Below are 205517 nucleotides of genomic sequence, written 5' to 3' on the forward strand. Positions count from 1 at the left end.
GCTGGGGAGGCAGGATGGGACAGGTGGTGGCCCTCGGGGCTCCCAAGACTGCTCGACTGGGGGACATAGCTGGGGACATCAGGCACGTAAGCCTGCCAGGCCTGGTTTCCTGAGACTTTTGGGGAGCTGCCTCCCCTGCTCCCTGATTGCCCAGGAGTCCCCTGAGGTCATGGTTAGCATTGGTGGTGCTGGGGGCTGGTGCACTTGCTGGTGCTACTGCAAGAGACAAGAGGATGAGGTGACCTGCCACTAGTGCAAGCAACAGTTTGTGCAGGAGGTCCGGTCCTGGTGGGGACCTACACTACAGGACCCTTTGCGACAGGAGGCATCGGATTTGCCCGGGGAAGGCCAGCTTCACAACTTATCCACTTCACCAGCTGGCCGCTTCTGTTAAGGAAGGCGCTGTCACCCACCCTCAGGACCGTCGTAGGCTTCCCTGAGATAATGCCTATCGAGAGAGGAGCCTTGGCCCAGTAAGGGCCTGGCAAGTAGCACTTCCATAGTAAATGGAACCTGTGACCTGTTCAAGCTCAGGGAGGTGACATGCTCACCCAAGGTCACACCGCTAAGGACCAGCAGAGCTAGAGGGTGCACTCAGAGCTCTCAGGCCTGTGGTGGGGTCCCCTGCCGCCAGAGAGCTGCTTGCAGGGGTTTGGGGCCTCCCAAGCACTCGGGGTTCCTGTTCTTCCAGGTTGGGTCACAAGCCCTGAGGTGCTAATTGGAAGCACTAATCTCAGCCCGGGCAGATGGGGTGGGAGGCTTGGCTGACTCCAAAGCAGGAGCTGCATTGTGGGAGTCCACCAGGACACCCTCCCACACTCCTGCCCTTCCTTTCATTCATGTGTTCTCCTAGGCCAGCTAGGGATCAGGCAAGGGTGAAGGGTGGCCTGGGCTGCCGCCCCCTGGTGATAGCCTGCCTGGGCTCAGGGGAGTTGAGACCTGCTCTTTAGCCCTCCCCCCAGCATCCCGGGCATGTTTCTAGAGGCCACTCTGCGGGACCCGTTCCTGCCATGAGGTGAGCGAGGAGGAATGGGGGCCGACCTGCTGGCCACTACTACCTTCTAAGTGAACCTGTCAGCCTTCATTAAGCACCCACTATGTGCAGAGCCCCGTACTTAAACCGCATGCTGGGGGACCCAGAGATGAGTCAGATGTGGGCCTCTCTTGAGGGTGCTACAGACAGTTTCCAAAGCTGAGGGGAGAGCTCTGTGCTGAGATATCCTGGGGCCCAGAGAGAATATCCTATTCAGATGGGAGGGCCAGGAGGACTTCCTAGAGGAGGCAATATCTGAGCTGTGTCTTAATGGAGTGAAATGAACCTGCTTTGATTCATTTAAACTTCACAACAGCCCAGATAGGTAGATTGTGGCCCCAGCTTGGAGTTGAGGAAGCCAAGGTTTAAGGGAAAACAGTAAAGCCAGGATTTTTTCCCACTCATTTGTTCAATCATTCCTTTACACAATAATTTAGTACTGACAGTTGGGCACTGCTCAAGGACTTCCATCCTGTCGCCTGTCTCTGAGTCCTGCAGGGGTCCCACTACTCCACTGGCCCTAGCACTTGCTGCACTCAGCCCCCCAACCCTCATCCAGAATATTAGTGTGAAGATCCTCTCTGGCCTGGGCCCAGCAGCCCCCTTGGGTCTCCAGCTGCCGTGGGCGCTTGAACAAAATCCATGTTGCCAGATCTTGGTCATATCCACTGCCAGGTCGGACGCTGGGGAGCACAGATGTGGCAGGTGTGGAAGGCTCTGACCCTGAGACACCTGGGGGTGGGGGGAGTTGGGTGGCACTTGGCTCCTGCAGGGTTCTTTCTTGAGAGCCACTCAAGGCTGACTCCTCACTTCACTGGGCTCCCCTTACTGGACCTCAGCCTCAGCTCACCAGGGAGGCTTCCCACTAGGGGGACCCCCGCCCCTGTTGGCTCATCCCTTTGAGTACATCTCCCTCTCTCTCTCCCCAGATGCTCTCTCCTCTTTTATAAGCCAGAAGCCTTGATCATTAGCAACACTAGTGGCTCCCCTTTCTATTAACCCTTGGGTCACACGGTCCTGGGTAGGAAGCAAGATACTCACTTCCTCCACAACCTAGATTGAATCTTAACACATTGAAGAAAAATAAAGGAAACGGAACAACTAAGTTTACAACATTAAAATGGACTGACCTTTCCTACCCACGAGAGCCCCCTACCCAGCCCTGCCCGCTCCAGGCTGCACAGGTGACCTGGCCCGGCACTGCTCACCTCTGCCAGGGTGGCCTCACTCTAGCCCTCAGACCAGGTCTGAGCCCTGGGGACATGACAATAGGAAAGGTAATGGGGAGTCAGTTTCTCTAAATTGAACTTATTCAATTTAAAGCCTTTTTCTGAGGGTATGTATGTGTTAAAATGTCCTTGCTTTTATGAAATCATGGCAATAGTATAAAGTGTTTTGTTTTTTTTAAATCACTACTTAAAAATTTTTTTTATTTATTTATTTTTTAAATTTTATTTATTTATGATAGTCACATAGAGAGAGAGAGAGAGGCAGAGACACAGGCAGAGGGAGAAGCAGGCTCCATGCACCGGGAGCCCGATGTGGGATTCGATCCCGGGTCTCCAGGATCGCGCCCTGGGCCAAAGGCAGGCGCCAAACCGCTGCGCCACCCAGGGATCCCAAAAATTTTTTTTAAATAAAATCATTACTTGCTAGAATTAAAATTTGGCAGCTCTGTGTCTGTTCCCAAAATTAGGGGGCAATAGCTGGGTGATGGGTATGTGGGCATTCATTATTCTTTTCTCTCTACTGTTGAATAAGTCTGAACATATTCACATAATTTTTTTAAGTCCAGGTGGATTGAAATTTTAAACATTAAAAATTAAACCATAAACTTTTCTCTCTACTGTTGAATAGGTTTGAACATATTCACATAATTTTTTTTTTAAGTTTAGGTGGATGCTGAGGCCAATGCAAAGGTTCAAAGTCACTCTCCTGCTTAAAGCCTGTCAATGACTCTCTATGGCCCTCAGGGGACAGGCTGAGTTCAGATGCCTCCTCTTCCTTCAGGAAGTCCTCCTGGACTTCAACCCTTCCAGTTAGGTTAGCTCATCATAATTGGAGACTTTTGGGGCCCACTTAAGTTGGGCGAGGTACTACATTATTTCATGTAATTACAGTGCACATGTCCCTGTGACCCTCCTCAGAGTCTGGGATGGAAGAGCCTGAAGCACGTACCGGCAAGTTCTCTGATGATGAATGAGTGAAGGGATCTCTGTGTGTGGCTGGGCTCTCCGCAGGCTCTCTGGAGGGCAGGTCCCAGCCCTCGCCCAGCCTCCTTCTCAGACACCACCCCCTGTCCAGGGGTGTCCTGTAGCCACTCCCATGCTCCTAGGTCTAGTTCCTGGGGCCTGCCCCTCTGGCCCTGCGCTATTCCAGTAGCACAGCTCTGCTGCCCTTGCTCTAATCTGTCCTTTCTAACCTGTGGCCAGTCCTAAACATGCCCCTTCTTGCTCAGAAGGTTTTCCTTGCCTTCTGTCTCTGAGCACAAACCCGAAGTTACTTGGCTTATCCTCCAATGCCTCTGTGAGTTCCCTCCCACGCTCCTCCCCCAGTCCTGGGTCACCCCCACCGGATCCTCTGACCAATGGACATTCTGCTCCCACCTTCTGCAGTTCTCTCCACCAGGCATGGCGGTTCCCCTGCCCAGGCTATCTGTGCATTCGTTCTTTCTCAAACCCTCTGCGCCAGCACACCTCCTGAACTGGTTTCAATCTTGACCGTGTATGTTCCTCATGAGCCCAGTGGTCTTCCCCTAGAGGCTCTGAGCAGCAGGATCAATGCAAATAACATCTGCCCTTGGCTGCTACCTCCCTAGAGGTCCAGCACCCTTCAGCACTCGCGGACACAGGTGAGTCAGTATTAGCGGTACTCTACAGATAAGAACTGGAGAGTCCGAGAGGTCAGATCACCCAGCCAAGCTTACTCAGCTGATATGGGCCACACCTGGTGTCTGAATGCTTCCTGGGTTTCTGTTAACTAATCTGTAAAATGGAGATGATAGTACTGTACTGTCCTGGAGCTACCAGCCACAAAGTCTTTCTAGAGTCTGCCTCAGGCTCTGCTGAGGGAGTGAGCTGGGGGAGGGGCATGTTTGTACCAGAGGCCCAGCTTCCCAGGCAGTGGGGTGGACTCAGCTCCATTAGGTTTCATTCTCCCTGCTGTTTGGCATGGGGACTCAGGGAGCCTAAGCCCGTGAGATGGAGGGAGCTCAGGCCAGCTGGGGGTGATGCAAAGGATGAAGGTACGGGTGCAGAAAGATGCTGAGCATCTGGAGAGCAATCTGGTGGCCAACTCCACTGGTCCTGCCCTCCCTACCCCCAGTGGCCAAGTTATGTCACTTTTTTCAGGATGCAGCTTGGGGACGCTCCACAGTAACCATGCCTTGCCTTCCTTGAGCTTGAGTGGCCATCCCTGACCGAGCCAGCACCACTAGAATGAGCTGCCACAAAGATTGGGAGACCACCAACCTCCCTGCATGGAGCCCCCATTATGACTCCAGGCCTGGTGCCCAAGTGAAGTCTGGGCATTGAGGAGTGTTGGTTTCTCCTTGGCGTGGTGGCACTGTCCCCAAGGCCCTGCACCATGCAGCCACCTCTGCCACCTCCAGTCCCTGCCATGTCCCTCTCTCACCACAACCCTACCTCCTCGCCTGCCTCTCCAACGCTCGGCTTCCGGGTCTCTGGTCTCTCTCCCTGCCACCTGGACCCAGGAGCCCATGGCTCTGTCTTTCCTGTTGGTGGGTTGAAATGCCACCTGCTCAGGAGGGGCCCCCACCACTCTGCGGCCTGTCACTCACATGGAGTGTCCGCCCGTCAGAGCCAGGACCCTCTGCTCCCCACGCGCCCGCGCAGGCTGGGCACGGAGCAGATGCTCCCGGGAGGGCTGCCCAGGGGGCAGCGCACGCCTCCCCTAGCGCATGCGCACTCGCGGGTGTGCGATGCTGCGTGCTGCCCAGCTCGGGCTGGGCTCCGCGGGACCCTCACCTGGCCTGGGCTTCTCAGCCCTGCCGCCACCTTCCGCCCTCCCGTCGATTTACTCGGGACTCGGGACAGCGCCTCGCTTCTATTTAGAAGCCAGACAGGTCATTGGAAAGTGCCCAGGATGGGCCAAGGCAGGCTCTTCTTCTGTGTCCTGGCCCTCCTCCCCCCTCCCCCGCCCCGGGGAGCCCGCGCACAGGATGGGGAGTCCGGGAGAGCATTTCGGAAGAGGCTCCAGTGTAAATCCTTTCGTAAGACAAAAGGGTCGCCCGGCCTGCCAGTTTCCCTCCAGGGGATGCAGGCACAACCGGGGGCGCGCGCGGGCCCCTCACCTGGGCCCCAGGGGTGATGTCACCCTCACCCGGTCCTTCACCTTGACCTCAACTCCGAACACGACCACCACTTTGTAGGAAAGGGCCCAGGACAGACGCACCCCCCTACATCTTCTGTAAAATTCAACCGTGGAGAATGCGGGCATCGATCCCGCTACCTCTCACATGCTAAGCGAGCGCTCTACCATTTGAGCTAATTCCCCAGCTCGGGCGGGCCCCGCCGCCGGAACGCCTTGTGGCTCACGTCACCACGGGTCTCCTCCGGGCCCGCCGACCCGCCCGCCCGCCGGCCTCGCCGCCCCATTGGTCCTCCCGCTGCTCCCAGCTCCGTGGCCAGGATTGGTTTGGCTCCACCGAGTTTTAAACAGCGTTGGCTATCGGATTGGTGGCCCGAAACATCCGTCAGGCGGAGGCCCTGCTGTTGCTACGGCGTTAGGGGGACCCAGCCAGGTTTCTCCGGGTTTCTGATTTGTTTCTCCAGACTCCGGGGTCCTAGAGGTTCCGGATCCGTCAAGTCCCTGGGAAAAGAATGCTCCCTCACATTTGACTGACGGGGCCCACGAGCCAATCGGAGTGGGCGCAACCGGGCCGCGGGGCGGCCCAATAGGATGCAGGGGGCGGGAGAGGAAGGCCAATGAGCGCGGGCCTGGGGGCGGAGACTGGGCAGCGATTGGCTGCGAGGCGGCCGGAGGGAGGGCGGGGGGAACTCAAGGCCTGCTTGATACGTCCGCCATTTTGGGCGCTTCGCTGATGGTGTCGGTGAGCGCGTTTCCCGCCTGAGCGCAACTAGCGGCGGGTCGCGGGCACCTCCAGGTAATGGGGGTGGGGGGGCGGCGGAGCGGGCTGCGGCGCGGGGTGCGTGGGGCGCGCGGCGCGCGGGCGGCGACGGCGAGGCCCGTCCGCCCGGCCTCGGCGGCGCGGGGAGGGAGCGTCCCAGCCCCCTCCCCTCCCCCCCGGAATTCGCCGCTCGGCGGCCGGGGAGGTGCGGCGCCCGGGCTCCCCGGCCGGTCCCCGCCCGCGTCTGTCAGCCGCCTGCCCGCCGCCGCGGGGCGCGGGGGGCCTCGCCGGGCCGGGCGCCGGGGCGGGCCGCGGGCCGGCAGCGAACTTTGCGCCCGGGTTGACGTCCGCGGCCTTGCGCGGCGGCGGCGGCGGCGGCGGCGGCGGCGGCGGGCGGGGCGCGCCCCTCACCCGGCCCGGCCCGGCCCCTCTGCGGCCCCGCCGCCCGCCCGCCCGCCCGGGACAACTTCTCTGGGCGCGGGCCCGGGAGCGTGTCAAGTTGAGGCGGCCGCTCGCGGCAGACTGGCGCGGGCCATTGTTGGACTCCGTGCTGCGTGGAACAAGTTCTGCGGGGTCCTGCTCTTCCGCCGCAGAGCCCTCGGCACGCGCGGAGCCCAGCGCGGAGTGTTTCCGCAGCCTTCCGAGCGGGGCTCTTCGCTCCGGTGTTGTGACTCGAATGTAGACCTGGTCACGGACGCCTCCCTGGCGAATATGAGCGAGGGGGGTGGTCCTCCGCGCGGCTGGAAGTACCTCCTCTTAAAGAAGCCCGTCGTGGTGAACTCGGAGGGCTTTCCTGCGCGCGGCGTGCTCTCCTCGCAGCTGCGCCGTGGGTTGTAGGTGCACGAGACGAGCCCACGGCTGTTACCCTATGTCCGACGTCTCAGCCTCCGCTTCCTAACGTTTCTTCACGTTTTCTCTCTGGGTCGGCTGGAGCTTTGTTTATGTTTTGCTTTTATGGGAGGGGCACTTGGTGGTGGTTTCCTTTCGTCCCCACGGCCCTTGTTAACGTGGATGCTGTTCCACTTTGTGACCATGTGAAGTTTACTTTGATTTATGTCCCCAAGGTCATGTGGCAGGTAGGCAGCAGCAAGTGGGGAAAGGGACACTGGATTTCCAGCCACGGGAATAAACGTCTCCTAAGTGGTGCTGGTGTTTCCGCTTTCTTGACTGCGAAGTTAGGCTTTCCCGGACTCAGGTCTTGGCTTCACCACTTTCTAGCCCTGTGACCTTGGACAAGTGCCTCCACCTCTCTGCTCTCCCTGTAATGTGACAGTAATAGTAGTAGTGTCAGCCTCGTAAGTGTGTCGGGAGTAAATGGGCTACAAACGGGGCCTGGCCTGTAGAATCAGCTTAGTGCAATTAGTGGCTATTACTACTTGAACTTTGATTTTTAAATGTTTAGTATCTGGAAGTTAGGTGAGTGTTTGTGACTTGGTGACTATCTTCAGAAAGCTCTGTGTATTTGTTTATTTAAAGATTTTGTTTATTTATTTATGAAAGACAGAGAGAGAGAGAGAGAGGCAGAGACACAGGCAGAGGGAGAAGCAGGCTCCATGCAGGGAGCCCAACGTGGGATGTGATCTTAGGACTCCAGGATCACACCCTGGGCCGAAGGCAGGTGCCAAACCATTGAGCCACCCAGGTGTCCCAGCTCTGTGTATTTAACATTAGTTCTGCTGAGAAAGTGAACTGGAAGTTATTTTAAATTTTTTCAGAAGAGGGATGGTTGAAGATTCATTAAATAACAGATGTTTCTGGGAGCAATAAATGAGTGGTGGTGCCTTAGGATGTTTCCTCTAAGAGGTGGTTAAATAAAGAAAAGCCCATCAAAAGCTTGGGTTAGATTCTGTCCTTGGGATACTGGGTCTTGAGTGTGATTGGTCCCCATATCAACTCCAAGATTTCTCAGTGTACCTCTGGGTTATTGAGGTTTGAAAGGTTGCTGTGCATTGACATATACTTCAGTGAAACCAGTTTGGGAGATAACTGTTGTCCTGCATGGATGCTTTGGAAGCTGTTTTGCCTTTCAGTGTGTCTGATTATGGAGTTCTGCAGTATCTAACAAAATGCCGTTCACTCAAGTTACACATAATACTCAGTCTTCAAATTCCTGCCCTATGCTCTTTTTCCTGGTACTCAAAGCCATGCTTGCCGGTCTTTTGGTATTATTGCTTGGGATCTGGCTTGCTTTATTTGCACTGGGGAAATGTTTTTAGGCAGTTGTAAGTAGAAGTGAGCATCTTGCTGGTATAACTTAAGAACCGGAAAAAGGTTGTTTTGGATTAGAAAACTATAGTTTTTATGTGAAGTGTAGCAAGACAATGCAAAAACTTACAAGTTTGAATTAAGTACTTGAGAGTATGAAAATCAGACCATAGCTGGACAGAAAACGAATGGTAATAAGATTAAGATTTGTGGGACACCTGGGTGGCTCAGTGGTTGAGAGTCTGCTTTTGACTCAGGTAGTGATCCCGGGGTCCTGGGATCGAGTCCCACATCAGGCTCCCCACAGGAAGCCTGCTTCTCTGTTCATGTCTCTGCCTCTCTGTGTCTCTCGTGAATAAATAAAATCTTAAAAAAAAAAAAAAAAGATTTGACATGGTGAGATTTGCTTCTTTAAGATAATTTTTGCATCAATTTGGTATAAAAGTAATGTGCTTATAGCAGACAAAAGTCCCTGCCCCCCAGTTTGTATTGGAATTGCAGTTAGTTGCAAGAATCTCTTCCTTAAAACGGTATTTGTCAGGATCAGTATTTAGTTTGTTACTGTCCTGAACTTGTGTCTTGCGGTTTTATATTTTGGATATTTGAGAGGCAGCATGAGTGTATATTGGTCTAAAATTTTGCAATGTTTTAATACTCCTAAGAAGAATAAATGCTAGTAACAATGAAGTTCTAATCATCTGCTCACCTAAAACTCAGCCTTTAGTTTATTTCATAAAAAGCACAAGAAGTTGTGGTTTGGTCTTCATAAGTCAAGATCTGAGTCCCCATGTGGGCGGAGTAGTTTGTTAGTTACTTAGGTCAGGTGGACTGAAGAAATAGGCCTGGGCTCTTAGCTTTAAGCAGCTAGCTTTCTTTCTTTCTTTCTTTCTTTCTTTCTTTCTTTCTTTCTTTCTTTCTTTCTTTCTTTCTTCTTTCTTTCTTCTTTCTTAAGATTTATTTATTTATTATAGACACACACAGAGAGAGAGAGAGAGAGAGAGAGAGAGAGAAAGGCAGAGACAGAGGGACACAGGAGGAGGGAGAAGCGGGCTCCATGCCGGGAGCCCGATGTGGGACTCGAGCCCTGGACTCCAGGATCGTGTCCTGGGCCAAAGGCAGGCGCTAAACCGCTGAGCCACCCAGGGATCCCCTAAGCAGCTTTCTTATTTCTTCTTTAAAGAATGTCAAGTAATTGGCTTTTTAAATTTACTGTAGATAGATGTTAACTAATTCAGGGGTGATTTGCCCCCAAAGAAACATTTGGCAATGTCTGGAGACATTTTTGCCTGTCATACCTGTGGGGATGGGCAATGTGCAACCTGGGTAGACACCACGGATGCTGCTGGACATCCTATAATGCACAGGATAGCACCGAAACATAAAATTATCCAGCCCCAAATATTAATAGTGCAGAAACTGAGGAGCCCTGTTCTAGATAGAGGGTAGGCTGGCTTGCATTAGAATCATTTGGGACATTTTTAAGACCATGGATGATGGGCTCCACTTCTGGAAATTTTTGGTGGTATTGAGAATATATTTTTCGGAAGCTCCCCAGGTAATAACTGAAGTATAGCTAGGTTTTGGAACTGCTCTGCAAGACCACAGATACTAGTGACTACTTGTGGGTCAGGGAATCCTTCAGGTGATCTGTGAGCTCGGTCTCTGTGGTCCCTAGATCCTGCCTTGGAGATTACTTAGTAGTAGGGAGAGACGGTATACATGTTGTTTTCAGGTGCATAAAGACTGACCTTTGAAAGAAATTTTAAATGAATTGATTGCTTGATATAATTTAGAAACTTTTTTGCCTTTATCTCATGAAAATACATTACCATATTGTGCTGAAACTTAGCACTCTTGGGTGTTTAGGGTTGTTTGCTCTTATGCGTAATAACTTTATACCGTGATTTTTGAGTTTTATATCCTGTGCTCTCATCCAGTCAGCTAGCTGTCAGTTCTGTTTTTAGATGCCAGCTTCATCATTATCTTTTTTTTCTTTTGTAATGAAGACCTATTTCCAGAGAGTTAGCCCAGGATCCGTTTGCCAGTTTTGTGTTTTGAAGGCGAGAGAGGCATACTTCATGCTTCACGTTTAACACAGACCCTTGCTTGCTAGTAAAAGGGGCTCCTCTGGGCCCTGGACTCTGGCCCAAATGGGTGAGTGTTTTTTCCTTCTGGAGGGGGCGACGGACGGAGAGGGATGAGGTGCAGTAGTAGAAAGGCAGATGTCCTTTTCTCACACATACTTACAATTTAGATCGTCTGGTTTATTGAATGAAAGAATATTAGTTTAAAAACTATTAAAACTATACAAATTTTCAGCAACTGGAATGTTAGTATCTGAATATATAAAAGGGAGACAATCGTGGAGGCCTTCCTAATCTTTCATCCCGAAATTCAGCTTATGGCTGTTATTGAGAATGACAAGCGACCCCTCCCCTACCAACTTCTTCTAATCCTCATTTATTTGATCAGCAAATATAGTAATTGAATCCTTACCTTGCCAGGAACTGTATTAGGGATTCACTCGTGAACAGGCACTTAAGGACTTGCAGTTTAGAGTGAAAGGTAGCAATTAGGAAAGGGATGCAGTTTTGGCTGGGAGACCAGGTAACAAAGCTTGTTAGAATTGTACATGGTGTAAGTGGGCTCCTCAGGGAGGCTCTACTGGCCTGGGAGGTTTGCTCCTTTGCAGGTTGAGTTTGCCTGAAGTCTCTTGCCAAATAATAAAGTAGTTACACCTTTGTTTCTTATATTTACTAAGTGGTTACTTTGACTTGCCTCCTTGGTTTGGTGTAAATTAGAAAGCAATCCCATTGTTCCTGTGCTGGTGAAGCTGTTTTATAATGACAAATAGGATTGGGCTGTATTGTTTTTTGCTCCACAGATGTTGGTTGTAAGTCAGTCATACCGGAAACACTGACAGGTTCCATACCGATCGGAGGTTTGCTGTAGATTCATGCCATGTTTCTTAAGCATCCTTGAGGTTGATTGTGCCACCAACGGGAATGGGTTTTTTTTCCTGCTGCAGTTGGACCTAGGTTGACTGGAGATTTGTTTTTGTGGTCTTTTGACTTTGGCTTAGATTTAGTTGCCACAGAAACCCCTTTTCTTCCGCTCTCCCTTCCCATTTATTTTTATTTACTTGGAGAGAGGAGATAGTTACTAGTCTAATCAATACTCAGTTTATTTCAGGGTTTGAATGATGATGCACTGACATCAGGTAGATCAGCTAGCGAAGAAGCAGGTCAAAGGAAAGGGAACCAGGGCACCTGGGTGGCTCAGTTGGCTAAGCGTCTGCCTTTGGCTCAGGTCATAGGGTCATGGGATCAAGCCCCACTGCTCAGTGAAGAGTCTGCTTCTCCCTCTCCATCTCCCCCCCCCCCATGTTTGCTCTCTCTGTCACACTCTCTTTTTTAAAAAAGGAGGGGAAAGGGAATTTTGGCAGTAGTTGAAAGGCTTCTCACCTTATTGGGGATATTTTCATGTCACAGACTTGGCAAAGATCTGAGTTTACTCTGAGCAGAGGTGTTTTACCACTTGTCACTTACAGCTGGCTAGCATTGACTTGTTTTATAAGTATTAGGACAACACAGTGAACTGTGAGTTTATACAAAGTTTGATAGGTCCTGAACATCTTTTTACTGATATAAAGAAGCTCTGCTTTTGTACTTTTTGGTGACTTTGGAGAAAAATAGGGTTGTATTCCAAAATTTCTTGCAATGGGAATATATATTGACTTGGAATGGTCTGTGTAACCCAGAGGCTGACTGCCATGAAATCTGGTAACCTACAGGAAAGATAAATTAAAGATTGTTACTTTGGAACATTAGAAGAACAAAAAGGCTGCAGGAATAGGAGTCTGACTGGGTGTTGAATTAGACTTGGAGAAGGCTATTTGGATTGCTGGTTGGAGCCTTGAGTTCCTTTACCTGGATATAAATATGAACAATAGTGCTGGTGTCAGAGATGTGCTTTCGCAAGAGGAAAAAGGAAAGCTTATGTGAACAGCCAAGGCACCCTGAGACCCCAGTCAGGGCAAGTAAGGCAGGGGTGTGACTAACCCACTGAGGCGTGTTCTGTAGTGGCCTGTAGTCCATAGACATTGGCTGGACTTTGGTAAGATCTGGGCTTTTGGTCCATGGATGGGGGCAGTGGCAGGAGGAATATTGAAAAGTACTGACTTGATTGGCTATTTGGGGCTTCCTTTCTTGAGAGTCATGATTTTGGAGCTGGAACAGACATTAGAGGTCATTGATTCCTAGAGAAAAAATGCAGGCCATTGCTGGAGAAGGGACCTGTAGGCAGCTGACAAATTTCAGTTCCTGGGTGATTCCTTAGGGTTTTGGTGTCCCCCCCCCCCCCCCCAGAGTGCAATTTCTAGTGTGATTTGCTTCAAGAGTGACATCACAACTGGATCTCACTAGAGTTGAGAATAAATGCTTAACTTCTGAGTTGTTTCCTTTTGGTGGTAGTACTTGTCAGTTTTCTGTCGTAGCAGATGAGGGGATAGTGTTTCCAGTTTTCTTTTCTTGACCTGGAGACACACAGGGTTTCTATTGCCTCTGGACATTGTGCACAAATCATCTGACTCTGCTGCCTGCAAGCAAGACCCTGCCCCTTCTGATTAAAAAATGCTCTTTCTACTATGGACCTCTCATCCTTGATTTATTACACCCTTACATGGATTCAACGACTGTGTATTTGGTACCTATGATAGGTGCATAGTATTTTAAACTAAAGGAGTTTTCACAGATTAATACTGTTCTCCTTCCCCAGTTCAGAATATATTGTGAAGGTCAAGAGTACATAAGGATCTAAAATAATGGGCTTTGACTTCTGATTCCCACAGTCTTCCAGCTTTGTAATCCTAATATTAGATGACATCTTTGTTCATTTAGTTTCCTTATCTGTGACATGAATATTAAATGTAAACTGATTATGGGCACCTGGGTGGCTCAGTTGGTGAAGCGTCTACTTTTGGCTCAGGTCATGATCCCAGGGTCCTGGCATGGAGCCCCATGTGGGGCTCCTTGCTTGTTTGGGAGCCTGCTTCTCCTCCATCTGTTTCTCCTCTTGGTCATGCATGTGCGTTCTCTCTTTCTCTCTCCCTCTCTCTGTCAAATAAATAAAATCTTTAAAAATAAATTAAACTGATTAGTACAATGTCTAGCACAGTAGTAGTTTTATTGATATTATTACTGTTATCAGCCTTCTTCCTAATAACAATAGAAATAAGTACAGAAATGACTGAGGTGCAGTGAATCTCCTAAAGAAGTGAAATGGAATATTGAGGGATCTTAGAGAACTTTGAGGTCTGACTAGTGGCTCTGGGGAGGTCCTGTGTGATGATGGTACAGGTTAAAAGAGGTTACGAAATTAGTGTTTGTGTGTGTGTGTGTGTGTGTGTGTGTGTGTAGAGAGGGAGAGAGAGGAGTTGTGTGTGTGTATATATGTATATATATATATAGAGAGAGAGAGAGGAGGTAGTGTTTATATTATATATTAGAGGTTATGGAATTAGTGTTTTTTCTTTCTAAATTTGGATAGTGTTATATATGCTTTACTTAGGTAAATGTGGTATTTTCTTACTTTGATGAGAGTAGAGACCATAAATTTGAAGTTTTGCATTTTGCTTTATAAAACAGTTTAAAATTTCTGTTTCTGGCACTTATGACATTATAAAGGTAACTATTTGCTTTAGAGTCTCCTATGTTACATAGAACCATATTTTTCAGTGTACTGTGCTCTTGAAGAAAATCATATATGCTTTGAGGGATCAATGCATTTTAACAGATAATTGGATCTTTTTTATTTTGCACTTAATTTCTTTACAGATTCCGTGTTATAACCAGATAATACCTTTTTTTTTTTTTTTTTTAAAGACTTTGAGAGAGAGAGAAAGCATGAGCTGGGTGGCAGGTGAGTGGCAGAGGAAAAGGAAGCAGCTGAGCAGTGAGCCTGACCAGGGCTCAATCTCAGGACCCTGATATCATGACTGTGCCACCTAGGTGTCCCTGGACAACACTTTTCTGTAGAGGGGCGGTTAGTAAATATGTTAGGCTTTGCAGGCTGTGTGATCTCTTAACTAGTCAGCTCTGTCATTGTGATATGAAAGCAGCCACGGACAAAATCTAAACAAGTGAAGGTGGCTATTGGGGTGCCCAGGTGGCCCAGTGGGTTAAGCGTCCAACTCTTGCTTTCAGCTCAGGTCATGATCTCAGGGTTGTGAGATCAGTCTCTCTGCTGTGTGGAGCCTACTTAAGATTCTCTCCCTCTGTCCCCTCTTCCCCCATCTCTCTCTCTTCCCCTCCAAACCCCCCCCCCAAAAAAAACACCCTAAACAACAACAAAAAAATGATGACTGTCTTCCCGTAAAACTTTATTTACAAAAACAAAGTGGAATATATAAATACCAAATAACCAAGTTGTACATTTCAAATGAATATGATATTGTTTCTTAATTAAAGGTCAATGGAAAAATAATAAAACTATTTTGAAAACCAGGACCTCACAAACAGAACAGATGGTGGGCTGGATTTGGCCTGTCCTGCTCTAATATACTTTTTTATTTTAATTTTTAATGTGATCATATATTCAGAGAGTATATAGTGGCATGTGTAGGTACTACATGTTAAAACCAGCAACTATGTACCGACTAACTAGCTTAAGAAATGGAATGTTGCCACTACCTTTGGCTGAATGTCTTACCCTGACCACCTCTTCCTCTTCCATCTCCAGAAGGCAAGCACTACACTGCATGCAGCATTTTCTTGCTTTATGCTATTGCCATATGTGAAAGTATTCTTATATAATGTAACTTAATTTTTTCTAAGTCTTTAACTAGGATAGAATCATTTTATTCTATGCCCCTCCCCCTCAGTATTGTTTTTTAAATTCCTTTATTCAAATGTTTGAGGTTTGAGTATGTCTTAGGCACTAAGGTATATATTTTGATGCTGGATATGTTAGCATGAGTAAAGCAAACAAAAGTCTCTGCCCTCATGGAGCTTACATTTCATTGGGGGAAAGAGTTAACATGTAAGTCAAAGATAGAGCAGTATTTATGTAGCAGGGAGAAAAGTGAAGCAGGGAGGTGGGTGGATGGAGACTTTGTGAGGTTTGAAAGGTGGTCAGGGTGGACTTCCTGAGAAGGGGGCCTCTGAACAGAAGGGGGTGTGGGAAGGAGCCCTGTGGCTGTGGGTGAGGGTGGGGTAGAGTTGCGGGAGGACCCTTACAGGTAGGGTCCTGCTGGAGATGCTAAGAAGGGTTGTGCCTGCTATGTTGAAGGGACACTGGGGATGCCCACTGGCTGGAGGGAGAGCCCAAGGGAGAGTGGTAGTAGATAACATCAGAGGGGGGTAGGGGTGGTCCTTGGGGCCGTCACACAGACCATTGTTAGGATTTTATCTTTTTCTCTGAGTGAGATGGGAAGTCATTGTAGTGTTTTGAGCACAAGTGTGATACCAGACCTGAAGCTGTCAGGGTAGCTGCTGCCCCTGTGCTGCCTCAGGATCCAGCTGAGCAATGATTGCAACTCGGGCTGAGGGGGCACAGGGTGGCCATGAGAAGTGGTTGGGTTCTGGATGCAGGTAGACTGACAGGATTTGTGGACAGATTGAATGTAGGTGTAAGAGTGGAGTGAAGGATGGTACTAGGGGCTTTGCTTGCAGTGGGAGTTGTCGTGTGTGAAGAAAGGGAAGACCATGGGAGGTATGGGTTGTGGATGTCACATCAAGATTTGGGTTAAGCTTAGACATGTGAAGTTTGTGGAGGTTTTAGAGAACCAGCCAGACACATGGAGGATTAAGATGTCTGGAGTTGAGGGGAGAGGTCTGGGCTGAAGCTAGAAATGTTTGAGGCTTCAGTGTTTGGATGACACTTGAGCACCCCAAGGTGGAATGGGGGCCAAATCAGCAGAGACAACAGGGATGGGCCGTCTCTGAGGTGTAGGAGGATCAGGCTAGTGTGTTGTCTGGGATGCCAAGGAGGGAGGGAGAACCTGTGCTCACTGCCACTGCTGTCAGGTCAAGTGAACAGAGGGCCGGGGCTTGTTGGGTGACTCTGGCAGTGCTGAAGCCGCCTGCAGCCTTGAGAGCAGTTCCCACGTGCTGGTGTCTGAGAAGCCTGGGAGGGAGGCTTACAGAGGATGGAGAGAAGAGGACAGCAGGTAAAGAAAGTTCTTTCATGGGCATGTGCCATGACACCAAAGGGAGAGATTTGGGACCCTGAGCAGGTTTTGTTGAGATGGCAGAAATGACAGAATTTTGGTATCTGTGGCGGGAGATGATTCTTTATGGAGTCAGCAACCCAGTGAGGCAGGAGGCAGACACTGGCTGGAGCTGTGCTCTTGGGAAGGTGGCAGGAAATGGGCAGAGTGCCCAGGTAGAGAGCCTGTGGGGTCCTCCTTGCTGAGAGTTGGGGTAGTGGGAGCATGTGGACATGCTTCTCTTTCTTTTTTCTCTTGATGAAATAGAAGTTATCAGCAGTCAGTGAAGATTAGGTGACTGGAGGCTGGTCCCTACAGAAGAGGTCCAAACAGAAGAGGGACAGGCCAACCTCAGGGAAGTGATCCTGAGTTTAAAGTGAGAACAGACAGCACTTGAGTTTGTTTTACCAGAAGCAGAGTAGGTAGTGCTGCAGTGGTGTTGGGGTTGTGGGTTTCCTGGGTTATAAGTGGCTGAGCAAGAGGTTAACGGAGTGATTGTAATGGGGTAGGGAGCATGGAATTACAGCTGGGAAGGGAGGGAAGTGAGGATGTGTGGACAGGGAGGTTTGGCCGTATTGGTGCACGAAGCTATACTTCATTCCTTTTCAGTTCTATGTTCTGTTTCAGACTGGGTAGATCTCAATCTTTGTCCAGTCATTGGAAGATAAAATTGTTTCCAGTAAAGAAACAGTGCTGCTTTGAACAAATGCAGAAACAATTTCTCCAGGGTATATACCTTGGAGAAAATTGTAGGGTAATGGGACCTATATACATTTTTAACTTTCGTAAATGGTGCAAATTGTATTCCAGGGTGGTTGTACCCATTTACCCTCCTACCAGCATTGTTATTCTGCATCCTTGCCAACACTGATATTGTAAGATTTTTTTTTATATTTGCCAATTTAAAAAAAATAAGCTTTATTGAGATATAATTCACATCTACATTTCATCCATTTAAAATATAGAGTCCAGGAGCACTTGGGTGGCTCAGTTGTTTAAGCGTCTGACTCTTGGTTTTGGCTCAGGTCATGATCTTAAAATTGTGGGATTGAGCCCCATATCCTGCTCCATGCTCAGTGCAGAGTCTGCTTCAGATTCTTTCTCCTTCCCCCAATACCCTCCTCCATGCTTGCTCTTCTCTCTTCAAAAATCTTAAAAAACAAAAAGTAAAGTGTAGAGTTTAATGCATTTTAGTATATTCACAGAATTGTGTAATTCTGTAATATAGAATTGTGTAATTAGACCACAGTCTAATTTGAGAACATTTTCATCACCCTGAAAAGAAACCTTGTCCTCTTTAGCAGTCCTTCCCTATTTCTACCTAACTTCAAGGCAACCACCTATGCTTTGTATTGATTTGCCAATTCTGGACATTGGATATGACAAATCATACACTGTATGATACACTGTCTCTCATGTCTGGCTGCTTTCACTTAGTGTCAGGTTTCACAGTTCATCCGTGTTGCAGCAGGTGTCAGTATCAGTACTTCATGCCTTTTTATTGTCCTATACATTGTCATATGGATATGCCCAGTGTTCTTATCCAATTATCAGTTGATGGACATTTGGATTGTTTCTACTTTTTGGCTGTTATGAGTAATACTGCTATGAGCATTTGTGTACAAGTCTTTGGGTGGACATATGTTTTTATTTTTCTTGGTGTATGCTTAGAAGTGGAATTCTTGGGTATCATGGTAACTCTGTGTTTAACATTTTGAGGAACTGTCAAACTTTTCCCAGCACTGTATCAGGGTTCCAATTTCTCCATGTCCTTTACCAACATTTATTATTTTCCATTAAAATTAATAGCTATCCTAGTGGGTGTGAAGTGTGGTATATCATTGTGGCTTTGATTTGCTTTTTCTTCATGACTATTGCTGTTTGACATCTCTTCCTGTGCTCATTGGAAGTTTCTCTCTAGAGAAAATTCTCTTCAAATCCTTTGCCCATTTTTTTTTTAAAGATTTTATTTAATTATTCATGAAAGACAGAGAGAGGCAAAGACATAGGCAGAGAGAGAAGCAGGCTCCACACAGGGAGCCCGATGTGGGACTCGATCCAGGGACTCCAGGATCATGCCCTGGGCCGAAGGCAGATGCTCAACCTCTGAGCCACCCAGGTGTCCCTCTTTGCCCATTTTTATTAGTATATTTTTGCATAGTTACAATGTTCTTTTCTCTAACTACTAATGAAGTATGCTTTTGGCAGTTTCATTTCTACCTCTCTAAAGTGCCTGCTTATGTCTTTTTTTTTTTTTTTTTTTGCCTATGGAGTTGTTTGTTTTTTAAGTAAACTGTACTCTCAATGTTGGGCTCGAACTCATGATTTCTAGATCAAGAGTTGCATGTTCCACAGACTGAGCCAGCCAGGCATCCTTGTAGGAATTCTTGCGTATTCTGATTAATAGTCTTGTGTTAATTATCTGTGTGAAGAATACTTTTCCCAATTGATGACTTGTTTATTTACTGTGTTTATGGGGCTTTTTAAAAAGTATTTTTTGAAAGCATGGAATAAAAGGGCAAAAGAGGATCTCCATGTCTTCTGACCTGATCTTATTGGTGTACTGGCCAGTTACAAGAGGAAACAGACTTTTGGTTTATAGGTAATTGTCTTTTAAAAACTTTTATGGGGATGCCTGGGTGGGTGGCTCAGCGGTTGAGCGTCTGCCTTCCAGCTCAGGGCATGATGTTGGAGTCCCCAGATCAAGTCCCACGTTGGGCTCCTTGCATGAAGCCTGCCTCTCCCTCTGCCTGTGTCTCTGCCTCTCTCCCGGTGTCTCTCATGAATAAACAAAATCTTTTAAAAAAATAAATAAAAACAAAAAATAAGTTTTATGGTTTTTCTCCCTAAAAGTTTTACACATCTTTTGTTAGATTTATTCTTTGGGTACTTTATAATTTTTGTTGCTATTGGTAATGATTTTTTAAGTTAAATTTTCTATTTGCCAAATGGCAGTGCGGGTACCTTTATATGCAGCCCTTCTATGCTGTAATTCTCTAACTTAATAATTTGCCTGTGGACTCTAGGGGTTTTTATGTAGATAATCATCTCATCTTTGAATAACGGCAGTTCATTTCTTTCCAGTACTTTTACTTTTTATATCTTATTCTAGTCCTTTTGCACTGCTTGAGGACAGCCATTGCAGTGGAGACTATAACTGGTAATGGCAGACATCATTGTCTTATTCTCAGTTTTAAAGGAAATGCTTTTATATTTCATCCTTAAATGTATGGTACTTTTTTCCCCATTAACAGGTCGAGGATGATTGCTTCAGTATTAAAGAGAAATAATTAAAAAAAAATCACAAGTAGGTATTAAACTCAACTGAATGCATTTTCTCCATCTATTGAGATGATGATAACATGATTTTCAACTTTAATCTGGTAATGTGGAAAAAATTAAGGCAATTTTTAAATTAAGATAATATTGAAATGAACTTGGGATTAATCCATCTTGATCATGACATATTTTAAAGAAATACTGTATTATTAAAATTTTTTTCTGGTATTTTTTTTAATGTTTTGACTCACTAAATAACTTAGGATTTATGGATCTGTGTTAATTGGTAAGATTGGTCTATAATTTTCCTTTTTTTATATCAACCTTGATAAGTTTTATAATCAGGGTTATTCTAGTCTAATAAAATAAGCTATGGTATTTCCTCTATAATAATACATTCTCTTAGAGAATATGTAAAATTGGCATTACCTGTTCCTTCAATGTTTGATAAAATTTGCCTGTAAAACTATCAGAGCCTGCCTGATATTTTCTGTCTGACATTTTAAAATTACTGATTTGGTTGCTTTAACATTTACAGGATCATTGGGGTCTTTCTTTTTCTTTTCTTTTTTTTTTTTTTTTTTAAGATTGTATTTACTCATGAGAGACAGAGAGAGAGGGGCAGAGACACAGGTAGAGGGAGAAGCAGGCTCCTTGTGGGGGAGCCTGACGTGGGACTCGATCCCAGGTTTCCAAGATCAGGCCCTGGGCTGAAGGCGGCACTAAACCGCTGAGCCACGTGGGCTGCCCGGTCTTTATTTTTCTTGAGTCACATTTGGTAATTTACATTTTTTCTAAAATTTATTTTGTCTTCATTTTCAAATATATTGGCAGGAAATTTTAATTTCTTTTGAATCTGCCTAATTTGGAATTAGTCACTAATTTTTAACCTATTAAATAGAATGTTTAGGTCTATAATATTCTGCTTTTTCATCTACTTACTTATGTGTACATATATTCTAAGTAAGGTAATTTTCATTTAAATACTACTTTGACTATATCTCAAGTTTCACTATGTAGAATTTTTATCTTTCAGTTCTGAATATATTAAGATTTTCATTATGATTTCTTCTTTGATTAAAGAGTTTGGAAAGTATATTGAAAAATTCTGGTGTAGTTTTATCTTTTCTTAATATTTGTTATTGACTGTTAACATATATCGTGTTAATGAAGTGTGATCCACTGTGATTTTGATTTTTTTAAAATTTTGTTTCAGGCTGTTTTATTTTTTAAAATTATTTATTTATTTATTTATTTTTTAAAGATTTTATTTATTTATTCATGAGAGACACTCACAGAGAGGGAGAGAGAGGCAGAGACACAGGCAGAGGGAGAAGCAGGCTCCATGCAGGGAGCCCGACGTGGGACTCCATCCGGGGTCTCCAGGCCCAGGCCCTGGGCTGAAGGCAGCACTAAACGCGGTGCTAAACCACTGAGCCACCAGGGCTGCCCTGTTGAGGCTGTTTTAATGATGTCTGGTTTGTGGTAAATTTTTATCAGTCTTCCAGTGTATCTGTGTCTAAAAAGCCAGTGTGTTTCTGATTTTAAGGTGAGGTTTTTGTGCTCGCTTCAGCAGCACATATACTTAAGGTGAGGTTTTTCTGTGTATATTAAGTGAAATGCATTAATTGATTCGCATTCAGACTAGTATCTAGTTTGTCTGCTGTTATGTCACTTGCAGAGGAGTATTGTTGAAATCCTTTGTTATAATGGGAGCCCTGTCACATCTCTGAGGTGCTCTTAGGTTTTGCTTTGTGCCCATAGGTTTAGAATCATCTTGTGGTGAATCTGTCTCGCTAGGAATACTTTTCCATTAAAGTATATTTTGTCAGATATTGGTGTAGCTATACCAAGTGACTTTTGGTTAATGTTTGTCTTAATAGCTATTTTTCTGCCCTTTCACGAACAAACTTTTTGTTACCTTAACATTTTACATGTGTCTTGTTAAAAAAGACTGTATTTATTTATTTTAGAGAGAAAGCGAGGGAGAAAGAGTGCACCCACTAGTGCATGACCAGAGGGAGAGGGAAAAGCAGATTTCCTGCTGAGCAGTAGTCTGATGCAGGCTCCATCCCAGAGTCCTGGGATCTTGATCTGAGCTGAAGGCAGAGGTTTAACTGACTGAGCCACCCAGGCACCCTTACTCTTTGTTGTTACCTCTGAATACCCAAGTACCAGATATATGTTTGGCATAAGTATCAATCAGTATTAAAAAGACCTGAGAAATTACAAGTGATAGAGGATATTAATTTTGTTAAGAACTGGCAAATATTGAGTTTTTTTCTCCATTAGTGTGGAGCGGGTTTTGTGTCAGTAAGGGATTTCTTAGGGATTTTCTACTTCTTCACATTCGTTAGGTCATTTTTATGTCTAGAGATGGGAAAGTTTTCAAAGATATTACCTTTTTAAAATGGGATCATTTAATTGCTAGAAAACATTTATGTGGACCTCACATGTGACTGGCCTAGTGCAGAACACCAAAAACAATCTGGAAAAGGGATGTGGATCAAAATAGATTATGAGCCAAGTGAAAAGAGAGAGAGAGTGCATTTTAGCATTTAGAGCACATGGCCTATTCCGAGGGAGCGGAAGGACTGTTCTGTGCTTATTTTTTTATATGAAATCTTTTCTTACGTTGACTAATAAATGAAAGAGGGACAGTCAAAAACAAAAGAAGCATGGAGAGACTGGAGGGTATGTAGGCTGGGCTAGGGTTGGAACTCACTTTGTGACCCTGTGGTTCACAGGCCCTGCAGATTGTGGTCCTGCTTCTGCCACAGCCTTCCTAGGAGAGAGTTGGGTTTGATGCCAACACTGCTGATGTTGGGAGTGAAGATTTAATAGCTACTTCTAGTCCTATCCCAGTGGTTTTTCAATGAGGACAAAGTGTTTGAAATGCATAGACAATGTAACTATTGTTTCCATCAAACTTCAAAAAATAAAGCTCCATAATCTTCTGGGGCATTGAGGAAAGAAAGAAAGAATTATTGGGGGAATGGGGTGGAGAGAGAACTGGCTTAGCAGAATTATTGTGAGGATTAAAAATAAATATTACTGGGCATGTTTGTATGTATCTCCAGAAAAATATAAAGGAAGTCCATTCCTGCCATTTACCGTATTGTCAGGCCTGTTCAGTTTTGTTTTGTTTTGTTTTGCTTTTTTAAGATTTTATTTATTAGAGCATGCGCCCACAGCAGGAACAGTGAGTGGCATAGGGAGAGGGAGAAGCAGGCTCCCCTCTGAGCAGGGAGCCCCATGTGGGGCTTGATCCCAGGACCCTGAGATTATGACCTGAGCCGAAGGGAGACACTTAACAGTCAGTTACTACTGAATTGCCTCCTAATTAATGTAAACTGCCACCAGCCTGGTGACGTTATCTGTTATTTGGGGTTACTCTTTGTGTCTTGTGTTTCTGAATAACCATGTGCCAGATACATGTTTTGCATAAGCTCAATCAGTATTCAGAAGACCTGAGAAATTACAAGTCTGCATGCCTACATGCCTTACCCTGGTAGATGTAAATTGTGTCTCTTCTAAGTTTGTTTGCCCTGTGCCTGTTATTATAGCTATACTTGTGTTTGATTCATTGTACACATTATTTTTAACTTTTTCCCTCAAGATAAGTGTGGGATGTTCATCTTTCATATCAAGAAGGAGCCTCTGGGAGGGAGGTAGGCAGTATGGCCAGAATGGTTTAGAGGAAGGGTGGATTAAGTTCATGAGAACTGGATTGGAACCTTGGCTTGACCAGACTAGCTGTCTGATTTTGGGCAAATTATTTCACCTTTCTGAGCATGTTTCTCACATAAAACAGTGATGTTAACTTTGAGTAATTTGAATTTATGGGTGTTTATTTTTTATTTTTTGCAAGCATTCTAGTATAGAAGTCACAAACTGACAGAACAAATAGTTCAGGACAAACTGACTTTCTCAGTGGTTAATAGCTTATTTGATGAACTTTTACTAGCTTTGGTTTTGAAATCTTGACTAGAAGTGTAGGATATTGTGGATTTTTCTTTTTAAGTTTATTGCCATTTTTCTGTTTGGGATGAAAACTTAGTTTTTTTTTTTGTTTTGTTTTGTTTTTTTTACTCAAATATGAGATTATATTTGTTTTGAAAAAAAGTAGTCCTAGATAATACCAAACTCTCTTCTGATCACCTCCTGATCCTTTTCTACATTCTGCTGTTAGTTTTGTGTCTGACTTCTTGATTTTTTTCTGTGTATTTGCGTACTTATATATGTGCTTATGGAAACTGTACTGTGTTGGGAACATACACATTTTTACCACTCATCATTTCTCAGTCCTGGCAGTACAGAGAGCTCTTTGCCTCATTCACTTCGATTGCTGCATGGTCAAAGGGTCTCCTGCAGCCGTTTCCCATATCGGTGGGCTTTAGAGTTTTGTTTTGTTTTGTTTTTAATAGCCAGTAATTCAGCTTGTTTCGTTTGGCATAACAAAGTACATTGTTTTTAGAAGCTTTTAGAAACACAGTGTTTGCTGCAGAAATAGGAAAATGCCAAATTATAACCTGGATTCTTTGTTCTTTGGTTTTGCATGTAAAGTACAACTATTAAGCAGCGGAAAAACCTTGTTTTCTTTCAGAAAATTATTCATTTATCTCCCTTTCTTTTTCATTCAAATGATATATGACATATGACATTTTTAAGCTCTATTAAAAATGAACAATTATTTAGCAGTCTTTTTTAAGTTGTAAAATACACATAAGATTTATTTTTTAAACACTTAAAAATTAATAAGCTTTATTTCATAGAGTCGTTTTAGGTTCACAGCAAAATTGAGGCCAAAGTGAAAAAGCTCCCATATATTCCCTGCCTACAGTTAATCCCCACCATGGACATCAGCACCAGAATGGTACATCCATTACAATCCGTGAACCAATACTGGCACATCATTATCCTTCCAAATTCACAGTGTACTTTAGGGTTCACTCTTAGTGTATATTCTGTGGGTTTTGACAAATGTATAATGACATATATTCACTTTTATAGGATCCTACAGAATAGTTTCACTGCCTTTGAAATTTTCTATGTTGCCTATTCATTCCTCCCTTCTACCTTAACTCGCAACAACAACTAATCTTTTTATGGTCTTTATGGTTTTTTCTTTTCTAGAATGTCATATAGTTGGAATCACGGTTTTGGATTTTGGCCATTCTGATAGGTATGAGTGGTATCCTTTTTTTTTTTTTAGATTTATTTGTGTGTGTGAGAGACGGGTGTGTGCCTGTGTGTGTGTGCGCGCATGCGCGCACACACACACATAAGAAGAGGGAGGGGCAGAGGCAGGAGGAGAGGGAGAGAGAATCTCAGCACACTCCCCACTGAGTGTGGAGCCTGACACCCTGAAATCATGAACTGAGCTGAAACCAAGAGTTGGATGCTAAACCAGCTGAGTCATCCTGGTGTTCCTCTCCTTTTTTTGGTAACATTGTTTTTAAATTGCAGTTCCCTAATATTGAGCATCCATTCATATGCTTATTTGCCATATATATGTGTGTGTGTGTGTGTGTGTGTGTATATATGTGTGTGTGTGTGTGTGTGTATGTAATTTTTTTTTTAAGTAGCCCATAGGGGGCCTGAGATCAAGAAAGAGTCGGACGCTTAATTCACTGAGCCACCCAGGCGTCTTTATATATCTTCTTTTTTTTTTTTTTAATTTTTATTTATTTATGATAGTCACAGAGAGAGAGAGAGAGGCAGAGACACAGGCAGAGGGAGAAGCAGGCTCCATGCACTGGGAGCCCGATGTGGGATTCGATCCCGGGTCTCCAGGATCGCGCCCTAGGCCGAAGGCAGGCGCCAAACCGCTGCGCCACCTAGGGATCCCTTTATATATCTTCTTAAGTGAGGTGTCTGCTCAGGGTTTTAGTGCTGTATCTAGAAAGTCATTGCCATAGTTCAAGGTTTCTTAGTTTGGACTGGTATAACAATACTGTAGTCTGAGTGGCTTATCAACAACAGAAACTTATTTTGCACAGTTCTGGAGTCTAGAAATTTGAAACCAGAGTGCAAGCATAATTGGGTTCTAGTGAGGACTCTTTAGAGTTGCAGACAGGCATTTTCTCATCATATCTTTATATGGTCAAAAGAGGGCAAGGGAGCTCTCTGGGGTCCCTTTTATAATGGCACTAATCCTATTTATGAGAGCTCCACCTAATTATCTTTGCAAGGCCTCACTTCTAATACTGTCACCTTGTGGGTTAGGATTTTTTTTTTTTTTTTTAACGATTTTATTTGAGAGAAAGAATGAGAGAGATCACAGAGGGAGAGGGAGAAGCACACTAACTGTTGAACAGGAAGCCTGATGCAGGGCCCTGTCCTAGGACCCAGAGATCATGACTCGAGTTGCAGACAGATACCCAACCGACTGAGCCAGCCAGGTGTCCCTGTGGGTTAGAATTTCTGCATATGAATTTTGAGGGGTCAAAAATACTGAGTTTATTGGGCAAGGTCATCTAGGTTTTAGCTTACGTTATCTTCTGGGAGGTTTATGGTTTTGCATTTTACATTTAGGTCTATGATCTGTTTGGGGTTAATTTTTGTGAAGAGTACAAGGTCTGTGTCTAGGTAAATTCTTTTGCATATGATGTTCCAGCACCATTTGTTGAAACAACTGTCTTTACTCCATTGTCAAAGATCATTTATGTGCATCTATTTCTGGGCTTTTTTGTCTTGTTCATTGCTCTGTCCTCTGCTTAGTACCACACTGTCTTGATTATTGCAGCTTTGTAGTAAGTCTTGAGTAGTGCTAGTCTTCCAACTTTGTTCTTTTCAATATGGAGTTTGTTGTTTTGGGTTTTTTTGACTCTCGTATACACTGTGAAATCAGTTTGTCATTAACCACCAAATAACTTGCTGGGATTTTGATTGTATTTGATTGGAATTGTTCCTGATCTCAGTGGAAAAGGTTTGAGTTTCTCACCTTAAGTATGATGTTTGGTGTTTGGTGTAGGTTTTTCATGGATGTTCTTTATAAGATTGAGGAACTCCCCACTATTCCTAGTTTGCTGGAAGTTTTTAGTCACAAATGAGTGTTGGATTTTGTCAAATGCTTTTTCTGCATTTATTAATATGATCATTTGATTTTTTTTCTTTAGCCTGTTGACATGAATTCTTTTAATGGTTTTTGAATGTTAAACCAGTCAGTCTTGCATACCTGGCATAAATCCTACTTGGTTTATAATTCCTTATATATGTTGTTGGGTTTGATTTGCATATCTGTTGTTGAGGATTTTTACATCTATTTATGAGAGATACTGAACTGTAGTTTTCTTGTAAGGTCTTTGCCTGGTTTGGGTACTAGCATAATGCTGGTCTTGTAGAATGAGTTAGGAAGTACTCCTTCTGCTTTTGTTTTCTGGAGGGCATTGTAGAGAATTGGTATCATTTCTTCCAGTAAATGTTTGGTAGAATTCATGAGTAAACCCATCCGGGCATAGTATGTTCTGTTTTGGCAGGTTATTAATCACTGATACCTCTTTTTTAATAGATAGAGACCTAGTCAGATTGTCTATTTCCTCTTGTGTGAGTTGTGAGAGATGTTGTCTTTCAAGGAATTGGTCCATTTCATCTTGGTTATCAAATTAGTGGCTGTAGAGTTGTTCATCCTTTGGTTATCCTTTTTTTTTGTTTTTTTTAAGATTTTATTTTTAAGCAGCCTCTACACCCAACATGGGGCTTGAACTCACAAACCCGAGATCAAGAGTTGTACACTCCTCCAACTGAGCCAGCCATGTGCTGTTACCTTTTTATTGTTCATGGCATCTGGAGTGATACTCCTTTCATTTCTGATACTAGCAATTTGATTCCCCCCCCCCTTTTTGAAAGATTTTATTTATTTGAGAGAGAGAGAGAGAGATAGAGAGAAAGCATGAGTGGATGGAGAGGCACAGGCAGGGGCAGAGGGGGAGGGAGAAACATTCCTCACTGAGCAGGGAACCTGATGCTGGGCGCCATTCTAGGACCCTCGTATCCTGACCTGAGCCAAAGGCAGACACTGAACCGACTGAGCCCCCCAGGCGCCCCTGGGTCTTTTTTCTTTAGCTTAGAGAAAGGCTTATACATTTAATTGATTTTTTTTTTTTTTCCTCCTTAAAGAACCAGCTTTTGGTTTTCTTGATTTTTCTCTACTGATTTTCTTGTTTTCAGTTTCATTGAGTTTGCTAATTTTCATTATTTCAGTTTTCTGCTTGCTTTGGAATTAATTTACTCTATCTAGATTTGTAAGGTGGGAGCTTAGGTCATTGATTTTTAAAATCATTCTTAATATGTGTTTTCAGTGCTATAAATTTTCCTCTAAGCACTGCCTTTGCTGCATCCCTCAAATTTTGGGACGTTGTATATCTTATTTTCATTTTGTTCAAAAATTTTTTTTAATTCTCTGGAGATTTTTTTCTTCAATTCATGTGTTCTTTATAGGTGTGCCGTTTAATTTTCAAGTACTTTGGAATTTTCCAGCTCTCTGTTACTGATTTCTAGTTTAATTGCATTGTGGTCCGAGAGCAGACACTGTTATGATTCCTCTTCGTTTAAATTTGTTGAGATATGTTTTATGTGTGGTCTGTCTTCGTGAGTGTCCCATGTGAGTTTAAGAAAAATGTGTAATTGCTGCTGTAGTCTGAACATATCAACTATATGTAGTCGATTGAGTTGTGTTGAGTTGTGTTGCATTGTGTTGAGTTCAGTTACATCTTTGCTGATTTTCTGCCTGCTGGATTTGGCCATTTCTGACCCAAATGGTGTTAAAGTCCCCTTGCTACAGTGGTGGATTCATCCGTTTCTTCTTGCAGTTCTGTTTTTGGTTCTACTCTGTTGTTAGGTGTGTAACATTAAGGATTGTTATGTCTTCTTAGAATATTGACCCCTTTTTCATTTTGTAATGCCCCTTTTTATTCCCGATAACTTTCCTTCTCTCAAGTTTGCTGTCTTTAATTAAAATAGCTGCCCCCACTTGTTTTAATTAGCATTAGTGTGCTATATCTCCCTCCACTTTCATTTGTATGTGTCTTTAAATTTAAAGTGGTAGACAACGTATGATAATGTGTCTGTATAGTTTTTTTTTGGCTTTTGTTTCTTTGTATTTTGTTTTTATCCTGCTTGGTGTGCTTTGAGATTCCTGAATCTGTGGTTTGGTGTCTGATGTTATTTTGGGGGAATATTCAGTCATCACTCCTTCAAATATTGCTTCTGTTCCTTTTATCTCTTCCTTCCGGTTTCCCTATGACATGTAAGTTACACCTTTTGCTATTGTCCCACACTTCTTGGATATTCTGTTCTATTTTTTCCCTCAATCTTTTTTTCTCTTTGCTTTTCTATTTTGAGTTTCTTGTGTCAAATCTTCAAGCTCAGAGATTCTTTCCTCAGCCATGTCCAGGCTGCTAACGAGCCCATCAAAGGCATCCTTTGTTTGTTACAATATTTTTGATCTCTAGCATTTCATTTTGATTCTGTCTCCAAATTTCCATCTCTCTGCTTACATTATCCATCTGTTATTGCGTATCGTCTGCCTTTTCCATTAAAGCTCTCAGCATGTTAGTCATAGCTTTCTAAAATTCCTTGTCTGATCATTCTGACGTCCTTGTCATGTCTGACTCTGGTTCCGCTGCTTATTTGGTCTCTTTGGACTGTTTTTTGCCTTTTAGTATGCTTTGTAATCTTTTTTTGAAAAGGGGATATGATGCACTGGGTAGAACTGTGGTAAATAGGCCTTTAGAAATGTGATGAATTTCAGGGGAGGGGAAGCCGTGCTGCAGTCCTGTGGTTAGGTCTCTGTTTTGATAAGCCTGTGGCCCTCAACTGAACTGGAGTGCTTCGCCACTTTTTCTCTCCTTAGATGGGACAGAATGGTTAAGGTGTCCTTGAGTTGTATTTCCCTTCCTCCAGAGAGTATAGGTTCTGATAAAACCCCAGAGGTTAGGCTCTGGTAAAATAATTTCTGCTGAGGGCAGGCCTTGTTAAGAACAGAAAACTGAGGGATCCCTGGGTGGCGCAGCGGTTTGGCGCCTGCCTTTGGCCCAGGGCACGATCCTGGAGACCCGGGATCGAGTCCCACATCAGGCTCCCGGTGCATGGAGCCTGCTTCTCCCTCTGCCTGTGTCTCTGCCTCTCTCTCTCTCTCACTGTGTGCTTATCATAAATAAAATAAAATAAAATAAAATAAAAAATTAAAAACAAAAAAGAACAGAAAACTGACGTATTTCGGAAGCGTTCTCTTCCCCTCCCCCTGCTGAAAGCAGGAGATTTTTCTTTTATATTCCCTGTTAGGACCTGGTAGAACAATCCTCCTGGATTTTCTAAGTCTATGAGTTGTCCCCACTGAGCCTCCAGCAATTCGTTATAGTTGAGGTTTTCCTAACCTGGCAGTGGTTCCCATGGAAGTTCTTTGTTCACAGGTTCTTCTCTGGTAAGTTGTGACTCTGTATTTGCCTTTCTTTCTCCACAGTTTTAGGACCTTATTTCTCTGATGTATCTTTAAAAAGCTGTTGATTTCTTTAGTTCAACTTTTTACTGTTTGCTGGGACAGAGTGGCAACTTAGAAATTCCTTACATACTGGACGAGAAACTAGAAGTTTTATTCTACTTGTACAGTTCATCAACATCGAGTACATTCACATTGTTGTGTAACTTTCACCACCACCTATCTCCAGCCATGTTTTCATCTTCCCAAACTGAATTTCCATACCCATTAACTAATTACTCTCCATTCCCTCCTCCCCTAGCAACCAGCATTCTACTTTCTAGCTCTACAAATTTGACCAAGTACTTCAATTAAGTGGAATCAGGTAGGATTTGTCCTTCTGCTGAATAACTTGAAGCATAAAGTCTTCAAGGTTTATCTGTATTGTAGCATGTATCTGAACTTCCTTCCTTTTTAAGGCTGAACTATATTCCATTATAAGTGTATACCACATTTTGTTTATTCATCTGTCACTGGATACTTACCTTTACCTTGACTATTCTGATTTATGTACTACAACATGAATGTACAAGTATCACTCTGACACTGTGCTTTCAATTCTTTGTGGGTATGTACCCAGAAGTATTTTTCCTTTTTTTTTTTTTTTTTTTGCAAAACTACCATACTGTTTTGCATAAAAACTGCATCATTTTACATTCCCAGCAACAGTGCACAAGAGTTCAGTTTTTCCTCTTTAGCACATCTTTTTTTTTGCAGACTTATCTAGGAGGTTTATTTATTTATTTATTTTTAATATTTTATTTATTTATTCATGATAGACATAGAGAGAGAGAGAGGCAGAGACACAGGCAGAGGTAGAAGCAGGCTCATGCCGGGAGCCCGACGTGGTACTTGATCCCTGGACCCCAGGACTGCGCCCCTGGGCCAAAGGCAGGCGCCACCCGCTGAGCCACCCAGGGATCCCCTTAGGAGCTTTAAAACACTATTTGTTGTTTAAATCTTACTGGCAGCAAAAGCCAGGGAAGTTTTCTTTGTAGGATTTACAAGTTTCTGACGCTATATTTTCTTGGTTTTCTTCCTACCGTTCTTGGCCTTCTTTTTAATTTTCTTCCAGGCTAGTTTCACATTTTGTTCTTCAGCCTTTCTTATTTCCACACTTTGCCTTGTGCAATCTCTCCTTTCATGGCTGAGTTTATCAGGTACACGCTAAAGGTGCTTAGATCTGTCCCTAGCCCTGATTTTCTGTTGGGTTCCAGCTACCTGCAGAGCATTCTCATTCATAATCTTTCTGTCCCAAACTCAGTAATGAACCGGGTAATGTAGGTGAACTTGAGTCCTGTTACTGCCAAATCATAGTTGTTTGAGCTCTGAATTTTGTTTTTTTCTTTTGTACAATAGAAATGATGTATTTATGAGGATTAAATGATAGTTCATGTAACATCCACATTATAGCATACATGAGTTGTAGTAAGTATAACCATAGTTACTATTATCCTTTGTACAAATAATTTTCTTCCCTTTTGATAAAATTCTTTTTAATTTTCATGAGATTACTCATTAAATAAGACTTGCAAGACAATAAAAGGTACTGTCATTTCATTTATTTATTTTAAAAATATTTATTCGAGAGAGAGCATATGAGTGAGAATGAGTGGGATCAAGGTTGGGGGTGGCAGGCAGAGAGAGAAGCAGACTTCCTTCTGAGTAGGGAGCCTGACAAGAGGCTGATCTCAGGACCCCAAAGGCAGATGCTTAACCAACTGAGCCATTCAGGTGCATTGGTAGTCATTATTATTAATCTTGTATAGCATATTCTTCTTTAAAAAGCTCATACCTATTTATAGTGTATTAGTGATAGTGAAATATCTTTTCTCCCATATTCTCCTACCAGTTTTAATTCTAATTATTTTTTGTTTGCTGATTCACGGGATATAAAAGAATACCTCATGGATTTTTTTATTTCAAAAATTAGCCATGCTAGACATTTTTCACATGTTGGTTTATGTTTTGACTTTTTTTTTTTTAATTTAATGAAAGTACTCTGTTCAGATCTTTCGACCATTAGGTTTCGATTTTCTCAGTTCTCCAATAGGCATTGTATAGCTGAAAAATTATCCTCTGGTTTCAGTATACTCCTTCACATTTTGGAAAGATTTCCTGTTCCTTTTTTTATGCCATTGTTCTTCTCTGGGCTCTGTTTTTGTTTTTGTTTTTTTTGTTTTTTTTTAAGATTTTATTTATTTATTCATGATAGTCACACAGAGAGAGAGAGAGAGAGGCAGAGACATAGGCAGAGGGAGAAGCAGGCTCCATGCAGGGAGCCCGATGTGGGATTCGATCCCGGGTCTCCAGGATCACGCCCTGGGCCAAAGGCAGGCGCCAAACCGCTGCGCCACCCAGGGATCCCTGGGCTCTGTTTTATAGTCATCTCACCTCTGTAGTTGAGCTGTATGCTTATAACGAATCCCCCCAAACACATTTATATCAAATAAGTTTACTAGAGTGTAGTCATGATTGGGTTACTCAATTTCTTAGTGTTAATGCCTTCAGTTATAAATGGAGTTATGAGAAATGAATGTGATTTATTTACCAAAATTTTGGAGTGCCTGTTAAGTGCTGGGTATGAAAATGTTTAAGAACCACTTGGCTCATCATATTAGACCGTCTGCAAATGGTGCAGCTGTTACAGTAGTTCCACGTGTAGGATAAGCTTCACTTTTAACAATCTTGAAGGTGGCACAATGGTAGGAAGAGCAAGGTATTTCCAAGTCCCTGGCCTAGCCACTTCCTCAGTTTGTGACCTGAGTCACTCACTCCTTGTCTTTGCACCTCAGGTTGCCTACTTGTAAAAAATGATATAACTTCTCATGTAAGATTGTTGTGAGGTTCAGATGAGAATGTATATGAATACGTTTGGTATAGATTCTACTGTTTTTAAAAACAACTTTTTCACCTTTCTTTGCAGGTACATATGGCACTTTTTTTTTTTTTTTTTTTTTTTTATGATAGTCACAGAGAGAGAGAGAGAGAGAGAGGCAGAGACACGGACAGAGGGAGAAGCAGGCTCCATGCATTGGGAGCCCGACGTGGGATTCGATCCCGGGTCTCCAGGATCGCGCCCTGGGCCAAAGGCAGGCGCCAAACCGCTGCACCACCCAGGGATCCCTAAGATTTTTATTTATTCATGAGAGACAGAGAGCGAGAGAGGCAGAGACACAGGCAGAGGGAGAAGCAGGCTCCATGTAGGGACCCTGACGTCAGACTCGATCCTGGGTTTCCAGGATCAGGTCCTGGGCTGAAGGTGGGTGCTAAACCGCTGAACCACCCAGGGATCCGTACATATTGCATCTTATAACAGCTTATTGAAACATAACGCACATATAGACATACAGTTTACATGCTTAAGCATACTGTTGATTTTTTTTTTTTTAGTATATTCACGGCATGTGCAGCTATCACTACAGTCACATCTAAAATGTTTTCATTTCCTCAAGAAGAAACCTCATACTCTTTAGCAGTCATACTCCCATTTCTCTCCCATCCCCCAGCCCTGTAACCACTCATCTACTTTCTGACCCCAAGGGTTTGTCTCCTCTGGACATTTCACATAAATGGAACCATAGAAAATATGGTCTTTCATGACTGGCTACTTTGCCTTAGCTGTGTTTTCAAAATTCATGTGTGTTGTAGCATGTACCAGTCCTTTTTTTGCTAAGTATTATTCTGTCATACCTTTTATTTATTCATTAATCAGCTGACGAATATTTGAGTATTTCTACTTTTTGGCTATGATGAATAATGCTTTTGTGGACAATTTTTCTGTGGATACACACTTTACTTTCTCTTGGATATATACCTAGGAACAGAGTTGCTGGGTTATAAGGTCATTCTGTGTTTAAAAAAAACTTTTGAAAAAATGCCAAAATAATCTCCAGTGTGACTCCTTTTAGGTTCTCAGCAGTGTGTGAGAATTTCAGTTTTTCTACATCTGTGTCAACTCTTGTTACTGTGTGTCATCTTGATTATAGCCACGTTAGTGTGGCTGTTTGGTGGCATTGCATAGTTCTGATTTGCATTTCCCTGATAGGTAATGACATTGTCTTTTTAGTGTGCTATTAGCCATTTGCCCATCTTCTTTGGAGATAGTCCTTTTTTTTTTTTTTTTTTTAAGATTTTATTTATTTATTCATGAGAGATACAGAGAGAGGCAGAGGGAGAAACAGGCTCCCCGCAGGAAGCCTGATGCTGGACTCAATCCCAGGACCCAAGGATCACAACCTGAGCCAAAGATAGAGGCTCAACTGCTGAGCCACCCAGGTGCCCCGGAGACATGTCTGTTGAAATTATTTGCCAGCTTTTAAATGAGGCTGCTTGGCTTTTTATTATTGAGTTGTGTTTCTCACACTGTAAGTCCTAATTAGATGCACAGTTTACAAATACTTTCTCTCATTCTATAGTCTTTTCACCTTCTTCAACAGTGTCATTTAAGCACAAAAATTTTTTACTTCTTTGAAGCCCAATTTATCTATTTTTTGTTTCTTACATTTTTGGTATAATCTAAAAAGGCTTTACCTAATGTCACAAAGATTTACTCCTGTTTTTTTTTTTTTTTTTTTAAGAGTTTTGTTTACATCATTTTAAAGACTATTTTTTACGGCATTTTGAGGTCACAGCAAAATTGAGGGAGGTCAGGGATTTCCTGTATATCTACCGCCTCTCCTGTTATCAGCATCCCAGAATGTACATTTGTTGCAGTTTATGAAGCTACATTGACACATCACAATTGCTCAAAAGTCCATAATTTACAGTATGAGTTCTTGGTGTTGCACATTCTGTGTGTTTGGATAAATGTATAATGACATGTATCCATCATTCTGGTATCATACAGAGTATTTTCACTGCCCTAAAAATCCTCTGTCCTTTGCTTATTTACCCCCATCCTGCAACCACTGATCTCTTAAGCGTCCTGTGGTTTTGCCTTTTCCAAACTGTCCTATGGTTGGAATCACAGTCTGTAATCTTTTCAGATGGGCTTCTCTAAGTAATATATATTTAAGGTTCCTCCATGACTTTTCATGGCTTGCTACTTCATTCTTTTTAGTACCCAATAATATTCTGTTGTCTGGATGGACCACAGTTTATTTATCCACTCACCTACTGAAGGACATCTTGGTTGCTTCCAGGTTTTGGCAATTATGGATAAATTTGTTCTGAACATTTGTGTGCATGTTTTTGTGTAAATCACAAGTTTTTATCTCCTTTGTATAAATACTAAGAAACACAATTGCTAGATGGTATGGTATTTTTAGTTTTGTAAGAAACTGCCAGTCTGTCTTCCAAAGTGGTTGCATCATCTTGCTTTCCCATCAGCACTGAGTGAGAGTTCCCCAGACTCCATAGTGTTGTCACCATTTGGTATCCTTTTTGGATTTTGGCCATTCTAATAGGTATGTGGTGGTGTCTCACTGTTTTTTTAATTTGCATTTTCTTCATGACATAATAATATGGAGCATCTTTTCAGATGATCATATCATTTTTAATGACTATATTTCATTGGATGGATAAAAGAATCTTGGTGCAGATAAAACCATTGTTATTTATTGGATATTTAGGTGCCATGTATTTGTGAATGACCTGGATTATTTGTCCTCTGGTAGTCCCTACAGTGTCCTGTGTCCTCTATATTTACACATTTTTCTCTTTTCTGTTTTAAACTTTCTGGACATTGTTATATATAAAACTTTTTGTTTAGTATAAACACCTTAGGATACAGTCATAGAAGCTGAATAATTGGGTCAAAGAATGTGAAGAATTCAACACTTTTTGATATCTAGGACCAGAACAGTTATGCAAGTTTATACTTTTGCCACCAGTTCCACCCAGTTTTTTTTTTTTTTTTTAAGATTTTATTACTTTATTCATGAGACACACACACACAGAGAGAGAGAGAGGCAGAGACACAGGCAGAGGGAGAAGCAGGCTTCACACAGGGAGCCCGACACAGGACTTGATCCCGGGTCCCCAGGATCACGCCCTGGGCTGCCTCCACCCAGTTTTATATTAAGAAATTTTAAAATCTTTAAAAAAATTTTACTTCTTTGAAAAAAAATTTTTTTTACTTCTTTGAGAGAGAGAGCAAGAGCAAGCATGAGCAGGGAGGAGGGGCAGAGGGAGAGAAAGAAGCAGACTCCTTCCTGAGCAAGAAGCCTGACAGCACAGGGCTCAGTCCCAGGACTCCAAAATCATGGCCTGAGCCAAAGACCGACACTTAACTGACTGAGCCACCCAGGTGCCCCTAAACATCTTTATTAGGGGAAAATTTTAACATGCACAAATATATAACAATAGTATAGTGATCCTTCGTTTGGGGAGCTCCAAACAGCTGTATACTGGAGGACATTGCTGTTATTTCCTCCCCCATTCCTCATTTCTCTCCTGAATTGTTACTAGTTTAAAACTCTATTGAAATAGTTATAATAGAAATATAGAAAAGTACATATTGTAATAAATTTTCACACTGAAACACACATGGGTAATTGACATCCCAGATGCCCCTTTTGTCTGCTTCCTTCCAGTACCCTCCCTGTCTCAGGTACCCAGTATCCTGACATTTACCTGAACTGATTAGTTTGTCCAATTTTGTTCTTAAGTAAGTGAACTCCTACAGTATGTTAGGTTGTGTCTGAGTTCTTTCTCTTGTCATTGTGTATAGGATTATCCGTTATTACATGGAGTTGTTGACTATTCTTGTTGCTGTATGAAATTTCATTGTATGAGATTACTTTCTTGTTGGTGGACATCTAGAGAGTTGGCAGCTTTGCTGTAACAAATAGTGCTACTCTGAACATCTCAAGTGTGTTTTTTGGTGGATATACATACATATTTCTGTTGCGAATGTATCTAGGAGTAAAACTGCTAGGTCCTTAAGGTATATGTACATTTTTTTGGAAAACTGTGGCTGCAGCTCCTGAAGTGGTTGTACTGAATGAAATTACACTTCCATCAGCAGTGTGTCAGATTTTCACTTACTCCATATCCTCTCCTGCAGCTCATATTTTCCATCATTTTCATTGTAGCCACACTTCTAGCTGTGTAGTGACAACTTAAGATAGTTTTAATTTGCGCTAGTGAAGTCAAGCACCTTTTCATGTTTTTTTATTGGTCATTTGGATACCCCTTTTTATGAAGAGTATATTTTATTTTTTATTTTTTATTTATTTATTTTTTTTATTTATTTATGATAGTCACAGAGAGAGAGAGAGAGAGAGAGAGAGGCAGAGACACAGACAGAGGGAGAAGCAGGTTCCATGCACTGGGAGCCTGATGTGGGATTCGATCCCGGGTCTCCAGGATCGCGCCCTGGGCCAAAGGCAGGCGCCAAACCGCTGCACCACCCAGGGATCCCTGAAGAGTATATTTTAAAGTCTTTTTTTACCGCGTTGTTTTTCCTATCCTGCTGATTGTCTTTTGTTGCATAACAAATTATCCTTAAACTTTTAGTAGCTCGTAACAACAAAAACCCTTTTCCGTCTCTGCTTCTGTGGGATAGGAACTTGTGTCTACCCCCTGAAGGCTTGACTGCAGTTGGAGGATCCTTCCCAACGTGGCTCATTCACACACATGGCAGGTTGGTCCTGGCTGTTGGTGGCTGGCCACAGTTCCTTTTCATGTGGGCCTTTGTTGGAGATCCTCCGTGTCCTGTCCTTAGGACATGTTTTCAAACATGACACTTGGTAGGATTTCTTTTATTTTGGATATGAGTTTTTCAGATCTAAGTGTGGTGAATGTCTCTCTCCATCTGCTCTGTGGGTTTCCATTGTGTCACTTGAGGAAGAGAAGTCATTATGAATGCAATTTAGTTTATTACTTTTCCTTTTATGGTTAGTTCTTTCCATATTACTTTGAAGGAAATCCCAAAATAATTATTTTGTTTCTTCTGTAAATATGTCAGAGTGTATATGTATGTGTGTGTTGCCTTTCAAAGATATTTTTGTTTAAACATAACCACAAAGCTCTCATTTCTAAAAACAAAACAAAACCCAATCCAATACCCAATCAGAGTGAAATTTCCATTGTGTCAAATATTATAATTTTTTTGATACAGTTTTCTAATTTTGGCAAATCAGGATCCAAATAAGGTCTACCAGTTTAAAAAAAAAAAAGATTCCTCATTCATCACTCTTTTCCCCTCTTGTCCTCTATTTTTGGAAGACCTAGATTGTTTTGTGGTGTCCCCACAGTGTTCTGTGTCCTGTTAGCAGGTAGCTGTAAGTTTCTTTGCCTGAGGGGTAAAGTTTGTTGTCCTCTCACTAGTGTTGCTTCTTTGGTTGTGATCTGTCTCTGAAGGTTGAATGGGGACCCAAATTGAAATTTCTAAAGGGCTTTCAACCTAAATTACATAGAAATTCACTCAGGTCATAGTTGTTCTATACTTAAAATGTAATGATCGTTTCAGAGTGTGTTCTACTCCATCACTTTCTGTGTTTGTAAGGCCATCTGAGAGTGCTTTTTCAGTGTTTTTTTGTAGAATGACAACATAATGGCTGTACGCCTTGTCATCTTGAGCATATACCATGCCCTCTGGTGATTTAATAATGTTTCAGGGCATTACAAAATGAGGTCCAGCTCTCATATCTTAGACTTTCCGTGTTTATTCTCTACTTGGTTTTTTCTCTTTGTACTGTCCACTCACTTTCCTTCTCTTGTGGCTGATTTTTTGAGTTGTAATGACCAATGTTTTAAGAATTGATGAGTCAGAATCTTATTTTTAGGTGAGCTTGAATTTCCAGTCTTCCCCAGGCTTGGTCTCTTAACACATATCTTGGCCATGAGAAATTAGAAAAATTAATGACAACATTAGAATGAACATTAAAGAAATAGATTAATTTTTAAGATGCATGTATGTCTAAAGTTTAAACATAGAAAATTTTCTTAATACCAGTTGTATTGTGTCATCCAGCTTCAAGTAAGAGTTATATTTTTAGTGTTTTGTTTTTAAGTGAGCGCACGTTAATGATACTGATTTTTGGCCATAATTCATTTACCAAATATCTCCTGGTGCCTGCCCCATGCCAGACCTGGCACTTCCAGGCTTTAGTCATACGTGGTTAAAAAGATGGCTAAAGGGGCACCTCGGTGGCTCAGTTAAGCGTCTGACTCTTGATCTTAGCTCAGTTCTTGATCTCAGCATCATGAGCTGTCAAATCCCACGTTGGGTTCCACACTGGGGGTAGAGCCTACTTAAAAAAGATGGCTTTGGTGCTGGTGCTTTCAGTGAAATGCTCAGGACAGTGTCTCAATAAGGGATATAATCAGGCTACATATATAATCTTAATTTTTTTCAACATGTAGTCAATATAAAATTATATTTTAAAAATATTTATTTATTAGGTTGAGTGTGAGTGGGGTGGGGGTGGGATCAAAGAGGCAGAGGGGGAGAATCCTTAAGCAGACTCCTGCTGAGTGCAGAGCCTGATGCCAGACTCCTTTCCTCTACCCTGACCTGACCTGAAATCAAGAGTCAGATGCTCAACTGACTGAGCCACCCAGGCCCCCCATAAAAAATATTAATGAGATATTTTCACTTCTATTTTTGTACTAAGCCTTTGTTTTTTTTTTTGTTTTTGTTTTTTTTAGATTTTATTTATTTATTCATAGAGACACAGAGAGAGAGAGAGAGAGAGAGAGAGAGAGGCAGAGACACAGGCAAAGGGAGAAGCAGGCACCACACAGGGAGCCTGACGTGGGACTTGATCCTGGGTCTCCAGGATCACACCCCAGGCTGCAGGCGGCGCTAAACCACTGCGCCACGGTGGCTGCCCATATACTAAGCCTTTTAAATCAAGTGTGTATTTTGTGATTACAGCACATCTCAGTTCAAATTGTCTACATTTCAAGTACTCAGAAGCCTTGTGTGGTTACTATACTGGACCACATAGATCAGAATTATTATTACCATGGCTCACATGGAGTAGAAGAGGAAACTGACTAGGAACCCAAATAAACAGTGGCTTATGGGCCAGAGAAGACATTGGGAAATCAAGTAAGAAGCTGTTTCTGCTTTCTAGTTGGTGGCAGAAAATGGAGGAGGGGAGACACTCAGAAGATGGAATTGGATTGGGAGGGAAAAGAAGAGCTAGGGCAGTTTCTAGGCTGTCTTTCACAACTGGGATGTGCCTTTTTTTTCTTTCTTTTTTTTTTTTTTTTTTAGATTTTATTTATTCATGAGAGACACAGAGAGGCAGAGACACAGGCAGAGGGAGTAGAAGCAAACTCCACGCAAGGAGCCCGATGCGGGACCTGATCCCGGGAATCCGGAATCCGACCCTGATCCAAAGGCAGACGCTCAATCGCTGAGCCACCCAGGCGTTCCAGATGTGCCTTTTCTGAGACAGGGAAGACTTGAGGAGGAAAAGATTTGATTGGGGGGTCAGTGTTGGTGTATGATAGACGAAAAAAGGCTTTGTTTTGAAGATACTCAATTTAATGTGGTTGTGACACATCCAAGGGGAAATTCTGCTAGCAGTTGGGTACCTGTGGACGAAGTGCAAAGATGGGTATTTGGTTTTATAAATTTGTGTCTTAACTGTGTTTATAGAGGTATTTTTAAAACCTACCATTTATTCAACAGAAGTGGTTTTTTGTTTTTGTTTTTTGTTTTTTTAAGTCTCCTGGGTTTTGTTTTAGTTGCTGGGGCAACAGCATGAATGGAACAAGTGTGAATTGACATCCCAACCAGTGTGGTCACTGGTCTGGAGAGTGTAATAGGTGATGTCCACAGTCTGAACCCTGCATCAGCTTCTACCTTAGTAGGGGTGTAGTAGGGGAAGAAAGGAGAAGAGGGAACCTCCAACGTAGGAGACTAAAGAAGCCAAGTAAGGAGAATGTTTAGTAAGGAGGGTCTATTGGTCAGCTGTGTTGAAAGCTTCTGAATGTTGAGGGTAAGATGAGGACAGAAAGAGTTTCATTTGGATTTGGCCCTATCTGGAGGTCACTGATGACTTGAAAGAGCAGTTTGAGTTGAGTGGTACAGATAGACACCAGATTGGAATGAGTTGAAGAGGGAATAATATTAGACAAAGGGCTCATTTTCTTTGAAATAACCACTACAAATCATTGAGATGACCAGCCAAATAGAAAAATGGACAAAGGATATAAACAGACAGTTGGCAAAAAAGCGAAGTGTAAATGGCTCTCAAACATATAAACAGTGCTCAAAAGAGAAAACCACCAAAGACAAGGGTGTTGGGGAACGACAGTCCTGTGTTGCTGGGGGGAAGTCTAGATAGGTATGACCTCCATGGAGAGCCATTTGCCAAAATGTTCTCATTAGAAATGCACACTTGATCTGGCAATTCCACTCCTGGGAACTCTGGCATTTGTTTGTGATAGTAAAAATTGAAAACTGATCATCAGTGGTGACCTAGTGAAATCAGCTGTAATGCAAGGAAAAGTCTATATCAGGTAAAACATTTATTCTGTAGGAAAGTAGAATTTGTTTTTGTTTTTTTCCTACCATGCTGTAAATCAAACCCTTTGAAAGTGGTTATTTTCCCTATTTATTTATTTATTTGTTTGTTTGTTTGTTTGTTTGTTTATGATAGGCACACAGTGAGAGAGAGAGAGGCAGAGACACAGGCAGAGGGAGAAGCAGGCTCCATGCACCGGGAGCCTGACGTGGGATTCGATCCCGGATCTCCAGGATCGCGCCCTGGGCCAAAGGCAGGCGCTAAACCACTGCGCCACCCAGGGATCCCTATTTTCCCTTTTTAAAGATTGAGAAAAATGTTATGTCTGGTATGGGTTATAGAAGATATTTGTAAATGTGCCTTTGAAGAGCTATGTTAAGTTTTTCATTCTGCCGTGATCTTCTGCCTGTTTAACACATTTCACATAAGTTATTGATCTAAATTTTGTTGTCTGGATACCTGTTGGGATTCTTTTCCAAGGACCCTGTCCTGTTTTATATATATATGTGCCTAGAGGAGAGGTGAGTGCGGTGTATCTTAAAAGCTTCGCAGATGAATTCACACTCCAGTTTATCTTACAGCACCTGAAAATAACTACAGCTCCTATCAAAAGGGCATCAAATTGTACTTGGTGTGGGTCATTGACCAAGCAAGCATATGATAATGTTTGAGAACCCTAAATGTAGCAATGGGGATTATACTAGTCTGGTGTAGGGGGAAGACTTTCTTGGTCAACTTTTATGGGAAGAGGACAGTACAAACCTTTCTGAGCTCTGTGTTCTGACTTTTCTGCCATTTGGCTTTCTTTGGAGATAATGTGTTCACATGTGGACTTAAAGCAAAATGAAAAATCAGGCACACCTGAACAGACCAAATCAGTTTCCTAGCAGAATACATTGATTCTGTACCAGGACTCTATACTTTAAGATCTTGTTTAAATTTATTTAATTTCTTAAGAGTTTGAGACTGTAGTTATTGATTCCTTTTTCTTCATTTCTTTGAATATCCTGGTTTCACTTTTATTTTATATTTCATTTTATATTTCCGAAGTTTAGGATTTGAAGCATGTTAAGTGATAATTTAGTCTAATCTTTTCATTTTCACAGATAAGAGAATAAAGAGAATGAATTACTTGCCCAGAGGTTGACTGTGTTCTCTTGTGTTCTTTTTAAGTCTTCCCCATGAGGTTTGGTGATGTGCAGGACACTATGGTACCTTGCATCATCTGTAGAAGTAACCTGCCGTCATTTTGAGAGAGGTGTCATTTTAATTACATTGCTGCAGTTCTAATGCAGATAATTTATATGCTGCACTAAATTATTTACAATCACAGAGACAATCTAGCTGAACCTTTTTTTACATTTTTTTTGTTGTTGTTGAGAAAGTTGCCTAGACATGTGAACTTACTCATCCAAGATTGTAGACCATTTATTTTGTGCTTAGTTTTTAAGGTGAGTCAGAATTAGAGCAGTGATGTTCAGCAGAACTTTGTATAATGATATTCTTTATCTGTCCTCAGTGTGGCTATTTAAATTAAAATTGAAAATTTAGTTTCTTAGTCTTACCAGCCACATTCCAGGTACTTAATAGCGATGTGTGGCTGGTAGCTATTGTATTGGACAGCACAATCTGGGGCACTTCCTTCCTCCCTTCCTCCTTTCCTCCCTTCCTCCCTTCCTCTCTTCCTCCCTCCCGTTTGTCAGTCCTTCTCCACACCAAGCTTGGAGCCCAGTACAGGGCTTGAACTCACAAGCCTGGTGAGATCAAGACCTGAGCTGAGATCAAGAGTCAGATGCTTAACTGACTGAGCCACCTCTGCACCCAGCACTTACCTTTTTTAAAACAATTATTTTGAGGGCTGCTTAAGTATTAGTGGAAGAAACCAAGGCTTATGAATAAGATTAGAATTGCCAACTAGAAATTAGGCTTTTGTTCAAAGCTAGGAGGAGAAATGTGCTCTTGGAGCTTTTGACAGAGCTACAACTGGTTGTGGCATGGGCCTTTTCTTGGTTCATATTAAGTCCATTCTTTAGGAGAGTAATCAAGAACCTTTATAAAGATCTTTTTATTATTTTTTTGCGTGTGTGTCTTTTACCCTGTTTTGCCAGTGAAAATCTCATTCTTGGGTTGAGTTTTCAGTGGACAAATTCTTTCACTTTCATGGTGCTTAGCACATTTTTTAGTCTCTGTACTTTTACTTATTAATCACTTGGTTACTAAGATACCCTACAGAAAGTTTTGATGCCTTTCTTGCAGTTGTACTCTGGATTATGGAAATTTCAGCTTTTACATCAAATTAAACTTGATTGTCATGGCTGAGCCAGTTAAGTATAGCTGGCAGTTGGGATTGTGTACTCTTCTGTACCATTGCTGTACGTTTCTTCACACTGTTGTTGTAATAGGCAGAGTTGGTTCTCTGGGCTTTACTTTGTATGCTAATTTACTGATTTATGACTTGGCTTCATTTTAATAGCAACTTAGATTGGGTTGGCTTCATGCATGACTGCAGTGATTTGGTTGTCCATTAGGGCGCATAGCCAGACGGTGATGTAATCCAATCAGGTGCCAAAGTTTTTACCTAAAGTACTTTACGCATATGATTTTGCTTTTAAAAGGTGGTAGTATGGATTTTTACCTTGGATGCTTTATACTTTAATAAAGTCTTTTTTTTTTCTTTTTGCATTCTTGGTATGGTGATTTTTGATTACTGATTTACAAATCTTGGTGTTCTTGCCATGGCTTGTATTAAAATGATTGGTGTTTCTAAAATTAGCTGAGTTATATGTATGGATATATATCGATATATAAATAGATTTTTTTTTTTTTTAAAGATTTTATTTATTTATTCATGAGAGACGCAGAGACACAGACAGAGGGAGAAGCAGGCTCCACGCAGGGAGCCTGATGCGGGACTCGATCCTGGGACTCCAGAATCATACCCTGGGCCGAAGTCAGGCGTCAAACCGCTGAGCCAGCCAGGGATTCCCTATAAATAGATTTAAATATTTACATGCAAATATGTGTTTAAATTTTTGTTGAAAGATGCCTCTCAAGCCATCTGAATTATTTATTTAGGTTTTTTCTTCCAATTATGAATTGTTTATATGCTCATTTTTGATGACTTTTGTATTCTTTTCTTTTCTGACTTTTGTATTCAAATTTTTGTAGACTTTTAAAATTTTTTACTCATAGCCTGGGCATTGAGGCTAAAATGGTGAACGAGACCTCAAAGAGATGGATTATTTTCCCATCTCATTATATTCTATCTCTTAGGACTTGGGCAGTTTGGAGAGCATGTGTGAGAACACTTGCAGAAATGGGATCAATATCCATGTTAAAATGCTACTCTGATTGAGCTGGCCTACCTGAGGGCTGCCTAGTGTTAGTAAAAGTAGAGTTACTTGCTTTTATGTGTTCGGTCTTTGGGCTGTATCACTTGTCTGTAATTGAGAAGGTGTTTATTGTTCTTGATGTATGATACAAGGAGAAATTAACTTTCTTGCATGTTCTGTAATAGTTATGGCTTCCTTGTGTGAATTTGCATCAGTGAGGAATATCTTGGAATTTACATGATAGCGCGGAGAGATTTTCATTGCCTTTTTTCCTAAGATATATTAAAGAAATAACCTAGTTCCCATAAGGTTTATATGGAGTAAGTCCTTTCTTATTATCCTCAGCTATAAAATAGGAATTAATACCTAAGAGGATTGAAAGCTCTTGTATAATGCTGGCACAAAGGATTTGTAAGGGTAGATGTTCATTCTTGCTATTCTCAAATTCTGTGACTAAGCAAGTACATATTTAGATACTGTTGAGTTGAGAATCTGTTTTTTCACCATTTTAGGCTAAACCAGTCCTCATTTCTGACTGGTTATTTTTATAGTTATATTGTTCTTGCATTCTCCTTATTGGCCTTGGTCAGAGTATTTAAAAATTGAGATGCTTTGTGATAGGATTGGGTTGTATGGCTGTTGAAGAAAATGTGGCTCCTTTAAGGAATGGTTGGCAAAAATAAATATAAAAGTGTATTATCTCTTTTTTAAATCTTGATTTCCTTTTCTGAAGGGGCCCCTCCAGATCCATTTCCTCTGAGAGAATAATATAATGATACCAACTGCTATAGACTGAATGTTTGTGACCCCCCTCCAGATCCATATGTTGAAACCTAATCTTCACACTTCATCAGTGTGATGGTATTGGGATGGGGGACCTTTGGTAGGTGATTAGACCATGAAGGTGGAGCCTTTGTGAATGAGATCTAAAAGAGACCCTAGAGATTTGCTGGCCCTTCCTGACATGAGAGTACACAGCAAAAAGACAGCTGTCTATGAACCAGGAAGCAAGCCCTCACTAGATACTGAATCTGCACATGGTGTGATCTTGGACTTTTCCAGTCTCTAGAACTGTGGGAAATAAATTTCTCTTGTTTATAAGCCACCCAGTATGGTATTCTGTTACAGTGTCCTAAATAGACTAGGACATCCACTATTACAGCTCACATTATATTGTTTACTAGCAAAGCCCTACTTTTCCTCCTTTAGCTCCACACATTGTACTGTTGCTCCCAATCCTTCAGTACTCTGCTCTCTGGCCAAGGCCCTTTTCTTATTATGTAAAACTCGGGTTTCCTGCAAGTTAAATACCTGGAGAGAGTTCCCCCCTTTTGAGAGGGAAGCAGCTTTCGTCATCTTCATGGATTCCACCATCATCTGTATATTTTAACTTTCAAAGCAAACCTCTCTCTTTGGCTTACGTAGCTTTTTTTCCAGTGGTCTTGTGTCCTAATTTGTCTGTATACTGTCAGTTAAATTCTTTCCAGGCTGGGATCCGGAACTCTTTGTCTTCAGGCCCTAAACTGTGCGTGTCTAACTTCTCCCTCACCATCAGCAGCCTGTCGGTCCCCAGGGGCTTTAAGCAAAGTTTTTCCCCCCATTTTACTTCTCTTTCCATTTATTCTTTCACTGGTCCTGCTTAGGTCTTTCTATAATTTAATTGACTAATGTCTGTAGCCACTGGCACCATATTTAAAGCCTAGATTACTTCATTTTTATATTAGATTCATAAGTTATTGAAGCAGGAAGAACAATGTTTAGAGTTAAGTAGTCCAACTCTTTATTTCATAGATGGAGGAATGGATGGATAGTCAGGATGGATAGAAGGCTCATGTCTAGAGCTAGGGAGTTGCTCATGTTATAGCTGTCTAGTCTCAACATTGAATACCTTTTTCCAGTTTAGCATTCTTCTTAAAAATTTATTAAGGACTTTTTTTTTTCTTTTTTTTGGTCAAAGCATTACACATCCACAGTTAAAAGTGAGCTAGTTCTAGGAGGTTGGATGAGATTAACAGCCTTCCTTAGCCTCCTCACCCTCTTTTTGCTTTTCCTGAAGGCCACTGTAATTTTTTGAACTTTTTTTTTTTTTAAAGATTTTTTTCTATTCTTTTGAGAGGGACTGTGAGCGCACACGTGAGAGCGCTTGAGCAGGCACTAATCAGGGAGGGGGGGTGGGGGTGGGGGGGAGCAGACTCCTCTCTGAGCAGGGAGTCTAGTGGCTCCATCCCAGGACCCTAAGATCATGACCCAAGCCAAAGGCAGACGCTCAACCAACTGAGCCACGCAGTTGTCCAGAACACCTTTAGCCAATTAAAAAAAAAGTGTGTGTATATATATACATATTATATATTTACCTCCTGTGTCTGAAGAGCATATTTGAAAACTTCATACTTGCATGATTGTACGCTGAATTATTTTTAGTTTCAAGCATATCCGTTGATTTCCTGTTATGAAAAGATACAGAAGGTAAGGATTAGCTCTCTCTTCTCACCTCCCACATTCTATCTTCCCCATCCTTCCAAAATAATTCTATTGCAATTGTGGTTAAATCAATATTTAGTTTTATCATTATGACCCTGTGTGCTATTTATATATTACATAGTGAATTACGAATACTTTTCCTGAACAACTTTTGGTTTTCCTTGAAAGTGTATCACTTTTCACAAAACGTTTGTTTGTTTGTTTGTTTGTTTGTTTGTTTGTTTGTTTTGAGTAATCTCTACACCCAGTGTGGGGCTTGAACTCTGACCCTGAGATCGAGGCGCATGCTTCAGTGACTAAGCCAGGTGCCCCATCACTTTAAAAAAAAAAAAAATTCAGTCACTATTTTAGCCTCAGACTTTTTGTCAGTTCCATGCTCAGGTATTCAATCAGCTTTCACTTTTGGAAGAACTCTTCCCCAGCTCCAGGCTGCCTTGCTAGCCTTCCCTGCTGGGAGCCCAGTTGTCTCCTGGGATCCCAGGGATTTTTCCTCTCTTGTTCTCGTGTTCTTTGCTGTCTTCAGAGCTCTCCCTCTGTGTTAGTGGAGCATAATCTCTCTCCTCAGTGTCTTCTCTGAATAACTTGTGTGGGAGGTAAATCTTTTGACTTTGTGTTTCTTTCTGTGTAGTCTTGATTGATGGTTGGAAATCATTTTCCTTCTGCATTTGTTATTTGTTCTGTGTGCCCTTTTAAATAGTATTCTTTTGTTTATGGATGTATTATTATCTTTCTGAGGACATCAATTATTATTTTATATATTCTCTTTGTTTTTTCTGTTTTTTTTTTTTTTTTTTAATTTATTTATGATAGTCAGAGAGAGGCAGAGACACAGGCAGAGGGAGAAGCAGGCTCCATGCACCGGGAGCCCGATGTGGGATTCGATCCCGGGTCTCCAGGATCGCGCCCTGAGCCCAAAGGCAGGCGCCAAACCGCTGTGCCACCCAGGGATCCCTCTCTTTGTTTTTTATTTTTCCTCCAGCTTGTATTTTTCTGTTTTGCCCTTGACTTTTCATGATAGTGGCTTTCCTGAGATACATGATAATCTTTGTTTTCCTTCATATCTAAAAGTCAGGGATACACAGCACAAAGAGTTGAATTATATGAAATTGCTCTTTCCCAGCTTTCCTATCTGTGAACATCTTTACTTCTCAGATCTTCATTTTTTTTTTTAAGATTTTATTTATTCATAGAGAGAGAGAGAGGCAGAGGGGGAAGCAGGCTCCATGCAGAGAGCCTGAGGTGGGACTCGATCCAGGGTCTCCAGGATCACGCCCTGGGCTGCAGGCAGCGCTAAACTGCTGCGCCACCGGGGCTGCCCTCAGATCTTCATTTTTATGTTACATTCTCCACTAAAAGAACCAGGGCTTCCTGGAGAAATGAATGATTTCAGAGTTGGGGCAAAGAATGTTCAAGATGAATCTGGAACATGTCATGTTGTTATGCCAGGAAATAAGGAAGTGCTCAAAGAGTGTGAGAAGCACACAGGAGTCTGCTTGAATCAGGACTCTTAACTGGCCGAATGTGGGACAATTTGAGCATCAGAGTGGATGATGGCATTAATAAATAAAATAAGAATCTGTGAGTCCATATTGTTAAGGAGTTAGAGGATGAGTGAGAAGAGGAGGGCATACCTTACTAAAGTTAAAATATCATCTGATGGAAGAACAGTAGATTTACAAAAAAAATCACTTTTTAGCCATCAGAGAACAGTTGATCAGACAAAAATTGCCAATAGGTAGTAAAACTACTGAGTGAATGTTTTAAGAACATAAGCTCAAAATATCTTTCCACAGGGACACCTGGGTGGCTCAGCGGTTGAGCGTCTGCCTTTGGCTCAGGGTGTGATCCCGGATTCTCAGGATCGAGTCCCACATCAGGCTCCTTGCATGGAGCCTGCTTCTCCTCCCTCTGCCTGTGTCTCTGCCTCTCTTTCAGTGTCTCTCATGAATAAATAAATAAAATCTAAAAAGAAAAATCTTTCCACAGATTACTTATTTATTACAGAAAAATGGTTATTTTACAGCGGTGAAGTATGGCACATATCATCTTAACCAGGTGATCTAAATGCTCGCCAATAGTGGGACAAATTGACACCCTCTTTATGTGATACTTCAGGAACAACAAAACTTCATTTATTCATGCCAGAAATGTATACCGTGTATTCCTCAAAAATGTCAGTGAAATGAAAGACAAAGAAATAATGCAGGACTGTTTTAGACAGAAGGAAATGAAGGAGTTAGGACATAGGATCCTGGATGGAGGTGATGGAGGATTACCACGAAGGCCATTGTAGAACATTTGGGAAAATTGGAATATGAACTATTTAATCCTTAGTCAGTAAGTACTATGTTAAATTCCTGACTTTGACATACGTACTGTGGTTGTGTGAATTAGTGTCCTTGTTCTTAGGAAATACACAGTGAACTGTTTGGTGGAAAGGTCAGTGATCTATAGTAACTATCAAGGGGTTGGGATATTCGTGGAGAGGAGGTGCTCAAGCAAAAGTGACACAATGATTAGTTGTGAGTCCAGGGGAAGGCTTAGTGGGAGTTTTCTCTACTATTTTTTTTTTTAAGATTTTATTTATTTATTAGAGACAGAGAAAGAGAGAGGCAGAGACACAGGCAGAGGGAGAAGCAGGCTCCATGCAGGGAGCCCGACGTGGGATTCGATCCCGGGTCTCCAGGATCACACCCCAGGCTGCAGGCGGCGCTAAACTGCTAAGCTGCCTGTTCCTCTACTATTCTTGTAACTGTTCTGCAAATTTGCAATGAAAAGCTTTTTAAAAAAATACTAGTTTTTAAGAATGGTAGATTGGAGGCTCCCATCATGGGAGGGGCTCATTGGCTATGAACTTTCCAGCAGTGACCAGTAGTGCTTCTTTGGTTGGGAAATTCCTAGTGTCAATATTTTCAAGTTCTTTTTTCTCAAGGTCAGTTAGTTCACTCTGAAGACATTCCTGTCTTCAGCCTAGCTGGGAAACTGAAGAACCCAGTAGGAAAACGTGGCTGGAGTTGGGGTGGGCCGTGGGGTATGCCTGTGTCTCAGCATTTATTCTGTAGTTCCCGCAGTACCTCTGTTATCAGGGTGGCGAGCTATAACAAGCTGTGCTGGCCAGGCTCTCCAGTGCAGAGGCCTGCTTTCATGGCTCATCATCCTGTCATACGCCGAGCTGGCAGGGATGGGAGAGGGTGAAGATATTTAGGGATCTAAATGTTCAGTGAATAACTTTCTCAGCCTGTACTCCTTTTGCTCCCTTTCAACACCTCTCTAATTTGGTTGCCTTCTCCTGGTCCTTGTGGATTGTGTCTTTAAGGCAAAACAACCAAAATAGTCTTTTTACTGTAGATCTAGAGGCATTTCAATGTGTATTTGACATACACTCTTTACTCAAGAGGCCCACGGCTACACTCAGACACTCTTCCATTCTATTTGCCGTGGTTTGGTCTTGTTTCTCATGTTCTCACACTTTAGAATGACTATATTTCTTACCATCAGTATTATAGACCCACTCTTTTCCCTCATTAGCCCAAGTGAAAAGAGTATGAGCAATTATACAAACACCTTATTCCAGAAAAATGGATTAAGTCTCAGCACACTTGTTACTATTTAATAAGCACCCAGGTTCATAATGCCATGAGCACATTTGATAACTGTTTTTTTTTCTTTTGGCTTCCCTGAATATGGAGTGTGCAGCATGGTGAGGCAGGCAGGCAGGTTGGTCCAACTCTGCTGGGAGCCTGTGATCTACCTACTGGTGGGGGGAGTGAGTGATCTTCGCTCCTGGAAGAAACAACTGCAGATCATCTCTGAGGGTCCTACAACCACTCATTTAAATGCTAAATTGTGTGTGTGCGTGCGTGCGTAAGTGTACATTTTGTGATGCATGTAAATTCATCGGATTCTTAAAAGGACCTGGAACCCTGGGCACACAGAAGGTTGGGATGGGGCTAGAATTACCTGCAACATTTAGTGATACACTTTTTATAATAACACGTTAGCCTTGTTATGCCTGAGGACTGTAATAGCACATGATGGCACATGATGTCTTAAAATTTAAAGCAGAAATTTAGTTGGTCAATTTTTTCAAGCGTTTGTTTAGAAAGCATTTGACTGGTAAAATGTTTTATGTTTAGAATTAAATAATTTCTTAAGCTGGGTTTGTTACTGTTGGTTGATTCAATTTATTGTTTCTTTTTTTATTATTAAAGATTTTATTTATTTATTCATGAGAGTCACAGAGAGATAGGCAGAGGGAAAAGCAGGTGGGGAGCCTGATGTGGGACTCAATCCCAGAACCCTGAGTCAAAGGCAGATGCTCAACCACTAAGCCACCCAGGTGCCCCTCAAGTTATTGTTTTAATAAGAAGTCAGCAGTCAGCATTGTTTCTGTTATCTTATTTGATGGAAAACATTGGCTTGAGTGTAGTGAGTTTTATGGAAGAAACATATCCAATGAACAGCATTATGTTTTGAGATGCCTTGTAGACTGTCTTCTTACAGGATTTCTAATTAGCATATTGTCCATAATTTGAATCTTTTCCTGCAGTGTTATCCATAAAGTGCCTTGGAAAATGGTTTATAGTCCTTTCATGTGTAGTGTTTGATTAATTGACATTAGAGACACAGTTTGACTATAGCTAGTACTTCAGTGACCTCAATATTCTGCTTTCATTTCCTGGTGAAAGTTATGGTGTTTAAAGGTATTAACATGGGGCTACTTGGCGGCTACTTTTAAAATTTGATTTAGTATTTTAAAATATGGTGCCATCACAGTCAACCCTGTGTTGGGTAAGAATATCATTGATGTTTTCATAACATAAAGATAAGAACATTTATATGTTCTTACTGATAGTGCTATTATGGTGTCTGTGTTTCTGGGTTATTGTTTAGTGTAGGGTAAAAACTGAGGCAGAGGGATGATAGTGCCTTTCCTCCTCTCCTTTTTTTTTTTTTTTTAAGATTTTATTTATTTATTCATGAGAGACCAGAGAGAGAGAGAGAGAGAGAGGCAGAGACACAGGCAGAGGAAGTAGCAGGCTTCATGCAGGGAGCCTGATATGGGACTTGATCCCGGGTCTCCAGGATCACACCCTGGGCCGAAGGTGGTGCTAAATCACTGAGCCACCCAGGCTGCCCCCTCCCCCTATTTTCACATAGAAAAAATTTCAGTTAACTAGAACTGTTTGATCTTCTGAGATTCTGTGAATCAGGACCTTCAACCAGTATCTTTAATGTCAGATGTCACCAGACCAAAACAGAACATGCTGTGAAAATATGCTCTTTTTTCTTTACAGGAGAGCTTCTGTTTTGCTTCCACATCCCACTTTACCTCTGGCTAGTCTGCTAATGCAGTGAATTGGAAGACAACTGTTACCAGCATAACCTGTAATGGGCAAGGAGCCACAGAGAAGAAAACATTTCTTTTAATTTTTAAACTTGGTTGAAAGGTAAGACCATTGAAATTATCAGGAGTTTCCTTCCATGAGTTCATCAAGGAAGGCAGTGTTCTTTTGTGAGACCCTGGAGTCTAGGTCGACCAGGGCCAGACCAGGTACAGTATGGTTCTGTGGCAGTGTGGTATTTTTAGCAAGTTAAATAGCCTCTGTAGTTTGCTCTTGCAAGTTTTGGAATCTACAGCACACACGATGTGTGGGTTTCCTCATTTCCTAGGGGAGTTGATCTGGGTCCCAAGGATAAGCCAGGCCTAGCAAGCTGAAGGAGCACACAGAGAATGACTGGTTCTTCAGACTCAGCGGCTGCTTCTAGGTCACCTGGAAGTATGTGTGTGCTGGCACAAGAGAGATTGAGCTTGGGTTGTTTTGTTTTACACCAGCCAAAGGCCATCTCTCTCTGGCTTTTAGCTAGCCATCTGACTGCTTTCAAGTCTTAATTGCTATCATTTTAGAACTCTTTACTGAAACTTTTTCTTAAACATCGGAGGTTAATTTTGCGTATTTGATAGTTGGCACCTCAGAAAGTGGTCCAGTAGGGTCTTTGGAGGATGTGACACATTTTTAATCCATTTTCATTTGCTCCATTGTATCTTGAAGAAAAGGTGGGCATAAACCACTTAATTATATACAGTTCAAGCTTCTTTATCTCAGGAGATAGTCTAGTTATGGTGCTATAGCAGCTCTCTGCTTTTCATCCCAAGGCAGTTTTTCCTTCAGCCCCTCATAAATGACTCTCCTCCCCCTTCTGGCCTCTCTCCGTGCTTATGCAGTGAAGCACCACCTCCTGGGCCTCCTGATATTCAGGATTCTTACATAAATCTTCTGACTTGTCCAGCTTTTTCTCTGTAAAAATCCTGACGGGGAGAATTCTCCTCTAAGTATTCATTCACCTCTTGGTGCCTTGTCTGGTAAGGCACCTTTTTTTGGGGAGTAGGGGTGTCCAGCTGTTTCTTCTCTTTCTCTGCCCCGGGTTACATTCTAACCCTGTGGGTAAAGCCACTTCCATTTCCCACCTGCCTGACTGTGTGGAAGAATTCATCCCAAGTTGAGGGTTCAGATTTGAGAAAGTCGGGACCACATGCTTACAACTGTGGTCTGACCATGTAGGCCCATTGATTATAATAAAGAAAGTGGTTTATGATGCACATGAGCTGTTATTCTGCCTTTTGATCAGCTGGTTCAGAGCTGGGAGTAACAGGAAGAGGGGGCACAAATTTCAGGGCCCCCAAAGACCTCCATCTTGAATTCAGCTGGTTATTTTATAGGTTGTACCTCTTTTTTCTGTTTATGGGACTGTTGTCTGTTTGTAAATTGTAATAGTTACCCACTTTTCATTGTGGGTATTGTGACACTATCAAAGAATGATTTTTAAAGCTGTTTCAATAATACCATACAACTGTAAAAAATTGAGATATAATTGACATACAACATGTGAATTTTACTGTATTTTATTTTATTTTTTTTAAAGATTTTATTTATTCATGAGAGACACAGAGAGAGAGAGAGAGAGAGGCAGAGACACAGGCAGAGGGAGAAGCAGGCTCCATGCAGGGAGCCCGATGTGTGATTCGATCCCGGGTCTCCAGGATCATGCTGTGGGCTGAAGGCAGCACTAAACCGCTGAGCCACCCAGGCTGCCCAATATGTGAATTTTAGGCACACAACATAGTGAATTGATATTTGTATATATTTTGAAATGATCACCACAGGAAGTCTAGTTGACATTCATCATCACACAGTTTTTTCTTGGGGTGAGAACTTTTTTTTTTTTTTTTTAAGACCAGGAGTTGGGGGGCAGCCCGAGTGGCTCAGCGGTTTAGCACCGCCTTCGGCCCAGGGTGTGATCCTGGAGACCTGGGATCGAGTCCCACATCGGGCTCCCTGCATGGAGCCTGCTTCTCCCTCTGCCTGTGTCTCTGCCTCTTGCTCTCTCTCTCTGTGTCTCTCGTGAATAAATAAATAATAAAATTAAAAAAAAAAAAAAAAAAGACAAGGAGTTGGGGAGGGGCAAAAGGGGAGAGAGAGAATCTTAAGCAGGCTTCATGCTCTCTGAGGAGCTAGACACGGGGCTCAATTTCACAACCCTGAGATTATGACTGGAGCCAAAATCAAGAGTCAAGGGCACTTGGGTAGCTCAGTCAGTTCAGCATCTGACTCTTGGTTTTGGCTCTGTTAGTGATCTTGGGGTCATGGGATTGAGCCCTAGTAGCAGACTCCACACTCAGTGGGAGGTCTGCTTGGGATTCTCTTTCTTTCTTGCCCTCCCTCTGTCCTTGCCCCTGCTCGCGTGCATGGTCTCTCAAATAAATAAATTTTAAAAATAAATAAAATTTTTAGTAAAACAACAAAAAACAAAATCAGGAGTCAGATGCTTACCCAACTGAGCCACCAGATGCCTCTGTAATGGGAACTTTTAAGATCTCTCACAGTGACTTTCAAATACATAATTCAGTATTATTATTAACTGTAGTCACAATGCTGTACATTTCATGACTTATTCTATGACTTGAAGAGTCTGTACCTTTTGACCTTCACCCATTTTGTCCACCCCCCCATCATACGGTTTTATTATTATTCTCTGTATTTGATTACCCTTTTACTAGGGCTCAGCTCTTTTTCTACCTTATTGGCAAATCTTTCTGTATTGTTTCAATTTCTCTGTGGCCACTCCTTTGTGAACTCTTAGAATATCTCAATTAGTGAAATAAGTCAATCGGAGAAGGACAAACATTATATGTTCTCATTCATTTGGGGAATATAAATAATAGTGAAAGGGAATATAAGAGAAGTGAGAAGAAATGTGTGGGAAATATCAGAAAGGGAGACAGAACATAAAGACTCCTAACTCTGGGAAACAAACTAGAGGCGGTAGACGGGGAGGAGGGTGGGGGGTGGGGGTGAATGGGTGACGGGCACTGAGGGGGGCACTTGACGGGATGAGCACTGGGTGTTATTCTGTATTTTGGCAAGTTGAACACCAATAAAAAATAAATTTATTATTTAAAAAAATCTCAATTATTTTAGCGTTATTTTTTTTCTTTGAGTACATTTAAGCATTCCACAAGCAAGGATTTTTGACTTCTACTTGATATTTTTAGTACTTTTTACACAATAGGTATCATTAATTGTATAGTGGTAGGGCTAAAATTTCAGAAACATTTCTTAGGATGACATTTTTAGGACTTTCTCCCTCTCATTTTGTTTTTGTTTTATTTTGTTCTTTGCTGATGACTCTTAGTTGTGGCAATGGATAGAACAATTCCTTACCATTAGCTGTATTCCTTCTGTTTCTTTTTTTCACTCCCTCTGTTCATCATATGCTGTCTGATGCCAGGTGAATTCTTCTCTTAGGAAGTTATCCATTAGTCTCTAGGAGTCCTAGAATCAGTACCAGGTGGTAGAGAAGGATTCCCAAAGAGGAGCAGCATTGTAAATATAGGGTCCTTTAGACAGGGTTTATCAAGGCCCAGATAGGAAATTTTTTTTTTTAATTTTTTATTTATTTATGATAGTCACAGAGAGAGAGAGAGAGAGAGAGAGAGAGAGAGGCAGAGGGAGAAGCAGGCTCCATGCACTGGGAGCCCGATGTGGGATTCGATCCCGGGTCTCCAGGATCGCGCCCTGGGCCAAAGGCAGGTGCCAAACCGCTGCGCCACCCAGGGATCCCCAGATAGGAAATATTTTAGGTTTTGCAGACCACAAGGCAAAAAGGAGAATATTGTATCGGTATTTACATAACAGAGGAAATTTTCACAGATATTATTGATGGAATTAAAAATTTAAGAGTACTTGAGTTCAATATTCTATAATACAGATCTATTAATGAGAAGAATGGAATTCTTTTTCTAGGGGGATACCATTTCACCTAAATGGTGTTCATAGCCAGACTTCCCCTCTCAAACTCTATTGTAAATGTTCATCTAATCTATTAATGCTGCTATAATGAGATTTTACATATTTCATCTTTGAAAATATCTTTTTACACAAATAGGTACTGCCACATTCTGATATCAGTTCTAAAAGCATGTATATTCATTACTTGGAAGGCATTTATAGAATTCTATTAGATTCTTCTCTTAGTGTTTGTCTTTTAGCATGTCATTACATTGTAGATTGATTACTTCTAGTTGATGGTTAGGAAAATTCTCATTTGTATAGCTGTATGAATTTTGCAATAGGATAATTTCCTTTACATTTGCATTAAGGTCTGAAAAATTCTTTTAACTGTAGTTTGAGCTAAAAAAAATGTACCCACTGCAAATTTGTATGGAAACAGAGATCTCACTTCAATTTTAGGTTCTGACAACATGGGAAGGGTATGAAGCAGTTTGAATTTATGATCCTAACAAAGTTAGTAGTGAAATGACCTTACCACTGCAGCAGGTTTGCAGACCAGTGCTGATTAGCCTTGTAGTTTTAGGTTGAATTCACTAAGAAGCCTCAAGACTTAAGCCAATGCCAATTTTCAGAGCCATTCAGGGCTTAGCAGTAGTGGTTGAGGGTTATTCTCTCATTCAGAAAGATTTCAGTCTTGACTCTGAGCTCAAAAAGTTGCAGAAGACATTAACCCTTGCTAAAAGCCATTATGCTGCTTGCTGGTGATAGGAAAAGTCAGGGTCGGATGACAGGTCTGGAGAGTAAATGAGGTTCGCTGTTGATGTTACCAGTACAGTAACACATGAGGAATTTAAAAAACCTCTCAAAGGACCTGCTGATGAAAATCAAGAACTGTAAACTTTGAACAGTACATTTTCACAAGTTTTGTAAATTTGTCCAATTAAGCCGTTTTTTGCTCTACATGTTATTTTACCATTATCAGCTGTAACACGTCACTCATGGCCGAACTCTGCTACACACTGTAGTGACTTTGTCTAGCTTTTCTGAAAACACCTGGCCTGTGGCTGTTTTGTGTGGGCTCTTAAAGACTCATTTGTCATCATGTCAAATGCCTCAAATAAATAACAGCTGAGCTGCATCGGTCATATCTGTGAACTCCTCAAGAGTCCAAAGGAAAACTATCCTTGGCTTCCTTGCCATATGGCTAATAAGCTACTTGGAGACCAGCTCTGCTTGAGGTTTCATTTTCATCTTCTATTTTTGTGAAGAAATTTTCCTGTTACAAGATAATCCAGTTAAAAGCTTAAATGTTTCTGACACATGCCTTCCTATGCGTTGGGAATACTCTGATGACTGCGTGGTCTGGAAGTGTGGACATAACATTATGTTCTCTTAGTACAGGTATGGTGTCGTTACATTGCAGACACAGCACTTTGCCATCTGATTTTGTGACATAAGAATCACCGTCCCACTCTGTCTTACAAACACAACTTGTGAAGTCTGGTTTTTCTTTTCTTGTTTTGATTTGTTGGGGATGCAAGGATAATAAAATAAGTGTTGCAGTTCAACATTTTGCCCCAAGTTAGGACTGTGTCATCGTGATCCAGCGAGCAGCAGTGCAGAGTGATAAGTACCCTCAGGTGGTCTCTGCCACGCTCAACTCTGCCTTCGTAGTGTGACAGCAGCCAGAGGCAGGATTTAAGTGGATGTTGTGCCTGTGATTCAGGAAAACTTACTTGAATTTGAAAGATTTTTCATAAGTCATGGAATAATAGTCTTCTGATTCCCCCCCAACCAATTAAAAATCTGAAAATCATTCTTTGCTCAGGAGCTGCATAAAAATAGGTGGCAGACCAGATTTGGCAACTTCAGTACTGTACCCCCAGGTCCCAGGTCTCTGGAGTTGGCTCACATGCTGATGGCAGAAAGAATGAAGTGAAAAAAAGGACCTAAATGTGAAAAAGGTACCCTTGTGGTTTTTGCTCTCGTTTGCTTGGCTTGTTCTGTTTCTTTGTTTGCTTGTTTTTTATACACAGACTCTTAAGTATATGCAGCTACTTCCTATCTTTACATATGAGTGGGCAGCTTAGCTAATCTTTCACAATGTCTTGATTTCAGACTGAGCCTACGTTTGTAGAGCCCTTATTAAGTGCCAGGATTGTAGTAAATACTTTTATATTTTCATTTCTTTCATAATATCTTATCATACTTGGGTATATAGTTTATATAGGTGCATAGTTTAAAAGTCAAACAGTACCACAAAATTTACAATAAAAAATAATAGTCATCTGCTCCATCTTTCCTATCCTTTCCTTTCCTCATCCCTTAATCATGTAGTAGGGGCCACTACCTTTATCTCTTAGCTGTTTTCTCACATTTACTTCCTTTCATATTTCTAAGTCGTGTGCCTATAGCTGTTTCTAATCTAGCTGACTTCTGACAATGAAGGTGAAAGTTTAGCTTTTACACGCACAGCTTCTTTCCCTCCCCCATCTTCTAACATAGTTTAAGCTCAACTTTGGTTAAAATCAGTATAAAAGTATGTATATCTTGGTTAATTATTCCCTAGGTCTCTGACTTAATTAGTAAAATTCTTCTCAGCATGGTCACATATATCTGGCACATAGATCTCCTGTGTGGATACATCCTTTTCAGAGCCCTCTGTCTCATGCATGCCTCGCTCCCGGCAGATTCCTCTTGACTTCATCTGTAGTGGCAAGTGTTATCTTACTTTTCTTCTGAGAGTTATCTTTGCTTCTTAGTGTGTGGGATCCCTGGTTCCATGTATTCCATGTCTTCCCATCATGCTTATTGCCATGCCTTTTTATATATTGTTTTAAGATTTTATTTTTAAGTACTTTTTTTAAGTTTTTTTTTTTTTTTTTTTTTTTTTTTTTTTTTTTTAACAGAGAGAAAGAGAACACAGGCCAGAGAGTGGCAGGCAGAGGGAGATGGAGTGGGAGAAGCAGGCTCTCTATTGAGCAGGGAGCCCTGTGTGGCTCAATCCCAGGACCCTGGGATCATGACCTGAACCAAAGGCAGATGCTGAACTGACTGAGCTACCCAGACGCCCTTATTTTTAAGTACTTTGTACTCTCATCATGGAGCTTGAACCCACAACCCTGAGATTCAGCGTTCCATGCTCTACAGACTGAGCCAGCCAGGCACCCCTCCTGGCTTACTGCAAAGCTTTGGTGGAGCCCATTTTCTGGTAGCTTTTTGAGAAAGTGTGAATGTATCTTTCTGACCTTCCATGTCAGAAAATGTTCTTTTCTAGAATTGCTATTGAGGAAGCTGATATTCTGATTTTCAGTCCTTTTTTGAGTGTTTTTTTCCTCATGAGAAAAGTTGAGATATGTCTTTATCCCTGATACTTTGAATTTTCACACTGTGCCTTAGAGGTCTGTTTCACCACTCACTGTGATAGGATCTGTAAGTCCTAGATGGGAGAGTCCTATTCTTTACACTGGGGAGGTTTTGTTTTTTTTTTTTTTTTTGGTGAGGCAGGTGATTGTGGATTTTAATATATTCTTCTACAACTTATGTTATTTGGACGTTGGATTTCTGAATTATTTCTCTATTTTCTGTACTTTCATACATTTATTGGCATTTTTTTCTTTTTTTACTTTATTGCTGTCTTGCTTGAGTTGTCAGAGGAGTAGAAGATTGTGTTTACCCAGTAAACATCTGGAACGTTGTGTAATCTTTTCATTTTCTTGTTGAGGCCCCATGTCAGCGCCAATAAAGCCATGCCTTTTATATCAAATGGACTTGAGAAGAGATTTATGAAGCAGCACGGCCATCACTTAGTATTGCCTTCCTTTCCTGAAGGAGACAACCATCTAGGCTTTGGCCAGAGTTCCTTCAGGCTTGGGGCATTGTGTATGTTCACAGCCACAACCTTTAGCCTCATCTTTTTTTTTTTTTTTTTTTTTTAAATGTTTATTTATTTATGATAGTCACACACACAGAGAGAGAGAGAGAGTGGCAGAGACACAGGCAGAGGGAGAAGCAGGCTCCATGCACCGGGAGCCCGACGTGGGATTCGATCCCGGGTCTCCAGGATCGCGCCCCGGGCCAAAGGCAGGCGCTAAACCGCTGCGCCACCCAGGGTTCCCTTTAGCCTCATCTTTAATGAGTTCTTGCTGTAACTACTCACACATCATCTATATTTTTCACTCATTGGCTCTCATTTTATGTTTGGGACCTATAAATAATAGTATAAAAGAGCTTTAAGATAGAAAGCTAGTTCTTTTATCCCCGGTGATGAGTCTCTTTGCGTGGTCATCTCTTTAGGTACCACGTGGTTGGCAGTCTCTTCCTCCTTCCAGAACAGGGTGTGGTATTGCCTGGCAGAAGGTGATTTGCCTAGGAAGGCTACAGTAGGATTAGATCTTCCATGGTCCTAGACAAGATTCATCTGACTTTATTCTGAGGTTGCTTTGTTTTTAGTCACATCAGAATATGACTTAATGTTGAGCTTCAGTCAGCTAAAATCTTTGGACCTACTTCCGTCTAACTTGACCAGCTCTTTCTAGCTTATGCCTCGGTTCTTCTGTCACTGCTCTATTGCCAGGGCCTTCCCCTGTAGCTGCAGACTTCAGAACTGTTCTGTGCTGTGCCAGGTGACTGCTGCCTCTTTTTGTTTGTTTGTTGTAGTTTTATGGTTTTATTAACACAAATACAACGTGCACATGAGCTGTCTATTCATTTTCTTTGCTCTGCAGCCTGGCATTGGGATTGGTGGTTCTGATGGCCAGCTGAGCCACCCTTTGTACAGTGACTTTGTGGTTCTTGGAGAAGACATGTGAGCAATCTCTGCACAGTGAAATTGGTTGCACATCAGCAGCACTTCAAACTCCTTGATGTTGTGGACTATGAACTTTTGGAAGCCGCTGTATTGTCTTGTTGCTCCCATAACCAGTGTAGGACATCAAAAGCTTGTCCTTGAATCTTCGGTATACCCTCCTGCCAGTGCTTCTGGGTTTCTGCCAGTTGAATTTAATTTTGACATATCAGTCTGATTTGTGCTGGTTAAACTTACTGATCTTTTTAATGATATTGGGCTTCCCTAGAGGTCTGAGGGCAGCTCTAATGCTGGACAGGAGGCGGCTGCTGCCTCCACAGGCAGCACTGGGGAAGAGAGCAGCAGCCACCCTCTTGCTCTCCAGTTATATGTTGTTTCTGTCTGATGTTTGATGCCAATTTGTTGATTCTCCTACTGGCTTTTAGAGATTCAGAGAATCCTGGAGCTTGAGATGAAAAATCCGCTGTTAGAGCCCATAAGAATTTTCTGATGTGACTTTGATGGTATCACCCTCTCTTATCCTTGCTTGTTTGCATGTGCAGTCTCTCCCCACTCTCTGCCCCCACCCCCCCCATGGGTGTACATACACAATACCTAGATGCAGCTGGGTTTTTGCCTTCATTCTTTTGATCTCAGGCTTCTGGCAAGAACTTGGTCACCATGGTGTCCCCCTAATTACTTGTCTTTTTTTCTTCCCAACCCCTCAGTCTCACTTTGAAAAGATTCACAAACCTTGTTCCTAGTAAAGTGTTATGCTTTACATATACTTAGACTAAAGTTTTTGAAATTGTGGAAATTATGCATAGAAATGCATATACAGGGACACCCAGGTGGTTCGGTGGTTGAGTGTCTGCCTTTGGCTCAGGTTATGATCCTGGGGTCCTGGGATCAAGTTCTGCATCAGCCTCCCCACAGGGAGCCTGCTCTCCCCTCTGTCTCTGCCTTTCTCTGTGTCTCTCATGAATAAATAAATAAAATCTTAAAAAAAAAAAGAAATGCATATACATTTGCGTTTTCATGATACTTTGTACAGGAACGCATTACTTGATTTAATGCGGACCAGGTGACAGAAAAAAGACTGGGTTTTCCCTAGCAGTTGGCTCTTTTTTTTTTTTTTTTTTTTTTTTTTTAGCAGTTGGCTTTTTAATGTAAAAGTGAAGTAGCTGATGACATTGCAGCATGTGCCCTGCCCAGCCTCTGAGTGCTAGATTTGGAGTGAGCTCCAATATGGGGGTGATGTTTGCTTTCTGAGGGTCATGTATTTCCCAGGCAGCTCAGAATTCCAAAGGCAAGCCATAAATTTGTATCATCTGATACCACAAAGTATAGCCACGATTGAAGAAAACATGAAAATCGGGTTTTGCAGAGGCAGAATCATGGTTGATGCTGGAAGAAGAGAGGTAGTTTAGTGGGAAATCTTTAGGGGATGCTTTGGTTTTCAGAGTGGAGGCTGTTGCAGGGCTCTCCAACTTCTGTGGGTTCTGATAGAGGCTTCTGGATGGGTTGCTCACTCTTAGGCTTCTCTGTCTCCAGTACATCTGCTGCATTGTAGACAGTTCGTATATAAAGTACACATCTGACGCTGCTTATTTGCCTCTTCTTACTGGATTCTCCCGCTTATGTCTTCCCATGCACAGTTCTGCTCTGTCCCACCTTCATGGCCTTGTCTTTAGCACCCCCTCCCTGCCCCATATTTCAGTCACACCCAAAACCTTGGCCATACCCAGAACAGGTTAGACCTCTCCCTCTCTTCACCTTTGTAGGATTCCAGCCTCTGTTGAAAGCATACCTGCCATGGCTTAAATATCATCTCCTCTATGTGTGTCACTTTCCTCTGCTTCTGCTCAGAATGATTTCTTTCCATATGTTATTAAAATATGTTGCTTTGTCTTTTCTGTAGATATTTTAATATATGTTTATCTTAGTTAAAACTCACCAGTTCTCTTTCTCTCTGCTTCTGCAGCAAGCCTATGGTGCTCTGTAGTGTACTTTTTCAGGGCCCTTTGAGACCTGGTCTTGATGCCTAAGCTTATCTTTGAGCCTTTTCAGTGGCATTTATTATCAGGGCTTTCTCCCTGCCATGACTTTCCTGAAGCTACTAGAAACCTGTCCTATTCTCCGTGCTTGCAGGCTTATGTTTACTAGCCTGGAATACTTTTTGCTATAGCATCACTTATGGAACTCTACCTGTCTTTTGAGCCTCATATATAAGGAAGTCTTTTCTGGTCAAGTTCCCCTCTGTTGAGCTCTCTTTCTACAGAATAAGCTTGGAGTTGATACCTCTCATTCTGTGTTTCTTTCTTTTTCTTTTTCTTTTTCTTTTTTTAGTTTTATTGTATTTTTCGAGGGGGTAGGGACCATTTATCATGTTATTCCTATATTCAGAGTATCTGCTGGTTGATATAACACATAATAAATGGAGTTGGCTCCTTTATTTATTACTCTCAAAAAACCCTGAAATATCAAAGAAATTACAAAGTAAAACTGAAAATGATTCTGGAATATCTGAGTGGTATAAAGGTGATTACTTGTGACATGTTCTTTGAAGAATCCGTTGCAAAGCAAACTCTGGTCCAGAGTTTGTATTGCCCTTTCCTCTAAGGAAATATGTATCTCTAAGAGACACTCTGGTCTTTGATTTAATTAGTCCAGTCTTTGAGGGCTGGGGAGGGCAACTGTAGGAAACGGAGGAGCAGCTGTTGTGTGGACTTTCTAGTCCTTTGTGATATTTTTCCTTGGTACTGAGTGAGAGCTGTCTCTCAGAGTCTAGCTCTTAACTCTTTTCATTGTTCCGTGTTTCTGCCTTTTTGTGTGAAAGTTGGAACGTTTGCCTAGGCATTCAGCTTTGTGAGGAGGAAGTTTATTGTTAATGTGTAGCACAGAAGTAACCTTCTTTCAGATGACACTGCATGGTCCTATTTATAGGTGCTTTGCTCTCTGTCCCCTTCTTGTGGCATGCTGCTTTCATTGTACCAAGTGAGCAACCACCTGCCCTCCTTGAGCCCAGCACTTCCCCATTTGGGTCTTGTCATATGCTGCCCAACTAAGTTCTCCCAATACCTGAGTTCAAGCCCAGGGAAGGGAGTCCTGATACTCCAGGTGTCCGGATGCTGGCAGGAGTAGGTGAGCCAGTATGAGCAGCCTTTCAGCAGCTTGATTTGTCCAATACATCCTGTTCCCACGCTGCTTGTAAACTTGACCAGAGGTGTGGGGTAACTGTCTGCTGCCGTGGAATAAGCAAGTTGTTTTCAATCTAAATGTGGGCTGTGAAGGTTCAGTGTACTCCCAAGATGATAGGGAATCTAGTGGCTTTTTTTTTTTTTTTACATTGATGAAACATCATTGTTTCCATATTTGAGTGACCTAGGCATTTTTTTCTTCTTTATAATATATATATATTTTAAAATTTATTTAGGGGCACCTCAGTGGCTCAATCGGTTAAGCATCTCCCTTCAGCTCAGGTCAAGATCCTGGGTTCTGGGATTGAGCCCTGTATTGGGCTCCTTGCTCAGCAGGGAGCCTGCTTTTCCCTCTCCCTCTGCCTCTTCCCTCCTTGCTTATGTTCTCTCTCACACTTACTCTTTCTCTCTCAAATAAATATATAAAATCTTTTTTAAAAAAGATTTATTTATTCATTTTGTGGGGGAGAGGGCCAGAAGGACAGGGAGAAAGAATCTTCAAGCCGATTTGGGGTTTGATTCCGTGACCTATAAGATTATGACCTGAGCTGAAAGCAAGAATCACATGCCCAACTGACAGAGCTACCCAGGCACCCCTATATTTTTGAGTTAGCTTAGAAAATTACACATGCCTGGTTTACAATTTGGTGGATTATACTAAAACCAGCTAGCCCTTCATTGTTTTAAGGTGAACCATGTGAAAACTTCCCTTTAATTCCTACAAACATTTCTAGATATTAGAGGCTGAAAAACAGTGACCTACTTTTTTTAAGTTGAAGAATGTCCAAGTTGCTTTACATATCTAAGAATAAATGCGATTTCTCATGTATGTTTACATTTTAGAAGAAGGGAAGAACGTGGCCCATAACCTCTCCTCACTGACCCCACATTGGCCCTATGTGGAAAAGGTGGTTAACTGTTGACTTTGGCTGTGGAAGGAGATTGGGGGGAGGGTGTTATTTTAGTACGAGAGGAGAAACTTTGAATCGTAATTGTAGTAATATATAATTAGAACTGTTTTTGTCCGGTACAGCAACCACTGGCCATATATGAGTCTTAAGCATAAAATATGGCTGGTCCAAATTGAGATGTGCTGTAAGTGTAAAATACACACAGATTTTGAAGACTTAATACCAAAAGAATTACATGTTGAGATAATAATGTTTGGGTATATGAGGTTAAATAAAATATACTATTAACATTTATGTAGTCAGTTTCTTTTACTTTTTTGATGTGGCTGCTAGAAAATTTAAACTTACACATGTCTCACATTATGGCTCTCGCTAGATAGTTTGTTAGACGGGGGTCATGTTAGCCAGTAGGCAGAGCCAGGGGCCTGGGAGGAATGCACCCCCTGAGGTGCATGGGGGTTTGAACTTTGACAGTATGTGCTTGTATGTCTTTGTTGAGATCATGAAAAATCTGTTACAAATACTCCCTTCATAGTACAAATAAAATAGAAAAAAATATTAAAAATTTAAAACATTTAGTTTATAGAGTTAAGTCTTTTCCTTTGTGTTGTCTTGGACATAAGCAGCTGCTCCTTTTCTCTTTGTCGCTTGTACTCTGTATATTGAAGTCAAACTGGAAGACGTTAGCAAATATTTACTTAGGACATGAGATCTTGGCAATTCCAGTGGGGCCAGTGATAAAATGGTGTGGACAGGCTGTCTTCATGCATGTGCCACCAATGTGGTCTCAGGGCCCCACGCCCAGAAGTGTTTGCTTTCGTGCCCAGCTGTTTTTCATAAGCTCAGAAATTCTAAATAAATTTGGAATCTTTTTTTGAATGTTTTGCCCTGGGCCTAGCCAACAGTTCATAGTAGTGTATGGTGGGGGTTTTATGGCAGCTTCTCCTGCTTAGGTAGAACGGTTAAGCACAGTTCATGGGAAATAGGAGATTTTGAGTTTTAAGTTAACACTCTTTGTCATTCCCTCAGTTTACTTCTATCATTTGTAGGGAGGACAGTCAGCAGTTTCTCCCTTCAGAGTGCTACTAGTTTATCTTTCACCATGTTTGTCTCATTTTTTCTGGGCTCCTGTTAGAAAGTGATACAGTGTGTTATGTTTTACATCTGTTATATTGAAAAAACCCTACTAATATCAGCCTGTCCACAGGGAGTTTCTGAAATAAATAACATAGTCACCTGTTTGCATCATATGCCTTTTTCTTTTTCTCATGGTTATGTAAGCATTTTGAATGTGTGTATTGCAATTTGTTGCAAATGATCAGCAATAGTTTAAACCCAGGGCAGCAGTAACAGCAGCATCTGGGAACTTAATAGAGATGCACAATCCCTGGTTTACTGAATCTGAATCTGAGACTGTGTTTTAATAAGACCCTTAGGTGTTTCCTGTGCTCATGAAAATTTGGGAAGCACTGGTTTAAACACCTCACACACTTCTGTGGGGGGCATGCTTATTGCACATGGAACTTCCAGTGGTCGAAGTGCATGTGTGTTCCAGCTCCCATACCAGGCCTTTCTCAGTGACTCTTCACAACCAGTTTGCTGTGTGAGGATACTGAGATTTAGAGAGGTATGGTTGCTTTCCCAAGGCTTTGGGACCAGCCAGTAGTGGAACCAGCATGGGAAGCCAGGTCATCTTAGATGCTTAACAGTCCTCGCAAGCCTGGGAGGGAAATGCTGTTTATTTGGTGAAGGCAAGTGATTGTAAGTGGTTTACATATGCCACCATTGGGCCCCTATTGAATATATTCTCCTGGCAGCGCCCTGGAAAATTCTACGGAGGGTCTGATATTCTTGTCATACCTCTTATAGATAGCTTAACACAGTTCCTATTGTCATAGACAGGGTATACCTTTTCTTCCAGAAATAAAGTGTCACTGCTTAATTGCTTTGAAATAAAGGTAGCATGGCTCAGAATTTGCTTCCAAGAAGGAATATATTTCAATAATCTTAGAGGACCTTTAATTAAAGTGGTTGATGTGAGCTGCATAGGTTTATGGATCCTTTGGTCCTGTTTTGTGAATGTAAGATGGTAATTTTACCTGTGTCTTTAGTTCTGGGGAATACAGAGCACAGTTGAGGCCATCTGTGGCAAGCTGATGGGTCACTCCCCAATGACTCGCCTACCTGACCCTCAGCTGTTTTAGAGAAAACCCTGCTTTCAAGCTACTTAATCCAATTTATAAAACAACTCTAAAGGGACACGTGGATGGCGCATTCAGTTGGGCATCTGAGTCTTGGTTTAGGCTCAAATCATGATATCAGGGTTGTGAGATCAAGCCCATGTTGAGCTCCATGCTCACTGCGGAGTTTGCTTTAGACTCTCTCTCCCTCTTCTTCTGCTCCTCCCCACCATGCTCAATCTCTCTCTCTCTCTCTTTCAGATAAGTAAAAATCTTAAAAAAATAAAATAAAATAAAATCCTAAAGAAACAAAACGACTCTAGGATTTTGAAGGAAACTGGCAGGTTCTCTAGTTTTAGTTACTGTTTCCCTCTTGTTAATAGAAAAGCCCATGATTTGGTTTACTGTAAGAAATTGTATTCCCTTTTCTCCCTAAATCCTATTCAGGTATAGCTAGGATATGAATTTTAAAGTGTATTTATGTTAAACTAAAAACTAGCTGTTGAAGTGCTGGCTCCTTTCAGCTTTTCTGGGTATCGTAGTTGTATTTTTGCAAGGTCTCTATTTTACCACAGGGCTTTGGTTGAACTTTGTAACCGTTAGTTCATACCTAGCTTATTTCTACTTCAAAGGGCACAAATAGAAGCTAGGGTAACTAACTTACTGGGGCCATTCATTTCCAGTTGATTTGCTGTTTGGCCAAAAGATAAAATACATAATGTTTGCTTAAGGAGTCTACTGTGGCTTTATTTTATTTTTAAGTTTATAACATACCAAGTTTAAAGAAAGTGCACTGTAGAAATGCATATTTCAAAGTGTTCTGATTTTAAAAATGCTAATCTAATTCAGGATGGTGGAAAATGAAAGGACCTAGGCATTTTAAAAGAGTTGCTAAAAAATTCCTGTTCTCGTGCTTAAATAAGTATAATAAAATAAGAAGTCATAGGCTTGGGGTTTTGAGAAGCTGGCTGGTCAGGTAGGATACACTACTAGAACACACAGACCAGGTGTGTGATGGCTCACCACAGCACAGCCTGCTGGAGGCTTTCTCCCAGGTGGTGATTTGGGGATGTAGAGGCACCTTCCATCTTTTGGCTTTGCCATCCCTTAGAACCTTTTTTATCTTGGGCATCCAGCCAGATGCAGAGGAGAAGGCATGGAGGTTTTTATGGTTCATGGCACACTGGGGAAGACATTGTCATGTGTTAATACCTACCTTCCCAAGAAATTGGGAATGTGGTCTGGGTAAGCGCCTGGGGAAAGGAGAGTGGGTCTCTAGGTATCTGGCCCAGCACCATGTGACTGCACTTCGCCAGATGGCCTGCAAAGACCCAGGGTGGATGCCCATGTAGGCTCAGAGATAGCAGAAAGGAAAGAAAATTAACATTAGTGAGAACCTGATTTCCTCCTGAGCAAGGGATGCTAAACTTCTTCTGTAAAAGACCAGGTAGTAAATATTTCAGGCTCTGTGGGCCACTTTTGGTCTCTGCTGCACATTCTTCTCTTTTCCTAAAACAACACTTTAAAAATATCTAAACCGTTCTTAGCATGCCGGCTGTGGGCTGGATTTGGTCTGTGGGCTGCAGTTGGCCAACTCCTGCTCTTATTTCATCATGGCTAATTACCTGTCTTCTTATAAATCCAGTATGTATGTATGTATGTATTTATTTATGTTTTATTTTATTTTATTTATTTATTCATGAGAGACAAAGAGAGAGAAAGGCAGAGACACAGGCTGAAGGAGAATCAGGCTGCCTATGGGAAGCCTGATGTGGGGGAATCCATCCCAGGACCCCGGGATCATGACCTGAGTCAAAGGCAGACGCTCAACCACTGAGCCACCCAGGCGTCCCTAAATCCAGTATTTAATGAGTTACCTTTATAAGGTTGAAATTTGGAGAGTCAGTTTTTGCTTGCAGTACGTCGATGTGATTATATTCTGACCCATAATTGAGGAGTATGGACTTTCTATTTGTGGACATTTATAGTTTCCGCTTGACGGATGTGAGTGTATATCTTGTTTATAACTAGCCAGTTGCAAGGTCTTGATAATCAGCTTTGCTTTTTTGTAATTGATTTCTTAGTATTTTTCATTATATTTTTGCCTTTCTATATGGGATTACAAAAAATAAAAAAGGTATAGTATTTTATTTCTTAAAGATTGATTTATTTTGAAGAGGGTATGAGCAGGGTGGACGGGGTAGAGGGAAAGAGAGAGCAGCAGACTTCCAGCAGAGCACGAAGCCCGATGTCAGAAGCAGGGCTCCATCCCAGGACCCTGAGATCATGACCTGAGCTGAAGTCAAGGCAGTCACTCAGGTGCTCAGAGCCGCCCAGGTGCCTGAAAATGGCATACCACTTTATTTATTTATTAAAGATTTATTTACTTATTTTCGAGCGTGGGTGCAGGGGAGGGTGCAGAGGGGAAGGGAGAGGGACAAGCCTACTGGCTCTGAGCACGGAGCCCAACCCCCAGCTGGATCTCAAAACCCTGAGATCATGACCTGAGCTGAAACCAAGAGTCAGACATGTAACCAACTCTGCCATCCAGGCGCCCTTAAAAAAAAAGCATACTACTCATTTAGAGACCTAATTAAAAAAAAAATACTTTGGGCTGAATTATTAACTGTGTCCAGTATTCTGAATTCAGGTGGAGAGACTGTTCTATTAGATTATCAGAAATTTGATTTACAGACCAAAATAAGCACAGTCTGACGTGATGTCAGTGGAGCGTGGGAAAGTATTTGAATACACCTGGTAGCTTTTCAGTCAGTGACTTTGCTAAAGTATTTAAAATAAGTAAAATGGGGATCCCTGGGTGGCGCAGCGGTTTGGCGCCTGCCTTTGGCCCAGGGCGCGATCCTGGAGACCCGGGATCGAATCCCACGTCTGGCTCCCGGTGCATGGAGCCTGCTTCTCCCTCTGCCTGTGTCTCTGGCTCTGTCTCTCCTTCTCTCTCTCAAGAATAAATAAATAAAATCTTTAAAAAAATAAAATAAAATAAAATAAAATAAAATAAAATAAAATAAAATAAGTAAAATGAACTCTTCTGTCCATTTGTAGACATCTCAGGATCAAAATTTCCATGGTTGACTTTGAAGGCAAGGTGTACTGACATGGATGGTGAGGGTTTGGCAGTTCTTTCAGGTGCTTTGTTCCTTAAGCTGACCTGGAGCTCCAGCATCTGTCTTAGGTGCCTGTATCTATCTACTCTTAAAGACTGTGGATTAGTATGTGCCTAGAGTCCAAATACGGCCTGTGACTCGTGTGCTGTGTCTTGTGTCTGTGTGTGAACACAGCTGTTTGCGTCCTCATACACTTCAGTAGCAAGGAGGAGGCAGAGGGGTAGAGTGTGCTGTTTTTAGGATTTGCAGTTTAAACTCCCAGATAAATGAGCCACGTTGCTCCGCCAGAAGTGTTGTAGTCTGTGCTGACAGCGTTACTTTGGAAAGCTGCTTTTTTTCCTCCTTTGGAATTAGCTCTTGCTATCCTTGTGTCTTTTTTTTTTCCCTTGTCGTCAGTTTTATGAGGATAAAATGGCATAATAACGTCTCTTTTGTTTGTTTCCCATCTTCCCCAATCTGAAAACCAAAAAAAGCATTTATGGTTTTATTTATTTCCGCCATCCTTTTCCCTGAAGTTCCTTTCTTGTTAGGGATATATCACCTTTGTCCTTCTTCCCTTAGAAGTAGAAGTAGATTGCTCCTCTGTTTGAAGCATACATTTCAGTCCTTCACTACCACAAGTGTTACAGTGCCAGTGAGCACTCTGCCTGTTCCTGGTCTTGAAGGCGAGAGGCCTGGCATGTGGGTGGTTGCTGACCATGCTGGGAATTGTGACATTGCTTTTTTAGCATGTTATGTACATAGTTAGTGGCCTAATCATTAAGAAAAGAGATGGCTGTGCCTCACACTTGTGTCATCTACTGAGCTTTGTGGGCAGTGTGTCCACATGCAGGTTCCTCTGGAGGGAGGCATTGTCAGTCTGGTTTAGGTGAACTGTCAGAGTACCTTCTCATCCCTAACTGTGGCTTCCTGTTGCTTCCTGATGGAAGCATATTGCCATATGTGTCTTTTGAAACATTTAAAGATCTTTTTTTTTTTTTTTTGAAGCAGAGACAACTTTTATAACACCATATTTCATAATCTTACCTAAAACTTGTTCCCTTAAGGAGTCCTTTTTTTCCTCTTTTTTTAGATTCCTTAAAACTTTGCCTATATTTTAAACTCTGTGATTGTATACTTAATAGTGAAGTCATATATACTTCTACACGTCCTTACGTGACCTGCTGTGGCATGTAGTCTTCTATTCCTGGATCAATCAGTATGACTGGCTGTATAAATAAAATTTGCCCTCCATGATGTCTAATTTTTAAAATATTATTTTGAACAAATGTTAATGAAAATGCTAAATCAGGATTATATTCCTACTTGATCTCCTAATACGGATGATTTAAACAAATACTTCTCAAAGTGTGTGTGTGCTCTACATAGGTTATGAGCTTTGCAGCTTCCTTTCTTCTACCTAGGCTCTTCCAGCAAAGGATTTTACTTGAGCACAGGTGGATATTAACATGTATTTGGTGATAATGGTAACAGGAGCCACTACACTGAGTGAATAGTAAAGCTGCAGTTGATCTGTAGATTTGGGGGTTACTTGAAGTATGTATGTGTGTTACCAAAGCCTGGGTCAGAAATTCTGCAGTGAGCATGGTGGACAGATAATGACTTGTGTGGCTAGTCCCATCCCTGATCAGGACTTCAGTTACATGCTGTCAGCTTTTCATGTGTTGCTCAAAAGTAGCGTTTGAAAGTGTCTTGTGGCTGCTGTAGATTACATAGTGACTCCTGTGCTTCCTAATTCCAGTTGTAACCAGTAAGGACTTTCTGTAACTCTTTAACTTGAAGAAAACAAACTTTGTGTTCTCACTATTGAGGAAGGGTGGGAGGAAGAGGAAGGAAGAGTATGCACGTGGTCCTGTTCATGTCCAGTGGTTTTCCTGATAGCTAAGGATGTTGGTTTCCCTCATTTCTCAAGAATTATGTTCCATTTGTTTAGTTTCTTTATTAAGAATGGGACAGATTTTATCATTTTATGACCTTTAGACTTTTCAGCTGTGAAAGTGTTCTCAGTGGTTGAAGGTAACTGGTTTGTGATGATGATTTATTTAATTCTTTGGTATTCTGAAGAATACTATGTACTTAGATCACAGTACTTGTTGTTTGTTGCTTGAATATATTACTTCTGTGTAAGCATGTGTTCTTCAAATGTAAGAAAGGGTTTACTTTCTTCCTTTCCCAGCGTTAAATTCTTTTTTTTTTTTAAAGTATTGGGGCTCGAATTCATGGCCGTGAGATCAAGACCTGAGCTGAGATCAAGAGTCAGACACTTACCTGACTGAGCCATCCAAGCACCCCTCCCAGGGTTAAATTCTCAACAAAGTGTGGATGGGTTAATTTCGTAGGTTAAAATCATCCCAAGTTTAAGCATTCTTTCATCATTTTTAAGTCAAAAATTTTTGTTAATAAAACTATTTTCTGAGAAGGAAAAGTCCTGTTGATTTTACTCCTTTACAAAGTGTTTTAAATATGTTCAATATGACACATTTTACTTATGTGACTCAAGTTGGCATTATAGACTGTAAAATTCAACTGAAATTTGAAAAATTAATATGTGAAGTTGAAATTTTATTTGAAATACTCTCTGCATTTTGTTTAGACCAGCATGTTTTGGAAATTTGATCTTCATTCATCATCCCACATAGACACACTTCTAGAAAGAGAAGATGTAACACTGAAGGAGTTAATGGATGAGGAAGATGTTTTACAGGAATGTAAAGCTCAGAACCGCAAACTTATAGAGTTTCTGTTAAAAGCAGAATGTCTCGAAGATTTAGTCTCATTCATTATAGAAGAACCACCTCAAGACATGGATGAAAAGATCAGATACAAGTAAGAAAATTCAATCTTCTCTTTAGGGTGGGACTGAAGTGAAGTGGGGGTAGAATATTACTCTTGTTATCCAGCAATTCCCCAGGGCTGTTGTAGACCATTTAGAGTGTTAAAATGGTCAAAAGTGACAGACTGAGTGGAGCATGTAATCCATTCTAGAACCATGTCCAGTGAATCACATGGTTTTTTAAAATGAGTGTTCTAAATTGCAGTCAGAAGGCTTTGTGGAAGGGCAAAGTGCTTTGTGAACAGTGATGGAAGTTTCTGAAAATAGTAAGACGCTTCAAGTAAGTATTTTCTCTTCTTTGCAAATAGGAAGATAGAAATTATGTGACTGTCCCAGATCACATGCCAAATCTAAGCCAGAGCTTGGGCTATGAAGACTATGGCTGATACAAGAAATTCTGACTTGTTAGCTTATGATAAGGGAATGGATCTTGATGAACATCAGCAGAGCTGAATTTAAGTAGCTAGTGCCTCGGATGACTGTAGCAGGTTTATGTCCTCCTTGCCAGTTTGCTCACAGTAGAACAGTAGTGGATGGGGCCCTTTATCACTGTCTCTTTCAACACTCGGACTACACATGTCTGGAAACTCTTAGTGAGCACTCCATGTGCATTGAAAGTATTGAAGTTTCAGTGAACTCTCTTTCTGTCTCCAACTCTAATTGAAATATTTGATACTTTCCCTCCTCCCCAGAAAATAGGACAGATTTAGGAACAAAAAGTCATTGATTATGCATTAAATAAACAATGGAATAGGGAGAATTAAGACTTTTAGTAGATCCCCCTGCCCCTTCCCCAGTCTGTTCCTCTTTTCAAATATCTTTTTCTTTCTTTGTGGGGAGAGTTTTGCTGTCAGAGAAATAATACTTATTAATGCTTTCAAGTGCTGGTGGCTTGGACTTTCAAGCAGGTGAGGTTATGTTCTTTGGCGGCCATTAAGATGGACATCTAGCATTAGCAACAGCATCCACGCAGATCAGTCCCCTAAAAAAGAAGAGGAAAGAAATGTGGCAGCAGGAATACTAGTGTACTCCCATCCCCCAGAAGACAGACACTTTGCTGTTTGGGAATTCCCTTCACGTGTGAGCCAGCACACGTGGGTGCTACTTGTCAAGGGGCTCATCCTAGTGGGAGCCATGTGCTGTGGGCTTTACATTGAGCCCACCTGGAGGGTTGTTGTATCCCCCTCTTAGAGAATGTGAGCCAAAGGACTTGCCCTTCTGGTGTCAGTTTTCTCACCAGCTGAATGAAGTTAATACCTCTTTAACTGGGAAGAATAGGCATACCACACCTTAGGGAAGGTGCTTATTTAACCAAAAAGTAGTCATGGCTTTTGTAGTATTGCCTTGCCAGTGGTTTTTTTTAATGAGTGTGTGTGTACTACCTTTGAAGTTGAGGGAACAGATGTGCCTCCCTGGACACACAGTCTTCTGGATGGCACCATTGTGAAGGAACATGACTTATGCTGGGCAGATGAGGTCTGTGCTACAGTTCTGGCCAAGATGGAGACACCAGCTGTGCGAGAGATACATGATATGCCTGGCTGGATACGCAGAGGGGTATTTCATATGGGATCTGAAAGCTTTTCAAGGTTGAGATTGACCTGTGGTCATCTCAGGAAATTTAGACTAGTGTTTATAGAGTCTGGGTGATAGAGTGATTGCTGTATTTTGTGAACCTCATAACTTTATTAGTTACACATGTGAACTGAACTCACACTGTTCTAAGTCAGTGATCATATACAGGGTATTAAACATTTGTCATTTTGCACTGATCTTTTTAATCATAATGACAGATCTCTCAGTTCCAAATAATATAGCAGAAATTTGAACTAAAAGAACTTTGAGAATAGGGCTCTAAGTAATATAATAAATCCTAAAGCTAAGGTGCTGTTGGTTGAGTCAAGGTTCCTACAGAGGGACTGCAGAGGAGGAGAGATAGGGGAGAAGAATAACCAGGAGGGACTGCCACCCTGAAAGCTAAGGGAAGCCAGGCTTCAGGACAGAGGGATGGACAGGTGGGTCGAGGGCCTGCTATTGACCGGACACATGACCATTGGCGCTTGCAACACAGAGCACGTGGCTCCATCAGTGTAGGTTTTCTGGAGTGCTGAAGGTGAAAGCCTGGCTGGAATGTCTTTCAGGAGAACTAGCGACAAAGCAGAGACAGCTCTTTCAAGAGTCTCCCAGAAAAAGAGCAGAGAGAGAAAGTGGGTGCTGTAGGCAGATGGGAATCAGTAAAGGTGTGGTGGTGTTTTTATCCCTGTGGGAAAAATAGTGGGACATTTATATGCTGATGAGAGCCATGCAGTACCGAGGGAAAAGAAGGAACAGGGAGTGGGACATCCAGGGATGTACTGTGCCTGAGTAGGTGGGAGGCCATGCAATCAAAAGGGCAAGTGGAGGGTGGCTTTAGGAGCAGAGTCAGCTCTGTGGGTAGGGAGGAGGAAGAGCCCAGATGTAGGTTGGTGTGCAGTTCTCTTCTGTTTGCTTCTGTGTTCTCACTACAGAGGAATTGAGGTCAGAGCATACAGTGGGGGAGGGGAGAAATGGAGGGGGTCTTTGGGTGTTTTAGAGCTAGTTTAATGTTTAGGAAAGAGAGAAGAGCCCCAGCCTGTCTGGAACCAGGACTGTGAACCTTACGTATAGGGCCCAGACCCTTTACATGTGCTTCTTTAGCTAGATCATATGTCTCAGTCACTGTGGGAAAATAGGTGAAAATTTCATAAAAAAGATATTGTAAATGCCCATGCTCTGTTCTGGACCTTGTGTGTCAGAATTTGGAGAACACTCTATGCATTTGGTTTGCAGCCTCACTTGAGGTCTACTGTCTTTTACCTGTGCTTTACTTGCCAGCAGTTTCAAATTGGGGCATTTGAGACAGTGCACCCCCTAGCCCCCTACAGCAGTATTTCAGAAGTTTTATAACTTAGAAAATACAGAGGAATAAAAACAGCTAGCTTTTGTTTATTCTAGGCCATCTTTTTCTCAGTATTTTGTGTTATCCTTCTCCATGAGGTAAAGGTTACTTTCTTAATTTTACAGACTTGAAAACTGAGGCCAGGAAGGTTAACTTGTCCAAGGTCATGCAGCTTGTAAATAGCAGGGACAGAGTCTGAATCTAGGTAGTGTGAGTCCAGAAGCCGCACCTGCAACCACTGCATTATCCTGCCCTGGCATAATGACAACTTTCTATTATGGCATCTTTGAGCCCACATATTTCATAAAGTAAGGAGGAAAGACTTTAATTTGACTGAGCCACAGAAGACAGCTATTTGATAATATGATCTTCATGCCCACACACCTGCCAGTTCTGTTGTCTTTCTTTTCCTTTCTCTTCCTCCCTACAAAGGTTCACTTGGGGACATTCTCATACTGTTACATCTTCCAGCCTCACACCAGACCCTCTTAGGGTCTACGGCCTTCTGGTCTGTGGCCAGTAGCCTCTTGAGCCAGTGGCCTCAGAGCAGGCAGCCCTTGCTTATCTTGGGTGCCTCAAAGGGTGTTGTCTCTATTTCAGACTACAGTCCTTGCCTCTCTCTTGTCATACAGCAATCTGTGGCTGTTTTGTCACCTTCCTGTCCAGCCAACCTTTGACTTGCCACTCCAGATGACTAGTTGGTACTGGATCCTGGCTGCTTGACAAGGAGGAAAAAAGAGCAGATAAATGAAATTGGGGGTGGTAGAGAATGTCATGTGGACCGGCCTTGGAGTCTGCCTTTGTTGCTGTTAAAAACGGAAGAGAGATTGTGGTAAAAGGAGTGAGTGGAGAAAATGGATCAGCTGTCTGGTTTTCAGAGAGAGAGAGAGCTCTGATGGTCAGAGGCAAGCATGATATAGGGGTGCAGGTATTTCCAGGGCTGTGGGGTCTGTGGAAGAGGTCTGTGACCCACAGCAGTGAGACCTATCAGTTGGGTAATCCCTGGAAGACCTTGGAAGGCTGGGAAGGCTGGCAGGAGAGCTTGTGTTTTGTACACAACTTTCCCATTTGGGTGACTCAGGCTGATGTCCTGTTCTCCAGTTCCCTATGTTAGAATATTTATTCTCTTATGGTGTAATATAGACTGAATACTTGATGAGCCCCCCAAAAGAGCTTTCTAGTACATTTGCAACTCCTGTGAAAATAGAGGTGGCTGATGGGTCTTGAAACCTGAATGTGTCTTAAGTAGTTAAGGAGGTACTGTGTTGTACTGTGTGTAGTGCAATTTCCTGGAAACCAGTGTCCCCTATGGTTGTCCTACCAGCTCTGCCACTTTCCTGCCAGAGCAGGCTGCTGGCTCTTACCTGCCTCATCTGGCCAGTCCTGTCCAAGAAGGCCCACACCCTGTCCCGCAGCATGGCCTCCCAGGCTTCCTGAGTCCTAGGTGTGCTCTAGCTTTGTTGGGGAAAGTGTATCCTGTTGAAACTTGCTTTAGAAGTAACTTTATAGATGCAGTAGAGAATTTCACTTTAATTTAGAGGTTGGACAGAATGGAATAAAATTTCCTAATTCAGAGGTGATTTTGTTATTTTTCACAAAATTTTAGGAAGCCTTTCAGATTTATGTTTTACTTTCTATAATGAAACTGTTAATACAGATGATGATGCAAGTGTCCTGTTCTTCTAGGTACCCAAATATATCTTGTGAGTTGCTCACTTCTGATGTCTCCCAGATGAACGATAGGTTGGGGGAAGACGAGTCCTTGCTCATGAGGTTATATAGCTTCCTCCTAAACGACTCCCCCTTGAACCCGCTACTTGCCAGTTTCTTCAGCAAGGTGCTCAGTATTCTTATCAGCAGAAAACCAGAACAGGTAAATATCATTTTCCAGAAGGTAAGTATTAGGGCTAATGATCCCCCAGTGATTTTGTTGCTTCAGTATTCTGAGTGGGCCTTCCATCCAGGTTCCATAGTGACTCTGGTGAAGCGACAGTTAGTTTATTTTTTTCCCCCCAAATGACCACAACACAGATGAAGCTTTAAATAAAAAAGCATTTCCATAAATGTAATCTCGATGATTAGTTTATACATATGGTGATTATTTTCTATTTTGATTCCACTTAAGAACTTAAGTGTTTAGCTTGGACATCTTTGTTTATTTTTATTATTATTATAATAATGTCTGAGCTAAAATCAGACATTTGACCTACTGAGCCCACCAGGTGCCCTGGACTTCTCTGTTTAGACTGCTGTTCTGTCCAGTAGTGCTGGGCAGAAAATCCTCCTTTACTGTTGTGGCAGGAACTGTCCCTCCCTCTGCTCCTCCCCTTCCCCCCTCCCATCCCCACCCCTCACATCTGTTTTGTTCCTCAACAACTCAGATATAATTAGGAAATTGATTTTCCGAGGACCTGTTACATATGTAGTGGTTCTTAAAGTATGGTTTTTTGACCAGCAGCATGAGTACCACCTGAGAATTTGTTCGAAATGCAAGTTTGTAAGCCCCACCTCACGCCTAATGAATCAGACACCCTGAGGGTGGGGCCCAGTGATTTGGAATTTTTAATAAGCCTTCTAGATGACTGATGCATACTAAAATTTGAGAGTCACTGCTCTAGTGGATACTGGTGTGAAGAAGGATATGCTTACCAGAAGATTATGATCCACTTCTGGAAATAGGCACCCAAGGAGCAGCAAGAGCCTCCGAGGCTCCAGTACAAACAGACCTGCCAGAGCGTGGCAAGCGAGGGTGTGATGCCAGAACTGCAGTTGGTCAGACCAGCTGGGCCTGGCTTCTTCCCCATGGAGAACAGGGTCCGTGACCCATCCTTGCTGTCAGCAGACGTGGAGGGATAGAACTATTTTAGGCATAGTATGTCTGTCCTTTGCCAAGGCAAAGTGGATGCATGTTTTATTTTAGAAAGACGAGATTGTTCTTTCATGTTCTTAATTAGGAAGGATTATCCTCCTAAATGTATTGGAATTGAGGTTCTTTTTTCTTAGATAGTAATCCCCAAATCATGATTACTGTAATACAGGCTGTCTTTCCCTGTTCCGCCTTCTGGTGAGAAATAATAGTCCCACTGAGTGTTCTAGCAAAGTGCACGCCGTCCCATCAACACAAGGTACTGGTCCTTTCAGGTGGTTGTAGCCTTTACTGACACAGGCCTTCCACCTTCATCATACTTTTTTTCTCTTCATTCGATGCGAGGGGAGCCCAAGTTCAGGGCCCCAGGTCTCACCAGACATTTTATTTTATTTTATTTTATTTTATTTTATTTTATTTTATTTTATTTTATTTTATTACTTTATTTTTACATCTGCAATTTTATTTTTTATTTGCTGTTAGGGTTGAGGGGAAACAGAAGTTTGGGCTGAGGAATAAACTTTTTTCCTGAAATTACATCCTGAAAGTTTTAAATAAGTAGAAGGAGAAGATAGGTAGTTGGTAAACTGGCGCCTAAGGTTACTATCCCACTTCTGCCACCAAGACTTCCTGTCCCAAACCAAATTATAATAGAGAAAAAAATTATTCTATATTTTGCTCATTAATGATCTAGACAAGATATAGAGAGGGTGGTACCACCACAAGTTTCCAAGGAGGGGCACAAGTCCGTTCATTCTACATTCTACGTCTGTGTCTGAGATATCATCCCTTAGACCCCATCAAAGAGTTCACCAGACCTTTTATATAAAGTGAGAATACACTTGAAACTTTCTGGGACTCTCAGTGCTTGTGCTGGCCTTCCAGGTCAGACGTATGTGCACAGGTGATGGCATATGCCGAGTACATTCCGAGAAAGGGGCCCAGTCGTTCCATGGTTCTTTGTGCTTCTTGGCTTGGGACTTTTGGAATGAAAATGAGAGAATTCAGTCACCCTCGTTCTTCACCTCTCTCCGTTTGAGAATTAAGATTGCCAGTGAAGATTTCTCGTCTCATGATGTTAGTGAAGATGCATGCAACTGCAGGTGATGGCGGGGGCTTAGCCAATGCAGTCATTCATTAGCTCACAGGGAGGATGTTCAGCTACAGGATACCTTCAGCGTTGGGCGGAGGGGAGGTTAGCATCTCCACAGTGTTGTCCTTGATCTAGGACACCTTTAATCCTTGCTGTGCTGTCCACGGTACTGGCAGCACTCGGTGCCTTTGGGCTCCTGGGCTAGTGCTTTTGCCACTGAATCATGCAATATTTTGGTTATGTCTGCCTTTTTCTTCTTTTCTCCTCTATTGTGCTTTTAAAACAACTCTGTGACTCAGTTATGAGTGTATGAATTGTATATAACTTCTTGAGGTTTATTTTGTAACATCTAACCTTACTGTTCAGAGGATCCTCATAGGATCATTGCTCCCGCGTTTGCACTGGAGAGCATGAAGCAGTTTTTGTTCATCTCTGGCTCATAGCCTTCCTCATGTGGGATAATGGCAGGATTGTGGCTTTTGTGGCATACAAATCTAAGCTTAATCCTCAGGGCAGCCACGTTTGGCTCTAGCAAGATGCTTAACTGATCTGTGCCTTGTTTTCCTCGTCTAGAATGCTGAGTGGTCAGCCCCATGTTAGGGCCTCCTGAGAGATTTTGGTGAGACTTAGCTGCTGCCACACTGGCCATGTTGCTTTGAGGACTTTTGAAGAGACACTTGGTGCATATGGACAGGAGGCACGCAAAGGACAGAACACTCTCTCTCTTCTTCTTGTACAGAAGAGAGACCCTGATTGTAGTTGTAGCTTCTCTTGTCTCTTCTGTGTAGCCACCTGTCTCTTCTGCATTCCCCCTCCTCTTGTTAATCTAGTCAGAGGGACTGCTGACATAAAACCCAAATGTGATGTTGCTATAGCAGGTGATACTTGATGCTTTGAATTTTTTTTTCTTACTTGCGAGAGACTAATTAGGATTTTGAAGATTTATCCTGCATTTTAGTACAAAGTCTAATGAACTTGCTTTATCCATAAACTGTTTTATGATACATTCTTTGCTCTTTATGGGCTGTTAAGTTATCCTTATTTTTTGAAAATTAATAATGAGAGTGAATAGAAATAAGATATTCTGTTATGGTGTATTTATATGAAAGAGTGTGATAATTTGAGAGGTTTTTTTCCAAAGGAGCTTTTGCATTCTATAACAATTATAGTGGACTTTCCAATTTTATATGTGATTACTAATTCAGCATTTACCATTCTTCAACTTCAGGTGGTGGTGGGATTTGAGAGCCAATAATTTGAGGGGTGAGGTGGAATACATGCTAAAGTTCACAGTTCCCCAGTTACGTGTCTTTCAGGTTTGGTTTGTTCTCCTCTAGATTGTGGATTTCTTAAAGAAGAAACGTGATTTTGTAGACCTTATAATAAAGCACATAGGAACTTCGGCCATCATGGATTTGTTGCTCAGGCTCCTGACATGCATCGAGCCTCCACAGCCCAGGCAAGATGTGCTGAATGTGAGTAGAATTAGGACACCTTCACTGGGGTGGGAAGTGGCCCAGGAGCCCACAGGGCTGCTGGGTGCTGGGAGGGATTCCACGGGATTGGAGAGGAAGGTTGCCTGGGAAACTAGGAGGTAAGGCGGGGGCAGAGAGGAGGGTGGAGCGGGGAAGGAAGGTTGTTCCTAGGTAGAAAGAGATTCTGACTTTGCAGGATTAGTTTCTGAGATGTGCACATCCAGAGGTGCCTGGGATGTTTCTTTGTGAAGGGTCCTTTACCCTTTACTGGTTTGATTTTCAGTGGGAGTGGGGTGGTAGAATGGGTTGAGGATGTGTTTAGAGCTGGTCTGGTGGTAAGAGCAGAAGATTGGGAGTTACGCATCTCATCTGAGGATACTGTGGGCCATCACTCTTGGGAGTGTGATCACACTTCAGGGTCATGGCTGCAGAGATGGGGGCAGGTGTTTCCAAGAAATCAGCCTTCAGGGTAACTTTCCTCTTGTGGGTTGTTTGGATCATAGAATAGGAAGGAGAATGGAGGTTATTTCCAAAAGCACACATTGTAAAATTTTGGTAGAGAGTTATTTTAGGAAATGTGTGCCTCTTGAAGAGCTGTCTTAGGTGGAATTTGGGTGGGAACAGGGAGAGTATGAGTGACTGGAAGATGAGATTTCTCACAGGCTTTTATCTTTGCCCCTTCTTCTTGTCTTCTGTCTCCTCCACTCTCCTTCTTTTCATTGCCTTCTTCCAGGACCTTCCCCAATCCGTTCCATCCTTAAAACTCAGCCTTGAACCCTAGTATTTACTCATTTCTTTGAAATAAGTTCTGTTGGAAATGCCAATTTTAATTAAAGATTCAAAGAACCAGAGAAGAGAGGTAGGAGGTTCTGTAAGGTAGTATTCCAGGAAAGGGCATGTTCTGCTGAGGTGAGCAGGCATGCCTGGATGCGTGTTTGTGTGAGGGGGAGGGGTCAGAGCTGAGTCTGGAGAACCTGGTCATTGTGAGGACACCAACTGAGGGTATCTAGTGAATGTCTTGGAGTTGTCTGTGGGAAGGAACCCTAAATTGGGGTGCTGGTTCCTTTTAGATGTCTTCTTGTGGATATTTTTTCTCAACATGTTGAGGATTCCAGAAAAGATTGTTGAGGGCAAGGGGGAGGGAGGGTCAGCTTTACATTTGGATTGCTCTGGGAGAAAATTATTAAATATAGTTTCTTAGAATTCCTTTGGCCACTTCTGGGTTGAATTTTAGGGCAATTTCTAAAGGAATAGATGAACTTCTGGAGGGATATGGTGATAGGCAGTTAATACAGACCTAGGTTAGGGGAAGAGTAGTTAGAAACTTTGACTTGGGTGCCCGCCCTGGGGGAGTGCTTATTAGTGGCTCTGCAGGCAGTAGGGGTGTGGGGCTGATCCTTCCCTAGCTCACAAAGCTTCTTTCCTTCTTTCTTGGTGGTCAGGAACTCCCCCCACCACCTCCCTTGCTACTAAAGGATGGCCCCAGGCGTCACCTCTGCCTTACTCTGCATTTTCGCAAGATCCCCAGGAGGGTGATTCCTGTGCCCATTTAAAAATTGATCTTAAAATGTAAAGTTGGACCTCTAGTAGCTTTACCCTCTAGCAGCTTTGTTAGCATTTTCCTTGGGCACCTTTCTCCTTCGGGAGCAGGCAGCTCTGCCCTTAGCAAATTGTGTTTGATTCCTTGCTCCCCAGCCCTGTGCCTCCCTACTTCCTCCAATTTCCCTTTAACCTTTGGGTTTTGTTCTCGGGCTGTTTTTGTTTCTGTGTCCTTTCTTGGTTGTAAATGCCTTGTTTAGTATGGTGTTTCCGTCCTGCCTAACATTCTGCTAGCTGATATTTAATTTATTCTTCCTTATTCTTCTCCTATTTTCATTTACAGCACTACTTCACATGTAGGTGAGAAAGAGGTTGCCTAGGCAGGATACTAGCTCTTTACTAACTCCTGACTGGGCAGATAAACTCTCCGGCTGTGGTGCCCTGCCCCCCATGTCTCCTGTGGCTGTTTTGGTTTTGGAGTCTGAAAGTTCATGTTTTAACTTACCATGTTTTAAGAGGCTTGATACTAAATCATGCTTTTCTCAATTTTTCTGACTGTCTTTTTTTTTTTTTTTTTAAGATTTATTTGACAGAGAGCAAGAGCGTGCGTGTGTAAGGGGAGGGATAGTGGGAGAGGGAGAGAGAGGATCTTCAGCAGATTTGCCTCTGAGCATGGAGCTTGACCCTGAAATCATGACCTGAGCCCAAATCAGGACACTTAACTGACTGAGCTACCCAAAGCCCCTGTGAAACTGTCTTAGGGTGAATACTGTCTTATAGAAAATCTATAAATTACACACACACCCTCAAACAAAATATAGACCTTTTTAGTGCTTAGTGTCTGAGAATTACCCTGTGGCTAAGAAGCTGATGTTAGAATTTTTTAAGTGGGAATTGTAATTTGGGGCATAGTTTGTACTGTTGGCTACTGTTTAAATAATATATTCACTGGCATTTTCCTTGGGGGACTTTTAATTTCCTGTAGTGTTCAAAGTCCAGAGAAACCTGTAACATTCTACTTAAAATGTGATGGATATTTCCAAGTATGTTAATCTTCATTGGGGCTTGAACAAGAGCCACGCATTGCTATGATTACCTCTACAATGTGTTTTACAGTGGTTAAATGAGGAGCAAATTATCCAGAGACTTGTGGAAATAGTTCATCCATCGCAAGAAGAAGATGTAAGTTCTTCTGTGTGACTGTAAACTTGATTTTTTTTTTTAAATTGAAACCTTTTTATTTGAGCATAGAGCTTAATCTTAATTGTATGAGACATGGATGTAGACGACAGGTATAATCTGGCATTCTTAAAGTGGGCAATTTTCTAAGACCCCAAAGCTTTAAAAAATACTACATTTTGCTGATGTGTAGATCATCTTCAGAAATATGGAAAATAGCTCCAAAATTTGGAAAATGGTTCTACCTCCATCTTCTGGAGCTGGGATTTTGTGCTGAATCTGCTTAACTTTGTCACAGACCTCCTCCATCCTACTTCTTTCTCCTTGTATACACATCATTAGCCCAAATGGTGTAGCCACATCTGCACTTGGGTTTTCTGTTCTGGCTAAAGCTGTCCTGGCAGCACATCAGAATCTTTGCCACCGTTGAACCCCTAAGTGTTGGACCCTTGGCAGTCATACTTGTTGGCCTGGCTTCTGGCACCAGCAGGTTTAACTTTGTCCCTGGTGCTGGGGATTGGCTTGGCAATATAGGATTGAAGCTGCTCTGGAGTTTGAAGACTGAGCTCTGTGCTGAGAGGATGCCCTTCTGGGTCGGGTCTCCAGGATTGGCCTAGCCCATCGGCCCCTGTGGAGGAAGCTGTCCGCTCTTCTGCTCTGCTGCTATTCTTGTTGCCACCCTCTGTTGCAGCCTGAGCCCTACGGACTTGCTGGTATTTCGCCATTTCTGCCTATTGACATGACAGCTCTCTACTGCTCAGCCTCCTTTCTGCAAAGTAGATATGCAGGATATGTCATGGGAAGGTCAAGTGACCTTCTTGTATTACAGAGGTTGCCAGTGAGATTGAAGAGTGAGCACCATGGAAGAATTAGCACAAAGGTAAAAGTGTATAACCAGAGGAAATTCTCACTCATTTTGACTTAGCCCCTCTACTCTGGTATATTCAAAAACTTTTGATACCTGGAGTTCATCTAAAGCAACCCCTTCCCTCTGCCAAGTTAATCATTAAATGTGCCACTGATTCCCCATCTTCCCCTTGGGACAGTGTATCTGGTGCTCTGGTGCAGTGTCATTCCTGTTAACATTCAGAACACATTCCAGTATGTACCTGTATTGGGTGTGGAGTGGGAGAAGTCCTGTTTAGAGGGAGCCTGCAGTCTGAGTGGGCTGATAACGCCTCTTATGGTTCCTGAGCATGTTTCCTGTGTGATACAAATGTGTGGTCAGTGTGGGCCATGGAGAGTGATGATGGGAGCTTGACCTCTCCTATTCACAGGGAATACATGTCCATGGACGAGGCTTGCCTATTGCTAGGATTTCACGTTCTTGAACAGAAGAACTTGATTGCCCAGCAGGAAATTCTGCCTTTCTACAAGGCTCAGAAGAAACTGATGAAGGAGAAGCCCAAGTCTGCAGCTCTTTTTTTTTTTTTTTTCTCTTCTTTTGAAGGACAAAGCATTTGAGGCATTCGCACCTTCTTTACCTGACTTGCAAGAAAGTTAATTTTGCCTTTGGAAAGTCCTATTAATACTTCTCTTTTGTATTAAGTGATAAATTATATGCTAAAATCATACGGACCAGTTTATATTTATTAAGGAAATGTTAAATTCCTAATTCTAGTCAGTAGATTTTGATATGTTGGTGTGTGTTGTTAGTGCTGGCATTTCACTGTCTCCCTGTGCTGGGCACATAGCTGCTCAGTCTGTGGACTGTGCTCAGTGCCATGTGCCATGAGACATAATGCATTTGGGGGCTGACTTTAGACCTTTCCTATAAGGTGAAAATTGTATGATAACAGTGGGAGAAGATGCAATATTTCTTACCCATTGGTATATTCCAGAAAGCTATATTTGACTTTTTTTTTTTAATCAGTGTTGATTTATTAGCTTCTATGCTGATAAAAGCATATATAATTGACCTTTGAACAACACGGGTTGGGGTGCCAACCCCCTATATGAAATCAGAAATCCATATAAAACTTTGGACTCCATAAAACTTGACTGCTAATAGCCTGCTATTAGCTGTAAGCCTTACCAGTAAGGTAAATCATCAACTAACACATATTTTGTACATGTGTTACCTACCATATTTTTACAGTAAAGCAAACCAGGGAAAAGAAAATGTTATTAAGAAAATTGTAAGAGAAAATACATTTAAATAAGTACTCTACCATATTGAGAAAATCCGCGTGTAAGTGAACTTGTGCACTTCAAACCCATGCTGTTCAAAGGTCAGCTGTATATTGGGGGTGTGTCTTTTTCAAGTTTTCAGTCGTAGAAATTTTCCCCTGCCAGAACTTTGATCCCATGTCCCTACATAAAGTGATCTGTATTGTGCAGTATTGTTATGTGAAGTTCATTACCCTGGCAGAACCAAATCCTCCTGTGTCGACCTACATTACTTCTTCTGAGCTTGACTTTTTACTCACTGCAGCTTCTTAGGGCCATTGTTAATTTGTGTTATTTCTTAAGCAATTTCCTTGCTATCGTTTTCTTATAAATTTGACATTTTATGTGTTTTATAGTTAAAATTGTACTTTTTTCCTTTAGCGGCATTCAAATGCTTCACAGTCACTTTGTGAAATTGTTCGCCTGAGCAGAGACCAGATGTTACAAATTCAGAACAGTACAGAACCAGATCCCCTGCTTGCCACTCTAGAAAAGTATGTTTAAAACTCTGTTCTTGTTCTTTTAAAAAAAAATTTTTTTTTCAACTGATACTATTTAATGTGTTACCGGAATGAGTGGTTGGTAAGTCTTCCATCTGTGGGAATCCTGTTCCTGCAAAATAACCGTGGGATGGGGGAGAAAGTAGGAGAACCAGCTTATCTGATTTCAGCCATTTATGATGCCCAGTGGAAACCTACAGGGTAAGAATGTAAATAAATGACATTTATATGTAGACTTTGAACTTTTCAAATAGCTGTAAACTAGAATTTCATAAAGCCATCGTAAGATGGTATAGTGCATCATGACTATGGTCCCTGCTCCACAAGTCTTTGGTGGAGAATAGTCTGATACACAAACTAACTCATGTAGTCAATGATTTTTACCAGAAGATCTTCTTAGGGTTTACTATATACCTTTGCAGCTGACTAGGGGCAACCTGACCACACCTGATTTGAAGGGTTACAAGTCTTGTATGGTTTGTTTCTTTGTACTACCCTGCCCTTATTTTTGGACAGTTCCTTGTGAACAGCCATCTCCTGTTTGGGTGGAAGATAGCTTGCGGATGGTGTGCTGTTTTGAAATTTGTGAATGGCCAACCCATGGACACCAGTTTTTCTAGATTCACACATTTTCTGAAAGAATATTTGGCATTGAGCATGAGCATACATTCAATCTGCATCCATATAGCTGCAAGTTGTATTTATTTATTTATTTATTTATTTAGTTAGTTAGTTAGTTAGTTAGTTGTTTTAATAGAGAAACATCAGGCATTTCCCCACTTTGGATGAGTAAATCGAGAGTGTACATACAGTTAGCACTTTTGAGTACAGATGGCAGTCCTGCTTCAGCTCACTGCCACTGCTGCTATTTTTTTTTAAAGATTTTTTATTTATTTATTCGTAAGAGAGAAAGAGAGAGAGAGAGAGAGAGGCAGAGACACAGGCAGAGGGAGAAGCAGGCTCCACGTAGGGAGCCTGATGTGGGACTCCATCCCGGCTCTCCACGATCATGCCTTGGGCTGAAGGTGGCGCTAAATCGCTGTGCCACCCAGGCTGCCCCACTGCTGCTATTCTTGCTGGTGACTTTGTCAGGCCTCTTCTGGTCCTGCTATATGTTGACACTCATTTGACTTCTTTTGGCTTACCTGCCTGGAAGGCCCTTTTATTAAAATAAAACATTTGTGTGTATTATTTACCTGGCAAGTGTGAGATGAGCAAGGAACAAATTAGTGATGTGGTATCATTTTTAAAGTCTGTCATCTGAGAAGTAGAGTTGTATTTTCCCAATTTGTGTCATAGAATAGGATGGGGTTGACTAATTCTCTGAAGTAGTGAAATTTAAATTATCAGTTTCTAAGTAAAATATCATTTTTCTTCCCCACTTCTGTTATTCTTGGCACATGGTGTATGTGCTCTTTCTGTAAATCTAAGACATTCCACATTCAAATACTAGTAATTATAGTAGTGTTAGGTTGATCCATGTAAAGCTGCCATTTGCATAGGTTAAAAAAATGTTGCATACCAACAGTCCCGTGGTTCTTGACAGCATTGTCCAATAGAAATAAGTCAGGTGTAATTTTAAATTATCTCATAGCCACATTCAAGTAAAAAATAAGTGAAATTAATTTTAATAATGTTTTATTTAATTGATACAAAATATTTGAACATATGCTCATTGAGGTATTCTACATTCTTTTCTTTGTACAAAGTTTTGGAAACCCAGTGTGTATTTTACACTCAGGACAGGTCATTTCAGACTAGTTACAGTTTGAGTGCAGTGGCCTTATGTGGTGATTGACTCTGGCCATCTGGGAGAGCAGGTTCCCCCTGGATGCCAGACGATCAGCAGTAACCACTGAGTTTCAGTGCCACCAGAGCTCCCTCAGATGTGGAAGCTGGCCCTTGGAGCCTGCATCTGCACCAGCTCTTAGGGTGCAGACTGTGTCCTTAGTCCTGGATCAGATACCTATAAATTGAATCATATGGCTGCATGCTCAGAATTGGCATCATTAAGTATTAGTTGGAGTAAATTTCTTCAAATTCATGGACCTGACAAGTCAGGGGTCCCATGATGTCACTGAGTTATGTCTTCACTGCACTTAGCAACGGGGAGACTTACTCTATAATAGTCTTCCTGCACTTTTCTTGAGAATGAAGACCAAACCCTTTTAATATCAGACATGCTCCACGTTATGGTGGTTCTTCTAGTATCTGTTGGTTAAGAAAACACACAGTGATCAAAGGCTTGATAAACTTATTGATCGTAATAGCTTTTGTATATGGTTGATATATTAGGCAATAATGTATAATGTCTGTTTATATTTGATAAACTATCAAATAATACAGGAATATTGTATTATGTTTTATAGTCTCCTGGCAGTACATAGTAGATGGGTTACCCAGCTCTTTAGATTATAATGCCAAATAACCCACAGGTAGGGCGCCACCATGTATACAAATACTTTCACGTATGTATAGTGTAGCATGTAAGGAAAAGTTTAAAATGAGTTCATTTTGGAGAGAATGGTAAAGATGGGTAGAGATACCAAAAGGTGTCTGAGAAGGTGGACGGGAGTGTTAGACAGTGAGTGGCATGGGAAGCAGTCAGGGCCTGAGTACATGCGGGGGCTCTGGGATTCTGAAGTTCAAAAATCCTTTAAAGCCAGTGGTGGTAGGGAAGGTGATAGGGAAGGTGGTAAAGAAGGTCGAAGGAGCTTAGAATGAATTGGAGCTTGATCCCAGTTTGGCCAGCTAGCTGAGGACAGTGAGTCTTTATTCAGCCTGCCCACCTACAAAGCAGAAACAAAAGTGCACCATTGTCTCAAAGGCATGGAGGGAGTCCCTGGCGGGCTTCATGCCTAGAACAATTCCTATGGGCAGTTTACTAATGTTCATCCAAGAACTCCAGTTCTTTTAAATGTTGAAAGTATAAATATATTTTCTCTCAAAATTAAGTAGATGCTTTAGTATTTAATGAATACGAAGGCATTCATTTTATCCTGTTTGAATAGCTTAGTCCTTCAGTCTATGATTTCTTTTGTATTGGATGATACTAGACTCATAATATGGTTCAGCTACTATGTTGCATCCTGACCTTCAAATTCCTGCCAGTTATCATATTGTTTTTGTCCATTAGTAGGATGCTTTCATGAATATAGTCGACTGATGAAGCCATGAGCTAGTGAGGCTTCTTTGTTAGCCACTCTCTCAGGCACCAGCATTTATGAAACTATGATTACACTCTGAAAAATAAGAATGTTACACTTGAACGTGGACATCTACAGTTGGATGCTGTGTCCATACTCTTCTGGCTGGCAAGAGGCTACTTTTTTTTTTTTTTTTTTTTTTTAAGATTTTATTTATTTATTCATGAGTGACAGAGAGAGAGAGAGGTAGAGACACAGGCAGAGGGAGAAACAGGCTCCAGGTAGGGAGCCTGACGTGGGACTCCATCCTGGGTCTCCAAGATCACACCCTGGGCTGCAGGTGGCGCTAAACCACTGCACCACCAGGGCTACCCAAGAGGCTACTTTTTGAAAACTATACATACTATACATATTTACTATGAAAAAGCTGTTTGTTTTCCACAGCCCAATCCCAAACCTGGTATTTATTCTATAGACTGCTATGTGTTGAGTGACGACTTTTGTAGTGCTGTTTTGGGTAAAGGTCTCAACATTTTAGTGCTGGCGTAGGAGTTCTTAAAATCTCCTTCCAGCAAGGGGTTGCGGGGGCGGGGGGGTTCCTCTGAAGTTAGGTTATATGTCAGTTTTATTTGCTTTCCCCAAATGAAAAGAGATTCTCTCCTCTTTTCTGCCCCTCCCTGGTAAGAGAACTGGTGTTGGAATGCAGTGAGCACAGCTATACCTTGGGATGACTGGCATCTATGCTGGGTGAGCAACAGGGACAACCTAGCTGTATGTCACACTGTAAGGGAGATTCCAGTCTTTTGTTCCCTTGGATTCTGAAAATTACTGAGATCTTAAGAAGTGGAGATCTTCCTTGAGATTGTCCATATAAATTTACCTAACAAGTTACCCTTGTGTTTTACATTAATCATGGCCTTGAGTGTGTAATGGGAATAGCCTACAGAGAGAGAATACATTTTGGGCAGTAGTTCAGGCAAATCCATTTCATTGCTACCTTATTATTTTGATTTGCCAAATTTTAATTATAGGGTAAAATGCAACAATTGATCGTGTCTTTTACCTGTTTTAGATCTTAATTATACATTAATGCCTTTGTGGGAAGACATTTGTGGGTTCTAATTAGCCTTTTTGAAAAATTCCCCTCCTTTTGTGGGATGAAGAGCTCCAAATCTTACCACCCACAGCCGCTACCACCAGCACCCTGGTCTGAGTGGGAGGTGACTTCCAATCTTAAAACATTTGTTGGCTCTCAGTGAGATTGGCAAAGGCAGGGAGGGCTCAGGTGATTCTGCTGAGGGGAGGGAGTAGGAGAATACATGTGGGAGAGTTGCATTTATAATAAGCAGGATCACTGGTCTACTTTAATAAATGTATGAAAAATAAAATATTTGTTAAGTGAAACAGATATGCCCCAGTGAGATTGAACTTTGATAAAGTATTTGCCTTACTGGTACCATGCTCTTTTTCTGTTATTATTAAATCCTGTTACAATTAGCACTTGACTATTGATTTGTTTCCCTAGGCAAGAAATTATAGAGCAGCTTCTATCAAATATTTTCCACAAGGAGAAAAATGAATCAGCCATAGTCAGTGCAATCCAGATACTGCTGACTTTACTTGAGACACGGCGGCCCACGTAAGCTTTCCTTTTGTCTTATAAATGTTAAACCATTTTGTTTTGCTTTTAGATTTTCTAGAAACTAAAAGTTGGTTGATAAGCTACAACCTCATGCCCTTGAATTGCAGGCGTTCAGTCTTCCTCTACCATGTGAACTCTGAGTTAGTTTTGTGTGAGTGCAGATGGAGGGAAAAAGTTAAAGATAGTTTGATGAGCGCTGTTCACTGGCAGTGTTTGGGTATTTAGTAGTTTAGAGAAGATTGCTACAATAAGTGGGGTCATACACAAAACATGTAACACAAGAGAAGCCTATTTCTTGATTATCAAAATTGAAAATAGGTGTTCCTCCTGGTCAGTGGGCAGCTCTCTCCCCTCCAAGTGGCAGTTCTGGGACACCTTCTGTCTTGTGATTCTTTTCTATGCATGCTAACTTGAGGCTTCATATTGGTCCTTCGGGGATTTCACATGAGGGCACTGCAGTTTGTGAGGCTGTTTTAAAATGGGTTGGCAGGTGGCTTGCAGCCTTTAAGGAAAAATTTGTCCCAAGTGTTTCAGAATCAGAAACATGGTCTGCTTTTCCCGTGTGTGTGCCCTGCACTAGCCATATGATGTCTGTCATGTTATTCTTTACAGTTTATGTCCAGTGCTAATTCACTTACTGTTAGAATTTTCTAATTGTTCCCAGAGCATGGATTTGAAGAGCTACATATATATATGAGCATTCCAGGAATATGCGGTTTAGAGGTTAGAGTTTGTGTTTTATCACTCACAGTTAGATTTCTCCAGTAAACCAGAGGGCATGAAGAGAACAGAGAAGGCTGCTCTCAGCATCTGAAAATCTCAGTCGTCATCCAAGGTTTCTGGATATACTTTTAATGAAGTAATTTTGGTTTCTAGCAAAGTAGTGAACATAATCATTCCACTTCCCAAATTCTTGATCTCTATTCCTGGTTTGTTTAATCTTTGGTTAGTGGTAATGGAAGGGCAGTTGGGCAGTACTGCTTTAAAGGTCTTGTAATTTGGAGATGTATGTCTGCAATTTTGACTGTGTCTGTGTTTTCTGCAAATTCTATTTTAAATAATGTAACCAGTAACTTAAGGTATTAATCAAGTGGTACAGGACCGTCCTCTTGCTCCTCATGCTTCAAGACAGTTGCACCATCTCCTCAAATGGTTTGAAAGCACCGGAAATGGTCCTGATGCTTGTATCAACAACCCTGATTTAAGAAAGGAATAAATCTGGGGAAAAAAAGTACATCTTTACAGATAGAAGTGAGAAAACACATAGTTGCACAGTCTAGAGCAGAGAAGATACAATAATAAGAGAAACAATAGAAGGAAATTTTTGACCAGAAGAAACTTGTCTTCAGATCATCAGAAAGTGATGGAATGCTGAATAAGATTAAATTTAAAAGGAGTAGGGGATGGGGCTTATATTTTAGCCTTTTCCTGATGAGATTTCTGAATCCCAAGAAGAAAGGATAAATCCTAGAAGCATCTGGATAAGAAAAAATGGGTTAACCACAAAGCAAATCAGATTGCCAAGCATCTCATTTGTCAAGCTAAATAAAGACTGGAAAGCAGAGGACAGGTCTGTGCCCCTGATATGCTGCTGCTGATGCATGAGGGCAAAGCAGGCATTCTCTGGCCCCTGCAACCTTAGTGTTCCATATGGCTTCTGTTCCCAACGTGAAATACCTGAAGATGGACTTCACCAAAACCAAACAGAAAATAAGTTAGAATAAAGAACTTAAATAATACTGGTAAAAGTGATGATAGGGATCCCTGGGTGGCGCAGCGGTTTGGCGCCTGCCTTTGGCCCAGGGCGCGATCCCGGAGACCCGGGATCGAGTCCCACATCGGGCTCCTGGTGCATGGAGCCTGCTTCTCCCTCTGCCTGTGTCTCTGCCTCTCTCTCTCTCTGTAACTATCATAAATAAATAAAAATTTTAAAAAATTAAAAAAGTGATGATAAATGAAATGGATAGGGAGTGAAAATGATTAATGAATGTGAAAGCTAAGTGTTCAGAATTGAACAGTTGAATAAGTCACATATGGGAAATAAAACAATAAATCTTAGATTATTTTAGTAAAACTCAAGAAATAAGGAGAAGGAATAAGTTAGTATATATTAGTTCTTACACCAAGGAAGTTTCTTTTTTTTATCTTGGAAAAATTGAGAGTTCAGATATGTTTTCCATAAATGTAGAATAATAGTAGGATTTGGAACTTCCAAAGCTCCCTCGGGGACAAAGAGGTCAAAGAAACCTGAGAGTTGTTCTCCAGGGTAATTTGCACACACCTTCAAGCCCTTCCTGGGGAAACAAGTGGTGGCGGGGTGGGGTGGAGACCAGAGAGAGCTTCCCTTGCAGAGGGACAGCCTTTGGAGGAAATGTACGAGTCCCCACCATAATCATTCCCCTAGCGCCTGCTGAACGAAGTCATAGGCTACTGAGGAAATCTTAAAGCCATAAAGACACAGGTGAAGACCATTTGCAGTGGGAAGAAGGCACCAGAAAAAATTCTCTAGTCCACAGAAGAGGCAGGGACACATTCTGGGCCCCAAATATTAGAGATCCCTACCACTAAAGCAAGGTCAGTGAGACCTAGGGACTCTTCAGCTGCCTAAGACAAGCTAACCCAAAACAGTAGCATTTCTCCCTGCCGTCCTGTCCAGCAGGCCTTCAGTGACAGCTGCAGTCGGCTTGTAGAGAACAAGCTAGTGTGGGAGGAGACTTTGTTACGCAAGGGAGCAAGTTTAAAGGGAAGAACTTTAGCTTAAGTGTAAGCTAAAGAGTGACTTGGAAAAAACTGTGGCAAACCAGCCCTAACTATAAATACAAAGTAACTTGAGACACATTTGAAGTCTGTAAGGCACTGAGGGAAATCATCACAGCACACCTAGCTCAATTACTGATCCTAGATTGATTTAAAACCCACACTAAAGATCTGGAGAAAAAGAGAGGTGTTCATTCCAGAAATAATGTTTACATTGGTTTCTACTACCCTACACAACTTGTCCACCTTTCAACCAAAATTTGCAAGACAGACAAGATAAAAAGAATCCCAGAAAACTCATAAACACGAGTAGTCAATAGAACTACATTTAAAAGTACTGGAACTGTCTGACAGGTAATTTAAAATAACTCTCATTAATATCTTAAAGGATTGTGGGGAAAATAGTATGTGAACAGGTGGGGAATTTTAGCAGAGAGTTGGAAGATCATATGAATATGCTAGAACTAAAAACTAAAAACCATAGCAGAAATGAAGAATGTCTGTGGGCTTATTGGTGAACTTGGCCATAGTCCAGGAAAGAATACGGACATGAGAAATTACCCACACTGAACCATAAAGAGTTAAACCAAAAAGACTTGATTGGTGAGCTTCAAGGGTCTAGAAGTAATGACATACCACAAGGAACAAGGACAAGGGCTCAGATCTTAGTTTCTCACACCATTCTCCAGGGAAGGGAACCAGGGCTCCTTAGAGAAGGGCAAGAGGAGCCTACAGCATTGTGTGGTACAAAAATAAGTATAAAAAACCCTACAAAAGCCCACAATGTGAGTGGCAGGGGTTATGTCAGAGGAACACAGGAGCCAGCTTGAAAGAGCTTTCATGGCCAAAGCTGATTTGCACAGTCAACAACAGCATAATAATTTGTACAATAAAATAAAGTACTGTTGTCTTATAACCCAAAGTCCAAAAATATTCATTAGTTCATACCGATACAAATAAATGGAGGAGAAGAGACAAATCTCCCCTGCAGAAGAATTTCAAATAGTTTGGTAGATGCTTCCTCCTCAAGGAAGAACAACAGAACTGTCCATTCTTTTCAGTGTGGACTGCACACCATGACTTCCTTCCAAAGAGGTCTTATGAAAGATAAGAAAAAGAGCAACTTGACAGTGACTCTGACAGACACTTCCTCAGCCAGATCATCAAAGTGACTAGCAAATGATAAGTTGTGTTGACAGCTTATACTCTTGTCAGTGAAGTCTGAGTAACTCTCACAGCCAAGAGGAGGCCGAGGAGACATGACAACTAAATGCGATATCTTAGGTGGGATTCTGAAATGGAGAAAGGACTTTAGGTAAAAACTAAGGAAATCTGAATAAAGTGTAGATTTAATGTACCAGCAATGGTTTATTGATCATGACATATATTTATAGTACTAATGTAAGATGTTAATGGGAAACTGGGTGTCAGTTATGTGGGAATGCTCTGTACTACCTTTGGAGTTTTTCTGTTAATCTGAAATGGTTCTAACAGAAATCGACATAGCATTTAGACAGAAACCCAGTGAGGATACAGAAGACCGGAACAGCAGTGGTAGCCTGCTTGACATAAGTGATACTTGCAGAGCCTTCCCTGGCTATGTCAGGGTGCACAGTCTTTTCAAATGCACACAGAACTTTATCAGGGTAGACCAGACTCTCAGCCATCAAACAAACCTTAACGACTTAAAATAATTTAATCATGCACAGTATTTATTCAGACCATAATGGGTTTAAACTGGAAATCAGTAATAAAGATTGTTGGAATATCCCCAAATATTTGGAAATGAAGCAGCACACTTCTAAATAATCCCAGTGTCAAAGAGGAAACGACGAAAGAGAAATGAGAAAATATTTTGAACTACTAGATAAATGAGACAGGGCATGTCAGAACTTGTGGGATGTAGTGAAAGTAGTAGAGGCAAAGTTAGAGCATTAAATGTTTATATTACGAAAGGAAGACAGAAAAAAGAAAAAAAGGAAGACCAAGTTTTGTGTCTGTGACCTAAGCTCCCACCTTAAGGAAAAGCAGATAAAACCCAAAGCGAACAGAAGGAAGGAAATAATAAAGATAAGAACAGAAATCCAAGAGATTGAAGAGGGAAAAAAAATAATACAGAAAATCAGTGAGACCTAAAAGCTGTTTCTTTGAAAAGATCAATAAAGTTAGTAAATCTCTGGCCAGATTAACTAAGAAAATGTAGAAAAGATACACATTACAAATTACAAGAATAAAAGAGGGGACATAACTGCATTCCTACAGACATTAAAAGAATAATAAGAGAATATTGTAAACAACTTGGTGAACTATTTCAGCAGTTTAGATGACGTGGACAGGTTCCTTAAAGGAGTAGTACTGCCAAAGCTCACTCCAAAAAACAATAGCTAGGATAAACAGTCCTAGACCTATTAAAGAAATTTATTTATTTATTTTAAAGATTTATTTATTTATTCATGAGAGACACAAAGAGAGAGAAAGAGAGGCAGAGACATAGGCAAAGGGAGAAGCAGGCTCTTCGCAGGAACCCGATGTGGGATCACTCAATTCCAGATTCCAGGGTCACAACCTGAGCCAAAAGCAGCCGCCCAACCACTGAGCCACCCAGGCGTCCCTATTAAAGAAATGTAATTCCTATTTAAAAGCTTCTAACAGGCGCCGGGGTGGCTCAGTCAGTTAAGCATCTGCCTTTGGCTCAGGTCATGATTTCAGGGTCCTGGGATTGAGCCCCATGTCCGGCTCCCTGCTCAGCGGGGAGTCACTTTTCCCTCTGCTTCTCGTGTTCCCCCTGCTTGTGTGCTCACTCTCTCTCTGGCCACCTAGGCTCCCGAATAAGTAAAGTCTTTTTTTAAAAAAAATAGTCTGGGACACCTGGGTGGCTCAGCAGTTGAGCATCTGCCTTTGGCTCAGGGCATGATCCCAGAGTCTGGGATTGAGTCCCACATCGAGCTCCTTGCAGGGAGCCTGCTTCTCCCTCTGCCTATGTCTCTGCCTCTCATTATATATATATCTCTCATGAATAAGTAAATAAAATCCTAAAAAATAAATGAGTCTTGGGGACGCCTGGGGTGCCTCAGTTGGTTAAGTGTCTGCCTTCAGCTCAGGTCATGATCCCAGGGTCAGGCTCCCACGTGAGGCTCCATGCTCAGTGGGAGTTGGCTTCTCCCTCTGCACCATTCTCCCTACCCCCATGTTCTCTGTCTCAAATAAGTAAATAAGATAGTTGACAGTTTTTTACAAAACCAAATATAATCCAGCAGTTTGGCTCGTTGATACTCACTGAATGGAATTGAAAACTGATGTTCACACAAAAACCTGCACGTGAATTTTTATGGCAGTTTTATCCACACTTGTCAAAACTTGGAAGCAACCAAGATATTCTTCAGTAGGTGAGTAGACACACTGTGGTATATCCAGACAAATATTACTCAGTGCTAAAATGAATGAGCTGTCAAGCCTTCAAAAGACATGAAAGAACCTTGAAATGTATATTACTAAGCGAAAGAAGCCAACGCAAAGGCTACAAACAGAATGATTCTAACTGTATGACTTTCAGGAAAAGGCGGAGGAAGTATGGAGACCTTGAAAAGATCAGGAATTGGCAGTGGGAAGATGAGTAGGCAGAGAGCACAGAGGAGTTTTAGGGCAATAAAAATAGTATGAGACCATGGTGATGGATGTGTGTCATACATTTGGGTAAATCCCTGGAATGTACCACACCAAAAATGAACCATGGTGGTAAACTATAGACTTTGGGTGATTGTGTTGTGTCAGTGTGGGTTCAATGATTGAAATGAGTGTACCATTCTGGGGGTGAGGGGGTTGATAATGAGGAAGGCTGTGCACGTGTGGGGGCAATCTCTGTACCTTTCTCTCCATTTTGCTATGAATTTAAAACCGCTCTATAAAAATAAAATCTTATACAAAATCAATCAGTATAACTCATATTAACAGATAAAGAAGAAAAACCATGTGGTCATTTCAGTAAATTCCTTTATGATAAAAATCTCTTAATTAGAATGGAAAGGACTCTGGAAACTGATAAAGCCCCCTTAAAAAAAAAATCCATAGCTGACACCATTCGTAATAATCAGAGACTGAAATGATATACCCAAAAATCAAAGAAACATGGCAAGGCAAGGATCTTTGCCATTGCCAGTCCCAGACAGCCTTGTGTGGGAGGTCTCAGCCAGTGCAGTAAGACAGGAGAGGAAGATAGAAAACTGAATCTGTTAGCAGAAGTCAGAATTGTCTTTGTAGAAAATCCTAAAGAATGTACCAAAAAAACCTCTCCTAGAACTGATAAGTAAATTTAGCAAAATTGCAAGATATAAGGTCAATATTCAAAAATTAGTCATCTCTTTATAATAACAATAAGCATCTGGAATTTGGAATTTTTATGAAATACCATTTACTATAACAGAAGACATTTAGACATGTATCTATATACAAAATACGTGCAGGATTTAATGCTGAAAACCACTCAATATTGATGAATTCACAAACTGCCCAAATAAATGGAGAGAAATACTGTGTTCATGGATTAGAAAATTCAATATTGTTGGCTTTTGATTGATTGATTCTCCCCAAACTGATCTGGAATTTCCGTATAATTCCAATAAAATCAAAACAGGAGTTTTTGTAGAAATTAACAAGCGTAATTCAAAAACTTAATGGAAATTGAAAGCAAAGTAGCCACAACAATTTTGAAAGAGAAAAGCAAAATTGTAGTACTGGCACTCTCTGATTTAAAGCTGCAGTAGTCAGAACAGTGTGGGAGGGATCCCTGGGTGGTGCAGCGGTTTGGCGCCTGCCTTTGGCCCAGGGCGTGATCCTGGAGGCCCGGGATCGAATCCCACGTCGGGCTCCCGGTGCATGGAGCCTGCTTCTCCCTCTGCCTATATCTCTGCCTCTCTCTCACTCACTGTGTGCCTATCATAAATATAAAAATAAAATTAAAAAAAGAAAAAGAACAGTGTGGGATTAGCAAAAGGATAGACACAGAGTTCACTGGAACAAAATAGAGTCCAGAAGCAGGCCCACACAGTATATGGTCAATTGGTTTTTAACAGAGCTGTGGAAGCAAGTCAGTGGAGAAGAGCTAGCCTTTTCAACAAATGGTGTTAGAAGATCCATCTGCAAAAAAAATGGATGAGGACGCCTTGATATGTACCCTGCATATTATGCAAAATTTAACTCAAAATGGATCATAGGACTAAATGTAAATCCCAGAACTATAATGTTCTGGGAGAAGATCAGTGGCCTGTGTTAGGCGGAGATTTCTTAGATGCATCACCAAAGTCCAATTGGTAAAAGAAAAGTTGACAATGCAGATTCCATAAAATGCTCTTTAAGGGACTCTGTTGCGGGGCACCTGGGTGACTCCGTTGATTGACTATCTAGCTCTTGATTTCAGCTCTTAACTTCAGCTCCGGTTGTGATCTCAGGGATTAAGCTCTGCGTTCTGCGTCATCTGGCTCTATGCTTAGTATTAGTAGGGAATCTGTTTGAGGATTTCTCTCCCTCTGCCCTTTCCTATCTTGTTCTCTCTCTCTCTCTCAAATAAATAAATCTTTACAAAAAACAAAGAAAAAAGAAGACCACTCTTGTGAAAATAAAAAGGCAAGCCACAGGCTGTCAGAGAATATTTACAAATTGTGTGTCTGAGAAAGGACTTACATCCAAATATATAAAGAACACTCAAAGTTTCAGTAACAAGAAAAACAATCTGGTTTTTAAGGTCAAAAGATTTGAGTGGAACTTAATAAGTAAAATGTATTTGTATAGCAAATAAATACATGGCAAAGGACTGTCCATTGTCATTACTGAAATTTAAGTTGAAACCATATTGAGATACCACTATGTACCTTTTGAATGATTTGTATTTGTTTCCTGTGGCTGCTGTAACAAATTGCCACAAACTGTGGCTTAAAACAGCAGAAATTATTCTCTCACAGTGAATGCTAGAACTCCAAGATCAAGGTGTCAGCAGTGCTACACTGCATCCAGGAGCACTAAGCAGACACTTATCCTTAACCTCTTCCACCGTCTAGTGGCCATTTGGTTATGGCCACCTTGCTCCATCTTTACATCAGCTTCTCTGCTGTGTGTCTGTGTCTCTCTCCTCTTTGAGGGCATTTGGGATGTCATATAGGGGCTGTCTGGGTAATCCAGGATAATCTCAAGATCCTTATTTAATTACATATTCAATTAAGGTAACATTCATAGGCTCTGGGGATTAGTGTGTAGACATAATCTTTTGGGAGGGGGCACCGTTCTGCCCACTGCACAGCACCACCATAAATACTCAGTGCTGGTGCCAGTGGAGAACATCTGAAGTCTCACATGTTGCTCTTGGGAGTGCAAAGTCATATAACCACTTTATAGAAATATTTGGCATTTCTTACAAAGTTAAGCAGACTTTTTTTTGTATTAGCCAACAATCTCTTAGATACTGTTACAAGTAAAATGTGTCACACAAAATGTAAGTGAATGTTTATGTCATCTTTATTCATAATCACACAAAACTAAACAACCCACAGTGTCCTTAAACTGGTAAACGGATAAAGAAGCTGTGGTCTATCTGTAGTGGATTGCTATTCAGCAGTAAAAAGGAATGGACTCTGATACGTAAAACATGCATTATTTCTTGTGCCTTTCCAAATTTAACATAGTTCTACATGGAACTATCAACATGGTTTTTGTTTTGGAATCAGCAAATTCTTACATGCATTTGGAAGAATGAAAATGTGAGGCTAGCCAAGAGATTCTGAGCAATAGCAATGATTAAGTCACCTCCTGCATATTACAGTCACATTATTGTTGTAATAAATGTGGCGATGTGGGGATCCCTGGGTGGCGCAGCGGTTTAGTACCTGCCTTTGGCCCAGGGCGTGATCCTGGAGACTCGGGATCGAATCCCACGTCGGGCTCCCGGTGCATGGAGCCTGCTTCTCCCTCTGCCTGTGTCTCTGCCTCTCTCTCTCTCTCTCTCTGTGTGACTATCATAAATAAATAAAAATTTTTAAAAAAATGTGGCGATGTGATACCAGTGCAAGTCTTATTAAACACTGGATGTTGGCTGTAGCACCTAAGTCAGGGCTGGTACAGAAGTTGATGCTCACCAAGTATTTATTAAATGTGAACAAAGTTTTCATGAATGCTTAAGGAATTTTAGTATGCTTTTTCACATTAGTGGGGAAATGGGAATTTTCTATAAATGTGGTTTGGAAAGTGACTCACCATTTGAGAAAAAGCTATACCTGTTCTGTGTAAAAAATAAATTCCAAATGAGTTAAAATACTGGAGGAAAAATATATTAAAAAATCCTAGAATTATGGGCTTGTAAAGAACTTTTAAAGCATAGCTCCAAGTACAAAAGCTATAATAAAACTGTATTTGGCCACACCAGTTATTTACTAAAACCCCTAAACGTTTAAAGAAAAAAAACACCAAACCAAAAACCCTTTCCTTTCCTCTTTTGCATTCTGTTGAAGTTCTGAATGCTGCTACAGGCAGCTGTGAGTGAGAAGTGGCATATATGTGTGGAATACCTTGAAATAATACCTTTCAAGGAATACCTTGAAATGAAGAGTCCTAATAACGGCTCTTGGGTGTTAGTTGGGTGCCAGGCAACATTGTCAGCCCTCTGCGTAAGCGCGCCCCTCATGGTGGGCCTGGGAGAGACCATGTAGAGGCTCCCCATATCCACAGTAGAATACACAGCTGGTGGGGAGGAGGCGGGGCTGGGCTCTAGTTTGCATTCATGTCCAACTGGCACTCCACTCTCAGGTCTGTCTCTTCACTTGAACTGCAGGCCCATGTTCGTAGGCCCCTGACCTCCTGAGGTCCTTCCTCCTCCCATTTCGAGACCCCTTGGCCCACATGCTCACTAAGGCCCATTGGGATTGGGCATCTCATTCTACTTATAATTGCTTTCCTATAAAGAGTAGATTATAATGATTGAGCTTTATGTGGTAGAGTGACTTACACTTTTTTTTTAAGTAGGAAGCAATGTTGGTTTCCCAAGAAAAACTATATGGAACAAATATAGGCCTGTTGGTTATCAACATCTCAAATGGCGCATAGTATAGTATGCCCTATAATTCAGGGATCAGATCTCCTTTTGCTTTCCAGATTTTCTGGTAGAGACCTGCTTTAGTATAATGGGTATAAAGAGCTTAGAAGGTTTGGGAGAATGGGAAGAAATCACATGTAATTTCTCTCCTGACACAGTAGGCCTGTGGATTTCAGGTCCTGTTGCTGTTTCCCAGCAAGCTTGTATTACACCCTCTTCCTATCTCTCCAGAAATATTGATATAATCATTTATGTAGTTATAATGTATCTACATGCTGATAGGGATGAAATTATAATAAAATTAACTTGCTTTGTTTCAAGATTTGAAGGCCATATAGAGATCTGCCCACCAGGCATGAGTCATTCAGCTTGTTCGGTCAACAAGAGTGTTCTAGAAGCTATCCGAGGAAGACTTGGATCTTTTCATGAACTCCTGCTTGAGCCACCCAAGGTAGGGCAGCTGCCTTAAGCATGGCCGGGTCATGGCTGGCCAGGTCAATAATTTGGTTCAAAGAATTATTAGAAAATATATGAACCTTGTAGGTAATAGAATGGGCTACAACCAACATGTACAAACTAGCCCTTCCAGTTGTTTTTATCATTTTTGAGCTAGTTTTTAATTTGCTTTTGTCTATAGTGTCTGCATTGATGAATGAGGTAAAATTAAAATTAGGCAAAATATTTATCTACTTAGGAAACTCAGCTTTTTCTTTCTTTTTATGAATCCTGGGTACTTTTATGCCAACAAAATAAACAGTTCTCATAGTGTGTTATTTTCACCTTTGAGGTAAAGTCAGTCTTTTAGGAACTGATCTCTGACACTGAGTTGCCTTATTTAGAGTTGGAGTGCTGTATCAGTCTAATGGCCAGGTATCTTATTTAAGGACAAGTCGGCTGAGCCTGACTTGGAGTGCTAGTTTTTCCATCAGGAGCCATCCACATGCTAATCCAACAGTGACTTTAATCTGGCAGTCTGCTCTGAGCACAGATGATAGACAGTGAGGCCCCACAAAAGAGAGCTATTCACAGGCTGTTCTGCTGCTGCTCCCCAGGATTGGTGTAGGGATTTAGATTAGGGTAAGAAGCTCTTCCTTTGAGAGTCTCTGTGGAACACTTGGCTGTGAGAGGTCCCCTGCCAGCACCAGTTCTCATGCTTTCCTTTTTCCTCTGTCCCGTGTCATCACAACCAGTGGCCTAGCTGTTGTAGTGCGTCTCTGTAGCATCTGCTGTGCATGGTATTAGGAATTTAAGATACTAGTTTCTCCCTTCCACAGTAGATGCTTTATGTGTTTTTTTAGCATTTGTGGAGGGGGACCATAGAATAATTTATGTCCATGATGCAGGGCATCTAGGTTAGCTTCCAGATGGCCTCTTCAGACAGCCGGTGCTACCCTGCCTGTGTTGTGCAGTTTTGTCTGTGTTCAGCCAGATCTGGGTGTGGGCCAGCGTGTTTGGCATTCACTCTCAGGCACAGTGCCTCAGCTGGTATTTCATAGTTACAGTCAGTGGCGTCCTTCATGGCAGACATGAGAAATAGAATGGGAGAGTAAGGAAAGAGAAAGAAAGTATTTATTCAGATGAAGAAGAGAGAATATCCCAGGTGGAAATTGGAGGTGGGAGAAGGAGCCATGAGAGAAGAGGATGTGTGAGGAGGTGCTCCAGCCTGTGTCTTCATGGCCTGCCTGCTTCTTTCTAGGTGGACAAAAAGGCAGCACCTAGTGTGGATTCTTACCCACACTAGGTGGGTTGTTCTTGGCCCTGATTCAAAAGCAAGGCAGTCTCTCGTTTGGGTTTCTTGTCTTCTGCTAGGAGTCTGTGAGTTCAGTTTGTATGTAGTTTTACCACATGATGTGGTATCTGTGTAGGTTCCTGAAACCTTTTAACATGTCTGTTAATTGGAGGTGCCTTGCATGGAATACAAGGGGTAGCCTTCCAATTCCATTAAAGCCTTGAGAGGAGCAGGCAGGGGCATGGGGAAAGGTCAGGCTCACTGCTGGGTTAGAATTTGCCACCTTTTCCTGTCAAACCTGTGAAATTCTGAAGTGTCCTGTATCTGTCTTCTGTGATTTAAAGTATAGAGACTCCCTTTTATGGGCAAGAACAAGTTTGAAGTTGATCCTGTTTCAGGATCATGATCCAGAAGCAACTTCTGAGTTTGCATTTTTCTCACGGATTTTGCAAAGATTGATAATTGTGTTCCAAACCACTTGTAACTTGTCTTAGTTCCAAGATTTCTGGTTAGGTTTGGAATATTGCACTTTTTCTCCCCATGAACTTCTGCAGCTTCCTGCTCTCTTCCTCTGGCAGTTGGAATGTTGAAGCAGGGGGATACCTGATCTCCTGTGGAATTTCTAGTCCTGGGGAATTCCTTGATTCCCCCTCTTGGTTATTTCATCATATCTTGAAGATCTCAAAAGCAGCTTTGGATTTTCCTTCAGATGTGGAACTCGGGCCACATGATTTGCAGGGTTAGTTTACCTAGTGTTACGTATTAGTACACACCTCTCCACCCATTTGGTTTCTTACGGAACTGGATTTGATTGGAAAGCTTTTTCTCCCTCAGAAAAGTGTGATGAAGACCACGTGGGGTGTGCTGGACCCTCCGGTGGGAAATACCCGATTGAATGTGATCAGGTTGATATCCAGCCTCCTTCAGACAAACACCAGCAGTATCAATGGGGACCTCATGGAGCTGAATAGCATTGGGGTTATATTGGTAAGATTTCCCCCAAATGATAATTTAATTTGCCCGTGATGTTTTATGGACAACTGAAGTTAAAACCTCACAAATTTACATACGTGTCTGTGACTCTTGTTTTGAGCACAAATGGTCTTTTACATAGTTTTTGCCTTGAGTTTATCGTCAGTTTCTAATGCTTTTAAGTTTTCAGTATTTATTATTTCAAAGATGATTAAGACATAGACTTCTTCAAGAAGCTCGGGTTGGCACAGATGGATCGAGTATAGCCCTCTTCCTGAGGGGGGTCATGTTAGCAATAAATGACTGCTGTTACAGCATCATTTTCTGGTCCTAATTAGCAAAGGGACAAGTGTTTATTGTATTTCCACTGACCTAGATCTGTATAATGTATCTGTATGTGATCTTGTGATTTGAGTCCAGACCCTTCCTTGATACACACAGCTTTGGGTCTACTTGTTAGTGGAGGCAGCAAGGGAAGCTCAGGGGTTATCTGGACTTCCCTGACCCTTAAGTCCCCCCGTTCCAAGGTTTGTGTTTAGAATCTGGAGGCCCAGCTCTCGTACCCGTGCTTGCCCGGTCTGTCCTGCCACCCCACAGCACAGAAGGCACCAGGGCTAACACAGGTTTCATAAGACATCTGGTCATACCGTACATTTGGGTGGGTTTGGTTTTCACACTACATGAATGAAAAGCATGGTACTGTGCACTTTAAATGCATTTCTCGTGTGATGCTGGGTATAAATGTCTGTGTGAGAGAGAGGATCTATTTTGCAGATTGTGCCCAGAGAAGGGAATACATTCTATGGCTAATAAGTGGTGGAGCCAAGATTTGAATTCACATTTAGTTTCAAACCAGTGCTTGCTTTATCAACCACACTGTTATGCCACCTGGTGTCATTAGTTATTTTTAGTTATATTTCACCTTCGGGTTAAATCATGGCAGTTCTAGGGATAGAAAGCAGGAACATGTTGGAGCAATATGAAACATTAAAGGATCACAGTCTCTTTGGTGAATTTAACTGTTGTCCTCTGAGGTAGGGTATTTTTGTTTGCTCTACCTTCTGTCTGATATATAAACTCTACTCCTGTCCCTGAAGTCGTCAATTACTAGCCTCTAATCTTACTGATAGTAAGTGTACAACTATTGTTAATTTGCTAATTCATTCCATCATTAATCTTTAGAACAACTTTTGAGTCACAACAAATTTGATAAAACTCCTAAATGGGAGGAGTCATTACAGTTTTATTTTGAATTTAGATAACCAGACTCAAAAGAATGTTCTGAATATATACTTGATGCATTTTGTGCTTTTAGGAATTGTCTTTCCTTTTTGTGGTACTATCAACTTTTCAAGCAATCTGGAAAACCCATGTACTTTCAGGAGGTCCACATGTCATTGCTTCTCAGACCCCTCTTGTTTTGCTCCATTCACTGATAGTTGCAGGAGTTTCAGATGCTTGAGTGGTTATAACTGAGTGGTTATTGACACTAGGGTGTGAGTACCTTGAGATTGGAGACTGTCTCCGTATTGCACCTAGCACCATGCCCTGCACAAAAGCCATCAGTAAATATTTGTTGAATCAAAGTAAGTAAAAGTCTTAAAAATTTATTGGAAAAGTGTTGGAAGTTTACTGAACTTACTAATACCTGTGTCAGTTGCCTGGAAAATATAAAAAGATACTCTCATTGGGGAACTTACCATTGCCTTCCCGTTTTCATTGTTGTTTATACTAGATTCCATGCAAATGCTGGCATGTTGAAGGAGCAAACATCATGCTACTTTGTCTAGTGGCATTTCAAACCCCTTTTAAAATAAACTTGTGTTCTTTTTAATTATTCCTATTGGACTAAGAACATATCATTTTTATTTTATTAAATCACTGTTCTGGAAATGTATTAAAATAGTGGATTTAAATATCCAAGTAACTGGATAAAAGAAAGCCTTGTTTTTCTTTTTTGTAGGACATGTTCTTCAAATACACATGGAATAACTTTTTACATACACAAGTGGAAATCTGTATTGCACTGATCCTTGCAAGTCCTTTTGAAAATACAGAAAATAGCACAATTACTGATCAAGACTCCACTGGTGACAATTTGTTACTGAAACATGTAAGCTTACTGGGCTGGTTTCTACCTCTCCTCGTTATAGCATTCTCCCACTTCAGCATGAAATGAAGTGGAGTTTAAGGGCAGGGAGTTAAATCTCAGAGTCCAAGGGATCCCTGGGTGACTCAGCGGTTTAGCGCCTGCCTTCGGCCCAGGGTGTGATCCTGGAGACCCAGGATCGAGTCCCACATTGGGCTACCTGCGTGGAGCCTGCTTCTCTCACTCCCTGTGTCTCTGCCTCTCTCTCTCTCTCTCTCCCCCTGTCTCTCATGAATCAATAAATAAAATCTTTTAAATAAATAAATCTCAGAGTCCAAATATTTAACTCCTGTGTTCTTCACGCTGTTGGCCAGTGATTCTATAAGTCACATCCTGGAAGAAGTCTAAGCGGCCTCCTTATTTGGTAAAAACAATTGAGTTGAAGATTTAGAAATTTTTTGGAGATTAAAAGACCTATAAGAATTTAGAGAGTGCAGAAAGTGTTTGAACAGCTGTTTGGCGTACCAGTTTTAATTTGTGGGCTGAACTCAGGACAGAATGGTAGCAGAAGTGGGCTCCGTGCAGCGTTGTGAGGACCTCTTCTGTGAGTCTGTTTCCTTTCGTTAAATAGGTGATTTCATTAAGGCAGTCTTCACATTTCTTTTTGCTCTCAAATTCTGTGGTTGTATCAGATTGCCTAGCTCACGGTGGGTTACTGCCAAACCTGGGAGGTGGGAGAGGCTAGCCCTCTGGAGTAACAAAAGGGAAAGACCACCGACGCTGGGTAAAGCTAGCAGCATACGTGCCGAAGCATAGATAGCCCATGGCGCCCATGTGCAGTCGGAACGCAGTAACCATAGTCACTCCCTGTGCAGGAGCAAGTGTTGCTCATGTTTCAAAAGTACAAGTATTGCTGCGGATTCTGTGCTGCATTTTTGCAGGGCATAACCTTCTTTATTCCTTTTAAATTTGGGTCAGGCTCTATTTCCGAGCTCAATTTTCATGGCTAATAAAACATGGCTTTGCTTTAGGTCAGCTACTCGCCGGAAGCCGTACATGAAATGTTTGTTGCTTCCCAGTTGCTACACTGTTGAAGGTGTGGATCCAGTCTTGAATCCCTGTAGTGTTCTGATGGCCTTGAGTAAATTTATTATCATGTTGCATATGATATAGCCAATAATTCACAACTAGTTTTAGCTTGCTGGGTAATACATATCACTGTTCTATTTGAATTGAGTTCTGTTTCACTTTAAATTTTTGACAGTTGGACATTTATATACATGTTAACTGGAATATTCCTTTTTATTCAGCTTTTTCAAAAATGTCAGCTAATAGAACGGATACTTGATGCCTGGGAAATGAATGAGAAGAAACAGTAAGTACACTGTTTTCCCATAGAAATTCAGTGTGATTTTTAATTTGAAGAAAATATCTGCCTTACCTTAGAGAACAGTGAAAATAATGATGTGATACAGGCCACTCTACGGTTATAAATAGTTCTCTCGGGACTTCCGGATTATTTATCATAGCAGATCTTTTTCTAACAATTTTTAGATTGCCTGGTCTTTCTACCTCTCTTGAGGGGGGACCCAGGGGCTGGCTGCTTTTGAAACTTCCTGGTCCTATTTGAATAACTGTTTTTCTGGCAGGAGTGCGAAGTCTAAAGAAAAAAGTCATAAAGTCAAGTCCTCCCTGACGATGCTTTAACTTAGCAGGTTTGTCCCTTTTACCCCCCGGACTCACTGGAAAGAGTCCCTTTGTGCATGGGAGGAGAATGTCGGGGGAATTGCCTAGTGTTTTTTGTTTAGAAAATTTCCATTAGCTGATTGACAAGATTACTTGGAGTATTGACACATGTAAGCAGCTTTGCCTATAGATTTTTTTTTCTTTCTTGTGCCTGTGAGGCTTTTATGCCATCCCATAGATTCTGAGGTAGATAGGGTATGTTTGGGAGACACTCTCGGGCCACGCTTCTTGCATTTGTTTTCTAAGTCAGGTTTGTTGAGGTATAATCCTCAATAAATTGAAAGTTCATCCTTTTTTGGTGTACATTTCTAGGAACTCTGATGAATGCATGCAGTTGTGTAAGCACTTCGGTCAGGCACGGCTTATTTCCATCAGCCTAAAAAGCCATCCATGTGCCTTTATAAGTGAACCTATGCCAGGGCTTTTCTTGCTCTGTGTATCTGTTCCAATTCCTCTTGTGGCCTCTAGGAGAGACCTAGGAACTAAAGGGATGTGTCAGTTTTATTTTGTAAGGTTTGTTTTAAAAGTGCTCCCAAGCACTGGTAGGGCTCTAATGACTCTGTGGTAAACCTGATTGAATTTGAATGTAGCAGGGGGCTCATCTCAGTAGACTTCAGGTACATTCTTTCAAATGGATCTCCTTTGGGGGTGCTGTGTGTGGCTAGGTCGACATCTCTGGTTATGTGTTTGATCCTTTGTTAGCCCCATGTGCTCTATTTCCCCCTGAGCTCCATCTTCTGGAGGTTCAACTATTAATAGTGCCCCGATTTGGGGGTTCCTGACCAGAGTTTTTCTAATGTTTCCTTGCCCCAGGAGCCTAAAGAACATCGATAGCCTTGGGGCAAAACACTGGCAGGTGGGCATTTGTTTTTACTTGGGCGCTTGTGGGAGCATGGTACAGTAGTAACTGACTGAGAAGGTGCATGAGAGGAAGGTGCATGAGAAGGTGCATGAGAGGTCTTGGGATCTTATTGTGAAACCAGAAGAGCCTCTTAGCAACTCATTTGAGATCAGCTCAGTGCCTCTGACCCTTAGCTGTCCTGACCTTCTATGATGATTAGCAGATATTCTCCCCCCCCCCCTCCAGGCAAGCCTTCAAGCGTAGTATGGGTTGTTGTTTTTTAGCAGCTCCTGAAAGGTTCTCCCTTTAAACAAAAATCTGTTCAGTTTGTTGCCTCCTATCTGCAAGCAAAAGTCTGTTGTTTCATAGAATTTAAAGCCCTGGCACTTTATAAATAGGCAGAGAAATCACAGCAGTGTGAAAAGTTTATCTAAATGGGCAGATTTGGGGGGCGCCAGGGTGGCACAGTTGGTGGAACATTCAACTCATAGTTTCGCTCAGGTTGTGATCTCGGGGTGGTGGGATCAAGCTCCACATTGGGCTCTGCGGTCAGTGAAGAGTCTGCTTGAGATTCTCTCCCTCTCCCGTGGCCCTCCCAGTCTCATAAGTAAGTAAGTAATTAAATAAATAAATAAGTAAATAAATAAGTCTATCTTAAAAAAATAAATAAAAGGATGGATTTGAGATGCCTGTGTGGCTCAGTCAGTTAAGCCTCCAACTCTTGATTTCAGCCAGGTCATGATCTCAGGGTCATAGGATCAAGTGCTTCATGCTGGGCGTGGAGCCTGTTTAAGATTCTCTCTCTCCCTCTCCCCTCCCCCTCTATCCCCAAATAGGTAGGTAAGTAGGTAGATTTAGTGAAGATGGGTCCTGGGTGGGAAGGGTATACCCTAAGTGGGGGGAAGGGATAGGGACTCATTGATGTACATGTGAGTACTTGGCCCCCAAGTGCAGTGCGGGCCAAATACCAACTGACTACCTCATATTGGCCAAATCTCAAAATCAGCCACTATTTTAACTTGAGAAATGCCACTGGTAGGCAATTATGTTGTTAATTGAACTGATGTGATGAAGATTTGATGTCTTTTAGCACAATTCTCACCTTAATGTTCCTACAGTCTTTTTAAAGTCTGAAAAATAGTTTCACGGAAAGAAACTATACGAAGGAAAGTCACAGAAACTTAGGCATCAGTGAATGGGCTTCTTTTCTAATCTTTTTTAAAGTAACTTGTAATTGAAGATCACTGATTGGTTTGTGTATAGAATAAACCTTGCCCATTGTGACCACCATGTGGTCCTTGAGCAGAGCATTTCTGCCACCCCCACCCCTGCCTGACCTTGTGACTCTGGCACCTCCTTTTCTGTCCATTCTCATCTTTAGGGCCTCAGATTTTAGAACGATTATTCCAGCTCACTGTACTTACCAAGTTGCTTCATCACTCTATCCGATCAGGAGTCTGAGTATTTTGTCCTTTTCCCCTGTCAGGGCTGAGGGAGGCAGACGGCATGGCTACATGGGACACCTGACAAGGATAGCTAACTGTATTGTGCACAGCACTGATAAAGGCCCCAACAGTGTGTTAGTCCAGCAGCTTATCAAAGGTAAGTGGTTTATGAAAATTTAATTATGTTTTTGTTGGATTAGAGAAAGGATTCAAGGGTAAATGGAAATGTTCATGGCATTTTTTTTAAATAGCAGTCTACGGAGTTTTCTGTATACTTGGCAAATTATCTGGAAATTTGAATGAAGTTCTCGAGAATATGTTTGAGCAGTGTCATTCTTTGCTGTATGTCTGTAGTCCTTTTAGTAGGTATTGGCAGGCTCGGCCAAGTTAACTTCTCTCTCTCTCTTTCTTCTCTCTTCTCTCTTCTTTCTCTGTCAGAGCCTGCTCAGTACACTGCTCTGGTGTGCATGAGGTCCCCATAAGCTGACAGTTGAGTCACTTGAGCTATGATCACACTTGCTTTTTATTTTCTTCTGAAAGCCCCTGCATTGCCTGTGGATTGAGTTCCTTTAGCTGGATACTGAAACATTTATCCACATGTTTGACATCTCTCTCTTACTAAGATGAGGGAAAATGGACCTTAAAGGATGCTTTCTATACCAGTATTTAAATGTAATCAGTCCAAGGTTGCTGGGAAGAAAATGCAGATGCCTTTTACTAGTGCCCAGGCTGTGAGTCTGTCTCCTCTAAACCAAGAGCCCTAAGATCTCTGTGGACTCTGGGGATTGGACCAGTCCTGTGACTTACTGTGAGTGTGAAAATCTTTAACCTCTGCGGTACCAAATTCGTCCAGATTCAACTTGCTAAAACTGGATGTTGTTTCCCGGTCTATCCTTCTATTTGTCTTTAAAGAATATCTGTGTGTTTGAGAGGTTAACCTGTCGAGCACATACTGAAAGAGTTGCTCCAAGTGAGGGAGCAATTGGGGCTTGCCCTCCCTTAATTTTGCTTCTTGAAAGAGGTACAAGCCAGACCATCACAGTTGATGCTCTTACCAAGGAGAAATGGCCATGTGCGTGATACTTTCTTTAGATTAGGCTTTGTTTTACAGAAACTGCTTACCAGGTAATGGGGAAGGTACACATACGCATGTGTGTTGAAACCACTTGTCAGAGGATAACTCTAGGAAGGCTTCTAAGATTATAGCCAGGGTTTCTTTTTCTCAGAAGCATTTGCCTTTTCTTTTCCTTTCTTTTCCTTCCTTTTCCTTTTCCTTTTCCTTTTCCTTTTCCTTTTCCTTCTCCTTCTCCTTCTCCTTCTCCTTCTCCTTCTCCTTCTCCTCCTCCTCCTCCTTCTCCTTCTCTCCTCTCCTCTCCTCTCCTTTTTTCTTTTCTTTTCTTTTCTTTTCTTTTCTTTTCTTTTCTTTTCTTTCTTTTCTTTTCTTTTCTGTTTCTTTTCTTTGTTTCTCTATAGAGGAACCTGGGTGGCTCATTCAGTTAAGTGTATGCCTTTCTGCTCTGGTCATGATTTCAGGGTCCTGGATTGAGCCCGGCATTGGGCTCCCTGCTCAGCAAGGAGTGTACTTCTCCCTCTGTCTCTCCTCCTTGCTTGTGCTCGCTCACTCACTCTGTCTCTGTCTCTCTCTTGCTCTCTCAAATAAAATATTTTAAAATAAATAAAATTTCTCTAGAAGGTAGAATTTCACTATTGCCTATGTATCTAGAGGCTGGCCAGTGGGCACAGACATCTAGGAAACAGCAGACTGGGTTCCATGGAGCATTCACTGGCTAGATGCCAGTCACGGTATCTGATGAGTGTATAGGAGCTTGCATTGGTAGCATTTCCTAAACTTGAATGATCATGGAAGAAGAAGGCTTTTCCTCCTACCTTAAAGACCTGCTAACTCCTCAGAAGTTTGTTAGAAACACATTTTCCAGGTTTAGTTTTTACCAAAAGATTTTTAAAAGCTTGTTAAATTCACAGAGCTGCTTAGCACCCTTGGCATCAAGCATGAGCCATTTTGGGGGTGGTTCTAGTTCCTGAAATTCCTGGGCCTCTTGCTGCAAGGCTTTATAACTCTGTTTCTCTAAGAGTCAGGTGCTCAGATGATGGGACATGTTTGCCTTTGATGGACCGATTGGGTGGCACTCTCTTATATGTCCTGTTTATGTGTCTGTGTGCAGGTCACTAGAGTGACAATGCCTTTTTTTCTTTCTCCCTCTGCAGACCTTCCAGACACAATCAGGGAGCGATGGGAGGCGTTCTGCGCAAGCTCCTTGGGAGAAACTAACAAGAGGAACACGGTAGATCTAGTAGGTTTTACCAGGTCACATTTCTGTGACCCCAGTGCTCTCAGCCTTTGCCTGCTTATTCAGAAAAAGATGCAAGATCTTTCGTTTACCTTGGTAATTTGGGGCCAAGGATAAGTTCATGTTTCTTTACCTGGAAGAGAGGTCAGTGTTCACCCTATTCTTGATTACTTGTCTAGTCAGCTTCTAATTCCTGCCTGGGTTGAATCAGAGGGTACAGAGAGGCCACTGTCTCTACATTCCCGCCTCCACAGTGCCCTGTTCCCTAAGCACCTCAACAAAACCACTGCTAACCTACTCTGTTGGCTTTGTTGCTTTATGCCTCAGATAAGCCTGGTTGGTTAGAATCCTCAGGACACCTTTGGATGTTTCCTAACTTTACTGAGTTGAGTTTACCTTCATTTTAAATTGTTCCCAGGGTGAGGGCGTGGGGTGGGATTTTGTAGGTGACTTTGAAACCCCACCTTTAACAGATAAGTGCGTCAGCAGATTAGCCAGGGAATAATGGCATTGATAATATTTTTTAAAATTATATTGGACTTTGGAATGTATTATTTGTTTTTTTAATGCATTAGGATTTAAGGTAAGTATTGCTTTTGCTTTTGCTTTTAAAGATAGGGAAAAGCATTTCTTTCATAAGCACATGCCAGCTGATAATTGAGGTGGTGGCCTTAACTCTACATGGCAATAGATGTGTCAGGCATTTAATTCTATGATTGAAATTCAGCAGCTACAGTCTGAATTTCTAATACACATTAATGCCTTGCTTGTTAGGCAGTCAGGTATGTGGCAGCCATATCAGTTCAGAGCAGAATTTAGAAACCGAAACACTGTAATAGCTACAGAGCAGTCCCTAGGTCTTCCTGTGTCACACCCCCAGCGGGGCTGTTGCCTCCTACTTGGTAGATTGTCTAACACATTTGGTTATCTTTTTCTAGACTCTTCACAGATTGGTTGGGTAATGGCTTGTTAAGGATAGGTATAATGATAGAATCAGTAAGAGTTGGAAGAATTATGAAGTTAAGAGGTGACTATAAGGGAAGTTGTGTGAAGCCATTTAATTAAAATAGATCTGATGGCCCTTGGTGTCTCAGTGCATCATAGCCCAGCAGAGAAACTGACATCCACATTGACAGCCTTGAGTCATCAAGGAAGAGTTAATTTTTGATGAACATATTATCCACAGCAGGTTGCTTTTTTCCCCAATCAAATTGGTTAAAATTCTGGATAATCGGGATTTTATTGTAAGGTGAAATTGCTCTCTTCTACTGTTAAATTGAACCATTTTAATTAAGAAGCCACATTTTGATTCTTTGCTAAGGATACAGGCAATGTAGTCTCCTTAAAGGGATTTTTGTCTTATTTCTTATTTATAAGGGAATATTTAGGAATATTAATTCTGATTTTGTTTGGGGAACTTCTTTAAAACTTGTACCTTCAAAGAATTGACTTCAGAGGTAGACTTCAAAAATGTCCAGTTAAACTTGTTATCAGGAGTTTCAAAAATGTCTTTATCCTTGGTAATTCAAACTGATTTCTCTTGTGATCAGTTCTGTATAAAGAGAGACTTCATTGCAATTCATATAACAGCTACTTTTCATGATGCTATCAGTAATCTGGTCCATAACTGTCGGACATCCTGAAGTCTACATTCTTATCCTGCCCGGATTCGGAATAATTTCTCACATTGTCACTTACTACTCAGGGAAAAAAGAGCCTTTCGGCTATATAGGGATAGTATGGGCAATAATCTATTGGGTTTTTAGGCTTTATCGTATGAGCTCACCATATGTTTACCGTAGTAGTTGTTATGTTTAGCTACATGATAGAATATGGACATGCAGTGCAGAATTAATGTGCAGCAGCCCTTTGAGTCTAGATCTAGATTTTTATACCTGTGTTGAAAATTATCCTGGGCCAACCTACCACAAATGGCTGCTTAGTTCTCTTTGCTAAAAGTTGTCAGACTTGTAGAGCCTGTGTTGAGTTAGCCCCACTCTGTAATTTTGTTGTCTGTGGGACTTTCGGGTTGATGTCTTAAGACCTGTTCAGTTCCTTGATCCCACATGTCTAGTACTTATACCACCTTCTTTAAGTTTTAAGGCCTCCCAGGAGGGAATTTTACTCTGTGTAGTATTTTTAGGGGTACATAGGTTCTGGGTTTTTGAGGATGTTCACATATCCTAGGCCGTGAGGGAAAGTTTCCCTGCAGCCTCCAGGCTTTCCATTTTTGGGCCCAGAATATGTCAGGTTATATCCTAGGGGGTTGGGTACCATGTTCCAGTGAATATTATTATAAACACAACTTGGTAAATGTAGTGAGTCCTGCCCTTGTGAAAACTCACAGAAAGGGTGTTCACCCATATAACGTAGCACAAAATCTAAGTAAAAGCGTTTCAGACATTTTCATTCTTAAAATTGACAGTTGAGTAATAGATTGCTTAGTTCCTGTTCCCTCCCTAAATAGATATAGATTAGACCCCCTGTCTTGATGCCTTAACTTACTAGTTGTTTTTATGATGGCTCAGACACCTCTCTGGGAGTCATTTCCAGTATATTCATAGGACTTGAGTCAACCTTGGGGCAGCCCGGGTGGCTCAGCGGTTTAGCACCACCTTCCGCCCGGGGAGTGATCCTGGAGACCCATGTCGGGTTCCCTGCATGGAGCCTGCTTCTCCCTCTGCCTGTGTCTCTGCCCCCCACCCCCCCCCACCCCATGTCTCTCATGAATAAATAAATAAATTCTTAAAAAAAAAAAAAGGACTTGAGTCAACCTGTAATTCAGCACCATATACTTGGGCTGATGCTTTGTCATACGGCCCTGGCCTCTTCTTATGTTCTAGCCATGGCAAGGATTCGTTTATAAATTCATTGAACACTACTGGCTGTGGGCCAGAGGTCTTGCACACTTATGTCGGGAAAGCTATGCCAGTCCCAAGCTCTTAACACTTCTGGGGCAGCTTTTTAATTACCCTCTGTCTGAGGTCTTTGAAGTACTTTAATCTGTTGACCTCATCACGCCCAAGTATTATATATAAGTAGACTCATAGATTGCTTATGTTTTTAATTTGGGAGTTTTATTATATTTATTATTATTATTTTAAAGGTTTTATTTATTCGCGAGAGAGAGAGAGGCAGAGACACAGGCAGAGGGAGAAGCAGGCATCATGCAGGGAGCCTGACGTGGGACTCGATCCCAGGTCTCCAAGATCACGCCCTGGGCTGAAGGCGGCACTAAACCGCTGAGCCACTGGGCTGCCCTGGGAGTTTAATTATAGATGAAATTAGGTGTATTACTTACATCTAGAGACCTCTCTGTGGGTGTGTTGGTAAAAATTGGTGAAGATTTAGACAGTTTATCTAGGTAACATAGGAGATGTCTTGGTATTGACTTTGGAAGGCAGAGTTTGCTTTGTTGTCTCCCTTCCTCTCCATGGGGGAGAATGTGTTTTCTAAAGTACTGGTGCTTCTTTCGCATCACTGATGAGATTGTGTAGAATGATACACATATGCAGTTGTGGATTGCCTACATATCCCACAGGTTGGGGTGGAACCTCCCAGAGTTTATGTTCTAGGCAGCTCTGGTCATGGAGGTGCCCGGGGCCCACAGCAGGACCCCACTATAGCCAGGAGGAAGAATCTGTGACTTCCTCGTTTCACTTAGGTTAACTTCAGTCATGCTTATGATCTTCTTAGCAATCCAATCAGCCAAGATGAAGAAAGCACTCTTATTTTTCCTGTAATTACAGTTTATAAAACTTAAATTTTATTATGAAAGAAGGGAACATCTCAAAAGTATCAAGAATATACTTAGAACACATCTGGCTTGGTCACAGTGTTCTTATATACTTGTTACTTTTTTGAAAATTATTATTGTATTCTCATTCAGTGATTTGTTGGTATTCATTAATTCAATAAATATTTGAGTGGCTACTGTGTGCCATGCATTGAAGCTGTTACAGTAAACTTGATTGGCAAAAATCCCTGCCTCGGTGGAAATGGATAAACAAATGGATGGATAAACTCCAGGAGAGGGAGCCAGGATTAGTTTTGGGTAGATGTGCAATTTAAGATTATGTAGTCTAGGAAAACCTCATTGAGAAGGAAATATTTGTGTAGAGGCTTGCGGGAAGTGGCAGGGAAAGAGCTAGCTAGTAAGAAACTGGCATATTGTCCAGAGGGAGAGAACGGGATGTAAGGTCCTAGGGGCTCTGCAGGCCAGATCTCATACTGCTTTTAATCCACACAGGAGCCTTGGGTTGTAACCTTAGTAAGATGAAAAGCCATTAGGTACTGAATTAAGAAAGGATATAATTTATAATTTGATGGACATTTTAAAGGATTATTATGGCTGCTAGATTCAGATTAGACTGTAGAGGGAGTGAGAGGTCTCAGCAAGGAAACTGGTTGGCTGCCAAGAACAAGTGTTAATCTAGATGAGATGATGGTGGCTTGCACTGGAGAGAGATGACCAGAGTGATGAGAAGCGATAGGCTTTTAGGCTGTGTTTTGACAGTGGAGTGAGTAGATTTGGGTGGAACAGAAGAAACTAGATGGCCAAGATTTTAGCTGAGGAAGGAAAAAACAAGTGACATCTGAGATGAAGATGCCTCAGAAAGAGTGTGTTTGGAAGTTTAGGTCAGGGACGCTGGTGGCTGCATCTGTGTGGTGAACTCAGTGGCATTCTAGTTAGCAAGTCCCTCTCCCCACAGGGGTGTGGCGGATCCAATCATCTTTATAGCCTGTTTTTTTAGTAATGATTTCAGGCCAGGTATGGTGTGGGTAGAATCAGAATCACCATATATTTCAATACATAAATGCAAAAGTGTATATGTACTGTGTTATTACTAACTTTCTAAAACTTCCTTTTTGGAGAAAAAATTATTTTAACCTCTCAGAATTGCTTTGAGAATACAAATTATGGAGACTATGTGAAAAGGGGTCACAGTGTCTGACATATAGTAGTTGCTCAACAAAAACTAGTTTTTTACCTTTCATTAATGAACTGATTTATAGCAAAGAGTAAAACTATATGAATGAGGAAACATTGTATCCTTTTTGAACTTGGACAAGACATGCTGAGAGTATCCAAATCTTTTTGTTGTTGTTGTTCTCTGTTGTTTAGTTGACCTAGTTTGCTCTTTGAGTTGTCTTGTGGTTCTGTACCCTACCATGGGGTTGCACTCCTAAAACATATACTGGCTTAGTATGATTCTTATACTAACTTGCCCTCCAAGTAGCCCGGAGTTCCTTTAAATCCACTGCAGTAGAATGGCATAACCTGTTCTTGATTGCAGTTCTCCTGTAAGGTGCCAGATGCCATGACCAAGCAGTATCTGCCTCCTCCCTTCTGCATTCTGGCAGGGCTCTCCTGGAATGTCTACATCTGCACATCTTTCCCCACTAATTCGCTAAACCAGTGACTGACCCAAGCAGGTTCCCTTCATTGGTCACAAATTCTGCCTTTGACTTCATCAGGCCAGTTCCCAAATCACAGTGTGAATGCTATATTCATCCTCAGAGAAGAGGGAGAGGGAATTAATTGGAAATACTGGATTAGTCACTTGGCATGGTATCTTTACCAAAGATGGTCAAAGGAAAAAGAGATTGATTTTATTCCAGCAGTGATGTATTCAGAATTTCATCAGCCATACCACACACAGACCTATTTGGATTCTATTATGGGTTTCTTGAACCAGTGTTGGAACCTCATAAAGCAAACCAGGCCAGTTTCTGTAGCTCCAGGCTCTTAGGCACAGACAGCTTCAAGGGTTGGCAGGTGCCAGCCGCTCATGTCTTCCCATGGTGACAGTGCTCTCTGCCAGTCACACTTCTGTAAGAGTAAAGGGTGAATAACTCAAAGTACAGTATTAGTTACTCTTAGAAGTACAGTTGCTTGTTTTAGAATTTTGCAGACTGTTGATATTTTTACTTGCTGTATAGCAGTGGCCGTTGCTTGTGCTCTGCTTAGTCACTTACATGTCTTTATTTTTAATAATATATTTCCCCAATACTATGTGTCATTTATGAATTAATTAAAAATCACTTACTGTATATTAGTGAGCAGTTCATGTTTGTGTTCTTGTTTAATTACTGTGAGTTGGTTGTAAGTCTTGAGGGCAGGGGGTAATTTTAAGGGACAGAAGATTTGGGGGTCTTCTTCTGAGCAGGGTACTGCTGGCTCACAGTCACTAAGCACTAAATAGTGCTTTATGGACAGTGTTTTTCTTAGAGTGGACAGGCAATGCAAGAAGTTAAACTGAAATGCTGTATTTAAACCTGACCTTCCTTGTGACTCACTAGTAACCCCTAGGGATTGCAATTTCACCCCTCAAGCTGGGCACTTACAAGTTACCTGATATTTTATCTGAGTCGTTCTTCTACCTTCCCTTAGTAAACATTAATAATTGGAGATGATTGTTAAAATCACATAAATGGAGTAACTAACCTCTTACCTGTTTTCTGGTGGAATCAGTAATGAGACAGATAACACAGATGGGCAACAAAAAAGGATAGGTAACTGACCATCTGATTGAGTGAAGTGGGCCTTTGAATTATTTGGGTGGATTTTACAACTTAACTGTTATTTATTTTTGTTCTTGCTGTTGTTACACATTGAGAAAACTAATGTGATTTTTCCATTAAAATGCTGATACAAATGTCCAAAACTTTTCTGTTAAATAGTTTTTTACATTTTTATGCATATAGGTTACAACCTGCCATATTCATTCATCCAGTGATGATGAAATTGACTTTAAAGAAACGGGTTTCTCACAGGATTCTTCTTTGCAGCAAGTGAGTCATGCCTAAAGCTTTGCTTTTTGTTTTTATTTTAAATGCTTAGTCTAGTTGCCATCTATGACTCAGCATCAGAGGCAGATTATGCACTAGGATGTGATTTGGGGTTACTTATTAGTTAGTCAAAAGCATTTAAAATAGGAAGTGTTGGGTATGTGAGAGGAAGGTTTGTATTGATATTTCCAGGAAATGTTTTGTATCTGATAACAACAATGCTAAGTCGGGTAAATTTTCAGATTTGAAAGAACTGAATGGTTTTGCAAGTGTCTCAGACATGCTCATTATGCAGACCTGTGCGTAGTTGTGTTGTTGCTTAATGGGAATAATGCTTTTAACATCGGTAAAAGTAACTTTCAAAAAAATCTCTAAACAAAATGGCTTATATGTTTCTGATATCTGAGGTCTTTTATAGTGACTCCTAAATTAAGTTTTAGTTGAAGTAATTCACTGCCACCCTACCCTCCTGCCCCACCTTCATCTCCATTTATCAGTTGCTTATACTCTGTGGGGGAGAAAACAGGATATAAAAATACATGTACTGATTTATCTGTCACTCAGTGGTGGTTCTTGGAGAGGCAGGCGACCGCTGATCTCACTGGCTTGTCTAGGTATCAGAATTGGAAGCTAACAGTAGAAGCTGCTCTTTCAAGTTACCAGCTCTTCATATGGAGAAATCCTCCTCAGTCAGGACCAGGTCTGGCATGGCAGTTGTTTTGGTGTGGCAGTATGATTGATGTAGTTCCCTTCCCACCTGGCACTGAATGTTTGCTTGGCTACTTTTTCTCTCATTCTTTAAGCCATATCTTTTACCAGGGCCAGGGCCAGGGTGAAGCTGCTGACGACTGCTGACCCTGACTTTTGGCTTCCAGATAGGCTACTCTGGTAAAAGCTGAGTCAAACAGCTGCTTGGTTTCGGTACACAGTCAGTTTAACATTCACATTTTCAGGGCAGGTCTGAGGTGGTTTTTCAGCACTTCGCTGGCTTCTCCATTGATTTTCGACACTGCTGCCCTTCAGAAGCCAACCTTTCAGGGTTTGGCAGAGAGCACCTGGCCTGTAGGGGCGGTTGTGGAGCAGCAGGACCTTCGTGTAGAGCACAGCAGCCCCTTACTGCCACCCTCTTGCCTTGGCTTGCTGTTGGGCAGCACTAGCCATTCAGGGCGCCCACCTGGCTCACTGTGAACCCTCATATCTACAGGCACTTCTTTCTGGATCCAGAGTTCTCTGGGTTTAGCCCAGGAAGCACTTTCTCCCCCACAGAAGCACCTGGAAAGTATTGAAAGAGTCCACTCTGCCTGGCATGAACTCCAGTGCCACACATTCTCCACCCTTGTGATGAAGCTCATTGGTATAAAATGTAAATTATCAAGGTGATTCTGAACCTGTTGAAATAGCTCTAAGAAAATAATTTACCTATTTGTAAATAAGCTAATAACCTTGAAACTTTAGGCAGCTGATTTAACCTAAGAGTGGTTACATTTAGTTATCTGGAGAGTGGGTTCCCTTCTCATAATCTGATTCCATGGTTGTTTTGGGGAGAAGTTTTTCTGACAATTTTTGGGGTTGACTAACTGCTGGCATGCACAGGATCAGCCCCTATCACACAACTGCCATACCAGCAGAGTCCTCAGTGGGCTGCTGCCCTGTGGCTTTCATCTACATCCTAGGACTCTTTGAAGTAGGAAAAAGCATTCCTTTTTGCTGAACAAGCCTCTAGTAAACCTTTCTTTGCGTGTTAAACTATAAATCAGCCATGGAGCCATGGATCATTATGCAAATAAGAAATAGGTTTCCAAACCCTTTCTTTTTATTTTTTTTTTTTTTTTTTTTTTTTTCAAACCCTTTCTTTTTAAAGTTGGAAAGACAAGATTAGGTTAACTTAAGAATTTTATACTGAGTTCCATTGTAATTAGAATATTAGCTTATCCATTTCAGTTTCTCATTCACATTTGCAGTTAGGTCTCATTTGGTAGAGTTCTGAGTGTAGAAACAGGGCAGACCATTTAACAAGGTCACCTGACCATGTCACTGGTGGGGCCATACTTGGCTCAGGGAATGCTTCACAGCTTTTGTCTTCTGTCCCTTCTGGTTTCCTCACCTCCAGCGTTTGACTCTTCTGATTCTGAAAGAAGTGTGGAAAGGAAGCTGAGGAGGTCTTCCTCTTGCTGGGTCTGGAGAATGAGGGTTGACTTGTAGAGACAGGCTCTAGAGGTCTGATTGGCAGCCTCCCACTCCCCCATCCAAGCAGGCCTGTTCACAGGCAGTCACGTGAGATGGGGCACACCAGGACTTTTGTGGCTCAAGTGGAGCCTCCAAAGAGATTTGCTTAATAAAATGGTAGGCTCACTTTTCAGTGACTGTCTTTGGCCAGGATGATAGTTTTGGGAAGTGTGGGTTTTGGGTTTTTTTTCCTTAATAATTAAGTTTTTAATAATTACACAGCCATATGGTACTTTCCAGACTTGGATTTCTCCCTGTCCAGAGTACTTCTTCTATAGCTTTAAATACAGTATAGTAACAGTCTTTACATATGTGGCTTTAGGAAGCTCTGATAGCTTTATTAGCAAAAACTGTATTTGAAACCTGAAATTCTTTGCTAGCTTATATCTTCCTAGAAGCTGTAATTGTCTTAGAAGTAATGAGGACTGTAGTTTGTTGGTTTTCTTTTCCCTCTAAGTTACTTGGGTCTATCAGCTATATATCTCCGTAAGTAGATAAATGGATAGATAGGGAGACAGATGATGTAAGTATGTGTGTACATATGTATGTGTATTTGTACATATGTATGTGTGTTCATGTATATACATATATAATTAGTATTTGTATGCTCTTTATGAAGCATTTAACTAAACACTTTTGGGAACATTCCTTTCCTTTTGTTCCCAAAAAGATTCATATAGAAACACCAGAGTCACAAAAAAATTAAAGGGGAAAAAAAGAATCAAGCAAAACAACTGGGGAGGGACCTTTACCTTTGTGTGACCAAATTTCTATTCTAGAAATAAACTCAGAGCCCAGCTTATGCCATTGCTCAGAAGAATGATTTCATTACTGTGTCTTTGAAGGTGGCACACATCCCATTTTACCTTACAGAAGATAAAGATGCAATTCAGAGGAATTGGTTTCTTCCTTGTTGGTTTTTACGAATATGAGTGTTACATGTCATATTTTTCATCCATATGTTCAAGACTCAGCCACACCTTGCAGAACTTGTTCCTGACCTTCTCCGTTCACCCATACTCCCATGGTTCAGCCGTGGTATTCCTTGTGAGGCTGGCCCCCTGCCCCCGTGTTCATATAGTATCACCTCTGCAGGCAAGATAAAGGATGGCATGGAAGTGTGCGAGTGAGCAGCGGGGCGGTGGGTCTCTAGAGTTAGAAAAAAGTGAGGTTTTAGGTTCTCGGTAAACTAGATACCACTTTTTCAGACCAGAAGAGATGCCTTCCAAAGCCAAATATAAGGTTTATTTTTTAATCATCTTTAACTTGGATTATCCATGCCATAATTCCCTGCCATAAGAATGAGTAATCAGGAATTAACAGTAGAGGCATTTTTGCAGCAGATGTCTGCAGGGTGGAATCTGTGGGCTCTGCTCAAAAAGAGAACCAAAGAGGGTTCAGTTTCACTCAGTTATAGCTGCCTCCATACCAGCAAGTGGCCTCAGGGGTGATGCCTTTATTCAGTTCAGCCACCAGTTACTGCCCATGCTCTTGTCTGGGGTTCACCTGCAGGAAAGAGCTTTCTCAGCTATCCAGAGCTCTGTCCACAAGACAGCACACACATTGGTATTTATCTGCCTCATTTATTGTTTGGGGTAGAATGAGGAGTGGTGGCACTTGCTTATCTTCATTGTCCTTCACTCCTGACTGATAACGTAGAACGCATTTGTGCATTTCTCTTGCTCTGCTGGGCCTGCTTGTTGTTTTAAATCAGAGTATCAACATTTCTGTGAAGTCCATTTTAACATTCCCCCATTTCTCACCAAGAAAACCCAAGTGAGCCTGGTGCTCTCTAGAAATGGTGTAGGAAACAGAACAGGCTCCTCTATGGATCTTACAGTTGTAGGCTTTTCAGAGTGTTGTTGGATCAGTGTGAAAAGTTTGTCCTGTCTCTCTAAGGTAGGTAGGATAGAAGCTACTTTCATACTTTTCCCAACTTCTGAGACTGAAGTCTTTCTTTTTTTTTTTTTCTTTTTTAAGAAAAGTGTCCCTGAACATTGTGTCATAGGATGGTGAATGTGGTTATTAGTTGTTTTTCCTCTGGTGCAATGTTACTGTAGTGGATTGGGGGTGGGAGATACAGAGGGAGGCCGGGTGGTCACCACTTACTGGATCTTAGGTTAAGGTTGGTTGTGTCCAGAGGTGATTGATACATCTTATAATTTCAGACTGTCACATGTCACTTGATCGCCTCTTTGAACAAGTCTTAAGCGAGACCTCTCTAAAGATAATTCGCAATAGAGGACAGAGTGGTCACTTAACATTTCTTATAGTGAGTGACATGTGCATTGGAATGACTTGTGGGCTAAATTCCAAAATTTCCTTTTTTGGGCAAATGGTGTCTGAAATTATTTGATTTTTTTTTCTTAGAAAAACACACCAACTTTTTAAGCCCTAAGGCTCTATAAATAAGATGGTTTCTGGAACACAAATGGGCAAATAGTATGTAGAGTGTCATTAGAATCATTATATCACTGTCACTGGTCCTGGGGTTGCCAGGCCTTTTCTGATTATCAGATGCAACAAATGACGTCCAATTTTATTGACCAGTTTGGCTTCAACGATGAGAAGTTTGCAGATCAAGATGACATTGGCAAGTGAGTATCTTTTCCTGTTCCCCTCTCTCATGCACTCCTGCTTTTTGTGAGACATGTGGGTTCTGGGGACTCTTCCACATTCATGTGTTAAGAGGAGCCTGCCCTCCAAGGTGTCCTTGTAGTTCCGGCCTATTGGGCACTGAAGCACCGGAAGACAAGTAAGGATGAGAGGGTCACTCCCACAAGAGGGGCTGCCTCTGGTGTGGCTTCTCTCCCAGGGGTCTGTTATTGTTTAGATCGAGCTTCTCTTAGAAACCCTGCCCCTTGCAGTTGTAGTGCTGGATAGTGTTACCTGGAGTAACGAGTCCCTGCTGTATAGTTAGTGGGTTGGAGCAGGCATGGTTCCTTTACATCAGCAGCTGGTATTCTTTTGTGACAGGAGCAGCTCACCGTGTGTGCCTTATCTGGCTGACTCACCATAAGGTCGAGCTGGGTATTTTGGAAGACAGACCACTCATTCTGCTAGGCGGGGGAAGAGGAGCACAGAAATGGGAATTATTGGTACTGTACCAGATTAATGAATAGGTGATCTACAGAAATGAAAACAAATGGTATAGCATCTGGCCTCAGGAAAGGAGAGGAGTTTATAAATAAAGTATTTACAAGGAGGGTATTCTACATCACTGAGAACAGAGTTGAGTGTTAGATGGCTCTAATACTCCCCAGCCACTGCCTGGTGATGCCCGTCAATACCTGGCATCTCTGTGGCTCCTTACTGTATTAGGTCCTTGTGGCTTAACAACAGTCAGTGGAGCTGTCTTCTACCTCAAGTTGTGGTTTCTAGCATGTGAGAAGTTGGAGATTTTGAGCACACTCTTAGTTGTACCATGCAATATGCTGTTAGCGCCATGGATGGAGGCTTCACTGTAAACAGAGCAAGACTTATAGGCTATCAGCTGCCCTAAGAATCAACTCATATGATCCAAAAAGAGCAAGGACTGTCCACATGGTGTTTGTGTCTGTGTCCCAGAGGTGCTCTTACCAGAGCCTGTAGGCTCCCCACTGGCATCTCTACACACACCCCCATCCCCACTGTCAGTAAGTGTTACTAGTTAGGAATCCATCGCTTTAGAATTTATATTGTGTGGTTGGTGTAATGATTGATTAGAATAGATCTTGTAAGAATTATACTGACTCAGAAAGTTACATTTCACAGTCTAGGAGCTTTCTTCCCCCTACTTTCTTCCTCATTATGCCTATTAGAGGATTTTTGAGGTGTCTCTTCTGTATATGAATTTGTCCGTTCCTGGAGAAAGCTCAGTGTCTGACAACTCTTGGGTAATTTTTCATGTTTTGACTTGTTTCTTCTTTGCAAATAACGTATTTCTTGGCCAAGTAAATATGGCCCCAGGAACCATGGTTGTTACCGTGGGTGTTAAAAATCTTTTATAGGAAGGCTTCGAGGGAGGGTGTGTTTATTCTGTCTTAGGCCTTTCCACCCTGTATGAGTTCCTTAATACTAAGGGAGAAAGCATCATTTAATGCAAGCAGGTTTCTATTTTTATTTCACCTATGGAGATTTTAATGATGGTATGAATATTTTAACTTTGAAAAGTTACATAAATAGTGTTTATGTCAGTCTTTTGCTAATTATTCCTATACTTACATTTTGTTTATAGTGTTTCTTTCGATCGGGTATCAGACATCAACTTTACTCTGAATACAAATGAAAGTGTAAGTATCAATGTTTCATCTGGTGAGTGACAAGGTATGTGAAGGGTGGACGGGGGAAGCTAGGATCTGTCTGCATGCAGATGCCATGTGTGTCAGGACCCTCTGTGCTCCAGGAAACTTCATCTTAGTTTGGTGTTGCTTCACCCACTCACATGACCTTTATGCTCCCTGTGGGTATGAGCTTGCAGCCATGGTTTTCTTAAGATGTAGCAGGGCTGACAAAACTGGGCTCATTTGTGATTACAGTGTAGACATGTATCTTTAAAGACTGCAGTTTGAGTCTAGCCAGCCACCTTTTACTTCAGCTGTCTGTCACCAGGAAAGAAACTTGGGTTAGATCAGGGCCAGCTTGTCATCCCCAGGCAGGGCTCAGATACCAAGTCAGTCCCATCAGCAGATGACATGGGATTAGTGTCATTTGAGTGGGCACAGTCTTGACTTTTATGTTGATTAACATGAGAGACCACTTGTTTATTTGCTGATGTGATAAGGTAGAAACTGATCAGACTGTTGATGCTCCTGACTGCTTAGCTGGACTGCCAGATATGGAGGAAATGGAGGTTGCTTTGCTATTGGGGCAGATCTGGGACTGCATTTCAGGTGCTGGGGCAAGGAAGCTCTTGGAAGTAACCCGGTGCTTTGTCAGATGAAAGGGAGTCCATGATGCCAGTGTAGGCTCCTACGTGCCTTTTATTTATTTATTTATTTATTTATTTATTTATTTATGAAAAGATCTTATTTATTTATTCATGAGAGACGCACACAGGGCGGGGGTGGAGGGTGGCGGGAGCAGACACAGGCAGAGGGCTCCATTCAAGGAGCTCGATGTGGGACTCAATCCCAGGTCTCCAGGATCACACCCTAGGCTGAAGGTGGCACTAAACCACTGAGGCACCCAAGCTGCCCCTACGTGCCTTTTAAATCCATTCTTTTTGGGGGAATTTTCTGTTGTCACACAAAGCTGACATTAGATGCTTTTACATTTTATTTTGGTGTATATGCTAGGCACTGTTTTTGAAAGGAAATGAAAGAGGGCACCTGGGTGGCTCAGTTGGTTAGGTGTCCAACTTGATTTTGGCTCAGGTCATGATCTCAGGGTCATGAGATTGAGCCTAGCACTGAGCTATACGCTCAGCAGCAATTCTGCTTGAGATTCTCTCCTTTTCCCTCTGCCCCTCCCCTGGTTTGTCTGCATGCACGTGTTCTCTCTAAAATTAATAAATCTTTAAAAAAAAAAAGGAAATGAAGAATATGATTTATATTGGCAACTTTTGGATAAAATGTTTGTCTTGTTCTTTTTCTCTCTCTTGTTTTTATTTAGGGAAATATTGCCTTGTTTGAAGCATGTTGTAAGGAAAGAATACAGCAGTTTGATGATGGTGGCTCTGATGAGGAAGACATCTGGGAGGAAAAGCACATTGCCTTTACACCAGAATCCCAAAGACGATCCAGGTAAGAGTCTGTTACAGTAGCAGTAATATCCAGTGCATAAAGTAGATGATGGTTAGGAAACATACATTGTATCCTGTGCAGATGTATATGTGTGAATTAGAGACCAGTGCTTCTGTCACAGTCAGAAATGCCCGGGTTGGGGCACCTGGGTGGCTAAGTTAGTAAAGCATCTGACTATAGATCTCGGCTCAGGTCTTGATCCCATGGTTGTGAGTTCAAGTTCCACATTGGGCTTTGCATTGGGCCCAGAGCTTACTTGAGAGAGAGAGAGAAATATGCCCTTATTAACTGTTGCGAGATGGTACTGGTACTCCTGTCTGTAGTGCGACAGGAGTGTGGACGAGTCAATGTGATGAACTTGAAAATACTGGAAGTGTTTAGACAGAGTTCATAAAGCGTTGTGACACAGCCTCTTGTGAATGGGAGGCCTTGCTGAGAAATGTAGTATTAAGTACTCTGAATAGATGTTCCCTTACCAGAAACACCTGTTGCTGCTGAGTTACCTGTTGTTTCCTATGAAAGACAGAGTTTCCCCAAGAAAGGGCAAAGTTGTTTCTAAAAGTTTATCTAACTGGGGGAGACAGTTCTGTCCATGGGGATGCTTTGGGATCAATCCAGTTGGGTTTTTTCCTCTATAATTTGTTGAAGTTACTCTAACCCAAGAACCTAAATACATTTGCTTCAGTACACAAGGAGTTCTTGTTATCTGAGAATCCATTACCAGAATCTTCATAGTTGAGAGAACAGCAGCTGAACCTTCGTTTTTATTTCATTTGTTTTTAATAAGTAACGTTTCCACATAGCATACAATTCAGAGAAAACAAAATATACAGTGAAAGGTAAAGCTCCTCCCCCCCCCAAAAAAAAGTAAAGCTCTCCTCCCCCCCAAAAAAAAGTAAAGCTTCCCTCCCACACCAATCTCTTACCCATTTTATCCCCCCCAAAAAAGTAAAGCTTCCCTCCCACACCAATCTCTTACCCATTTTATTCCTTTTGCTGAACAGAGCATGCCAGCCTTTCTTGCCTGTTCTCTGCATGTACCAGCAGTTATGTTGGGTTTCTTAGAAAGGCTTGTTGTTTCAGGTTACAGAAGACCTCACTGTGACTCAAACTTGGAAAAGTATATTTGTCTCATGATCCACAGCTGTTTAAGGTCATTCAACCTAGCTGCTTTTTTTTATGCCCACTTTTTCATCTTTTGCATATTGGCTTATTACTTTGTAACCACAAGGTAGCTAAAGCTCCAGAACCAGGAAGCAAGAGATAAATGTCTAAATGGCCTTTTGTTTGTTTGTTTTTAAGATAAAGCTCCAAACTTGTCACCATTTACTGTGAAATTTTGGTCCTAATGTTGAGTGAATTCACTAAATGGCCATTGCCTACTGCCATCTGTCCTCTAGGGGCAGACCATACTCACGCATTATTACAGCAGTGTGGTATGTCCCAATGGAGTACCATTTGTAGAGCATGTAGAGAAAGAAGTATGGTGATAAAGACAGTATCTGGAGGACGTGACAGTTGATCCCCAGAGGGAACACAGGATGATGAGAAAAGGCAACTTTCTATTATTTAACGGCTCTGTTGAGGGATAATTGACATAGAGTAAACTATGTATTTGAATTATATAATGTGGTAAGTTTGAACATATGAATATATCTAAGAATACATCCATGAAACCATTATGTCAGTCAAGATTATGAACTTACCCATCACCTGCAAAAGTTTCCTCATGCTCTTTTATATTGCCTTTACCCAATCTGCTTTTTGTTCCTTTAGGATGATTTATGTTTTCTAAGGTTTTATATAAATCAGATTGTACATTATCTACTTAATGTTTCTTCCATCAACTTTGAGAGTCACTCATGTTGGGTGATGTATCAATAGTTCATTTGTTTTAATGTCTGTGCAGTGTTCTGTTGAAGGGATGTACTATTTACTGAATGGGTGCATTTGTTTATTCATTTGCCTGCTGATGGACATTTGGGTTTCTAGTTTGGGGCTTTGATATCACTAGAGAATAGACTGTGGTAAGTTATGGATGTATATCATATACCCTAAAGCAACCACGCAGCAACAAAACAAGGAATTATAGTTAATAAGCCAACAAAAGAAGTTACATCATAAAAAATATCTAAAAGAGGGCAAAAAAAATAAAAGGCAGTTGGGACACTCAGAAAATTACTAGCAGTATGATAACATTAAACCCAGGCAGCCCCATTAGGTATTACTGAATGCTGTTAAATAAGTAACGTCAAAACCTGTTAAACTGAAGAGATTGTCAGATTGGATAAAAATTCTGGTCTAACATTAGCTGCCTATGAGAAATAATTTAAATATAGACACAAACGGGTTAAAAGAAGTCTACACATTATAAATAAAGCAGATTTCAGAGGAAAAGGGTAAAGAAAGGGTCATAACGAGGTCAGATCTTCAGGAAGACATAACAGTTCTAAGTCCGTGTGTACCTAATAACAGCTTCAAAATAACACAGCAAAAACTGAGTACACTGCAAGAGAAGTAGACAGATCCACAGTTCTAGTCCAGTTCTACAGCACTCCTGCTCTGGTCATTGATGATGGGCAGAAGTCAGAGGCACAGAGCACTGAATACTGTCAACTAATATGACCCTGTTGGACATTTGCAGAGCACTCGACCCAACAGTAGCAGGGACAGGCACTGTTTTCAAGTGTACCACATGACCTATTTATGCCAAGAGAGATCATATTTGGGCCATAAAGCCAGTCTCAGCAAATTCCAAAGGTTTCAAGTCCTACAAAGTATGTTCTCTGACCCCAGTGGAATTAAATTAGAAATCAGTAACAGAAAGGTCTCTAGAAAACCTCCAAATATGTGGAAGCTAAATAATAAGGGAGTTACAGAAGAAATCAAAGGGGGGGGGGTATTTAAAGGATCGTTTTTGTACTGTTTATATCTAAAAAGTAGAAACCTCTCAAACCAATAACTTTAGCTTCCAGCTTAAGAAACCAGCATGAGGGATCCCTGGGTGGCGCAGCGGTTTGGCGCCTGCCTTTGGCCCAGGGCGCGATCCTGGAGACCCGGGATCGAATCCCACGTCGGGCTCCCGGTGCATGGAGCCTGCTTCTCTCTCTGCCTATGTCTCTGCCTCTCTCTCTCTCTCTCTCTGTGTGACTATCATAAATAAATAAATAAATAAAAATTTTAAAAAAAAAACCAGCATGAAGGGCAAACAGAAAAACAGTGGAGGAAATTGTTGCAAAAGCTGTTCTTCGGGACGCCTGGGTGGCTCAATGGTTGACTATCTGCCTTTGGGGAGACTGCTTCTCCCTCTGCCTATGACTCTGCCTCTCTCTCTGTATCTCTCGTGAATGATAAATAAAATCTAAAACAAAACAAAAAGCTGTTTTTCGAGAAGATTGAGGAAGTTGATGCACCTCTGGACAGAATGGTCAGGAGAAAAAGGAATGGCTCATACCAGGAGTGAGCAAGGCAATGTCACTCCTGGTACTAAAAGAATAGTAAGTGAAAATTGTAAACAACTCTGTGCCAATAAATCTGACAACTTAGATGATCTTTGAAAGACACAGACTACCAAAGCTTAAGCAAAAAACAAAAACAAAAAACAAAAACCCAAGAAGTCTTCTATCTATTAAAGAAGTTGAATTTATAGTTTAAAAATTCCCACATACACACAAAAACTCCAGGCTTAGATGGCTTCTCTGGTGAATTCTACCAAACATTTCAGGAATTACACCACTAGCTTTATAAAAAGCTTTTGGAAAATTGAAAAGGAAGGAATAGAGTGCCCATGTCGATCTATGAGGCCACATCAATGTGACCTGATAACCAAAGCTGACATGACATGACATGACATGACATGACATGACATGACATGACATGACATGACATGAAAAGTGATTCAGTTATTTTTGTGAATGTGGATGCAGATGCTCTTTTAAAGGTTTTAGTAAATAATGGAATAATAATACATCATGACCAAGGAAGGCTTATTTCAGAAATTCTGAGTTGGGTTAACATTTGAAAATCAATCAGGAAGCATGTGGCCGAATCCAACATCTATACCTGATTATCAGAATTCTTAGCAAACTGGAGACAGAAGGTAATTTCTTTAGTCTGATTAAAGCTTTTACAATAAACCTACGGCTGGCTGACTGCATAGTAAAAATGGAATGATTTCCCTCAAAGATTAGGAACAAATCAAAAGATGTTTACGCTTACCACAGCTTTTCTCTATTGTTACTGGGGCTTCTAGCCAGTGCAATAAGTCAAGAAAAAGAAATAAAAGCCATCTATGTTAGAAAGGAAAGGGTAAAATTATCTTTATTCACAGACAACAGTTATTGTCAGTGTAGAAAACTTGTTGATATCTACGAAAAGATTATTAGAACAATTAAGTCGGTTTGGCATGATTGTATGGTACTAGGTCAATATAATTGCATTTCTAAGTACTGCAACAAACAGTTGGAATTAAAGTTACTAAAAAATCCTATTCATAGAAGCAGCAAAATATTAAATATGTGAGGATAAATTTGGCAAGATGTGCAAAACTTAGATGCTAAAAATTACAAGACAGCTGAGAGAAATCAAGAATTGATAAATGTTTATAATTTGAAACTCAATATTGTTAACATGCCAATTCTCCCCAGATTGATCTAGAATCAGTGCAATCTCAAGTAAAATGATAATAGGGTTTTTTTTTAGTGATTTAAGCTTGTGCTTAAATTCATATGAAAATGCAAAAGAGGAATCCCTGGGTGGCGCAGCGGTTTAGCGCCTGCCTTTGGCCCAGGGCGCGATCCTGGAGACCCGGGATCGAATCCCACGTCGGGCTCCCGGTGCATGGAGCCTGCTTCTCCCTCTATGTCTCTGCCTCACTCTCTCTCTCTCTCTCTCTCTCTCTGTGACTAGCATAAATAAATAAAAATTAAAAAGAAAATGCAAAAGAGCCAGAAGAACCAAAACAACTTTTTTTTTTTTAATTTATTCATGAAAGAGAGGCAGAGACATGGGGAGAGGGAGAAGCAGGCTCCCCACAGGGAGCCTGATGCAGGACTCGATTCCAGGACCCCGGGATCACGACCTGACCCAAAGGCAGACACTCAACCATGAGCCACCCAGGCACCCCCAAAACAAGTTTCATAAAGAACAGTTAGAAGACTAACAGTATTTGATCTCAAAATACAGTAATTGAGACAATGTGTTTGGGAAGACAGAGTAGTTTGGGGGATAGAAAAGTGTAAATAAGTAAGTATAAAGACAGCTGACTTCTGATGCAGGTGCAAAAGCAGTTCTGTGGGGAAAGGATAGTCTTTAAACAAACAGTTCTGGAACAGGTGAACATCATGCAAAATTATTGAACTTCTTGCCATATATACACATGGATTCCAAATGGATCTTAAACCTAAATGTGAAGCATCAGACTATAAAACTTACACTAGAAAATCTTTGTCCCCTTGGGTTAGGGAAAGATTTCTGAGGTAGGATGCCAAAAGCACTGCATGAAAGGAAATTTTCATAAGCTCGACTTGTCAAAATTAAGCACTTCTACTCGTCTAGCAACATTAGTTAAGAAGAAAAGGAGGATGGTACGTAGACTCAGGGAGGACATTTGCAAATTACGTGCCTGGCATAGGGCCTCTCTGGAGGGTGGTGCATAAAGGACTCTTAGGATTCTATACAAATTAAAGACAGTAACCGTTTTTTAAACTGTGCTAAAGGTGTAAAAAGATCCTTTAGAAAAGATGTGTGGATGGTAGGTTGGCACATGAAAAGCAGTTCAGCATCTTGGCCATGAGAGAAATGCAAATGACCACCACAGTGAGCTGCCTCTAGGCCCTATTGGAAGGTCGTCTGTAGATGTGCCCACATGTTCATGCAGAGCCAGGTGCAGTGGGGACAGCTGAGACCAAGATTAGGCAACACACTCATGAAGGCAAAGAATGAGCCCTTTGGAGTGCATATGATTTTTTTTCTTACTGGATGACCTCAGAATGTCCTGGATTTAGCCAGTGACTGATAGGCAGCATTAAATATTTTATTTTGGTCTTTGTGTCCCCCCCCCCTCCCCCCCCCAGCTCGGGGAGTACAGACAGTGAAGAAAGTACAGACTCTGAAGAAGAAGACGGAGCAAAACAAGATTTGTTTGAACCCAGTAGCACCAGTACAGAGGACAAAATGGAGGTAGACTTGAATGAACGTAAGTCAGCTGTTTCTTCCTCTGTATTAGTCACTGTGTGTTGGAAACAGGTGTATTTTTAAACAAGGCACTCTGGTCTGCAGGATGGGAGTTAGGTTGAGTCCCCTTGGAGGTGTAAGTGTCAGGGACAGGGCCTGAGGGAAGGAATGACTTTCCTTCCGATGATGCGGTGTCTCTTACAGTGTGGACACCCCACTGTGTGAGTCTGGCTAGGGATAGAGCACACTGGGGGGTCTAGCCTCTGGCTGCAGGGCCTAGGAGCCAGGCAGCAGGGGAGAGACCAGAATTAGGGAAGACAAGGAAGGGCTGTATTTGTGGAGTCAGAAATCCACTAAACCAGAGGAAACAACTTCAAGCTGAGACAATTTGAAATGGGTTCTTCAGAGTTGATTTATGAAGCCTATAACCTAAAACTTGTCTGGCTTCAGTGCTTATTCATGTCCTGGTACTTGCTAAGACGACTTGCTTTCACTGGACTTTAAAAAAAATGCCTGTTAACTTCTGAAAGTCCAGGTACATTTTTATTTGGAAGAGCCGTGTGGGTTGACACTGGAGCTTTCCTCAAGGCTGACAGTGCTTCATGTTCCTGGGGAAGGCCTTTGTGTCCTTAGTCCTGGAGGCTAAAAGCTAGCTCTGGGCATCAAGTGGACCTCACTACTGCAGAGTTGGCCAGGACCTTAATATTAACCCAGCACAGCCCCATGGGACAGACCTGGAAAGCGAGAGCCATGGAGGAAAAGAGGTTTGGCCTCTCTCCTCATTGCTTTCCCAGCTCACCATCTTCAGGAGGAAAAAGTGGGCTTTTCTCTATTAATTCAGTTCGAGTCCACATGCCTTTATCGAGATCCAGCTATGTGCCAGATGTGGAACACAGACTCCATCTAGAGTCTAGAGTCTCCTGAAGAATGGAGAGATTGTGGTAGATTCTGGGGCGCTCCCCTGGGAAGGTCATTTCTGTGTAGCCTAGCATGGTGTGCAGTGAGAGCACATAAACAGACCCAATTTCACCTGAAAGGACACATCCCCGAGGAAGTGACGTTAAAACAGACCTACAGGTTAGATCCAACCTTGGTCAGCAGTTCGTGCCATGAGGCTGTTTTGATGGATAGAGGTGAACAGCCAGATGAAAGGAGAAGTAGGGATATGGTCAGGAAGGGTCCTGAGCATAGGATCTTCTGTTCTCATGGAGTTTGGGGTGTGCCACCTGCTGTTTACTAGCCCAGAAGCTCTAAACCCCTGAAATTTTGAGTTTTTTATGGAATCTTCATTAAATGGGTACTTTTGATCAAATAACTGGCCATTAGTGATTTTCTCCACTTCTGGCCCCTCTTCCCTCCTAGGAGGGTGGGCTATGGGATAGGGATAAAAGTTCTAGCCCTCTAACCCCAGGCTAGTTCTCCTGGCAGCCTGCCCAGTATTGAGCCCCATCTTGAGGCCACCAGTCATCTCTTTAGCATACAAGACACTACTTCAGAGATTCCAAGGGTTTGGAGGTGGTGGTGAGCTGAACACAAATATGTATTTTTTCTTGTGTCACCAGAAGTCTTCCTCTTTGTGTTAGCTACAGTGGACTGTGGGAAGGCCATTAAAAGTATGAAGTGGGGCCACATCTGGATTGAGATGCATTTAAAGTTTCCAGTTTATTACAGTTGAATATACAACATTCTGCTTAAAAAAATTTTTTTTTGGAATAACTTTGGATTTACAGAAAAGTTGCAGAGATTATACAGGGAGTTGGGGCTGTGTACCCTTCCTTCGCCCATCTTCCTCCTGGTGTTCATATAATCTTGGTACCTTTGTCCAAAGTAAGAAATTCTAATATTCTCAAAAAAAAAAGAAAAATTATAATATTCTTTTATATGTATCTTTGCATCCTCGTGTGATATTTCTGGTGGAGAAAAAAATCTTAGAAATGGGAATTAGGGATTAAAGGAAGTCTACAGTTTTATAATAAGATAGATGTTATCACATTGCCTGACACTGATTCTGCTGTTTCCACCTCTATCAGGGGTGTGTTAGAGTGCCCTGTCCCCACCACTCTGGCTGCCTCCTTGCAAATGTTTCTGAAAAATATCTTGGATTGCACTGAACTTCTGAAGTATTCTCAAAATGAGATTTCTGCTCTCTTTTTAGCACCCAACTGGTCAGCCAACTTTGATGTCCCCATGGAGACAACTCATGGTGCTCCCTTAGATTCCGTGGGTTCTGATGTCTGGAGCACAGAGGAGCCGGTGCCAACTAAGGAGACGGGCTGGGCCTCCTTCTCAGAGTTCACATCTTCCCTGAGGTGAGTGTGTGTGTGCTCGCTCCCTGAACCTTCCATAGGAGAACTGGGAAAGGGGACGGGGTCAGCTGCAGACATTGTCTCTCACCTTGATTTACTCCCTACATGAAGATAATGCTCTACGCTAAGTCACAAATCAGCACAGGGGAGCTAGCGACACAGTTATGGATTAACAAGGAAACTAGTCTCTATATTCCTTTTATCCAGGTGAGCTGGGAAAGGCAGTGGGCTGTGTACACATAGTAGCCCAGGAAGATAGGGCCCCAGGAGGTTATATAGTAGGGTGCAGACCATCAGAAAACAAACAGGATTGAGGAGGATAGAAACAGGATAGAGCGAGAGCTCCTGACAGGCACCTCTGTGTGGAGTGTTACAGAAGAATGCACAGTGTATCTTGAATTTAACAGATACTCTGAGCTTGCATTTCACTTGTAGCTAATCTGGTGCTGTAAATTACAGGGCGTGATAGGATGGCTGTCAGTCTTGTTATTTGTAGTATTTTTGTTGACAGCAACCTATCTTTTCATAATTTTCCTGAATAATATTGCCAGCATTTGAATATTAACCATGGATTTCATGTCTTACTAGGCTTAGTTTGATTTGCTAAACATTGTTTTGTCTCAACTACACATTTAAAAGACTTTGTTGCTCTCCGTGCTGTCATGGAGAGCAAAAAAGTGTGTTTTTTAACTAATCACTGGTAATAGGCAAGATGGGAGCGTGAACTATCACAAGCTCACGGTTACCATCTTCAACAGTCAGGGGGCTGGCTGACACCTGTGTGGCTTTACAGCAGTTTCAAGGATAGCAGGAAGCCATTGTCAGGGGCAAAAGTGAGGTTGTGGGAAATGTCTCCAAAGTATTTTAAGTTATTTCACTAACTCCACTCCAGCACTGAACAGTCGGGTTTCCACCTCTTGTTTTTTTTCTGTCTTTTGTAACTAGAGGATAAGACCCCCTGGTTACTTGGAAGCTTGCTGCCCTTTACCCCTTGTGCTCAGGTCATGTTTTCTTGTTAAATATCACTAAGGCCCTCAGGCAGTTTGGCTCAAGGTAAGTAGGGATTTTTGTAAAAATCACAGCAGGTACAGTTGATGGTGCACAGTGTCAGCCCCTGTTGTCCCAGCCCTTGGGACCGAGGGGGAGGATGAGAGACTGGTGCGTTTTGAACCTGTCTGCAAACCTCTGCGAAATCCCCATGCTCCTATCCTACTGACTTAGCAGAATATTTACCTGCCTGCGCTCACCTGCTCTGCAAGCAGCCCTCTGCACCTAGATCTATCTCTGTGTACTTGGAGTCTGTGACAGACTGCTCCTGTCACCCCAGCGAGCCTACAACTTTGAAAGGGTTTTTGTGAATGAATCATGGTAACTGAGGGCTATTTGCCACTGCTAACATCTGAATTTTCTCTTTTCTAAAAGTACAAAAGATTCTTTAAGGAGTAATTCTCCAGTGGAAATGGAAACCAGCACTGAGCCGATGGGCCCTCTGACTCCCAGCGTTGGCACGCTGGCTGCGCAGCCTGAAGGTGGGTGTGGAGAGCAGGGCACCAGCTGACCCAGCCTGCTGGCCTTTCACCTGACTGTTGTTCAGGCTTTGACTGTATGCTTAGTTTTCTAGATCTGAAGAGTTGCTTTTGTCTACATAACAGTTTATAAAGCTAGTCTTGATTCTTAGGCTCAAGGGCTCAAAGGGCTCAGGGAGTTGAGGTGGTAGGTCTGATGTCCTCAGGGCAACTGATAAATTGTGTATTCATTCCAGAACCATGGCATGGTGATTTTAGAAGGCATTAGGGACCTAAGTGGTCAGTTGTTCAGTCCTATCAATATACAGAAATGGAAACAGACCCAGAAAAGAAGAACATCTTTGCCTGCAATGCCCAGTGTGAATAAAATCAGAATTAGGCGTGTCAGTGTTTTCAAGCCTCGCTGGTACCAAGTTCTTTTGTCCTTTGGAATTTGCTTTGCTGGAGCATGCGTGTGTGTCTTAGCATGTTTCAGGCATAAGGCTGTTTCTTTTCTTTTTTTTTTTTTTTAAGATCTTATTTATTTATTCATGAGAGAGAGAGAGAGAGAGAGGCAGAGACACAGGCAGAGGGAGAAGCAGGCTCCATGCAGGGAGCCCGATGTGGGACTCAATTCCGGGTCTCCAGGATAACGCCCTGGGCCAAAGGCAGCGCTAAAACGCCGAGCCACCGGGGCTGCCCTAGGCTATTTCTTTTCATTTCACCTTTATGAACAGTTGAAATGGTCAGGGACATCCAGTGGGTTGTCTCGTTGTTCAGACTGCACATGTTATTCCTTGCAGAGGCCCTGAGCTGTTTCTAGCCTGATGAATGGGGCTTGGGAGCTGGGAGGGGGAGAGGTTGGTGAAACGGGTGTGAGGAATCAGTATGTAGAGGGGGAAAAAAAGCAAGTCTTGGAAAAAGAAATGAGGACCTAGGTGGGATGGAGGGGAGCACAAGAACCAAAGGACAGGAGAGGTCATAAAACCAGTAACTTAAAGTTGATTTGTCATTCTTCTCCAAATTTTATAGAGTTGACCCCATTTTACCCTGAGTTCTGCAGGTGGGTTTAGGTAACTTCATTTTACAGATAAGAGAACTCTTGCCCTAGAGTGAAACAACTAGTAAGTGGTGAGGCTGGGGTTTGAATTCAGGGAATGTGACTTCAGAGCCCACACTTATAACCAATATAGCATATGGCTCACTAGTACAGAACAACGGAATAATAATCCACAAGGAACCATAAGAAAGTAACTTTAAAACAAAACAAAAAAAAAGGACCCAAGTGAAAGGAAAAAGACCACTGAGACCAGTACCCTGAACAAACTATAATCTCAGCACTTGTAGGCTGAAGTGGGCAGAGGCTGAATATATCCAGCTGCCCACTGCACCTTCTGCTATGAATTGGAACAGCCCCGGAATGGGAGGGCTGACTGGGAGGAGTTGAGAGTGTGGGTAAACTCTGGGCTGGGAAGGCCACAGGGTTCTGCTGGCCCTGTGAGATGAAAACCTATGGAACGTCTCTAGTGGGCGTTTTCAAGAATCCTGTGCCCATCAAGAACCGATTTAGGCAACAATCGGCAAACTGTCTCTTTCTCAAGCAGTAGATGGAACATCGGGTGGCTGGGTCCCCACAGAAGGTGAGGGATGCTTATTGTTTTTGGTAGGGTGACCATCCACCATGTGTTCTTTTCAGCGCCAGCCAGTGTAGCCATGGAAGCCAGCTCTGACGGAGAGGAGGATACAGAAAGTACAGACAAGGTAACTGAGACAGTGATGAATGGCGGCATGAAGGAAACTCTGAGCCTCACTGTAGATGCCAAGACAGAGACCGCAGTTTTCAAAAGGTAACCAGGCCAGGTCCTGCTGGCAGCTTCAGGTTGGGTTGGGGATCTCAAGTGTTAACATCTTCAATTGGATTGAGATGTGGATTCAGACATTAGCCTGACATCTTCCGAGCACCTCTGTTCAGCCCCATGAATCTGAATGAAGAGAGGGAGAGTTTGGGGTCTCCAAGTACCTCTCCTCTGCCTTTCTAGTACTCAGAAGACTGTAGATTAAGTCTAGTAGGTTCAAAATATGGGACAATAAAAATGGACATGTCTGTAGTCAAGAGTAGACACTGGCCCATCTAGAACAGGGTCAGTGCCCTGCACACCGTCTTCTCCAGACATAATACAGCCAGAACATTCAATAGCAGAGTGATAGCTTAAACAGTCAGTTTAACCTCACTTCTAAATTCATGGACCAAAAAAGAAATCATACTGCAAAATAGGAACACAAACCTGAAAGAGCAGTGACAGCCTTTTTGTTCGAACTGGGTGCTGCAGCTGGGTCGGCGCTCGTCACTGCGTCTCGATACTCTGCAGAGCCTTCAGCACAGAAGAAGGGATGTGTCCCACCTTGTGGTGAGGTCCCTACAGAACAGCCAGCACAGAAGGGGAGCATGGATTCCCCGTGGGGGTACATATGTGAGAGATTCTAAAGTTAAAAGCTAGCAAACTGAATCCACCTATGTGTTCTTGAGTCACAAGGTGCACTCAAGGACAGGGTGACCTGGTGAAGCATACTAAATGTGATTCTCGGACTGAAGAAGATAGAATCTATTCGGACCTTTAGTAGACAGGAGTATTTGAAAAAATTAAAGCCATTCATGACTTTTTGGCAGCCTAGGAAGAGAAAGTAGCTCCCTGAAACTGCTAAAGGTGTGTTCTGAAAATCTGTAGCCGACTTGATTGTTCACAGTGAGATGTGAGGTATGAGAAATGCTCCCTTCCAAGACATGACCTGGACAGTGAGACGGGCCTGTAGTCACTGCTGCTCTCTTCAGCACTGTACTAGCTAGCGGTCTTAGCACATGCTGCATAAACAAAAACAAAGCATACAAAGATTTGAAAGACTAAAATGGTTCTTGTTTGTAGATTATGATTTTCTGCACAAAAAATTCCCAGCAGTTTCATGAAAAATACTAGAATTACTAGGGAAGTTTAGCAAGTTTTTTAGACACATGTGAGTCAGATGCATCCTGTAAATCGATAGAAGGTGTCCTAGATGTGCGCCCCCCCCTTTTTTTATTTTTTCCCCCTTTTAAAATTAAAATGTTAAGCCTTGTCTATCAAGATTGAAAGGCATAATAAAGGTTTAAATAAGTAGAGATATGCCACGGGACGATATCTTTGGCTTTTTTTTTTTTTTTAAGATTTTTTTTTTTTTAAGTTTATTCATAGAGACAGACAGAGAGAGAGGGAGAGGGAGAAGCAGGCTCCATGCAGGGAGCTCGACGCAGAATTCGATCCTGGGTCTCCAGGATCACGCCCTGGACTGAAGGCGGCGCTAAACTGCTGAGCCACCAGGGCTGCTCATCTTTGGCAATTTTTTATTTTTTTTAATTTAATTTTATTTTTTTTAATATTTATTTATTCATGAGAGACAGAGAGAGAGAGGCACAGACACAGGCAGAGGGAGAAGCAGGCTCCATGCAGGGAGCCCAATGTGGGACTCAATCCTGGATCTCCCGGATCACACCCTGGGCTGAAGGCAGTGCTAAACTGCTGAGCCACCCAGGCTGCTCCTTTGGCAATTTTTTAACAAGTTAATGTATAAAATGATTGCATTTCTAATCAAAATCCCAGTGGAGCTTTTCATGGCGATTAGAGGCTGATAGTGATATTCGTAAAGAAGACCAAAGAGCCAGAAATAACCAAGGTCATTTTGAAGAAGGAAGGAAAGGAGAGAGGCAGAGGCATCACCAAGTGAGATCTCCTTTTGGACATGCTGTGCAGGTAGACACCACAGTTACAGGAACTTGGTGCATGCTAGAATGGTGTTATAGTCGGCAAGGAAAGAATAGCCTGAGAAGTAATGACAATTCTGTCAGAGAAAAATAAAACTGAGTCTGTCTCAACGTAAATATGAAAGGCAAAACTACAACTTTGAGAAGAAAACATGAGAGCGTATCTTTATAATTTGAAGGTTAAAGGGTTTTTTAACCATTAAAAAACCAACCATAAAGGAAAAAAGTTGATGAATTTTCTTTATTTAATTTCTGGTATTCTGAAAAACATGATAAAATGAAAAGATGTGCCATAACCTACAAAGGAAGATTCAGGAGCAGGGTAAAGGAAAAACCTAATATCAACAAGAAAAAAACAAGCTAATAATAAGTTTTAAATGGACAAAAGACACGAGCCATTATCTGTGGTGGAAAACAAGGAGCAAGCCAGCTCCAGGGCAGGCCAGCTTTACAAGTAAATAGGATGTGCTGGTTGTAGTAATGATTCGATCCTGTTTTGTGCACATTCATCTGCGCACTCCTGTCTCAGTTGTTGCAGAAAGTAGAAAAAGTGCAGAAGTTGCTGGATCTTTTTATGAGGCTGTGAAATCTTAATTCCAAAACCAGATAAGGATGATTACAGAAAGCAATCAGTTTATACACTTACAAGCGAACTAAATGCAGAAATCCTGTAGAAAATATTTGCTAACCGAATCCAGTAGCACATTAAAAATAATTCATAACATTAAGTTATGGTTTTCCCTGGACTGCCAAGAAAAGTGCCCATGTCATTTACAATATGTTAATAGCTTGAGAGGAAATCATTTGAGGCTTTTCATGATGCTTCTGATAAAGTTCCATACCCACATATGATTAAAACTGAGCAAAACAGGGACACTTCAGTGGCTCAGTCAATTTAAGCATCCAACTTGGTTTCGGCTCAAGTTGTGATCTTGTGGTTGTGGGCTCGATTATAATAATATAATAATCATCACCTGCCACCAAGTCAGTAGCAAACTTTTGTAACTAGTAAGAGTTCAGCAAAGCTACTGGGGGAACAGATCAGTTTTAAACATCAGTAACCTTTCTCTGCATCAGTAATCAGCAATTAGGATGTATAATAACAGGCAAAATACCAGTCATAAACTACATCAAAGTTAAGAAAATTCCTAAATAATTAAACCCATTTATCTATAGAGAAAACTTGAAAGTGCCACTAAAAGCAGTCCCAGAAGAAGAGTAGTCACGTGGAGGCCACAGTGGTGAGCATGGCAGCACTGTGCATAGAGGGGCATTGTGAGAAGCCAGGTGGAATTGGGCAGTGCACACCATCAGGCACTGTGCCATCGACACTAGAAACACATGGATCTTCCAGAGTATGTTGAGTTACAGAGATAAATACAATGAGGTATACAATTCAGAGCCACTTACTTGCCTCAAAATATGCATATGCAATGACTGTACATTTTATAAGAATGAAAGTAATACATAAACACATCAGGATAGTTGCTTTTCTGGGGAGGGCATGGATAATGAGGATAGAGAAGAGTAAGGAACCAGGTAGCTCGAGTTGTTAACAAATCTTTAGACTTTAGTTCAAGTTCTTCCTTATAAATTGCCTAGACCCATCTGAAAGGCACCCAAGAGATCATCCTAAAATTAGGCTTTTCATAACCAAGTCCAGGGCAGGACTCCCCTCTTGAGAATGATGGCCCTTCCCAGAGGGAACCTCTAGCTGCCCTTGAGCTTATTTTAGTGCTGTCTTGATTGTGTCAAATGGGAAGTCCAGACAGAATAGCTAACTTTCTACCCCACAGTCAATCAAAAGCATTTGCTACTTGTCTTTCTCCACCAAGAGCCAGGAGAGGGGGAGATAACCCTTTCTATATTTTTGTTTGCCCTCTTAGGATCAGCTTTTACCTGTTCTGGCTACTTCTTGGCTCTCCCTTTATGATGTACTTCTCATGCATTGTCAGAAGGCATCCTGGTGCAGGCACCTGGTACCCTGCTCATATGATGGGAGCAGCAAGCTGATAGGGGTTGCTCCTGCTGACTGTTTAATGCTGGGCTGGGCCCTGAAAGCAAAATGCCTTAACTAAAGACTCATTCCTTCAAACAGGTTCATTTGACACCTTCACCGAGTCTGCAGTTCTGCTTATGTGCAGTCGTGGACATATTACCCCCCCACATTCCTCATTTATAGGAGTATTCTGAAACTCTTGTACATTTCTTTTTCTATTTTGCACACTTGGCTTCAGAGTGTTGAAATCCTATCGGTATGTACAGTAATGCGGGCCATTCTTTATCAGACACCAGCTGCATTACATTGTCCCTCCTTTGGTTCCCTCTTGTGTGTGATCCTTTCCTTTTGTGATTTCCCAGTCACTGTCTGTGGCCCCTGTGGTCCCTCCCCTGAGCATGCTCAGCCCCAGGGCTTTACTCCATGGCACCCATGACTTCCAGGGTCATTTGCATGTGCCTTCACCCTCCACCCCTGCCGGTACCTGGGGTGCCTAACACTGCCTGTCCTCCTCTTTACTGCAGTGAGGAAGGAAAACTGTCTACCTCTCAAGATGCTGCTTGTAAAGATGTTGAGGAGAGCCCTGAGACAGCAGAGGTGAAGTCTGTGGGCCCCCGGCCCCCCAACAGTAACCCAGAGCAGAGGTAACTCCTCACTTCCTCCAACCTGCCCAGGTCCTATTCTGGCTGTCACTGTTTTCTCCTGGAAGCTGGGAGGGAAGTTGGGGAAGCAGGAGAGATAGGAGTAGTCATTGTCCTCAGGCATTCAGTGACTTACTCAGTATAGTAGCATTATCTTAGGCTACATCTAGGCAGGGTACCTGGGCCAAGAACTCAGAACGGTTTACCTCCTTACCCCAAAAGTCAAAAACTGGTTTTTGGAGATTTGGTAATATCACTCGCTCTCTAAAGAAATTCCTCAAAATGGAAGGGAAGGGTCTCCAATGCTGGCATAACCTTCCCCTGTACTTTTTTTTTTTTTAAAGGAAGTACTAATTTGAGGCTGATCTTGAGCCTCCCCTGGGATCGGGGGCCACTAGGCTGTGGCAGCCAAGTTCTCATGGGGTCCACAAGATTACCAGCTGCCAGCCACAAGCAACCCCTGGTGGTACTCCTTTTCCCATAATCATGCACATGTGACACATGGGGAGAGCCTTCCTGGAGACCCTTTTCTGTATGTTTCTAAATATTCTTAACTCAGATGATTCCCTGTATGGTTTTGTTTATGCAAAATATTTGTCTTGATTACGTGTGATAATCCCACTGCCAGAGCTGAGTGATTTGGAATGTGATGTTTTCTTTCTAGTCACCTATTGCTTAGACTGAGCCAGTGGTCTGAAGGGATAGGCCAAGCCAAAGCCTCAGCCTCCGAGGGCCGGCGCCCTGGCCCATACACACGGCCTCGCAGGTAGAGCAAGGGCGGCCTCCGATTGCTCCAGAGCTCGCGCCAGAAGATGAGGATTTGCCCTTGGACCACAAGGAACTTTGCTCAGCACTTCCCAGAGTTAACTTTTCTTGTTATATATACCTAAGTTTGTACATTCCTTGCATAAGGAATAAAGTAATCTTTAAAGCCATTTCAGAAAAGCTGTCTTTCCCCCTCACCAGATCCTCACCCCCAAAATCAGTCATGTTAGGGGTGACATAACCAGTGGGACCCAGCAGGGGGCACACTCTGTTCACTGGTTGACAAACCTCTTTTGTGGCCCAAACCCTGCTTTTGTTTCTCATGGGAATTATAGCCAGAATGAGGAGTTTGCTTTTCTATGATTTAAAAAAAAAAATCTTGGTGTATAAAACAAATCAATTATAAGAACTATTTGAGCATGTTGGCTCTAGTGAAAGCTTTGGGAGGAGGAGGCATGGTGACACTACAGCATTGATGGATCCGGCCCCAGGTATGCTTCTAAGTGTTTTGGGCAAGTCACCTCTTTTTGCCTGCGGTTTCCAGTGGATGTTTTTTCAAGGGTATTTTGTAGGATCTTATTCCCAGTCAGTTATGTCCTTTCCCTAATTTCTGTCTACAACATTCCTTTATATCGAGATCTGTTTAGAAAGCAGGACAATCCAGGTCTGTTCCAATTTCGAGTTGATTCAGGAGTCTCTTCTTGGTTTCTCAGACATAAATGATACAGGAAGCTCTGGGATCATTTCCTTGGCTCTCTGGAGTGCAAAATTATTTGCCTTGGGGGAACCTGCTTGCTCTTCTACCCACCTAGAGACGTCTGGTGTGAAGAGTCCTGCCCCTCAATCTGCTGGACTGAGGTGGTGGGGGAAACACTGAGGAGGGCCAGTGGACGAAGACAAGGGCATCACGTGTGTCCATGCGTTCATCCATCTGTCCTTCCTCTACCCAACACACGTGAGTGTGGCAGCCAGTGGTCTAGGCCTGGGGGTAAAGCAGTAGCATAACAGACACCCAGATGATCTAGGCACATGTAGAAAGAGGTGCTGCTGGAGGATCGGGCCAGCTGGATGGGAGATCAGGAGTCCCACTTAGATGGGGCAGTGGAGAAGGCTGCTCAGAAGGTGGCATTGAGCTGCTATGATGGCAGGGAGAAGGTAAGTGGTTCCGCGAGCCCATCTGTGTTCTAAGAGCAATGTATGGGAGGTGAAGAGAGCCACTGGGCCTTTCTGTCTGCACTTTTCCCCACATGATTTGTGTCACAACCAGGTATCAGGGCCCCTTGGGTTGACAGGCGTGCACTACTGCACTTAATGGTTTGCACTGCCACGGAATTTAACTTTTTAACTATTGTTTATCAAGCACATGCCAGCCTGTATGCCAAGCACTTTGTATACTTCACATACTCCCCCACCTTTAGGGGGGTTGTTGTCCCCCTTTCACAGGGGGAGGAGCTGAACTGGGAGAGGTTAGAAGATGGACTCGAGACCCGGCAGCTTGTGAGTGGTGATGGTGTGATTTGTACTCGGTGTGTCTGCTGGCAGAACCCCAGTCCCCTGGTCTCTGAGGTACGGAGACACCATCAGTGTAAGCAGAGTGCATTGCTTGTGGAGCCAGCTTTTTGGCTCTCTCTTACAATTAGCAAATGTCTGAAGCCTTGAGCTTGTGAGCTGTGAGCTGGTCCAGAAGCACCCATGTGCTTCTAGGTACATCTCTAAGCACCCTTTCCCAAGCCTGCTTTGTAAAAATCTGGGAATGCCACCAAGACTGAGATCATGACCTGAGCCAAAATCAAAAGTTGGACATTTAACCAACTGAGCCACCCAGGCGCCCCTAGCATTCCCTCTTCTGTTCTCCCAACTTCAGCCCTAACACTTGCCTGGTGGGAGCACATTTGTTAAAGTACACACCTGTTTTCAAAAGCTGGTCCTGTTTACAAGCCTTTTTTTTCCTCTTTCAGTAGAAGAATCCTGCTTTTCAAGTGTAATTTATGTGGAGTCCAATATATGGAACAAATAAAAAGCTGTTTGAAGGAGGGGATGAGCACATGGCTCGTGATGGGTCTGGGAGCAACAGTCTAAATACCACTGACCTGGTCTACAGTGTGCTTCTAGGAGGCCGAAGTGGGATGGTTTCATGGAACTCTGCTCTGCTACAGCCCTTGCTAAATGCCTGTTAACCAGAGCTGAGGTGAAGCTTAGGAACCGTTAGATTTCCTGGAGTTTTCGATTAATGCGTTTTTGAAGCATTCCAATAAGTAACTATAAGTGCCAGGCTTTGTGCTAGGCATTGCATAAACAATATTAAAATAAATGTTCCCATGCTCAAGGAGCTAAACCAAGTTGGTTTTTCTGCCTCACATGCCTCACATGTCTGTCTTTTCCTCTGCAGGACTGACCAGCCAAGCATGCCAGGCGACACATCCGTCAATGGCCCCGTATGATGAGTGACCCCTGCTGCTGCTGGCTGAGGACTGCAGGCCGCCACCGTTCAGGGCCTCTGGAGACGTCACCTGGAGCCCACCAAGCCGTCACTGCTGCACTCACTCTGCAAGGGATCAGGACCAGCAACCTTTATATTCTAGATTCTAAGACATTGTACAGAGAAATCCAGAAGTGTAAAAATATTGCACATTGACAAATACCAAGAATTTTTGCGTATGTTTATATTGTATTGTTCTAAATAATGGGTAGCCTGTGAAATAAGATCGTGCCACCCATGTAATAATAGTAGTAATACTATAGTTAAAATGGCTGTAAGAATAGTTTTATAAAAGTGAATACACAGATCTATTGTATTTGAAACATAACTATTTGACAATTATTAGTGTGACCAAAGTATTAGGCAGTTTTCATACATTTTTCACCTTGTACAAAATTCTGAATTCATTTCTCTTCCAGGCTGGCAAGGAGATGTGGGGTTGAAATGCCCTCTAAGTGTTATTTTGGTTGTTCTAACTTACAAACGTGATTTTGAATAAGAAATATTTGGTGTTCTTTTTATAACCAGTTTTTGATTGGTAACTGTTTTCTGTATTGTTTTAAACGGATCAAAAAATGTAAGTCTATTGGTAGAGATTAAGTATTTATTGCTACAACTTAGTTGATAAATTGATGTTATTGTAAAGCCATATGTTCTGTTAAAGTCTTGTTTGCTTGAAATGGTTATTCCTACAGGTGAAACACTAGACTATTTGGAGTGTACATGGCTTGTGGTTTGAGTTCTTTTGTTTTTCGTTTTTGTTTTTGTTTTTTGTTTTGTTTTGGTAGTTCCTCTGCCTTTTAACCCATTCACCAAAATTTACCTTGTTAACAAGCATCACCAATGAACATTTCTGAGCAATTTGCATATTTAACAAGCCTAAACCATATCAGGCAGGCCAGTTGAAGAATGCTCGTGCTACGGATGGATTAGAGCACGTTCATTTTACAGGCTAGTGTTTCCAACTAGAAATCAGAACCTGGCACCTAAGCATGGTAATTGTGCTCCTGTACCTTGTGAGGTTTCCACTCGTAACTCCTAAACCAGTGTATTTTTTTTAGAACTGGTTTGTGTATATATATAGTGATTATGGATACTAATTCAATGTAATTTATAATTTTCTATGTCAATATAAAAATACATCACAGCCTTCTCAAACAGCTGAAGCAATATATCATATATTGCCATATCGTCTGGGGAAAGGGTTAAATTTCTTCACCTCTTGCACTTTTAGATGCAGATCAGGTTTTCATTTCTGTAATAGACAACTATTCACGTATTTTTACATCATTTGTTTGTCCTGACCAGTATTTAAAACCAAAAGGATATTCTGAATAATGGCCAACGATTTTTTTAGAACTAGCATCCCAAGCAGCGTGCCTAAACATTACATTGCATATGGAAATAAAAAAAAAAATCAAATGTTTAATGCCTTATTTCTTATTTACTTTTTCACTGTAAATGGTGTAGAAATTCTGTGTGAGGCTTACCAGGGCAGACCTGTCAAGGACAGTAGAGACTGTGGCGTGCCCTGGGACGGACAGCAAGGGTGCCTTACTTGGCCTTTGCACGCCTCCTCAGGAACCCTTTCTGTTGTGAGCTCCTCTCAGAAGAGACTGTCCTCATGCATTCTCCTCTGGAACCTAGCGCCACCAGAGGACAGGGCTCCTTTCACTTGTCTCAAGAATGCTGACTTCCATGGCGCCGGACCTCGGGGACCGCTGACAGATGGTACACTATTGTCTTGCCTGGTGAAGAGCCTTGCTGGCCACCTCCAGGGCTTGGCTCCAGGGATGGCACTGCTGCCTCCACAGTTTGGATTTGGTTGGCTTTTCCATCCCATCTAAGGTAACAGCATCTTGTTGCATCCCACCTACCACTGATGCCAGGGCACTTGATGTTTTTCTTTGGAGTAGTGTTTTGTTTAGTTTGTCTTACATGGGAGGGAAAAGACATAAGAATGAAAAGAAAGTCTGTTGGGGGTGCCAGCCCAAGGGCCAGGAGCAAGTACACTCTCATTTAGTCTCTAGTTTCTGTGTATTGGCCTCATTGAATTGCGAGGCTAACAGATGTCTACAATACAGTTACCTGTATTAAAAATAACTACAACAAAAATAAAGTCTAATTTTTTTGTTTCTAGAAATCTCTTGTACCTTGCTTAGGCTTTAATAACCAGACAAGTTATGTGAGGGCACCATTGATTTCTTTTTCCCTACTGTTTTAAATTTTTTATTTAAATTCAGTTTAACTAACAATGTGTAATTAGTTTCAGAGAGAAAATTGAGTGGTTCATCAGTTGCATATAACACAGTGCTCATTACATCTCGTGCCCTCCTTCAAGCTCATCACCCAGTTACCCCATCCATCTCCCCCACCCCACCCCCAGCAACCCTCAGTTTGTTTCCTAGAGTTAAGAGTCTCTTACAGTTTGTCTCGTCTCTAATTTTGTCTTATTTTTCCTTCCTTTCCCCTGTGTTCATCTGTTTTGTTTCCTAAATTCCACGTAGGAGTGTAATTATCTGATACTTGTCTTTTTCTGACTTATTTCGCTTAGCATAACATCCTATAGTTCAATCTGCATTGTTGCAAATGGCAAGATTTCATTCTTTTTTTATGACTGAGTGATATCTATCACATCTTTATCCATTCATCTATCTTTTTGGCTATTATGGACATTGCTGCTATAGCACCATTAATTTTTAATGGTCAGGGCTTCCTGACAAAGCTCACAGGCTGTATTTCATATCCCGAGTTAAGGGTATGCCATCCCTAGTGTCAGGGACTCATCTTGCCCACAAGTGTTCAGTGGGTGTACTTCTGACAGAATTGCCACTAGCTCTTTCAATGGTTTATCTGGTCTCTAGCTTCTCACCTGCTCCATGGGTTGCACTTCTCCAATCTGTATTCTTGGCTCTCAGCCCTACCAGTAGTGTAATTCTTTGGTGATAAAATTTCTCAGGTTTTCCATTATGATGTTTAACATGCAGTACTACCTCACTGCTTGGTTTTCACTCTCCTTCCACCTGTTCACATAAACAAGTGTGGTTCCTGATCCTCAGAACCTGTCTTCACCAGGGGTTTCTGTGCTGGTCCAGGCACATGCCTCTGCATACCAGGGCTCTGCGGGCATCCCTCTGGGTGATCGAGGGCAGGGCTCTGAAGACAGGGGCTTGTGTTCTCATCCCACCTCACCCTCTCATAAGGACTACTTTCTCTTTGTCTCAGCTGCTTTTCCTGACAGAATGGGACTTGATAAAGTTTACAGGCCTAAAAGTAGAATTGTTCTTGCCTATGGTAAATGGTTAATAAATGTTAGTGTTAACCCTTTGCTTACTTCTCAGCCCCATAAAGTCACAAGCTAACCTTTCTAATCCTGGCTTAGAACCTGCTGTTGTACTTAAAACCCGTGCCTCCTGAAAACTCACGCTGCTTCACTCCAGTCAGGTGGCTCCAGGGGTCTGCTACATCCCATGTGCCAGCTCAAGCCCATCACCTGTTATTTACGGGTAGCTTTACTGGAACAGCGTATTCATATGCTGTTGATCGCCACTTGACTCATTGCACACCCTGTGTTCTTTCTTCACTTTGATGTACTTTCCTCTTTCTCAATCTCACTCCCATCCGTGTTAATCCCTTTTCAGTCATTAATTTTCAGCATTCAGCATATGCTGGCTCCCTTTGCCTTCACCATCTCTACTACTTACTCAGAACTTACCAAAGAGAGATGACACAGCGCTGCCTTTGCAGTGATCTCGATCCCCCCACCCCCACCCCCAGATATGTTCTGCATGCATCAAAGGCAAGGACCATGGCGGCTGACAGTGCTGCTGCATGTTGCTTTAGGTGAGGCATTTGGTTTAGTTTGGTTTTTATTTTCCTGGAGGATTCTCTACTTGTTAACATAGAATAGAGTCCTTACTGTATGCCAGCTCTGTTCTAAGTGCTTTATGTGCATTCACTTTACTTCACAGTGATTTTATGAGCTAGATAGCTGCTGTCATTTTATACATGCACAAGAGGTGTACAAGTGAACTGGTTTTTTTCCAAGGATGCCCAGCTAGCAAGTGACAGAGTTGTCAAGATTAAGTGTAACACAATATTCTATGTAGTAGAATAATACTTGACTGTAAATGTGCATTTAATATTAGCTGTTAGTATACTCCTAGGCAAAGCCTTTTGCCTTGTTTTGTTTTGCTTAGAATTTGACAGTTTAATTTCAAAGTAGCACAACAAATGGAGATTGGCTGCATGGCATGTTTGATAGCCAAACAGTAGAAATGTTAACAAAGACTGAATAGTGCTCAAAACAGTTCTGAAGCAGATCAGTGTGCATGTGAGAATTAAATTTGAAGAGTGAACTCACAGGAATAAAGACCTTTAGGTGACTTCTGGGACTGCCCCCACCTGCTGCTGGACCTGACCCCCATTGGCTGTTCTCGTGATCCACTGGTAGAGTGGAGTAGTTGCAGCTGAGACCATGGAGCCTACAGACCCCAGGACACTGACTCTTGGCCCCTTACAGAGAGGTTGCCAGCCCCTGAAGTAGCTCAAGGAGATGGAATAGAATCTGCAAATAGAACCACAAATGCAAAAAAAAAAAAAAAAAAAAAAAAAAAACCACAAATGCAGTTATTTGGCTTTCAGCAGCATTGCCAAGGCAGTGACATGAGGAAGTCTTTTCAGCCCCTAACTAACGATTGGGTATTTGTATGGGAAGAAATGAACGTTGACTACTACCGTCCACCTTCTACAAAAACTAATTCAGAGTAGGTTCGAAGTCTTAAACCTAAGCACTTCAGCTTCTAAAAGAAAACATGAATATCTAAACCGCTTTGGAATGAGCAAAGTTTTCTTAGAACACAAAGCACAAGTCACAGAAGAAAAATGCACTGGGATTTTACCACAATGAAATTTTTCTGTTCTTCAGAATGAACAAGTAGGCCTTGGCCTGCCATGAAGAAAATGATCTCTGGGTGCCCTGATAAAGGACTCATCCCCTGAAGATAGAAAAATGCAAATCAAAAATAAGATGGAAAACCCAGTTTAACAAATGGGCAGGAGACAGCATCACAAAGAAGGTACATGAGTGGCCAAGAATATGAAAAATCATTCAGTGTCAATAGTCTTCCAGGAATGCAAATTAAAACCACAAAAAGCATTTCCCATCTGAAGAATGGATAAAGTTAAAAAAAAAAAAAACTGACAATACCAAGTACTGATGAGAATGTAAAGCCACTGGGACTCACATTGCTGTCTAAAAGAAGGCATCCAACATGGAAATCTGTTGGGCAAGGTTCCAGTTTTTTAAATTGGGGATATTTCTACCTTATGACTTGGCCATTCTAGATATTCATCCAAGAGAAATGAAAATCTATATCCACAGATGATAGACCAGCATATTTATTGTTGCTTTATTCATAATGACAAAAGATTAAAAACATGCCCAAAAGCAGGAAAATGGTTAAGTGGGTTATGGCATATTAATACAATAGAATATCACTCAGCAATAAATAGGAACTATGATAAGTGCAATATGTTAATATGTAATTTAGTGTTATCAATCTTAAACGTCAAAGGAAAGGAGTGAGACATGTAAGCAAGAGTACTTCATGTGAAGCTCTAAAACCAATCAGACTGACAAGGCTAGAAATGAGTACATGGTTTGTTCCTGAAGGAGAAGGGAGGGATTAACTGTAAAGGGGCCCAAGGAAACTTGGATCTTCTGTGATGGAGGTTACATGACTGTAGACATTTGTCAAAACTCACTGAACTCAACACCTGAAATCTATGCACTTTATTACACGTAATTTATACCTTAAATTTTTTTTAAGATAGGGAAAAGGAGCAAAAAATAAAGCAAACACTGAACATCATTAGGGAGGACACATTGCCCTTGTTGCATGGTGACCAGGGCATTCCCTTTCCTCCCCAGCAGAAGAGAAGAGGCCAGATCTTGGTGGATTTGGGAAGAGGACCTGAGCATGCTTGGGTCAGTGTTTTCTGGAATCCAGCCTAGATTTGTCTGCCCATGATATATTCTCGGTTACCCGTCACCATACAATAATCTTTCTGTCCTTGGAGATAGAGGTTTGCATTTGTCCAATGCCTGTTCCGGGTGGGTAAATGTGTCTAACCCAAGGATCAAGTGTTAGGAAACACCCAAACCATGTTCTTCAAAACAGGTTCGTTAATAAAACGAATGTTGTAAATCCACATTTGCTGTGTCTTCTCTCCAAGGGGATACTTTACAAGATTAGAGGGGGGCAGTGTTTATTATCTTCACTAAAACTGCAACCAACATTTTGTTGCAGGAAGCTTGCAGTGGGGGAGGAGCATGAAGGTGGGGCAGAGTTGTCCCACCTTTGCTTCCCTTTCCTTGGGGAACAGCCACACAATGGTTGACTATAGTTTCATGGTGAAGTCTAATGGACTAAAAGGATCAACAAGTGGGCAATATTGGGAATCATTTTTTCTCCTGGTCTCATTTCTCTATGGGATCGTATTGCTACACTGACACTCCTGACCTCTCTCTAACTAATCTCACTCAGGGGAGGAGAGAGGGATTGATTAATTGGGAAAGGATCTGCATTTTTGGTTCAATGCCTTATGTGCTTTTTTTCACGTTTGCCAGCCTACTGAGGAGTACGTTCTAGCTTGTCTATGTATAAGCTCTGTCCCTCTGGACAAAACCTGTGGTTGTACAGCTCTGCAAGTAGTCAGGTATGTGATTCTGCATTGGGAATGAAGTATTCACAAGCCCATTTAGCCACACATCTCAAGCTAGACTTTCTAACCAGGTTTTGTCTTCCACATTATAATCCTCACCTATTTCTGAACTTCCAGGTAGAGAGAAATGGTTTCCCCTAATCCTCCTCCCAAACAAAAATAAGAAAGGATATAATCTGTTACATCCAATCTAGATTGTCTTTTTAAAAGACAGATGGTCAGACTGGGGTTGAAAATAAAACCAGCGGGATCCCTGGGTGGCTCAGCGGTTTAGCGCCTACCTTTGACCCAGAGCATGATCCTGGAGTCCCGGGATCGAGTCCCACATCAGGCTCCCTACATGGAGCCTGCTTCTCCCTCTGCCTGTGTCTCTGCCTCTCTCTGTGTGTCTCTCATGAATAAATAAATAAACTCTTAAAACCAGCAATATATTGTTTATATGAAAGACATAAAAGTGACAAAAGCCGAAGATAGAGGAAAATGCAAACAAAAGACAATATTAAGTTTAGGATTTAAATTTAAAACCGCTGGGTAAGGTTAAGAGATGGTGCATCAAACCATAAATACGGTAGCTAAGTAATTATTAGAAATTGCAAAGAAAAGGACTTAAGTTTTCAGCTATCGGAGTGATTTCATCAGTTTAAACATCCTGCAGACAACAATAGAACCTCTATAATCTTGTGTTTGAAGGCAGTGAGTAGAGAGCAGATAGGCTAGGCTGCATGTGCTTGAAGGGCCAGGGTCCTAGAGAGAAAGGAAACGCATCAAAGTGAACCTGACAGTCCATGCCGCTTTTCACCTTGCGGACTTAGCTGATTAAGTATGAGGAGCCGCAGAAAGTAGAGGCTCAAAGCTTTCAGCCCTTACAAGGCTGGGGAGACAAATTGGAGCAGATAGCCATGAAGGAGGCCAAGACCGACAGCACGGGATCTTGGGGCAAAGAAACATGAGTGAGCCTGACATTCACTACATAACCTCTCGAGGCCTTTGATGATTCCTAAGCTATGCAGGGAGAGATGCTACAAAGCCAAGCAGAAAATAGCTGAGAAACTAAGAGGCTAAGAAGAGTCTTTAGGCAGCTCAGTGTTGGGGAGGCAGAAATTGGAGTTTAGGGACTTCAAAGGAGGAGGGACTTCAAAGGAGGAGGGAACATGTTGAACATGTTGAACATGTTGAAACCACCAAAGGACTACACTCCAGGGGTAAGGGGACAGCAGAGACAGAGCAATCTTAACTACTGGAAGAAACAAATCCCCTCACAAGGACAACTGTATCATCCAAAAAGCCGCTACCATTTTCCATACACAATGTTGGCATTGAGTAAAAACTTAGATGTGCCAGAAGACAACACGTGCTGAGTGATTGAAAATTGGAGAAAGCGGGGGTCCCTGGGTGGCTCAGTGGTTGACCACCTGCCTTTAGCCCAGGCCGTGGTCCTGGAGTCCTAGGATTGAGGCCCACATCGGGCTCCCTACATGGAGCCTGCCTCTCCCTCTGCCTGTGCCTGTGCCTCTCTCTCTCTCTCTCATGAATGAATGAATAAATAAATAAATAAATAAAAGATTTTTTAAAAATTGGAGAAAGCAGGTGATCCAGATCTTGGAGATTTTAGATTTTAAACTATTAATATATTCAAGACAATAAGTGTCCAATTGGCACATTTAAATTATATATTACAAAAAAAATAACTGGAATCTATTACAAAGAAAAAATCAAACGGAAATTCTAAAACTGAAAAGTACAATAATTTAAATTAGGAACCCCATAAATGAATTTAAAAGGAGATTGGACAAAGCAGAAGATAAGATTTAGGAACTTATGATAGGTCTGTAGAAAACAGGAAAACAAGTGTGGAGAGGAAAAGGATGGAAAATCCAGAAAAGCACCTACAAGAAATAGAGGACACAGCAAAAAGCTGTAGCAAAAAGCTACATGTATTTGGAGTCCCAGAAAGTGAAGGGGATAAGAATCAGGTGGAAGAAACACCAGTAAGACTTTTCCAAAATTAACCAAAAGACATAAAGCTTTACATTCAGTAAATTCTCCAGATGGCCAAGGAGGAAAAAATACGAGAACCGCAACTACCAAACCCCAGAGAAAAAGACATAGCCTTCAATAGACATACTACTTTTCCTCGGAACTTTTGAAAGTGAAAAAGTATGGAGTGACATTTTATGCGCTGAAAGAAGTGCCAACCTGGAAACTCTATGCTTAGCAAATTATCCTTCAAAATGAAAGAAAAATAAAAATAATTTCAGAAAAACAAAAACAAGAGACTTCAACATCAGCAGAGCTGCATTGAAAGGAATGTTCCCAGGAGAAGGAAATCCAGCTGGAAGTGAGAGCACCAGAAAGAGAAATAATTGACAAAAAGAAATTAATATGCCTGTGTCTTGCGGAGGGGTGGAGGAGGTGAAAAGATACTTGGATTTAATATAATGTTGGGAAAACCGGATATCCACATACAAGAATGAAATTGAACCCTCACTTTATACCATACACAAAAATAAACTTGAAAATAGATCAAAGATTTACCTGCAACTGTTAAAGTCCTAGAAGAAAACACGGGTAAAGTCTCATGACATTGGTCTTGGCAATGATTTCATGGATAGGACACCAAAAGGACAGGCAACAAGAAAAAAATTACAAGTAAGATTACATCAGACTCAAAAGCTTCTGCACAGCCAAAGAAGCAACATGAAAGGGTAGCTAGGAATGGAATGGAATGGAATGGAATGGAATGGAATGGAATGGAATGGAATGTTTGCAAATGGTTGATAAGGGGTTACTCTCCAAAATGTATAAGGAACTCCTACAACAGTAGTAAAAAGAATAACCTGATTAAGAAGTAGGCAAAATGGGACAACTGGGTGGCTCAGTGGTTTGGTGCCTGTCTTTGGCCCAGAGTGTGATCCTGGAGACCTATCAAGTCCCTTGTCGGGCTCCCTGTGAGGAGCCTGCTTCTCCCTCTGCCCGTGTCTCTGCCTCTCTCTCTCTCTGTGTCTCTCATGAATAAATAAAATCTTAAAAAAAAAAGAAGAAGAAGAAGTAGGCAAAGGACCTTAATGGACATTCCTTCAAAGAAGACGTGCGAATGACCAATGGGATATATGAAAAAAAAATGTTGACCTCGCTCATCATCAAGGAAGTGACTATCAAAACCACAATGAGATACCACCTCATACTGTCAGGATGGCTCTTAAAAAAAAAAAAAAAAAAAGACAATTGTTGGAGAGGTGGAGAAATTGGAACCCTCAAATGCTGTTTGTAGGAATGTAAAATGGCACAGCCACTATGGAAAACAATATGGAGGTTCCTCAAAAACTAAAAGCTAGAACTATCATATGACCCAGCAATCCCATGTTATTTATCCAAAAGAATTGAAATCAGGGTCTCAAACGGATATTAGCACCCTCATGTTCATGGCAGCATTATTCACAATAGCCAATATGTGGAAATAACAAATGTCCATTGATGAATGAATGAATAAAGAAACTAGGGCATGTATATATACAATGGAATACCATTCAGCCTGTTAAAACAAGAAAATTCTGTAATCTAGGACAACATGGATGAACCTCCAGGACATTATACTAAATGAAATAAGCTGGTCACAGACACAGATTACATAATTTGTCTTAGATAAGGTAATGAAAATAGTCATATTTATAGGATCAAAGTGTGGAATGATTGCCAGGGGCTGTGGGAGGTCCTTATCAGTGGGAATAATGTTTCAGTTAAGACAGATAAGCTCCAGAGATCTGTACAACATTGTACCTTTGGTTAACAATAATGTATCCTACACATAAAAATGTATTGGAAGAGTGAGTATCATATTAAGTGTTCTTACCAAACTTAAAAAATGTGTTTAAGCAAGTAAATGTCTAATTTTACTAGTAAAAAACTCCACATTTTTAAAAAAGAGATATGTGACCGCAATACAGAAGGCAGAAGGTACACAATTTACCTTTCAAAATCCTGGCATTATCTAGTTAGTGTTGAAAATACTAATTATCCTCTGATAAGGATGCAAGATACACTCTCTAGGGTCACCACTAAAAAAAAAAAAAAAAAAAAAGGTGTAACTAGAAGTTACTATAGAAGGGACGCCTGTGTGGCTCAGTCAGTTGGGCATTTGCCTTTGGCTCGGTTCATGATGCCGGGTCCTGGGATGGAGCCCTACGTTGGGCTCCCTGCTTAGCGGTAAGTCTGCTTCTCCCTCTCCCTCTTACCCTCCCCCACTTGTTCTCTTTCTCTCTCTCACATAAATGAATAAAATCTTTTTTAAAAAGTTATTAGAGGAGTAAAATAGAATTATACTTGATTGTAGCAGCCATAGAGATGGGCTGCTCAGCTCCCTTTGAAAGGACTTGATTTTATCTCCAAGAACAGAGCTAGATGGCAGCCTGCAGTGAACAGCTCCTTACCGCATGCCTCATCTGTCCTGCCTAAGCCCTGCTCTAGTGGCCCTCACCCAGGTGGTGGTACCAGGTCCCAGCTTTCTCTGCCGAAGGGGAAACCTCTCTAAACAACAATCTTTGTCCCAGGGATCTAGCTCCCCACTGGGTAGAAAGAGATGCCATCCAACCTAACTACATCCTTTTTCCTTTCCTGGTCAGTAGGCCCTTTGTATTCCTAGCTCTACCTTGGTTTCTGCTTCCTGGAGAACCCAACAGTCAACAGCAGGAATGGGCCAGGAAAGCAGGTGGTGAGATAGAGCTTAGGGATTGGCTCATTCACGGCCTGCCTGGGTGCAGCATGGACCAGTAGTGTCTTAAAAGAACGAGCTGGTGGGGGAAATGCACTCAGAGTGATGACAGGCACTGGAAATGTGCGGGGTCGTGGGAGTGGGAGCTCTAAGGATCGTGGAAATAGGTGGATGTTACTGAGCTGCACTGAGACCCTTCAGCTGGATAATGAAAAGTAGGGAAAATTAACAAGCCAAGTGTGAGAGCCAGAGGGTCTTTTTAGCGGCTTACATTTCCTTCCATCTCACGCAGTGGGACGTCAGCCAAACTGAGTTCAGAATGGCAGCACTTCAGATGGTTGAATGTGGGTGGAGGTAGAACTTTCATGCCAACCAACATCAGGGCCCTGGTTGAGAAAATCTGTGATCCTGATGCATGAATGGTGGACGCCTATAGAGACTTTGACCCCTCAAACTTTTCTGAGTGGTCCACCCTTCCCCATAGATAAAGAAAATACAGAGGTATTTCTCCCAGGGGGCAACAGGTGCCGCCCGCAGGAGCTAGCCGCATTTCCTCTCCTCTCTGCTTAGGCTCGAGCCTACGTTAAGATGCAGTGTAACCCACTTGGACCCATTGGGCCTGATGATACAGGAGGCTGGATTCTGAGGGGCATGTGAAGGAATCAGAGCATAAGGCTAGATTAGGAAGCATTTATTGACTTGAGGTCACTCTCGGGATCCAAAATTTAACACCCTGTCAAACCCTGGGAGAGGGTATAAACTTTCTTAGAAACCTGTCAAAAGCAAGGACCCATGCTGAAAAATGGACCTGAATTGGAATGCCTGAGCTGCCATGCATAGGACAGAGAAAGGCTTGCGGACACGGGTATGCTGGAATCCACATGGTGCCAAGGAAGGCCCAGAGATCATACCATTCAGCACAGCCAGGAAAGTACTGGCTGATGACCGGAAAGGTGGCCATTACAGGGCGGCTCAGTGATGGCTGTGAGATGTGAGGGCCCCAAGGCAATGGAGGCCAGGTGGTAGCACTTAACCACCAGAAGCCAGGGGATTGCAATTACCCCAGCAACTGAAAAGGTCAAGGGATGGCCTTGAAAGACCATCTTCCCAATGGGTGGAGCTGCGAGTGGTGCACCTGCTTGTTTACTTTGTGTGTAAGAAGCAGCCTGAGGTTACATAGACCATAGTCTATACATAGACTCATGGTTAATGCCAAATGGCCTGGCTGGCTGGTTTAGGACCTAGAAGGAGGGAAATTGAATGACCAGAGATAAGAAGTTGTGGAGTAGAGACATGTGATGGCTTTTGGGAGTGGACACAAAGTGTGAAGGATCGCATAGTACTGCCCAGCATCTTCAGTGGAAGAGACACTAAATAATCAAGCAGACAAAATAGCTCAACTATTAGGAGCCACACCAACACCAAAATGATGGACACAGAAATGACATGGCCACAGCAACAGACATGGAGGGCACACATGGACACAGCAGTGTGGACTCTTACTCTCCAAGGCTGACCTAGCTACTTCCCCATCTGAATATTCAACCTGCCAACAACAAGAGACCACCACTGATCCACCAAGGTGGCACTATTCCTCAAGGACCCCAACCAGCCACTTGTTGACAACACTGGGCCCCTTTCATTCTGGAAGGGCCAGTGGTATGCATAAAAAATAGACACTTCTGGGTGTGGGTTTGACTTCCTGGCTACAGGGCCTCAGCCAGGGCCAATCTCCAAGGGCTTGTGAAATGTCTCACCTATAGGCATAGATTCTCACAACACAGCTTCTGACCAGGGAACCCACCTTATAGTGAAGGAGATGGGGAATGAGCCCATGTCCATGAGAGCCACCACTTTTTTCTTCCATCCAGAAGCTATCAAACTGGTAGAACATTGTTCTCCCGAATGGACAACCAAAGCACAAACTTGGAGGCTAGGTCATGGCATACACGTTGAATCAAAGACCTTAAATATGGCACCGTATCCTCAATAGAAAGAATACATTGTTCTGGGAGCCAAGAAGTAGAAATAGGAGTGGCTCATTTGGCATCACTCCTAGTAAGCCACATGCAGCCTTATGCTTTTCATCCCTACAACTCTTGTCTCTACAGGTTTAGCGATCTCTTTGAAGGAAATTTGAGTGACCAAAGAAAAGCATATATGCAATGATTATATGAGCATGGGGGGAAGCACACAAGAATACACATCAGATGTGATACACCACATTAATAGAACGAAGGATAAAAATCATATGATCATAGATGCAGAAAAAGTATTTGAAAAAATTCAAAATTTTTCATGATTAAAACTCTCAATAGGGGCGCCTGGGTTGGTTAAATGTCCAACTCTTGATTTTGGCTCAGGTCATGATCTCAGGGTTTTGAGATTGAGCCCTGTATTGGGCTCCATGCTGGATGTGGAGCCTGCTTCAGATTCTCTTTCTCTCCCTCTCCCTCTGCTCCTCCCCCCTCCCCCATCTCTCTCTCTCTCTGAAAAACAAACCCAAAACTCCCAATAAATAGGGCACAGAAGGAATGTACCCCAACATAGCAAAGGCCATATATGACAAGATAGAGTTTGTTTTTTGTTTTTGTTTTTGGGTTTGTTTGGGGTTTTTTGGTACAAGATAGAGTTTTTATTTCCCTTTGGAAAAATATCCAGACATGGAATTACTGGATCATATGTAGTTTTATTTTTATTTTTTTGAGGAAACTCTCTTCTGTTGTTTTCATAGTGGCTGCACCAGTTTACATTCCGACCAACAGCACACAAGGGTTCCCCTACCTTCACATGCTCGCCAACACTTACATCTCTTGTCTATTTGGTAATAACCATCCTAACAGGTGTGAGGTGGCATCTCACTGTGGATTTGGTTTGCATTTCCCTGATGATGAGTGATGTTGAGAACTTTTTTGTGTCCTTCTTGGCCATTTGTATGTCTTTGTAAAAAGGTGTATTTAGGTCCTTTGCCCATAGTCTAAGTGGGTTTTTAATTTAACTTATTTTATTTTTGCTATCAAGTTGTATGAGTTCCTTATACATGCTGGAGAGTAATCCCTTATCAGATACATGGTTTACAAATATTTTCTCCCATTTGCCGATTGTCTTTTCATTGTGTGGATTGTTTCTTTTGCTATGCAGAAGCTTTTTAGTCTGATGTGGTCCTATTGTTTATATTTGCTTTGGTTGTTTATGTTTCTGGTGTCCTATCAAAAAATTCTTGCCAAAACCAATGTCAAGAAGCTTTTTTCCTGTTTTCCTCTAAGAGTGCTGCATTTCAGGTCTTACCTTTAAGTCTTTAGTCCATTTTAAGTCAATTTTTGTGAGCATTGTGAGATAGGGATCCAACTGCATTGCTTTGCCTGTGTGAATATTCAGGTTTCCCAACACTGTTTACTGAAGAGACTTTACCCATGGAGTGTTCTTGGCTCCCTTGTCAAATATTAGTTGACTGTATATGCATGAATTTCCACTATTTTTTCGAGCTATTTGTATCTTTGTATTTCAAATATATCCTTTGTAGAATATTGCTGCTTTTTAAAAAATTTCATCTGGCAATATCTGTCTTTCTCCTGGAGCGTTTGGTCCAGGAGAAGGCTAATTTCCTGAATTGATGAACATTTCAGGCTTGTTGGGCCAGTGTCTATCATAACTACTTAACGCTGCCACTGTGGCATGAAATCAGCCATAGACAATAAATGAATAAATGTGTGGCTGTGTTCCAATAACACTTTATTTATAAAAATGGGCAGTAAGCAGTATTTGGCCGGCCAGCTACAGTTGGCTGACCTTAGCTTTAGTCCATTATGTTGAACGCAGCTACTGATATGCTTAGATTTATTAATGTTATTCATTTTGTGGTAGTCTCACCTGTTTGGGTTATTTTGGTTCTTCTAACCCTCCTTTCTTCTTCGATATTAATCAAATATTTTTTAGTATTCCATTTTAATTCCTTCATTGGCGGTTTTGCATTTTTTAGTGACTTCTCTAGGGACTACGATAAGAATCTCTGACTTAACAAAATATACTTAAAGTTAATATTTAATTCCTTCAGGTAGACTATAGGTATCTGCAACAGAAGTGTTCCACTTATTTCCCTCATCCTTTATGCTATTGTTGTCGTATATATTACATCTATGTGTACTATAAACCTGGTGTTTTTTTTTTTTTTGCTTTATAAATAGTCATGTCTTTGTGTTGGGGGGGGCTGTGATAATTTTTTTAGTTGAAATTCATATAAAACTAACCATTCTAAAGTGAATTATTCAGGGGTGCCTGGGTGGCACAGTGAGTTAGATATCTAACTCTTGGTTTTGGCTCAGGTCATGATTTCAGGTCGTGAGATCGAGCCCATCATTGGGCTGAGGGTAGAGTCTGCTTGGGACTCTCTCTCTCTCTCTCCCTCTGCCCCTCCCACCCATGTACTCTCTCTCTAAAATAAATAAATAAATCTTAAAAATAAATAAAGAAATAATAATAAAGCAAACTATTCGGTGACAATTAGTACATTCACAATGCTGTACAGCCACCACCTCTCTCTAGTACCAAAATATTTTCATCACCACTCGCCCCTCCTCCAAGCCCCTAGCAACCACCAACCTGCTTCCTGTCTCTACAGATTTACTGTCCCTTATGGTCATTTCCTATAAATGGATTTCTAGAACATGTCACCTTCTGAGCCTGGCTGCTCTCATTTAGCAGAATGTTTCCAAAGTTCATCCACATCGTGGTGCATGTCAGTGCTTCATCCTTTTGATGACTAATATTCCATTGAATGGATAGACCACAATTTGCTTATCATGCCATTCATTTGGACATCTGGGCTCTTTCCACCTCCTGGCTATTGTGCATAGCGCTACAATGACTATGAAAGAAGTAAAGAGAAGAAAACAAACCTATATGCAGTGTTTAATATGTATATGTTTATTTACTCTTTATGGTTATTCTTTGTCCCTTGTGAGTTCATCTGAGGTCATTTACCTTCCACCCAAAACTTCCTTTAGCAACCCTTGTGGTGAAGAGGAGCTGGCAAAAATTTCAGGCTTTTGTTTACCTGAAAGCGTTTTTATTCCAGCTTTCAGTTTCTGATTGTTCCACGGCTGTATGACAGCCTTGCTCCGCGCTTCGTCTTCCAGCCGTAGCCTCTATGCCCTGCCCTCTACACCTGCACACTTACCTGCCGGCCAAGGATTTGAGCACAGGCTCACCAGCTCCTTGTTTAGGGAGGTTGATGCCTCACTTCCCGGCTGCTCTGCCAATCCCATGCTTTATCCCCTGACACCCCAAGCCAGGAACGCTTCTGCCTCCAGCCACCCAAGCTGTGCATGAGTTGGGGAATACCTACAGCAAAGAGTAGAAGCCCCACACATCCCCCCAGTGCAGGCGTCTTTCAAGGGCAGACTCGTCTCTCCTATGTGCCTGCTGTGGGCTCCGCCGTGCGTGTGTAGTTTGCTGGTCATCCAGGGATTTGGGCAGCGTTTCCACCCAGACTCTGGGCCTCACTCCTTCTGCAGTGATCTTGCTTCCAGGATTTCTCCCCCATTTCCAGCTCCTCTGCCAGCCCTGGACCCTGGACTCTGCCCCCTACTGAGCTGGGAAGATTGTGGCTTTCCGGTGCTTATAGTCGTGGGGCTGGGGAGCACACCAAGTCCCGGGCAAGTCCTTGTATAACTGTATCAGGGTGTTTCTATCCAGCGAGGGCATCTCTCCAGAAAAGGGGCCTCAGAGGTAAACCACCTGCATTCCTCCACCAGCTGAGGAAAAGGGATCTTGCGGCCAGACCTACCACAAGATCCCACCAGAAAGGCTGCTTTCCACCTCTGCCTGGGAGGTGGGCGGGGGTCGATCTCCTAGGAATTAGGCTCCCCCAGGACCCCCTGCTATGTACTACCCACCACCCTCCTTTCTGCTTGTCTCCTGACAAATTCCCCTGGGTTTAAGGGGAAGCCCATGATTTCTCTTTGGAAAGTCTCCTGTGATTTCAGGTCCCCTAGGCTGCAGGGACCACCATGGAAAGCTTTATTTCAGACGCTCTTACTTGCCAGCCTCATCTGTCCCAGGCACTTTTACCAATGTCTTTTCTCAGGAATGAAACCAAGTACGAAGCTTTGGTTCTGCATGACCCAGCCAGATCCTGGCCCTGCCCCAGGCCTTCTCCCTGCAAGGGTGCGGGGAGAGAACACCGCAGTGTGAGGCATCCCCAGAGGGGATTTTGAAAACTTCACTTTCATAGAATTTCCGGTGGTACAAAAATGTATATGATTGTTCTACTTTCTTTAAAACACACATTAGATTTTCAGGTCTTTTTCTATTGTGATATTTCTTGGGTAAATCCTGCCTCTAGTTCTGAGCATCGGGTTCACCCGTGATACCAGAGTATGTCCATGTTCAGAACTGCCAAATCCTAGAATGTGCTGATGACTTTTGACAGTATTTATTTTATTTTTTTTTAATTTTTATTTATTTATGATAGTCACAGAGAGAGAGAGAGAGAGAGAGAGAGAGAGGCAGAGATATAGGGAGAGGGAGAAGCAGGCTCCATGCACCAGGAGCCCGACGTGGGATTCGATCCCGGGTCTCCAGGATCGCACCCTGGGCCAAAGGCAGACGCCAAAGCGCTGCGCCACCCAGAGATCCCGACAGTATTTATTTTAAAAACTAGCCAAATGCAGTGTTCGATCCCAGCACACTGTTCTCCGCCTTTGAAAAGAGAACCCAGGAGAGGGGGCGCCTGGGTGGCTCAGAGGGTTAAGGACTTGCCTTTGGCTCAGGTCGTGATCCCGGGGTCTTGTGTCGGGTGAGCTCCCTGCTCAGCGGGGAGCCTGCTTCTTCCTCTCCCTCAGCTGCTCCCCCTGCTTGGGCTCTCTCTCTCTCTGTCAAATAAATAAAATCTTAAAAAATAGAGAAAAGAAAAGGAAACTGGCTATTGAATACCAGGCAAATAGGGGATCTTTTGAAAGAAAAGCACACAACCCAGAGTCCAAATCCTGAAAGCAGACGGAGACTGAAAAGATAGGTAAAAACCTTCATGGAGAGAATTAAGGCAGCAGTGATACTATTAGACGTCTGTGACTAATTGCAGCTGATGCTTGCTGTTGTCAATTAGCCTTATTAGCCGGGGGGCTCAGGATGGCCTGGAGGGAATGACAGCGAGCAGCTGTGCTTGGGAGTGGGGGGGGGGGTTCCAAAAATATTATGCTATCCGGAAATTCATCCTAACCTACATTGCTGGAAGTTTAGGAAAACGGGGCAAAAAACCATAAGCAAGCAGATAAAAACATAAAGGTGATGAAAGTTGCACCATAAACTTTACTGTTATTTTTCTACTATTTTGTTTCCTCCACTAACTCAGACTAGGACCATTGTATGCATTTTTTCCCTGAAATCTGTGAGTGGGAGGCAAGATTACTCACATTAGAATTCAGCCAAGACCTTAGGCCCATTAGGGAGGTGATGCAAAAGAGCCTCCAGAGGCCCAGCTTGATTCAGCTCAGCTCCCCGGCTCAGGGGAGGGACCAGCCAGCCTGAGCTGCCCCAGGGCCCTGGGCCGGCTCTTCCTTGGGGTGCTTCCCCCTGCCTGCCTCCTGTCCACATGCCCCGCAGTGCTGACGGGGGTCCCTGCTGCGGGGCCGGAGGGAAGTGAGGGGCTCATACTTGCTGTAGCCCCTGACCCTACCCTGGTGCAGAGATGGCAGAGGGCCGGATCCCGGTCCCTCCCATCAAGCTCTTAGGGGCAGGTGCATGGAGCTGAACAGGATGGTGCCTGGGCTCAGAGGGCCAGCGGGGCAGGGAAGCAGCACCTTGGTGCTGCTGCTGCTGCTGTAAATCCCAATCCTGACTCCTTCGTGCTCATTGTCTTCCATTTCCCATTTTTTTCTGGGCCCCAGACTCTGACCCTGCTCCCTTGGTACGTGTCTGCCCACCCTGGCGGATGCCCTACACCTGATTCTGCTTTGACTGCTGGCACTTCCCTTGGGAGTGGCTTTGTGCATAGACAGGTGGGGGTGGGGGGAGCAGGCCACCTTTAACCTCACGTCCAGCCACGGTCCTATTGGGCTCTTGCAGCAGGCCAGGAACCAGGGGCCCCATGATCCCTGAGTCCCCGGAGATGATGCTCTGCAGGGGGTGATGGGCTCGAACACACGAAAGCCAACATAAAAACATGGTGGGTTTTGTCATCAGCTTAGAAACACAGACTTAAATATTTGCAGCATAACTTAGATACGATAAAGTCATATTTTGTAAGAACCCATTCTACACTCTTGCACGTCCACATGGCCACATCCACATCTCAGTTTCCCTTCCAGCCCGCAGCCCTCCCGAGGGTAAATTGAGGCAGGGCAGATGGGAAGGGGTCCCTCCCGCTCACTCACCGCCCATGTGGTTGTATGTGGTCCTCGTTCACTGGTTTTTGTTGCTCTGTGGCATTCCTTGGACAAATAACCACAATTTACATGGTGTGTGATGGATATTTGTTTTGTAGAAACAAAAAATTGCAGGACGCCTGGGTGGCTCAGCGGTTGAGCGTCTGCCTTCGGCCCAGGGTGTGATCCCGGGGTCCTGGGATTGAGTCCCACGTCGGGCTCCCTGCATGGAGCCTGCTTCTGCCTCTGCCTGTGTCTCTGCCTCTCTCTGTGTCTCTCATGAATAAATAAATAAAATCTTAAAAAAAAGATTGCATGCTCTCACACAGACAACATATTACTGGCTCCAGGGCGCTGTGATCTGAGTGAGGCCCCCCCAGGAAGCCCCACACTAATTCGAGAGCCCCCGAGTCACAGCCTGTGGCCCCACCCTCACTCCCTGCTCAGCAGGTCTCTGCACCTCCCTCCAACTCCCTTCTGCTCCCTGTTCCCATCAGAAGCCCCCAGGCCGGCTGTTGGGGGGCGAGGGCGTGGGGCTGTGGAGGCCCGTTCCCTGGGCACACCCACTGCGCTCCCCGCTTGCAGTCATCCTGCAAGGTGACATTTTAAGGTCCAGACACTACTTTTACTGAGCAACTGTCATTGTGTTAGACAGGAGTTTTGTGGTCTCCCAGCACCTCCCTGCTGGGGACACCAAGGCCCAGAACAACGTGCTCTGCTCTTTCCGCTGCCTCACGCCACAGACTGTCTTCGTGTTCAGGGAGAATCTGCTCTGAAAACAAATCTCTGTGGTGGGGCGTCGCCGGGGAGGCTGGCAGGGCTTTCGAGTGGCAGGCAGGGCTTCTGCTGGTTGTCTCTGTTGAGAGTGGGGACACGAGCGGCAGCCCCCAGGCTCACAGGCCGGCAGGAGGGGGCCTCCCCCACCATCACTCGGCTCCCCGCACAATCCCTCGTGCCTGGCGCTCCGGCTGCACGCTCACTGTTGAACCTCCTTTGACGAGGGTCGCGTCTCATTATTTCCTACCGAAGATGGGGCAGCTTCCCTCCAGCCAGCCTCGGGTGCCACCCATGCCTTGGCCTGGCCGCGCCCCAGAACCGCTCCCGCAGGGGGCTGGCCCTCAGCACACGACCGGCTCCCAGGACGGCCTGCGACCTCCTGAGCGCGCCCCACCGTGGCCTCCAGGCAGACGGGTTCAAGCCCCACAACCCCTGGAGCCCAGTCCTGCCAACAGCCTGAGCGGATCTGCGGCCCCAGCCCTTCAAGGCTGAGCATGGAATTTTTATTTTTTAAAGATTTTATTTATTTATTCATAAGAGAAACAGGCAGAGACATAGGCAGAGGGAGAAGCAGGACTCGATCCAGGGATCCTGGGATCACGACCTGAGCCAAAGGCAGATGCTCAACCACTGAGCCACCAGGTGCCCGTGAGCGTGGGTTTGGAGCGAGGTTGCCCAACTGTGGCCCGGGCGCCAAACCTGGCCCTCCGCTGGGTTCACAAAGTCTTACGGGCCGAGCCACCCCCTCCGTCCACGCGCGGCCTGCGGCGCCTTCCATGTGGCAGCGCCTGGCGTAGCTACTGTGCCCCGAACCTGCACCCGCACCCGCACCCGCACCCGCACCCGCACCCGCACCGGCTGCCTGCACAGCCTCAAATATTGCCGCCCCGGCCCCTGTCGGGAGGGCTGGCGAATGCTTGTCTTGGGTGCGGCCGCCGCACCTCGGAGCGCGCCCCTGACGGCCTCCCCGGGGATGGGAGGCTGTGCCCGGAGCTAGGCCCCCCACCCCTGGGTGCCCGGCTCCCCTCTGCTCATAGAGGCGCGTCCGGGGGTCGCAGAGCCCTGCTCCCCGCCATCTACCGCGAGCTGGCCCCCACTCAGAAGGGTCAATTCTCTAGAATCGTCTCAGCTCGAGTTCGTAATTCTGGCAAATAGTCTTGAAATGTGTTTTTAATAGCTTCAGATGAAGCTCAAATCTTATTAGGTGACGTCAAAGCAAATGCAAATATAAATCTCCATTTGCCTTTTATGTTTTCAAATATTAAACTTATCAACTGAGAGGCAAGTAAAGGAATAAAAATGCAAATGAATGGGGAGAAACTCGCGGGGTGCGGGGGCAGATCCAGAGTCCGGGGGACCTGCCGCCCCCGCTCACCCGCTCGGCCCTCGGCCCCTGGTTCCAGGGGAAGCGTCCCAGCTCTCTGCCGGAGGGAGCTCCGATCTCACCCGCAAACACATCACAGGAAGAAAAAGCCAAAATGTAAGCACAGAAATAGCTACTCCAGAGAGCTCGTCTGTATTCTGTGTTCAGGAAAAGAAGTCACCAGCCCATGAGCTTCAATGGCCCAAATTACTGATAATTTCAGTATAAATTAGGCCATTATGTGCTGCCACAACTGTTCTTTCCCTTGTTGGGGAAAAGTGGGTGCCGAGCCTTGTTCTCCAGGCCCAAGGGGTGTGGGCTGGGGCAGGGGTGTCCCTAGCCTGGCCTCCGGCTCCTCCTTTACAGTGGGAGAGGGGACACCGCGACCCTGGGCCGGCAGCCATCCCCCCATGGGCCTCGGGGGCTCCAGGGGGGCTTCGGGGGCTGCAGCTCAGCTGGGGGAGGCTCTGAATCAGCCCTGACGAGATTTATGGAGCCCATGGTGGGGGCCCTGCCCTTTAGAGGCCCTCTGGGTGCGGGTGTCCAACGCGCAGCTCCGCCGCCGCTCCTGGCTGCGTGGGCTCCCGGAGGCACCGCACGGGGCAGGAGCCGGGTGCCCGGGCCGGTCCTGCGTGGCCGCAGCGCGACAGTGTGGCAGGTGGTCGGGGTCAGGCGAGCTCATGGGGCTGGGGCCAGGCCGGGATCCGGGATCAGTGCCTGGTGGGAAGGGACCTGCGCACAGCGGCCACGGAGCGCACCGGAGAGGGCGGCCGCCTGTCCCCCGGGACGAGGCCCCTGGACCGACCGGGGGGACCGGCACCTTCCTCCCGGGCTTCCGGCCTCAGGGACCGGGAGAAATAACTTGTTCAAGCTGCCTGGGCTGGCCTGGGCACCGAGCCTCGTGACCCCCCTGGAAGGGCGTCCCCGAGGAGGAAGAGTGCGAGCGAAGGCACGGCAGGACACGGGCAGGCCGGGCGGAGGGAGCCCCGGAGGTGGGGGGCACCTGCAGGCAGGGGAAGGCGCCCAGCTTTCACTCTGCAGGCCGTGGGGACGTGGAGCCACTTTTAGAAGGAACATGCAGGGGTCCCGGCGCTTTCAGCCTCGGATGAGAGCCCAGCGCGGGTCCCTGCTCCTCGGCCGCCTGTGTGGACGCCGTTTCCCGGGTCAGGGTCAGGCTCTCCCCCTCCCTGGCCCCCCGAGCCCCACGGGCCTGCCGGGCAGGTGCAGGAGCCCAGCATCCTGTCCCAGCGCAGAGATGAGCTCTTCTCAGCAAGAGCCCTGGAGGTGGGGACCCCTGCGCCCCCCACAGCTGCGCACGGTGAACGGGGCGAGGGCCCACCTGGGCCCCAGGAGATGGAGGCTAGAGGGCCGGGGCCTGTGGGGGTGGCGCCGCCCAGAGGACGGTCCCCAGAGCCCACCTGCCCGCCGGGGGTCCCCAGGCAGTCAGACCGGGCTCTACATCGTTTATGCGGGGGCGCCAGAGGCCCCCCGGCACCTGCCCCGTGACTCCTAATCTCACCCCCCTTCCCCTCGTGGGCCCTGGTTGGAAAACCAGGGTTCAAGGCGGGCAGCTGGGATGTGAGACGACGGGGAGGGGCTCTGGGCTGTCACCCACCGGCCCGGTGGCCCAGCGGGCCATGGGGATGGGAGACGCCCCAGACGAGTGCAGCCCGGAGTCAGGGGTGAGCGGGGGCCGCTCCTGCCGGAAACCTGGCCCTTGGCGGGCGGTGTCTTTAGCCAGAGAGGGTCCTGCCCACGCTCAAGCCCGCGCGCGACGTGGAGCCCCCGGTGGCCCGCCGGGCTGCGATGTGTGGGGGCTTCGCCGGCCAGGAGAGAAGGCGGGCAGAAGTATCCCCACCTTCATAACAGTTTTATGGGATTGGTTTGTTTTTTAAAGAAAAGTTCATTTACTATATATTATTCAATTAGGAAACCTGCCTGGCATGTTGATGTTTTTTAAAAGGGCAAACATAACCCAATAAGTCAAATTCGATTGGCAAAGTAGAGTCTGTACGATTTCCAGAAGTAGCTGGATGCCACCATGGCTCAGACCAGGGGCGAGGGACAGACTGGAAAGGCAGGGAAGGGGGTCGTGAGCTGCGGGGTGAGGCTGGGGGCTTGGGGAGCCCAGGGCTCCGGGCAGAGCAGCGGACGCCCCAGAGCCAGGCCTGGGGCCGGGGAAAGGGGAAGAGCCCCCGGGGCCACCAGGCCTGTCCCTCCCCTGGCAGGTCCCGCTCCGGACGGAGCTGGAGCTCAGGTGGCAGAAGCCCCAGGCCGGGCCACCTGATGTCCTTGACACGAAGATGAGGCCTGAGGACAGAAAGGGTCTGTTTTCACCCGGGAGAAGCAGAGGGACTTCCAGGTAGGGTGAGGCAACCATAACCCAGGGGTCAGGTCGTCCTCAGAGATGCACACCTTGAGATGCACACCCAGACAAGCGCGAGTGCATGTGCGCACACACACGGCTGGAACACGGCAGCACGTGTGCTCACACACGCACGCTCACGCACACTCTGGTAGGTGTGAACACCCACGCATGCACCCATGCCCATTTATACTATGGTGTCTATCTCTGCACACTCACACACTCACACACGCTTGCACACATGCACACCAGTGCCGCTCACACACTCCTACGGGGCAGGGCGGGGACTGGGGGTTTGTTCCTCCTGCTGACAAGGCACGTCCTGGTCTAAAATAACCTGCTAAGAAATAAATAAATAAAAAATAAAATAAAATAACCTGCTAGCTGAGCGGACACCTTGCACCTGCCACCTCCACCTCCACCTGCGCGTGGAGGCACCTGTGGTCCAAACACCACGTGTTCCTGTAAAACAACAGAAACTGTCCTCCCCATCGTCTGCCTGGACCAGCCTGGAACTTCTGCCGTGGAAGGTCTCCTGAGGGCTCATGGTGAGGAGGGCGGGGTGGAGGAGTTGGTCTGAGGGAGAAGAGTTGCACCCAGAGTCCGGTGACCCCCATCCAGGGCTGCTTTGGACCTCTGCGTCCCAGGCCAGAGGCTAGGCCAGCCTCAGTTTCCCCAACTGGAATGCAGCCTCCAGCACCCTGGAAGAGTCTAGAAGTTGGAACAGATGTGCCTCCCATACTGGGAGATGTCTCCAGAGACTCTCTGGCTCCTCAGTGCAGGGAGGGGACAGGCCATCTGGGCTAAAGCAGTGACTCAGGGCAGGTGGGAGGAGGGCCTGTCCCCTGGGCCAAGAGGAAGGGAGAAGCCGGGCTCCATGGGAGACAGACCCTGAGGTTGAGAGTGGGGAGGGCAGGGCTGTGGCGGGGAGGGGTGCCCTGGCCTGTTTGCCACAGCCCCGCTGGCCTGGTGCTGGAGGGCCATCTCTGGAGCCCCTCTGACCCGGCTCCGATCCTGGCTCTCCCTTTCCGGCTGGGGTAGGACTTCACTGCTCTGAGCCTCCACTGGTGAAGGAGGTTAATGATTTCAGCCCTGAGTGACTTAGGAAGTTTTGTTTAATATAATGGAAATCAACGTGAGATAACTTAAGCTAAAGAGGAGACTGTCCCGGGACCAGGGGGCATCAGGGCCTCAGGTAGTCACCAGGTAGTACCTGGGGCAGAGGAATAGCTGCACTTGTTCTGTCCTTGGTCTCTTATTTTCCGCCCTGAGGCTCCATCTCTGCTCTCTCCTCCCAGCCTCCTGAAGGGCGGGAAGAGACATTTCTAGTAGGAAGCTTTCATTCTTCAGACTTGGACCCTCAAGAGCCTAAGAACTCTTTCCTAGTCCCAAATTCTGAGGGAGGAGGTCTGATTGACCCAATCTGAATCAGGTGCCCAAGATGCCCAGACTAGTCTCATAACTCCTGGGGTGGGGGGAACCTCATGGCACCAAAAGGCTGCCAGGCACCAGCCCAGGTGGATAAAGGGGGACAGTATGGGGGTTGCTGTGAGTCGGTTGGCTTGCACAAATGATAAGATTCAGGACTTGAGCCCAGGTCTCAATAACTCTAAGCCCTTGGTTTTTAACTCCTGCCATAGGTTGGGTTCCCTCCAGCAGAGCCTGAGATAGGATTCTTATGTAAGTGGATTATTGAGGGAGTGACCTCAGGAGAAGCCTTTAAGGAAGTGAGGGGAGCAGCACAGGGCAGGAGAAGAAGCCAGGAGAGTGCCAGCCTGGTCCTGCAGGAGCTCTGGGGTGCTGGCGGCCTCACAGGGTTATCCCATCTTCAGAAAGGAAATCGAACCTTTTAGTCATTCATTAGGGGCTGCACAGAGGGAGCAGAGCCGCCCAGGCATCGCTGAGCTGGGCAGGTCCCAGCGACAGAGGGTGGGCCTGCAGGACGGATGCAGTGGTGAGTGGTGAGCACTTGGAAGGGCCATGGGTGCCCGGTGAATCTGGGGACGACGCGATGGCATCTGCTGCACTTGTCCTGCTCTCCGATCTGGGGGCTGCAGATAACGGCTGATGAACGGGGCCTGAGTATTGTCAGGGACTCCGTGACAGATGGGTCAGTGCCTGGGCAGAAAGGTGAGAAGAGGGAAGGGGATCATGTGTTTGGCCTGGTTTGGGGAGCACTCCTTCTCATGCTCACGTCTGCCTGCACCCCAATTCCACGGTCCCCAAATCCCTAGGGAGAGTGATCCTGGGGAGCCGGCTCGAAAGCAACCCCATGAAGGTGGACCAGCCTGAGGAAACAGACCCACACCCCCTGCCGTGGGCCATCGGGGCCACGACAGTTCTGTATCCAGATGAGTTTCCGACAGACAAGAGGCACGCCAGGAGCGTTCAAATCTAAACTACAATCTTCATTTATGAACCCTTCCATCACGATGACCCAGAAATGCGACTCCCAGAAGTTGGGATAATGCCATCAAAAGGGTCACGGCGCCCTCATGATTCTCTTGACAGGCACAAATTTATATAATAATCAGAAGGCATTTTCGACATTAAGGGGCTCAGCCACGCAGGCGAGGACGTCTCTGATGGCCACAGCATTAGTCATGCCTCACCGGCCTGTCGCCTTGTCACCAACACTTGCTGCTTTCCCAGGAACACTGCAGAGTCTGGAAGCTAGCTTGTGAAATTTGTACAAGCATCTTTCCCAATTACTCCTTCTGGGGGAATTTGTAAAGGATTACATTACTTTGAGGATAATTATTCCCTCTGGCCATCTTTTCCCTCCACACTTTAAAAATTGTGGTAAAACATACATAACGTGGCATTTGCCAATTTTGTGCGTCAAGTGTACAAGTTGTTGGCATTGCATATATTCACAGGCTTGTGCAACCATCACCACATTATTTCTAGAAGTTTTTCCTTTCCCAAACAGAAACAACGTCCCCCTTAAACACTGACTTCCTAGCCTCTCCCCCAGCCCCGGGGGATGGTTATCCTCCTTCCTGTGTCTATGACTCTGACTCCTCTAGGGACCTCATGTGGGTGGAATCACACAGGACTTGGCTTTGGTGACTGGCTTCTTTCCCTCAGCATCGTGTCCTCAAGGTTCATTCATGTAGTGGCAGGTGTCAGAATGTCCTTCCTTTTTAAGGCTGAAGGTTATTACATTACGTAGATAGGCCACATTTCCTCATCCCTTCATCCATTGGTGGACACTTAGGTCACTTCCACCTTTTGGCTGTTGTGAATATTGCTGCTGTGGACCCAAGTGTGCACACCCCCATCATTTTGGCAATAGAACATACTAGAACGAATTCAGGGAGGCTGCTGCCCCTACAATGGCTCAGCTCTGTAGGCCTGTCTCCCGCTGTAGCCCCAGGAAGAGGCAGTCTTCAAGAAACTTTGCACCATGAGATGAAGAACCAAATGGAGTTAGGAAGTGAGTCACAGATTTCAAGAGTCTTAAAAATATTCAGATTGTTTGATCAGTAATTCTGTTAGAAAGTCATACAGGGAGAATCAGGACACCAGGGAGGTGGCTTGGGACTTTATCACAAGCAGAGGTCTAGGGACATTTAAAATTTTCTTCTCTGCAAACCAAGCTAGGGTGTGAATTAAATTTGTTCCCCACCATATCTGTAATGATATGACTTAGATCTTTTATAATTTGACCTCTGTAAATTGCATAAGAGAAAGGCATCGTCTAAAATCAAAAAGCCTGAGGGAGAGGAGGGGAGGGTGAAAGCTACATATGGCGAGGTAATAACAGTGAGATGCGGGGAGCCTCACCCTGTGTGTGCCCCTCCCCTCCTCACCCTGGGGTGTGCCCCACAGCTGGGGCCATAGCTCAGCCATCTGCTCTGAGCTTCCTGACCACCTCCCTAGGGCACAGCTTCATGGACCCCCACCCCCCAGCGCCCCTCTCCCACCCCAGAGCCCCTGGCCCAGAGTGTTTGGGAGCTAGTGGCCCACTCCCAGAAGAGCACCCATGACCCGGCTGGATGGGAAGCCTGCCCACCTTCTCTCCCCACCTGGATGCACTCTGTCAAATGAAGTTTCTCCAAAACACTCCAAATTGGCAACACATTTTTGCAACGAGAAGAAACATTTCCCACATTTCTGGAAGACCCACATACACACTTCCCCTGGGACCTGGAAGGCACCCCCCGCCCCATGACAGCTCCCCGCTGCTAGATCCCAGGCCTGCATGCTCCAGGCCTCACCTCACCAGCTGCCTTGCCTCCCAGTCCTCCTCAGGGTGGGGGGGCGCCCCAGCTCCCCCACCCCCACTCCACCTCCACCCGATGGCAGGGCCATCGGGGGCTTCAAAAAGCAAGCCCCAGATGAAAGTCCCTGTAATGGAGCCTGTCATGCTCCACGGAGGTGGAGAAACGGAAATCAAATCAAAAAGTGACCAAAGGGAAAAAAAAAAAGTGACCAAAGGAGCCAAATTACTGTATTTCAGACACAGAGCAGCCTCTAATGGGACTCGGGCAAAGTGCCCCGCGCGGGAAGTGGGTCAGCCCCTCGGGCTTCAAGCCCCACACAGGAGGGCTCGGCTTTCATCTGTTTCCCAGCTCAACTGTTGGCCTGGGAACAGCTGCTTTCCTAATGGGGCCCCTACAGTCCCCCCCATCCTGTCCCCACTTCCATCCCCCATCTCTGCCCTCCTCTCCCCCCAGCCCCAGCCTCCTCAGAGGTGACAAGTCTCACTGTGTGCTCATTGTCATTCCTTCTGCTTTCAAGAACTCACCTTTCTGGACATTTTATTCTTGGTGAAAATACTGTCTTTATTTCTATATACTGTTCCTTGGGAAGGGAAAATTTTAAGATAATTTCCAAATATCTTCTCAGTGAACAGGCTGCAATGCAAACAGTCATTTTCACGGCAGAATGATTTTCAAAAGGAGAGAATAAAGCTGTTTTCTCCATCGTCACCACCATGAGACTTCAAGTCAGACCACATTACCTCAGGGAGACTTTGTGACCGCCTTAGATATAAAAACTAATCACCATCCTTATGACATGTCCTTTCCTTGATCAAAACTGCAAGGGCAAAATGAGCATAAATATCCCCAGTTCCATGAATCTCGCCACATTTGGACCAGAACATGCCTGAAAACATGAGAGAGCCGTGCCTGGGGTGGGCTGGGACTGGGGCTTCCCACGACCCCAGCACCCCCAGCACCCCCAGGGGCCGTCATCACATGCCTTGCTGTGTGGTCCCGCGGGTTCCACCGGGTTCGGGGATGTCGTGCCCAGGCTCGGAGTAAGATGCTCTCGTGGAGGGCAGTGGGTGCACTGCCCTGAACACTTGCTTCTCTCGAGTGAGAGAAGCTTGCTTGCTTCCCGAGCTGCCCATGCAGTAGGCAGGGGGCCCCGACAGGGTGCCCACCTGGGACTCGGGCCCCCACCCAGGAAGGCCCCCGTCAGCCCCGCCCAAGGGCTCCCCTGCCCCTCGCCTGTGACCCTCCTGTGACCCTCACCTGTGCTGGGGGCACAGGCCAGGGCCAGCTAGGAGGAAGGGGGTCTGCCTCCGGGTCCCCAGCCCCAGGCAGGCCCTGTCTCCCTGCAGGTGGGTGGGGGGCGGGGGAGAACAGGCCCCACCGGCCCAGGACAGGCCCCCAGCCCTCGATGGCCCTCGCCCCTGGGCCCCGGGACAGGCCAGGCAGGGTGTGCCCGCTGGGGAGGTTCTCCGGCACGAGGAGCACGTCAGGGGAAACGAGCCCAAGGACACGGGGCAGAGTGAGAAACACCGAGTCCCCTCTGGAGACGACGGGGCCCAGGACAGGGAGCGCACAAAGGAAAGGGGAGGACGTCCAGAAGGAGCGCACCTCGGCGCCCCTCGCGAGCTTCCGACTCCCCCTCCCCGCAGGAAAGAAGATCCTCCCTGGGCCAGGCCGCTTCACAACAGGCCCTGGAATGCAGGCCGCTCCTTTGAGTCTGGCTGGGGGCTGGCCGGGCCTCAGTTTCCCCTTCATCTTCACAGAACCGGCTCATGAGCCCTGCCCTCGGGAAGATCTGCCCTGGAGCCCCAGCTCGAGGAGCCGGTCAGGGCCTCTGGCTGGAGGCACTGGTGCTGCCAGACCCGGCCCTCGAGGCCAGAATCAAGTGCTTCCCCGAGCACCTCTGGACACCCAGGCTCGAGGGACCCCCCGCAGACCCATGTCCCCTGTGGCTGCACGTGTTCTGGGGCCCCACATGCTGCACCCCACGGTTCCATTGGCCTTGTCTCTGCCCATCTCCATGCCCTCCACAGGGGCCTTAGGGTGGACTGAGCACCGGGGACCCCTCTCAGTGGTGGTCTGACATTTCCATCCCTCCTAGAAGAACATCCTCATGTGGTTTGGTTGGAACCATGGCCCGGAGGACCTATGGTACATCTGAACCTCAAGGGCATCACTCTGTTGCCCTTGGACAGAGTGATGGCATTAAATACCTGGTCGCATGAGTCGGTGTCCCCTCCAGGGGGACCGCACCCCCCCCCCCCCCGCAAAGGGCAGGCTGCACCTCACACATGCTGGAGGTCTCTAACGTATGGGTCCAGCGTGAGTGTCACCTAAAGAGCCATCAAGCGTGGGACAGAGGTACGAGGCAGCCCTAAACTGCTCGTGACAAAGCCCGAGGGAGTTCCCTGGTGGCCCTGATCCATATGATTGCTGATACTGCCAGCTTTTGTCCCATAACAGGTACCAAGCCTGAAGAGGTCACATGCTGTGCTGGTGGTGGTGTCACTTTACCAGGCATCCAGAGGAGTCCAGCAGCACCAGCCCGATGGGTAGCTGCATCAAAGGGAGTTAGGAGTGAGCCTGGGCCCACCTGCCATGCCTTGACCCACACCAGTCTTCTGACCTGCTTAGGGCTGAAGGGATGGATGCATCACCCCCACCCTGTCCCCTGTGGTTCACAGGATCAGCCCTGTGCATGTGTGTTGGCAGGCCGAGGATGACAGGGAGCTGCACGAATGTTTACCGTGTGACAGACCAGGTATATTCTCAATCTCAGGAGCTTGGGTGGTGATTCTTAAATGAATGGTGCACAAGATGGCCACAGGAAGAGACCCAGGGAAAAGAGCCCTGGTATTTCTGCAGAGTTACAGGCAAGGGCATCTGGTCTTGGTAGAGAATGATTCCCTCCCTGAACCAATAGATGAAAACAAAAGCAAACAATAACCTAAAACAGAACAAAGCCAAATGCCAAACTGAGAATCTTTAGGAGAGGGATGGGGCATTTATTAATGTGTAAAACCATAAACCTTCATGCCTTTAAACAAAAACCAGATAGAAAGGTTTATGGGAAAAGACCCCATTTATAATGGCAGCAAATGAGGTAAAACAATCAGGAATACATGCAGCAAGAAACGGGTAAAAACCATGTGAGGAAAACGTGGAACTCCTCATGGAAGTTCCACCATGACGCAGCGTGGGAGGATCCACTTCAGGGAGATGCCAGCTGTGCCCAAGTTAACTCATGCATGTGGAAAATCTCAATAAAATACTTAAAGGGGGCAGCCCGGGTGGCTCAGCGGTTTAGCGCCGCCTTCGGCCCAGGTGTGATCCTGGAGTCCCAGGATCAAGTCCCACGTCGGGCTCCCTGCATGGAGCCTGCTTCTCCCTTTGCCCGTGTCTCTGCCTCTCTCTCTCTTTGTTCTCATGATTAAATGAATAAATCTTTAAAAAAACACTAAAAGGGGTTTCCTAGAACTGGACAAGCTAGGTTGAAAGTTTGTATGAAGAAATAAGCAATAGGAGGAACTGTGAAAACTCTAAAAGAAGAAGAACAATGAGGAGATATTAGGCCTTCTGGAAATTTGGGCAATTTACCAAATACTTGATGATGTATAATGGCATTGCGGCTGTGCTCACAAAAAAAAAGAATCCTTGTCAGGGATCCTGGGTGGCTTAGTCAGTTGGGAGTCTGACTCGAGCTCGGCTCAGGTCTTGGTCTCAGGGTTGTGAGTTTGAATCCTGCATTGGGCTCCATGCACGTGGAGTCTACTTAAAAAAAAAAAGAGTCTCTGACTTATAGAGATTTATGGCACCTACAGAAGTTATAGATAAAGTTACATAATGTCAATAATTCAAACTGTTCTTCAGAATCTCTTGGGGGAGGTAGGGGGAGGGCAGCTGGCCAGGAGTGGGCAGTGATGGGAGTTGGGTGATGAGAACCTAGGGGCTTATTAGAACTGTCTAATAAGAACTTATTAGAACTGTCTCTGTGGTGACTGGGTGAAGAGTAGCCTCCAAAGATGCCCATGCCCTAATCCCCAACCCCAGGAATATGCCATGTCGTCTGGCCAGAGGGACTTTGCAGATGTGATGAAGTCATGGCCCTGAGGTGAGAGATGGGCCTGGAGTGCTGGGTGGGGCACATGTCAGCACACAGGTCCTTGTAAGACAGAGGCAGGAAGTGTAACAGTGGACGCAGAAGGCACCAGGAGCCAAGGAATGTGGCGCCTCTAGGGCCTGGAAAGAGCAAGAAACAGATCCTCCTCTAGGGCCCCCAGAAGGAACCAGCCCTGCCGTTGCTGGACTCCAGAACCCCGGCCTCTGGAGCCATGGGACTGTCCATCCATGGCAAGTGGCTAAGTCTGAGGCGTGTGGACTGCAACCACAAGAAACTCATGCACTGCTTTATGCAATGTTTGGATATTTTCCATAATATAAAAGTATTTTTTCTAAGATTTAGGTTATTTATTCATGAGAGACAGAGAGAGAGGCAGAAACATAGGCAGAGGGAGAAGCAGGCTCCCTGTGGGGACCCCGACGTGGGACTCGATCCCTGGACCCCAGGATCATGACCTGAGCCAAAGGCAGATGCTCAACCACTGGGCCACCCAGGCATCCCAATATAAAAGTTTTTAAGACATAGTATCAGCCTCAATTATAAAAGTGTGGTTCCTGGTCCAGGAACAGTGAGCCAGCCCACAGCACAGAACTTTCCATCCGGATAAGGCTCCCCGGATACACACACACACACACACACACACACACACACACAGAGAGTTAGTGTATGAGGCAGGTAGGTAGGGTAATCTGACTTCCTATGGAAGTAATGATAGAAAGTGAAATCACAAAATGTTTTTAGAAGAAAACACAGTAAGTGTCCTTTGTAACCTTGGGGTGGGAAGGGCCTTTCTAATGGATTCAGAATCCAAACGCCATGAAAGATTGATCAATTCTACCACATGGAAGCAAACCAAATCTCTGCACACGAAAACAAGCCGGCAAACTTCCATCAGGAGAGTCAAAAGACAAATGGAAAACAGAAAAATATCTGTCACTCACGGCTCAGGCCAAAGACTTATCTTCCTAATACAGAGAGAACTCCCTGAGGGAACAGACAGGCAAAGGACGGGAACGGAGGCTCTGCAGAGAAGAAATGCAATTTCTTATTCATCAAAAATGCACGGGGCTCCTGGTTGGCTCAGTTGGTGGAGGGTGAGACTCTTGATCTGGTCGTGAGATCAAGGCCCACATTGGGGGTAGAGATGACTTAAAAATAAACTGTTTAAAGGAGTGCCTGGGTGGTACAGTTGGTTAAGCGTCTGACTCTTGGTTTCGGCTCAGGTCGTGAGCTCAGGGTCGTGAGATCCTCACGTGGGCTCTGTGCTCAGTGGGGAGTCTGCTTGAGATTCTCTCTCTCTGCACCTTCCCCCTTCTCTCTCTCTCTCTCTCACCTGCTAACCTTAGGAGCTGAGCCCAACAAGAAAGTATGCTGTGTGTATAAAATATTATGTGTCCAGAACAAAGGAAAATGTAATCCCTGGACACAATTTGGCTCAGGTGTGTGGACCGAATGTTTAGGGAGGCGTGGGAAGATGGGTGCGGGTCGGACACCGGAGAGGCTCAAGTGCTGTGAATAAACGTTTGAACCCGATTCCTTAGACAGGGAGGGGTTGACAGGTTGCCCAGCAGGAAAGAGGTGTGGTCAGATCAAAGCTCAGAGCGGCTGCCCCAGCGCGGCCTGCACAACGCGGCCTGCACAGCGAGGCAGTGCCCTGGAAGCAGCCACCGATACTCTGACTCTTGGGCCCCTGAGAGGCAGAGTGTGTCTCTCCCGCTCATGCATGGGGACCGACCCTCTGACTGCTCTGGCCCCTCAGACACAGCAGAAGGTCCAGGCCTCTCCTGCCTCTGGGAACCCAGTGGCCACACTGTAAGGAAGCCCAAGGAGCGTCGTGGAGGGGAACGAAGGGCCCGGGGCTCTGGGCTCCAGCCTCCAGCCGTGCAGGCACCTGCCCTCAGTGAGCCACGAGGTGATGCTGCACGCCTCAGGCATGAGCTGTCCCTGCCGAATCCTGCCCATATTGCAAGACTGTGACCAAATGTGTTTCAAACCACAAAGCTTGGAGGCAGTTTGTTACATGGCAATGGATGCCGGAAACCTTGGACAAGGTGAGGCTGCGATGGAGGACTTGGCTGGACTCCACGGACAGATACCTGGTGGGGCTTAGCGGGGACCAGTGACCAGGAAAAGCCCGGGGCAGGTTCTATAGCTGTTCGCAAGAGTCGTTTCCTACCGAGATCACAGCAACCCCCTCGCCACCCTCACTCCCAAGCAAACAGCCCACCGTTTCCCTGGCAATGCAGGCGTGGCTGGGGGCCAGCTGTCGGGCAGGGGGCTGCAGTCTGGGCAGCTTGCAGGACAGCTGTGCTCCCCGGAAAAGGATGGCCCTGGCGATGGTAATTGGCAATGTCCTTCCTTTGGTAAGTCAGCCTGACTCTTCAAATATAATAACAGGGTTTGAGAATTTAATTTTTTTCCCCACGCTCACGATCTGTTCTGTTGTCAGTGCATTATAGGGGAGGAAAGCTCTTACCACGAAGGACCTGTCAACCTGATTTCCTCTTAATTATTGTTCATATCCACTGTCCTACCTGATCCATGTCTTCTTTTAAAAAAAATATAGAACCGACACAGGTTTTTTCATTTTGCTCAGAGCAGAATTTGATCCCAAAATACTTGTCAGTGGAAACGAGGGAGGCATGAATCTGGCACAGCTCATCTCAGTGACCGAGGGTCTCGGTTCTGCAAGACTAACCCCCAGTCACTAGGGCTGCCCGATGACACGGGACGCCTGGTCAAGTTTGAATTTCAGATTACAGCAAATAACTTTTTCACGTAACATGTCCCAAATATTGCACGCGACACGCTTCTGCTCTAAATGTATTCATTGCTCATCTAAAATTCAAATTGAACTGGGGGTCCTGCATTTATATTTGCAGGTCACACCTGAGTCACTAGGGGGCTGACCACAAAAGCAGGAGGAACCACCCAGGGGGAGGCGTGAAGGAAGACGCACGGAGTCCCGAGTCCGGGCCAGCTACACCAGATTTTCAAAGAGGCAGAAGAAGCAGCTAGCAAAGACATGGTGGGAATTGGGTGACAAGTTGTCCTTGCTTGCCCAGGAACTGCCCAGAAGCCCTTTGGTCTCAGGCAAATTGGGATGATCTCAGCAGGAAAGATTTTCTAGACCAAGGAAGGAGGAATTGCAGGATTATAGAGGTGGGCTTGCCTCCCATAAATGGCCTGACTCCATCCACTCTTCCCCACCCCGTCCACCCCCACCCTGCAGGACCAGCATGGGGACAAGGCGAGCGAGGCACTTGTGGTGCATGTGAAGTTGCCGGAGCACCAAAAACACAACAGTCAAGATAGATACTTGAATGCAATACTTAAACATCAAGGGAAACGTAAAAATACCCGCGATGAACAAAATATCAAAAATTCAGAGTTCCTCAAATAAACCTTAATATTGAATTACTGTATGACCCAACAATCAATGCTAAAGTGCGGACCTAAAAGAATTGAAAACAGGTATTCAGACCAAAAAAACTCATACACGAATGTTCACAGCAGCATTGCTTGCAACCGCCAACAAGGCGGGCACAATCCGGTGTCCGGCCGCTGATGAGTGGATAAAAATGTGGTCTGTCCATAACCTGAGAAAATACCCAGCCATAAAAGGCACAAGGTAATGACACCTGCTACCACATGGAGGACACTTAAAAGCCTCCTGCACGGTGAAAGAAGACAGACAGATAAGGCCACACGTCATGACTGCTTTATGAGAAATGTCCAGACTGGGTAAACGGGACAGGTGCCCCCTTACAGCCCTACCAACACCCTGCCCGAGGCTGGCCGGCCTCCAGCACATTTCTGTCGTGTGAGCCACTAGCTTGCCATGCTCTGTTACAGCAGCCCCAGCCAATTAGCGCAATCTCCTTGTCAGGCTGGCAATCGTGTAAAAGTCTGGTAGCACCCAGCCAGGGTCTGGGGCAAAGAGTACTTTGACACTGTGAGGGGCCTATAAGTGGACACAGCCTTTCCAGAAGGTGAGGTGGTGTTTCTCACGAACGTTGAGATGTGCGCACCCTGTGTACACTGATCCCCCAGCCCCACCCGCTGGGTCCCTGGCATCTGATTCTGGGAGAAGCCTGCATGAGGAAGTTCATCTCAGCCTACTGGACGTCCAGCACCCGGGGAAGGTCCTTGGGCGTGTGCACCTACACACGGTAGTGCCTGACCACGGAAAGAAGGGCTGGTCGTCAGCTGGCAAGCCACTGGGGCGTGTACAACGAGAGGGGCAAGCTGTAGAGAAAGAAGCATCGCAAAATGCCACTTTGCTTTCTAGGTTTTTAATTGCACGTATGACCAAAGTGAAAACAAGCCTGCAGAAGAACACACGTGTCTCATTGCAGAGGCTCCTTCTAGGAGGGCAGGTGGCAGGACTTGCGTTTCTCATCTTTTTTTTTTAAAGATTTTATTTATTTATTTATTCGTGAGAGACACAGAGAAAGAGAGGCAGAGACAGAGGGAGAAGCAGGCTCCACGAAGGGAGCCCGACGTGGACCTCGATCCCAGGTCTCAGGATTAGGCCCTGGGCCGAAGGCGGCACCAAACCACTGAGCCACCCAGGCTGCCCTGCGTTTCTTATCTTAAACATTTTTTTTTAAAAAGTCATCATTGGGACCTAGAAGACTCAGTCTTGAAATCGATTCAAGAGAACCGTTCAGAAATCGACAGTGCCTCCCAGCGCCCAGCACCTTTTCAGGGAGGGATTCGGCTCCCAGCCCCCCCTGAGCTGGCCACCAGCTGCACACTGTCGCCCCCGACAGGCTCAGGGCAGCGGCTCACACAGGTGCCCTCTGGGGCAGCAAAGACGGAGCCGCCAGGGGAAGCAGACCCCGGTGAGCCCGCGGTCCCAAAGCTCCCAACAGGCAAAGCTGTCGGTCACTGGTGCTACAGGTCCGGTGGAGGCTGTCCTGAGAGGAGGTGGCAGGTAGGGACAGGAGGGGTCTGGGGCCCGGGACCTGGGGTGGCCCATCTCAGCCGGGCCGAGTGATACGGTGTGTGTGGGCCCACCCACGCGCGGCCAGCTCCACGCTCATTTGTGCAACTTTTGGTAGGTGGATTATTCTTCAACTAAGGGCTTTTAAAAAATGCTTATCGCTTTGAAGTCTCTTAAAGTATCTTGGGTGTCACCTGAGGCTGCTTTTCTGCATAGCTCAGGCCCCCAGATGGCGGCGCCCCCTTGCTTCTGACTCAGTTACTCCCTTTGGGCCCCAGCTGCCTGCCCTCCGCAGCACCCACATCCTGTTAGCCAGATGGGCTCCCACATGGCCCGGGGCCGCTGCCCCCTGGGCCTAAGTGCCAGGAAACAGGTGCAGCTGCCCGGGGTCTGCAGCTGAGTCACCAGCCTCTGGCCCCCCGAGGGCAGAAAACCAGCTCTCCCCTTTCTCCAGGGGGAGCCCCCAGAGCAACACCCAACAGGGTGAGTCACCCTGGGGCACAGATGGAATCTCAGAGCCAAGCCTCTGACCAGCAGCTACATCCAGGATACCAGAAACTCCTCAAGATGGGCTGTCTGTGGGGGGCTGGGGGGAGACATGGAGGAGGAAGGGGAGGGGGGGCACCCCACGGAGAGGTGGGAGCAGCCAGGAGAGTGAGGGGCCTCCAGCCCAGGCAGGGGAGGAGCCGGCTGCAGGGGGATGGGAGGAAGAAGAGGGAAGAGGAAGGCCCCACGTGGGGAGGCAAGGATGGCTCAGGCCAAAGAGCCCAGAACTCGAAGCAGGACCATCCAGAGCAACGTCCCTCATTCCACCCACCTGACAAAGCCACCCTGCCGAACCCCAAAGAAATGCATCCCCAATCTGGCTTGGCCTGAGAGAACCCAGAAGTGCCGGCAGCCTCTCCACCACTTCATGTGAGGGCAACTGCAGCACAGTGAAAGTTCTGGACTGATTGTGCTCTTGGCTCACTTCAGATGTTACAAATACATGCAATCATGGAAATAATTGTTTTGGACCCGACCGAGCGGAACCTGCTCCTCCACCCTGCAGCCACAGAACCCCACTTTCTGTGGGGCACCAGCACCACCCAGAACTAGAGACCATGTCACCAGCTCCATCACAGCTGGACACCACCGGCCAGCAGGGTGTTCCGAGAAGTAGTGAGGTCATGGTGGGATTGGTAGGCGGGGTCCTTGTGTCCCTTTGTCATCTTCTCTTCCAAGCTTGTCCTTTCCCTGAGCTCCTCTTGCCACCATCAGCTCCCTGCCAGCACCGGAGGTGTACATCCGTTCATTTGTTTGTAGTCATTAATTCATTCATTAGGCATCTGTTGACTGCTGTGTGTAAGACAAATTAGGAGTCATTCCAGCTGCATATAATAGAAAACCCCCCAATAACATCGCCTTAAACAGGAGGGAAGTTCATTCCTCTCTGTTGTGAGAGGGGCGTGAAGGGTGGTGGCCCAGGGACCCAAGGCCCTCCAGTCTCCCCGTCATCCCTGTCATCCAAAGGCACCACCTCACAGCCCAGAATGGCTGCTCTACTCTAGCCCTCACATCCACATTCCAGACAACAGGAAGGAGCAAGGGAAGAGGACCTGACTGCGGGCCTACCCTTGTGATTCCCCCCTGGAATGTGCTGGGCCCCACCTGGCCAATCCTGCTCACCTGTGGGGTCAGGCTCCCTGAGCCCGCGGACCTCCTGGTTCTCATGATAACGAGGTGGTTGTGAGTATAACTGCTGTGCGTACGGCCCCGCTACACTGTGAAACCCACGAGGGCAGGCCGGGCGCCAGGGCGAGCAGCAGCCCCTCCTGGGGGTGCCATGGCCCAGGTTTGCCCGGGCCCCTGCTCTTTTTGCTTTGTCAGCCTTGGGCTGGGTGTCCGCGGTCGTGATGAGCAGGGCTGTTGAGGGAAGATGGGCCAGCTCACGGTGCGGGGGTAAAATTATGCTTTCTGCTTGATTTCCATTACTCTAATGGTGATCCATTTTGCCTGCCACACACTGGGCCGTCCTCAAGATGACAGGCTGACAATGACTCCCATTGGGTCACTGCTGAGCACACAGAGCCCATTATAAGGCTGGCTGTGGGTTCCAGCACAGCTTGTGCCAGGAAGCAGGCGCCTGTCATCTCAGGGGTGCTGTCCCCTTGTCTGAATGCATCTGCTGGCCTCGGGAAGTCACAGCATCTTCATGCCACCGCCTTGCTCCATCGGCCCCCCTTCTGGGCCCACCAAGGTGTCCCAGGCCGGGGTCGCCAGCCACCTTCCAGAATCCCCTGGCCCGAAACAGGGAGAAGCAGCGGGCGGGGCTGGATGGGGCGGGAGGTCCTCCCGAGTGGCGTCGTGGCGAAAGTGCTTAGGAACTTCGAGGAAGCACCTTGGTTTTGAGCTCCTGTCTCCAAGTTAGTGTTAAATGGAGTCACAACCCCCTTGGGTTGGGGCCCAGCAACCCTTCGCCCTCCCCTGGCTGCACCTGTGCCCCTGCAGCCCCCCAGCTCGGCCTCTGGGAAGGTCTGGGAGCTGTCATATGGATAAATAGTCTGACGGCCCCACCTAAGCACATCACCTCACAAGGGTGACACGACTGTCCCATGAGCCTGCAGGGCTGCCTTCTCCCCACTTTGCCACCCGAGTGCTGGCTCCCGGCCAGTGTTCTGGCCCCCAGCCTGCCCAAGGCCACATTTCCTTTAGGATCTGGGTGGACATGTAAGGGTCATGTGCTGCAGAGGGGTGCATCTCCCCACCTGCTCGCTTTATACGTTTGGAAGAATGATGACCGAAAGGCAGGATGTCTTCTTAATAAAGGCCTTCCCAACAGAAAAACTGCTGTTAACTTTCTTTTCTTTTCTTTTTTTAAAGATTTGATTTATTTATTCATGAGAGACGCACACAGAGAGGCAGAGACACAGGCAGGGGGAGAAGCAGGCTCCCCACAAGGAGCCCGATGTGGGACTTGGTCCTCTCTTCCCCACCCATGGGAGGGATGGGCTTGGGGTCTGTTTTTTAATTAGTTCCAAGGACTTTGGCTCATAATTTCCGCTTCTTCAAAGAGGCTCCCTGACAAAGCGAGTTGAGAGCAGGACATCCAAGCTCTGGTGGATGGCAAGAGGTATCTAACATGGAAGGTGCGGGAAGGCAGGAATTGGCCACGTGTCGGGGTGCCCTCAGTCTCAGAAGCAGAGCAAGCATTCCAGAACCAAAGCACGTCTCTCCAGCAGTTGTCAGAAGGTGGTGGCATTTCTTAGGTAACCGGGGACACCGGTGGCCTGGCCCGTGCCCACTCCCCCAAGCCCTGTACGTCCGAGCACACAGGACACAAGAGGGTGTCACAGGAAGCTGTTCAGCTGTCCCTCTGCCCACCACTGACCAAGGTGGCCAGGGGGACAGCCCTACTCCCTCTTCCCTCCCCACGCTTTGGGGTTTACCGTGTGCTGTGAGTCCCGGTCTGGCCTCCTGCCCCTTACCATCCTCCCACCCCATTTGCCAAAACAGGAGTGACAGGAAGTCCAGTGTGCCCCTGAGACCCCCGTCACAGCCAGCAGTCTGTCCAAGTCAGGTCTCCCGGACAGCACCCCTCCTCGCCCGGCGGTAAACCAGGGCTGGGGTCAGCACCTTCCTTCCCGGCCAACGGGCCCTGACTCAGTCCTCCACCGCCCTGCGTCCTTCCCATCCGTGCAGAGGCAAATGGCCCTCCCGCAGTGTGTGGGAAGGTTCCTAAGGCTAAGATGTAGGACACCTGTGGGGGGGGGCATCATCATTGTCATCTCTCCTGTGTCTTGTTCATTCCAGAACTTCCAGTGACGTCACCCAACCTAATGTCCAGCTTGGTGGGTGGGGAGAGAATTGCAGCTTCCTGGTAACTGGGGCCGCCAGGCACCTACAGGCCGGGCCGCCCGGGTCTGCCCCTGTTGAGGACCCCAGTGGCCAGTGACGTCCAGCCAGGTAGGAGGAGGGGCTCTGGGCGATTTTCAGCTGATGGCCTCATCCTTCCTTGGAAGCCTGGAGGGGCCACCCTTGTATGTATGTCTCTTGGTGTCTGTGAGCAGGGCAAAGAACAGTCTGGACTTGGCCCAAACTAAGGAAGTACTCATGGGGTACGCCAGGGGGGGGTCCTTGCTCCTGTGTGATTGCTTTGCCACCTGCCACAGGACAGCCTCTTCCTGCTGCTCTGCCCACCTGCCCACCCCTCGGCTGCCTCAAGGAGCTGGGGCTCGTCTCACTTGGGGTTCCCCAGACCCCCAAGGGCTCTACTACTACCTGACCCTGCTCAAAACAGCTCTGTGTCCTGCACCAGGGAACCACGGAGAACATCTGCAGGGACCTTTCTGAGACAGCAGTGCCTGTGGAATACAGAGGGGACCCACAGTTCCCAGGCTGGAGGTCAATCAGCCCCCCCAGGAGATGGCCCAATGGCCCTGCTGGTTTGCCTCTTTTTAGCCAAACAGGACAAGGGTCTGGGCACCCAAAGGCCGCTGGGCACTGGAGGTGGTGAAGCTGGGCCAGCAGGCAGGCAGGTTTCGGCCTCCTGCCTCCAGGCCACGTATTCATGGAGGCTGAACCCACTTGCCACCCAGGGGAGGGGGCACTTGCTCTGTACCCTACCGCACCCCTCCCCCAGGACCACCCCACCTGGCCTAGTTTGGGCTGAGGGCTCCTCCTCCAAAGGGTGTGGCCGGAGCACCCTGCTCCCAGCTGTTGTAGCAAGGGAATGCAGTGTGTGGGTGGGGGCCTCTCTTTCCAGGTAGGACCTGGGTTGGGGTGATGGGTGTGGGGCTCACCAACACAGCAGTGATGTGGGCCGTGGGCCGTTGAGAGCTCTCCCCACAGGTTTCAGGGTTTCCCTGTGTGGCCTGATGGGGGCTCTCCCCTGGGATGATGGGGACTCTGCCCGGTGATGGAGGCTCTTCGGGGTGATGTGGGAGCTATCTGTAGGGGTGATGGGGCTCTCTGTGGGGGTGATGGGGGCTCTCTGTGGGGTGATGGGGGTTCTCTGTGGGGGTGATGGGGGCTCTCTGTTGGGTGATGAGGACTGTGGGGTGATGGGTGCTCTCTGTGGGGGTAATGAGAGCTATCTGTAGGGGTGATGGGGGCTCTCTGTTGGGTGATGAGGACTGTGGGGTGATGGGTGCTCTCTGTGGGGGTAATGAGAGCTATCTGTAGGGGTGATGGGGGCTCTCTGTGGGGGTGATGGGGCACTATCTGCAGGGTGATGGGGGCTCTTGCGGGGTGATGTGGGCTCTTGCGGGGTGATGGGGCACTATCTGCAGGGTGACGTGGAAGCTATCTGCGGGGGTGACAAGGGCTCTCTGCAGGGTGACGGGGGGGCTCCCCCGCGGGGCTTGGGGTCTCTCCGCCGCCCCCCCCTCTCCACCGGTGCTCAGGACCAGGGTGCGGTGCGGGCGCCCCCGCGGGACGCGCTACCATCACTCCCGCCCTCCTCGGTGCGGCGGGGGCGCGGGGGGCGGGCGTCGAGCTCCGTGACGCTGGCGGCTCCCGGACGCACCATATAAATAGCGGCGGCCGCCGGGGCCGCGGACACGTCGAGGGAGCCCAGCCGCCGCGCTTGTGCCCCGGGGACCCGAGGCCGCGCCATGCGGTGAGCCCCCCGGCCAGACCCGCCCCCCGACCGGACGCCCGCACCCGCCGCCGCCGCCCGGACCCGCCACGACCTCGGGACCCCCCCGCCGCCCCGGACCCGCCGCCGCTCAAGGTACAGCGCGCCCCGGGGCCCCAGCGGGAGGCAGCCCCGCCCCCCGGACGTTCCCGGGCCCCTCGACCCCCTCGCCCCCCGTCCGGGCCGGGCAGGCGGCGCACAGCGCTCGGGGGCGCCTCCTGGCCCCTGCGGCCGCTCCCGCCCCGCCCCGCCCCGCCCCGCCCCGCCCCGCCCGAGCCTCGGCCCGACGAGCGCCCGGGACCGACCGGCCGCCCCGCCCCGCCCCGCGCCTTCCCTTGCAGATGCCGGGCGGCTGCGCCCTCCTGCTCGCCTGGCTGCTCCTCGCCGCGGCCCTTTCGGCCACCCCGGGGCTCGGGGCACCGGTGAGTGCGGGCGCGTGTCCCCGCTACGGGCCAGGAGGGCGGGAGCCACAGTCGCGCGCCGGGCGGGCTGCGGGGGGCGGGGCGGGGGCGCGGGGCGCGGCGGGGGCGGGGCGGGGGCGGGGCGGGGGCGCGGTCCCGCCGAGGCGCTCCGAATCCCCGGCCTGGCCCCTGCCCGCGCACGACCAGCTCCTCGCTGCACAGCCCTTAAACCGGGGGCTCCCTGCTTGGCTGCTTCGCGGAGTTACCGGCGAGGCTCATTTCATCCCATTGAGCAGCGGCTCAGCTCCGCGGGGAGGGAGCCCAAGCCGCAGGTGCCCTCCACGCCTGTGTACTCTCATGGCTTAGAAGCAAGTGGGTGCACCTGCGTTTGCGGGTTGGGGCCCTAGAGTGAATTACCTGCCAAAGCAAGTGTTCATGTGGAATATAGCTTTTGGGGGGCAAAGCCAGAATTTCTTGCAGCCTCCGAAGTGCATGCGTTATTCAAATTCCTACACCATGCCTGGAAAGCCTGGTGGGCTTCCTTTAATATCCACTTCGCTTTAACAGGCTTACACCACGTGGCCTATTACGTGACAGTTAAAAAAAAAAATGTTTTTGCGCTGTGAATTCTGCGATTACCTGAAGGGCAGCGGCTTCACAGACCCCCGCAGTGGGCTATAGGAACCGAGCCTGCTGCTGGGGCTTCTTTGAACCGCTGCAGCCCATACCTGACATGACTCTTCTCCCATTCGAGGTGAAGGAGAAGAGAGGCTGGACCCTGAACAGCGCTGGCTACCTTCTTGGCCCACGTAAGTGACCCAATGTGCGCGGCCCTCAGAGCCAAACCTGCTCTTGTGATGCTGACTGGAGCCACTTCCGTGAATCCTGCTCGTAGCCAGTCCGCGTTCTGTTACATGCATAGAGGGACGTGGGGAGGTGCTCCAGGAGACTTTGAGGCAGGACGGCTTTCCATGCAGGTTAGGGGGTCAGGGATTCAAATGCCACCTCCCCGGGGGGGCGCCCTTCCCCCTGCCCTGCCGCAAGCCTCGCTTGCAACAAATGGGCAAATTCCTGGGTCCCTTGATCAGCGCCCCCGCCCAACCCTCCTTCTAGCCTTGCTTTTTCTTACTCAGGCATCTGTGCAACACAGAGCAGGACTTAGGTTATTACCGAAAGATCAAAATGCCCACGGTAGGAGGGGATGGTGAGAAGGAAGAGTCTGCAGCGTGTGGGTTGGTGGGGTCGCGTGACGAACACGTGGAGGTCTCACTGGGCCTGACGGAGTGTGGGGCCTGGGCTGGGGCAAGGTGGGGGGGGAGGAGGTGCATCCACATCCCTCACAGTGGGCCCTATGTGGAAACCGGTCAGCTGATCTGAGTCCTAGAAGGTTCCCAGAACGGGCCTGCTCCCCGCAGTCTGCCCATTAGCACTTTCTCTGCTTCAGAAGGTCAAATCTGGGCAGTGTGGAGTCGGAGGATGCTTTTGCCAACTTGCAGTAGTCCATCAGGGTACTGGGCCGTCCTTGGCCGTAACTCTGCCGTGAATCTACCAGCTAAAATGTGCAGCCGGGGTGGGGGAGTGGGTGGGGGTCCATGCGTGTGTGCACACACCTAGAACCAGAGCATGGCGTTCACCTGCAGCCGTCATTTCCCAGACCTTGCCAACCTGTGAGTAGACTAATACTCGGTGTCCTGTCCTTGATTTGACACCGTTTGGACACAGTGTGACTGGAGTGCCTTCAGGGTGCAGAGAACCCATGGACCCAGAGGTGCTGGGGACTTCAGAGATCCCCTATGTGGCAGCTGCGTGTAGATAAGCACGCCAAGTCCAGGGCTTGCTCAGGGCTGTGGAATTCTTAGTAGGGGCAGGAGGCAGCAGGTGTGCACAGGCAGGTTCTGCCTCCAGGTGACCCAGGCCCCAAAGGGCGCAGCTCTGGGACCCAGAGGCTGTGTGCGTCCATGCCCCCCCTCGCTTGTCCTTAGCCCCACCCTCTGCTTCCTGTTTGTCCTGTCTGCAGTGGCACCTTCGGATTTTAAGTATCCTAAAGGAGAGGACCAGAGGAGACCTTTTATTTCCCCCTTCAATCACTTACATGCTCGTAGCTCTCAAATTTGCAGACATGGTTGGTTTGGGGACAGCTGTCAACCCTAAGAAAAACAACCCTCCCCTATTTATGTACAGCCTCTGCCCCAGGAAAGGAGGCAAGCAGCATGTAGGTCGCATTCCCTTCCCACCAGCGTACTGGGAAGGACCATGCGTGTTTAAACTAGCACAGGGCTGGCTCTTAATCCCACCACTTGAACAGACTTTTCTCCCACGTGGATGGTGTCTGACGTTCAGGAGGATGCTCTGAGCAACACGGGCATAGAAATGACCAAGACGAGCAGGGGCCCCAGGCAGAGCCTCTGGGTGCCCTGGTGTCAGGTCAAAGGCAAGGGCAGGTCCCCACATAGTCCTGTCACTGTAAGTCGTGTGACCTCGCCGGCAGGAGGGGCACATGGGCTCAGAGGGCACGGGTTTTCCAGAACCTTCTGGAACCCTGAGCTCTGTTGCTCAGAAAGCATCTCATCTCTGTGTGCTTCTGACCCAAGAGAAAGAAGGAACCCTTCCGCAAAGATCCTCATTCATGTTACTTTGAAATATTAATCTGTTCGTCAAGATTTGGATCTTGAGCTAGAAAACAAGCTCTTGTTTACTATCAAGCTTACATCTCTGTCAAGCTGGCTCGCCAGAGGCGGCACCTGCAGACGAGCTTATCAGGACGCTTTATAGCCCCAGCACACCCCGTTTCTGTAGGCGCACATGGGGGACAGGGGACAATGACCACGATGGGGGCACGACACCAGCGGCCTGGTTCTTCCTGCCCCCAGGGCTGTGCCACGGCCTCCAGCTTTCTCCTGCCTCGCCTTGCAGACAGATGCCACAGGCATCTGAGCCACAGGCCCTGAGCCCCCCTCACCCCGTCCTCATGGCCTCTTCTCCCTCACCCCCAAAACACCCAAACCCGGTGCTTCTTTCCCTGCTGGGCCCTTGGGTTAGCACCTCCTGCTTTCCTTCCGAGCTTCTCAAGGGACTGCTCTGCTTGCAATCACGACTCCCTCTTTTCACACCAGCCAACATAGGCGTGAGCACACACACGCACGCACGTGCACACACGGTCATTTAGCCCCCCTGCCCCCGGCTCTGGCTGGCTTGCTCCAATCCATCTCCCACACAACTGCCGGGGAGCTCTTAGAAAAGTCTGATCAGTCTGAACTTCAGTTCTTCAGCGGCCCCCCGTTTTCAGGGCCATAGGACCCCAGCCCGTGGTCTCCCTGAGAGGTACCCAGCTCACCTGCCAGCACCTCTGGGACCACCTCAAGCCCCTCTCCCTGCACCAGCCGCTCTCCCCAGGGCCTGTCCAGCTCTGCTGAGCGCTGGGCTCCTGCTCGCTTCCCTCCTGGCCCCGTGGGTTCCTTCCTCTGGCAGAGTCCCTGCACCTGGCGGGGGGGGGGGGGGGGGGGAGGTCCGTGCCTCTGGCATTGGCACAAGTTTGTGGTTCCACAGAGAATGATATCTCTGCTGCTATGGCTTCCCTACTGTGACTTTATCTTTACCATCCAGTTGCCTACGCGCTTTATAAGCAGCCAGTGTGTCCTCCTTTGGGAGTGAGGAGAGTGTAATTATACTAACAACCGTCAGGTGTTTTCCTCTCCGATTTGCAAACAGATGCCATTGACAACCACAGATCATTTCATGAGAAGCCTGGCCTCACTGGCAAACGGGAACTCCCACCTGAAGACGAAGGAAGGTCAGGTGAGAGAGCCTGGGTCACCTCACTGTCCATCACCCCCCCGGGGCACACAGGGCAGTGGGGCATCAGGCTCCTGCCACCCCCTACCCCAGCCTGGCCTGGCCAGGTCTGCCAGCTGCCAGGACAAGTACAAGACCCAGCATCAGCATCCTGTGCCCCAGGGCGGCCACAGGGGCAGAGTCACTGGGCTCAAGGCCTCAAAAGAGTTTGGCCTTGACCGGACCCCACCCCCACCCCCCACCCCCACCCCCGCACTGTGCTAAGCAAGGCCCTCGGGAGGGGTCATGGCCAGTCCACCGGCTTCCAGATGCCCAGCCCTCCGCAGATGGAGATGTGAGATACGGAGCCCCGCGCAGCAGGTGGCAGACGCCGATCCTGTTTTCTAGGAGGCTTTGCCGGGCCGCTGTCGCTGTCAGAGAATGCCGCTGTGCGCATGTTAATCGAGTTTCTGACTTTCTTGCGTCTCAAAGGTACATGAAATATTACCAATTTTAAATTCTCTTAGAGCCCCGCACACATAAAAAGCCTATCAAGAGGATTCCGTAGTCTTCTCTTGGGAAGTAGCCAGCCATCCGCTCACATCCCTAAAGTCAGGGCAGTTGGTTGGGATACTGCCCCAGTCCCTGCAGAGGGTCATCAGAGCCTTGGGGGACCCAGGGACAGAGAGAGCATCTGGCCCCACTCCCTCGCTGGACGAGCCATACTTGGTGGCAGGGTGACAAGTGCTGCAGTTCCCTATAGGCCATCTCAGACCACACCTCGTAAGCAGGTGAACTGACCCATATTTCAGATCCCAGTTTTTGTTTATGCAGCCTTCCTGCAGAGCGGACCTCATTCCCATCTCAATAGTCTCCCCTCTAGACCTGGTATCTTCCACGGTGCGGGTGAGGCCTCCCTGTGGGCCTGTTTCTGCCTGGCCCCTCTGCATGGAGCATCAAACCGCTCCCTGGGAAGGCACCAGGACAGAGATGGCAGTGCCCCAGGAGCCGAGTAAGGGAGACAGGGATGGGGTGGGGGGTTCTCCAGGAGAGACATGTTTGTCAAGTTTTACACTTTACAATTTTGTTGTGAGTTTGCAGAGTTGAGACTAATTCTTGACTTCTGTTTTGATCCATGTGCTTTTCTGGCTGTACCCATGGCTGTAGTTAAGGGGTTCAGGTGGGCGTGGGAGGGAGGAGGTGAAAGGCAGGTGGCTTCTTCCTTGGAGCCAACCGTGGGCACGGAGACTGCAGAAGAGGACTTTCCAGCTCAGAACCCATAACCAAGTCTGCTCTGTTGGAGCCAAACCTGCAGGGGACTCTCTGCCCGGGGAAAATCTCCTGGTGACTTTTCCTGCAAGGGGCAGATGGATTCTTCTGGGGACTTGTTTGTCACTTTGCTCTGTTTAGAATTTTGTAATATGGAACTTCTTTCACTCAGAGGTACCCATCTCTATTACCCAAACAGGAATTATACTTCATTAAAGTGAGACTTTAAGAGCCTGACAGTTTCAAATGCATAGTAAGTGTGAAACTTAAATCAGTAAGAGGTGAGAAATAGGAAGGGTTGCCCTGGATTTCGGGTCTTATTCTGGGACCCTCCAGAGAATGACAGTGGCTCTGGCATGTGTGCTGAGCGTCACTGTCCCTGGTGCAGACGGTAGGGCTCTGACGGGCACTCCTTCGTTGCAGAGGCCGGGGCCCTGTCCGACCTGCCCGACCTGCCATCTGCGGTCTCCGCAGAAGATATGGAGCAGCCCTGATGATGCCCTTGGGCAGGTTCCTCTGTGCCATGTCGCTTAAGGTCAAACTTGGACACGATGGATAATCTTGTGCCAACTTATGGTGACCAGTCCTGTCCCCCTGTGCTCTGATGCTGTGTCGTTAGGATTTTGTTGTGGAGATTCTTTTCCCTTTGGTAATTATTTTGAGCAGCAAAATAAAAAATAGCAATGGCTTTTGGGTGTCCTTTCCTTCTGTGTGTGTGTATCTGTCACCACTGCCACCAGTGTGTTTTAACAGATAAAGTTTGACTATAATCACGAGCAGCAGAGGAAATCCTAGCGTCCAGAGCATCTCTGAGTGCTACCTGTTGTCTACGTGCCCAGGGGACACAGAGTCACCTTGGTCTTCAGTGAGTCAAACAGAACCACGAAGAGAAGTCCACTACCCACACAATCAAAACCAGGATGGACAGAAGCCCTGGCTGCAGGGAGCTGGCACTTTATAGAGAGATGGGAACAAAAACCCTAAAGCAGCCCTAACCATAGTGGCTGAGGGAACTACGAGGTGCCTGTGACAGGGAGACAGAGGAGGAAAGTCCTAACCAGAGGGCGGGGGCAGGGGCCGAGGTGGGGATTGATGTAGCAAAATTCATGTGGCCAGGGCAGAAAGCCAGGTGTCTGGGAAACCTCAGCTACGTGTGGGTGAGCAGAGGGGCGGCCTGGGGGATGGCATAGTAGATGTGGGGCGGGTCCTGGGACAGAAACAGATCACACCAAGCAACAGATCACGCCAACAACAGATCACGCCAAGCCTGTTAACAGTGACTGGAACTTGGAGTTTTAGAGCCTTTTCGGGGGCAGGTCTGAGCTGGGGGAGGGGGAGGGACACCTTCCAGGGCCCTGCCCTCCAGCAGTGGCTCTGCCCCCTGCCGCACATCAGCGTCCGGGGTGGGGGGGACACAGAGTCTGGAGGCCCCCCGCTGTGTTCTAAGGCTCCCCCAGGTGAGAATTCAGGCCGATTACCCAGCCCCTGCTGGCAGGGCCCCGAGCCCTTGCGTCCTTCTGCCCACGCTGTGAAGCTGGCCCCCCCCAGGCTCCTGCGGCTCCCACGGCTCCCACGTGGTTCCAGGACTCCATCAGCTCTGTCCTCCCCCCGCAAGCGCTGTGCTCAGACTTGGGTCACTCTCCCAGCTCAGTGTGCAACAGCAGCCACCGGGTCCTCTGCACACCCAGCCACACGGGCATCTCTGGTCGGTATCTCGGTTGGCCACCAGCCTCCTTTGTCCTCTCTCACACTGAATACTCTTTAGTTCTCCCAGACCTGGGAGGGGCTTGTGGGACCACGGCTCAGCCGGGCCCTCCTCTAGTGCCTCCTCTGGGAGTCTGATTCTGGGGAGCCCAAGCTCGCCCTCCCAGCAAGTGCCCAGTGCTGCTGCTGGTCTGCTCCCCAGGGAAGGGAAGTGAGGGACCGAGAGAGGTTTGGTACCCTCAGTGGCCCAGCAGCGTGATGGATGAATGGACAGTCCTCACGGGGCATCTGTGGAGGACACTTCACTTCCAGAGAGAACGCGGCTGGAACGGGCTACAGCCATCCCGGATACTTCAGCTGCCGACAATGGCAGAATTTTTAAGACAAAAAGTCCGCCAGCCATGAGGGGAAGTGAAGAATTTATAGGTAGTTCTGACAACAACCCAGATGACCTGCTGAGTGAAAGAGGACGGAGAATGAGGAGGTTATTTACCTCCTTGAGGAGGCAGCTCTCTCCATGCCATGAAAGTGCAGTCATGAAAGCTGACTGACATCAAGACCCTCCTTCCACAGTTTGAGGCCGAGGCCGGGGAGCCCCTCCCCAGTGTCTGTCCAGAGCCTGAGGAGGAGAGTCTTGCTCCTGAGGCCCCTGGAGAAGGAGGAAGGGGAGAGGTGTGGGGGGCTAAGGAGTCCCAGTGCAGGGACAGAGTCTCAGAAAGACACAAAAGATCACAGCTGATTACTGTGCAGCCCATGAACTTTTGCTTTAATACACTGCAAAGCAAGAGGTTCTGTGCTCCATTTTACAGCCTGGATTTCACCCTATTTTATCCATGATACAAACTAAGATGGCTCTAGAAAGCAGAAAGCCTGACCACCTCTGATCCAACTTTTAAAGAAAAGTTTGCTGATTTCTGCTTTCAGGAAGATGGAGTAGATGTAATCCTTCCTGATTCCCTTGCTAAGTACAACCCTGGACATTTTGTATAAAGCAAGCATAAGACTCTGAAAGGTCAAGACGAGGGAAGACCTCAGAACCCAAGGATGATACAGTGGTGAGTTCTAGGTTTTCTTTTTGTCTTTGTAACAGAGTAAAGCTGACTCTCTCCATCTTGATATATGGGTTAATGTAATTCTTACGAAGGAAGAGGAGGAAAAGACAAGTTAAGCACCAGGAAAGAATATCTGTAAACCACATGTCACATTAAGGGATATCCCACCAAGGATATATTTCTCTGAAGCATATAAAGGTCTCTCAAACCTCAACAGTGAAGAAAACAATCCAATTTTAAAAATGGGCAAAATACAGGAACAGACATTTCACTGAAGACATACAGATGGAAAATAAGCATATGAAATGATGTTCAACATCACTAGTCAGTAGGGGGATAAAAATTAAAACCACAATGAGATTCCACTAAATACCTATCAGAACAGCTAAAATAAAAAAATAGTGATACCACCAACTGCTAGCAAGAATGCAGATAAAGTGGACCACCCATCCACTGCTGTTGTAAATGTGAAATGGTACAGCCACTCTGGAAAACAGCTGTAGTTTCTTTAAAAATGAAACATGTAGCTACCATTCAACCCACCAATTATACTCCTGGACATTTAACCCAGATGAATGAAAATTCGCCTGCACACAAATGTTCACAGTAGCTTTATTTGTAATAGCAAAAAAACTGGAAACAGCCCAGATGTCCTTTAATGGGTGAATGGTTAAACTGCCATCCATCCACCCCACGCACCTACCATTCAGCAAGAAAAAGTAACAGACTACTAAGCTATGCCCCAATCCAGGTGAATCTCCAGAGAATTCCTCTGAGTAAAAAAAAAAAAAAAAAAAAAAAAAAAAATCTTAGAACGTTACATACTGTATGATCCTTTATATAGCATTCCTGAAATGATGGAAGTATAGAAATGGAGAACAGGTCAGTGGCTCCCAGGGTTTAGAAAGGAGGATGATAGATATGGCTTTAAAGGATGACTTGGGAAAAATAAATAAATAAAGGATGACTTGGGGATCCTTGAAGTGGTGGAAATGTTCTGCATCTTGACTGTATCAAAGTCAGCATCCTGGTTGTAATATTCTACTTAAGTTTTGCAAGATGTTACCATTGGGGAAAACTGGATAAAGGGTGTATAGCATCTCTCTGTATCATTTATTACAAATAACCATGCATCTACAATCATCTCAAAATAAAAAGTTTAGTTTTTAAAAAGCTATTCAAATATATTTTAGGGCCCTAATATGTTCACAAGTGAATTCTACCAAACATTTAAGGAAAAAATTATTCCAATTCTTTATAACCTCTTCCCAAGATGGAAGTATATCCTCATTCTATGAGGCTAGCTTTACCCTAATACCAAAACCAGAGACATTACAAGAAAACCACAGACCAATATCTCTCATAAACAGAGATGTAAAATCCTTTTTTTTTTTTTAATTACTTCTTTTAAAGTAATCTCTACACCCAACATAGGGCTTGAACTCATAACCCCAAGATCAAGAGTCACATGCTGTACCAACTGAGCCAGCCAGGTTCAGCCAAGTCTGAACATTTTTTTTTTTTTAAAAGGGACAGGGCTTTTTTTTTTTTTAAAGATTTTATTTATTTTATTTTATTTTATTTATTTATTCATAGAGACCAAGAGAGAGAGAGAGGCAGAGACACAGGCAGAGGGAGAAGCAGGCACCATACAGAGAGCCTGACGTGGGACTTGATCCGGGGTCTCCAGGATCACGCCCTGGGCTGCAGGCGGCGCTAAACCGCTGCGCCACCCGGGCTGCCCGAGATGTAAAATCCTTAACAAAATATTAGCAAATCAAATCCAATAACATATAAAAAGAATTACACACCATGACCAAGTGGAATTTATTAACCCACATATGCAAATCTGGTTCAACATTCAAAAGTCGGTTAATGTAATCATCACATCAACAGGCTAAGGAGGAAAAAAAGTCACATGATCATATCAGTAGATATAGAAAAAGCATTTAGCAAAACCTAACACCTATTTATAATTTTCAGCAAACTAGGAATAGAGGGGAGCTTCCTCAGCTTGATATAGAATGTCTACCAAAAAACCCTACAGCTAACATCATACTTAATAGTAAGAAACCAAAAGTTTTCCTGCTAAGATAAGGAACAAAGCAAGGATGTCCCCTCTCATCCTTGGGGACACTGTAGTGGAAGTCTTAGCTAGGAAGGAAGGAAGGAAGGAAGTTCCAGTCCTTCCAAGAAGTCCTTCCAAGAAGGCAGGGAAATAAAAGGCATACAGATTGGGAAGGAAGAAATAAAACTGTCTTTGTTTGCAGATGACATGACTGTCTACGTAGGAAACCAGAAAATCAACAACAAGAACTCCTGGAACTAAAAAGCAATCATAGCAAGGTTACAGGATACAAGGTTAATATACAAAAGTTAATTGCTTTTAGGGGCACCTTGGTGGCTCAGTCTGTTGGGTAACCAACTCTTGGTTCTGGCTCAAGTCATTATCTCAAGTCATGGAGTCGAGCCCCACATCCGGCTCCATGCTCAGTGGGGAGTCTGCTTGAGAGTCTCTCTCTCTCCTTTTCCCTCTGTCCCTCCCCCCTGCTCTCTCTCTCTCAAATAATAAATAAATCTTGGGGCAGCCCCAAGATTGGCTTGGCACAGCAGTTTAGCACTGCCTGCAGCCTGGGGTGTGATCCTGGAGATCCGGGATCGAGTCCCACGTCAGGTTCCCTGCATGGAGCCTGCTTCTCCCTCTGCCTGTGTCCCAGCCATTCTCCCTCTCTCTCTCTCTCTCTCTCTCTCTCTCAATAAATAAATAAATAAAATCTAAAAAAAAATTTAAAAAAAATAGTTTTAAAAAATCAATCTTAAAAAAAAAAACCCACAAAAGTTCATTCCTTTCCTGTTTAACACCAATGAACAAGTGGAGTTTGCAATTAAAAATATATCATTTATATTAGCACCCCTAGCATCATTAAAAGTGAAATACATAGGTACAAATCTAACAAAACTACAAACTCTGACGACAGAAATCAAAGAAGTGCTAAATCACTGGAGAAATATTCCATGTTCATGGATAGGATGACCCAATATTTTGAAGATGTCCATTCTTCCCAACTTGATCCACAGAATCAATGAAATCCCAATTAAAATCTCTGAAAGTTATTTTATAGGAATTAAAAAACAGATTCTAAAGTTTATATGGAGAGAAAAAGACTGAGAATATCCAACATGATATTGAAGAAAAAGAACAAAGTTGAAGGATGGGCTACCACCCGACTTGAAGACTTTCCACAAAGCTATAATCAGGACAGTGTGATGTTGGCAAAAGAATAGACAAATAGATCAATGGAATGGAATCAAGAGCCCAGAAATAGACGTACATAAATATTGTTAACTGATCTTTGGCAAAGGAGCAAAAGCAGCACAATGGAGCAAAAACAGTGTTTTCAAGAAATACTGCTGAAACAGCTGGACAACCACATGCAAGAAAAGGGTGGGGGAATCTAGACACATCTTACACACTTCACAAAAATTGAAACTCAAAGTAAACCATATACATAAACATAAAATGCAACACTCTAAAACTCCCATAACACAGAAGATCTAGATGACTTTGAGCATGGCCATGACTTTTTAGATATAACACCAAAGTCACGATCCATAAAAGAACAATTAATGAGCTGGACTTCATTAAAATTTAAGACTTCTGCTCTGCAAAATCACTATTGAAAGAATGAGAAGACAAGCCACTGACTGGAAGAAAATATTTGCAAAATGCATATATATATGATAAAGGACTGTTATCCAAAATACACAAAGAACTCTTAAAACTCAGCAACAGGAAAATGAAGAACCCAATTAAAGATGGGCAAAAGACCTGTGCAGACAAGTTGCTAAAAATGATACACAGAAGGCAAGGCAAGCAAGCACATGAAAAGATGCTCCAGGTCGTGGGCCATCAGGGAATTGCAACAGAAAACAACTAGATATGGCCACACACCTATGGGAATGGCCAGAGTTCGGAACCCTGACAGCACTTGACTGATGTTGTCACCTCTGCCCTCCTGAGCCTGGTGTCCTTTGTGGGGAGAGCTCCCTGCAGCAGGAGCTGCCTCTGCCCCTCCAGTGCTCTTCTCTTCCCCACACGGATTCCCCAGGCACCATCTGCATCTTAGAAGAAACTTCCACCTTCACTTCCCTCAATCAGTGTCCTCACCTAGTTCACATAATAATTTATCTCTTGTGGTTTTAAGCCACAACCCCACTGGAATTCGACCACACTCAGTGGAACTTCAGGGAATCAGTGCAGGGTTTTGTAAGGGGATGAAGAGCTTCAGAGCCAAGAAGAGGACTACACACAGGTTTCTGCTCAGATTCCCCAGGCAGCAGAAGGTTCCGTTTCCTATGTTCTCATGTTTTCTGTATTGGGTACAAGCTTGTGGTTGAGGGAAAATTTTCAGCATGTGCAACATAGAAATATGTATTTGGTCTCTATGCTGTTTCCTAATAGAGCTCATAAAGCCCTTGTAATTTCTTGGGTGGTAGGAGTGCCTTTGTTCTAATGGGGCAACTCTGGGTGGGCTCCTGGCTGGGGGCTTGTCACCAGAAAGACCAAGCCACATGCTCCAAGGAGGAGAGGGGGCTAGAGGCTGAGTTGATACTTGATTGTGCCTATGACATGAAGCCACCATAAAAATCCCTAAAATACAGGGTTCAGAGTTTGGGGGTTGGTGAATACCACAGGCCAGAGGGTGGCGCCCCAAGCTTCACAGGGACAGAGTGCGCTCCTGAACCTTGCCTTATGTACTTCATCCTCAGGTTGCTCATATGAATCCTTCAATATCCTTTACAATGAACTGGTAATAGCAAGTAAAATGTTTCCCTGAGTTTTGTGAGCTGTTATAGCAGATTCTCAGACCCAAAGAGGCGTTCCCGGAAGCTTCCAACTACAGCCAAGTCAGACAGAAGTGTATGGGTTTTCCTCAGGACCCAGTACTTGCAACTGGTGTCTGGCTGGTGTCTGAAGTTGAGGACAGTGTGCGGGGACTGAGCCCTTAACCTGGGTCATCCGACACTAACTCCAGGAAGTTAGCGACATAACTAAATTGAGTAATATTAGGACACCCAGTGGGTGTCCAGAGACATGGAGAATAGATTGGTGGAGGGGATATGCCACCTGTCTCATGTCTAACTATTATTCTGAGGGGAGAAGCGGCTTTCTTTCAGCATGTCATGTTATGACTTCTTTTCAGATTCTCGAAAAGGCAAGCTTTAAGCTAAGCTGCATTTGGGGAGGAACGACACCAAAAAACCCTCTGAAAACCCAGCAGATAGTCTCACCCTAATCACAGAGGCGGCCTTAGTAGATACAGGAGAGAGCTACAAGGCAGTTCATTTTGCAC

At 44.4% G+C, this 205517-nt stretch overlaps 2 protein-coding genes and 2 long non-coding RNA genes across 32 annotated transcripts; 2 read left to right on the plus strand and 2 right to left on the minus strand.

The window, feature by feature from the left end:
- The first annotated feature begins 6012 nt into the window (after positions 1-6012).
- On the plus strand, positions 6013-150182 carry PPP6R3 (protein phosphatase 6 regulatory subunit 3). Of its 26 annotated transcripts, none has more exons than XR_012013703.1 (27): positions 6013-6158; positions 52832-52984; positions 58656-58791; positions 73623-73855; positions 78466-78652; positions 82076-82213; positions 84869-84934; positions 87482-87594; positions 92272-92385; positions 103541-103670; positions 105783-105935; positions 107884-108033; positions 109320-109384; positions 112083-112198; positions 114268-114353; positions 121059-121145; positions 125868-125965; positions 127585-127639; positions 128961-129091; positions 135166-135287; positions 137421-137574; positions 138994-139100; positions 140773-140923; positions 145107-145124; positions 145393-145512; positions 146174-148462; positions 148664-150182. XR_012013703.1 is itself a non-coding variant. In XM_072790194.1 (25 exons), exons 3-25 carry the CDS (start codon positions 73629-73631, stop codon positions 148713-148715), a joined length of 2640 nt encoding a protein of 879 aa, XP_072646295.1. In that variant the 5' UTR covers positions 6014-6158; positions 52832-52984; positions 73623-73628; the 3' UTR covers positions 148716-150182. The 26 variants fall into 26 exon arrangements, 12 of the variants coding, with proteins under 12 accessions (XP_072646295.1, XP_072646298.1, XP_072646300.1 ...); XR_012013704.1 differs by having other exon boundaries at positions 58714-58791; XR_012013702.1 differs by lacking the exon at positions 58656-58791.
- On the minus strand, positions 114941-128879 carry LOC140612551 (uncharacterized). The gene is made up of 2 exons (XR_012013720.1): positions 126258-128879; positions 114941-120183 (listed from the first exon to the last, which is right to left on the minus strand). It is a non-coding gene; the product is annotated as an uncharacterized lncRNA (long non-coding RNA).
- LOC140612550 (uncharacterized) lies at positions 130035-158189 on the minus strand. 3 transcript variants are annotated; one of them, XR_012013719.1, is made up of 5 exons: positions 158015-158189; positions 150244-150686; positions 148637-148819; positions 144769-144923; positions 130035-130669 (listed from the first exon to the last, which is right to left on the minus strand). It is a non-coding gene; the product is annotated as an uncharacterized lncRNA (long non-coding RNA). The 3 variants fall into 3 exon arrangements; XR_012013718.1 differs by lacking the exon at positions 130035-130669 and adding an exon at positions 141399-143458; XR_012013717.1 differs by lacking the exon at positions 130035-130669 and having other exon boundaries at positions 141399-144923.
- A 33696-nt stretch (positions 158190-191885) lies between these two features.
- GAL (galanin and GMAP prepropeptide) lies at positions 191886-198095 on the plus strand. 2 transcript variants are annotated; one of them, XM_072791843.1, is made up of 7 exons: positions 191991-192062; positions 192308-192388; positions 193122-193176; positions 196076-196162; positions 196547-196630; positions 197607-197660; positions 197831-198095. In XM_072791843.1, the coding sequence occupies exons 2-6, from the start codon at positions 192308-192310 to the stop codon at positions 197621-197623; spliced, it is 324 nt and encodes a 107-aa protein (XP_072647944.1). In that variant the 5' UTR covers positions 191991-192062; the 3' UTR covers positions 197624-197660; positions 197831-198095. The 2 variants fall into 2 exon arrangements, with proteins under 2 accessions (XP_072647945.1, XP_072647944.1); XM_072791844.1 differs by lacking the exon at positions 197607-197660 and having other exon boundaries at positions 191886-192062.
- The last annotated feature ends 7422 nt before the right edge of the window (positions 198096-205517 follow it).

The sequence above is a fragment of the Canis lupus genome, chromosome 21 (assembly GCF_048164855.1).
Source record: "Canis lupus baileyi chromosome 21, mCanLup2.hap1, whole genome shotgun sequence".
In the NCBI taxonomy this organism is placed as follows: domain Eukaryota; kingdom Metazoa; phylum Chordata; class Mammalia; order Carnivora; family Canidae; genus Canis; species Canis lupus.

Coding starts and splice junctions, on each gene's coding strand:
- PPP6R3 (XM_072790194.1), top strand. CDS start 73,629: ATGTTTTGGAAATTTGATCTTCATTCATCATCCCACATAGACACACTT. Junction 109,385..112,082: donor GAAATGAATGAGAAGAAACA/GTAAGTACACTG, acceptor TTCCCCTGTCAG/GGCTGAGGGAGGCAGACGGC. Junction 135,288..137,420: donor GGAGGTAGACTTGAATGAAC/GTAAGTCAGCTG, acceptor CTCTCTTTTTAG/CACCCAACTGGTCAGCCAAC.
- GAL (XM_072791844.1), top strand. CDS start 192,308: ATGCCGGGCGGCTGCGCCCTCCTGCTCGCCTGGCTGCTCCTCGCCGCG. Junction 193,177..196,075: donor TGGCTACCTTCTTGGCCCAC/GTAAGTGACCCA, acceptor ATTTGCAAACAG/ATGCCATTGACAACCACAGA. Junction 196,631..197,830: donor GACTTTCTTGCGTCTCAAAG/GTACATGAAATA, acceptor CCTTCGTTGCAG/AGGCCGGGGCCCTGTCCGAC.